Source organism: Lygodium microphyllum, chromosome 21 (assembly GCF_053477565.2).
Source record: "Lygodium microphyllum isolate KBCC chromosome 21, Lygodium_microphyllum_v1.1.10, whole genome shotgun sequence".
NCBI lineage: Eukaryota > Viridiplantae > Streptophyta > Polypodiopsida > Schizaeales > Lygodiaceae > Lygodium > Lygodium microphyllum.
The window spans coordinates 137,980,826-138,269,183 of NC_141155.1; the positions used below are offsets into that span (position 1 = coordinate 137,980,826).

General features: G+C 41.8%; 2 protein-coding genes across 2 annotated transcripts; one reads left to right on the forward strand and one right to left on the reverse strand.

The window, feature by feature from the left end:
* The first annotated feature begins 1,793 nt into the window (after nucleotides 1-1,793).
* On the forward strand, nucleotides 1,794-5,633 carry LOC148018629 (G-type lectin S-receptor-like serine/threonine-protein kinase SD2-5). The gene is made up of 2 exons (XM_087661705.1): nucleotides 1,794-2,972; nucleotides 3,732-5,633. The coding sequence occupies exons 1-2, from the start codon at nucleotides 1,861-1,863 to the stop codon at nucleotides 5,293-5,295; spliced, it is 2,676 nt and encodes an 891-aa protein (XP_087517831.1). The 5' UTR covers nucleotides 1,794-1,860; the 3' UTR covers nucleotides 5,296-5,633.
* A 97,695-nt stretch (nucleotides 5,634-103,328) lies between these two features.
* LOC148018630 (pentatricopeptide repeat-containing protein At2g33680-like) lies at nucleotides 103,329-105,851 on the reverse strand. Its single transcript, XM_087661585.1, has one exon. The coding sequence runs from the start codon at nucleotides 105,849-105,851 to the stop codon at nucleotides 103,329-103,331; it is 2,523 nt and encodes an 840-aa protein (XP_087517711.1).
* Between the last annotated feature and the right edge of the window lie 182,507 nt (nucleotides 105,852-288,358).

Here is a 288,358-nt window from a genome sequence, read left to right on the forward strand (position 1 = left end):
TTTTCTCTTCCCCTTCCCTTTTCTCATTAAAGTAAAACCCCTTTCCCTCTCTCTCACTTATAATATCTCTCTTTATTTTTCCCATCACCTTTTTAATTAAATTCTTCCCCCCTCCCTCCCTCTCTCTCATATGTAGGGCCTAGGTTTTCTACACACACACACACACACACACACACACACACATCTCCTTTAATTAAATCAAACTTCTTTTTAAATCAAAAGTTTTTTCCTCTCTCTCTCTCTCAGCTAGTTTAAATTTTTTAATTTAAAATTTTCTTTAATTAAATATTTTAAAATCTTTTTTTAATTAAAAATTTTTCGAACATAGTTTTTCACACATTGAGAGAGAGAGAGAGAGAGAGAGAGAGAGAGAGAGAGAGAGAGAAGAAGAAGAAGAAGAAGAAGAAGAAGAAGGATAAAAGAAGAAGATGGAGAGAGAAGGGGGAGAAAGAGGAAAGAGAATAGTATTTTTTAATTAAACCTTTTTTTCTCTCCCTCTGCCCTCTCTCTCATGCGTAGGGCTTAGATTCTCTCTCTCTCTCTCTCTCTCTCTCTCTCTCTCTCTCTTTGTTAGATTAAACTTTTTAATGTAAACGTTTTGTTTAATTTGTTGGATTAAACTTTTTAATGTAAACGTTTTGTTTAATTAAAATAAGGAGAGAGAGAGAGAGAGCAAAAAAAAAGAAGAGGTAGAGGGGGAGCAGAGAGAGAATTATAGAGAGTGGAAATATAAAATTTGAGAGAGAGAGAGAGAGAGAGAGAGAGAGAGAGAGAGAGAGAAAAAGAAAAAAGGAAAAGAGAGGAGAGAGGGGGAGAGAGATCAGAGCGAAGAAAATGAGAGAGAGAAAATAAGAAGAAGAAGAGAAAGAATTTGAACATAATGAGAGAATTATAGAGAGAGGAAAGATAAAATTTAAAAGAAAGAAAGAAAATTATAGAGAGAGAAAATATAAAATTTAAGAGAGAGAGAGAGAATAAAAGAAAAAAAGAAAAGAGAGGAGAGAGGGGGGGAGAGACAGAGAGAAGTAAATGAGAGAGAGAAAATAAGAAGAAGAATTATAGAGAAAAAAGGAAAAGAGAAAAGAGAGGGGGGACAGAGACACGGAGAAGTAAATGAGAGAGAAAATAAGAAGAGAGAGAATTTGAACACAGACAGAATTATAGAGAGGAAAGATAAAATGTAAAAGAATGAGAAAAAAAATTTAAGGAAAGAAGACAAAAAAGGAAAAAAGAGGAGAGACAAGGAAAGAAGAGGGGAGAGAGAGATAGAATAATAATAAGAATAAGAAAGAGGAAAAGAGAAAGAGAGATGGAGCAAAAGAGAAAATAGAAATTCTTTTTAAAATTTAAATATTTTTTTAGAGAAAGATGAGAAATGAATTGTTGAGCAAAGTTGCAGTGCGATAGCAAAGCAACTTCACTTGCTGCTTTGAGGCAACGAAACTGCCATGAAATGGCCTAACGTTTCGTGCGCGCAGAATGCTAGTAATCTATTATTCAAGTGTTGAACTAGATCAAACCTATATATTTCTAATATATAAGGTGAATATACTTTAAAAAATATACTTCGTCTAAAAAACGTACTTTAAAGAGAGACTTATGTTATGAACATTATTATATATGTTTGCCCATCTTTTTAGAAGAGCAAAGAAAAGGCATAGTGCCCTTCAAAATCTCAGGCCTGACGCCAACGATAGAAAATGAGGCACGAGCTCAACTGTATATAATGACGTTGACAATGGAAAGCGAGTTGTCCAGTGTCCACCTTTGAAATACATGATTCATGAAGTGTCTATCAGCTTTATCTGAGAGAGAGAGAGAGAGAGAGAGAGAGAGAGAGAGAGCGCCAGAGATCGCGGCATGGCACCTCCGATTCTCAACCTGTCGCAAGGATCGGCACTATCTCAGGCCCTCCTTGCCGTCTGTTTTGTGCAGTCGCTTGCGCTCAGACTCCATACGCCGCCTAATTGGAGCTTTTCGACCAACCTCTCTTCTGCTTCCTCCTCCTCATACATACTAGATGCTTACTCCGTAGCCCCCGTGACATTATTTGTTCCTGTCTTGAGCACCAGCAACTTCACCTCTGGGAAAGGCTTCTCATTGGGCTTCCTCAGCTTGTTTGACACCCCTGGTTCACCTGCGACAAGGATCTTCATGACTGTATGCCTGGGATCAAGCAGGTCCCAACTCCATGGAGAGCAGCCCTTTGCTGTCCCCGTCTGGAATTACAATAGGAATAGGCCAATGAAGCAATTGGAACATGGGTTTGTCTCTTTCAGTGTGAATTCCAACAGAGAATTGCTTCTCAAGGATGGAGATGGCACTGTAGTGTGGAATGTCAGCAATGTGGATGCCATTGACATGCAAGACAACGGCAACTTAGTCATCTTTACACCTAGCAATGAGGTCGCCTGGCAGAGCTTTGATCACCCTGGTGACACCCTCTTGCAAGGCCAAAGCCTCACCTTGGGCAGGAAGCTAGTCAGTAACAACTCTGTTTACTCGGCACTTATGGAGCCCGGTGGTCTCCTCTTTTACATGAACTCTCCTTCTTCTGTGCCTCTCGAGTATGATATTGCCTCTTCAAACAAAACTGTTAGTGATTTTATGGGCAGTCAAAGACCTTTCTTTCTAAGTAAGAGCCTTTCGGTGAACATGACTGCATCATTGGAGACCCCGACTTGCCAAAGGGAAGCAGATAACGATAGCAATAGTGCATCATTACCTTATGCCAAGCTAGAGGATGATCAGCTCAGGGTCCAAGGTAGGTGTTCTGATATGAACTACACCTTTGGACGCGCCGATTTCATAAGATTGGATGATGATGGTAATCTGAGAGACTACACAATTATGGAGGAGTCGCTCATGTCTATCAGAGAAAATCAGAGAGGCTGTATTCCCCCTCTTGTATGTGGAGCTTATGGTCTGTGTAATCAATTCGTGGTGAGCAACTACACACAGCATACTTGCAGGTGAGCATGGAAGCTAATCTCTCTAAACAATCTGTCTTCTATGAGTATTTCAAGAAAGAAAGACATGTTCCAAAACGCCAGGCAATTTCCAGATTACTAGATGGAAAGAAAGTAGTTTAGCATCTACTGAGACCCAATGGGCCTATGGAGCCTAGAGACGATGAATTGCTGTCCATGGTATGTCTCATCACCTGGGTCTGCGCCAGCTGATGTATAGACCGTGGTCTGCAGCCAAGAGGATTGCACAATGATGCAAGATAGAGTGCTTCAGCATGGCTTGCTGTAATCCCTCTTTCCAGGTTTGAGATTTTTCATTCTGGTTTGATTGCATCACAGTTGAGAGATTCTATGACAGGAGGAGTTGCTCATATGTTGCCAGAGCAAAAGGCTCTACATAAGGAGATTGGGGGAAATTGAGGCAAGGCCTTCACTACGGGGTCTTTCTCTAGCAAGGGAAAGAAGGATCTGAAGAGAAGGCAGAAGAAAGAGGAAGGAGAAGAAGGGCGGATCTGGGAATTAATTGAACAAAAGTGCATATGCATGCAATGGGCCATTTCTTCTTATGATAAATTTTTTCTTGTGACAGATTATTGTAGGAAGCAATTAAGTTAAGCCATTTTTTGTGATTTTTAGGCTAAGACACTCTGTATTTTTGCATCCAGCTACTGCATTTGTAGTTTTTTGCAGCAAGAAATTAAGCCAAATTGTACATGTGAGAGCTAGTCCATGTTTCAGACATTTTTCTGGCAAATATTGCAGGTGCCCATCCAGTGCAGACAGTGAGAACCTGACCAGCAATGCATTCAAACTTGTGGATCCAGCCGATCCTTCTCAAGGATGTCAAAGAGCAATTCCACTGCAATGTGGGCAAGACACCTCTTCTCAATACATGGTGGAGATGAGCAGCACAACCATAATCTCTATGCCTTACCTATTTGAGACGACATGGGTAAACAACACCTTCCCTCTTCAAGAATGTCTTAGCAATTGCGCTTCCAGTTGCTCATGCACAGGCTTCTTCTACCACCACAGCACCTCCTTTTGCTTACCCTTTGGAAAGGGAACACACGTGCCAGCTAACTTTAGCTTTCTCAGTGTCCCTTTTCCACAATACTCTGCTTACATCAAGATGCAAATGGCACCTGCTTCTGCCACCAGTTCTCACATCAAACAAATCCTTCCTCCCACAGTTATTTGTGCTTTGCTTATAGCCGTTGTGGGTGCATTTGTGGTAGCGAAGAAGCGCCGGTGTTGGGGGTTTAAGAAGAGCCCAGAACTAGATACAGAAGAAGAAGAACTTCAGAGTATTTTACCGATGTTGCCCACAAGGTTCTCTTATGAAGACCTGAATCGCTTTACCAATGGGTTCTCCAGATTGGTGGGATCAGGAGGCTTTGGCACAGTTTATGAAGGCCTTCTGCCAGATGGAAGAAAGGTGGCAGTGAAGAAGCTTGACCACTTTTCTCAGGGCAAAAAGCAGTTCCTCGCTGAGGTGGCAACCATAGGAGGAATAAGCCACTTCAACGTAGTCCGCTTGTATGGGTTTTGTTTACAAGGCTCCAACAGACTGCTCCTCTATGATTTCATGGAAAATGGATCGTTGGACCGGTGGATTTTCCCAAACAGCGAGAGCCTCGACAGCCTTCTCGACTGGGGAACCCGGCTCCATGTCGCTGTGGGCACTGCCCGCGGGTTAGCATACTTGCATGAGGAGTTGCCACAGCCCATCCTTCATCTCGACATAAAACCCCAAAACATACTTTTGGATGGGGACTTCAATCCCAAATTGGGGGACTTTGGGCTCTCCAAGCTTGTCAAAAGAGATACTGCTGCTTCTTCATCATCTTCTTCTTCTGTCACGGCTACCATTAGGGGCACCCCTGGTTATATCGCCCCCGAGTGGGCCTCCCAGTCTATGGTGAGCAAGAAATGTGATGTATACAGTCTTGGGATGGTCCTCCTGGAGCTGGTTGGAGGGAGGAAAAATGTTGACGCGTCTTTGATGGGCTCAGAGGAATTCTATTTTCCCACTTGGGTAGCCTTGAAGTGGGAAGAAGGCAAGACGATTGAGCTTCTTGATAAGCGCTTGCAGCAAGGAGCGCCCATCAATGAGAAGGAAGTGCAGAGAGTCATCGAAGTGGCCTTGCTGTGCATCCAACAAGACCCGAGCTTCAGACCTTCCATGAGGATAGTCTGTCAACTGTTGGAAGGAAGCGTCGAGGATGCTATTGACATGATAGATAATGTGAAGTTGGAAATAAGCCCCCCCATCAGTGCCTCTGGCAGCTTGCAGCCCAGCTTATACCAGTCTGAAGGACGGTAGTCACTTCAACCTTTTCCAATTGACATCAATACTCACTTCTCATAACTGAGAAAATCTTGAATACATAGGTATCCCAAAATTTGCCATTTCATCCGTGCTTACTGTGTATAATTGTGTTCTGCTGTATATTGGATCTAAGAAAACAATTTCCACTAACCTCTTCAATTAAGGGGTAGTGCTGTCTTTTTCTCTAAATTGTGTTGAACACTAAAATGGTTTGTGCTTCTCATGTAAGCAACACAAACTTCAACCTTTGTATAGGTTTGATAATGTGTGCCCTAGGATACGTTCGTATTTTTGGCTTCCTAATTGAAGGTGTCACCAAGCCTTTTGGAAGGACATGCTCATTTGTTAGAGAGAGAGAGAGAGAGAGACCTCTAGTTTCACGAAAAAAAAGAGACATACCTCTAGTAGTCTATCCCTCTAGGGTAAAGGGGCCAATAAAGTAGCGCCCTCCAAAATGAAAACACACCCCACCCAATTGAGTGACAATTTTATAAGAAAGATGTGGCTTTTTTAATCACTAAGCAATATAATATGAAATTTTTAAAATTACAAATGAGCTTAAACAATTGAGCCTTGTAAAAATTTAGATTTGATAAAACCCTAAAGCAATGCATCCTCGAGTGTCACTCTATTGGCCCCTCATTGCCCCTTTTTTATGAACCTTTCATTTCTAATTAAGGCTACTTGATAAATATATCAAAATATCCCAACATTTTTTCTTTGAGCTCTATATAATTTAAATAGTTTGACTATTAAAAAACATTTATGCAACTCACTTGGAAAAAAAATTTATAATGGAGGATTGTTAGATGACACTCTATTGGCCTCTTTACCCTACATGCTCTTGTGTTGGTAGAGAGTGGGGTCTGCTATCTATGACATGCTTGCAGACACTGGTGATCCTGGTTCAAATTGTTGTGAAGCCCGTCGCTGTAGTAGTTTGTTGTCTCAGCGCCTTCATAACTATGAGAAAAAAGCCTTAGGCATCCCTAATCTATGTGTAATCGATCAATCGATCAGTTGAATGACACAAGCATCTATTTGAAAAACCAATAATATCTTGTCTTGATCTCATAATAAATTGGGCATCCACAAATACAATGCTCCTTGGATAGATACATCCACGTGACATATACAATCTGGCATCATCACGAGGAAGGGATCCATGCTATTTGTCCTCTTTCAAGATTGTGCAGATGAGACTCTAAGCTGACCTATGGTCACTCACCCTCATGGCATGTGACATGCATATTGGATAGATCTATAAACTGTAGTGCCTGGATCAATGTATCCTCTGTGAGGCATATGAAATGACCCCTGCAGCATTGCACGCTGTTGGGTAAGGGTGTCATCAGTGTAATCCAAGTCTCTTGAATATGCATCTATAGCAAGTCATACCTTAGTAGCCTATTTCTCTCAACATAGCAGAGTTGGAAGTTTGGAGAGTCCTCATCATGGTGAAAAGGGGGAAGTCAATCTATATCCGATCCATGCTTTTTGAACCAATCAAGTATGGCTATGTAACAAGACCTTATGCCGACCATGTGGAGCAATCCTCTCCAATGACTAATACCATAGAAGAAAGTTGATCAAGACTTGCAGCACTGAATCATATATGGCATTAAGGCCCCATATTAGCTCATATGGAACCCCCAAGCTCTATAGGTGATGTAGTAGCTGGTCCCATGGTGTTGTATCAAATGCCTTGCAAAGAGTCCATAAAGTTGGCACCTATCCACATTCACATGCTCAATTGAACTCAATATAATGACATGATCAAGGGGGGAGAAGATTTTTTAACACTAGTCTTGTAATTTGCCGCTAAAAAGGTCTTATTTCACTATATTTGAAGTAACTGTGCATATGATACAACAATTGGATGGGATTTTCCCAACATTGTAAGATATTAGAGTAAAAGATTTGAAAGAAGTTTGAAGTGGAAACTCGTTTTCTACAAAAAATGAATTCTCAAAAGTATATGAAAATGGGTCAAAACATCACTTAGCAATGCTATTTGGAGCTCTTAAAAAAGTTGATAGTTTTTATCTAATTTTAAATATTGTAATGGGAATATATACTATATATATCAAAGTATGTTTCATAAAAGTTTTAGTTTGATTAAAAAAAATCTTAGATGGTTTTGATTAGAAATATTAAAAGTTTTTATTTTTTTTTTTGGTGAAAATGGTCTTAAAGATGAGCATAATAATATACATTCTTAGCTTGTTTTGACCCTTTTTATTTTTTTAGCACATATTTAGTGTTGATCACATTCTTTCTAAAACCATTTCTTCTTATTTTTTCTTATTGATGATAAATTTTATTTTTTTGAGTGGAAATTGCCACAAAAGTGACTTTTTTTGCTACAAGACTAGTGACCAATCTATTGAAACTAGTCTTTCTTCTCGAATAGGGGTAAGTAACATGATTTAATAGTAATTACAATAAGCAATAAATTCAAAAATTTGAAAAGAGCACTTTATTAATTAATAGATATAGATGTGACACTTGATCCCAAAAATGGCATGCCTTACAGTAGTTTTTAAACTTATATTTCCTCGAATTTGTAGTATATAGAGATATAGACTAATCTCTCTACAAACTTGAACACTTTGGGTTATCACAAATGACTAAATAGTATCAAGATTCAATTTGCCTCTCATGTTCTCAGTACAATTTGGACACACAAATTGAACCAAGAGCACTTACATGAAGGCCAATCTAATTGTGGATCAACAATTCTTTTCAAATCTACTGTAATTAATTGAATTCTAATAGCTACTTTGATCATAAAGCTTCCAATTTACATGCATGCTTTTTCAAGAAGGATAGGAATTCTAAATTAAACAAAGATAAGGGTTTTAGATGGCCATTGCATTATTATTCACTTCAAATATATTGAGAATGGTCGAGATTTTGTTAGAGGAGAGAGAAAATTTGTTGTAGAGAGAAAATGATCAAATCCAAACATAGCCTTCAAATTGTTGTTACAAAAATGTGAAATTTTGTTGCTTTGCTTAGCATTTGATTAAAAGGCAATCAAATGTACTAATGTGACTTGTACATGTGAGGTACAAGTTAATTATTTCATTAATGTGGGACCCACGAACCCAAGTTGATGCCTAAGGCAAAAGTTGTAATAAGTTATGTCTAATAGGCTAGGTGATACATGGCGTTAAATTTTGGCCTAGATCCATTTATTAGCCATTAATGTTAGTGGATGACATTAGAGACTATGCATTAGTTAATTAATTAATGTTGGTATAAGGGTTAATAACTTCTCATGGATACTTGGAAGACAAATTGGCCTAGTCAATTTAATTATTGATTGGTGAAATTATTTTTTTGGATACTAGAATAATTATTAAATTATTTCTAAAAATTAATAATCTAAAAATTAATTTAATGAGTTGGATACTATTAGAATATGGGGTTACAAGGCTATCACTCGACAAAACTTACCCATGCAAGTGAAAAAAACGTTTTTGGGGGTTGGTGGGAATCTATTCTACTCATTGTGAGAGAGAAGGAGGCTTTTACAAAGCAATGAGATGTTATTGATGTGGTTTACAGCCACTAAGGACCAATCCTACATCAAATGGTAGTAGTTTGGAGCCCTCTAGGTATAGGTGATAATAGCCCAAGGTCCTTCTGGTGCAGACGATGGCATATTGGAGGGGGCATGAGCTTTTTTAGTGGACCTAAGATTTAGGTGGCAATTTCCATGGTTATTTGAGTGGAGCAGTAATAGTTTTTTCAGCCTTTCTTGCAATGAAACTCTCAAAATTTCTCTCTATACAGCATTCTCTCTCATCCAATAGCCATCTCTCAAGTTATCTCAATAAAATCCATCCATTTGAGTCATCAAAGGTGGAGATTTTGACAGTTGCCTCACAATACGTGCTCAAAATTGAGGACCTAGGGCTTGAATTCAAGTAGCTAACATTGAGAACTTCAGGGAGATTCAAGAGGCCAACCAACCACTATCATGTTTGGGGCTAAATTTGTCTTTCAAGGAGCAAGGTGAATGCCAATCCCTAAGCAAACCAAGGGGAAATTTGGTTTGAAGGCTTGTTGGTTAGTTTTGATACCAAGAGGCATTTGGATTAGTAGAGAGGATCATAGCATCTCAATTGTATTCTATCCATTTGCAAGAAAAGTTAAAGAAATACCACAAGGGGCATTAGTTTTGGGGCCAAGAAGCTATCCCCATTGTCCAAGATTAAGTGGTAACATTTGTATTCCATTGTCGAGATACCATCAAATCCCTTGACTTGGTGGGTCTGAGATACCTGATTGAAGGTCAGAACCATTGCTCTAGTGTTAAAATTTTATTTAGCTAAGCAATTACAATAAGGATATATTTAGATAGTGAGATGGGATCAAGTAATGATGATGCATCTCATTCTGAAAATGCACATAATCAAGGAAAAAAGAAATGCATAAATATTAGAACTGGCTTACAAAATGGACAACAAGCTGATAATGCTAGTTTAGACCAAAATGTGAATCCTTCTAGATCTCTTCAAGCTCATGACCAGCGAGAGGAAGTAGAAATTGATGACCAGTTTAAATATTAGTTGAGGATAGGAGCTAAAATGTTTGTGCAATTGGAAAATGATCCTTAGTTTATGCACTTTTTGAACCCTTTGAAGAAGGGTAGCAAAGGTAGGAAGAGGAAATTGTCTTCAAGAGATTCGAGACAGTAAGATGCACCGAAAGGAAGAACCAATGCACCAACATGATATTCCAAATGTGGATAGTGAGCATTAGAAAATGATGCCAATGGAAAAATTGATGCATATGCAAGGCAATCTTGGTAGTGCCAATCTAATGGGTTTTGGACAACAAGACATGTATGCAATTATGGGGCAGCCAAGGTACTTTGGTCATGGTGGCACTAATTTCCATGCTATGGTGGGTCATGGATTGCATTAGCAAACGATGCCAATGGGAAAATTGATGCATATGCAAGGAAATCTTGGTAGTGCCAATTCAATGGGTTTTAGACAACAAGACATGTATGCAATCATGGGGTAGCTAGGGTGCTTTGGTCATGCTGGCACTAGTTTCCATGCTATGGTGGGTCATGGATTGCATTAGCAAACGATGGAAACGGGAAAATTGATGCATATGCAAGGAAATCTTGGTAGTGCCAATCCAATGGGTTTTGGACAACAAGACATGTATGCAATTATGGGGCGGCTAGGATACTTTGGTCACAATGGCACTAGTTTCCATGCTATGATGGGTCATGGATTGCATGGAATTGTATGGCACAACTCCTTATGGTATGGATCAACCAATGCATGGTGTGCAAGGCCCAATGTATCAGGGTATGGCTGGTAATATGCATAACCCCATGTATAGCAATGTTGGCATGATGGGACACAAAGTGACAGAATGACAATGCATATATAGCAACCCACTATGTTTGGGACTCATGATACTAATGCTAATCATGCAAATTTCAATGGTCCAAAGTATGCATACAAGAATGTTTCCTAATGCATTTGGTGCTCCTAGCATATCATGTACACATGAGGCTAGTCAACTGGATGCAATGTTGCATTAGTTAAGTTGAAATTGCAATAATGTGAAAGTATAAAACATGGCAATGCTCAAGAGGGAAAAAGGCCAAGAACCTAGTGGAGGATTTGAGGCAAGTAAAGTTAGAGGTAAAGTTTGCATGTGCTTCTTAGTGAAGCTTCATCATTGTTTCACCTATGAGAGAATGCAATTGGATGGAGGAGGATAACCTTGCACATTATCCTCAGTAATGCACATTACCTTGATGTATTTTAGTTAGAGCCAATTTTGGATCAGGCCCTTTCATGCTTATTTATTGATGCTTAAGGGGGAGATTGCACCTCCACTCCCTTAGTGATAGATATCTCAATTGTATAGTGGATCTTAGGTATATTTGGTTTGTATCCAAGGTATTGTATGCTGACAGTATTTCTGCCATTGGCATTGCTATTTATTATACTGGTTATTGTACTTGGTATGGTTTGCACCTAGGATTTGAAACTATACATTTACAAGGTTATTGACATGTATGACATACATGGAATGTACCTTGGAATGTGATGAAGATAAAGTGAAAGATGAGTTCAATGCATGTAATGTATGGAAGATGTGATGTGATAAAGATGAATTCAAAGCACAATTTCTTGGTTTATGTTGAGAATTTTAGAATATATTAGCATGGGAATCTTGGAGGGTTCATTATATATAAACCCTTACTATCATGTGCATTCAAGGCCTAATAAAAAACCCTTTATCTATAATTTTTTAATAAATAAAAGACACTTTTCTATTCAACCTATGAATACTCCCATTACATGATATCCTTTTGTATATAAAAAGGATATAAAAAAGGATTATAAAAATCTTTTGTTGAACCCACTTGGTAGACTTACAAATTTATGAGTGACCCCTTAAGATGGGAGTATTGTAATGAATGAAGGAGAGAGGAGAAGGAATTGAAGAGAGAGAAAAGGGCAAGAAGAAGAGAAAGGAAGACTAGAGGAGGAGAGAGAAAGATAGAAAAGAGGGGAGAAAGAAGGAGGAAGCCATGGAAGCTCGAGAAGAAGGTGAAGAGTATGTTCTTGATAATAACTGGTTGCCCTAATCTGGGACTCTTACACCTTATATACCCCGGTCACTGTGACTGGGTGTCTAAACCCTAGTTTCTATGTTTCCTGCTCATTACAATCCATCCCCACCTGAAAGGTTTTTGGCCTTAAAAAAAAAAGAAAACAAGAGGGGAGTCATGGGTGCGCTTAGGGAGGGGGGTATACAGTACTACTCTGAGCCACATTACAATGAAAATGGGTGGATAAAGACTAGGAACAACATGCTGTCCATGACAGGCCTATTGAGGTAAAAATTGTCATAACTTTTGATAGGTTGCTGTAGAGGGAGCTCACGCTCGACCGGCAAGACCCACGGACTGCTTATTGTTTCAAGCGTTTTAAGCGAGCTCTAATGGCTATCTCTCACCTAGCCGATGCGCCGTCGATCCTACGAGTGTAGTGAGCTTACCTTGATGCCGATATGAGTTGCCTCCTCTCTCGCACACACCGGTAGCTCCACAATCCTAGATGCTAGCTCAAGCATCCTCAAGCCTCCTCCATCTCCAAGCTCCATCCACCATAGCCTCACGCTCAAGAAAAGAGAAGAGAAGAGAAGAGAAGAAGAGAAGAGGAGATGGTGAAGAGCTTCACCCTCTTGATCCCTCACTCCCACACACCCACTCTCTCACACTCTCACACTTCCTCTCTCAAGAGCATACACAAGCAAGGAGAAGAGAAGTCTTGTTAGCCACACACCAAAGAATGAGCTTCCATTCACTTTTTGAACTTTATATACAAGCCCTAAAATCCCATGGACACCCATCCCTTTTTTTACACGACTGGCCATTGGGCAAGGTCATTTCTCTGTTTTCTCTTCTAGCCTTATGCCTCTAGTCTACACCCATCTAATATTTTACAATTGGCATAGGAGGGAGCCTGGTACTCTTTTACAGGAGTTTTTGGAGGTTTTTGAGGTGCCTTTCATTTAAAATTACGCTTTTGGTCCCATCTTAGCTTTAGAGGCTGCCTGCGTGTCTTTGCTCTTTTTCCATCATTTTTCCACTTTTTCATTCATTTTTCTGCCTTCTTGACTTGGGGTTAACATTATCCCCCTTCGAGAGGCTACCAGTCCCATGGTAGTTTTGGCTGTTGTTGGGGTTTAATAGGCATTTGGCAAAGTAGTCATGTGAGGGTAGGGCCACATGTAAACTCGAGTGCTTGTGGAAGCTTGGTAATGATGTTTGTTGGAGAAGCCAAATGGATAGCAAGTGGATGACGGGGGCCTCCGAAGTCGGTGTTTTGTCGCCTTTGTGATGCTTGAAAGGAAAAGGTGCGGTGCTCTACCTAAGTGGGGTATCTACCTTATTGTGTAGTGCATTGTGCTCATGGGGAGTTGGGTCTAACCACAGGCTAGCCTGGGTGATGTCCCACACTTTAGGACCCCGTTCTGCAAAGGGAGGTACGATGCAAGTAGCTTAGGGTGACAAGTCTAACCATAGGCAAGTGTTACCTCCCTAGGTATGTTCTGCCCTTGATGGGCCCTAAGCGTGAAGTGGGGGAGAAAAAAGGGCTAGGGGGTTAGGAGTGGAGCCAGCTGACCGAGCATGCCTAATTTGGGGACCCCTAGGTGTTGTGATTGTGCTTTATGTGGTGCTAAGCACTTCTGCAAGTGAGTTGTTTTGTCCATTCCGTGTGTAATGTTCTTCTTGCTTTTCCTTTCATGCTTTTCTTTTTCTTTATTTCTTTATTTCTTTTTTTTTAAAAATAATAGTATTACACTAGTAGAATGACAGCCAGTGTCTAATTCTCATCGTCTGAATTAGGTAGAGAAGGGGGTCAGATGGATTTGCTAAAAAATTGGTAGCTTTGCATGTATCCTTTTAGATTCATGCGGACGTGGAGGGAGGTGGTGGAGAGGAAAGGATGATTGCATCTAGTGAGTTGGCTATCGTTCATGTCTTCTAGGAGAGCTAGGCAAAAAGAGGGGAGGAGGCTATCCCTCATCATCAGATGCGCCATGGCACATCTGTCGATGGCATTAGGGTCAAAGAAGAGGGGAGACATGCCACGTTCTTGTGGAGTCGGGTCCTGCTTAAGTAATAATTTAAGTAACCTAAGATAATTAAATGTAGTTACGAAAGCTGGATCGGGGCATGAAGAGAAATTCGCGAGGAAACGCGTCATGGAGTCATCCAAGCTTTTCGAGTTGAAGAGGAGGGCATGTTTGAAGGAGACAACATTAGAATTGTAGATGACAAGAAAATCATAACGCCCATGGAGGGTGGCATCAAAATCCACACCTACCCTACGAGGGTACGCCATGAACGTGGGGTTGTTCCTCTCATAGGTTAGGGTATTGCTAAAAGCCATCCAAGTGAGCATGCTGATGTCTCACACCTGTCTCCTCCATAGGGGTTGACAGCTATATCCCTGTATGGTATGTGGTACTTCAAACACTTTGTTTTGCCAAAACTCAGCTTCTTCATTTCCCCAAAGAGTGGGGGTCTTCTCCCTTTCCTCCAGCCACTTCTGTCCTAGTCGGCTACCAATCGCGATCACCTCCTCCATCACTTTGAGCGGTAAGACCCTTCGCAGGCTATTGGGCATGAGGAAGTTGAAGGTGAATGGGTCTTTTTCTCTTTCCTGCTGCTCCCAAACTACTAGCTCTGCATGGAATCCAGCGGGAATATCATCAGGGCACGGTGGGAGGGGTGCAGACGGTTGGACGACTGGCTTGGCCCTTAGTTGCTTCCTGGTTTCTTCGACTAACTTTCTCTGTCTTTCCCTGAGCGCGGCTTGTCTCTCTGCAGATGGATCAACCTATTGTTGCTTTTGGGAATGCAGCGAGGGGGGTTGTGGGATCACCTCTTCTCCCATATCGAATTCAAGCTCAGCCTCCTCTCCCTGTTGGTCTCCTTGTTGTGCTCCTTCTTCAAAGCCCATTGCATCAATTTCCTGGGGGGTTAGACCGGCCAGTAGTAGGTACTTTCGTTGCTCTTCTAGACTCAGTCTAACCTCTACAGGTTGAGGTGGCATTTGTAGCCTTGTGTGCAGAGCTCTGCATACGATACTGAGTTTTTTCTGTATCACCTCCAATGACTCTCCTTCTTCTGGGCGGGTGGTATCCATTAGTGTGTTAATGAAGCTTTTGCTAGGCACTGAAGGTTGTCTGGGTGTCTTCTGCTTTGCTCTCTACGAGGATCTTTTCTTTCTCTACCAGAGGGAGGCGCCGTGCCAGTGTCTTTACCCTTTTTTTGTTTTGCACTGCCCATTCCTTTGCTCTCTTGTTCATCTCTTCCATGCTCTCTCCCTACTTCTATACCAGGGTTATGAGCTTCTGCTCTTGGTTTTTCAGTTCCCTACTATGTTCTCTTGGTCTTTCTTTTCCAAGTGTAGTCGATCATCATAGACTCGATCTCCTTTTGCTGCTGCTCCATCTCTTGCTTTCTCTCTTCTTCTTTGGCATTCAATTCCTTCATCATTTGCTCGATGTTGATAATTTTTGCCTCCAATTCTCCATGTTGCATTAGGAGGAGCTTATACTCTTTCTACATCTGCACCAATTCCGACTTTTCATCCTCCAGCCGTGCTTATAGCTCTCCTCCATGTCCTCATTGGCCTTCAATTCCTGTTTGAGATCAGAGATCTCTCTTTGCTGCATGGCTATTATGCGGGTCTTTTCAAGCTGGAATGCAGCTATTATGTGGAAAAAGAGCTATCTTCTTTTCCTCCTTAGCCTTCTCCAGTTGGGAGAGCAACTCGGCAATGTACTCGTCGTAATTGGCTGGTGGCGTCACTGTTGTGTGGATTGGAGTGGTCGAGGCCTCCACTTTCTGATGTTTCTGATCCTGTCTCAATTTAGAATCTGTGGCTGGTCTCTTTTGCCCCATGGCCATGGTCTCCATGCTCTTTCCCTGTGCCATTTCTTTAATAATAAAATACTACATCCATGCCACGAAGTTGGAGACATTTGCGCTGGTGGGGATGCTAGGGGTAAGGGTGGTTGGTTCGATGGGAGGCACCATGAGGGTAGGGATAGGATGGATAAGGGCCTTGCCTTTGCCTTCAAGGACAGTGGGCGGTGTGATTTCTGGTACCTGCATGCTGGAACCAGGCCCTTCTTCCCTTAGCGGGCTCAAGGCTCCCAGATCATCGGCCCTTCTCTACTGCTCGATTGACCGGTGTGTAGCTTCGGCCAAGTCCTCCTCCTCCTTCCTTCTCAGTTCCTCTTCTTCCTCAATACTCTTCTTTGCCTTTCTTCTTCAGTTTTCCTGCACTCTTTCTCCAATTTCTCTTTTTTTTCATTTTCTTTTCTTTTCCTTTCCTCGGCCTCCTGTTTCGACATCTTTTTAGCCTTATTGACTTCTTCCTTTGCCTTTTCTTCTTCCTGTTTCTTCTTCTTCTCCCTCTCCTCGGCCTCCTTGAGGGATTATCTTTTTTCCATCTCCAAATCCTCTTTCTCCTTCTTGTGGCCTTCATCCTGCTTCTTTTTCTTTTGTGTCGTCTTCTTCTTGGGTTTCTTGGCCTGCTTTTTGCTCGATTGTTCTTCTTGTTCTTGCCCTTCCTCATCACTCTCGGTCCTGTCATTGGACCTCTCTTGGTCCTAGTGAGGGGGTGACCTGTCAGGCGTTTCTCCTTCTCCTTCTTCTGCACCTTGTGTCTCCTTCACTGCCTCCTAGATGAGCCAGTCAAAATGCTTCCATAGCCAATGAATGAGGCCTTGGATGAGGCCTTTTTTCTTTCTGTGGCCTTTGGAAGCTGAGAACTCCCCACCTGCTAGTGTACTTCCTAAAGCTAGTGCTTTAGCCACCTGGTCAATGGTTTTGCGTACATATCCATTCTAGTTGACTTCATCCAAGGTGTGAGTTGCTATATTCTCCAGCACATGCACGCTGATTTGATGCATTAAGGAGTTGTGGCGCTGGCTGGAGAAGAGCGCGTGCACTAGCTTCACTTGTAGTCTGGCTTCCCCATCAGAAATGTTCTGGATGCTAATGTCAACATTAGTTAGCACATCCTCCCTTTTCATTTTCAGCATGGCATAAACATCCCTCTTATGCTTTTTCTCTATCTTCGGCTCCAATTCGAACGCCTTCTCCACCAAGGTTGGGTTTAAGTGAACCTGCACATGTTTAACATTTTCTCCCCTTTCCATCGTCACGGTGCTGCACTCTTGGTTAGGGTCGTATGTCCTGAGAAACTCCACACACTTCGTGTGGTGCGGCTCTTGCGCAAATTTCTCAAGGTACTTGGTGAGGTTGCATTGCTCGATGACTCTCTTGGCCGCTTCCTCCTTGGCCACCACACCCTCTATGTTATGAATGGTTCGGAACTTGAGCTGGTTGTAGGTGCGGTTTTCAAGGGTGATGCGGTATTGCGTTCTTTCCTCCTCTGTGGGGGCACGGTCTTGCTACGACATCTTTTGTTCCTATCATGATTCCAAATTTCCATTAGTGCTTTCAAAATAATAATTTGTTGGAAAAGAAAGACTCTATATGTTTATTGAATGAAAGCATTAAAATCCAATCCAATGTAGAATCTTCCCTTCAGACTTTAACTTTTTGCCCTTTATTTCAAAGTTCTCGTGCCATTTTTCCTACCTCGCTTGTTGTTTACGTGTTTATGCGTTTTGCTTGATTTTCCTTGGTTTTAATTTGATTCACCTCACCCCCTCCCTTTCCAGCTCGAGAAGAATCCTTCCTAGGATTGAAGGTTAGGAGGTCAAGGGCATTCTGTAATGGGTGTAGGAGTTACCAGCATAGGAACCAAGTGTAGAAATTGGGGTTGTACTCTAACTAAGCTTTGCAGTCTAGATCGAAAGGTCAAATGCCCACGTGTGTGATGTAAGTGAGAACATTTGTTAGAAGGTCACTGGAAGAGACGCGGCTAGCAATATGTAACTCTTCCTCAGTCAACAGGCAATCGAGGTAAGAGTGTCCTTTGATGTGCTCTTCCATGGGTTGGCCACGAAGAGTGGTTAACACTCTATACGAGGTTGGTGTGGCGTAAGTGGGGTTGTACTCCACTGTTTTGATTGCACAGTGCTACTCAGCATTTGTCATGACTTGGCACCCTTCAACTGCCCATTGCAACCTAAGAGTGTACCAATGCCTTAAGAACGGGGATTCAGTATCAGCAAGTTTTGATAATTCTGCAATTTCTTGGTCAGTGACGGAAAAAGTGGTTTACTAATCATATGACGTGATGAGGCGCTGTTTGAGGGCTTGCTCTTTAGAGATCTCGATGTTGAGCAATTCAACAGTGGAGTTAACTGCTTTTGCGAAGGCAAGTTCAAATGTCTCCCAAGAACAAGGCATCGTACGAACTTCGTTTGCAAAGGGTTTGGGCAATAGGCCTAAGTCCAAGCGGTTGTAGCTCATAGCTAGCTCTCTGAAAGTGGCATCTAGTAGTCTAATGCAATCAATCACGTCATCCCCCGTATCTTCGGATAGATCTGAGGTCAGTGTCAAAAATGATTTTCACTCATAGGAGGGTTTAAGACGTGATGGTGGTTGGGGTTTGATAGTACTAGAGCCTTTGACAATGAATAGTTGCGATTGCGGGTGTTCTTGAGATTGCGGTTGGACCTCTTGGATTAGGGCTGGGGAAGTAGTAGCGACATCCGATGGACTACTGCCTTCAAAATGGATCAGGGTAGTCGGATTGGCTCTAGCGGGTGATGACTCATGTGACGATGTCTGTCGTTTGGGCCGATAGGCTTGTTCAACTCTCTTGGGCATGTGCATGGATGAGCTTGATGGATGTGGGTCTCGAAAGCGCTACGGCTTGTGGTTTTGAGATTCTATGGGACTTGGGGTGATCAAGCTTGAGGTCGGCGTACGAGTGTTGCCTTTGGCCGTGTGGGCTTTAGGGATCCATATCCAAGCATTTCCCTCATAGTAGCCTTGCGCGTGCAAGAGGGATTTAGGGACCCATCTTTGCTTGATCATGGGTCAATTTCTATGACTGTGCCTTGGTTTCCTAGGTTTAGAGTTTTGGGTCTTATGAGAATGTGTGTGTCGACTCCTAGGCAGCGGTTGCGACTATTTAGGCTTCCATTGAAACCTAGGCTGTTGGGCCTTAGCTTTTGCTGCTATGGACAGCGGTTCTTGAGAATTGGTGGGTGGTGGTCGAGCATTACCCCCCCTCCTTAGATTTGATTGCTAATACTTCAACCGGTGGCCTTGTGGACTGTGATGAGGTCGCGCAGCCCTTGCTGAAAGCTGTAACAATGCAAACGTTGCCTATGGCGAGGTGGATGTGTTGCAACTCATAATCAACATCGCAATGAGTTTGCTTTTTGAAGGTTCGCCCTAGCAACGACTCTGTGCCTGCGTCTTTGGCGTTTGGCAACACGTAGAAGATCATTGGTACAATCTTAGACTCAAGAAATGGCGGCTCTGCACTTGCCGAGAAGTGCGTATGAGCGGCCCCCATATGGGCTTAATTTGGAATTAGTGGACTGTAATGGTGGTTTGCCAAGTTGGGTCCAATGATTGTGAGTCAAAACATTGAAGTCTGCTCCCTCATCGATCAAGGCATTGAAGGCACATGTTCGCTTGGTAGTGACCGTGATGTGTAGGTATGCGCGCTCTACGGCTTCCTCATCCTCATCATCGATTTCAGTGATTGTGGCTACTCGTACTTTGACAAGAAGTTCCAACATTGGTGGCTCATGCAAAGGATGCGTGGGAGGGTAGTACTTCATGACATGACTGCCATTGAAGAAGCCTATTCCCTCGCCGTCTAGAGTCTCGAGCTCGACGTTGCCTGTTCGGTTGATTGTACGAACTTTGAAAGGTCCAAGACCTCTAAACTTCATTTTTTTATTATGCCCCTTAACTGAGTATAGGAGCACTAAGTCACCCTGTTCGAAGTTGTGTTGCTTGACGTGCTTGTCAAACCAACTCTTGCATCGTGCCCTCTCACATATGAGCGCATGAGTGGCTAGAAGGCGAGTCTCCGAGAGGCATTCGAGTTCAACTAGGTGTTGCGTCCATGCCTCCTTTCCTTCCCATCATTCCTAAAGTGCTATTCTCAAGCTAGGCACGAATAATTCTACAAGGAGAATTGCTTCAGTTCCGTAGGTCAACCTAAAGGGGGTCTGGCCGACAGCCATTTTATAAGCTATGCGATAAGCCCACAAGGCTGCCATCGGCTTGTTATACCAGTCACTGCACGAGGCAGAGACTACCTTGGTCAAGACGTTGACAAGACTCTTGTTTGTGGATTCTGCCTGGTCATTTGCTTAAGGGTAGTATGGAGAGGATTTTCGATGGATAATTAGGAAGGTGGATAAGAGATGTGCTATCAGTTCATTGATGAAGTGTGTGCCCTGGTCATCACTGACTAGTTCGATGGGGCAATCGAATCATGAGATTACCTGCTCCCACAAGAACTTCGAGCATCGTTTTTCATGTTGCTCTCGCCTTTGCCCATTTTGTTAGGTAGTCTGTGGTCACAATGATGTATTTGGCCTGCGAATACTATGCAACGGGGATGATGGGTCCTATGTGTAGATGTCATCATCTAACCTAGGAGGCATGGTCTTTTCAACAGGCTCTCTGGCTGATATTTTGCCTTTCTTTTATCTTTATTTTCAAAATACGCATCAGAGTTCTTTCTAAGCGTTAAGGAAGCTTGTTATTCTAGATTTGTCATGTTTAATGAAGCTTTCTTCCTTCCTTTTGTGATTCACACTCCAAATTGTTCTTGATCATGCTTTCAACTGTAAATTTAAGCATATTGGCATGAGCGTGTTTTGGATTCATAGGGTACAATCGTTGCTTCACCGACATTGCGTCTAGTGTCATGGGTATATTATGAGTCACTACACTCGAATCTACCCCTTTGATCTCTTCCAAGGACCAAGCGAATATGTCTATGTACTCTCACAAGAGAGCGACAAGACTCGTTTCTTCTTCCTCAGTCAAGTCATCGGCAATGAAGGCTGGTCGGGGTGTCTCCCCTTCCTAGGCTAGGTTCACCTCCTTGACCTTGGCTGGTCCCTCGATTGGTTCCTCATTCGCCCTTGCCATTTGGCACCCAACAGGATCACTACCCTATCTCCTTTCTTGAATTTCATAAATCTTTTAGGGAGGTCCCGTGGTTTTCGATGTTCGTTTGTTCGTGTGTCCCTAGATTGTTTCGCCCTTTCCTGTTTCAATCGTCTACACCTCAAGTGGACGGGTAGGTCCCCCTTGGTGCGTCGGGTCCTGGGCGGCCTAGGTATTTTTGGGTCGCTATCTGAACTTACCTCCGACTTAGAGTCAAACTCCCTGTCTTCGCTAGAAGAGGTGGTCTCCCCTAGTGGTCGCAGTTCAGATGGTGATTCTATCCTAAGCACTGGTGTCATTCCCAGTTGGGCTAGGCATGCTTGCTCAAAGTCTATGGCTCCTACGTGTTCTAACCAGGATCGATCACAATCCATGCGCATGACCCCTCGCTCTATCCTGAAAACACTCTTTTTCTGTGGCTTGGAGTCTGCCCGTATTTGTTCTATTTCATGTCCCTCAGTGTTGTATTCTACGGTATCTATCTCACCCTCACTTTTGTCACTAAAGGATTGGCAGTCTTTGTACTCGTCATTAGAGTCCTCTGCATTAGACTGCTCATCGTCTCCTAGGGCTTGGTATATCTCTTGTCATTGATCAGGGACTAGGACCCAATTGTACATGAGGTTTAAGTCATGCACCCTGGTCCATTGCCACTTGGATTCATCTAAGAGATCGTGGAGTGGTTTGAAGTTTGTTGTTGGATTGTCAGGTAGCTTGTCGGTTAAGTATTCTAGAATCTCCTGGAGTTCTCTTTTGTTGTTTGGCACTTGGAAGGTGACGGGCTTAGGTCTCCCACAAAGGGTTCCTGCCATCATGCAAACTGGTACAGAGGGTATTCCGTTAGACGTTCCCATCATCTTGATGGCTTGCTCATATGCCTCATGATCCGAGAATGGCAGGTTGATTGTAGCAAGGATATGCATCCAATCTCGCTCATCCTCTGGGCATGGGATATACTTGGTCAAGGATCCATAAGACTTCTTGACTTGAGCATTACCTTTGAGCATCGCGGAGATGGCATCCAAGTCGATTGGTGAGGTCTTCCAAGTGTCCATCTCTACCCTCACAGCTTCTGTTCTTTTGCCTAGGAAGATCAAGTCATTATCCCAATCTTCGATAACTCTGGCATTGCGCATCCAAGGTCGGCCTAGTAGGATATCGTAGTCCACTCCCTTCATGACTATAAAGTCGACAAAGAATTGGACACCTGCGATTTTCACTAGCCAATTTTTAAGTACCCCGAATGGCTTCACCCTCATGCCATTTGCTAATGTGACATTAAACCGAGCGGTTTCGACAGGTGGGTTTCCCCGTCTGAAGTACTGCATGGCTTAGTACACTAACCCCAGCTCCCGTATCTACGATCCCCTTTCTCGTCGTGTCGCCTAGGGATAGGATCGGTAATACTGCATGCATCTTAGTGACTTCCCAGAAAGCATTAACATGCAAGGATTTTGGCACAGAGTGCAGTGTTAGACTCGGTATTTTTATTTCTGCATCATGGTCGTGCAGATCAGTAGCTTGTTCTTGTGACCCCTCAACCCACTGCTTTAGGTCTTGCCATAGGGTGGGATGGTGCTTAAGCAGGTCTCCCAGGCTTAACGTCACAGGGGTGGTCACTAGCGTGGTAAGGAGGTCGTTGGCTACTCATCTCTCTCCTAAACCGGATTGTCCTGGCCAATGATCGTGATTGATTTGCGGGCCTACAGCATCAAGGCTTGACCTAAGCGGTGCTGCTTGTGGTGCGGTCGCATCTCGTGACTTTGGTCAAGGGGGCAAGATTGGTGTGCTTATGTTGGGGAGATCATCAATCTCATCCTCTAGGATGGGCTCAGCATCCCTTAAGTGCTCTTGGGCCTCTTTCACCCAGTCCTTCACTTTCTGTATGGCCTCTAGTTGGCGCTTCAGATGTGGGTATTCCCCTACCTTGCCACTTCCCTTTTCGGCCGTCTTAGGGGCTAAAGTTTCTACCTCTGCATCCATGACCTTCTTTCCAATAGGCAGAGTTGTAGCACTCTCAGTTTTTAGTGCAATCTTAGCTTTCAACCTCTTCTTTCTCAACATGCGGCTCTTCTTCCCTATTGAGGCTGCATCGAGGTTGCTAGGTCGTGGCAGTCATATGTCGGCCTGCTTCGTTTGGGCACGGGTCATGACCCGCAATGGGATAGGTGTGGCCTCCCCATCGAGGTTCTTGATACCAAATAGCCCCAATGGGACAGATGGTACATTGGCTGAACTTGAAGAAGGTTTCCGCTTTGGGCGATTGACAAAGAGATGGGTGATTCCACACTCAATGCACCTTAGGTCAGCTTTGTCTCTGTTTTGCTGCTCCCTCTCAGGGCAACGTGATGAGACATGACCTGGATAACCGCAAGTCCAACAAATGATTTAATCCTGTGTTTGCCCTCCTAGGCCTCTACCTCATCCTCTCCCTAACGCCATCACCGGTACTAGTTGATAGTCCATAAGGATTGTGTTTCCCTCGTCGTCATGAGAGACGTAAGGGTATACGTAAGTCTCTTGCTCATTTGGCTCTTCCAAGTAGTGGACTAGAGCATCACTCGGTGGATGGGTCACGTAGGGACCACGCAGTCTAGGTATGCCTATAGGGTTTATGTCCATCCTAGGAACAATCGGCTTTATATCGTTAGGCGGAGGAAGGGCCAATGGGGCTCCCCTTTGCTCGAACTGCTCTACAAAGCTGTATGGATCGTGGCGGGGTTGGTACTTGTCGAGCTGCTTTGCGACTATTGGGATTTTAGACTGGCTCTTAGAGCCTTGGGTTGCTCCTAATCCTACTAGCAATGATGTTGCCAATGTTGCGGCACTTTGCTCTGCTGCGGTGTTGTCTAGCAGTCGCTTCATGAGAAGCTCGCTCAACGTCGAGTTTCCTTCTAGGGCTCTCTCGTGATCCGTTCTATTTCTACCGACTTAAATTCAGCATCTGCTGCACCTCATGCAACTCTGTGCTTTGCCTTTGGCTCCTAGCATACTGGTTTCTATTGTATTCGACTATGCTTTGCAATGCCTTGTGGGCTAGCTTTCTCTCTTCTTCTAAGTCTGCAATGATAGCATCTGTTGTATTGTCGCAGTGCTCATACCGAGCGTGTGCATCGTAGCTACTGACCAGCTGTGCTGAATAGCCTTTGGGAGGACGCCTAAGTCAAGTTCCTCGTTAGACGTGCGGTCTGAGCTTTCTTCTGCCATAGTCGAGTTCTCATGCTCCACCAAGCTATCGATCAGGTTGAGTAGGTTTGTTAAATCCACTTTGTTGGTGCCACTTGCTTGGTCCTAATTCACGTGTTGATGGTTTGTCTACGTCTTTGGGTCCTCTCCTATTGGTGGGTTTCTTGAGTGGTTTATCTGAGTGAGTTCCTTAACTTATTAAATAAAATCCTCAATTTATCTCCACTCAGTGTGTGTGTTCTTTCTAGTGCGCTTGTGCTCAATTAGGGTTTCAGTTTTCCTTAAGTGTACTTCAAGTGCGGAAATTCAAGGTGAGTGTGGCAAACAATCTCTAAGCGTCTTACACACTCTCGCTTCGTTTTGGGCCTGATAGGCTTTTTCGATCAATTCTCTGGCTGTCTTAACGGGGTTTAGGATTTTCCTATTACGTTGCCTTGCTCGTTTTCTGGTCCAATTAGGGTTTTATGGCTTAGCAGGTTGCCTCTAGGTCTCTAAGTCTCGTGATAGGCTACTCAAGCTGCTAAGCGACTGTGCCTTACAATTTTATCTATTTCATGTGCCATAATCAAGTTCCGAGTATCAGGAGGACTTGGGACAATTTGTGCTGTTAGAGCTCTAGTTGGATCAGGTCAAATTTCTGAAAATTTGAGATAAATTCACACTTAGCCCAAGTGGTTCAAATTGCAGGGGTCGAGTGGGTGATTCGGACGGGCCGAGGCACATGGGCCAAGGGCCGAATCACATTGGTCCAAGGGTTGAGCTTTTTGCAGGCCGAGGGCCGAGTCTTGTCATTTGGATAGGGTCGCTCGGACGGGCCAAGTTGCTCAATGGGGCCGAGTGCCATCACTCGGACGGATCGAGAAGACTTTGGGCTGAGGGCCGATCAGGGTTTCCGGGACGAGTCAGCCGAATGGCAAGAGCCGAGGGCCGATTCTGGGACTCGGCCCAGAAACAGCCGCTCGGACCGGTCAAACGTGGTGCGATGAATGCAGTGCGACAACGATTTCGATCAAATCTCATGATTTAGACAATCACTCCAAGCACAAACTTCCAGATCCTAACTAGGGTGCCAAGGGAAGTGATTGGTATACCTAAGGTGAGCGGTAGGCTCTCTGATGACGAGATCGAATCAAATCTTTGCGGGGGCTCTCTCTCTCTGTCTGTCTGTCTCTCTCTCTCTCTCCCTCTCTCACTGCAATGGTTGCAAATAAGTTCTCCCTTGGCCTCTTGGCTCTTAAACCCCTTCCCAGGTAAGGTTTTGACTCTCCCAATCACTCACTTGCCGACATTAAGCATCCCAGACAAGCTTTTTGCCATTTTTTGCATGATTTATGCCCTGTTTTGCAATAGTAAACGCTACCCTTTCCCGATTCGATTTCCTAATCCTATCCTATGCTAAATGCAACAAGAATCGAAAGCAACAAATTGAAATGATTTCTCCATGTTTTCCAATCATCAAACTAACTAACTAACCCAAAATACTTACTTGTTTCGAAGATCAAAACACCCAAACTTCCTACCTATCTCAAGCTCCGTTTCGGGGATGAATCCCTTACTTTGATGCTCGATATGAGGCGCGCAAGCGCTCAAGCTTGAATCCATTGGTCCCGGCAAATGGAACCAAAAATGTAGAGGGAGCTCATGCTCAACTACCAAGACCCACGGACCACTTATTGTTTTAAGCGTTTCAAGCGAGCTCTAATGGCTATCTCTCACCTAGCCGACGCGCCGTTGATCCTACGAGTGTACTGAGCTTACCTTGATGTTGATATGAGTTTCCTCCTCTCTCGCACACACCGGTAGCTCCACGATCCTAGATGCCAACTCAAGCATCCTCAAGCCTCCTCCATCTGCAAGCTCCATCCACCATAGCCACGCACACGAGAAAAGAGAAGAGAAGAGAAGAGAAGAAGATAAGAGGAGATGGTGAAGAGCTTCACCCTCTTGATGCCTCACTCCCACATAGCCACTCTCTCAAACTCTCACACTCCCTCTCTCAAGAGCACACACAAGCAAGGAGAAGAGAAGAAGAGAACTCTTGTTAGCCACACACCAAAGAATGAGCTTCCATTCACTTTTTGAACTTTATATACAAGCCCTAAAATCCCATGGGCATCCATCCCTTTTTTACATGACTGGTTGTTGTGGCAAGGTCATTTCTTTATTTCCTTTTCTAGCCTTATGCCTCTAGTCTACACCCATCTAATATTTTACAATTGGCATAGGAGGGAGCCTGGTGCTCTTTTACACGAGTTTTTGGAGGTTTTTGAGGCGCCTTTCATTTAAAATTATGCTTTTGGCCCCACTTAGCTTTAGAGGCCGCCTGCGTGTCTTTGCTCTTTTTCTATCATTTTTTCTCTTTTTCATTCATTTTTCCGCCTTCTTGACTTGGGGTTAACAGTTGCTCCAAATGGGGCATGCTGCATGTCAAAACGAGTTTATTATGAGTACTTTTGGCCCATGTATGATGCACATTCTTGATATTTGGGCAAAGTACAAAACTGTTCTAAAATAGTGTGCAGTGGTTGGGTGCATAACTAGCTAGTCATCAATCCATTGGGCCTCTTGGAGATGAAGAAATTCATTGATAATGGTGGCTAGGTAGCATGAGGCTTCTTCTAGGGTAGGCCTTGCCATTTGATAAGGTACTCCTTCATGGATTGAGTTTTTAACTGCTTATCTTGTTGCTCGATGATTGCCTCAGGGATATATTGAATGATGCCTTCTTTATCTATAGGGGGGAGTTCTTCCACATAGTCCATTGAGGTGCCCATGAAGGGTTTCAGCTAGCTAACACAAAACACATTGTGGATTTTGGTGGTAGGGGGAAGCTCTAATTGGTAGGCCCAAGTCCCCACACATTGTGGATTTTGGTGGTAGGGGGAAGCTCTAATTGGTAGGCCCAAGTCCCCAACTCTCTAAAGATTCGATAGGGGCCATAGAAGTGGTGGGCCATTTTGTTACTACTACCCTCTTTGAGAGTGAAATAGTGGGACTTAGGCACTTTCAAGAGGACCAGTTCCCCTTCATGGAATTCCAAATGCCTTCTTTTCTTATCAGCGTATAGTTTCATGTGACTTTGTTCCTTTTAAAGATTCACTTTGCATTACTAAAGTAGGTCATGCATCATGCGATCCAACTTGGCTTGACTCTGAGGGTTGATCTTATCATTGAATAAGACTGTAGGGAGGGGGACCTTATATTCATATAGTGCCTCAAAAGGGAAAACTACGATGCTAGAGTGGATGGAATTATTATAGGCAAACTCAGCCAAGTGGAGTCATGTATCCCAACTATGTTGTACATCATGGCAAAAGCGTCGCAAATATGTCTCAAGCTATTTGTTTACTCTTTCAGTCTGGCCATCAGTCTAAGGGTGTGATGCAGTGGATGGGGTGATCTTGGTATCTATAGATGTGGAAACTATCTACCAAAATTTTCTCATAAACATAGCATCCCAATCATGTACTATGAGTTGTGTTAAGCCATGCAACGTGAAGACATATTCCATAAATTGAGTGGCCACCTAAGAGGTAGTGTATTAGGTCTTAGTGGGGATAAAGTGGGCAGCTTTAGTGAGGTGATCAACTACCACATATATATTGTTCCATCACAAGGAGGCCAGTGATGAAGTCCATTGTGATATGAGTCCATTTCCCTTCAGGAATAGGGAGGGGCTGCAAGAGGCCAGCGGGCCTGAGTGTATTGCCCTTGTTTTGTTGGCACGGGATACACTTGGTCACAAAGTCCTTGACATCTCTCCATAAGCCTTTCCTATGAAAGCTCTTGGAAATCTTGTCATATATTTTGGAAACACCCAAATGACTAGCAATGGGATAAGAATGCATCTCTTCCATGATCTTCTATGTGAAGGGGGAAGTGTGTGGGATGATGATCTTGCCATGGGACCAAATAAGGCCATGCTTGAGCTGATATTGGGAGTTTTCAGCCATGACCCCATGCTATAATTTTTGAAAGATGTAGTTGAAGTTATCATCTAAGAGATAAGCTTCTTGAAGCTCTTCAATCCAATCACTATGCAACTTTGAAATAGAGGATACTCTACATACCCACATCTGAGAGAGTGCATCAGCCACTATATTATCTTTGCCCCGAGTATGAGAAATGTCAAAGTCATAGTTTTATAATGCCCACATCTGAGAGAGTGAATCAACCACTATATTATCTTTGCCTTGAGTGTGAGAAATAGAGGATACTCTGCATGCCCACATTCGAGAGTGTGAATCAGCCACTATATTATCTTTGCCCCGAGTGTGAGAAATAGAGGATACTTTGCATGCCCACATCCGAGACTGTGAATCAGCCAATATATTATATTTTCCCCGAGTGTGAGAAATATCAAAGTCATAGCTTTGTAATGTTGCCACCCATCGCCTTTTCTTAGGAGTCAAAGTGGACTAAGTCAAGGAGTACGGAGGACTCAGTGGTGAATTTTTACTTGGAAGCGGCTGCCATAAAAATAGTGGTGCCATTTCTTGATAGCATGGAGAATGGCCAACATCTCCTAGTCATACACATTCATCTGCATCTCCTTATCATCAAGCTTGCAGCTCTCAAATGCAGTCACACCATGCTCTTGTGCAGTGCAACAATACTGCACAAGTACCCCTACCATTGGCATCACAATGAATGGTAAACATATTAGAGAAGTGAGGGCAGACAAGGATAGGAGCATAAGTAAGCACGTCCTATAATTGCTTGAAGTTATGATTAGTGGTGGCATCCCAAAAGAATGATTCCTTTTTTAGTCAATCAGTCAAAGGTGTTGCAATGGTAGCATAGTGCTTAATGAAGCGTCTATAGAATGAAGAGAGACCAAGGAAGGCATGTAATGAAGTGGTGGTGGATGGAGTGGGCCAATCCCTAACACATTGCACCTTCTTTGGGTCAGCTTGTATGCCTTTTTTGCTCACAATGTGTCCCAAGTACTCCACAGATGTCTGCATGAAGATACATTTGCTCTCCTTAGCAAAGAGTCAATGCTCTCTCAATATGTCAAATACCCTTCTTCTGACATGTGTCAAGTACTCCTCTAGGGACTTGTTATAAATGAGGATGTCATCAAAGAAAACGAGCCCAAACTTGAATAGAAAGGGTTGAAGAATTTTGTTCATGAGGCTCTACAATGTGGTGGGGGCGTTAGTTAGCCAAAAGGCATCACTAGAAAATGATAAAGCCCACTATCAGTCCTGAAGGCCATTTTTATTTTGTCTCCCTCCCTCATATGAATTTGGTGGTAACCAGAGCTTAAATCAATCTTAGTGAAAAAGCATGCCCCTTTCAACTCATCCAACAAGTCATCAATCCGTGGGATGGAGTAGTGGTTCTTCACTATGATTTTGTTCAAGCCTTTGTAGTCGATGCACATGCGGAAAGAGCCATCTTTCTTCTTGACTAATAGGACACGGGATGCATAAGGAGAAGAACTCAGTTCAATGAAATCCATCTCCACCAGCTTCTTGACTTGCTTTGCAACCTCTTCATGTTCACACTTGGAGAGTTTGTAAGGTGGCTTATTTACTGGCTTGGAATGGGGCTCTAAATCAAGTGGATGGTCCACTTGCCTCTTAGGGGGAAGGGCTGTAGGCATCTTAAAAAAAATCATTGTACTTCTCAAGTAGGGCCTACAAAGCGGAATCCTTAGATGCTTCAGAAGGCTGACTTGAATTGTCCTTATTCAATCACAAGACAAAGATATGTGAGCATTTCTTAAACTCCCATTTGAGTTGCTTTGCTATAATGAGTTGAAAATCAACATGATCTTGAATGTCCCTCTAAGCAGATGAGTTGGCCATTCATCATAAAATCCATGTAGAGCTGAGAGAAGTCCATAGAAATTTTCTCCAATTGTTTCAGCCAATCACAACACAAGACAACATCAGTTGGGTCCATAATGAGGGTAATCAGATCAACCAATGCCACATAATTTTCAGCCAAGCATAAGGAGATGGTAGGGCATACATGTGTGTTGATTTCTTCTTCTACATTTGCTACTTGGACCTTCAAGGGGTGGTGTAATTCTGTAGAGGTGCATTTCAATCTGTCAAGGGGTAATTTATTAACAAAATTGTGGGTGCTACCAATGTCCCCAAGGATCAAGACATGCTTCCCATGGATACTACCTTGAATGCGTAGGATGTTGGGGCTCCGAGAACTTGTCCAAGCATCCAAGGAGATGGAGCAAAAGGAAGTGGTAGATGGGTGGGATGTCAGATCAAGTATCTATGATGGGCAGCCTCCCAGGTCACAAGGAAACTCATCCTCCCAGTCATAGAATTGCTCATGATCCACATCCTGAACATGCTCAACATGGTCAGTGGGTAGGTCATCATCATCATTGTGCTAATCTTCCATGACATACATGCTATGAACCTTGACCTTAGATGTCTTGTAAGGTCACTTGGAGGCATGGTCAGTAGTCTACTTATCCCCATATTTAAAGCATAGGCCTTTTTCCTTCTATTCCTTCATAACATCCGGTGAAATGAAACGTTGGCCACCACTAGAGCCATGGGAAGGTGATGTAGTGGACTGTTTATTTTCAGCATACTTACTCTCAGTATTAAAGCCAAATGCCATCCCAAAAGTGCATGGTTGTCCTTCAGCATAGAAGGTGGGTATTTTGGGGTTGTTATTAGGCATAGAAGTGCCTCAAAAATCACCTCCATATGGGGCTGATCTTGAAGGGGTATAGGACTATCTAGAACCTTATTGAAAATGTTCATTCTTACGGTACTTCCTTGCATATCTCTTGGCCAATTCAATTGCTTCAAATAGCGTGGTAGGATTTTGGGCCATGTCATTCACCGATAGGCTCGGTTCCAACCCATAGATATACTTATGCAATTTAGCATCATTGCTAATGCTCTCCACATACACAGCCAAGTTCATAAACTGATTTGTGCACTCACGTAGAGTGAGATTACGTTGGTCAAGAGTGTACCATCATCTTGCCAACCGCTCTTTTTTCACACGAGACACAAATACTTGGACCACATGCATTTTAAAGTCTTCCCGGGCTGATGATTCTCTCGATTGATATAGTGCCACCATGTATGGGAAAATCCTTCTAAGTGGAGAGAAGTGAATATAATTTTCTAATCATCAGTGCAGGGGTAGATATTGAAGTAGGACTCTAACTTGGATGTCTATTCCTCCAGGTCTGATGGTGAGGGAGATTGTCCATTGTACTTAGTGAGGATAATCTTGTCATGTACATCATGAGGGCCTTGCTGCCCATGAAACCCTAGTTGTCCATACATCCCATGATGTCCATACATACCTTGTTCCCCATACATACCGTGTGGTGCATTTATCCCATGCTTCTCATTATATCCATGTTGCCCATGATTGTCATGCTGGCCATTAGTACCATACTATCCATGATGGGGCTGATTCATATAGGTTGCATGGGGGCTCCTATGGAGAGTGGGGGAGCTTCTACCAAGCGTGGGAGTGGGCCTCAGTGGGGTGTTGGCTACATGGTTGATGGGGGAGCTCAACATGGGCTCGTCATGCACATGAGAGGGTTCACCAACCTTTAGGTAGAAGGGGGTATTCCCTTAGCTCCAAGGATTCCCTATGGACCATGCAATGGATCCTGAGGTGATGGGCATCTAGATTCGTGCTTTGAGTCATTTGCCTTCTCTTCGGATGAAGCTGTAGCTAGTTGAGCAACAAGGGTGGTGAGTTGCTCCAAGGTTTGTTCAGTTCAAGATTTTGAGAGGTCCATTTGCTCAATTGCTTCATCCAACTTGGACATCATTTGGTGGTGGTTGGTGGCCATGTCATTATGGGAGTCCATGTGATGAAGCTTTTCCTAACATAAGGTGTGGTTGAGCAGGTTGTAGGAATCAATATCGATCATTTCCTCTTGCATATCACCATGGTAATCTTGTGCCGAGCTCAATTCATCATTCATGGAGGTCATGGAGTCTCTAATCTCCCTCTGGAGTTCTTCATGGGCCTTACTTTTGCCTTTCTGGCCAGCCATTCGAATGCAATCCATAGGACCTGCTATCAGTAAATGGGGTGTAACTTTTGGTAGGAAACTCTGATTGCTGATATTTTTTATTTAGATCAGAGGGGAAAAATCCCTCTTCAAGATGAGCTATTAATCTTTGTATGATAGAAAATGATCAGAATATTCTACAATGGAATTTCTGTCTATCCTAGAGTGGTCCACACCCTGTCCATAGTGACCCTAGTGCACAAAAATGGGCATAACTTTCAGAGGGGAAAAATCCCTCTTTGAGAAAAGATATAGGCTTTACTCCTAGGTGCAATACAAATTTTTTTGTAATTGGATCTTTATTACTATCTTGATTGACTATGACAAAAAAAACATTGTTTGTCCCTTAATGCAAAATGAGAGTAGCATTTAAGGACCCGTAAAGTGCCAAAAAGGAGTGGGCTAATGCAAATTTTATGTGAGAATTTAAAGCCGATGGAAGCGGAACATGAAGATTCGACAATTTTTAGAGACCAAGGAAGGCAGAATTGCAAACTTCGGGCATTGTTGTGGATGCATATATATATATATATATATTTTAACAACCTAATTGAAGAGAGATAACTTCTCCGCTATTTCGGATGTCAAGTCCAACATGCAGGATTTTTCAGATTTAAATTCGATCATTAGGCGAATAAGCTGTGAGTGGCAGGACATTGCAAAGGTTGAAATTGACCAACAAAAGGGAGACAAAAGTTGGGCATAGCCTTTAGGGGGGGCCAAAGCCCCTAAATTTTTTTCAAGGGGGTGCATTTTTAAAATGGCGACGATTAGGAAATGCGCCCTCTCATGGTGTCGATATTGGGTGGAAGAGGATTGGAGGCCTGTAAGCAAGCCACACAACTGATCAATCTTAGCATCTTCTTGAATTTTACACTCTCCATCGCCGATCTTTGATCGAAAAATGGCTGCCTGGTGGAGGAGATAAAAAAATTAGTATTTCTTTCTCCTCCCTCCTTTCTCCTCTTGCTACTTGTTCACACACATGATTCTAAGAGAGAAGGGGGTCGAGTTGAATGCAAGATGTTGATGGAATAATGGAACCATAGCGAAAGAGATCGTGAATTGGAGTTGAAGAGAGCGTCAACGACCAAGAATGAGCATTAGCAGCCTCCTTGCCATGAAATACGCGTCTCCAAAACTATGATTTTATGTGTAAGTGATAGATCCATTTGTTTTATGATAGATGGTTGATGGAATTGTTTGTAAATGGTTGCCTTTGATTGATAATGCTGAACTTTATCAGAAATCTTGAAGAAAAACAAAAAGTTTAGAGGTTCATATGGATTAGAAATGAATATAAATTCAATTCTCAATGGTTGTGATCAATCCAATCCATAAATCAAATATATTAGAAATTTTATCGAAATAAATGAAGAAAAATAGTTAAAAATGAAAAAAATTAGGTTTTTGCATTAGAAAATCAAAGAAAAATACGCTTTATGTTTGTGGATGTATAGCATGGCTGGATCAGGGATAAGCCTCAGTTCCTCCTTTTCTCTATGTTAAAGTATAGTTTTTACCACTTTTATAAGAAAAACACATGAAAAAACCTCTTTCTACACCTATCAATGATGCATAACCTAAACGGTAGGGGAAAAGAGGGGTTTTGATGTTGATTAGTTGTTTAAAGTTCTAATCTATTTGTTGTACACGCCATATAGGAAATTTATAATTTAAGTTTAAGAGGGTCTAGCAGCACAAGGCTACCCAGTGCTGACCCTTAGCAATGTAGCATTACGTGTAGGCTAAAATCATTGAAAGAAATGTCTTTGCAGTGCACAATGCTGATTTTTAAATCATAGTTTTTTTTAGCACTCTGGCCATTCACAGTTGCATTGTGCATATCACATGGTGTAATTCCTAGATGCATTGCAATTGTTTTCTTATACATATGACCTACGTTGAGTTGTGAGACACCTAAGTTGTAGGTTTAGACGATCACATTCCTTGGGGAATTGTTAAGAGAGGAAATATATTATCTCCTAGAATGAATTAAAACAAGAGTGGATTTTGTGACGTCCGTGTTATTTGTGTTAGCAGTGCATCGAGGGGCTAATCCCCGAGGTATAGGAGAGCCACAGTGGGGCCATGACATTCAACCAAGGGGTGTCTCCTTCTATTTGTGCTTACTAGGTGTTTTTACATCGAGATATGTATAGGTACTTCCTTTGAGGAGTGTGGGGAAGGCTTAACAATTGGACTACAATCCAAAAGAAACGCATAATTTACAATAGAAGTTAGGTTAGTGTGTCCCTTAGATGCTCCTGACTGAGAGGCCGAGGGGATGTGTTATTTGAGTGTAGAGAGGCCAACTACTGCTTAGAGCTAGTGTTAGTGAGCCCATTTTAGGTCCCGACAGGTGGTGCATTTGCCGAGAGCTGCTAATAACTAGTGGTTTCCAAATCTCGGCCAATAGGGACCAATTCATTAGTATATGCCAAAAATCAGTGAGATAGACTCACAAGACCGTCAAGCTGAGCTTCAAAAGCAAGAAAGAGCTAAACAGACAGTGGGCCAAAATAAATAGAAGATATTTTCTATCAAGGAGTGGTCCAATATCCTTACAAGGATGGGGTCTTAGTAACCCTAGCTTGATGCATAGTCCATTAGGGGGAGGAAACTCTGGTACTTCCCCCCTTGCAATTAGTCAGTCCACTTTGAGTGGAGTGATAGTCCCAATTGTTCAAACTCATTTAGTGAATCTGATTGTTACCATGGCAGTGCAACCCATTGAATCCCAGCAGCAAGGATGTTGAACTTGCCAGCCTTAGGGTTTCCTCTACCCATTTTTAATGGGTTAGTAGAGAAAGATGCAAAACTTCACATCAATGAATTCCAAAAGTTAATGTTTAACTGTTGAATTGAAGATGAGGGACACTTGATAATGTTCTTCAACATGACTTTGAAAGGACAAAGCTATAGTGTGGTATCACAACTTAGAGGCTGGAACCATAACTACGATCAACTTATTCTTTGCGGCCTTTCAAAGAGAGTTTGCCCTTGAAAGGGGATGTCAGTATTGGCTACGCATCCTCAATGTTACACATCAAGAACCTCAAAAGAATATCCATGGGTATGCCAAGAAACTAAAGGAGGTATTTCGTAAGTTGCAAACCTATATTTCTATTCTAGCTGCTGCTGCTCAGTTGCAATACTTTTTGAATGGGCTAGACTAACATTCAAGTGCAATTGAGTAGTGTTGCTCTTGCTGACTATTACATAGGCAAAAGAGGTAAAATCATGATTAAAAGTGTCTTATACCTCTAGGGAAAACCAAAATCTGAGTTTAGGGTTTGGAAATACTTTAGAGCTGACGAATGGAGGTCAAGGGATGCCCATGAGTCCTCCTAATGGGAGAGGAAGCATAATTCCAAATGTGCCCATGTTGCTAGCTCCTCCTAGTGTGACCATGCGTATGACTAGTTAGATGGCTCCACCAACTGTTGGAAGCCCAACGATAAATCCTACCATTGTTCCAGGGAATCAATAACCAATCCCTAATCAAGTGGTTAGGCTAATGGAACGACATGTAGATGATCACAGCTATGAGTCAAGTGTCCTTGGCAAAGTTAAGGATATGATGAAGCACTATACTGATATGATTAGCAAAAAATATAGACAAATAGCTGTTGATGTTAATTTCCTTAAGAAGCAACAGAATTTGATAGGGAGTCGATGCCCTAAAGAGGGTGACCCCTCAAGATTCAGCTATAAGTGGTGTGGTGGTCAACATTTCCCTAGGAATTTTCCAAATGTTAAATGTGACATATGTGGGAAGTCTGGCTATTTAGCTAGTACCTATTGGAGTAATATTAGCTCTCTCCAGTAAGGAAGTAAATATCCAAGTCCGGTTAGTCATTGAGTGCAAGGGAATAATCTCCAACAAGTTGAAGGACGGAAACAAATATTGCAAAAGAGGGAAAGCTATGGTAGAGGAGCTACCTAGTGGCAGTGGAGTTAGCCTTATAGAAGTTGTTTGCATCAATGGCACTGAAGCTTCTAATCTACAGCTTATTACAAGAGGTCAAAAGGGTAAAGAGGTCAACAAAAACAAGGCAAAAACTATCGAGGGAAACCCCAAGCAAGATGATAAGGGGATGCAAGTCCTTAAACTCAATATGGAAGGTGGACCTCTCAAGGCTGTAGATGGTAAAGCCGACCCCAAGAAGGATAAGGAATCGCCAAAGACGAAGAAGCACCAAATCTGGTTCAAAGACCAAAGGAGAGAATGATCTAGTGAGAAAAGCGAGCTCTTGCTAGCTATCATGATTTTGATTTAGTAAGTTCTCTTTAAGTTAAGCTAGATGTAAATCTTTTACAGTTAGTTAAGTTGTCTCCAGGAGTGCGCAAGGGATTTAAGAAGATTCTACACAATGGGTATATCATTGAGCCCTTGGAAATAGCGAGAATAGGAGATGATTGGTTTGAGCATGTTGAAAATCATTGTCTGAGGGTAGCAGCATATGTTGATGGAATATTAGTGGACCATGCTATTGTGGACATAGTGTGGACATAGGATCCTCTGTCAACATTATGAGATTGGAATTGATGGAGGGTTTAGGATTAGAAATAAAAAAAGATGCCTCCACCATCCTCCAAATGGATGATGATAGTTTAAGACAATCGAAAGGTTGCATCACTAAAGTCCATGTGACCGTTGCCAATGTAGAATGCATTCTGGACTTTAGGGTCATTAGGTTTGCAAGGTGACCTAGCTATCAAGTATTTCTAGGTGTAGCATTCTCCACCGCGGCCCATAAAACCCCCCCTTAATAAAAATTAGTTCAAATTTTTTAAATATTCCCCTCCCCCCTCGTTGTCGCTCATAGGTGTGGGGGGAGGGGGGGGGGAAGAAGAGGAAGTAGAAGATGATGTGGTTGGGAGAGGGAGATGATGACGTGGCGGGGGAAGGGAGCAGACGACAGCGGGATGGCGGTACTAACAAGAAAGAAGGAGATGATGAAGAGGAAGAACATGATGGAGATGATGACATCCCCCCCAACGCCGACTGCATGGCAGCAGGGCATTCCTGCCCCTAGGTGGAGGTGGGGAGAACCCCAATAATAACCTTCCACCCCTTATAAACTGCCCCCCACCTTAAGCGAACATGTAATTACCATCTCTTTCCCCCCTCCTTTTTTGCTACTGTGAGAGAGAGAGAGAGAGCCCCCTTGCTACCAGAGAGAGAGAGAGAGAGAGAGAGAGAGAGAGAGAGAGAGAGAGAGAGAGAGAGAGAGAGAGAGAGAGAGAGAGAGAGAGAGAGAGAGAGAGAGAGAGAGAGAGAGAGAGAGAGAGAGAGAGAGAGAGAGAGAGAGAGAGAGAGAGAGAGAGAGAGAGAGAGAGAGAGAGAGAGAGAGAGAGAGGGACACACACACACAAAAGAGGAAGAGAAAGAGAGAGGGAGAGAGAGAGAGGAGAAGAAGAAGAAGAAGAAGAAGAAGAAGAAGAAGAAGAAGAAGAAGAAAGAGAGGTGAGAAGAGGGAGAAGAAGAGGCAGAGAGAGAGAGAGAGGGAGGGAGAGAGGGAGAGACACTCTGTGCAGGATATCCTTCTCTTCCCCTTCGTAGAGGGTGTCCACACTCATTCCTTCTTTCCCCATTCCGCAGGAACCCATACTCCATTTCTACAACAATTATCCTTCAACCACAAGCTTAGTTCTCTCCCCGATTGGCCCCATAATTGAGTACAAGGTGCGGAACTCTTGTGCAATTTGCATCTAGGGGAGACGAGGATCGAGAATGACCCCCAAGCGGAAATTGTCATGTGCGGTTGGAAACCCCACAACGAGCAATGAAGCCTCGAGCGAGGACGTCACTGCCAAGCCAACTGCGGTACCTGTTGTAAGTAATGCATTTTCGAATTGACAAATGCTTGCCTTGATTCATGCATGAGATGCGTTAGATCCGTACTAAGCTGCACGGGAAGGGATTATTGAAAATGATAAATTCATCACAAACATTCGAAAGATGGGGTTTGCAAAGTGCATGTATCAAGGGAAGCTAGTTGCACCTAGTTGATATGCGACAAGTCCATACATAGCATAAGTAGCATATAAGATCCTAAATTATTAAGCATCTATAAATCTTCAATTAATCTTTACCTAGGACAATATTTTCAAGGTTTGCAAATGCACGTAGATGGTACATGCATGGGGAAAATTATATGAAACATACATCGATGGCACACAAATTGATCTTGCATTAACGTCTTGCTAAATCACAAACTATTAGTTCATTGGGAACTTGAAGTTATGCGTAGCTAGCACAAACAACAATCATTAGGATTAAAACTACGATGCCTTGAAATCTGTCTGATACCAACTATGTTTATCAATCCTATTCGGAGTTGGGCTAGATGCAAACAAGATCTCCAAGCCTCAAAGGGAAGGGAAGAACTCAAGGGATTAGAAAAACCGTGGGATCAAGTACAAACCAATACTTCTAAACTTGTTGGAAAGAAGGCTGGGTGATCGATCGATGTAAGTGATTAATAGAATTTATGTCTTGTAGAGTGTTTGAAACTGTAACATATATGCCTTGGTCAAAAGAAGGGTGTGTTAAGTAAATTTTACATAGAACCTCTCTTGATCCCAAGGGGGGGACAACAAACACATGATGGAAAGGTTATCGCAACTTCCTGCAATGTTTGACAAAGGATACCATTGTTTTTGTTGATCGATCAAATAACGTCCTAAATGCTTTTGCATTAAACTGATTGTTGGATGTGATTTGGATGATTATTCCAAGTGCTTGTGTTTGATGGTAAATGCACGCAGGGGTCTATGATGACAAGTTGCCATGGGAATAAAGGAATGTTTTCGAAAAGACGATGTTAGGGTTGAATGCCTTGATTGCCCTTGATTCTTAATGGGATTAATTAAGGATATTTTGCATGGGTGGATAATCTCCAAGGTCACACTGCACTTCAACCCTGCACTTCATCCCGATAGGGCACTGCTCGATTCACGGGCCGAAGGTTGAGTGGTGAAAAGGCCAACCACGGAAGTCATGTCTCACTCCTAGGTCTCTTGGGGTCAATCGAGCTTTGAATACCCCTTGCCTAGTCCGGAACGGAGTTGTTGACTGCCATGAGCCAATGTCTAGGTCGTTGGAAGATCCTATTTTAGACAATGGATGGAAATTATGGTACCATGTGATTTGAACCGGGTACTTTTGTTGGACAGAAGGGATACATAATTTCTCCTATATGGGCAGGAGACAAAGATTAACGTGAAGATAAGTTAAGGAATTTGTTTGAACTTGCGCGAACGAACCCTGTTTTCTAAAAAGCTTAATTAATGAAGCTTAATTAATGAATGTGATTTTAAATGTCACATAAATGTGATAGGACCTAATTAAATAACTAAAGAATGCCTACTGAGGGAAGTGGGTGGGCGGAACCCCCAATGGGTCTGTCCTACGGCAGGGTGGTCCCAGAGAACTAGGAGGCTTCTCACAAGGTTTTATTACCATTCGACCTTTAGGTATTATTAGGTTAGAACCTGATTCATGCCATTTTAGGGGACCAGAATGGGACTATGCCCTATGGGTAGAGAGGTTGAGTGGCGCATCTCTCTTGTTTCCCATTCTCTTTAAACCAAGTGCCACATGGATCTACTTCGGCTGGGTATCTTCGCATAAAGTAGGATGCCCAAAATCCGATGCTAGAATGCTATCAGGAGACCTTGGCCACTAGAAACCCTGACTTTAGGTCGATCCTAGTGGGTTCTGCCGCAAACATTCCATTGCAAGGCGGACTCGAGAAACGCTATGTGACAACCTTGGAACATTCCATGGGAGTGCCGTGCAGCGTTGCTTGGATTGATGGACCGCTAAAAATGTGCTTGGACAACTGATAGGTGGGCACATTACAATTGGTATCAGAGTGAAACTTCGTAATGACATGTGATTGATTAATATATGGTTTGTAGACATATCCTAAACAGAATAACCTAAGTGGTAGGACTTGATTGTCAGGCACCTTCTGCACCCACGAATACGGACATGTATGAGAAGAAATTCCTTCTCAAGCAGATTAAGGCACCCAAGTTTGATGGAGAAGAATTAGACATCGCAATCGAGGTGAAGATATGGATTGAGTCAATGGATGATTATTTCTCTACTTCAGGAAACTGCTTTTTCCAATCAAGCAATCATAACCAAAGTTGACCAGGCTCAGATATGGTGGAAGCAATGGTGCAAAGATCAAGGGTGTTCTGAAGTTGTTGTCACTTGGGCCCTACTAAAAGATGTTGTATGCGGACGATACCTTCCGCCAACCTACCAAACTTTGAAGATGAATGAATTCTTGAAGCTCAAGTAGCTGGAATTAACCCTAGGGGTTCACTATATATGTATCCTCTATATAACTTGTGTTCATGGCCTATTTATAAATATCCTAATCTATGAATTTTTCTTGAATAGAATGAGACCCTTTTCTATTCAATCTGTAAGCAACCCCTTTATATGACACCCTTCTGTATGTAAAAATCGTATAAAAATGGTGTTTTAAAAACCCCTTATTTTGAACTCACGTTATATATACATATATTTATGAGTGACCCCCCCGAGAATTAACCCTAGAAGCTTACTATTGAAAGTTTGTGACTGTACTAGAATACGCAACACCTATGGATATTGCGCAGCAAGTATCCAAGTTTTGCCATGGCCTGAACACTCCTCTAAAAACTACAGTCTAGAAGCAATGCATCCAACAGACTTGCAAGATGCATTACTTTGGGCAAAGCCAATCGTCCAAGAACTTTATTTGGGAAATTGTGGCAAAGATGATTCCCGAGATCAGGGCAAGAGATGCCACACATGTGGAGAGATAGGACACATCTGTAGGAGATGTCCCTACCCTCAATGCTTCCACTGCAACAAGCTAGGACATGTCCAAGTAGACTACCATGACCTAAGTCCAGAAGACATTGAGCCTCCATGAAAACGAAGCTACACAAGTACAGTCTATGGATATATAGAGGAATCAGATGAAGACAAAGACTTAGAACCCACTACACCTTTTCAGGATGATTAGCGATCCAAGAAATTGTGTCGACATGTAATACAACTTACATTGGGAATAAATCCTACTCTTGTACCTACGATTAATTGCAATAATATGAGTTGCATTACTTGAATCATTAAGAATAGTGCAGTGAGCACATGGTGGGTCCTTACCTACAAGCCTTAAGCCCCATTAATGCTTGTCTTGCTCCCTAGTTCTTCCAAGATGAGCACATCTCGAGTTCTCTAAGGGGGAGTGGATGTAACATTCCCCATTGCGGCCCATAAAACACCCCCTTAATAATTAACATTAGTTCAAAATTTTTAAATCTTTCCCCCCCTTGTCATCACCGATAGGTGGCTAGGGGGAAAGAAGAGGAAGTAGAAGATGATGTGACCGGGAGGGAGCTAACGACGTGGCGGGGGAAGGGAGGAGACAACAGCGAGATGGCAATAATGACAAGAAAGAAGGAGATGATGGAGAGGCAAGTGATGATGGAGAAGATAATGTTCCCCCCAATGGCGACTACATGGTGGCAGGGCATTCCTAACCACCCAGGTGGAGGTGGGGAGAACCTTAATAATAACCTTCCCCCCATATAAAACCCCCCCTCCTTAAGCGAACATGAAATTACCACCTCTTGCCCCCTTTTTTTGCTGCCATGAGAGAGAGAGAGAGAGAGAGAGAGCCCCCTTGCTGACAAAAAGAGAGATAGGGTGAGAGGGAGAGAGAGAGAGAGAGAGGATGAGAAAGAGAGAGGGAGAGAGAGAGGAGAAGAAGAAGAAGAAAGAGAGGTGAGAAGAAGAAGAAGAAGAAGAAGAAGAAGAAGAGGGAGAGAGAGACAGAGAGACACTCTGTGAAGGATCTCCTTCATTTTCCATCTGTAGAGGGTGTCCACATGTGTTTCTTCTTTCCCCGTTGCCTACGAACCCATCCCATGTTTCCGTAGCGATTATCCTTTAACCACAAGCCTAGTTCTCTCACCAATTGGCCCCACTAACCGAGTACAAGGTGCGGAAGTCTTATGCAATTCGCATCTAGGGGAGATGAGGATCGAGAATGAACCCCAATCGAAAAATGTTACACACGCTTGGAAACCCTACAACAAGCAATAAAGCCTCGGGCGAGGATGTCACTCTGCCAAGCCAATTGCGGTACCTGTTGTAAGTAATGCATTTTCAAATTGATGGATGCTTGCCTTGATTCACACATGAGATGCATTAGACCCATACTAAGCTGCATGGAAAGGGATTATTGAAATGGATAAATTCATCGCAAACATTCTAAAGATGGGGTTTTCAAAGTGCATGTATCAAGGGAAGCTAGTTGCACCTAGTTGCTATGCAACAAGTCCATACATAGCATAAGTAGCATATAAGATCCTAAAGTATTAAGCATCGATAAGTCTTCGATTAATCTTTACCCAGGACAATATTTTCAAGGTTTGCAAATGCACGTAGACGGTACATGCATGGGAAAATTTATATGAAACATTCGTCGATGGCACACAAATTGATCCTACATTAAAGTCTTGCTAAATCACAAACTGTTAGTTCATTGGGAACTTGAAGTTGTGCATAGATAGCACAAACAACAATCATTAGGATTAAAACTACGATGCCTTGAAATCTGTCCAATACCAACTATGTTTATCAATCCTATTTGGGGTTGGGCTAGATGCAAGCAACATCTCCAGGCCTCAAAAGGAAGGGAAGAACTCAAGGGATTATGAAACCCTGGGATCAAGTACAAACCAATACTTCTAAACTTGTTGGGAAGAAGGCTCGATGATCAATCGATGTAAGTCATTAATAGAATTAATGTCTTGCAAAGTGTTTGAAATTGTAACATATGCCTTGATCAAAAGAAGGGTGTGTTAAGTAAATTTTACATAGAACCGCTCCTGATCCCAAGGGAGAGAGAAAATACACGATGGAAAGGTTATCGCGACTATTCCTGCAATGTTTGAAAAAGGATACCATTGTTTTTGTTGATTAATCAAATAATGTCCTAAATGCTTTTGCATTAAACTAATTGTTGGATGTGATTTGGATAATTATACCAAGTGCTTGTGTTTGATGGTAAATGTACGCAGGGGTCTATGATGACAAGTTGCCATGGGAATAAAGGAATGTTTTTGGAAAGATGGTATTAGGACTGAATGCCTTGATTGCGCTTGATTCTTAATAGGATTAATTAAGGAAGGATATTTTGCGCAGCTGGATCATCTCCAAGGTCACACCACACTTCATTCGAGGAGGCATTGCTCAATTCAAGGTCCGAAGGTCGAGTGGTGAAAAGCCCAACCACGGAAGTCTGTTGTCTCACTCCTAGGTCACATGGGGTCCTTTGAGCTCTGGACACCCCTTTCCTAGTCGGGAGAATGGATTTGTTGATTGCTATGAGCCCAATGTCTAGGGCATTGGAAGATCCTATTCTAGATAACGGATGGAAATTATGGTGCCATGTGATTTGGATAAGGTAAATCTGTTGCACAAAAGGGATACATAATTTCTCCTATATGGGTAGGAGACAAGGATTAACGTGAAGATAAGTTAAGGAATTTTTTTGAACTTGTTTGTCAAAGGATTGCTTGCTCTCTATTCGTGTCTGTGCCATAAACTACGCAAAAAAATCCTGTTCACTAAAAGGCTTAATTAATGAAGCTAATTTTAAATGTCACACCTAAATGTGATAGGACCTAATTAGATAACTAAAGAATGCCTACTGAGGAAAGCAGGTGGATGGAACCCCCGATGGGTTTGTTCTACGCTAGGGTGATCCTAGAGAACTGAGAGGCTTTTCACAAGGTTTTATCACCGTTTGATCTTTAGGTATTTTTAGGTTAGAACATGATTCATGCCGTTTTAGGGGACTGGAATGGAACTATGCCCCATGGGTGGAGAGGTTGAGCGGCACATCCCTCTCATTTTCCATTCTCTTTGAACCAAGTACGACATGGATTTGCTTCGGCTTGGATATCTCTCCATAAAGTAGAATGTCCAAAACCCGATGCTAGAATGCTATAATGAGACCTTGGACACTAGGAACCCAGATTTCAAGTCAATCCTAGTGGGTTCAGTTGCAAACGTTCCGTTGTGAGGAGGACTCGAGAAACCCTAGGCGAAAAACCCCAAAACATTCCATGGGAGTGTCGGGTAGCATCGCTTAGATTCGTCTCTCGATGGACCACTGAAAATGTGCTTGGACAGCCGATAGGCGGACACATTACAATTGGTATCATAGCAAAACTTTGTAATGACATGTGATTGATTAATGTATGGTTTGCAGACATATCCTAAATAGAATTACCTAAGTGGTATGACTTGATTGTTAGGCACCTTCTACACCCACGAATACTGACATGCAAGAGAAGAAATTCCTTCTCAAGTAGATTAAGGCACCGGAGTTTGATGTAGAAGGAGTAGACTTCACAGTCGAGGCGGAGATATGGATTGAGTCGATGGATGATTATTTCTCTACTTCACGAACCACTCCAATCAAGAAATGATAGCCAAAATTAAGTTAGTTGGCCCAGGCTCGGATATGGTGGAAGCAATGGTGCAAAGATCAAGGTATTTCTAAAGTTACTGTCACTTGGGCCCAACTGAAAGATGTCGTACGTGGACGATACCTTCCACCAACCTACCAAACTTTGAAGATGAATGAATTCTTCAAGCTCAAGTAGCTGGAATTAAACCTAGAAGCTTACTATTGAAAGTTTGTGACCCTTCTAAAATACGCACCGCCTATGGATATTGTGTAGCAAGTATCCAAGTTTTGCCATGGCCTGAACACTCCTCTTAACCACCATCTAGAAGTAATGCATCCAATAGACTTGCAAGATGCATTGCTTCGGGCAAAGCAAATTGTCCAAGAACTTAATTCGGGAAAATTTTGGCAAAGATGATTCTCGAGATCAGGGAAAAAGATGCCACACATGCGAAGAGATAAGACACATCTGTAGGAGATGTTGCTACAACCGTCAATTCTTCCATTGCAACAAGCTAGGACATGTAAAAGCAGACTCCCCTAGCCTTAGTCCAGAAGACATTGAGCCTCCAGGGAAATGAAGCTACACAAGTGCAGTCTATGGATATATAGAGGAATCAGATGGAGACGAAGACTTAGAACCCACTATACCTTTTCAAGATGATTAGTGATCCAAGAAATTCTGTCGACATGTAATACAACTTACATTGGGAATAAATCCTACTCTTGTACATACAATTAATTGCAATAATATAAGTTGCACTACTTGAATCATTAGCAGTAGCGCATCAGACACATGGTGGGTCCTAACCCACAGGCCTTAAGTCCCACTAATGCTTATCTTCCTCTAGTTCTTTCGAGATGAGGACATCTCGAGTTCTCTAAGGGGGAGAGGATGTAACATTCCCCGCTCTATGGCCTCTAAAATCCCCCCTTAATAATTAACATTACTTTAAAAAAATTTGATATTTCCCCCTCTATCATCATCGACACATGGTAGGGGGAAAAGAAGAGGAAGTAGAAGATGATGTGGCTAAGAGGGAGCTGACGACGTGTCGGGGGAAGGGAGCTGACGACAACAGGATGGCAGTAATGACAAGAAAGAAGGAGACCATGAAGAGGCAGATGACGATGGGCATGATGACATCCCACCAACCCCGACTGCATGGCGGTAGGGCATTCCTACCCACCCAGGTGGAGGTGTGGAGAACCCTAATAATAGCCTTCCCCCCCTTATAACCCCCTTCCTTAAGCGAACAGGGAACTACCACCTCTTGCCCCCCCCTTGTTTGCTACCATGAGAGAGAGAGAGCCCCCTTGCTGCCAAAAAGAGAGAGAGAGAGAGAGGAAGGGGGAGAGAGAGAGAGAGAGAGAGAGAGAGAGAGAGAGAGAGAGAGAGGAAGAGAAAGAGAGAGGGAGAGAGAGAGGAGAAGAAGAAGAAGAAGAAAGAGAGGTGAGAAGAGGAAGAAGAACAAGAAGAAGAAAAAGTAGAAGAGGGAGAGAGAGGGAGGAAGGGAGAGACACTCTATGAAGGATCTCCTTCTTTTCCCCTCTGTAGAGGGTGTCCACATGCGTTCCTTCTTTCCCCATTGCCTGCAAAACCATACCCCATTTTCGTAGTGATTATCTTTCAATCGCAAGCTTAGTTCTTTCCCCAATTGACCCCACTAATCGAGTACAAGGTGCGGAAGTCTTGTGCAATTTGCATCTAGGGGGGACAAGGATCAAGAATGATTCCCAATAGGAAAATTTCACTCGTGGTTGGAAACCCCACAATAAGCAACGAAGACTTGGGCGAGGACGTCACTGCCAAGCCAACTACGGTACCCATTGTAAGTAATGCATTTCCAAATTGACATATGCTTGCCTTGATTCATGCATGAGATGCATTAGACTCGTACTAAGTCGCACGGAAAGGGATTATTGAAAAACATAAATTCATCGCAATCATTGGAAAGATGGGGTTTGCGAAGTGCATGTATCAAGGGAAGCAGGTTGCACCTAGTTGCTATGTGACAAGTCCATACATAGCATAAGTAGCATATAAGATCCTAAAGTATTAAGCATCGATAAGTCTTCAATTAATCTTTACCTAGGATAATATTGTCAAGGTTGCCACATGCACTTTGAGGATACATGGATGGAAAAAATTATAGGAAACATACATCGATGGTACACAAATTGATTTTGCATTAAAGTCTTGCTAAATCACAAACTATTAGTTCATAACACAATATTAGTGAGTTTGAAAATCTCCCAATTCCCATTTTTTGAATACTAAAAAGTGGCACCCAAATAACATGCCCATCAGTTTTTCAAAAACTACATGTGTGACCTATCATTGGAAAGCGCTTGAAAAATGGAATCTATTGAGCTATAGAGCACTCGATTTGGAGCTATAGTGTTCAAGTTATGAAAAATTCAAAGATTTGACTACATGTCCCAAACTTATGGAAAAGTCTCATATTCCCCAATATGGTGTTTCACTAGGATCTTGAAGTTGTGCATAGCTAGTACAAACAACAATCATTAGGATTAAAACAATGATGCCTTGAGATCCATCCAATAGCGACTATGTTTATCAATCCTATTCAGGGTTGTGTGCCAGATGCAAACAACCTCTACAGACCTCTACAGACAAGGCAAGAACTCAAGGGATTAGGAAACCCTGGGATTAAGTACAAACCAATACTTCTAAACTTGTTGGGAAGAAGGCTGGGTTATCGATCAATATAAGTGATTAGTAGAATTTATGTCTTGTACAGTGTTTGAAATTGTAACATATGCCTTGGTCGAAAGAAGTGTGTGTTAAGTAAATTTTACATAGAACCGCTCTTGATCCCAAGGGGAAGAGAAAATACGCAATGGAAAGTTTATTGCGACTATTCTTGCAATGTTTGGAAAAGGATACCATTGTTTTTGTTGATTGATCAAATAACGTCCTAAATTCTTTTGCATTAAACTAATAGTTGGATGTGATTTGGATGATTATTCCAAGTGCTTGTGTTTGATGGTAAATACATGGCACAGGTGTGTGATGACAAGTTGCCATGGGAATAAATGAATGTTTTCAAAAATATGGTATTAGGGCTGAATGCATTGATTGTGCTTCTTTCTTAATGAGATTAATTAAGGAATGATATTTTGCATGGGTGGATCATCTCCAAGGTCACACTGCACTTTAATCCGGGAGGGCATTGCTCGATTCACGATGCCGAAGGTCCAGTGGTGAAAAGGCCAACGACGGAAGTCGTGTCTCACTCTTAGGTCACTTGGGGTCAGTGGAGCTCTGGATACCCCTTTCCTAGTTTGGAATGGAGTTATAGACTACCCTGAGCCCAATGTCTATGGCGTTGGAAGATCCTATTCTAGATAATGGATGGAAATTATGGTGCCATGTGATTTGGATCAGGTCTTTCTATTGGACAGAAGGGACACATAATTTCTCTTGTATGGGCACGAGACAAAGATTAATGTGAAGATAAGTTAAGAAAATTTTTTAAACTTATTTGTCAAAGGATTACTAGCTGTGTATTCAAGTCCATGCCATAAATTACGTGAACAAACCCTATTCCCTAAAAGGCTTAATTAATGAAGCTGATTTTAAATGTTACACATAAATGTGATAAGACCTAATTAGGTAACTAAATAATGACTACTGAAGGAAGCGAGTGGGTGGAATCCCCGACCGGTCTCTCCTATGGCAGGGTGGTACTAGAGAACTAGGAGGCTTCTCACAAGGTTTTATCATCGTTTGACCTTTAGGTATTGTTAGGTTAGAACCCGATTCATGTTATTTTAGGGGACTGAAATGGGACTATACCCTACAGACAGAGAGGTTGAGTGGTGCATCCCTCTCTTTTCCCATTCTCTTTGAACCAAGTGCAACATGGATCTGCTTCGGTTGGGGTATCTCTGCATAAAGTAGGATGTCCAAAACCCGATGCTAGAATGCTATCGGGAGACCTTAAGCACTAGGAACCCAGATTTTGAGGTCAATCCTAGTGGGTTCGGCCGCAAAAATTCCGTTGCAAGGCGGACTTGGGAAACCCTAGGCGACAAACCCCGGAACATTCCATGGGAGTGCCGTGCAATGTCCCTTAGATTGGTCTCTTGATGGAGCTAAAAACTTGCTTGGACAATCGATAGGCGAGCACGTTACAATTGGTATCAGAGTGAAAATTCGTAATGAAATGTGATTGATTAATATATGGTTTGTAGACATATCCTAAAGAGAATTACCTAAGTGGTATGACTTGATTGTCAAGCACCTTCTACACCCACGAATACCGACATGTAAGAGAAGAAATTCTTTCTCAAGCAGATTAAGGCACACAAGTTTGATGGAGAAGGAATAAATGTCATAGCCGAGGCAAAGATATGGATGAGTCAATGGATGATTATTTCTCTGCTTCAGGAACTACTTTTTCCAATCAAGCAATGATAACCAAACTTAAGTTAGTTGGCCATGCTCGGATGGTGCAAAGATCAAGGTATTTCTGAATCCATTGTCACTTGGGCCCAACTGAAAGATGATGTACGCAGATGATACCTTCCGCCAAACTACCAGACTTTGAAGACGAATGAATTCTTCAAGCTCAAGCAGTTAGAATTAACCCTGGAAGCTTACTACTTGAAGTTTGTGACCCTACTAAAATACCACTGCATATGGATATTGCGTAGCAAGTATCCAAGTTTTTCCATGGCCTGAACACTCCTCTAAACTATCGTCTAGAAGCAATGCATCCAGCAGACTTGCAAGATGCATTATTTTAGGCAAAGCCAATCGTCCAAGAACTTAATTCGGGCAAATGTGCAAAGATGATTCCCAAGATCAGGGCAAGAGATGCCACACATGTAGAGAGATAGGACACATTTGTGGGAGATGTCCCTATCCTCAATGCTTCCACTGCAACAAGCTAGGACATGTCCAAGTAGACTGCCCTCTGACCTAAGTCCATAGAAGACATTGAGCCTCTAGGAAAATGAAGCTACATAAGTGCAGTCTATGGATATATAGAGGAATCAAATAAAGATTAAGACTTAGAACCCACTATACCTTTTCAAGATGATTAGAGATCCAAGAAATCCTGCAGACATGTAATACAACTTACATTGGGAATAAATCCTACTCCTGTACCTATGGTTAATTACAATAATATGAGTTGCACTACTTGAATCATTAAGAGTAGCACATCGGACACATGGTGGGTCCTAACAATTCGTAGGCCTTAGCCCCATTAATGCTTGTCTTCCCCTGTTCTTATGAGATGAGGACATCTCGAGTTCTCTAAGGGGGAGACGATGTAACATTCCCCCCTGCGGCCCATAAACCCCCCCCCCCCTTAATAATTAACATTAGTTTAAAAATTTTTAATATTTCCCCCCCTTGTTGTCACCGACAAGTGGCGCAGGGAAATAAGAGGAAGTAGAAGATGATGTGGCCAGGAGGGAGCTTACGACGTGGTGCGGGAAGGGAGGAGACGATGGTGGGATGGCAGTATTGACAAAAAAGAAGTAGACGATGAAGAGGAAAATGACGATAGAGACGATGAGGTCCCCCCCCCCAATGCCGACTACATGACGGCAGGGCATTCCTACCCGCCCAAGTGGAGGTGGGGGCAACCCCAGTAATAACCTTCCTCCCTCCTTAAGCAAATAGGTAATTACCACCTCTTGCCCCCCTTTTTTGCTACCATGAGAGAGAGAGAGAGCCCCCTTGTTGTTTACCACAGCATAGAGGAACGAAAAATGGAGCAGAAGTGCAGAAAAAATGGAAGCCTGGAAATTTGAATGATTTAAACGACGGTGTCGCCTCGAAAAAAAAAAGAGTAAAAGCGCGCCATTAGATATGGAGCTTGCAAGTTTGCAAGAACAAATAAGGAAGCCTGCGCGAGCTCACGTGCAGTGTATACAGTGTGGTGGAAACCACCTTCTGCTGAGTGTCAAGATCCTAGATCTAGGCCGTGTTCGAACTGTGGTAGGTTTGGACATGACGCGTTGCACTGCAGATTGCCCAGGAGGTTTCCATATGCGCAGCAATACAATCCTCCTTACCTAGGAAACAATCCATCTAACTTCCTTGGTAGGGGAGCCTAGCTGGCACTTCCAGCACCAAACAACACAAGACAAGCCATCCCTAGGCTAGAGATGAACCCAACATGCATACCTAGACCACCAGGACCCTACGTAACCCAACCACCGAGTGACGCTCCTATTCACTATGTGGAGGAACCTAGTGAAGAAGAGAGCTACGTAAACCCATACATCTCCTATGACGAGGAAGGCAATCCAGTCTTGATGGATTATCAATCGGTGCCAGTGATGGCGCTGGGTAGAGGAAGGGGCAGAGGCTTTGGAGGACCAAGCCAGGACCCGATCTCATGTTGGACCTGTGGTCATCCAGGCCATATCTCATCACGTTGCCCAGAAAGGGAATAGGAAAACCAGGACAAGGATGACCTTCGATGCGCCGAATGTGGGATCACACACCTGTTTCATGACTGCCCTAGGCGAAAACCATCAGCCAGTCCGGCCAATGTGCCCTCTGTGCCCTTGGGGCTATTTGGGGTGGAGACCTTTGGTGGGGAGGACACACCCATCCCACTGCATGTCATGACACGAGCGCAAACAAGATGAACAAGCATCTCACTACCTGGGCCAAGTAACCTGGACACAGCCTCGTTGGGAAAGAAAAGCTAGAGGAGAAGGAGAAAGAGAACATACGCAAGGATCACTCTTAAGATTGAGGAAGCTACAACCTTAGTGGTGGGAAAGGGGGTCACAGATGTCGAGGCAGAGACCTCAGCCCCCTAGATGGCGGAACTAGGTAGTGCCAAGGTGGGGGAATACCCTCATCCCAGACTGCAACTCGAGGCTATCGCCAAGGTAAAGGAGTGGGTCAAGGATTCCCAAAAACACCTTAAAGATGTAGAACCCATATTAGAGGATCCGATGGAGGACCTTTCTAGTGCAGCCACGACATGTGGCCGAAGAGTGGTGACCAAGGAGGAAGCCAACTACCCAGCAACCTTCTCACCACCTTAGTAACCACCCCAGTGACCATGAGTTTGGGAGACCTGCTTCGACAGCACCCTCCATTGTGGCAAGAATTGAGGCACTGGGTGGAGGGGAAGGGGGAGCATGCTGCCACTGACTTGCGCGAGCAGGACACAATCACGCAAATTTCAAGCCTAATGCTGCACTCAGCTCCAAGGTCACTGCACATCAACGCTTTCTGGGAAGGGACAGAGATGCATGCAGTCCTACCTGTTTTAGCCTTGGGGGATGCAACACAGAAAGGAATTATGGACACCGGTGCCAGGGTCGGTGTCTTGAGCCACGTAGTTCTACAGGCCTAGGGAAACCCACCTGTGGAAGCGACTAGGTTTAATGTTACATTGGCCAATGGAATGAAGGTCAAAACATTTGGGGTCTTAAAAAACTGGCTAATGAAGGTCGCAGGAGTGCAGTTTTCCATAAATTTCATTGTCATGAAGGGGATGGACTACAACATACTGCTAGGCCGGCCATGGATGAGGAATGCACGAGTGGTTGAAGAGTGGGAAAACAACCTCATATTATTGGGGAATAGGAAGGAAGCGGTAAGGGTTGAGATGGACACATGGAAGACTACCCCAGCCAACCTCGATGCTCTCTCGACCATGCTAAAAGGTGATGCCCATGCGCGCAAGCCCTATGGGACACTGACCAAGTACATCCCCTACCCTGAGGATGAGAGGGATTGGATGCATGTCTTGGAAATCGTTAACCTGCCATTCTTAGATGAGGAAGAGTTGTACAAGCAAGCTGCTAAGTCACCAAGCATGCCGGTAGAGGAAGAGTTGTATAAGCAAGCTGCTAAGTCACCAAGCACGCCAGTAGAGGAGCCCACTATGCCACTCTGCATGATGGCAGGAAGCTCACGGGACCCAGGGAGGCCGGTCTTGTTTCACACCCCCACCAACAAGCTCAAGCTTCAGAGAATCATAGAGTACCTAACCACTAAACTAAAAGGCAGCAAGGCGGCTACTCTGAAACCCCTAAGCGATCTCTTGGCTCGGCCTGAATGGGAATGGACCAAAGTTCACGATCTTAACATATTATACAACTGGGCTTTAATCACCGACGAAGGGGAGATCGGAGAGGAAAACCTAGGGGATGACGAGCAGTCGGAGGGGCAAGATTCCAGTGATGAGGAGTACGAGCACTGTTGCTCTGAGACGGACGAGAGCGAAGAAGAGTTTAACATGATAGATTATGACACTGAAGGGAGAGCAATTGAACAGATCGAGGCAGACTCTAGGCCAAAAAGGGAAAGGCCAAGCAAGAATAGAAAAGGAGTCATGTGGATGGAATGCGATAGGACTTGGCTGGAGCAGTTGGGAGCCATGGATTATGAGCAGGTAGGGGTGGCACAATCGCTGGTAGTCCCAATACTGAAGACGGATTCACCTATGGAACTACGATCCCTAGGTGAAACCCCTTCCTCAAGCGAGGGATGTGAGTTTAACTCGGAGTCTGGAGTCAGTACAGAGAGTGATCCCGAAATACCCCAACCCTCTAAGATCAGACGCACCAAAGGGGACTTGCCAGTCCACTTAAGGCGCAAATGGATCAAGGAGGGAGCCAGGAAGCAAACTAGAGACTCAGAAGGAGAGAGGCAAAAGAAACCATAGGGCCTCCCCAAACGCTTCACGACTTTTAAGAAGGGTAATAGAGTGGTGGTTTTGCTAGGAGCAAAGAGACAAGGGTAAGTCAGTGAACCAATTGAGGGACCTGCCAGGGTCAAGGAAGTCAACCTGGCAGGTGAAGGCAAGAAACCTCTACCCGTGTTCATTTCTGGCAACCTAACCAAGGAGAAGGAGGCTAGACTGGTTGCTCTCCTGTGAGAGTATGTCGATGTGTTCGCCTGGTCCTTGGAGGAACTAAGAGGAGTCGATCCTAGGGTTGTGACCCATAATATTCCAATGGTCCCAAAAGCGGTGCCAACGAAGCAACGGCCTTACCCTATGAATCCCAAACACACCCATGTGGTGAAGGAAGAGATAGATAAGCTCATGAAGGCAATATTTATATATGAGATCAAGCACATAGATTGGGTATCGCCCATAGTGATCGTTATGAAAAAGAACGGTAAGATTCGAGTGTGCGTGAATTACAAGAAGGTGAATGCCCCTACGAAGAGGGATAACTACCCCTTGCCATATACCGAGCACATGCTGGAGAGAGTAGTAGGTAAGGAAGCTTATAGCTTTCTGGATGGTTTCTTTGGCTATAATCAAGTGCAAGTGCATCCTGACGACTGGCACAAGACTGCCTTTGCCACGAAGTAGGGTGTCTTTGCCTACATCGTTATGCCCTTTGGGCTAATGAATGCTCCTACAACTTTCCAACGATTAATGTGCACGATCTTCAAGGATATGTTGCGACGCGAGCTGGAGGTGTTCGTAGATGACTTATGCATACACTCCAGTTGGACAAAACACTTAGAGAGGCTGGGAGTTGTCTTCGAACGATGTCGGTTATACAAACTCTTGCTGAATCCCTTGAAGTGCGATGAAGCACGGATGCATCCTAGGGCATGTAGTGTCACGGAATGGCATTGCCACTGACTTCTCAAAAGTCAGGGCCATTGCCGACATCCCACTACCCACCAATTACAAGGGCATCCAGTGTTTCTTAGGCCACACAGGATACTACCGACGCTTTGTACTAAACTACGTGCTGATTGCTAGACCATTGTACAAGCTGCTGATTGTATTCGAGTGGACTGAGGAATGCCAATGCGCGTATGAATAGTTAAAGAAGGCTCTCACCATTGCACCAATCTTGCAAGCCCCAGAGTGGAGTGTAGCATTCCATGTACACATAGGTGCCTCCAAGTTTGCTATCGAAGCTGTTCTATGCTAGCCTGGTGAACATAGTCTTGATTACCTTGTGAGCTTTGCTAGCAGGCAGCTCACCAAAACAGAAATGAACTACTCCACTACAGAAAGGGAAGGGCTATCCATGGTGTTCACCGTAAAGAAATTTAGGCATTATCTGTTGGCCACACCCTTCGTCTTCTTCGTGGACCATCAAGCCTTGCTGTATCTTGTGAACAAGCCATGCGCCACAGGTCGCATAGCAAGGTGGTTACTTCTCCTACTGGAGTTTGATTTCTCAGTGATTGTGTGTAAAGGAAAGCAGCACTACATGGTGGATCACATGTCCCACATACCCACAGGGGAAGCTGTTGGCGAAGGCATCCCTGACGATTTATCGGACGTGCACCTCTTTGGCCTGTCTAGCGAAGGGGACTTGTTTAGAGATGATTTGATGCCTTATTGGGCAGACGATGTTGTCCAAGTGTTAGAAAATGACCTGTCAGAGAGACCTATTGAGAAAGCGAGGCTAAGGAGACTTATCTTAAAAATCCAGCCATACCAACTAATTGCTAGCTAACTCTATAGGTTGGGGCAGGACGGGCTGTTATGTAGATGTGTGTGCAAGCACGAGATGCACAATGTATTGAGAGAGGCGCATGGTGGGATAGCTGGCGGGCACTTTAGTGGGACACGACCGCCCGTAAGATATTACAATCCCAACTCTAGTGGCCCACTCTATTCTGTGACGCCGCTAAGTTTGTCAAACACTGCGACGAGTGCTAGAGGACTAAGGTGCCCATGTGCAAAGATAAGATGGAGTTAACCCTCGTAATAGCTCGACAGCCCTTCAAAAAATGGGGCATTGACTTCATTGGACCTATCAGTCTAGCAGCTCAATACTCCCAGGCACGCTACATCATTGTGGCAATGGACTACCTGACGAAGTGGGCGGAGGCACGAGCCACTAGAAGGAATGACACTAGGGCCACTGCGAAGTTCCTGTGGGAACAGGTCTTTTCATGGTTTGGTTGTCCAATCGAACTAGTAAGTGATCAAGGTGCACACTTCGTTAATGAAGTAATATCCCACCTGCTCTCAACCTTCCTAATCATTCATAGAAGGTCCTCTCCCTAGTACCCTCAAGCAAATGGCCAAGCGGAGTCCACAAATAAAATCCTGGTCAACATGCTTACTAAGGTAGTATCCACATCACGAAGAGACCGGGATAATAACTGATGGCTGCCTTGTGGGCTTATCAAATGGCTTATAAGACGGCTCTCGGGCAAATGCCCTTTAGGCTAACCTACAGGACGGAGGCCATTCTACCTCTAGAAATCTTTGTCCCTAGCTTAAGAATAGCAGTGCAAGAGCACTGGGAGGGAAGAGAGGCTTGGACTAACCGCTTAGAGGAGCTAGAGTGTCTCACAGATACTCAGCGTTTAGCCACCCACACTCTAATCTGTGAAAAGGCATGACAAAAGCTGTGGTATGACAAGTACGTCAACCAGTGCAACTTTGATCAAGGGGACCTTGTACTACTCTACTCAGTGAAAGGGCACAAACAGAAAATGAAATTTCGAGGGCTGGGACCTTTCCGGGTGCGTGCAATTAGTAGAACGGGCAATGTCGAGTTGGAGACGCTCGAAGGGGAAGAAATAGGCTTCTTCAATGGCAGTCGCATGAAAAAGTACTATCCTCCTTCCCATCCGTTGCACAAACCACTGATGCACGAAACCCCCATCACCATCTGCGTGGCCACAATTACCGAACTAACCGATCAAGACGAAGAAGCAGTAGCACCCGCCTACCTTCGAATCACGATCACTACATAATAGACATATTCTTTTGATGCCCTGATCGACGAAGGGGCCGACCGTAATGTCTTGACACACGACCATTGGACCCACATTGGTCAGCCTAAATTACAGCCCACAAACGCGAAACTTAGCCCATTTGGGGGCAACACTTACCCTCTCTTAGGGAAATGCCACGCGGCTGTCTCCGTCGAATCTGGAAGTATCCCAGTTGTCTTTTATGTGTTACCAAACACTAAAGGGGCTGGTGATAAATCACTACTAGGGTGCACTTTCAAAAAGCAAACAAACTGCAATGTGGACTACAACCTAGACCACATTCACCTGACCGTGGGCAATGTGTGCATAGTAACTACTTTCAGCAAGGGCCATATTACGCCTTCTACAACTGCAGAGCCATCGATAGAGACCCCCATGGCCAAGCCTAAGGAGAAGGGCATGGATATCTTACCTCGTACTCCAACCGCCAGAAGCAAACCCGCCCAAGCCATCCACATGGCTAGGGATCCCACGCACATATGGGTGCCAAAATGGTGAGCGCCGCCTCCTGGTAGACCACAGAAGCACGCTCCTACATGCAAAAACTATCAGTCGCAGCCTAAGAGGCAGCCCAGGTGCCATCGACATAGGCGCACCACCACGCCACGATGGATATCGAAAGATCTCCTATGAGCACAAGGATACTATGAGGGCAACCCCTGGATATGGGTGCCTAAGGTTAGACACCCAAAAGGGTCAACTTTGAGCAACCCCACTTCAGCTGGATAGACCGGCACAGGCAAAGCACAAGTCACAAAGAACGTCAAACCATCCAGGTCAAAGGAGGTGCACACCCCCATATCCTCTCGAATGGGTTGCAGCACGCTTTCTATGGCACGGGAGCCCTCCGCAGCGTTTCCAAATGATCCAGAGTGCACAGTCCCATTAATGACACCTACAAGGGAGTCATACTGTCCAACCCAACCACTCCATTTCCACTAGCAGGTCTTAAGCCTTCGTACGAAAGATAATCCTTTCTATCAACGGCCAAGGATCTTGCTGAGACCTCAGGGAATGACGTAGTGACATGCATCAAGGAGTTGGACGACACCTTCACTACATTCGCTAGAAGCTATGAGAGGCTTGACCTAGGACTTCTTGATGAACCCCTTGCTTCCGATGTTCGCTCGTTGCCATGCACTTGGGAAGACTACGATTTCATGACCATAAAATTTCCCAAAGTTGCGGCCGAGCTAATCGCTAATGGAGAAATCTCGAAGGAACAAGCTGTTCTCAGACGACTAGTCACCTCATACCGCAAGCCCGCTCGCTCTACTCCTGAACGTGAACTGGAGGAGCTCGTGTAGCTTGCCAGCTCTGCTTCTCCATTCCTGCAACTGTGGTACACCATACAACTCCAATGGGAGAAAAAAGGCCACCAAATCATGACTAATGCTGAGCAAAGGAGGGCAATCAAAACAATCGAACGCGACCCTACGTATGTGGCACCTCTTTCATTCAGAGTTTTGGCCATTACACGCAACCTACACTTAGATGATCAGGTATTGGCCCATCTGTACATTGACCAGTTCCTCACAAAGGAGGAGTTGCACATTGCTAGTCGCCTCAACTCGGGGGACATCTTTCATGACGTCTTAACCTACATCACTCAAGCTTTCCTACAGCCATGCAAACTTGATCGCCATGCCCAGTTTGAATACAACCCTAACCTGTATACCTGGCTTATGGCCAAGTAGCTCACCCCACATAGCCCATGCGAGCCTTCCCTCCTCCCCGTACCACTTAAAAAAGAGGGGGGAAGAGCCAGTGACAACCAAGGGACTAACCAAGTGATGTAGCAAGAAGTGTAAAGGCTAACAGTGCTCTACTAAATTCAAATAGGAAAGAAAGCAAGGAGGAAGTAGATGTTGGTTGTTAATTATTTCTAAAAAGTTTCATCTGCTTAAATCTGCCTGGTAAACTGGTGCACACATTTTTTCTTGGGATATGTTAGGAATGAATCAAATCGTAACTCTAACATTGACTTGGGTAATGACAAGCACCTACCATGGCAGGACAGGGTAGACTTCCATTTACGGAAGCAGAGATGACGAAATATGGAATCAGCATCGAGACCCGGGGATTCAACCAATTCACTTTCAAGCATACCATGAACCCGGATGAGGCCATCTCGGAGGAGCCAGTTGTAAGAGAGCTGGTGGACAAATGTAGCCTCCAAAAGTACATAGAGAAAGTCGGGCAAGCTGTAGACTACAGCATGTACACAGATTTCTTAAGAAATTTTGATGAAGAACGAAGTTGTAGCACGGTCATGGTAAGGGCATGTAATCAAGAAAGACGGGTACAGGTGCCCCTTAACACACCCACTGTCGAAAGAGCCCTAGGACTCGTGCCCAAAAAAGAAAGACACCCAAAAAGGGATGTGTACACCATGTTGGGAGTCAAAAAAGAAGATATGCACACGGTCGATGGAATTAGTCTAGCTGACATTCCAGACCCGGTGACAAGGATGTAGGCTAAGATGATCCATTCTCTCTTCTCCAGTCACAGATACAACGCACTCATGAATAGAATCAGCGTGCCATTGCTAGAAAGCATTGCGGCAAGAGTCCCAAAGGAGGTGGACTAGAACAGTTTCGTCCAGAAGACTATAAAGAGTTCAGCCGCCCTTCTAGCTCCAGCCGCAACACCAGTCGGTGGGGAATCCCCGACCTCCACCTCACGATCCACGAGGAAAAAACCTGCCATCAAGGCCTCTATGATCACGTACAGAGATATCCTTATAGCAATCATTAACAAGGCTATCAAGGGTGCCGGCATGGAGGGAGAGAAAATTGAGCACCAAGGCTCACCACGTCGAGAGGAGGAAGGCTCGAGCAAAAGGACAGCTAGCAATGAAGGAGAGCCTGAAGTACCACCCACGCAAAAGGCCGGGCCTCAGAAGCAAATGAATGACGGCAAGGGCCAAAACAAGGGGAAGACACTGAGCAAAGGGGAGCGGGCCGAGGTGAAGAGGGCTCAAAAAGAGTCATGTAGGTTGGAAGAACAACTGCAGAAGGAGGAGGAGGAAGAACTCGCAAGAGTTAAAGAGGAGTCAAAAAAGGTGGAAGAGGAATGGCAAAGAAGGGCGGAAGAGGAAGCCCACGAGCTAAGCATGAAGGAACTGGCCGAGTTGGCTGAGGCCACTCACAGGTCAGTTTGAAGAAACTCGCGGAAAATGAGAAATCAACCCCTATGGTCCTCACCATGAGACCGAAGCGAGTGGCAGCACGAGGGCAGCTCCGATGATCGCAGGCAAGGGAAAGTCGCTATTACACCCCTATCTCCCTCCTTCGTGCTGATGCCAACAGACACCCCAAATGCCCCACAACCCACGCCTTCTCTGGACACGGCCCAACTGATGAGCATAATGTAGATGCTTGTTAGTAAGGTGGCAGAGATTGTCCTAGAACCTAGAGCAAAAAGACCTGCCACTGCTGATGATGAATCCAAAAAAGACCCTAAACGGAAAAAACTCGAAGCATCAACCGGCACAGCTCCTATCCCCCTGTCACCGGGTGTAGACTACGACGCCTACATGGCCGAGCTCCTAGCGCAGCTGGAGGCGGCAAAGGAGGAAAAGAAGGTGGCCCTGCTAGAGCTTGAAATGGAAAGGGAAACCTCGGCGGCCCTGAAGCTCAAAGTTTCAAAGCAAGAGGCTAACCGGCGAAGGGAGGTCAAGGCATTACAAGATCAGTTGAAGGCAAAAAAGGAGCCCCAAGACAACAAAAACCGCCTAAGACAGAGGCTGGATTATGAAGAACAGAACTTGGTGGCTGAATAACGGAGCTTAAAGTTGCTAGTGTAGCAATATGCTAACCTAGAGCAGAGAATGGCCAGAATGGAGGGGTATGGACTATTGGCAACTCAAGAAGGTGAGCCGAGCGAGGGGTAGGGGGATGCCATGGCAAAGCTTCAATATGAGATCACAAAATAGGCTAGAGAGAGAGATAGAATTCCTAGCACGGGACCGGCCCACAACCCTCGCAACGGAAGCGCAAGAACAACAACAGGAGGTACAATGGCTGCAAGGTGCATTGGAAGTTGCCAAAGAAGACACAGAGGCCCTCATGGCCATGGCCTTCATGCAATGAAGACTGCACCTTGCAGAGATCCAGAGCTAGGGGCAGCTAGCACAGGAAAGATCAAAACGAACCGATGAGGCAGAACACAAAGTCAGTATTGCAACTCAAGCAAAGGAAATCGTCAAAGAACAGCTAGCTCGGAAGTCCAAGGAGTGGCACCAACTCTAGGCTTTAACAAACGAACAACAACAGGTGGTGACCACACTGGCAAGTGCGATGGAAGAAGAAAGAAGAAAGATGGATAAAAGGGCCAACGCTTGGGAAGCAAACAACTTTGAAAGAATCAGGAAATTAATAGAGCACTTGGAGGTGGCAGAGTGCGAGAGAGTGCTTGCCGAATCCAGAGCTGAAGCAGCTGATGTATGCACCCACGCACAAAGGCAAGCCTTTCTCAGCACCGTGCTACATGTCACCCAAGCACAGGGCGATGATTCAGTGGAAAGGGTGAGAAGGAAACTGGAATTGACTACCCGGGCGCTAAGGTATGGCCTTCAAGAACGGGAGCTCCCCACCAGCACGGGACTCACCAAGGAGCAGCAATTCCACTACCTGCACAGTGCTAGCCTCTCCACTATTGAGCTCAAGGAACTGGGGTTCGAAGAGCAGGAGCCTCCTACACCACCACTGCAAATGATTGCAGTCGTGGCCAAACAAGCTACCAAGGAGGGCCCGGATTCGGACCAAGATGCCAACAAAGAACTACGAAAAGTGCCCAGTCCCCCTCTACCAGACCTCCCACCAGACGAGCTTGAAGATGCCCACATGTCAGAGTGCATCATGGTAGCCACAAGAAGGAGGCAGGAGCTGGCACAGGATGCACAATGCAGAGCCCGATCACTACCCAGACAATTCTTTGACGAGCCAGTACCACTACGAAGGGACCCTAGCCCCATCGATTGGCCGTAGGAATTGGTCATCTCGCGTGAACAGGAGTTCCAAACGAGGCCTTTTGAGTTGTCATTTTCCTACCCACGCTCACTAGACTGGGCGTTGCCGCTCAGTATCCTATCCAAAATCAAGGATCTAGCCAATGACCTGGCAAATAGATGGGTGGAAGAAAGGAGCCTAATTATAACCAATTGGAGACAGGAGCCCGCAGATTACTGGCAAGACAAGGTGAACCGAATTCCCAAATCCGTCCAAGGCTAGAGGCGTAGCGGAAGTGGCGGAGGAGGATTTGGGACGCCAATTTTGACGCCTGGACAGCCTTCTTCAGCTCACTCCCCGAGGAACAAAATGACCCCACCTACATGCCCTACCCCCGCCAGCATGGAGTGGACTATGACCGCACTATTCATGGGGATTTTGATTTTCCTAAAATATATAATGTAAATTCCCGAACTCCCGAGGAATGCTTAGTTTTTAGACTAGAGGATATCCTTCCATCCATCACCCGTTTCCTCGCAGACTTCTCCTCCTGCCCGGATCCTGCCTTCCTAACCACCTGCAATTATCTTAGGTTGATCAAATTCCTATTAGTACAAAAGCCTACCGCTGAGGAAGCTCACCTTCTCCCCCTCTTTTTTGACATCAATCTAGGAATTGATAGCAGAGCTATGACTAGATTAATGATGAGGGCAACCCTCCTTCCCTCCTTTTGCTTAGAACTCTTAGAAAACATGAATGACACCCGCTTCACAAGGTGTAACCATCCCTTTTTGTCATCCACACCTCTGAAGGCCCGAGCTGCTATTAAAGAATACCTCCAAAGCTGTGCCTTTCTATCCCAATGCCTGTGACCACCCCGCGCTTCGGTTGATGGTGATCGGCACTAGCCAAACGCCTTCTATGTATGCCGTCTCCAAAAAAAAAAACACTGTGCTCACCGCACCTAGGGTTCACCCCTAGCCCCTCTCCCCACTTCATGCTTAGGGCACATCAAGGGCAGGACTTCCAGACCTATCACCCTAAGCTCTGTACTGCACCTCCAACCACGCACAAACTGGGTCCTCAAGTGTGATACATTACCAAGGGCTTGCCCAAGGCTAGACTCATCTCCCAGTTCCATTGCACATGCACTTACACCTCACCGGGAGACAGACACACACCCCTTAGGGAGAGCACATCCTTCTCTTGCAGGCTATTTTAACTCAATCGGGGCCTACCATTGGTATAGACCTTGGAACCCCATGTCTTTCCACGGTTACGAAGCCCTGATTGTGACAGTCATCACCAATGCCAAATTCCAACTGGGTAACAAAGGCCGAGCACCTTCATGAAGATCAAAGGCAGACGAAACCTCTCCAAATCATCACGAATCAACACCCCATCATGTCTCTTTCCTAGCAGCACCTTCTTGATCATGGTCATCTACCCACCAATTCCACTTAGCACCACTCCCAGTGTTGCTGCTGCTCCCCACCCTAGTGCCATGGGACTGGCACTCCGCTAGGAGGGGGTAATGTTTACCACAGCACAGAGGAACAGAGAATGGAGCAAAGGTGCAGAAAAAATGGAAGCCTGGAAATTTGAATGATTTAAATGACGGCGTCGCCTCGAAAAAAGAAAAGAGTAAAAGCACGCCATTAGATATGAAAGCGCTCTCGAATCTTTGTAAAAAGAGCATCGGGCTCACTCCTGTGCAAATTGTATGCATTAGTAGGAATGGGATGAGTTGGAACCGTGGGAAATAGGAAAAGAGAGCCTAAGCTAATGACTGGCCATGTGAAAAAAGTGTGGATGACCGCCCAAAAGGTAGGGCATGTATAAAGTTCAAAAGTGAATGAGAAGCTCATTCTTGGGTGTGGCTAAAGCTTCTTCTTCCTCTTCTCTTGGTCCTTACCTTGCTTGTGCTTGAGTGAGGGATTGAGGGAGTGTGAAGGAGTGAGGGAGTGAGTGTGTGAGAGTGAGGGATCGTGGAGAAGAAGCTCCCCATCTTCTCTCTTCATCTTTCCTTTCCTTCTTCTCTTCTCTCGTCTCGTGCGGCTATGGAGGATGGAGCTTGACAAAGAGGGCTTGAGGTTTCTTAAACTTGCCACAAGGATTGTGGAGCTACCGGAGTGTGAGAGAGAGGAGGAAACTCGATTGAGCATTAAGATAAGCTCACTACACCTACAAGGTAGGCATTGCGCGTCGGCTATGTGAGAGGTAGCCATGGCCACTCAGCTTGAAACACTTGATCAATAAGTGGTCCGTAGGTCTCGGGGTAGAGCTTCGTAGCTCCCCTACACTTGTTGCCAAAAAGAGAGAGAGAGGGTAAGAGGGAGAGAGAGAGAGAGATGAAGAGAAAGAGAGAGGGAGAGAGAGAGGAGAAGAAGAAGAAGAAGAAGAAGAAGAAGAAAGAGAGGCGAGAAGAGGGAGAAGAAGAAGAAGAAGAAGAAGGAGAGAGAGAGAGAGAGAGAGAGAGAGGGAGGGAGGGAGGGAGAGAGGGAGAGACACTCTGTGAATGATCTCCTTCTTTTCCCCTCCATAGAGGATGTCCACACACGTTCCTTCTTTCCCATTGCCCATCAACCCATAACCTGTCTCCGCAGTGATTATCCTTCAACCGCAAGCTTAGTTCTCTCCCTAATTGGCCACCCCACTAATCGAGTATGAGGTGTGAAAGTCTAGGGGAGACGAGGATTGAGAATGACCCCCAAGCAAAAAATGTCACGTGCGGTTGTAAACCCCACAACGAGAAATGAAGCCTCAGGCAAGGATGTCACTGCCAAGCTAATTGTAGTTGACGGATGCTTACCTTGATTCATGCATCAGATGCAATCATCGCAAACATTTGAAAGATGGGGTTTGCAAAGTCCATGTATCAAGGGAAGCTAGTTGCATCTAGTTGCTATGCGACAAGTCCATACATAGCATAAGTAGCATATAAGATCCTAAAGTATTAAGCATCGATAAGTCTTCGATTAGGACAATATTTTCAAGGTTTGCAAATGCATGTAGACGGTACATGCATGGGAAAATTTATATGAAACATTCGTCGATGGCACACAAATTGATCCTACATTAAAGTCTTTCTAAATCACAAACTATTAGTTCATTGGGAACTTGAAGTTGTGCGTAGCTAGCACAAACAACAATCATTAGGATTAAAAGTACGATGCCTTGAAATCCATCCAATACCAACTATGTTTATCAATCCTATTCGGGGTTGGGCTAGATGCAAACAACATCTCCAGGCCTCAAAAGGAAGGGAAGAACTCAAGGGATTATGAAACCTTGGGATCAAGTACAAACCAATACTTCTAAACTTGTTGGGAAGAAGGCTTGATGATCAATCGATGTAAGTGATTAATAGAACTAATGTCTTGTAGAGTGTTTGAAACTGTAGCATATGCCTTGATCAAAAGAAGGGTGTGTTAAGTAAATTTTACATAGAACCGTTCCTGATCCCAAGGGGGAGAGCAAATACACGATGGAAAGGCTATCGCGACTATTCTTGCAATGTTTGAAAAAGGATACCATTGTTTTTGTTGATTAATCAAATAATGTCCTAAATGCTTTTGCATTAAACTGATTTTTGGATGTGATTTGGATAATTATACCAAGTGCTTGTGTTTGATGGTAAATGCATGCAGGGGTCTATGATGACAAGTTGCCATGGGAATAAAGGAATGCTTTTGAAAAGATGGTGTTAGGGATGAATCCTTAATTGTGCTTGATTCTTAATAGGATTAATTAAGGAAGGATATTTTGCACAGTTGGATCATCTCCAAGGTCATACCGCACTTCATTCGAGAAGGTCACTACTCGATTCAAGGGTCGAAGGTCGAGTGGTGAAAAGCCCAACCACGAAAGTCGTGTCTCACTCCTAGGTCACTTGGGGTTCTTTGAGCTCTAGACACCCCTTGCCTAGTTCGGAGCGGAGTTGTAGACTGTCGTAAGCCCAACGTCTAGGGCATTGGAAGATCCTATTCTGGATAATGGATGAAAATTATGGTGCCATGTGATTTGGACCAGGTACTTCTATTGGACAGAAGGGATACATATTTTCTCTTATATGGGCAGGAGACAAAGATTAACGTGAATATAAGTTAAGAAATTTGTTTTATCTTGTTTGACAAAGGATTGCTTGCTATGTATTTGTGTCCATGCCATAAATTATGTGAACGAACCCTGTTCCCTAAAAGGCTTTATTAATGAAGTTGATTTTAAATGTCACACATTTTTGAGTGTTGAAATGACCTATTTTTTGGTTGATTTTTGTTGTTTTTGAGAGCTGAATGGTTGATTTTATGAGATGATTGATTGGTTTGGAACTATTTTGAGAGCGTTTTGGATGATATTGATTATGTTTTGGAAGTTCATGATGATTTATTAGTAGAGATGTGAGGTTCTGTGATGTTCTGATAGGTTCTGTATAGCTTCTGTTTTGTTCTGATTGTCTTCTGTAAGTAGGGATGGAGTATTGATTGATGAAGATTGAGATCTTGTGAAAGCTTATTGAATAGTTTTTGAGAGTTTGGAATGGTTTGAGTATGAGTTATGAGGTTTTGATGACCTTCTGTAGGTCTTCTGTAGAGCTTCTGTCTCTGTTCTATACTGTACTGTGAATGTTCTGTATGCTTCTGTATGTGTTCTGTTGGATGAGAGTGTAGCTTGGGAAAGTTTTCTAGCCTTGAAAAGAGGTGAATACAAGTGCAAAAGAGCTAAAATAAGTGAAAGAAGTAGCTGCTGAAGACTCAAGTGAAGACTGGAGTGAAGTGACAGTAGTGAGCTATGAAAAGATATTGTAGTGGCTCTGGTGACTCTTCATATCAGACATACCTCTTGGGAGGGGTATCCACGACCTAAGAAGGATTATTGTGAGAAATTTTGAGAGATTGTAGTGAGGATATGATGTATTATCTATGGAGAGAGAGAGAGAGTCAGAGATAGCAAATTCTACTGAAATAGAGTGATTGTATGTGAGAGATTGAGAGAGAAGACTATGAAGACATTGAAGATGAATACTATGTGATGTATTTCCATTCAAAGATGGTGTATTCCTTTGCTTTCTTTGTTATATTGATGGATTTTGTGAAGATATTGAAGAATATGGTTGATTCTATCAAATCCGTGGGAGATCTACATGATGCTGCATGAAGATTTGTTGTGCCTGGTGTTCTTTTCTTCATTGTGATCATATAAAACATAATAAACAAGCTTGTTGATGATACAAGATAGATTTTCTTGCAAGAGAATTCCCTTTTCCTTGGTGTTCCTCTTGGGGCTCCATGTTTTTGGTGCGCAGCCGGGGAAACTTGCCATCAACAAGCACTAGAAGAGGCTGAAAATGAAGAAAATGGCATTGCCAAGGAGAGAAGAATTCAATGGATGTTTGTAAAGTTCCTTCTTCCACTGAAGAGTTGGAATTTCTCATAATCAAAGCCACTTTCCACAAGAAGTTCATCCCACAATGGAGGAAACACATCACCATCATGATGCATGCTCTATGTGGTGGACAGTTTCCTCTTCCTGTTGAAGCAGCAGACACTTCTTTGACAGACTCTGGAGCTTTGTTGGACTTTGTTGCTGTCGAGGGAGCAATCCTTAAGCCACGTCTTCGTGTAGTATACTTTTGAACCTTTTTCGACAACTGGGAGACAACACCAATAATTGTCGAGGTTTGGTTTAAAGGTATCTAGATCTCTGACCAGATCGTATTCCTTAATAGGATCCACTGGCTTCTCTAACCGGTTAGGGAATGGGGCAACACCCATTTTCATTTTCCTTGTTTCTTCCAACAGGGGAATCATAGGGACTTCTTCTACCACTTGTGGCATTTCCTCCTCTTCTGTCTCCTGGACCTCTGGTCCTGTCTCCGGAACCGTCTCTGTGACTCTCTGTGGCACTGTAGTGCTCTGTACGGCACTGTCAGGCTCTGTTCTGTTCTGTTCTGGCGGTGGTTAGAGATCAGAAGTGGAGTGTTATAGATGCGGAGAAAAGGGACACATTTCACCAAATTGTCCAAATCCCAGAAGGTCAGTGGATTACAAGCCCTTATTCAGTCGATGCAAAGGAGAAGGCCACACCGCAAAAGACTGTCCAAGCCCAACCCCAGTGAAAAATAGTGCTAATGATAGTCCGGCCAAGGCCCAAGAGCCTACCTCCAATTTAGTGGAATTGGAAGTTGCTGCCATCACGTGTGCAAAGAAGAAGGAATCACCTATCCAGAAAGAAAATAATCCTCCTGCCAGAACAGTGAAATTCAATCTTCCACCAGAAGAACAGAATAGAACAGAGCCTGACAGTGCCGTACAGAGCACTACAGTGCCACAGAGAGTCACAGAGACAGTTCTAGAGACAGGACCAGAGATCCAGGAGACAGAAGAGGAGGAAGTGCCACAAGTGGCAAAAGAAGTCCCTATGATTCCCCTGTTGGAAGAAACAAGGAAAATGAAAATGGGTGTTGCCCCATTCCCTAACCGGTTAGAGAAGCCAGTGGATCCTATTAAGGAATACGATCTGGTCAGAGATCTAGATACCTTTAAACCAAACCTCACATTCCGACAATTATTGGTGTTGTCTCCCAGTTGCCGAAAAAGGTTCAAAAGTATACTGACATGAAGACGTGGCTTAAGGATTGCTCCCTCAACAACAACAAAGTCCAACAAAGCTCCAGAGTCTGTCAAAGAAGTGGACGCGGCTAACGCCTTCCTAGATCCGGGTACCCCAGAGACTGGTGTGTGGATAGAAGGCTGCTTTATTGCAAATGCACTGATTGATGGAGGCTCATCAGTGAACATTATGACGGATGTGACAATGAAGGATCTAGGCCTACAAGGTGTGGAACCAACCCAATGGCTCATCAGACTGGTGGATCAGAGCAGAATCAAGCCTTTGGGCATTCTCCCATATGTGAAGACTACAGTGGCTGGAAGAGATTATTGGCTAACCTATTTGGTGGTGAAGCCAAACTCTTATGGTTTTTTGAAGCCAGAGCAAGGACGGATTGGTTCAAAGGAACCTTGACCTTGGGTAGAGGACCCAACAAAGTGGTGCTGAAGCTATATGGTTCTCAAAAAGGACATGGCTCCACCTCCTTGGAATTATCTTCTGACTCCCCTAATGAGGCTACAGATGGCACATCAGCAGACGAAGATGCTGTCAAACAGATCCTTCCCAAGAAAACATTGGCATGTTCCTTAACAGTGGATACTGTAAGCCAACTCCCAAAAGATGCAAAGCCATTGTCAATGGGTGAATACTTCCTACTTGAACCAGGAACGATTTCCGAAATCACTTCTGACAGTGAGATAGAAGCATGGATGTACTGCTCTCCTTGTTACATGGCCATAGCAGAGCCAGAGACAGAGGCAGAAGATGAAACAGAGAACCTATTCTTCTCTTACATAGCTCCTACAGAAACAGAGCCAGAGACAGAGCTAGAGCCAGAGACAAAGACAGAGACAGAAGAGGATGGAGATGATATGGAAGAAGAAGGTTATGAAAGTGAGCCAGAAGAATCTATCCCACCTGCAGAGGATACATTTGAAGAAGAAGTTCTAGAAGCATCAGAAGCAGACGAGCTCATGCTATGGGACAGAATGATGATGGTACCATTTGGTCTGGTAAATGGATCTTCTCATATGTAAAATATTTATAAGAAATGGGTTAAGAAGAACAAGCCGTCTTTCAGCAGTGGCTCATGCCATCCTAACCCATCCTTGCCAAAGAAAGATGATGATGATGCACTGTGCCAACAAGCACCAGTCCCACAAACCCAACAGAAATCAGAGGGTCCCTGTTATGTGACGTTCTTGGATGTGTCATCAGAAGATGAGTCTTCAATCCAAGAGGTAATTAATCGTGAAACCAAACCCGAAATGGCCCTAATCCCATTTCAACATCTCAAGGAGCAATCTAAGACTCCAACCAAAGAAGAAGTTGGTTCTAGTGGGACATCAGAAGAGGACACCACTCCCTTGAAGGAGTCGGATCTGTATCCAGAAGAAGTCCGCGGGACCTTCATCCGTGAAGTAGAAGGTGAAAGGCAATTAACTTGTGTAGATGCAGATGGCACTGAACGCCACTTGAAGGTGGGTAGCAGCCTCCCAGAAGAGGAGTTGTCAACTTTGTATAACTTGTTGAAAGAGAATTTGGACGTGTTTGCGTGATCCTACAAAGACCTAAAGGGGATTGATCCCACAATATGTCAGCATCATATTGATTTGGAGCCTGATGCCAAGCCAGTATGGCAACGACAGAGGTGAATGAATCCGAATTATTCCACATTGGTGAAAGCAGAGCTGCTGAAGCTTCTGGAAGCCGAGTTCATCTATCTAGTGGCAAATAGTGAATGGGTTTCATCCATTGTGGTTGTACCCAAGAAGAATGCCAAGCTTCGAATATGTGTTGACTTCCAAAAGCTCAATTCCAAGACGAAGAAGGATCACTTTCCGATTCCTTTCACAGACCAACTATTGGACACAGTGGCAGGACATGAGCTTTATTCCCTTCTGGATGGATTCAGTGGATACAACCAAGTGCAGATAGCAGAAGAGGACCAGTCCAAAACAACCTTCACCACAGAATGGGGGACCTACGCTTACCGAGTGATGCCATTTGGACTCTGCAATGCCCCTAGTACTTTCCAACGAGTCACAATGGCCGCATTCCAAAATCATCTGCATGACTTTATTGAGGTCTATTTAGATGACTTCTGTGTCTATAGTTTGATCCATGAACATTGGAGACATCTGGAAAAATGCTTTGACCGATGCCGGGAGTATGGGATTTCCCTCAACCCCGACAAATGCATATTTGGGGTCTCTTCTGGAGTTCTGTTGGGCCACATTGTCTCTGCACAAGGGATATCAATAGACCCTGCAAAGATAAAAAAGATTGCAGCTCTAACAGCACCCACCAACCTCAAACAGTTGAGGGGATTCCTAGGCCATGTGGGTTACTACAGAAGGTTCATAGCCCATTTTGCAACAAAGGCAACCTCCTTGCACAAGCTTCTGAGGAAAGATGCAGAGTTTGTTTGGACAGAAGAATGTGACAAAGCCTTCAACACTCTGAAGCAGTGTCTGATTGAGGCACCCATTCTGCAACCTCCTGATTGGACGAAGGAGTTCCATGTACACAGTGATGCCTCCATTGAAGACTTAGGCGCAGTCCTCTGCCAGAAGGGCTCCTCGAAGCTGGATCAACCCATCTATTACGCAAGCCGAAAAGTCACTGATAGGGAACGGAACTATATAGTGACAGAGCTGGAGTGCTTGGCAATGGTGTTTGCCTTAGAAAAGTTTCGCCACTACCTCCTATCTACCCACTTTAAATTTTATGTGGATCATGAGGCTCTGTCCTTCCTGATGAACAAAGCAGATGTGAAAGGAAGAATGATGAGATGGCTCCTTCTATTTCAGGAGTTCGACTTTGAGGTAATTACCAAACTTGGTCATTCCCATGTTCTGGCTGATCATCTGTCGCGTATCCCACAGATTGCAGACGAGGAGTAGGATGATCCAGACCTCCCTGATGCTTCCCTATTCCTGGTAGAAACTGTAACCCCCTGGTATGCAGACATTGCCAATCTGCTGGCAACCCAACAATATCCTCCTGGCATTTCTAGTCGGGAAAGAAAGAAGCTTATGTTAGAATCAGCCCCCTACACCCTGCTAGGTGGCGCATTGTACAAGAAAGGCAAAGATGAAGTGCTCAGAAGATGTGTTGCAGGAGATGAGATTGGGATTGTTCTGAAGGCTTGCCATGACGAGCCATGTGGAGGCCACTTTGCAGGAGAAGCCATAGCCAGGAAGGCTCTACTCGTCACAGGATACTGGTGGCCTACCCTTCATAAGGATGCCTATGATTACTGGAAAAGATGTGATGCCTGTCAGAGAATGGGGAAACCCACGAAGACAAGTGCCATGCCACTGCAACCTATCTTTCCTTTGAAGCCTTTCGAGAAGTGGGGCATTGACTTCGTAGGCCCAATCGATCCTCCTACCAGAAGGAAGCAGAACAGATACATCCTTGTATGTACGGATTATGTCACAAAGTGGTGTGAAGCTAAAGCCCTAAAGCGGGACGATGGTAACAGCGTGGCCCTGTTCATGTACGAGAATATCATCGCCCGTTTTGGCAGTCCCTTAGAGCTGGTAAGTGATAGAGGCACTCATTTCATTAATAAAGTCATGGAAGAGTTAACAGAGTTGTATAAGATTCGTCATCGCAAGTCCACTCCTTATTACCCTAGAGCCAACGGCCAAGTTGAAGTCACCAATCGCATCCTCAGCTCGATCCTGACAAGAACAATTACCGCACATCGTCATGATTGGGATGATCGACTTACAGAGGCCCTCTGGGCGTACAGAACCTCCCATAAAGCAGCAACAGGACAGACACCCTTCTAGTTGGTGTATGGTACAGAAGCAGTTTTCCCTGTTGAACTGGAATTACCCTCTTTGAGAGTGGCTATCAAAGAGCGTTTGGGGGACGATGATTCACTGCAACGCGTCTCTTGCACCTGGAATGTTTGGACGAAACTCGTAGGATGGCTCTACAGTGCATGGAAGCCATGCAAGCTCGATGCAAGGCTTACCATGACAACTTCATCAAGCACAAGGAGTTCAAAGAAGGTGATTTGGTCTTAGCCTATGATTCACGATTTGGCAAGTTTCCTGGTAAGCTTCAACAGCGGTGGATGGGCCCATATAAGGTACTTGTTGTCAACCCTAATGGCTCTGTCCAAGTGCAGACCGTTGATGCCTCTGATTATCCCTTCCTAATCAATGGATATCGCTTGAAGAAGTACTTCCCTCCTTGGGGATCTTGACAATCATGGTCACCTGATCCTTTCCCCCGTTGGCGTGGCACTATCACTCTTATGATGCTACTTCTGATAGCCGTTCTTCAACCACTCCTGATAAGGTGGATGCAATCCTCTGTCCCCTCAGCTCCACCTTCCAGCCTTGATCTCTTATCCTCTATTTTTCACCAGCGACAGTGGCGAGGTGGGTTCTGACAAATGGTATTTCTATCATTCCCTTGCTTAAATCGAAAAAAAGAAAAAAGAAAAAATATACATATCGGTCATGGGAGAAAAGGACTTAGGTCCCTGTCATGCCAACCTATTCTTCGAGAAAAGGTGGAAACACCCTCGGGAGTAGGAGAAAAAGAAAAGAGAGAGAAAAAAAAGAACAAATCTGTTAGGGAGAAAAGGAAGCAATTCCCTGTCATAGCAGGCCTCGTTCCAAGAAAAGGTGGCAAACACCCTTGGGCGGGAAGCTGGCTGTGGAAAAGGTGGCAACACCCAGCAGTCCAGAAAGTGGATTCCTCAATGGATATCCCCAGGATCCAATTCCAAAGCTACCTCCCTTGGTACGCTGTGTCCTGGGCCTCTCCATAGAGTGTCTAACTATCCTCTTGCAGCCGACATGACCTATCTAACACAACGTTCGATTCGATGGCTACCTCCCTGGGTATGCCTCTTCAACAACTGACGACGCAATCTTCATCGACAAACAATTGAGTGATGTGAGCTTTCATCCTAACCGGATGGGGACGTGAGTATGGGTTGCCCTTTGTATCTATCAACAGCGAGTGAGACAGAGGGTGGGCCGAGAGACCAGTTTTTTCCCTTTAAATCAAATGAGAGATGAGAAGTGTGAATGAAGTGTTGCACGTATGGGATGGGCCTCTCAATACACAAAGCACGATCTATTTTTGTGCACTGCACTATAAGGCTCCCTGGCCTTCCTTCTCGCACCATATGTCGGCACAAGGTGGGATGTACAATTGCACCATCAAATGCGCACAAGGCATACAACCTTTGCACATGTGACTGTGAGGATAACATCAATGGGTTTCAGGAAAAGGATGCCCTCCTGTATCTATTAGCAGAGTGTGAGACAGAGGGTGGACTGAGTGTGACTGGAGTTTCTTCAATCAATTACCGAGAGGTGAGATTGAGGGACGTTACGACACTTGGAGTCAGGTATGTTCCCGTTTCCCTATGCACCCATGGGATGGGTCTCTCTCCGTCATCACAGGACACATCACCCTATTCTGTACACTGCACTGTAAGGCTCCCTTGCCTTTCTCCTTGCACTTATGCCAAATGGGTTGGACGCACTAATGCACCATCAACTGTGCACCCTGGCATACTCCTTCTGCACCATTCCCCTTGTCAATTTCTAAACCAGGTACAAGATATGGGTTTCAATCATTATTCCTCGAATGATATTAGTCATGGGGTGAGTGCCAGTTCTTTCATTCCATTTGAGTGACTGTGAGTTGAGTGTAATATCCCTTGCCATCGGCGACTTTCCTGCAATTCCTTCAACCAGCTACCTCCCTGGGTGCTGCCGCGTGGTCCCTGCCATGACGGATATGTGCTGTGAAGATGCCTTGGTACCTCCTGCAGCCAACAACGACGGTGGAAGTGTCATTGACAATCAACCTTGATCCTCAACAACGTGGGCCAAGTTTTCCTAACCCTACAACTTCTGTTTCTCAGTGACGTTCATGTTTTAAGTGTGGGGACATTAGTGGATGGTCTGTTATGTAGTCTTAGGTCCCTGTTGCTCGATTAACCCTGTCCGTTAAGGTTTTAAGTGTGGGGACGCGTCCCTACGCGTCTATATTGCATACCCCTCTGCATATGCCTCAACCTACTAATGCCTCTATTCCATGACTTTTTTTTACCTTTATGGGGTCCCTTCCCACCCAACCGTTCATTTTCCACCCACCCTTGGGGCTGTTCCCTTGTAGTTCTCCTTAAATCCCTGATTTTGCGGTCCTGCCATGTAAACGCACCCTACGTTCACCGAAGTCCAAATCCAACCTTATAACCATGTTCCTCCCTCTAAACTAACCATTTTTTCTTTTTACCTACCCCTGTTCCGGTGCAGGTTTTTGAGTTATTAATTTTTTAAGCATTTTGGGAAAATTCACCAGTTTTCCATGTGAACATGCTTTGCTTGCTTCAGAACCATGATCTGACATCATAGCCCTGACAGCCACTTTCTCTATGACATTTTTCCTTTTTACTCCATGTCATTCCGATGCACGGTTTGTCCAATATTAATTTTGCAGTTTCTCGAGCCTTTTTCGTGCATCTTTTTGACATTTTTCCATGTGAACCTGCCCTGTTTGCATCGGAATTCCAATTTGATCTGACAGGCGTGTCCATCGTGCCTTCCCCCACCTTTTTCCTTTTTTCTCCACCCTCTTTCGACTTTTGGATTTTTTATTATTAATTTTTAAATGTGTTTTCGGGTATTTTTTTGGCGTTTTTTGCATGTGAACCCCTCCTACTTCTGCCGAAACTGTGTTTTGCCATGATGACCCTGTACCCCCCCTTCCTGCGGACATTTTTCCTTTTTATTGCCTGTCATTCCGGCGAGCAGTTCGTCCAATATTAATTTTCGATCCCATTTTCGGGTCTGCTTTTTGGGGTTTTTCCACGTGAACGCATCTTATCTTAGTCGGAACTATGTTTTGATGTGATAGGATTGTTGGGCACGTCTTTCTGACATTTTTTCTTTTTCCTGCACCTCGTTCCGATACACGGATCTTCCGATATTAATTTTTAATTGCGTTTTTTTATCCATTTTTCATGTTTTTTGCACGTGAACGCCCTGTCTTTCCCCCGGAACCCCCTTGCCCATTTTCCCTGTCTTCCCCCTATCGTACTGCCCACTTTTTGTTTTTACGCCATCTTGTTTTGACGATCGGATTGGGCGATATTAATTTTTCTTTATTTTTATGTGTTTTCACGTGACTCGTCCCGCGCGTGAATGCGCCCGTTTTCGATTTTCCGCGTCTTAACGCGCTCCGGTCGCATCTGCGTGCCCCGTCCCGACGTTTCGGCGCTCTTTCAATCCCGTCACAGCAAATTTTTTTACCCCGCCTCGCGCACGCGCGCAGGACGGGGGTACGCCTCCTTCTTGGGCCCCTACCCACCCCATGCCCACCTCCCGCCCATTACCCCTACCCACCCCAACCCTACCCCTACCCACCCCATGCCCACCTCCCGCCCATTACCCCTTCCCACCCCAACCCTACCCCTATCCACCCCATGACCTCCTCCCGCCCATTACCCCACCCCCACCTTTCCCTATCCCCCCCTACCCCGACCCCTCCCCACCCTAACTGTCTCTCTCCCTTCCTCTTCCCTCTTCCTACGTGTACTCCCCCTCCCCTCCTCCTCCATTCCCTCCTCCTCCCCTGCTCCTCCTCTACTCCCCTCCTCTCCTTCCCTTCCTTCCCCTCCCTCTCCTTCCTCCTTGCTACAGGTCGCTCCTCCCCGCCTCTGCAGCGCCTGCTCCTCGCCAGTCCTCCTCCTCCTCGACGTCCTCCCCGCTGGCCGCTTCGCCAGCGCCTGCACGCCATGAAGCCGCCACCTGGCGCCCCACTCCGTTCGTGCACGCTCCTCCCGCCTCTGCAACGCCTGCTGGCCGCTAGGTCGCCATCATTCCTTCCTCCTACGCCGCCAGTGTCCTCTGCAACGACGATGCCGCCCTCCCGCACGCCACCCTGTGACGCCGCCCCGCCTGCAGCCTCGCCGACGCCCGCCTTCCGCCCCGATCTGCCTGGTGACGCCACCGCCTGTCGTTCCTCCTCAACGCCTCCTCCCCGCCTCACGCCGCCACGTCGGAGCCCTCCTGCAGACCGCCCGACAGTGCCCTCTGCCCGCCCCTGCTCTGGCCGCCTGCGCCACCGTGGCGCCCTCCTACCCTACTCCTCGCCGTGTATCCCGCCAGCTGCCCATTGACTGCCACCTCACCGCCATGTGCCCCTGCACACAACACCTAACACACACCCACTACCCATCTAAGCCCCCCTTCCCCCCCTCACACACACACGATCCCACACCCATTCCTCCCCTAAGCCCCCCTTCCCCCCCCATTACCCCCCATCCCACACATAAACACACCCTCCCCCACCTAAACACCCCTTCCCCCCCTGCAACCAACCGCAGTTTCCCTATCTAAGCCCCCAGTCCCACAATTACCCACCCCACTACACCCCCACCTAAACATCCCTTCCCCCCCTTCCCTAACAGCCAACCCAACCCTCTTATCCCATCTAAGCCCCCTTTCCCCCCACCAACACCCACACACCCTACCCCCTTGTAAACCCCCTGTTCCCCCGCAGCAGCTCACCACACCCCCTCCATAAACCCCCGTCCCACCCACATACACCCTCGAGACGCCGACACACGCGCAGGTGTGTACGCCCGAGTGCGTGATTAAGATTGCTTGTGCGTGTTCGTGTGCGGGATCGTGTGCGGAAGATCATTAGCCGGTTGTTGCTGACATGCAGTTGCCCCACCGCCTATTTCTGGGTATTTTCCCAGATTTTTAATTCCAACACCTGAAACCTTTAACAACAAAAAAAAAAACCATTGAAAATTAAACAAAAAACCACATTAAACAACCTTTAAAATTCTGCAAAAATTTTCCAAAAAAATCTAGAGAAATTCCTACTATTTTTGCAACCAATTGCCTATTTTTTGTAACCTATCAATTTCCACAAAAAAAAATTCAAACCATTTTCAACATTCAAAATTCTTTTAAAAATACTCAAAAACATGAATAAAATTCATTAAAAATGCTAAAATTTTCCAAATTAATTTTCGAAACATTCCTAAAAATTCCATCAACATTTTTACTTATTTTTTGACATATTTTCTAAGCTGAAAAACTACTTCATGCAACACCTAAATTCATCAAAACACAAATAAAAAACATACAAAAACAAAAAAATAATACAAAATCATTTTTCATCCACATACCCACTAACCCTCCAGAGAAAAAATCCAGATATTTTTGGATTGAGGAGAGTGCATTCTTTGCATTTACATACACCCATTACCATGTATTTTTCTTTTATTTTTATTTTATTTTTTTCAGCTATCCCAAAACCCAAGGTTAATTCAAAAATAACAAACACAACAAAAAACAAACAAACAAACAAAAAAAGAACCCTAAACACCACCATGACACGCGCGTTTATGCTAAACACACCATTTTTTAAATAAAAATAACCCCGACGTTCACTTAGCACGCACTAAGTGCGCTAAAGAGGCACTTTAATATTTTTAATTAAAATGAACCAGCCATCACAAGAACACACGTTGGCAAAAAAGCGCTCCACATCACCTTAATTTTTTAATAAATGAACTTGCATTTAGAGACCCAGTTTGGATATCGAAGTTCGGGATTCGGATTAAAGCACCGCTTTAACCTAATAATTGGTAATTAATTTTTAAGAAGAAACTATCGCTTTCTTGATAAGGTTTATCACTTAATAAAAATTCACCCATTTCTTAATAGTTTATTAAAATGAACCTTTCATTTAAATTAATTTTCCCCTCACTGCACTTAATTCCCCTTTTTAATGAACTCATTTCATGGGATGGGTATGCGAAGTCTTTGGAGTTCTCTCCATGGTCAAACAACTGATTATCAAAGTTGTGGTCTTGATATGTGTGGGTTGTTGTGATGTTTTGGTTCAATTTCTTTGTTACGGTTAAGGGTATAGTGTGTAGTTTTTTTCTTTATTGCCTGATACAGGGATTTGGGTGTTTGTATGATGCATAGCATGAAGCTTTCGATCGCATACGTCTAGAGGTCATGTCGAATTTTTTTTCTAGGCTGTGGTTTGCTTGGGGATAGTTGGTCGAGTCACATTTCAACGTTTTGGTTGCTATCTTATCCTTGGTTTTTGTTTGTTGCTTTGCAGGCATTCTCCTTGATTGTCTGTGTTCGTGGTGTGTGTGTAACCATCTGAATGGCGCCTTCTCATGCTCCTCCCCCTATCCAGTATGTCCCACTAGTTAGTAGGGATTACTCTTCCCTACTCACTTTTGAGCCTCTCACGAAGGCGGGACTCGCTACTTTTGTGGCTACCTCCTTTCCATTGCTTCCAGAGGATCCATCGTTGTGTGATGAGTTTTTGGCCTCCTACAGCAAGAAGTCGGGACTGGTCCAGGGTATTTCCATGACTTTGACACCTTGAGGCCTAGGGAAGGCTCTGTCTCTTCCCTCCAAAGGTGAACCCTTTGTTACAACCCGCCAGCTTTTCTCTAATGAAGAGATTTTGAAGCTGTTACAAAAGCAGACAAGGGAAATGCTGGATGTTAAGAAGGTGATCAACTCTTCAGGAGTTTCCTTTTCCATGATCATTGATCCTGTGTAGAAGATGGTCTGTTAGTTTCTCCAAGACACGTTTATGCCTGCAAAACCTCCATCCCAGTACTTGTCCAAAGAGCTTTTCACAGCTTCTAGGATGGTGTTGAAAGGAGTAGCTATTAATTGAAGCACTTACCTACTCACTAAAATGGATCAACATTTCATCAAAGTCACCAGGGGCAATGTTACCAATGTCACCTATGGATCGTATTTATCTGCCTTCTTGACCTACTCACGTTTACAAAAGAGTGTGCATCCACCTCCTCCATCAGATCGAGTACCTCCTCCTCCACCTTCAGATGAGTCAGAACCCATTGATATAGAGGATGATGATTCTCCGCCTCCCCTGGTCATACAGCGCAAACGCTTGAAGCGGGTAGTGGATAAAGCTCCTTCAGTTCTTCCTTCAGTGCCCATTCCTGCTACCTCTAGCAGTGATCTCCCTGGTTATCTCACATGTAATAACCTACTCAGAGCACATCGAGAAGGTTCGTTGGACATATCAGTCCCCTCACTGAACAGTCTAGTCTCGAGAGATGCCATTCCTTTCCTATGTAAAGACATTCAGAGTTCCATTGAATTGTCAGTGACAGCCTGTGTTCAACAGCTGTACGCTTTCTTTTATGAAGAACTGATGCAGTCTAAGGATCAGTTGCATAAGGCAACATCCGAGTTAGCCTCTGCTAAGGATACCCTAGCAGATTTGTTTAAGCAGATGGAGCAACAAACCCAACTGGTTGCAACCCAAAGAGATGAGATATCTTCTTTGAAGATCCAGTTAACAGAGGCTCAATCAGAGGTTACTAGCCTTTCAGAGGAGAAGGAGAGGATGTCCAAAGAAGCGCAAGAGTTCCAAACTCTTTTAGATGCCAAACTTTCAGCCTTACAGACTGCTAATAACACAGTGGAATCACAAGCTTCCCAAATCAAGCAGTTGCAAGATCAACTGGCAAAGTCACGGTCTGTTCCTCCAAGCCCTAATGTTCCCTTCATCCCTTCTCTTTCACAGCAGGACTTGGCTGCTCTTCAGAGACAGGCTACCTTGTGTCCTCTCTTCCAAGATAAAGTGGAAAGATTGCAATCCAGAATGGACTTGCTATGATCTACATTTGAGCAGTATCAGGAATATGTTCCTCCAGACCATTCTTTCTTTGTCCACTACCACTTACAGAAGTTGGCCTTCTACATGAAGCTTTCCACGATGGATTTACCTCTTCCAAAGGATGGATGGAGTGGGGCTTGGTCTGCTGAGTTGCTGACAGAGGTGGTAAGGATGGTGTTTGAAGATTCTGTCACGACCGATACCATGTTGATGTCATACATGTATCTACGAGGAGACTTGTTGATTCCAGATGAAATGGATATGGCTTGGTATGTGGGAGATGTGGTTTTACAAGATGTTTTGTATGTCAATCATTTGGAGTTGCACATAGCTGACATGTTTCAGAGTTACTCCTCCAAAGTGGCTAATTGTCCTGATAATTCCTGGCATACCATGATTGATTTTGTGGTCCTGAATCAAAGACAGAACATAGCCCCTACCTATGCCCAGAGCACTAATCAACTGAGGGTGGATCTCTTAGCTTATCTTTCAAAACATAATCCGTTTGATTCTCCCTTTTTTTATGCCTATCATAGAAGATCTCTCTTAGGACCTTCTGTTCCTACCCTCCTGTATTACCAACAAATGGCTCATCGATATGATATATATCTTTCCCTCTGTCAAACTAATTCCACAACTATCTTACCCCTTCTTTTCCAACCTTCCTCTTTTTCTCAAATTCCCATATTTACATATTATTCTTTTATTGAGGATAGAGTATTTTCCCCTTCTCCACCATGTCCTTCTCCATCCATTCATGTATCTTCTACCTTTCCTATTTATCAGTTAACACCCTTTCTTAGTGATTCCCTACAAATTTCAGCCACTCCTTCTTTAAATCATTCTTCCTTTTATGATTTTGCCTACCCCTCTCTTCATCCACTTTTCCTTATTCCACTTCCCTCTCCTAACACTTCTATATCTCACCCACCTCAGTTGGTTAGTGACTATGACGGGTTTGATCATCAGATTTCCAAAAAAAGGGGATGGAGCTCGAATGATTCCCTTACAAGACCTCAGATAAACTAGCCAGTAATTCCAGGGGAATGGACAGCTGCCAGCCAAGCATACCAGAACTATATTCATTTTGCTCAGCAGTATTCACAGTCTACAGATCCTTCAGTGAGATTAACTGCTCACTTTGCTTGGTATCTGGCGTATATGCATAGGCATTCTCATAATGATTCCAAGCCTATTCCAAAGTTGTGCATGAATGTCAATGTGAGCATTGATTCCCAGCCAGCTGGATATATTGTAGTTTCATGCCCTTTGTTTTCCTAGCAGATACCTTGTCCTCTGGGAAAGGATGTGTTGTCTTCAGTTTTTTCAGAATCCTCCCAAAACATTTGTAGATGAATCCTTGTCCATGGATCATTTTCGAAATCACCAATCTTTTAAGAGGGATCATCTTCATTGATACCTTTTCAATGTATGGTGGATGCTTTTTAATGAAAATCTCTCTTTTTGAAGGAGTCATTCAGATGGTTGTGTTGTGTGTAGTGTTTGTGTTGTGAGTTAATTTATGTAATAAGATCGTGGTGATTGCCTATTGGATTGGCTTTCGTGCGAGCTACATTTTGAAGAATTGTAGTGATGGAGTCGTGGTTGGAGAGTTGAAGATACTGATGATGCAGAAGAAGCAGAAGAAACCTCTTATATCCTTTACAACTTTGTTGTGATTTTTAGTTTGATCAGAAGTGTTAATGTATAAAGGGTTTTCCTTTCGTTGTATTTTTATATCAGATACAGGTTATAAGTTGGGGTCGTGGTTGGATGGATTGTTTTTTAAGAGATATTGAAGATCAAAGTTGAACTTTTGAATGAACTTGTATTCCCTTTTTCCTGGGTCGCAAGGACGCTTCCTTATTAAGTGTGGGGATATGTTGTGTTGAAATGACTTATTTTTTGGCTGATTTTTGTTGTTTTTGAGAGCTGAATGGTTGATTTTATGAGATGATTGATTGGTTTGAAAGTGGCTTGAGAGTGTTTTGGATTATATTGATTATGTTTTGAAAGTTCATGATGATTTATTAGTAGATATGTGAGGTTCTGTGATGTTCTGATAGGTTCTGATTGGTTTTGTATAGCTTCTGTTTTGTTCTGTTTTGTTCTGATTGTCTTCTGTAAGGAGGGATGGAGTATTTATTGATAAATATTGAGATCTTGTGAAAGCTTATTGAATAGTTTTTGAGAGTTTGGAATGGTTTGAGTATGAGTTATGAGGTTTTGATGACCTTCTGTAACCTTCTGTAGGTCTTCTGTAGAGCTTCTGTCTCTGTTCTATACTATACTATGACTATTCTGTATGCTTCTCTATGTGTTCTGTTGGATGAGAGTGTAGCTTGGGAAAGTTTTCTAGCCTTGGAAAGAGGTGAATACAAGTAAAAAAGAGCTAAAAGAAGTGAAAGAAGTAGCTGCTGAAGACTCAAGTGAAGACTGGAGTGAAGTGACAGTAGTGAGCTATGAAAAGACAATGTAGTGGCTCTAGTGACTCTTCATATTAGACATACCTCTTGGAAGGGGTATCCACGACCTAAGAAGGATTATTGTGAGTGATTTTGAGAGATTTTAGTGAGGATATGATGTATTACTGATGGAGAGAGAGAGAGAGAGAGAGAGAGAGAGAGAGAGAGAGTCAAAGATAGCAAATTCTACTGAAACAGAGTGATTGTATGTGAGAGATTGAGAGAGAAGACTATGAAGACATTGAAGATGAATACTATGTGATGTATTTCCATTCAAAGATGGTGTATTCCTTTGCTTTCTTTGTTATATTGATGGATTTTGTGAAGATATTGAAGAATATGGTTGATTCTATCAAATCCGTGGGAGATCTACATGATGCTGCATGAAGATTTGTTGTGCCTGGTGTTCTTTTCTTCATTTGATCATATAAAACATAATAAACAAGCTTGTTGATGATACAAGATAGATTTTCTTGCAAGAAAATCCCATTTTCCTTGGTGTCCCTCTTGGGGCTCCAACACATAAGTGTGATAGAATCTAATTAGATAACTAAAGAACGCCTACTAAGGGAAGCGGGTGGGCAAAACCCCTAACCGATCTCTCCTACAGCAGGGTGGTCCCAGAGAACTAGAGGCTTCTCGCAAGGTTTTATCGTCGTTTGAGCGTTGAGTATTATTAAGTTAGAACCCAATTCATGCCATTTTAGGGGACCGGAATGGGACTATGCGCTACGGGCAGAGAGGTTGAGCAGTGCATCCCTCTCATTTTCCATTCTCTTTGAACCAAGTGTGACATGGATCTACTTTGACTTGGGTATCTCTACATAAAGTAGGATGTCCAAAATCCAATGCTAGAATGTTGTCAGGAGACCTTGGCCACTAGGAACCCAGATTTCAAGTCGATCCTAGTGGGTTTGGCCCCGCGAACATTCTGTTGCAAGGCGGCGTAATCAGGAAACCCTACGTGACAAAGACGGGGAAATTCCATGGAAGTGCCGGGTGGCATCGCTTAGATTCGTCTCTCGATAGACCACTAAAAACATGCTTGGACTATTGATAGGTGGGCACGTTACACTAGGCATGCCATGGATGTTACAAGAAAAGTGTCAAGTTGATATACCCGCTGGTGGGTGATTGATCTTTGGTTGAGGTGCTAGATGTGTGGTAGTAGATGCATATCCCGAATCTCAAAGTGAGAGAGTTCCTTTATCTTCATCAGAGTTTGATACACTAGATGCTCCATCTACTAGTGAGATGCCATCAAGTGACGAATCCAATGAGGGGTCCACTACAGAAGATATCTACCAAGTGACTTTGAATGAGCCAATGGAGGCTCAGGAGAGGATAAGGGATGCGGATGTAAGCTTGACCTTGGTACGATGAATGATTCATGGCCAATTAAATTAGGGTCCATGGTCATTTTGGAAGAAAGGAAGGACTATGTGTCCTTGATTCAAGAATTTCGTGATATCTTTCCTTGGAGTTATGATGAGCTGAGAGGAATTCCTCCTCCCAGCCTGGTTGTTCATATGATTCCTTTGAAGCAAGGAAGCCACCCTGTGTAACAGAAAGTAAGGTGTACGCCTTTCAAATTAAGGGATGGGATATTCGAAGAATTGACAAAGCTATGAAAGGTTGGCTTGATATTTCGAGTTCAACACACAAAATGGTGTTCACTAATTGTTATCATGAAGAAGAAGAATAATCAAATTTGGCTTTGTGTAAATTTCAGGGAGCTTAATAAGAAAATGATTAAGGAAAACTACCCATTTGCATTCATTGACCAGATTTTGGATCATTTTGCAGGTAGGAAAATCTATTCGTTTATGGATTGCTTTGTGTTAAAATAGGTGGGATCTAGAGCATGGCTATGGTGGCATGTAAGCATAGACTAAACTCAAGATGACATTGACTGAAGACCACAACTATTACACAAGTGAATTAGGTTCCAAGATGGAAGCTTGGACTCATAAACACAATCTTGTGTAGGACTGATAAGTACAAGACTGACACTAATTGATAAAGAAAAGCATCATCATGTATTCATTCATCTATCAAAAGTGGTAGTCAAGTACAATGCTTTATAGTTATTGGATGGGTACAGTTTTCCCTTTCTGTGCATATAGGATTCATGTAGCCTTCATGTCTTCATCCCAAACTGCCTCATACAAAGAGGCTACATTAGGTGTGATTGCTAATATCTCAACACCCCTCCTCAATCACAACCAGAAAGTACAAAGTGTGTGGAGGCTTTAGTGAAAGTAACACCTACAAAGTGTGGGCACACCATAAACATGGCAAAACACCAGAGGTTGTCGCAAAAAAGACTAAGTGTGGGTACCACAAACATGATGGACATCCAAAGGCTGTAGCAGGGGCCTTACAGAGGCTATAGTACAAGGCTACATGAGGAGTTTTACAAGCTTATGATAAAGACATTTGGGCTAGACATTACAAAGCTAAAAAATTTAGTAAAAAATAGGATCAAGGACCGTGAGACCCTTGCGGCTTTCAGCATTTCTTTTGACATAGATATTCGATTCATTGCAGATATTCTTGTCTAGCTTCCTATACTTGTACTTCACTTTGTTTGCCACTTCAAAGTCTTCATGATTTTTCTGCTTCTTCTTCTTAGTCTTGTTCTTTTGGTCCTCTTGATCTGCTTCTTCATTGACTTTTCTTGCAATAGTTGCATCAGTCTTTATGTCCATGTCCCCCTTAAGCAAAGGCATCATTGTCTTTGAGGCAGCAAAAATGTCTTCAAAATCTTCAAATAAATTCATCGATTGCTCTTCAAAATAAGTAAATCCATCCATCCTTGCAAGCAAAATAAAGAAGTCTTCCATGTAGTTGAATTGAGCAACAAGAGCAATGTTACTCTTCATGAGAAGCATCTTCATAAAAGAATTGATTTTGGTCATTCGCATGATGGAAATTGGCTTCAAATGACTGAGAATAACCAGCAATGAGTTGATCTTTGTATGTGTCAAAAGACAAGCAATGGCAGTGAAGTATCAAAAGATACTAGTTTGAAATTTGATGTTTGTTGCTTGAGTTTGACTTGATGATCTTCAAAAACTCTTCATAGCTTCCCCTCCTTGCTGATTTGATGGTTTAATACTTGCTGAAAACTTCATATTAGAGTGGCCTTGGCTTGGCTTGGCTTAATACTTTCTGAAAACTTCATATTAGAGTGGCCTTGGCTTGGTTTAAAGTGGTAGAAGAGAGAAAATGAAGGAAAAATGAGCTTGAAGGTAAGTGGCTATGGCTGTGCTGTCAAAACAGGGACCAGTGTGACTGGTAAATGAGCTCCCACGAGCTCCACAGGTCAAATCTGCTCAAACCCTTTAAGATGGAGGACCCTCACTAATGGATCTAACTCTATTTAAGAGGGTTTGTACTTATTTTGCTTGAGTTGAGAAATCTAAGCCTTCAAAGTGGTCATTGTCAAAACTGCGCCCAGATTTGGAAAAATGCAAATGCCGGGCATGGTGTACGTCAATCTTCTTGATTTTTGTGCCAAGAAGTTGTGCCTTGACCTAAAAAACAACTCTCAAGAACAAAATCTTGAAAAGATATGGCCTAGTTGATGAGATATGGCTGCTCCAACAAAGGTAGGTAGGTGCTGTCCACAGACACAATTATGGCAACGACTCTAAAAAGAGGCAATGTTGAAGATACAGTTGCCCAATCTCAATGATTGAGGTGCCAAGGAGAGCTGTGGAAGTAGAGAAACACTTTTCCAGAAGGAAGTTCAGATATATTTGGCCTGTGGAGAGAGATATAAAAGCTTCAAGCTAACAAGGTGTTGTTGGCTATGGCTGCCATGGAAGGTTCATTGAAGGTAGGAATGCAAATGAAGTTGGACATAGGGTCCAGTACTCAAACTGAGCTGAGCTAAGATGGAAAGGAGCTGAGAGGAGTGAAAGGAGAGTTTGGCCATGCTCAACTGAGCTCTGATACCATGTTAAAATACGCGGGATCTAGAGCATGGCTATGGCGGCTTGTAAGCATAGACTAAACTCATGATGACATTGACTGAAGACCACAACTGTTACACAAGTGAATTAGGTTCCAAGATGGAAGCTTGGACTCATAAACACAATCTTGTGTAGGACTAACAAGTACAAGACTGACACTAAGTAATAAAGAAAAGCATCATCATGTATTCATTCATCTATCAAAAGTGGTAGTCAAGTACAATGCTTTATAGTTGTTGGATGGGTACAGTTTTCCCTTTCTGTGCATATGGGATTCCTGCAGCGTGCATGCCTTCATCCCAAACTACCTCATACAAAGAGGCTACATTAGGTGTGATTGCTAATATCTCAACATTTTGCTAGATATAACTAGATGGCTATTGCGAAGGAAGACAAATTGAAAATGACATTTATTACTATCTTCGGTATCTTTGTGTATCATGTGATGGCCTTTGGTCTATGCAATGTGCCTGGGTCTTGGCAACAAAAAATTGATAAGACCTTTGCTAATATCTCCCCAGAGGACTTAAAAGTCTTTATTGATGATCTGGGGGCAGCCACCACAAGGGAGCAACAACTTATTATTCTGAGGAAATGTTTTGAGTGTTGTAGATAGTTTTGCATTGCTCTTAACCCTAGACAGTGTGTATTTGGAGTGCCCTATGGGTTGTTACTCGGCCATGTGGTTAGTTCAGTTGGTATTGCGACTGACCTTGAAAAGATAAAGGTTATAGTCTTTATGAGCCCCCTATGTACTCCAAAATAGGTACACATCTTTCTTTCATCAGTGGGATATTATCGAATATTTATCAATGCACTGGCAGAAAGAGCATTGCCATTGACGAACCTCCTATCTTTTAACTATTTGTTTGAGTGGAATGAAGCCTGTCAAGTATCCTTTGAGGATGTGAAGCAAGAATTAGAAAAAGAACCAATCTTAAATGTACCCCAAAGAGGTGAAGTTTTCTAAATATTTTCAGTGGGGCCACAATACATAGTATCAGCCTGCTATTTAGCTCAAATTCAGGAGGAGAAATGGTGTCATCCAATTGCCTTTGCTAGTAGGAAATTGAGGATATCTGGAGTTAATTATATGTACATGGATAAATTGTGCCTTGTACTGGTCTTTGTGACAAAGAAATTTAGGCATTATATTCTCCATGAGAAGGTAGTATTCTTTACAAAGGCAAAAGGACTCAAATTGTTGCTCGAGGGGTCCACCTTTAAGAAATCATATATATAACTTGCGTTCAAAGGATATTAAGAAATACCCTTTCTTTACATGCTATAAGGCCTTTAATTTAGTAAACTTACAATTTTTTTTCAACTTGTAATTTAAAAACCTCTTTTATAAATATAATCCTATAGATTTTACTAAATATAATACCCTTTCTTTTGAACTCACAAGGTATCTTACATGTTCTATAAGGTGGACTCCCTGTGGATTGTTACTGAACAAGTTGTAGCCACATGACCGGTTTAGCAAAGTGGTTAATCACTTTGTAAGAGTTTGATTATGAGATTAGGAGCAAGCCACCAAAGCTGCAGGGTATTGTAGAATGTCTTGTGGATTTTGGGGAGCCTAAGGAAATTCTGGCTGAGGAATGTGATATTGAAGGTCTATTTAAAATCGATACAACTTCCATCCCTTCTTGGTATGCCGCTATAATGCATTATTTATCTACAGGAGGATTTGGGGCTGCTTTATCAAGGTTTAAAAAGAGAAATATTAAGCAACAAGCATTACACTTTTCGATTATAATGGGTTTTTTGTATCGAAGAGGAGTAGATTATATATATCATCGTTGTGTAGTACCCGATAAGGTACCATTTATTCTTGAGGAGTGCCATGGTTCAGCATGTGGGGGACATTTTTCTGGCCGGCTTACCGCCCAAAAATCTCTCCATGCTGGATATTGGTGGCCATCGATTTTCCAATATGCTTTTAGTTATGTTAGGCATCGTGTTGTCTGTCAAAGACACAATGCAAGGGAAAATCATAGGCGACCTCTAAATCCGATTTTGGTTATGTTATCCTTTGAAAAATGGGGTTTTTGATTTTGTGGGACCAATACACCCTTCATCAACTACGCGAAAGCGATATACTATTGTAGCAATGGACTACTTTACAAAGTGGCCTGAAGCTCGAGAAACGGTGGTGAAGGACAATGCTAAGGAGATAGCCAATTTTATTATGAAACAAATTGTTTGTCGTTTTGGTCCACCAAAGGAGATTGTGTCTGATCAAGGGACACACTTCTTAAACAAGGTTATAGTAGCCCTAACTGAAGCTTTGAAGATTAAGCACAACAAGACTAATCCTTAAGCGAACGGTTAAGTTGAGAGTACAAATAAATAATTGGCAGGAATCTTGTCCAAGATAGTACGAAAAGCAAGTGGACTGGGATAAGAAATTATATGTGATACTGTGAGCTTACAACATGACATTCAAGAGAGCCACATGCCACACACTATTTATTAAGCTAGTGTATGGGGAGGAGTGAATTTTGCCATTAGAAATAGAGCTCCCCACTATACATTTTTCCCTCAATCGTTCGTTGGGAGAGGAAGAAGCGTTACAGGAACGGTCTACATCTCTGGCACTTCTTGATGAGATTTGATTGCAAGCTTTATAACATCAAGAAGTAGGGAAGAGGAGAATGAAAGCCCTTCATGATCTTCAGGCTAAGAAGTACAAATTTGAGAAAGGCCAGTTAGTACTATATTATGATGCTCATCGCAAGCTCTTTCCAGGAAAATTAGAACCCAAATGGGATGGACCATACAAGATTGTACATTTAGGAAAGAATGGATCTATAGCCCTTCTAGCAGATTTGCAGGGGGTAGAGTTTAAGCTAAAGTTAACTTTAATAAGCTAAAGCCTTACTATGTGTAAGGGCTGACGTTGGGCTCGGTGCCTGTGCAAGTCCTTCTTTCAGGATTAGCTTTAATGTGCACAATAGGCACCAAGACGAGTGGATGGGACACATCATTCCCTATCTAGAGCATCCGTATCTTGAGCAATGTTACCACTAAGGTCAAGTGATCTAGTGGAGCAAAGGATATTAGGTTATTTAGTGGCAAGACGGATCCTTTACGTGGGAAATTAAGGTCTTCTACTACCATTGTCAACTACTTCTAACTAGCATTCCTATTGAGTTCAATGAGGAAGGAGGGATTGTGCATGTTATACATCCTCTCTTTCAGCTTGATTTTGATTATCATATGTATGAGTGAACTAATTATTATGGCATGGCCTATCAATGAAGCCTGGGTTTATACTTTGTATTTTGACAAAGTTTCTAAAGGACCTGTTAAACACGCAAGCGTTGGTGTGGTCATTAAAGAGCCTCAACGTAGGGTTGTCATGAAAATGGGAGTCTATTTAGAACCCTCTTTTACTAATAATATGGCAGAATACAAGGCCTTGATCATGGGGCTGAATGTAGACCGATGTGGTGGTATCCGCAAATTATTGGTTAAAGGCGACTTGCAATTAGTAATCAATCAGCTAAATGGGACCTATAGTGTGTGGGATCCCATCTTACAGATGTACCATCGTGCAACCTTGGATGTGTTGCATATCTTTGAGATGGCTACAAACCGAGACATTCCCTTCCTCATTGATAGGTGCTGAGAGAAACTTCCTAGCCTTTGCTCCTCCAAAGCAAGGTTTTTAGGCAAGTTACCAGATTTTCTTGATCTTTTCTCATCTTTTTCAATCATCACTTGATGCTTGTGTAGACCAATTTTTGATAGCACTCGCTCCACATTCCTACACGTTGTAACTGCTTCTTTTTTTAGTTGCATCCTATAAGTAAAGAAAATGTATTCATATACAAGTTTCTCCATGATCTTGACAAAAGCATGTAATGAACAAATGTGAATACAATCCAATGTAATTTTGAAGATGGGCTTCCAAGTGGGATCTTCTCTATTGTGCGTTGGTGCAGCACTTGTCACCCTTTGCCAGTTCTTCTTTTCGTCCTTTCCTTCCACCCTTTCTGTCAAGCAATATAGGCATGGATTCTTTGTATTTGCACCATTGGAGATTCCACACATAAATTTTAAAGTTTTCAAGTCTCCTGCAAGATGCCATTCAACCAAGCATTGGCCATATCCTTCAACCGAAGCATCTCACCATGTTCCTAATGATCGATGATGTTTGGAATGCTTGTGTGCGTAAAGAATAGCTGCAACACCTCAAATGTTTCCTTAGGAACTTCAAATGCAGCAAGCCACCACACATGGCACTCAAATTGAACACTAAAGCTCCCTGGGTTGTTCTTGTCAAATTGTAAAGTTCTATTAATCAAAGTTACACTAACTATTTCAAGCTTTACTCCTTTGATGACCTCACTTTCATCCAATTTTATAACAAACTTCAATTTACCATTACACTCCTCAATAGCCATATTGTAGTACATTACCATTGCCAACTGCACCTTATACAAATCTAAATAGTAATTGTTGAGTTCAGTGCACCTCACCTCATATGCATTTTTGGTCCCAACCTTTAGTGTTTCCATACATTGAACATGCATGGGATCTCCTATCAGCTCCAAAACCTTTGCATTAAGTTGCGGTCGAGTCTCTATTAACCTTGAAGGTTGAGGAAGAGGCACGATTCTATTTCTCTTTAGCATACGACCAAACCCAATCTTCACACCTTTGAATATCTTTGAGTAAGTTGTTATGCTAATACCTATCCTGTCACAAATGGATTGTGCATCCACATCTGAGAACTCATTTGACATATCTTTTAATGTGTACTCAATCACATTTTCCTTCACAGCCTTAAACTTAGGATTGCTCAAAGTGTTTTCCAATGTATTGTCCTTCAACAATCTACTAATACATGATCCAACCTCGCCCTCACCTAGGTTCTCATTCTGAGCTACCTTGAATGCTTTGATACATCACTTCCACTAGCTGCTATTCACAATTAACTCATTGATTGGCTTCTTCTTCTTCTTTTTGCACTCTTGTGTTAGCTTGTTGTTGATCTTTCTCAGGTTGTCCAATTGTGCCTTTGCCTCCTCATATGAGATACCAATGTCATGGATAGTGTCCTGCATTGAAATAATTTGATTGTTTTGTTAAATTATAGTGTCATTTAGTTGTACTACTTGTCCTATGAATTGTTGTATATGAATTTGATGTGCAACGATCACATCATGACAATTTTTTATGGTTGCTTGGCAAGTTATAAATACTTTGAATGCCTGATCATTGAGCCGTGTAGTGTAACCGAGCAACCCATTTTCACCCTCGCAAACATACTTCAGTAAATTTTTGATTCCTGAGAAAGTTGGAGGTCTATTGTTTAAGGGGTCAATTGGGTAGATTCCCCCATCAACCCACAAGTCCACATGTTCCAATCCTATTTGCATATAACTTTCCAGAACCTGAGAGTTGACACTAGTATGCTAGATTATTTTGAATAATGGGGCTTATTCAATCTCTACGTTAATATGTAGCTCCTTTCATGTATTCATTTTCACTTATTAATAGAAATGGGGAGCCTACTTGGTTGTCACAAGAGGTAGAGTGGAGATGCACAGAGAGGCACACAAAGCTACTAAAGGAAAGGAGGGTGTAAGTAATTCACTCTGTTAATGAAAGTTGCATAAACATAGAGAAAAGGTCACAATAGAGCCATGAGAGAGTATAGATATAGGGGAAAATAGCTCAAAGAGTAGCGATGTCCAAGACTTTTCATATTTAAGAAATTTCTATTTTACCTCCAAAAACATTTCCCAAAAACATGAAATTTGACTAGTTGGTTTGTTTTTTGACCAAAAGCTAGAATATAAAAAATCCCCAAAATATCTTAAAAGGAACATCTAAATTTTCATTTTCCTTGTTCTCAATTAAAAAATCAATTACCTCATATCTACTAATTATTTTGCATTGAAAATGAAGCACCACACTCTCATAACTAACTCCTCTTTTAATATAAAATTTGGTTGAAAAAGACTTTTTGAATGAGAAGAGAGAAGAAATTTGAGTATATATTTGTAGATAATATAAAAAAGGTAAAACAAGATTGCAAAAGTGGAGAGAGAAGAGGATTATTTTACTATTATTCTCTCCTCTTTTCCTTGTTTTAAAGAGAAGAGAGGGGCCCGGGGCTAAAATGCCCATTTGTGAGTTCAACATTTTTTCCTAACGGAAAGACGAAAAAGAGGGAAGAAAGAAGAAGGAAGCCATGGAAGCTGGAGAAGAAGGAGAAGTGTATGTTCTTGATAATAATTGGTTGCCCTAATTTGGGACTCTTATACCTTATATACCCCGATCAGTGTGACTAGGTGTCTAACCCCTAGTTTCTATGTTTCCCTCTTGTTACAAGTACATGGATATGAAGGATTCTAACCCTAAAATATACTATCTAAAAGTGTTGGTGCATGTGACTAAAGCAAAAAATCACTAGATCAAAGATAAAAGGATCCCACCCATGTGCTCTGTAAGTGAAATAGAATTACTTCTGAGCTATCTAATTAACATGCAAAAGGATTTTAGACCTATAGTTCAACACCCTTAGAGAATGAATTGCATGTAAAGCAAGTTAAGGAGGAACTAGATAAACTTTTGTGTGTCAAGCTCATAGAGGTAACTTGTCTATCACCTGTTGCAATAATTCTAAAGAAAAATAGCAATATAAGATCCTATGTGGATTATTATAAGCATAACACACTTAATCCTTTCCCCTTTCATTCAAAAATTTCTTATTGGATGATATTACAAATAATCAAATATATAGTTTCATTGATAGGTTTCTTGGTTATAATAATGTATTTCAAAGATATATATATAACAAATTTTGTGACAGAGTGGGGCTCTTTTGCCGATATTGTGATAGACTTTGGCTTAGAGAATGGTCCTACGAAGTTTCAAGGAGTTGCATAGTAGACATTTGACCCCTATTTGACTTGTTTTTCTAGACTATTTCTATGTATTGGGTCCCAAGGAAGATCATCTCTGACATCTCAAGCTATGATTTGAGAAATGCCACATGCTTGGAATAACCTTAAATACCTTCACATCTATTTTTGCAACAAAGAATATGGTATTTTTTTGTCATATTATCTCAGAGAAATGCATGTCTATAGTTTGATGAGGTGGTTAGTAAAGTTCATCCACCAAGGATAGTTTCTAAAAATTATGAGGTTCTTGAGAAAAAAAATTAAATGGCATAGCAAGCATATCAGATACTTGGCATATATATGTGTTCCACTTATTACTTTGACAAAGAAACAGTCACATTTTATTTGCAGAAAATTTTAGTAGAAGGCTTGCAAAGTTTTGAAGAAAATGCTAGTGGTTGCATCTATTTTATAGCATCCTCATTGGCACCTTTTATTTTGTATATTTGTGGATTGATATGATGTAGCGGTAGCATAGTATTCATGCAAGATGAGGTGTTGGTTTGGTCAATTTATTATTCCAAAAGAAGCCTCAATTCTATGAAGAAGAACTATTGAATCACAAAGTAGGAAGCTCCAGGCATGGTATTTACATTATAGAAATACAACATTACTCATTTGCTGATAAAGTCATTTTCATATGGATCATTTACTTTAATGTATATGTTAAATAAACTTCAGCTAATAGGATGATTGGCACACTAAGAAAGGAGCATGCTATTGTGGATTTTTTCAATAGGTTGGGTTAGGTGCTTAATATAGACTAATGTTATAACTAGCTCTTGAAGTTTTTACTTTTAAGCAATATGCCTAACTTGTTGAGTTCTAACCTGCTGTGCTAAGGAAGGCAGCTTTATATAGCAAGTATTTTTAAGTGGTATTTGGTCAATTGTACAAAAGAGGTCGTGATGACATTCTAAGAAGGTTTGTACCTAAGGAAGAACAATGGGCTCTTCTGGAGGAAGTGCATGTTGGACTTAAGAATTAAATTTTCAAGAGAGGTTATTGGTTGAAAGACTCTACATGTTGGCTTATGGTGGCCCATATTTTGAAGAATACTTATATCAATTTGTAAAAAATTGCCTTATTTGTGCAAAAGGGGCCCACTGTACAACAAAGAGATTGCATGCAAGTTCATCCGATGCTTCCTCTAGAGCCATTTCAAAAATGGGGCATTGATTTTACGAGATGTATTAAGCCTTCTATAGAGGATATACAAAATTAGTACATTTTGGTTTTCATAGATTATTGTATGAAGTGGGTTGAGTTCAACCTTCAAAGATAACACTAAAGGTAGCATGGAAAATTTATTGTACTCTAACATTATGACTAGGTTTGGATGTCCTACTGAGCTAGTTAGTGGCCAAGGAAAGCATTTCCTTAATTAAGTGATTGTTGAGCTAACTAGGAAATACGTAATCCTTCATAAGAAGTCCATAGCTTACCACCCATAGGGAAATGGTCAAACAAAGAGATCTAATTTTGATGCATATCCTAAAGAAAATTGCAATGATTGGGATCCAAAGAGCATTGTGGGCTTTTTGCACTATGTATAAAGCCATTATGGGCATGGCCAAGTTTAAATTGATTTATGAATTGGAAGCTATAGTGCCCATGGAGTTTGTGTTCCATCTCTCAAAATTGAAGCTAAGTTTACATTGTCACGTGAAGAATCTATTTAGCATAGATTAGATCATCTATTGTAATTAGATGAAGATTGTATAATTTCTACTTACATGTTAAGGGTGGTATATCAAAGAAAAGCGTAGATAAATTGGCACATCAAAAAAATATTTTTGAAGAAGGTGACTATATGGTGGTTTATAACTCCAAGTTGGTTAAACACACTAGGAAACTAAAATAACAGTATGTAGGTCTATATAAGATCGTGCAATATGTAGTGTACCTTTCTATTATATTAGGGCCAAAAACACTTCAAAAAATAAACTTGTAAGAAAATGATTAAGTTGCTAATTAGTTGAGATTTTGGAAGAATGGAACCACCAAATTTGGTTGCTCTAATGTGATTAATGAGAGAATATTTGGTTCATTGAAGGGGTCTTTTAATTTATGACAAGGTCACCTTTTTGGTTATTTTTTTCTTGGAACTTGAGAGATTTTGTATTTTTGAGATATTTGCACCAAAATCATGTTCATTTGCTCCCGCATCTTCTTTTCATGCACCATTCTCTTTCGCCATTCTCTTCTTTTGCGCTTACTTTTTAAATCATTGTGAGATTCATTTGTGGTTGATTTGCTCAAAGGTTTAGTAATACCCCTTCAAGTAACACATGGGCAAGAATATGCAAGTAAAAACTTACCATTCAGCTAGATCCTATTTATACATCTTGGAGAAGTATACATCATGTTGGAGAAGCTCGTGACAGGATGCTTGGCTATTGTATAAGGTTATACTTTGCATCTTACACGTATATGGCTCAAATGCATGAAATGAAAAAAGTATTATTAACTACACAAACAAGTATTTTTGAGCTAACAAATAAGATTGATATTTTAAAAAATTCTAATAGGTCATTACAAGACAAGCTAAGATGCTCCACCATTAAAAATATAACCAACTTGTGTAAGAGAGTAAAGAAAAGGAGACTAAATCTTGCAAAGAAATATGTCTCTAAGATATCATGCATTAATATTCGAGAACGTGTGGGGAGAATCAATCTTTTAAAGGAAACCATGAATAAGAAATATATTTTGAGGATTCTTAAGTCACCTTGTAATGTGGATTTGAGAAGCCCAACTCTCGAAGAATTGTAAACGACTTAAAGGCATGGTAAACCCAAATGAAATTATAGAAACATGTGATATTATGGGTATTAGTCAAAAAGGTTATCGTATTATCTCTAGATTATGATTTGAAAACTTAACTTTGTCAATACACTCGTTTGATAAAGACAATGGCTTAATCGAATATGCATAGTTGAGATGCAACTTGAGAAGAAATTAAACTTAAACAATGAGAAAATCTACAAAAAATTGTTGTTTCAATGCATAAAATTTATATACATTTTTTTTATTTTTTAAATATTTGTGTTGCCATGTGGGTACTCACATTCATCTATTTATTTATTCATAAGAGAAAAAGACCAAAAAAAAAAAACAAAGCCAAAACAAAAAGAAGGAGAAACAAAATCCAACTTGAAACATATAAACACAAATATATGAAAAAATTTAAATTAAATTAAAATCCCAATACATAATTATCCAAGTGAAAAATCCTTCTTTTTTCACTTTCTTTTTATTTTGGTATTAGTATTTAGTTTTTCGTACGGAACTTTGTCAATTATTCTAATATCTACATGCAAAGTACAAATATGAGCATTTCTAAGAGGAAATGAAAGAATGGGATCCCATATATCTTCTATGTTTTTAAATTTACTCAAACCTATAGAGTCTCTAGTTGGGGCTCTTCTTGTTGGCTGTAAATTGCTCTAATCTTTAGACCCAACATTGTCGATGCAATAAACACAAGGATATTTTTCCTTTGTCCCATTGCATATTCCAAGCATACATTTGATAGTTTTTAAGTTGGTGCTCATACACCATTCCACGTTAAAATTACAAATCCCATCAACCACCAACATTTCTCCTACACCATGCTACATAATTGGCCTCATACTTCGTCACCCTTTTGAAGGGTCTTCCTATGAGGGTTTTCTTTCCACAATTTGCACTATTTGGAGGAACATGGAATAGGATAGGCAAGCTTGCCGTTTCAATAGTTACAAGGATTCTACACTTCCCTATAAGTGCTTGTGGGTGTCCCCCATAAGGATTAAGGGTTGCATTAGTCGGTGCGAGCTCTAGTTAGCCTAGTCGAGTCCATGCTTCATAGGTCAAGATATTAAAATCTACTTCTTCATCGATGAGAGCATCAACATTGTGCTCTCTTTTTGTGGTGAGTTTGACCCTAAGATAAATAGGCGATACTATGTCTTCATATTCTGGGTCTTGGCTTATAAGTTCAATCATTCTGATACATGCCTTTGAGTCCTCAACTGCACAATCAGATGTGGATTATCTACTGATGTCTTGGGTCATCTATGCAATGCCGTTCAAGGTGCATCTATCGTCAAGACTGTCATGTCTAGTCATCCTCACAGTTATAGCTTGATGTTGTTGCATTCTGCTTTGACTAGATGCAATTCGAATGCAATATATACATGTTTTTGTGGTGTTGCCTTTTTGCCCTTGTTGGCTAGATTGGCCCATTGAGGTTCTAGGGTTTTTGTTTTGTTCAGGTATGGGCTTTTGGTTGTTGTTTTGCAAGTGAGAATCTATGCTCATGCAAAGCCATTACTACACTAGGATCTAATTTGGAGAACCTCTCACGGCGCACGTTTTCTCTCCAGCCTACTTGGGGGAGGTGCAGAGGAGGTAGAGCCCCCTCTGCAAAGGTCCTGGGGGTTTGGGGGGGGGGGGGGGCACGTGCAATCCCCCCCCCCCCGAGCTTGCATGGCCATTACGCTAAATACCATGTGTGATTTGAAGGACCATTCGTAGACAAGTTTTGAACTACTTGCTCTAGATTTCAGCCCAGTGATAGATCTATGATGTGCTTCCGGCTCTATATGGTCTTTAGGTCGATTCCAGGGGTTAGATGTGTCAAATTTGTATTCTGTTCACCTGTCCGATTTTGATGGCGGTTTTCTGTCCAATTCTTAGAGTCCGATTCTCAGGAGTCCAATTATTAGAATTGGACATTCGACTTTGGTTTGGTCTAGATTTTTGTGAGTCCGATTTTCATGCATCCGAGGTAGTCCGATTTTGAGCGTCCAATTGTCCAATTGTTCGAGCATCCGAATAAAACGAGTCCCATGTGTCCAATTAGACGGGTTTTTAGGGTATCCGAGTCTGAAAATCGAACCATCTGATTCTGGCAATCCGACTGTCCAAGTCCGATTCTGGGAGTCCGATTCTAGGAATCAGACTATCCGAGTCCAATATTCTAGGAATCGGACTCTAGTAATAGTTTCCAATTCCTGTGTGGGCGAGTTTCCATGGATGATGAAAATCAACTCGAATTCTAATGATTTTGGTTATGAGGGGTCACACAAACATCCAAAATGTAAAAATTGATCCTAATGAAGGATTGTATATACCTGGAATAGCAAATAAACTCCAAAATACAAATTGGCAAACAAATCAAACCCTCTTGCCCTGTTATGACAGCAGAAACCCTAATTCTTGTTTTCCTTTTTTTCTTTGTTTTTTCCTACCCTAATGCATCCAAATCACAAAGCGAACACCTACACTACTCCAACCTACTTTTCCAAATCCCAAAAACCAAAAACTTACTTGGTAAGGAGATCGAATACCTCTTCAAACTCTCTCACTTCGTACCTATCTACCTTAAGCACCGGTTTCGGAAAAACCCTACTTCAATGCTCAATTTTGAGCGCTCAAGCAGTCAAGGCTTGAATCCATTCGTCCTGGCAATGGAACCAAAGTGTAGTGGGAGCTCACACCACTCGATCGCCAAGACCCACTGACTGCTTATTGTTTCAAGCCGAATGCAATGGCTATGTCTCACCTAGCCGTACATGCTCGCAACCTACGAGTGTAGTGAGCTTACCTCCATGCCCAATCGAGTTGCCTACTCTCTCGAGCACTCCAGTAGCTCCACAATCCAAGTGCAAGCTTCAAGCGAGCTTGATCCTCAAGCTCCATGCTCCAAGCTCCATTGTTGCCACGAGTAAGAGAAGAGAAGAGAAGAGAAGAGAGGAGAAAAGAAAAAGAGAGGAGAAGATGGAGAGCTTCTCCACCACGGTCCCTCACCCTCACACACTCATTCCCTCACCCTCTCACACTCCCTCTCTCAAACACAAGCTCAGGCAAGCAAGAAGAAGAAGAAGAAGAGGAGAGCTACTTTTGGCCACACAAGAATGAGGTTCTTCATTCATTTTGCCTTTTATACAAAACCTTAACCCTAATCCCCTTTGTGCAGTCATTCCCTTTTTGGTCCGGGCTTGGCCCACCATTCTTCCAACCCTTCTCCTCCTCTTCCCTATTGGCATGGCCTTAACCCATGCATCTAATCATTTACAATTTGCACGGGTGAGAGCCCGATGCTCTTTTACCAAATAAATCATGGTATGCCTTGCACTCTTTTACAAAATAAATCATGGTGCGTCTTGCGCTCTTTTACAAAAGTTTTGACTTATGCTTTTTCTTGTGTGCCTCTCTCCTTGATTTAGGACTTTTTTGCACTTCTTGTGTTTCTAGATTTTTCTTGGCGAGTCTTCGTCTTCCGTTTCACTTTTGCCTTGGCCTTGTCTTCTACTTTAGATTTTCAGAATTTTCCACCTTGTTCTTCTGAGGGTCAACAACCCCAATTTTGGATGCTTTAATATACAATAAAGTGTATCGGATATGGCAATAATGGCTTGTTGGCTTACATGTGCTTGTAGCATAGCCTCTAGCACCATATATTTTAACATTGTGCAAGCTAAATATAATGGTATTGTCAAAAATGGTACTTAGTTCTTATGTGACTTGCCTCTTGGCAAAAATGCCATTAGTACTGTCAAAAATGCCACTCAATACACTTTGTATTGTGTTATCTCAAGCTTCTTCTTCTTCAAGTTGTGTGTGTGCATTTTTTGCAACTCTAAATCCAACAACACTTACCAAATATTTTTATCTTATTATATTTATGGATTTTGAGATGTACCAATTTATGATCACAATGATGGTAACATTATTGTTGCTTCAAGGACCTTATGTCCTAGACTTTAGATCTCTATGAGAGGATATCCCATTACTCCCACTTTTACAAATAATTCTATGTTTTGGTGTACACATTTTGGACTATCAAACTATGGGACTGTGTTGTGTCTTGTTAGGTAGACATGGTATTTAATTTACCACATTTGCAAGCTCTTATAAAACTTATATATGAGGATTGTAGATAAAATGCACTTTGCTACATTGCCTAAGGATGGGGTTTAGTTAGAGAAACTAATAATTCATAGCATGTACATAGTGATGTTTAAGGTCCTATAAGAATACCTTTAACTGATGGATATTTAAAGTTTGTAACATGTATTGTGGCTATAGCAAATTTTGGTAGAAAGCCTATTACTATGCATTTGTACCTTCTTGGATTCTTGGTTTATGCTCTTGTGCTTGAAAAACAATGCTCAAAGTTGAATGATGAGGTTATAAAGTACCTTTTTGTGAGGCAAAAAGAAAAGCCATACACTTTGTAAATTTTCTATGAAGAGTTGGGTTGTTAAAAAGAATGTGGTATTTGCTGAACATGCAATTCTAACCCTTCTTTTGTGGAAAAATGAAGAAAAATGAGTTCACTCAACGTGTATTTGATCACTCCTTTCTTTATTTGGAAAGTATAATAAAAAACATGATAGTATTCACATAGTATCATATCTTCATAGACATTGCCCACAAATCAATCAATTGATCAATTGAATTTGGATCAGGCATTGCATGAAAAGAGAGGATTTATGAGTCAAAACACTTCCAAAATGGGATTTGTCATCTATCAAGAATAGAAAAGTGGTTATTCCTATCCCTGGCAAGACAAGTGCTGGTTGGGACTTATTTGTGTGATTCGTTTGTTTATCCTTGGCTGATGCATGAAGTACTAGCCTTAAAGGGTGCAAGATGGGCTCGACCCATATATCTCCTAATAAATCTCTTGAGTTAAATAATAATAACTTGAGCATTCAATTTACACAACTTGAAGGGTGGCATTGGTTTGTAGAAAATGAAGTAAATTTCAAATTTGATAAAAATATTCAATTTTGATTTATGACACTTGTGGTTGCTCTTGCAAAACCTATTTTAGATTAGTGTCTTCAAGGCCTAAGTAATCTCATTGATGTATTTTTTTCTCAACAAGTCATTAGGTGTCTTTGTTATGTCTCTCATGCTAGGCCGGATGTGCAATTGACAAGGTCACATGTGAGAAAAATTATGGATATCCTAGGTTGTAAGCTTTGGCAAGCACTAAATTGGATTCTTGCTACTTTGACAGGGATGGTAGATTATACTTTGTTGTAGCAACCATGTGGTGCTAATCCAAAACTATATGCTTTTTACAATATTGACAAGACAGGTTGTTATAACACTAGATTGTCCAGTAGCAAGTTTTGTAGTCACATTTTTGCCTCATGTATATATTGGCTAAGACAATGTGTTGCTAACTTTGGTATTAATTAATCATCTCCTACCACTATCTACACCAATAGTTAAAGCGGCTTAGCAATTTCAAAGAATCTAGTCTTCCATGTTTGCATAAAGCATATTGAGGTACATTATCATGTTGTATGGAAGTGAATCTTGATAAGGGAGCTTGGTCAATGTACCTATGCAAGAGAACTCAATAGATGTATTCACAAAGGCCCTCTCTCGTGCAAGGTTTGAAGCTTTCTATAGAGCTTTGTATATATTGTCCTTCCTAGATTGATGTGCTAGATTCCTAGACTTGTTCATATCATCATTCCTAGGGGCTCTATAGCATATACTATGGAAGTGATGTGTGAACCCACTTAAGATAGCTAGGTTATTTTCCCTCCTTAAGGAGGTTTATTCCTATTACTTGTACACACCCTACTCTTCTTATTTTAGGTGTGTACTTATACTTTTATAGCTTCGATAGTACAAGTATGAACTTCATCTGACTTCTCCATTGGTACTTGTACTCTTTCTTTGCCCTCTTGTCATTGTTTGGAATTTTCCATTGCTAACTAAGAAATCAAATCAATGTTTCATAAAAACAAGAAATTGTAGGTGCAATAGAGACTACTTTAAATGCCCAATAAAAGGGATTCATTGAACCAATGTCCACTTAAGCAAACATGATATTCTCTTTGGATAGCCTTGGAGAAATGGTAAAATTGACTTAAATATTTGTTTGTTTGAAAAGACTCCAAGGATATAGAAAATCACACTTGCTACTTAACTAAATGATGAACCAAACACTCAAGGTTTAAAATACCATGGGACCCCAAGGATATCTCTACTTGCATATATACATGTCCGAGATAAACTTCTAAAGTTATTAAGGAGCACTAGCCCTATATTACAAGGGATGAGAAACACATTATGCATTGCCACACTTTTATGGCATTCAATAGGACACTACAAGATATATTAACAAAGTAGTGAGCCATTTCAAGGTAAGGCTTTCATATTTGGTAGTGATGTTTCCGAATTCAGCTAGTCGTCCCTAAAGGTAGCTACAAGGATGCAGCTATTGTCACTACTTTGACACTTATCTCTTTAGAACCATTTACTATTTTTGAAGCCCTTTCAAAATATGCAAGTATTCATCTAATATGCAAACTCAAATGACCAAGACTTCATTGATTGGATCTTGGTATCTCAATAATTGGGTGATTATTCCATTACACATGGTTTTGTAAAATGGCACAATGGATGGTCTTACTACACATATACAAGAATATTCTTTTGGTACACAAGTGTGCATCTTTCTTTTAGTGACTTTACTAAATGGAGATGCTAAGTTGCAAGGAAGCATGCATCACCATTCGTGCTCCTTCATTGGCCATCTTGGTGCTTCTCCAACTTCTAATATGTGGACTCCATCCCCATCTACAACATTGACACTTCATCATCTCCCGCTTGCCTTCCTAGAGACAGTCAATTTCCATGGCCATATCAAGACTGAGAACAGAGGATCCTGCAACAAACACTGCCATTTCCATGATAACACCACAAGCATTTTCACAACACCACCTTCATTAATGGTCTGCCATCTGGGTTCCTTTGCTCAAGGTGCGGGTTAAACCTTTCCATCAATGAGACTACACCCCACAAGAGAGAAGCTCCCATAGCTCTCATTGATTTTATGCATCCATTGTTAGACTTGTAAGAAAGCAACAGAGCATTCCAGATGTAGTGTGTGTATCCAACACGTTGCCCTCCTCATGTATGGCCTTCCAAAAGATACCTTAGGAAAAGGTGTCATGGTTTCTAAGATATCAAAGAAAAATAAGAAAAATCATTGCATGGTTGCATCTGCTACACCAATTGACCCTTGAAGAGCAAGCTTGCATCAGTAACATGATGAATATTGTTGTCTTGAGAGTGGAGATGCAGAAGATCGACATAAAGGTGTCTGCATATGCTGATGCTGAGCTACAGCTGTAGCAAACTGCGGGTGCCATTAGTTGATGCATCCATCAAAATAACAAGAGGGTGCTGCAACTGCAAGTGGTGGATGCAGTGTACATTAACAGATGTAGAATGGCATGGAAGGGTAATAGGCTTGGAGTGTTCTGCATTTAAGTAGCAAACCTAGGGACATTGTGCAGTACTTGTATCACATGAAGTCATGAACATCAGTCATTTGCATAATATTTAAACCGTCAAAATTGTTGCTATTGTAGGATAAGCATGGTGGGTTACTATCTATAAGATCGCAAGGAAACACATCCTCCTGCATACTCAATGTAAGTCTCATCATCTCTAGATTTGGCACCAATCCAGTATCCTTCAAGCGCCCACCTAAGATATCCAGCATGGCCAATATATGCTCACCATGGTTGTCACCCACAGCAAACACGTAGGCTCTTTTGTTCACCTCAATTGATGCACTGGCAGGCTTTTTCTTAGCTTCAAAACACATTCTCATCTCTTCTATTCTGTCAGCATCACTGCACCTACCAGCACCAGCATAAAGGTCTGCCATCAGCAAGTACACAGCAGCATCCTCTGCATTCACCTGCACAATTTGCTGAAAGCATCTTTGACCCAGTTCTATATCACCATAGGTTTTACAGGCACCAAGCAGAGCCCGCAGAATCTCTTCTGATGGGTAGCTCAGCATGCCTTCAACAAATTTTGCTGCCTCATGCACACATCCTGATCTTCCAAGAAGATCAACCATACAAATAATATGATCAAACTTAGGTTCAATTCCATCTGCTTTCATCATCTTAAAACACTCATGCCCTTTGTCGACAAGGCTGGCATGGCTGCATGCAGCAAGAACACATGCATATGTGACGGAGTCAGGCTCTACACCCTGGCTCAGCATGTCATCAAAACATTGCACAGCCACGGTAGCCTGATGGTTCTCACCATATCCCTTAATCAACGCATTCCATGATACAACACCTCGCATAAGTAGATTGTCAAACACTTCACGTCCTTCTACCACTGAACCACACTTACCATACATGTCAATTAATGTATTGGCCACGAATGCATCTCTTTCTAAACCTGCTTTCCTAACCTCAGCATGTACCTCTCGCCCTTTTTCCAAGGCTCCTAAAGTCCCACAAGATTGTAAGCAGTGAACATATGATATAGCATCCATGGACACACTCTCTAGCTGCATCTGATCAAAAAACTTCAACACTTCCTCATCAAGGCCATGTTCAGCATATCCTGACATAAGTGCACTCCAAGAGACTGCATTCTTAATAGGAAGCTTGTCAAACACTCGCCTTGCTGCAGGAAGCAAGTGGCATTTGGCATACACATCCACGAGAGTGTTTCCCAGAAAAGGATCTCTTTCCAATGCTCTGGATATTACCTGAGAATGGATAACTTGGATGTTTTCTACAGCTCCCACCATCCCACAAGCTTTCAAGCCACCACAAAAGGTGACAACTACTGGAGACATACCAACAGATTCCATTTTCTCAAAACAGTTCAATGCTTCAAGGCCAAAACCACGGTCAGCATAGCCTGTAATCAATGTATTCCATGAGACCACATCTCTAGCAATAAGGTTTTCAAAAATATGTTGTGCTTCTGCAAGCCAATCACATTTGACGTACATGTCTACCAGGGCATTTCCAACAAACAGATCCCTCTCCATCCCCTTCATGACTACTGCTGTGCACACCTGCTCACCTCTTTTGATGTCTTCTGTACTGCCACATGCTTTCAAACTACAAACAAATGCATTAGCATCCAAAGAAATCCCCTCCTGGTTCATCAGATCAAAACAATCCATCGCTTTGTGTGCAAGTCCATGGTCTGTATATCCTGCAAGGAGTGCCGTCCAAAGGACCGCATCTCGAACAGGTAGCTCATCAAACAGGTGCTCTGCTTCTTCAAGTAAGCCGCATTTTGCATACATGTCCACCAAAGTAGTGCCAACAAGAAGTCCCTCTTCCAATCCCTGTATTGCTAATTTCATATGCAACTCCTGACCTTTTTGCTTGGCCTTTGTGCTTCCACAAGCTTTGAAGGCACACACATATGTGACACTGTCTGGGGTTACACCCTCTAGCTCCATCCGTTTAAAAGAGCTCAGTGCCCCTTGATCCTCGCCTCGTTCAGCATATCCACCCACAAGCACATTCCACGAGACCACATCTCGAGAAGGAATCTTGTCAAAAGCTTGCTGTGCCTCCAAAAGAAAACCGCATTTGCTGTACATAGCCATAATAGTATTGGCAATGGACTGGTATCCTTCCACACCCTGAGTGACAATTGCAGCATGCAATTCACGGCCACTGTCGGCATCTTTGAGCCTGGCGCAAGCTCTGAGGAGGGCAAGGAATGTGTAAATAGTGGGATGGATGCAGTTGTGTTGCATGTCACGGTACAGCGAGAGGGCGTGTTGCAGGTCCCCGGAGTCGACGTAGCCAGAGATGAGGGAACTCCAAGCATACTCTGTGCGGAGGGGCAAGTGGTCGAACACGTGCTGGGCAGTGGGCAGGCTCCCGCAGTTGACAAGCATGGGGACAAGGCAGTTGCCAAGCACGTGATGGGATCCGAGGTGGAGACGGATGATGTGGGCATGCAGGCGCTTGGCCTGCAGGACATCCCTTGTCTGAGTGCACTTGTTTACCAGGCTCACCAGGTCTTCCACTGTTGCCGGCAGCATCGTCATCATCATCATGCTGGTCGTCAACAGTCAGATCCAGTTTGCTGCTGAAGGGCATCATATATTCTGCCCCAAAGGGGATCTGGGGCGCTGCTCCCATGAATGATTGCAACACGGCTGCTCTCCCCTGCACTCTCTTCTGAAGGTCTTGTGCTCCTGAAACCTCTGCAGGCAGCTCCCTTACAACCAGTCTAAGTTGTATATATTGGTCCATCTTGCTGCATATGGCCTTAGCAATGAGGCTTTGAAAGCCATAGTTTTTATTTTCCTAGAAGACCTTAATGAAGCCTTGCAATTTGGCATCAGCATGGAATACATGCTTTTGTGCATCTTGTTGGCATAAGAATGTACATTTTTTCATGATAACAATAGCATACTATGATTAAATTGGTTTTATGTCTTACTCTAGACAAAAACTACATGATTTTTTAGCATGTTTTTTGGGAAGTTTAGCTGATGTTTCTACATTAAAAAATAAGTGCTACACCCTTTGACTACAATAGTAATGCATGGAGTAACTTATTTTAGAAGTTATAATTATTAATATTATAAATCATGTTAGTCTTATCAAATTGAAGCTACTTTTAGACCTTTCTAGAAAAATAAATGCGCACCTTTTGAATTACATATGAGAATTGAATGTGTATTTTTTAAATGTATGATATTAATCTTGCTAAATTGAATGTGCTTTTTAACCACACCTAAGTAAAGTAGAACTAGGCGCTCCGTGCGCGATATTTGCGGCCCCCAGGAGGGGGGGGGGGGGGGGGACGCGTCGCACCCGCCCCCGCGTTCTCTTTTTTTGTGGGGGAGGTGGGGGGCTGCCATGTGGCACCTGCCCCCCACCTCTCCTTAACTAATAGTATAGATGTCTCTTTTAAACTATACGTCAAACAAACAACACTCAACAGTGTTTGAAGTTACTCAAATTTGGCTGAAAACTTGTCGTAAAGGTGAAGTTGTCATATTAATCAAGAGTACGTAGCAAAACATAAAACCAAAAACCAAAAAGTTGCTTGGTCAAAGTTTGAGATGTGGTGGCTTTCATGTTTCACTAATTTTGTTGGTTGTGAGAATTAACTTATAACTTTGTAAAAGCACAGCAATAACATATAAAAAACACATTAACATGCTATAAGCAATATATAGAAGAGTTGGCACAAGTCTCTTCGTTGTTTCATAATTATAGGGGGAAAGTAATATTCCCTCGTCTTTTGAGAAGTTATGCACTTTTCTTTTTTTTCCTTGGTTATTCATTATGTTAAAAAGATAAAAGAGTAGAGTCTAACCTTGTAAAATATTGTACGCATGAAGATTGTAGTTCTCTTTGTTAAAGTGAAGCCTAGAATGATGAGACAGAACCAAACTAGCATACTATATTAATTCTAAGTAGAATAGTTAATAGTTTTACATCAAAAGTAATTAAAAATAATAAATTATTTAATAACAAATAACTAGGTAATTCAATAACTATATACATGTCTCTCTCATCCACACACACACACACACACTCTCTCTCTCTCTCTCTCTCTCTCTCTCTCTCTCTCTCTCTCTCTCTCTCTCTCTCTCTCTCTCTCTCTCTCTCTCTCTCTCTCTCTCTCTCTCTCTCTCTCTCTCTCTCTCTCTCTCTCTCTCTCTCTCTCTCTCTCTCTCTCGTCTTTTTCTTCTCTAGAAAAACCTTATTTTGAATTAATCAAAATGCCTACCACACATTCTAGTCAGTATTTTTATATGTTAATTGCTTTTCAAAGGCATAGAATAATTTCACTAGGGTTTTTTTAGGCAAAGAAATATGAGTGTAATTTTTTTAAGGCAAACTAATATATAAGCAATCTATCAATCCATAAGCATTCTAAATTCTTTCTTAGGGTCTAATTAAGAAAGTATATCATGAAGTGCCTATACTTAACTTCAATATTTCTAGTCCTTTTCTAGGGTCAAATTGAGTAACTATGTCATGAAATAACTATACTTGCCTTCATGAACTACTTTAAGGGTATTTACACTAGAATTAGTTTACTTTTAGGGTTCCTCTATGTTTTCATTTTACCTTCTAGGAGTTATAAGAAGATCCTCTCCTCAACATCATAGACTTAATTAAGGTCCATCCTTGTTGAGGGTGTATATTGAACTTCATTCTCTATTCAGTATATGACCTTTGCATTCCATCATATATAGAGAGATGAAACTTGTCTTAGTATCATAATCTTGCCTTAGTACTATGATTTTTTGAGTATTTTAGTTACCTCTAATAGTTTGATTCACTTCCAGATCTCATATGTTTTTAGCGTTTATGATTGTTTTTATCAAAGCTTATGCTCTTTGAGCTTGGTATTAGGTTGTTTAGGGTCTTTGAAAACTGGTATCAAAGTTTTTTGGTATCCTTGAACAATCAAAGTGGCACCACAATAACATAGCAATGGATTTGTTCTCTCTCTCTCTCTCTCTCTCTCTCTCTCTCTCTCTCTCTCTCTCTCTCTCTCTCTCTCTCTCTCTCTCTCTCTCTCTCTCTCTCTCTCTCTCTCTCTCTCTCTCTCTCTCTCTCTCTCTCTCTCTCTCTCTCTCTCTCTCTCTCTCTCTCTCTCTCTCTCTCTCTCTCTCTCTCTCTCTCTCTCTCTCTCTCTCATCTTTGCATATCTTTTGGGCATAGATCATAATAGCAACTTCGTATAATTATTAGAGACAAGTCAATCAAAGAAAGCTTTCAACTCTATAGAGCACACGATGTTGTGTACTCCATCGAGAATAGCACAACCAACATGTCTTTCTTCTTCTTATGTTACCGTTTTCTTCTCAATCTTTATTTTTTAATTGTATCTTGCACATAATTAATACCAAAATATCAGCTTTGCAAATTATGCCCCCTCAAACAATTCCCCACTACATTTCGACCTTACCACGACGTGACAACTCCAACTAAAAAGAGCAAGAAGCGTTAGTAAGAGCGTGCATGTGTGTGATTTGAGAGTTGCGTTATATTAGCAAGAAGACACCACTAGTTAGGCAACAATGTAAGCTTAGTATTCTAGTTATAGTCTTACAGTTGAGGAGCAGTTGCTGCATAGTCACCTTGTAATTAGAAGATGGCAACCTATTAATCCTTGAGACCACCAATCTAGAAGTACAATCACATCCATAGGTCTCGTTTTCCACCATCAACTCTTTCTTTCTCTTGTCTCATCCAATCTGGTGACTTGAACAAGTTCAAGCTCTCTCTTGAGATACCTCCTCCTCTCCTTGACACCATGGCTCTAGTGGCATGGTAGGACTCTAGTTCCATAGTCCACGGCACAACATGGAACTTTTGTCCTCTTCTCTACTCTCTTCTCCCCTTGACACATACACCTCACTCTTCACTTGTTATTTCCTTATGTGCATGTGCTTGTTTAGCTTTTGCATCGTTATCTTTTGGCTTTCTACTTTTTGTTTGTTGCTTTTACATGTGCAATAAATTTAAAGACCACTTTTAAAAATAAACCAAAATCAAATTACATGATAAAAAGATAAAAAAGAAACTCCATGTAGTTGCACATGTAACAAGCCATGAGCAATGTGTAGTCCAATTGATAAAATGAATGTGTGAGTCTCATGCGGTCTTGCATCCAAACCTTCGTGGCAGCTCAAGGCTAGGCTACTTGTATGGGGTATAAGGGGCAGTGTATGGTACCTTTACTTATATTGAAAGGCATTGTCAAAAAAATAAGAACTTTACAAGCCACTTTATTGTAATCAAGTGGTGCCTTATGTAAAATGTAATTGCAAGAGTGCCAATAGTAGTCCTAACCAACATGTGGGTGGCCAGTTCACTTGAACTCCTCTAGTTGGAAGGGGATACTCATCATGCAAGTCCATCTCATTAGAATTTTTAGACTTGTAAAACTAAAAGTGGTTGTCACCAAAATGAAAAATGAACTTAATGGTTCAATTAAAATGAACTCTAATCCTTGTACCCCATAGCTCTTGGCACAATGGCCATTGCACTAGCAATGATGGGCTTCACATCAAGCATGTAGTGGACAAGTGTACGAACTATGATATACAAGGCTAGGGCAAAGGAATATGGGAAGTGTGCAAATTTTTAAAGGTTTAGTGATCATTTGAAAGTTTCACCTAGTAAGAAACTCACTATTGTTGCAAAGTAGGGCTATTGCTTGAGTTTCACCCAATGAACAACTCATGATTAATTAGTCATCAATTCATTAGCCATCAATCAAGCTCCTTTTTTTCAATTGGTGAGTAGTTGGTTACTCATGTAGAAAGTTAGTCATGCAAGTTGGGTCTCCTTCTCTCTCATTTGAATACTACAAGTTTGGATATAGCCATTCTTATCTTCTTTGCTGTAGAAATTATAGGTTTCAACCATGGAGCTAACATTATGTATGGAGTCAAGACACAATCTAACCTTCTCCTCTCAGCATGGAGAATCCATTGGGGAGCTCTTTAACTCCATTTATAACATGTGTTGTTGTTACTTTGATCTAAGTATTATTAAAGTAGGTTATACAACACAACATTATGAGATTCTCTCTTCTCCTCTAAGATCTTGAGCCTTGTGCACTTTTTGGATTTTAGTCAAGAAGAAGTGATCTTCTCATAGTTTCATTGAGAGAAATCCCTCTATGTATGACAAGATCAATGTGGAATTGTATGGGGACTATGCAAGACAACTATCAAAGCAAACACTTTATGAATTTGGGCTCACATATTGGCTATCATTTCTAGGATTGGTAGGCTTAAGTTATCGTGTTTGTGCTTGTTTGAACACTTTTATGTTGGTTGGAGACCAATATCAAAGGTGACAAGGTCATTAAGCACCTATGGATTAGTTGTGTCATTTGAAATCATTGAGACTACAACCATTTATAACTAAATTGGAGCATGCTAAAGTGAAATTATAGCTCTTCTGATGTGAAAACGCATGGGGAATTTAGCAATACCTAATGGAATACATATAACTAGGATCAAAGAAATCCCCTTCATTTTTAGGCATGAATTGAATGCTATTTTGTTGTGGTAGCAATGTAGGTCTAAAGTGCAAGTCTAAATTTGCTTAATTTGATAGTGAATTGGTTGTGAAGATACAACAAACCACAAAGATTGCTATAGGAACAAGGCTAAGGCTTCATATAATGGATCAAAATCAATTTGGAACTAAGATTTGCATGTAAGTTTGCAATGTGCAATAATGAGGCACCAAGTTTGCACTTCAATGTCACCTACGCAAGTCAATTGGGCAAAGGATAGCATGTATTCATATGCATTACAACTATTAGAGTATGAATGGATAGATTTGATGAGAGAAATTGAGGACATTACACTAGGGACAAGTTTGTGGGCTAATCCAATAGCAAGGCACATGTGAAGAACTAGCATTCAGAGGATGCGATTGTGACAGTAGGTCACTTGTGATTCATGTATGCTTTGAAGAATGATAAAGAAATAACCTTTGGTGCCCATCGTGTGGCATCTATCATGCTAGAGCATTGTAACTTCCTTATTTAGTGTCTTTTGTTCATTTGCTTATTTATTTCTTGTGTGCAAGTTAGGTATGTCCATCACTACCCATTAGATTGTTTTTGAAGGCCGATTTTATGGTCTTGTCCCACTGCAACATCATCAACTTTCTCAAGTAGGTGCATGTGTGGTTTCTTGGGTTAGGCCCAAGGTATAGCACACATTTTTTGAAGTGTTGTAATAAGTGAATACTAAGGAGTTTTCAAAAAATTTAGTAAGATATTACTAAATGGAAGAGGATGCAAGTGATGAGGAATCATTGTCCTTAGTAGATACTCGTAGAGAAACATGTATTGCATAATATAGAGTATATGGAAGATGGACACTAGCACATAAATAAAACTAATGCTACTAAAAAGTTGTTGCAAGGTTTACCTTGAGGCCTTTTGTTTAGAGGCAACCTTGGTCATGCTTAATCAAGTTTAGTCAAGCACAGATTTTGAGCATTGGGGAGTAACACTTCTGCTCCTTTGGTATAGATAGGCTTACATACCTAGTGGTTTGGGACCTACTATGGTCAAGCTATGAACACATGTAAGCACATGTTTATGATTGTTGTACTTCACATGCTGCTTTACACCATTTGTGTTATGTGATAAATTTTGTTTGCTATACAAAATGCACAGCACAGAGTGCACATTTGTTTATGCTTTTTCATGCTTAAGATGTACCACCAATGTGGTTCTATTGGGATGGCTATGGACATAAGTCTTATGAAGTAACCATGCCCATGGGCATAAGTTTTGTGAAGCAGCCATTATGGGTGATTAAGGCATCTAGTGGAGCATAGTGTTTGTGAAAGTATTATAGTATGGCATGCGGATTCATGCATGTTTGGTTCTTGAAGTACAAGCAAGAGCTATGACTTCATATGATATGACATTTTTGTTATATCAGGTATCTTTGCTTGTGGAAAATGCATCTTTGCACAAAATATGAATTTGGGATGGCCACAGAATGGAGTAATGGCATTATGACATGGACTAGTATTGGGTGACTAGTTACTGCCTGCCAAAGCCTTTATACTCCTAGCTCTTAGAATGGTGACCATTGCACTAATAGTGATGGATTTCACATACAGGCATGCAATGTGCAAGTGTGTGAGCTATATGGCACAATGATAGAGAAAAAGAAGCTTCATAAATGTGCAATTTTCAAAAAAATATATATAGTGTGTACTTTTTCTAAGATTTATTGATCGTTTGAAAGTTTTTTCAAGTAAATAGCACATTGATTATAAAGCAATCTTGGTGCTTGAGTTTGATCCCATTAGTAGCTCACTTATGATTAATTAGCCATTTGATTAATTACCCATTAATCAAGTTTGAGTTTTGATTAATAAGTAGTTAGTCACTCATTTAAAAAGTTGAACATTGCTTTTTAGGGTGTCTTGCTCTCTCATTTGAGGAGCACAAGTTTGAAGATAGCCATTCTTCTCTTCTTTGCTATTGAAATTATAGATTTCAACCATGAAGCATGAGATGATAGCATGTATGGAGTTAGGATAGCACCCAATCTTCTCCTCTTAACATGTTCAACCCATTGGGTAGCTTTGTAACTCCATTTACAACACGTATTATTACTACTAATTTTGATCAAAATATTATTAAAACGTGTGTTATGACACATTAGCCTAGATCCACTCTTTTCCTCTGAGATCTCAAGTCTTATGCACTTTCTAGACAATTTTGTCCTAAGGAAAGTATTTTCTTAGTCTCATTGCCAAAAATCCCTTTGTTTGTGAGACAAACACTATGGGATTTCATGGAGACTATGCAAAACAATGGTCAAAGTAGAGCTCAAATGCTGATTTTCTGTAAGAAGTTGGGAAGAATAAGGATTTAAGGTGTAAATAATAGAGATGCCATGTCACACTGACATAGATATAAAAGGAGGGGACATGTAATTTTTCTTATCTTTTGACACACTAATACATTATTGTCATTCTTCTCATTACCTTCTTGCTCTCAGCTTCAATGGCATCTTTCTCTCTCCTATTTTAGTCTTTCTCTCTCCTCATCACTCTATTTCTCTCACTTTTACACTTCTTCTCTCTCTTTTATAGTATTCTCTCTCCTCTTTTTCTCTCTCCAGTTCACTTCTTGACAAGTGGTATCATAGCATTGGTCTTTGATCCATTTTTCTCTATTTCAGCTCAATTTTTCTCTATAAAAACCAAATTCAAACAAGTACTACAAGTACTTGACATAGATAGTGACTAGCAAAGGTTTGCAGGTCATCTACAATTAGCAGGAGACTATATCTAGAGATCTTCAAGGGTAGCTATGGCAGTGAAAGGCTAAAATAGCATGTCCTCATCAAATTTTCATGCAATTTTTAGGTAAGTTGGTCAAATGGGAGTTAACCGGGCTTAGAAGGAAAATAAAATGTGGTTACTTTTCAAGTGGAGCTTCTCTTTCTCTCTCTTCTAAGCTTTTGGTGTTGAAGGTTCAATGGTGGCTGCCAAGAAATTCTTCAAGCTTTTTCTCTAGTGACCATTTCTTTCAGCTAAACCATGGGGCAAAGATTCTTCATCTCTTGTACATCGGATTGAGCACCAATGTCAAGAAGTTGATGCACAAAATGGCCCAACATTCAGCCTGAAATTCGTGCTAAAAAATGTGCTGATTTTCTTTCTCATTTCTCACACTTCTCATGCTGCAAATCTCTTCTAGATTGGTTGCACATTATATGGCACACCCAATGGGGAACACCTTTAGCAAGTTTGAGCAAGATTGGGGCCCTGAGCTTCATTCCCTTTGTTGAAAACCTTAAAACACAATAGGATGGCCATAGCCACAAACTTGGAAGCTTAAATTTATTCAATCTTTGGGCCTTCCCGACCTTTAAGGCTTCTCTACCATCATTTTGAAGCTGAATGGACTCCAAGATTGAAGACATTGCAATGATTTCAACCTATTGAGGGACTTGAAGCTCATACTGAAGGTCTATTTTGGGGCTTTTCTTCAAGAGGCTTGAATCTTTGTCATTCAAGTATTCAAGTAAGCCCACTGCATTGATTCTTTATGGATTTGATCATTTTGGAGCTTATATGGGCTGATCTTATGGATCTTTCAAGCTTTATGATAGATTCATAGTGGATTACGTAGGATTTTTTCATTATTTGGATTGGAGCTTACATTAATCATCTTCTTTAAGCTTAATCAAGGTATTCTACTTGCTTAATCTCTGAAATCTCTCAATAATCCACTTGTTTAAGCTTTTTCACTTGATGATGAGAGATTATTGGTCAATTAATTCTTTGAATTGATGAATAGATCAGAGATTAGTGCTCCTTGAAGCCTCGACATTCATTCAATCTTATTCGATCATTTACAAAGTTTTGATGCATAACCTTGACTTGATTGACTGATTTCTTTTACCCAAGCTTGAAATATATTAAAAGGGCGAGTATTAGAAATCAATAAGTCACTAAATTGCATTGGTAAGACCCTCTTCCCATCCAATTTTTCAATATTTCCATCATATTACATTCCATGAAAAGGGCTAAATAGATATTTCAGAAATGCATCTCATGCTGATTGATTAGAGTAGTATGCTACTACCATGTTGATATTCCCACCGAGGAAAAAGGTGGATGTCGGGGGAGATTGTGGGACAAAAGAGAGGTGACCCTCCCTCACTATTGAAGATCCCGAAAGGGTGCAACCAATCGACCCGAGGGGGGGGGGGGGGGGGGAGGGGGGAGGGGGGAGGAGAGGGGAACTTTGCCCACCTCTCGTCAGTGATTCGAAGCCCGTGTAGGGAGTCTATCTTGTTGTTTTATCCCTCACATAAATACATAGAGTGGAGAATTGAAGATTGAAGTGCTTTCAAAGACTCAAGTGCCTTCAAGAGCAAAACAGGGTGCAATAGGGACTTTACAAGACATTGCAGGGTATTTACAAGTCTTTACAGGTACTAACTTCATTACTCAAGTATAAATGCATGTACTATAGGGTGCCCAAAGGTCCTATTTAGCCTCTTAAAGTGTTTGGTAGCCATTTGGAACCACCATTTTACCCTTACATGTTGAAACAGGGTACAAGCCTAGAAAATTCAGACTTAGAGATTGAATTATAGAATTTTCTCCTAAACATGTTATGGCGTGCTATAGCTCATCTTAAAGAGGGCATCGTTATTTTTTGATTTGAATAAAAACTTTTGGGAATTGGAGCTTCCTAGCTCAAGTTATAGCCAATTTTCTAACAAGGGGTGTTGCAAGATTGCACTACTATGGCAGGGCATAAATGAAAAAATAAGGCCTAGGATGAGTATGCACATCAAATAAGAGATTATATGCTAGATAATATACCCCAAGAGAGCCCTAAAGAGCCGCAAGTGCATGGAGAAATCAGTGCACTCAATGATACCATGTGTGAACAGGAGAATAGGCATGCCCAACATTATATGGAGCTATTATCAAGAGTGGAGCATATAATATTGTCTACTAGTCAAATGAAGTCTTCCATTGAGAAGTTAGTGGATTCCACTACCCAAAGAAAGGCTTCCATTGATAAGTTAGTATAATGTAATGCTCAAATAATGGCTCAATTCTCCCAATGGATGCAAATGCAAATGGGATCCAAAGAAGCAAATGAGAAAGCTTATTCAAATAGTGAACCCTCAGTTCCACTTCAACCACCTAACCAAAATGGTCAAGGTCATGGAATCATTGGACGAAGGGGTATCCCAAATAGCCAATATGAAGTAGGTGACTTTACAAAGACATGATGACTTTTTGGGAGCTTTAAATGGTGCCAATTCACAAGCTTTAACTTCCTAGATGTCCTTTACCAACATGAAGGTTTCATACTAGTTCTCAGCCACCTATTGGGAGAGTTCAATCTTCTTTTGGGGGTTCAATGCCTAATATTCATGACCAGTCTATTTTTCCATGAAAGAGAGCTGAAAGATAGGATCATGTTCGCAAAGTACAATGGTTAATCATCTTCACCATCTAGTCTAGAGGAATAGATTTCCAAATTGGAATCTTACTTTGATATATTCCCTAGAACTGATGATATGAAGATTCATTTTGCTTCTTTGCATTTGGAGGGATTTGCACATACTTGGTGGAGGTACATTAAGAAGGAGAACATACTTGTAGAGAATTGGGAAGCATTCAATACACTTATGACTGAGATCTTTGTCTCTCCTCTTGAAAAATAGAAATTGGCATAGAGATGGTATGGTTTAGAGAAAAGAGGCCTAAGTGTCAGAGAGTTTACCAACCGATTCCTCAATCTTACTATGTATGCAGAGAGCATTAGTGATGAAGCTAAACTCCACAAGTACATGTATGGTTTAGAGCCATTCTTATCAGCTCATGTCATAGCACAAAACCCTACCACTCTTTTCAAAGCTATTGAGCTTGCAGAGCACTATGGAAGGAAATATAGAAGGGAGTCTTTATTTCAGCCTAGTTATGAACATGCAAGGATTGTTTTCAAATAGGGACAAGTTGGCAATGTTTATGGGAGCAATCATGTGCCATGTGGGGGCTTAAGAGTGCCAACTTATCCACCATTCAATGCTTCAAAAACTCAAAGCAATTTCAGGATAGCAAACAATCCTAGAGTTGATTTCAAACAAGGGGGCAACAAGCCGAAATCTATTTCAATCAATATGAATCCAAAGTCTATTCCTATGGACCTTTACAAAGAAAGAAAGGAAACTGACATATGCTTCAAATGCGAGGAAAAGTATACACTTGATCATGCCACAAAATGTGTATACAAAAATGCAAAAGCCAAGGTTCATAGTATGTTAGTCTTTGAGGATTCTGAAGATGACATTGATGAGGCTAATGCAATTGTACCTACTACTAAAAATGATGATCTTGAGGAAGAAGTTGGGCAAGAGTACTTTTATGATCCGACCGACTCTTTTTCTTTTGATCTAGGTGGGAGTGTTCCTTTTGACCTAGCTGGGACTTATGATGAGCCACTTGCTGCCACTAGTTGTTGCATTTTCATGGATACTAAGACAGGTTCTAAGAGCCCTAGTATACTTCCTATGAAGGGTAACATTCATGGGAAGGCTGTGTTCATTTTGATAGATAGTGATAGTACACACAATTTTTTGAATAAGTCCATTACGGACAAGGTGAGTTGTCTTCCCATTAACTTACAACAATCCATAAGAGTTTAGGTGGCCAATGGTGAAGAAGAAACAAACACCCAAATATGCCCATAGGTTTCTTTATAGCTGGCTGAAAATTATGAAGCAAAAGTAAACTTGATTACCTTGGAAATGGTGCCTATGGATATTGTACTTGGTTGTGATTGGTTAACGACATTAGACAAAATCACTATGGATTTCTCACAGATGTATATGGAGATTATCTTTGATAGACATCTCATTCATTTACAGGGAATTCCTACTAAATTAGAGTTTCAGCTTATCACCATTCAACAACTCAAAAAGGAGTACAAGAGACACTCACAGATATTTGTCTTACACTTGAATAAAGAGATTGAATATCAGTCCCCAAATTTAGCAAGTCACCTAGTCTTGAAAGCTCTTCTTGAGGAGTACATATATTTGTTTAAGGTGCCTACTTTATTACCTCCCAAGAGAGTAATAAATCAACCCATTGATTTGGAGCCCAACTCAAAGCCAATCAATAAGCCACCTTATAGATTGTCCAAGTGTGAGCGGGAAGAAGTAGCCAAGCAAATAAAGGAGCTTCTTGAAATGGGATTCATTGAACCTAGTTCTTCACCCTACACATCTCCGGTCTTGTTAGTTAAAAAGAAAGATGGTTCTTTCAGAATGTGTATTAATTACAAGGATCTTAACAAGATCATAGTGAAGAACAGGTACCCAATACACAGGATATAAGATGAATCTTAGGAAAGCCCAAGACCAAATGAAGATGTACGTAGATGAGAAGAGGTGACCTTTAGAGTTCCAAGAAGGAGAATTGGTTTTGTTGAAGGTGCCTAAGTGTTCTACCTTGAAAGATGGATCCAATAATAAGCTTGCTCATAGATTTTATGCCCCCTGCCAAATCCTGAAGTGCATTGGTGACTTGGCATATATATTGGAGCTACCCTCTTTCACTAAGATTCATAATTTATTCCATGTTAGTCAACTCAATCCTTTTTATGGTGACCCTGTCGATTTAGTTGATGAGCTATCACCTATTGATGAAGGTCTTATTTAGTACATCCCAGAGGCTGTCATAGGTCAGCGTGAGAAGAAGATTCGATCTTGTTCCATCATTGAATATTTGATCAAATGGAGAGGCTTACCACTTGAGGAAGCTTCTTGAAGGGCTGATTCCATATTAGATGAGTTTCCTTTCCTTAAGGACACATTGGTAGGTAAAGCCTATTGACTATGAAGTTAGTTATGGTGCAGTACTTTTGAAGCATTCTTGATCATGTATATAGTTGAGGCCTACTTCCATTCCTTCATTTCAGTCTATATGTCTTTTATCTTTCATTCATTTTCCCATTTGTAAAGTGGAAAACAGAGTAGTACTGTGTTCTATCCATCCTTTTTCCAATCTTTGTAAATTTGTTTTTGAGAGGAAAACCCTTGGGATGGGATGGATTGTAAGAAGTTGGGAAGAATAAGGATTCAAGATGTAAATAATAGAGATGCCATGTCACACTGACATAGGTATAAAAGGAGGGAACATGCAATTTTTCTCATCTTTTGATAAATTAATATTACTGTCCTTCTTCTCATTACCTAGCTCTCAACTTCAATGGCTTCTTTCTCTTTATTGTCTTTCTCTCTCCTCGTCACTCTCTTTTTCTCACTTCTACACTTCTTCTCTCTCTTCTACAGTCTTCTCTCTCCTCTTTCTCTCTCTCTCTCTCTCCATTTCACTTCTTAACATTTTCATTTCTAAGGTTTGGCACGTTGAATGTTCATGTGCTTTTTTTAATAGATTAATGTTGGTTACGGAGAGAAAATCAAATGTGACAAGGTCATTGATCGCCTCTAGATCAATTCTATCACATCAAATTGTTGAAAATACATCCATCCATAGCTAATTTGGAGCATGAAAAAGAGAAAATAACATATTCTATCATAGGAAATGCATGAGAAAATTAGGGAGATGTAACTCAATATATAATGGAATGCATATAGTAGAGATAATAGTAAGTAACCTTTGTTTTTCAACATGAATCGAATGCTAGTTTGCTATGGCAATCTAAATTTACTTAGTTTGATACTGAATCAATTGACTAAAGGTTAGGCCAAAGCACTGGGATTGATGCATGAAAAGGGTTGCAACTTCATATAGCATATTAGATCAATTTGATTGAATATATTACACATTATTTGTAGTGGATATTAATGTGGAGCAAGTTTGCACCTTCAATGTCACTTACACAAGTCACTTGGACCAAGGACAACATGTATTCATATGCATTATTATAATATTCATATCTAAGAATCATTGATACTATAATTTTGGTAGACCATCAAGGGATATATCGACATGACTCCATCCAAAACTCCCACAGAATACCTGAACTTTGTGGCCTAGGGTCACTTGAGTCTACCTTGGGCTGATAGGTGATTAAACTAGTCCTAACTCACCCAAGGCATTTCAGCCACATAGAGCCCCCTAGCTTCTTGGCACCTTCTAGCTAACTACTAGTCCTTATGGAGAGACCTCTCGGATTGAGTGCTAGTCTTAGCATCTAAAGCAAATGAATAGCTCTTTGGTGAAGAGCTCATCAATTAACCTTGGGGGAGGTCTAGCATGCATCTCCAAAAGTTAAACTTGTGTTAATGGAGCATAGCCATAACTTAGAATACACAATCATTCAAACAATCCTCTTTAAAACACCAAGCAAGTGTTGCGATACAACTTATGCCTAGGAATCTATTCTAGGTGCCATTTTCTCTAGTATGAGATCCAACTTGATTAATCTAAGTTGTCATGAACTTGAGATGGGCTTTAGCCTATCTCTTTGAAAGAAAAATCACTTGTGGGGTAATTGTAGCATCTTTAATTGAGCAAAGTTCCCTTCTTTTGGAACTCCAATCGCTCTTAAGTTCAAAATAATAACCCATTGAGGTCTTAGGTTTCTTCTAACCATAACTCTTTCTTAGGTTATAAGGGTTTATTCCAATAACTTATTCAAAAGTTGGGGGGAAATCTTCTTAGTGAGGGATCTTAGAAGAAAATTATCTATGTGTATTTTGAAACTTCATAGTAAGGATAATGATGTACTAATTCAAAGGAACTATGAATCTTAGTTAGCAATGCAATACTCTACTAACCAATCCTTTCCAAGAATATGAATTGCTAAAGCAATGTTAGGGCTATTTAACCTTGTCAAACCTAGGCCTCTCTTTTATGGTCAAATTGATAGCCTATTCCTACTCATTATATAATTTCCTTCTTAAGGAAGGGTCAAGTATTTGACTTAGCATTTCATTGAGCATAAATTTTTTAATGGAAAATTCCTTATAGCTACTATATAATCAATCTATTGTGGCAAGTAAAGTTAACATAATCAACTTAAAATAGTATGTTGTGTGTGGAATGATCCCATCATGGGAGGGAATGCTCCTTTTAGAAATTCCCTCCTAGGTGATGACTTTATCATCCATCTACTCAAGTCTTGTGGTATCCACGACGATCCTCAAAACTCAAGTAGTTATTCTATATTTTTCTCAACTTTCAAATTTATACTTCCACTATTATCATATCAAAATGTACTTTCTGAATGTAAGGCATGCACTTGGGCTTGAGTTGATGCAATGGGAACCTCATTTGTATGTGTGACCTCTTGCACAACTTTTACACTCCTCTACTTTGGGGTCATCATGAGCACATGAATTCTTCTAACTTGTCCCTTGCTTTGCTTCTCCTTGGATCTTTGTAATATTCTCTAAGGCTCACACGTCCTTGAAATAGAGCTTGGTGAGGCAAAAAGGATAAGGTAAAAGGGAGTGTGTAGAGTTTAGCATCAAGGTAAAAATAAGATATTGTATTGTGAAGGAGAATAGTCCTTTGGGAGAGCTTAATAAAATGATAAGAAAGGAATTAATATTCTTTTTCTAGATATTGGCACAAAGGCTTGATGTATCTCAAATGAGGGTTGAGGGTAAAATGGATGGGGAAGTAACAAGAGTAGAATTGAAAGTGACTTCAAATCTATACTAATGTATTATTTTGGTTGTAGAAGGTTCAACCTACAAAGGGCTTCTTGAACCTACTCCCTTTTCTCTGTCTCTCTCTTCTCTTTCCCTAAGCCCTTCCTCTCTCAATCAAATCAAACATTTTTCAATTTATCTCCCCCCTCTCCTCACATGTGTAATCTGTCTCTCTCTCTTCCCCTTTCCCTTTTTAATTAAAGCCCCCTCTCTCTCATGTGTAGTCTTTCTCTCTCTCTTTTTGCCACTGCTAGATGCATTCAATCCCAACTTGATTTCTTCTGTAAGTAGCAATCCAATACGCCCCTCAAAGTCAAGCATAGACCCTCCTCACTGAAATAGAGGTATCCAAAAATTTGAAAATTGGTCCAAGTCCATTTAGTGTCACTGGCACTAAATCATCATCATCAACAAGTGCATTAATGGATGCAAGGTCTTCTGCAATTTGCTTGATTTCTACCACATAGTCACTGATACTGCAATTGCCTCTCCATGCACCATGTAATCTCTGCTTGAGTTGTATCTTACGAGCTTCTATATATGTTCCATACTTTTTTTCTATGATTTCCCATGCCTCCTTCAAGTACTTGCCTTTTTTATATGAGGAATCAATGTTTCTGAAATACATATGGAGATCCAATGTAAAACCTTCATGTTCTTCCCTGTCCAATCCTTGTACGCTTTCTTTTTCTCTTCAGTTGGATGGTCAAGAACTTCTGGACATTCATCATTACCTGTTATGAGGTCCCATAGACCTCTACGCATAAAAAAATTATCCATCCTATAAGACCAAACACTATAGTTGTCTTTGGTCAATTTGTCTCCCATAATCTGAGTGATCTGTGCCATGTCAGACATTATGGCTACTGCAAATTAAAAAAAACTAGCAATACAAACTGTCCACAAATGGTGTTCAGCAGCATGCCCCAATCTGGAACATCAATGGTCCAATTTGAGACCAAAAAGCATTAAAAATGGCCCAAAAATGCATGTAAAAAATAGCTTCTAGCAATATAACTATCACACATGTGTCCAAAAATTGTCATATGCATCTATCCATGATGCCAACATGTCATACATTCAATTCCCAACAAGAAACATCAAATTCGGATCTCAAACGATGTCAGAATGACCCAAAAAGCATAAAAAACAGGGGTCTAAAATTGACCTATTTTTTTGCAATTTTTATGCATTTTTTAATGCCAAACTAGAATTACATATCAAGTTGAAGTTATAAAAATTTTCCCAAAATTTTTTGCACTTTTTTTTTTGCCTCCAAAATGGCACCCAAAAATGGCATGAAATCGGCCTTGTAGGCCTCCAAAACAGCTAGTTCTCTCTACTTGCAATGTGAATCTTCTATCATTGAACCAATTCCCAACATAACCAGTTCATGTCTTCCTTGCAATGTGAAAATAGCTCCACAAAATAGCAAGTTTCTCCAAGTTCCAATGTGAACACAAAACAAGTGTAAGCCTTAGTGTTTAAGGCTTAATAAGCCTTATCCAAGAAAAAAAACAAAATCAGCGTGAGTTGTCGGTGGCCATTCATGGCGTCGATATCTTGCACCACCCCACAGCATGTCCTCATGGCATTTGTCTTCACAAATGCAACCTTTACAAGCCCTCTGGTCATTTTTGGTATTTCTGGTTTGGGCATTGGTGGTGCCTATCCTTGAATGCCTAGTCATCCAATGCTCAGACTGTGATGATGACAAAAGCAGCCTTATAAAAATTTTATGGATGTCTCCAAGTCTCTCGTCTGCGCAATATCTGTCTTCTGTTTGTTGCAACTTCTGTGACATTACTCCTTCAAGGAGCTTTTACTCCTCAACCACGTTTTCCACAATGATGCCTCGAATTTATAGAAAACCACGTTCTCCTGGCTGTACAACAACGACATATTCCTGTTTATGTGCCTTTTGTTCAAGCTCACTTGTTGCCTTCAAGTACTTCATCTGGAGGGTTACTACCCACTCCTCCAGGTATTAAATCGCATATATGATGATCCAAATAAGGTTGAGGGTGATGATAATAATAATCTTGCTGCCAACACGGCTGATCCAGCTCCTCTAGTTTCGGTGATCTTGCAAGAGTACATGAGACTAAGATAGCAGCTTCTGGTGATCAGCCCCATACATTCTAACTTTTCATTCTCTTCTCTATTTGTCATCACACTCACCTAATTCGCCACATCCAATCCATAGACCTATTGCTGCAGGTGATTTAGATAGGGATTTGTACTTGATTTTAATGGCAAACAACAAGCATTCAAGTTGATGTAGACTTCGAATCGGTGTGCTCCTCACTCCAATCTTTCGCTCCCGTGCTTCCACTCTAATACCAACTGAAAGTAGATGATAGATTCAATGGAGATGTGCAACGGAAGGTGATTTAGACATGGATATGGAAACCTGCACTTATCATTAAAGTCTTCTACAAAGCAACCTTTTGCATTGAATCGGACCTGCAACCCTTGCTCTACCATTTCGCCAATAGACACTAGATTATTTTTTATTGATACCACATGTAATACATCTGTCAAACTCTTTGTCTAGCCATCATACACGGACAAGGAAACCTTTCCAATGTGTGAAATTGGGTGGCATGAATCATCACCCGTCTGCACATAACCTGGATTTTGTAAGTCCTTCATCTCTCCAAACCATTCAACATGACTGGTCATATGATTAGATGCACCTGAATTCACATACCATACATCATCATGTGTCCCCTTTCCTATAACTACATTAATCATATGTTGCATAACAAATATACACTCATTTTTGTCTTCATTCTATTGTGAAGACGATGCATAGTTTTCTTGTTGCAATTTACCACTGCGAATATCATCCTTCTTAGCACAACAATTGGCTGCAAGATGACTAGTTTTGCCACAATAATGGCAAACAATAGTAGAATTTCCAGAACCTTTATTCTACCATCCACCTCTTCCTCTAGAGCTCTCCTTGCCTCTAAATTTTCCTCGTCCTCTTGAAACCTGCATTTCACCAAATTGATGATTGAACTTGTTTTGCTGGTTATAGCCAGCATGTCCCATACCACGGCCTCTCGAAGAGGATCTACCATGTCCCCTTCCTGAACTTGAGTAAAATTCTTGGACCTATTCACCATTTCTTTCAAATGAATCACCCTCCATATTGATCTCTTTGATAATCATGAGAGATCAACTCATCAAAATCTGAAAATGGCTTCCGTACATATACTAAAGTGACAAATGATTTCCATGCCTTATCATTGTTAAGGCCACTCAAAGGGGATGAAACCAAATCATCATTATCAGACATTGCATCAATTGCTGCTAAAGCATCTCCAATGCTCCTCACCTTCAACACATACTCATTGACAGATATTTTCCTTTCTTTAAGGCATTCAACTCTTGCTTGAGTTGAATTTTTGTGCCTTTGTATTTACTGAAAACATATTCTCAAAAATTGTCTAAGTTGCATGTGAAGTTTCGACATTCTTGATATGTCCCAACATCGTATTATCAATGACTACAGATAACCGGTACATTACCTTTTTGTCTTTTGCATTCCATTCTTTCCATGCTTTTAATTCATCTACAGTACCTAGCTCTGGCTCCTTTTCTTCACCTGAAATAAACTCATAAAGGCCCTTTCCAATGAGGAAGTTTGTCACACGAAACTTCCATGAAGGGTAGTTGTTCTTGTTGAGCTTCTCAATAATGGGATTTCCATTGTTCTCTGCCATTATCACAAAGAAGGATACAACATAGCAAGCTAGTCTTCTACAATCTTTCACAACACGTGCACATCAATACACCAAGCAACCTTTTTCATTGATTGCTCAATATTACATGTAATTTGCAACCTGTTTGTAGACAAACCTTATGTTTTCTTCCTACAAACACCTCAAAAGTTACAAATTGGAAATCTGTAACATGTGCACCCACTTTCAGTCAAGACAGCAAAAAACGTAGTGTACCCTGAGACTGTTATCCGCAATAGGCTTGTGGCTCTAAAACGGGGCCTAAAACGGCCTCAGACACTTAAACTAACTGCAGGAAAGCCCAAAATGCCTCAACTGCAGAATATACAGTGCTTTACTCACACAAAAAATCTCACAGCAATCTGATATTTTCACTCTACCTTGCTTCTGGTGCCTCCACAGGCACTATCCAAGAGAGAGAGTGGAAGAATGGGAGAGCTTCTTACCCATTGCTTGCTTGCTCAAACTTTACTTCTTCTCCTTCACTTTAGCCTTCAAAAATAGTCTCTCTTAGTGGTGCGGCTCTGATACCATGTCAAGAATTGCATGGTGGGGGACTTGCTTGAGCTGCTGCGCCAAATACACACTATATACACAAGAGAAAGCTCACTCAATAACACAAGAAGAGAGATGGAGCCCAAAACATTTTCTTACTGATTTTATTTTCTTCTTTCACACACTATACAATGTACACAAAGTATAGATAAGATACAACATAAAGGAAAATGACCTTCAAAGTCAAACAGTGCATAATCGACTACACTAATTGACTGGCGTTATATCTTTTCCAGCTATAGATAGGTGTAACAAACTAAATATAATAAGTGATAAGTCAGTGGCCATGTGAGTATCATAATGAGCACCAACGTACTAAGTGTAGATATGCGGACTCATCTAGCTAGGCAGTCCATCATCAATGTCCGCATGTGTTGAGCTTGCCATCTCAACACACTAGAACTTTGCCCCTTGCACCCTGGGCTTGAGATCAAGTAGAGTATTGGCCAGTAATAGCTGCCTGAGAGCAGAATTTTGATGCCAAAAAGTGCTTAAAAATAGCTAAAAATTACAAATATCAAGGGAAAAATATTCAACGTCGAAGGCGGCGGCTCGATCTAGGACGATTTTAAGCGGCAAAGTGCTTTAAAGGCGCCTGAGCGACACTTGTTGATTTTTCATAATTTTTCAGACAGTCGTGCAGGTTGACACAAGTTACCGGCCAATGCGGGATGCCAAGCCAGACGCCCAGGATTTTTCAGAGCTCAATTTGAAGTCTGGACGGAGAAATGGCCACAAAATGGCCAAGATATGAAAAGGTGGACACTTGGGAGGCCAAAATTGGGCATGCCTTTTGAGTTTGGACCCCCCCAAAAATTTTATGCACCTTATGAAGCAAAAAACATGGAGAAAACATGGAGAAAGATGATGCCCGAATTTTGCGCTTCTTGGATGGAGGAGGCATCATGGCTGCTACAAACAACCCCCCCAATTGATCATGGGGCTTGAATCCCCCCTGCCTCTGCTGGTCTTATTGCCGTGCTTCGCTCCTCCATTGGCGGTCTCTATGAAGAATTCTGATTTCACTCTTTCTCTCTCCTCCCTCTCTCTCTTCTAGAGGCAGATTCATGTGGGAAGAAGAATGATACTTGTCCAACCAAGGCCGGATTGCTTCGTGGTTCAAGAGGAATGAAGATTGCTGATTATGGACTATCATGAGCATTAATGGCCACTGGAAATAAGTCCCGAGATATGGCAAATAAAAACCCGCAACCCGCAAAGAATGGTAATCCCATTTTTACAAAGGAAATTGATGTTTTATGCAATTTGCTTCATGAATACTTGTTCCCATGGGATGATTATGCATTACGATATTCCTTGCTATGAGTTTGATCAGTTTATGCTCAGAAAATCAGAAAATCATAAGTGTTATGATTGAAATTAGTAGTGTAAAACCCGTAAAACATGTGAAATATGGGGAAATTGGGTGTTTTTCGTATATAAATGGAAAATATAATAAGACACACCAACTAAATTTGTGTTTTTGCTGCAAATGAACCTAAGGGCCACAGCCCACAACTCATTTTGTATTTTCAATTATTTAATATTGCAAAAATAACAAGAAAAATAGGAAAAATAAGGGAAAAATAGGGAAAAAATAGATTTTGAGTGCCGAAAATTAAGGAAAAATAAGATTCATGTTTGTGGATGTATGTAGGATCTGAAGTATGAGGTTTAGCCTCAATTCAGCCCTACCTTTATGTTTTAGTGAGTTTTTATTGCTTTTCGTACAATAAAAATGTGGAAAATGAACCCTAAACCGATCAATAATGCACAACCTAAATGGGTGAGGGGGTAGAGTGTATAAAAGGTGTTTAAATGCTGAATGAAATGATAAAAAGCTTGTTGGTTTTTATGCATACCATTTAGGTTGTTCGATATTTAAAAATTAAGAACCTAGTAGCACGATGGTTTCTCAGTGCTAGGTTCATGCAACGCTGCATACGAGCAATAGTCAAAATCATTGAAATAAACATTTTCCACATGTGCACAAATGCTGATTTTCTTAATTGTTTGAGCACATGGACATTCACAATTTGCATGAAGCATGAAGTTTAAAAGGTATCAGGCAATACCTCCTGGATGCATGGCAATTGCTTTCTAGAGACATGACCAACGTTGAGTGAGTAAGGTTATCCTAAGCTGCAGGCTAGGTGTTGGGTCTAAGGGAAAGTAAAGTGAGGAAGCATGGTATATCTCCTGGAAATACGCGAATCATAAATGAGAGAAGTTTGTGTTCGTATGTTCTATATATGTTTAGCGATGCATCGAGGGGCCAATCCCCAGGTGTAGGAGAGTCGTAGTGAGGTAGCGACAGTCAGCCGTGGGAGGACCTCCTATGTTTGTACTTCGTGCTATTTGGCAAAGTGTTGGGACTCCCTCTGAGGAGTGTTGATTGGGTTAGAGTTGGACTACGATACGTGATACAAACGCACGATGTTTAGGAAGATGATGTATGTGTCATCCACGCTCCTGGCCGCGGGGCCGTGGGGTTGTTGAGTGCATGATAGAGGTCCGACTAGTGCATGAGCCAGTGTCGGTGTCAAAGAGTTTACTGTTCATGATATAAATCATGGGATTCTTATGAATACAAGAAGAGTTTCACTGGGAGAAAATGAGATATTTGCATACAAAATTCAGGCATTGTTATCCAACATCTACCTTAGTTATACAAGTTCTTTTGTATTTAACATATAATCTGCAGTTATACTATGAACATTTATGAAAAATAAGTCTATGGGAACCTACAACTTGGATATCTGGAAGTAATTGATAGTCTGCTGGATAAATCACATTAATTCAGATACAAAAATATGGTCAGAACCCAAAAATGATGCCAAAAACTATCAAAAGTCCAGTAGGTCCACATGGGACTAGAAGTTACTGACTTAAGTGACCAGCAAGTGACCTAGGCTGGTCAAAAAGTGACCAAGGACTGAGCAGAGAGCAGCCCGCATTTTTCAGTGCAAAATGCGGGCTGCTCTGTCTGAGGAAAACTGGAAGAAAGCTGGAGCTGAGATGCATGAAATGGAGCATGCAAACTGAAGTTTAACAAGCCCAACTACTGAAGATGTAAACTTGGTGAGTGCTCCATTTCTCTACCTCTTTAGTCTGACGAAAATGCATGTTGAAACTATCTATAAAAGAGGGGAAATCTGAGAGAAGCGTATTCAGCCTGCTCTTAGGCACGACTTCTCTCATCTTCTCTACCTTATTCTTGGTCCAATGAAGCCAGACTTGTGCCCAAGTACTTGAATGACTTTGGAGCAAGCAAAGGGTGAGGATATTGAAGACTTATGGACTGTTATGGGCTGTAATAACCAGTCATAAACAGGGCAGCCCACTGTTATGATCCATTTTTATGAGCAAACATGGGTTTTTTATGGTTGTAATGGAGGAAAATAACCTCTTTTCTTCAATTGTTCATAGATGATCAAGAGTGCTTCTTCTTGAGTTTATGCACTCATTTTGAACTTGATTATGGACTGGAATTTTCTGTTTTAAAACAGGGCTGAAGCTAAAATTATTCTTTTTCAATCCATTTCATGCATCTTTGGCCCAAATCTTGGATGCATTTGATTCTAGCAACAATATACTTGACCCAAAGGATTGAAATCCATCTTTGTACATGAAATAAATGCCATTAGAGCTTGCATATGACATTCATAAATGAATTGGAAATCTGAAAATATCCTTTATGAAATGATGTATGTATCCTGAAGCATTTGATGTATTCAAGTTAGTCTTAATCCTTCTGTTCATGTATGCTAAGTACAAACTGAGAAGGCTTGAATTCCCCTTCTGTACCTAAATCATTTCTAAACCCCAAATCTTATTAAAACCCAATCCATTTTTCCTTTCTGAATCTTGAATCCTAAACTCTTCTTATGCACTAAAAGCCCCGATGGTAGACCTTCAACTCTTAACGCGACAACAGTGGTGAGCCCGATGTGAAGGTCCGCTGTGGAAGAAGAAGTCCAATGGGAGAATCATCAAGCTCGGGAGGAGATGCTTTGCAACAGTTGGTTCGTCTAATGCAAGAGAGCCAACAACAACAGCTGCAATTTCAGCAGCAGTTGCAATTGCAACAACAACGGAGACAAGAAGAAGAGTGGATTGATGTTGCTGCCATTAAGGCCTTAGAAGCAATTGGGCATGAGCTCAAGCAATTTAATGGGAAAAATGTGTCCTCTTTTATCCACCTCTACACTGACAAGATGGTCTTCTTTGGAGTTCCTCAACATGCCTGGAGCCATTACTTTGCCCGCCTGGCTGTACATGGTCTCCAGGACCGAATTCATGGTCTTTCCCAAAAAGATGCAGGATGGTCTGTGTTCAAGAAGGCTCTTCGAGAAGAATTTTTCCTTGAAGATTTTGGTCTTATGACAAAGAAAATCTTCACCGAATGGGTCGAAAGGCCCAATAAGGGTCTAACCGCTACAGCTCTTCATCGAGAATTTGAAAGCAAATTTTTCCAATTAGATCCTGATGACCGACAAGGTATGGAAAGTCAAAAGATTGAATTATTTTTAAAGGCTACAGATTCTTCTCTTCAGGAGAAATTGACTGACCGACTTGAAGACCCTGACTCTGAGTCGGGATTGAAGACTGCTTGGAGTGATGCCACTGAAGCAGTTAATATGATTGCTCGAAGAGAGCGATTGCATCTAAGATGGGGATCAACCCCCCCAACAACTGAATCTATGAAGGAGCCTGTTCCAATTTCTCGTCCTCCTGTCTCTATGACCGAGCAATCAAGAAATCCTGCTGTTCCTTCTCCAAAGAAGGATGTCATGGATGAGCTAATTAAAAGCATGCGGGATCTCCATCTTAATTTAATAGAAATTAATTCTAAAGTAGAAAGGCTTGATGTAAAAGTAGAAGAAAGGGGTCGGTCAACTACCCAAAGACCTGCACGAGAAGGCTTCAAAAGACGTTGCATTTGGTGTGATAGCCTTCAGCATGACAAGAGGGAGTGTGGTGCATTTCGTGAAGCTGAAGCACAAAAATTAGTCTTTTGGAAGGATGGTAAAACTCATACAACCGAAACCGGGCTTCCTCTTGAGCCAAACTTCGGTAACGGCGGCATGAAGAAAAGATTGGAGGATTTGGCAACAAGAACAGCCTATGCAGCTATTGAAGCTGCAACTTATGGGTTGCAAATTGAACCAACTAATGAAATTGTTAAAACATGTAAAACTAATGCAAAATCTAAAGTGTGGACGCAGGCCTTGGAACGCATGGAGCAAGGCAAGGCAATTAAGGATGATTTAACCACTGCCAGTTAATGTATTTGAGGGAGAACCGGATGGTCCGCGAGCCTGTGGATTCATTTTCAGCTTTTGCCCGGTTAGCTGAAATTAATAATCAAGAAGCCATGATAGAAGAAAAGAGAAGAAGAGATGAAGATGTTACCGGTCCTTCCTCTTCAGGACCGACTAAACGTATAACAAGAAGTAAACCAGACCAACAGAAGGCTGCTAAAAATCCGTCGCCACCAGAATTTGACATGGGAGATGCCCCTCAAGCAAAGAAAACAGAAGGAAAAAGAAAAAGCAAACATCCCAGTTACAAGTTGCAGTCTGACATAAAGATCGCAACGGATCTTAAACGGATCCTAGAAGAAAGAATTCTTGGAAGTAGAATTGAATTTACATTAGGAGAAAATCTCGGTATTGCAAAACGAGGATTTTATGATGTAATAATTGATGTAATTAAACGAAAAAGGCAATATGTTGGTGAAGAAACTGAAGAATCTGTACATGCTTTTTTGCAAGTACTTCATGTGTATTTGTAGAATGAAGAGAAGCTGAAAACTCAAGGGATTCGATTGGAGGCAATCAAAGAATTGATTGCAGCCATAGAAGCCAAAGATGAAGACATTTATGAAGCAGAAGCTGAAGAAGCCATAATGGTGGAAAATTCTCAATCTAAAGTGCAGCCCATACAGAAGAAAGAGACTCTTCTTCACAATATGCAAGAGGAAAGTGAAACTCACTTTATTCCAAGTAGTCACTATTCCCGTACCCATTGGGCAAGGGCGACTACTGAAACTGTTGTTAAAATCGGTGAGAAAGAAACTCCATGCATTGCCCTTATAGACCATGGTTCGGAAATTAATGTTATGTCAAGAAGTCTCTATGAGAATGATGGATGGCCCATTGATGTGGACCCAGGATGGCGCATGAAGGCAGCCAATAACTCTTCTGGCGATCTTTATGCAACATGTCCTTATGTACAAGTTACTATTGGTAATGTAAAAGATGAATTTCATTTCTTTGTTCAAGATTCCTGCAGTTATCCAATCATTCTTGGACAACCATTTATTTCCGAGTCTCGTTCAGAGACAAAGGCTCTTGATGATGGTTCATCATATGCTCGGATAAGAAGCAAGGATAATGATAAGGCTGTTCAATTCTTAACTGTCTGTGTTAATCATCATTGGAATAGGGACCTATTGAGAGATCATCCTGTACCTCCTAATGCTCGAGAATTTAAGGGTTTTCGGATAGCACTGCTATAAGTGGAGGCTATGGCAGTGCATCATGTTACAAAGAATTGCCTCCATATATGAAGGAGGCAAGGCCAAAAGCTGATTTGCAGGTTTTTTTAAGCCAATGGAGTGGGCTATTATAAACAATTTTCAGAAAGTATTTGAGTTATATGGAGCGAGAACTGAAGCAAATTGATGTTTTACCTAAAGATGAAGAAATTTCAGGACTATTTTATGGGCTGAATTATAATGATACAATGGCTGAAATATATACAGCCATTCATGCAATCAAGCCAAAAATCAGTCCATACAGGTATGTACATTGGATATGTATGACATAATTCAAGAATTTGCAGATTATGAAGCCTTTGGACAGCCAAACAAGGTTGAAGCAAGAGTAGAAACAAAGTATAAAACAGTTGATAAGAAGGTCAAGCCGGTAGCTACTCCTCTACCACCTGAAAGCGAAAGACTGACAGAAAGGGTATCCAAATAACCAAGCCTTCATAATCCTAAAGATATTGGTCACCAGTTTACAGTAGAAAGTCTACAAAAGCTGAAAATTGGTGAAGACTCTTTTCTCTTGCCGGCTGAAAAGCAAATCTTCATGCAGATGTTAAAGAACCATGGTAAAGCTTTTTCATTCTAGGCATATGAAATTGGCTGTGTGGATCCAAGCATTGTGGCACCAATGGTAATCTTTACGGTCCCACATGTGCCTTGGAATCTTAAACCAATTCCAGTTCCAAGAGCTCATTTGCCTAAGTTATTGGAACTTTTAAATGAAAAGATTAAAATGAGAATATTGGAGCCATCTTCAGCTCCATATTCCAACCGATGGTTTACCGTACCTAAGAAGAATGTATCTTTACGATTCATTCAAGATTTGCAACCTGTCAATAAAGTTACTATAAGAAATGTTGGATCAGGACCAATTGTGGATGAGTTCGCCGAAGCATTTGCAGGAAGGGCAATCTATTCCATGGAAGACTTATATTCAGGCTATGATCAATTTCAGCTTGCTTTGGAAAGCCGTGACATTACTACAATGAAGACGCCTCTTGGCCTAGTCCGCATGTGTACTCTACCTCAAGGGGCTACGAATTCAGTAGCTCACATGATGAATGCCATGCATAAAGTATTGAGGGATTATATTCCTCAATTGACTCTTCCTTTTCTTGATGATGTTCCAATTAAAGGATTTGAAGTTCATGAGAAAAATGAAGAACTCAATGAACTTGGATGTCGAAAGTTTATTTTTGATCATATTAATGATTGTGCTCAAATCCTGTCTAAATTAGAAGAAGTCCATCTTACTCTTTTAGGAGCTAAATCTGTTTTTGAAGTTGAAGAAGTTCTTGTGGTCGGACATATGTGTGGTCCATATAGCCGGAAGCCTTCTCCATCTAAAATAAATGCAATCAGCAAAATGCAAGAAGAATGTACAAATGTTTCAGAAGTGAAAAGATTTCTTGGTGCATGTGTCTTCTACCTTATTTGGATACCACATTTTGCTCATGTCGCTGAAAGTCTTTATCAGCTTCTAAGAAAGGGCCAAAGGTTTCTATGGACAAAAGAACACACCTAGGCTATCGGAAACTCAAGAAAATCTAACTTCAGCTCCTACTTTAAAGAGGGCTAACTACTCTAATGGACAACCCATTATACTCACAGTGGACACAAGTCCTATTGGAATAGGATGGGCAGTTGGTCAAGACGACCTTGAAGGCAGCAGATATGTAATCCGCTTTGGAGCAAAGGTTCTTAATGAACGACAAAGAATGTATGCTCAAATTAAAAGAGAGATTTGGGGAGTAGTAACTGCATTAAAATGTGACAGGGAGTACTTCATGGGCGCACATGTTATAGTTGAGACAGATTGCCTTCCACTCTTGGGCATGATAACCAATTGTTCCACTCCTGACATAGCCATGCTAAGATGGATAGCCTATATTAAATCCTTAAATCTTGATTTGAAACATATTGTAGGAAGAGATAATCCAGTTGCTGACATGCTTTCACGTGCCAGATATATGGATGAAAAAGAAATGATGGATGAAGAAGAATCAGAATTTATAAATGATATTGTTAATGCAGGTACAACAAAAATTTCAGCAAAAACAACAGGTTCAGCTGATAAACAACTTTTATATCAGTAAGGATGGATGAATCAACCAAAGGAGGACAATGGTCAGCTAGTAAACATCATATTCCATGTTTTGTTATGGTTTGTTCACACTTTAAAGAAGAATATTATACAGATGATTGGCTAAAAATTGGCCAATTTTTGAGCACTATGACAAAGAAGGAAGAATGGACTCATGAAGAGTTCAAGAGAATTAAGAGAAAAGCCTATGGTTTTTTTTCTTAAAGATGGCTACCTTTGGAGGCATGGAAAAAAGAAAGGAAGGGCGCATGTTCGTGTCTTAGGTGACAAAAAGACACAAAGACAGGTCATGCAAGAATTCCATGAAAGCCTATTGGCTGGTCATAGAGGCATATGGGGTACTTTTGCCAAAATAAAAGAGAAATTTTGGTGGCAAAACATGTATAAAGACATTGACCATTTTGTTGAATCTTGTCATGTTTGTCAAATGTATTCTATGGTAAAGCATAGAGATGGGCTTCAACCTACCTATCCTTTATCCATTCACTATAGATGGGTTATTGATTTAGTAACCATGCCTACAGGAATTCGGAACATGAGATATCTAGTACTTGCTAGAGAAGATCTCACAAATCAAGTGGAAGGAAAGGCCTTGACAACAAAGTCCACTTATGCTGTTTGTAGATTTTTACTTGAAGAAGTATTTTGCAGGTATGGATGTGCTGCTAAAGTAACTGCTAATAGAGGAGAATTGGATGCCGATGAAGCTCGCCATTTCTTTGCTCAATTGGGAATTAAGCTATCTCTTACTTCAGCCTACAATCCTGAAGGCAATGGTAAGAGTGAAAGAGGCCATCAACCAATTCTTAAAGCTTTAGCAAAATCATGCAAAGGAAAGTTGAGGGAATGGCCTAAAATGCTACCATTCGCATTATGGGCTGATAGAACAACCCATAGTGCAGTAACAGGATATATGTCAGGTGAACTCATGTATGGACAGCCACCTATTATGTCTATTGAGGAATCCATTGTTACATGGAGTATCTTGCCTTGGGATGAAGGCATGAACATGGAAGAATTGCTGTCTTTATGCATAAGGCAACTTGAAAGAAGGCCAGAAGATGTTAAAATAGCCATTGAAAGGCTAAAATCAACAAGATTAAAGAATAATAAGAGGTTTGATAAGCACCATCGACTCCGTCCAAGAGCTATTCAAGAGAATGACTGGGTTTTTGTTTATGATAGCAGCTTGGACAATCAACATAGTGCTCATAGGAAGTTAGCCAAGCGATGGTTTGGACCATATGTTGTAAAAGTAGTACATCATAGTGCTACTTACTCTTTGGCTGAAATGGATGGGACCATGATAAAGACTCCAATAGCTGGGAAACTCTTCAAACTCTTCAAACGAAGAGAATCTTCAACTTATGAACTTGATGACTTTGATACAAGCCCTTTACTTGAAGACATGCAGGAAGAAAAAGACTTAGAGAATGAAGATGAAGAAGAAGACCCTCCTTGACTTGTAATCTTATGAAATGGCACATGCCAGAGGATGTGCAGGTTAGGAGGGGGTGAATGTCAAAGAGTTTACTATTCATGATATAAATCATGGGATTCTTATGAACACAAGAAGAGTTTCACTGGGAGTTATATGAGATATTTGCATACAAAATTCAGGCATTGTTATCCAATATCTACCTTAGTTATACAAGTTCTTTTGTATTTAACATATAATCTGCAGTTATACTATGAACATTTATGAAAAATAAGTCTATGGGAACCTACAACTTGGATATCTGGAAGTATTTGATAGTCTGCTAGATAAATCACATTAATTTAGATACAAAAATATGGTCAGAACCCAAAAATGATGCCAAAAACTGTCAAAAGTCCAGTAGATCCACATGGGACCAGAAGTTACTGACTTAAGTGACCAGCAAGTGACCTAGGCTGGTCAAAAAGTGAATAGGGACTAAGCAGAGAGCAGCCCGCGTTTTTCGACGCAAAATGCGGGCTGCTCTGTCTGAGGGAAATTGGAAGAAAGCTGGAGCTGAGATGCATGAAACGGAGCATGCAAACTGAAGTTTAACAGGCCCAACTACTGAAGATGTAAACTTGGTGAGTGCTCCATTTCTCTACCTCTTTATTCTGACAAAAATGCATGCTGAAACTGTCTATAAAAGAGGGGAAATCTGAGAGAAGAGTATTAGCCTGCTCTTAGGCACGACTTCTCTCATCTTCTCTACCTTATTCTTGGTCCAATGAAGCCCGACTTGTGCCCAAGTACTTGAATGACTTTGGAGCAAGCAAAGGGTGAGGATATTGAAGACTTATGGACTGTTATGGGCTGTAATAACCAGTCATAAACAGGGCAGCCCACTGTTATGATCCATTTTTATGAGCAAACATGGGTTTTTTATGGTTGTAATGGAGGAAAATAACCTCTTTTCTTCAATTGTTCATAGATGATCAAGAGTGCTTCTTCTTGAGTTTATGCACTCATTTTGAACTTGATTATGGGCTGGAATTTTCTGTTTTAAAACAGGGCTGAAGCTAAAATTATTCTTTTTCAATCCATTTCATGCATCTTTGGCCCAAATCTTGGATGCATTTGATTCTAGCAACAATATACTTGACCCAAAGGATTGAAATCCATCTTTGTACATGAAATAAATGCCATTAGAGCTTGCATTTGAAATTCATAAATGAATTGGAAATCTGAAAATATCCTTTATGAAATGATGTATGTATCCTGAAGCATTTGATGTATTCAAGTTAGTCTTAATCCTTCTGTTCATGTATGCTAAGTACAAAGTGAGAAGGCTGAATTCCCCTTCTATACCTAAATCATTTCTAAACCCCGAATCTTATTAAAACCCAATCTATTTTTCCTTTCTGAATCTTGAATCCTAAAGTCTTCTTATGCACTAAAAGCCCCGGTGGTAGACCTTCAACTCTTAACGCGACGACACCGGCCCGTTTTAGGTCCCATCAGTGGTGCATCTGTCGGGAGCTGCCAATAAGTGGCGGTCTCTGAATCTTGGTCTCATAAGGGACCTGTTAGTTTTATTCTATTGGTCGATAGCTGCCTTGAAGCGTTGGATATCAAGTTAGTCTGATAAAAACCTTGGTCATTAGTATGACGGTCAATCCAAGAAATCCCCAACACCCAAAGGATACTTTGTCTATCTTGAACAGTCTAGTGGGATCTTTGACACGTCGGGTGATTGACTATTTTACCCTTTGCCCTGAAAGTGATACCATGCTTGAGTTTGGGTCACTATGGGAAAACACCCATGAAGCTACCTCTAAGATTAACATCCCATGGAGATTAGAGAAAAGGGAAAGTGAAAGTAGTGCTAAGATGACACAGTCATCTATGATCATTCATGATGATGATGTCATAGAAAAGACTGTGACAATGATGGTTAATATGCACATAGGAGGACATGATGATTATGATCCAAAGATACATCTGATGCTAGTGCCCGACGCAGTTGGGTACCGTAGTGTGATTGCCAAGATCCATAAATCATTGGATGATGTCCATGTGTGTGGAAAACCCTTGTTAGTAAGGAAGATTTCATTAGGACCTATCCTAAGTTCTAGCAAAGTGGTGGTAGATGAGAATAGGCTTACTAGAACACCACTAGCAGATGATGGGATAGATTCCCTATTGCATAGTGTTAGACTCCCTAAACCACTTTGTGAGTTGGCAGAAAGGGAAGTTCATGGAATTAGTGACTCTTCCACACCAGTAAAGGTGGAAATGGAAGAGATTAAAGACCCTAACACACTGGTATTTGGTCAAGAGGAATACGAAGATTTTGATGACCTAGTCTTGATCCCAAAGGAGAGGACTAAATGCCCAAATCTGTATAGGGATCTCCCAGTGTTTTATGGGTTGCCAAATGAGGATCCGATGGTGCATTTGAGAGAATATGATCTAACTTGCTTGGCAAGTGGGTTTAACGATATACACCGAATGCTCGTAATCCCAAGTACCCTAAAGGGAGAGGCAAGGAAATGGTACTGGAGCCTCCCAAGAGGGTCGATCAAATCATTTGAGGAGACTTGTGATAGATTTCTAGATGAGTATGAAAAGAAGCTCCCTATGATTCAGGTCTTAGGGCAGCTTATGCAGTTTAGACAGGAGTCTTATCCTTCTGTTAAAGAGTATGCTAGAGCCTTTGATAGTACTCTTAGGCTTTGGCCAAGAAGAGCCAGTGCACTACCAGATGATGTGCTATGTGAGCTCTTTCTGAATGGCTTAGAGATTAATACCCAAATCCAAGTGGGACTACGGAATCCTAAGTCGTTAAAGAAAGAAAAAATGCATGCCATTGATTATGAGAGTCATATTCAGAGATGTTGGGAAAACTTTTGGAGTTTTCCCTGCTCAGTACAAGTGCATCCTAGCTTCCAATCATTTCTGCAGGAGACAGCTCACTTGTTGATACCAAGGCAGCCTATGAGGGGAACCTTGGTGGCCAAAATCTCAAAGCAAAAAATGGCCATCCTATGAGTAGTAATGACATGCCTATCAGTGGAAAGATTCCAAGCCATGCAAGTCCCATTAGGGCTTGCAACACTTCCACAAAATGTAGTTGTGATGGAAATATGGATCGCACCAATGGGCCTATAAGTGTTGATAAGAATTCTGTGTGGTTCTAATTTTGTTACTAGTAAGGCTCTTGAGAGACCTTTGGTGTTGGAATCATGCTTCCGGGTGGATGTTGTTCCCTCCAATGAAAGCATGGTTCTTATGGAAGAAAATTTGCAATATGGAGGTAAACAAGTAAAGGCATCTTTTGTAAAGAGGATGAAAAATGCTAAAAGTCCACCTGTGCTTCACAAAGGTCATAAGGATGTGAGGCTCTTTGGCCATAGGGATAAGTTTGCATTGAGTTTGTTAGACCACTGCAGCAAATTGAGGGAGTGAAAGAATATTAAGGGAAATGTGAGATGGGTTTGGAGACCTCAGAGCGGAATTTTGATGCCGATAAGTGCTTAAAAATAGCTAAAAATTATGAATATCAAGGGAAAAATATTCAACGTCGAAGGCGGCGGCTCGATCCAGGATGATTTTAAGCAGCAAAGTGTTTTAAAGGCGCTCGAGCAACACTTGTTGATTTTTCATAATTTTTCAGATAGTCGTGCGGGTTGACACGAGTTACCGGCCAATGCGGGATGCCAAGCCAGACGCCTAGGATTTTTCAGAGCTCAATTCGGAGTCCGGACGGAGAAACGGCCACAAAATGGTCAAGATATGAAAAGGTGGACACTTAGGAGGCCAAAATTGGGCATGCCTTTTGAGTTTGGATCCCCCCCAAAAATTTTATGCACCTTATGAAGCAAAAAACGTGGAGAGAAAATGAGGAGTGAAAAAACGTGGAGGAAGATGACGCCCGAATTTTGCGCTTCTTGGATGGAGGAGGCATCATGGCTGCTACAAACAACCCCCCAATTGATCATGGGGCTTGAATCCCCCCTGCCTACTGGTCTTATCGCCGTGCTTTGCTCCTCCATTGGCGGTTTCTATGAAGAATTCTGATTTCACTCTTTCTCTCTCCTCCCTCTCTCTCTTCTAGAGGCAGATTCATGTGGGAAGAAGAAGGATTGACGGATGCTTGTCCAACCAAGACCGGATTGCTCCGTGGTTCAAGAGGAATGAAGATTGCTGATTGTGGACTATCATGAGCATTAATGGCCACTGGAAATCAGTCCCGAGATATGGCTAATAAAAACCCGCAACCCGCAAAGAACGGTAATCCTATTTTTACAAAGGAAATTGATGTTTTATGCAATTTGCTTCATGAATACTTGTTCCCATGGGATGATTATGCATTACGATATTGCTTGCTATGAGTTTGATCAATTTATGCTCAGAAAATCAGAAAATCATAAGTGTTATGATTGAAATTAGTAGTGTAAAACCCATAAAACACGTGAAATATGGAAAAATTGGGTGTTTTTGGTATATAAATGGAAAATATAATAAGACACACCAACTAAATTTGTGTTTTTGCTGCAAATGAACCTAAGAGCCACATCCCACAACTCATTTTGTATTTTCAGTTATTTAATATTGTAAAAAATATAAAAAATAGGAAAAATAAGGGAAAAATAGGGCGAAAATGGATTTTGAGTGCCGAAATTAAGGAAAAATAAGATTCATATTTGTGGATGTATGGGAGGTCTGAAGTATAAGGTTTAGCCTCAGTTCAGCCCTACCTTTATGTTTTAGTGAGTTTTTATTGCTTTTCGTACAATAAAAATGTGGAAAATGAACCCTAAACTGATCAATAATGCACAACCTAAACGGGTGAGGGGGTAGAGTGTATGAAAGGTGTTTAAATGCTGAATGAAATGATGAAAAGCTTGTTGGTTTTTATGCATACCATTTAGGTTGGTCGATATTTAAAAATTAAGAACCTAGTAGCACAAGGGTTTCTCGGTGCTAGGTTCATGCAACGTTGCATACGAGCAATAGTCAAAATCATTGAAATAAACATTTTCCACATGTGCACAAATGCTATTTTTCTTAATTGTTTGAGCACGTGGACATTCACAATTTGCATGAAGCATGAAGTTTAAAAGGTATCAGGCAATACCTCCTGGATGCATGGGAATTGCTTTCTAGAGACATGACCAACGTTGAGTGAGTAAGGTTGTCCTAAGCTGCAGGCTAGGCGTTGGGTCTAGGGAAAAGTAAAGTGAGGAAGCATGGTATATCTCCTGGAAATACGCGAATCATAAAAGAGAGAAGTTTGTGTTCGTATGTTATATATATGTTTAGCGACGCATCGAGGGGCCAATCCCCAAGGTGTAGGAGAGTCGCAGTGAGGTAGCGGCAGTCAACCGTGGGAGGACCTCCTATGTTTGTACTTCGTGCTATTTGGCAAAGTGTTGGGACTCCCTGTGAGGAGTGTTAATTGGGTTAGAGTTGGACTACGATACGTGATACAAACGCAAGATGTTTAGGAAGATGATGTATGTGTCATCCACGCTCCTGGCCGCAAGGCCGTGGGGTTGTTGAGTGCATGATAGAGGTCCGGCTAGTACATGAGCCAGTGCCGGGCCGTTTTAGGTCACATCACTGCACCTTGTGGCGTGCAATATAGCCTTTGCAAATTGTGACGTAATTTGCACTAGCTGCTCCTGCTCCCTTGAGCTCCCTTGCTACTTCCCTACTGCTCACCTAAGCTTTTGTCCAACACTAGGCACTCTTTCAATACTCTTATTCTCCCCCTTTTGGCACTCTTTCCCTTGGAGAAAACCTTGGAAGATGGGACAACATCTGGATAGTTTGGGCAGCCATGGATTCTTCATCTGGCCAACCATTCTTGACCTCTCTTACTTGGATGGAAGACATGGATCTCAACATGCATGGATTTCTTATGGGGGTAGCCAGCTCCCTTTCAAGCTTTCCATTAGTAAAGATTAAGATCTTCAGGCACAAGCATAGAAGTCTCTACCACTAGTGGAAGCATTAAATCCTTGCATTCTTCATCCATTAGACAGCTCTTATTAACCACTCTTTCTTGATGGAGAACTTAGCATCATGGTGGATCATGCTTCATCTATCTCCCCCAAACATTAAAGAGCTCTCAATCCAATCTTAATCTCTTATATTAATCTACTTGCTAAGCTTAATTCTATTTGTTAGAGAGATTATGATTGCATATGCTCTCTTACTTGAATCTTTTATTATACGCATATTACCCACTTAAGATCACTGACACATTTGCCTTCCAATGCATCATGATTAACTCTCCATCATTTGTTTTTGTTGACATTAACTCTTATATGATCATGTGTGTATTAGATTAATCCCAAGTGGATAGTTAGCCATTGTAAAAAGGGTAAGTCGCAAAGCTAGTGAGTCACTGGATTGCCAAGGTAAGCCCTATCCAAGCTCTTATTTCATCCTTGCGTCTCATTAAAAGGTCCAATGCTTACTTTCTAGTGCATCTCATGATGATTGCTTACTTAAAAAAGTTTTCCATGTATATTTCAATTGAGAAAAAAGACTGATGCCATGCAAGGTGGTAAGCCAAAAGAGAGGCGACCCTCCCTTACCACTTAAGACCTGAACGAGTACACAACCCAGCAGGGGGAACTTTGCCCACCTCTTGATGATCTAGAGCATGATACTTGTATGCAAGTGTAGGTACACTCCATGATCACCCTATTTCTAATGAAATACCCCATTTGGACACACCTTCAGTGATCATGGTACTCATGTATGACACTTGACATGTATACAGTCAAAGGATATGTATGGCACTAAGATCCACTTATGCAATGATGACAGAGCAAATGGATATGTCAATGTACTTGGAATTATACTCAATATGCCCAAGATGTTGCTTATGATAATGCTCATGAACCTCAGTCCATGAGCCATTCAATACAGTAAAATTGGAAATTGGGACCAGGCAGTGTTTTAGTCATAGTCACTCAAGGACAACCACAAAATTCCAATTACAAAAACATTTGTATCACACCTAGGAGTAAACCCTATATCTCCTCTTATAGAGGGCTTTGTCCCCTCTTATTTGAATAAAAAATATCCCCAATTAGAGCTACACTCTAAAAGTTATGGCTATTTTTGTGCACTGAGGTAATTGTGGACAGGGTACAAACCACTTAGGACATGCACAGAAATCCAATCGCAAAATTATCCAATCATTTTCTATCACAAATTTTAATATCTCAATTGAAAAAGGGTTTTCTCCCTTCTATTTGAATAAAAAATCTCACTAATCGGAGTTTCCTACTAGAAGTTACATCCCATTTACTGGTAGTGGATCATGCAGACTACACCTAAATGGGTGGTCAAAAAGGTAAAAGTAAGGCCCATGAGGAGGTCTAGAGGGAGATTAGAGAATCCATGACCTCAATGAATGATGAACCTAGCTCAGCACAAGATTATCATGGTGATATGCATGAGGAGGTGCCGTATATGAATCCCTACAACATGCTCAACCACACCCTATGTTGGCATGAACTTGGAGAGGCATAATGACATGGTTGCCAACCATTACCATATGTTTTCTAAAATTGATGTAGCAATTGAGCAGATGGCCCTCTTGAACTCTCGGACTCAACAACCCTAGAGCAGCTCACCACTCTTGTAGCCCTCTTAACTATCACTTTGGCCTAAGAAAAGGTGAACAAGTCTAAGTGTGTGTCTCGATGTCTCGATGGCCTCCACTAGTAGAGCCACTACATGGTCAATAGGGCATTCTTGGATCCAAGGGTATTTCCCCTTCCACCTATAAAGTTGGTGAACCCTGTCATGCTAATGATAAAAAAATTATCCTTGCATCTCTCCACTTGGAAGGATTTACCCACATATTGTGGTGCTATATTAATCAAGAGAATCATTAGTTTATCAATTAGGAAGACTTTAAAATGCATATGGTCCAAGTATTTGTATCCCCCATGGAAAAATATTGGTCGACAAGATGATGATATACTCTTTCCCAAAGAAATCTCATTATATGGAGTACACAAATAAATTTGTAAACTTGACCGTGTATGTGGAGAGAATTAGTGATGATGTCAAATTGCACAATTACATTTATGGGTTGGAACCAAGCCTATCAACATATGCTATGGCTCAAAAGCCTACTATCCTATTTGATGCAACTGAGTTGGCTTAAAGATATGCAAGAAAGTACTGTAAAAATGAGAGTTTTCAGCAAGGTTATGGATAGCCCCGTACCTCATTGAGATCAGCCCCATATGGAGGTGGTTTTAGAGGCAATCACATGCCTAATAGTAGCCCCAAATTACCCACTTATCCCCCCTTCCATGCTGAAAGAAAACAAGGAACTTTTGGGACAACACTTGGCTCTAGTGGTGAGAGTAAATATGCTAAAATAGACGTACACAACATCACCTTCAAATGCTCAAGTGGTCAAAGATTCATTCCCCCAGATGTTGTGAATGAACAAAAAGAAAAAGGCCTATGCTTTAAATATAGAGATAAGTACATAGCCAACCATGCCTCAAAAAGCCCTACAAGATAACCAAGTTCAAAATTTATAGCATGTATGTAATAGAAGATTGAAACAACAATGATGACGAATTACCTAGTGAAAATAAAGAGTATGATGAGGATGTGGATCAAGAGTAGTTCTATGACCTGGAGGATGGGTTTTCCTTTGACCCAAGCAATTATACATCCCATAGTCTTGATTTGATACCCCACCCGAATACCACCTCCCTTTACTCCATCTCCTTGGATGCTTGGACTATTTCTAGGAGCCCCCCATCACTGTATGCATTCACAATAGTATTAATGGAAAGTATGTGTTTATCCTTATGGCTAGTGGTAGTACTCATAATTTTGTCAATAAATCAGCCATTGTGACCAGTTGAAATGCACCCCTATGGAATTATAATACCCCCTGAAAGTTCAAGTAGCAAATGGCGATGAAGAAATTAGCACATATATATGTTCCAAAGTCCACCTATGCTTGGCTGAGAATTATGTGGCATTGGTTGATCTAATTGCATTAGATATGGGCCCCATTGATGCTGTCTTGGGTTGTGATTGATTGAAACAATTGAGGAAAATTGCTATGGACTTCTCTTAGCTCTACATGGGGTTTATGATGCATGGAAAACTAATCCACTTAGAGGGAGTTCATGATAATGTTGATTTTTAGCTAATTATATCAAAGAAAATAAAAAAGGAGTTTAAGAAATGCTCATAGATCTTTGACTAGCACTTGAACAAGAAAAATTCAGATCAACCCTCCAAAGTATCTAAGGATTTAGCCTTGCAAGCTTTACTTGAGGAGTATTGTAATATTTTTTAGGTGCCTATAACCTTTCCCCCTAAGAGGCAAGTGGACCATCCACTTGATTTAAATTAGCTTATCTAGATATTATCAAGATTTGACTCTTTACCATCATCTCAAGCTTCCATGGCTTCCTCATTCTTTCTCCCCTCTTTCTTGTCTTTTTCTCTCCTCTTCTAGTCTTTCTTCTTCTTCTTTCTCTTTCTCTCTGTTTAGCTCATTCTCCTCTCTCATCATAGCTTCATTAATTACAATTCATTGAAATGCCATCAACCCCGATGAAAAGAAAGTGCAAAGAAAGCAAAGAGAATTAGATAAAGTGGAAAAAGGCAGTCTAATGGAAAAATAGGAGGAAAAGAGTCAAAAGCACAAGAAGCAAACTCAAAAGTCCAAGGCAAGTGCAAAAGGGGAAAGGCGCATTTTAATATAAAAGTGCACCCTAAATCCTTGTAAAAGAGGATTAGGCTCCCTCCTATACAATTTGTAAATGTAGAAGGGCATGGGTGAAGGAACAATGTAAATAGGAAGGGAATAGAAAAAGAGAACCTAGGCTAAAATGGCCAGTCAAGTAAAAAAGGCATGGGTGCCGAAGAGGAGTAGGGCATGTATAAAAGGCAAAAAGTGAATGAAGAAGCTCGTTCTTGTGTGTGGTCAAAACTAGCTCTCTTCTTCTTCTTCTTCTTCTTCTTCTTCTTCTTCTTCTTCTTCTTGCTCTTACTTGTGCTTGTGCTTGAGAGAGGGAGTGTGAGAAAGTGAGAGCATGAGGGTGAGGGACCGTGGTGGAGAAGCTCTCCATCTTCTCCTCTCTTCTTCTTCTCTTCCTTTCTCTCCTTTTGCCTCATATGTGGCAATGGCGCTTGGAGCTTAGAGCTTAAGAATCAAGCTTGCTTGATCTTGCACCTTAAATCATGGAGCTACCAGAGACTTGAGGGAGGAGACAACTCGATTGGACATGAAGGTAAGCTCACTACACTCAGGCATGAGAGTGTGTATGGTTATGTGAGAGGTAGCTATTGCACTTGACTTGTGTGGATATTGAGCAAGAAGCTCCCACATTTTGGTTCCATTACTGGGACCAAGGATTCAAGCTTTGAGTACTTGTGTGCTCCGAATTGAGCATTGAAGTAGGGGTTTTACCCCAAACCGGTGCTTGAGATAGTAGGAAGTGAGTCGAAAGGCATTCAATCTCTTTTGCAAGTAAAATTTTTGATTTTTTAGGTTTAGGAAAATAGAAATACGCTTCATAAAAATAAGAAAAAATATAATGAGTATGAATGTATAGTAGTGGCAAAGCCTGAGGTTTAGCCTCAGTTTCCCCTATCTCTTTGTCAAAGTTCGTGATTTATCGCTTTTCATACATCAAAATATGACAAAATGAATCCCTATATCTATGCAATGGAAGCAATACCTAAAAGTAGGAGGTGAGGTGTTTGAATGATGCGATTTGGGTACTGTTTATTGCTGATCTTGCTGATGCATATTATGATATAGGATTTGTTGTATTTTAATTAAGAGAATAGTAGCATGAGCATTGTCTCAGTGCTATCATTACATCATTGCAACGAGTTAGTAAATGAGCATTGGAAAGCTTGATTGTGCACGACATGTTTCTGATTGAAAATTTTGTTTGAGTACTTTAGGATAATCCAATTTTGCATGTGCATATCAACCATGGTATCAGAATACAAAGAACTGGATGTATAGCACCTGTTTTTCGTTATGATGACCTACACTTGAGTGTGTGAGATGACCTAAGATGTAGGTTAGTCGATCATTTTCTTAGGGAATTGTTTGGTAAGGACACATGATATCTCTTGGAATACGTTCAAAATGAAAGAGTGAAGCTTGTATCGTGTGTACTTTATGTTAGAGCGACGCATCTTGGAGCCAATCCCTGAGATGTAAGAGAGTCGTAGTGGGGCCACAACAATCAGTTGCTAATGGGATGGCTCCTATGTATGTTCTTCGTGGTATTTTTTAAACCTTATTTCGAGATGTCAAATGTTAACCTTAGTTCGAGATAGCAGAAATATGAAGCAAAAAGCGAAAAAAGAATAGAAAAAGAGCAAAGGCGTAGAGGTGGCCCCTAAAAGCTAAGCTGAGGAAAAAGTGCATTTCAAATAGAAGGCGCCTCAAAAAACTCTCGTAAAAGAGTACCAAGATCCCTCCTATGCCATTTGTAAAAGAATAGACGGGTGTAGGCTTAAGGCATGAGGCAAGAAAAGGGAAATAGGAAAAAGGACCTTGCCACAAAGGCCAGTCATGTAAAAAGGGACGAGTTCCCATGGGATTTTAGGGCATGTATATAAAGTTCAAAAAGTGAATGGAAGCTCATTCTTTGGTGTGTGACTAATAAGAGATCTCTCTCCTTGTCTTCTTCTCTTCTCTTGTTTGTGTGTGTGTGTGTGTGATATAAAGAGAGAGGGAGATTGAGAGGGTGAGGGAGTGAGCACGTGGGAGTGAGGGATCAAGAGGGTGAAACTCTTCACCATTTCCCCTTCTCTTCTTCTCTTCTCTTTTCTTTTCTCACTCGCACGCGGCTATGGTGGATGGAGCTTGAAGGAGGAGGCTTGAGAATGCTTGAGCCATCCCGATGCCCATAACTTGATTCTGGTGCAAGGAATAGGCAAATTCACAAGATGCAACTGCTTAGCAGCTTGAGTAGGTTGTCGAGAGAGTCAGCACCTTAACGGCAGCTAGTGGAGACATAGACCCCAAACAAACCTAATTCGAGTAAGATGGTGCAGCAAGAAACCCTAAAACCTACCAAGACAACCAAAAATTGATCGAACAAGCCTATCACGCCTAAGATGAGACGAGAGTGCGCAAGTCACTTAGATACTTGCTGTCCACACTCACCTTGACTTCCAGCACTTGAAGTACACCTAAGAACAGCCAAAAGCCCAACTGAGCACACAAGTGCACGAAAAAGGATGCGCTCACTAAGTGGAGGTAACTTGAGGATTGTGTGCAGTAATTAAAGAAATCATTCAGATAAAAGAACATGAAGGAACCCACAAATAAGAGAAGATCCCAAGACATAGACGGGAAATCAGAGCCCATCCTAGGACTAAGCGAATAGAAATAGAGACATGGATCTACCAGACTTCCTTAACCTTATCGACAGCTCGGTGGAGCACAAGAACACAACCATGTTAGAAGAAAGCTTAGACCACAAGCAGAACATCCTAGAAGCGATCCAACAGTTGGTGAGTAGCTATAATTCTCACGCTCAGTATGAGCATCACGGTAGAACGGCAAATGAGCATCGCGGTAGAACGGTAGAAGCCATCATAGCTGACCTAGAGGAGGAAAGGAAACTAGCCCACAAAGCACTGCAAGGCATAGTGGAATACAATCGAGACCACCAGACTACTAGGAGCCTAAAGCAGAACATAGAGATGAGAGAGATACAACGAGTGCTGAACCTAGTAGACAGGAATCAAATTGACCATGAGAGAGTGCTAGAAGGAGACTTGACGCTAAGTGAGGTTCTCATGAAGTGATTGCTAGACAACATAGCAGCAGAGGAGAGCATTGCAGCATTAGCCACATCACTACTAGCAGGGTTAGGGGTGAACCAAGGCTCCAAGAGCCAGTCTAAGATACCAGTCATCAATAAGCAGCTCGATAAGTACCAGTCCCAAGATGATCCATACTGCTTTGTAGAGTATTTTGAGCAGGTCTACAAGGCCAATGGTCTCACTGACTTGACTCAATGCTCTCAAGCATTCGGACTTTACTTAGGTGAAAAGGGTCGGACTTGGTACACAAGTCTAGATGCTATAGAGCGAGCAAACTTTAATGGACTCAAAAACCTCTTCATTAAGAGATTTTTCGAGCTTGGATACTCAGGCAACCTGTTAGTATAACTTACGAACATCAAGCAGAAGGAAAAAGAGGACATTTGTGACTATGTGACCCACGTAAGGAGTCTCTTCAAGAGAATCTCAATGGACTGAAAGAGCAATGTCGACAGTATTCATCAGTGGAATATAAAATGAGGAGCTTTATAAAGCCTTGGCAGGCAACTTGAGCTTGCAGTGAGACATGCTAGCAAGGATGTTCGAAGAGGCCATTTGAGTAGATGACCAATTGAAGGAGAGGAGCTTTAGGAACTTGAACCAAGAAGAGACCAACTCTAGGAGTTCGGAGAGAGTTTCAACATCCAATGAGTGCTCAGGCATAAGTACCCAAGATAAGGGAATGGCTGCGGACACCAACTAGGAATTGGTTGACATGAAAATGGAAATAGCCAAGATGCAATAAATGCTAAGATGACCAATGCGACCACATGTCCGATGTGTGTAGTGTGGCGGGAGCCACTTGCCAGCCGAGTGTCAAGACCCCAGGTCACGACCTTGTGCTAATTGCAGTAGGTTTGGTCACGATAGTGCGCATTGTAGATTGCCTAAAAGACTTCCGTACTCACAACCATACTGTTGGGGGTAAAGGCACCTTTGCCTAGCCACCCGTATATTACTACACTGACAGTCATTGCCACTACACACTGCAGGTGGAGGCGCTCATCATCGTCACTTTATTTTTTATTCTTTTAGTGATAGTTTGAATAAAGGAAGGCCCGATCACACATTGTGACTGTTGGAGTTCCCATTTCTAGTCTCTCCCTTTCTTGCTGTTGCTCTCCCGCCATAGCTCTCGAGTCCAACCTTCGATCTGTCACTCCCTTTCAACTAATATCAGAGCTTTCTTTCCGACTCTTGAGCTTGGCTCGTGGCATTCTGAGCATCCCATCGACTCCCCACTCGCATTGGGTCTCCTTCTCGGCAGCCATAGCTCATTCTCTTGAGCTCCCGTCACTCCCCAGCTTCCCGAACTTCTTCTCGGCCTATTGAGGCACTGTCAGGGCATTGACATTGAGGTATTGCTTCATTATTTTAGAGTTTTACTTTAGTTCTCAGGTCTCACAGGCTGTAAACAAGTTGTGGGCAGCCATAGCTCACACCTCTTGGAGCTTCCTTCACCTAGATTTTGCTTCCAGCCTATTAAGGCTTGCTAAGGCTTGGTGTAGGCCTTCTTTGGCCCTCATTTGTGCCCCCTTTGGACCCCATTGTTGACACGTGGGACAGCAGACCCCCTTAGCCAGCTCACGTTTTTTTTGCGCCTGTTTCAAAATCTGGTCCAAAAATCACTCTTTTTGTCATATCTCGGGCATTCGGAACCCGATTCAGCCAATGTAAGAGTCTAAGTTGGGGTTTTGGCATGCTCCGGATGCGATGGTGATGTCAAATTTGCCAAATTCTGATGACAGAATCTTTTGCAATAGATTTTAGGTTTGAGACAGCATGTATTTGTATGCCTATGCTTGTTTGGGCATGACTACACAACCGATTTGATGCCTATTGCATCCCGATTGATTGGGGGATTTAAGCTATACATGTAATGCTATGATTTTGGCTTGATTTTGGGGCTGAAAATACACAGTTTATAACATTAAATGCATACTAAATACTCTTGGGCTGAAGCTATCTTTCATGCTTTGACATATGCCTATTGGTTTTGGATGTATGTCTTGGGTTATGCTATGATGTATTGATCATCGAGGGACGACTTTGAGCTTGTCATTGAATCCGGATGCTTTTGGAATCTTGGTCTTATTTCAGCCTGCACTTATTGACATTGGTATATGCTTTGACAGTGATGCCTCTTGGGTTTATGCATACCCGTTGCCTACGGCTTGATGCTCATGTCACGGTTGATTACCCTGTGCATACGTTGAGCTTGAGTGCTCATTGAAGCTCCACCTTAGATGCATTTTGGATTATCTGGAGTAGTCTTGGATGTTACTTGGCTTGTCAGAGTTTGGATTGGGATATATTTGATGTCTTACATGCTTACAGATGCTACATATGGATGCTCTACCGCCTAGATGTTTGAGATGTACTATTGATGTATTGTCTTGGACTTATGTCATTGGCACTGTCTCTTGCCTTGGCTTGAGCTCTTGAGCTCGTACATACGACTTTTGTGCCAATGGGAGCATTCTTGAATGCTTATCAGACATTGAGCAGGCGATACTTTTATGCATTGAGCCGTTACAGACACTTGAGACTTTGGGAGACTTTGGGACTTCTTACCTTTTGGGATGATACATCATATGTCTTGGTTCACTGTATGCTTATGAGCTAAGTCTCAGTTTTGTATCCGTATCTTTGTGAACTGACACCTACTTGTGTCAAGTTTTGGTAGTGGCAGGAATACTTTGCCCCGTTGACTGGGGGGTGTGCCTACTCACTAGCAGATGTTTGTATGACATACTTGGGTGTTGGATTCATGCTTATCGACTGTCATATGCTTATGCTATGCTCGCATGATACCGGCTTTGATCTTGGCAATATCTGATTGCCTTGGGATCCGATTTTGGCAAGCTTTCTTTTATTGAAATCTGAAATTTATTACAGCATGCATATATGTATGGATTGACATGGATTTTTCATGTTGAAACACTCTGAAATGATGTACTTTCACTAGTATTTGGTGGGTAGCAGCTTTGTTCCACTTTCCTTGCCATTTTTCCTCGATTTTGGTGATTTTTTGGTCATTCTCTACAGTAAACAGCAAGCAGTTTTGAACTGTCTATAGTCTTCCAGCCTGCATTGTGGCGAGTTCGTCCATTGATCATGCTATTTTCAACATCACTAAGCTTGATGGTACGAATTACTCTTATTGGAAGAGCCAGATTTGCCATGTGTTGGTGTAGAAATCACAGATCAAACCTTTGAGGCTAAGCAGGCATCCGCCTGCAACTATGCCAGATGAGGAATGGCTTGAGCTTGATGAGTTATGCAAGTCCACTATTGTATTGTCTCTCACAGAACAGGTTCAGTGTCTTTGAGGAAGAACAGAGTGCATGGCAGTTGTGGAAAAAGATCAAAAATCTCTATGACAAGAAAAGTCCAGCGAGTCAGATGTATTGGCTGAATCGGCTTATGGATTTGCTCATGAAGGAGAATGTGACTATGTCTGCTCACTTGAGCCAGTTCCATGCTATACTTGTTAGATATGATCAATGCCCCACCCTCATTAGGTGCCACCAATGATCCATGGTGCTCAAAGTTGTAAGGCTCCCATTATGAGGAGAAGCCAAATGTGAGCCCGGACATTGGTTGAGTCTTGACTTGTATATCAGATGAGGTCTATGTGACCGGATGGCAAAAAGGTGACCGTTGTGGGTCTAATATTTGGGTTAGACGGAGTGGTTAAGTTGGTAGCAACTCGAGGTGCATTGCATCGAGTTGCGGGGTAAGGGAGTTGAAAGGGGCCCCAATTTGGGGGTCTGGGGGCCGCGGAAGTGGCCCTCGGCCAGATGGTAAAGGGAATATTCCCTGGTCGACTAGCGGAGGCTCATATGGTAGGTCGATCAGGCCGACCTAACGGCCTTCGCGGGCTATAAAAGCTAAACCCCTTCATAGCCATCTATCATTTATCTTTCACCCAGTCAGAGTTGTTGTTCCAGCTAGCCTTAAGCTCTTCACCTATCTTCTGTCTAGATTGCCATCTAAGCTTTACACAGTGGAAGTGCATGGGTGGATAGAGCCATCTTTGTATCAGTTGTTTGGAGCTAAAGAATTTACTGATTCTCCTCTTATCTGTTGTGTACTCTCTATCTCTTTCTCAGATTCTGTTCACTGTGCCGTGTAATTTTTTACATGGTATCAGAGCCTAGGGGGCTCTAGAGATCGCAGAGTGTGCAAGAGGCAAAGGCTTCAACAGCAAAGAGAAACTATGTCAACTTCTGGAAGCGGTTTTGGCGCATCAGGAAGCAGTGCAAGAGGTGGTGCTGTTGTAGTGACTATTCAAACACTGAGGATTCGTCCACCAACCTTCAGCGAAGGCAAGTTAGATGGTACAAACTACACCTTGTGTAAGTTCAAAATTACAACTATCCTTGATTCTTATGAGCTTCTGGAGACTGTGCTGGGGACTGGCGTATAACCACAGCCTACCCCCGACCCATCAAATTCTAGTGTAATGATTCCTCCGAATGTAGATCTTCTACGAGCTTGGAAATGAAGGAATGGAGATGCATTGTGTGCCTTAGTTATAAGCTGTTCTGACTTTGATTCAGCATACAACCAAAGCGTCAAAGGCTTGGAATATACTAAGGAGTCAATATGACACACGAAACCAAACAAGGATTCAAAACTTGGAGAATCAACTAGCAGAAGCGGAGAAGTTTGTCGAAGGAGAGACGGTTGAAGCATTCATCACTTGGATTAAGAATTTGTGTGACCAGATGGCTGGTGCTGGGATACAAAAGACTAGCGAAGAGCTAGCTCGGAGGTGTCTTCGGATTTGTCCACAAAAGTTTGATGGACTAGTAACTGCCCTTAATACTCAGGTGAGACCTTAAGCTTTGACTTTTGAGGAGTTTTGTGCATTATTGATGGAGGAGGAGTTGAGGCTGAAAGCCCGACAAGGAAGCAACAATGGAGATGTTGCATTCTCTGCCAATGCAAAAGGAAAAGGTGGTTCCTCCACCAAAAATGATGGTGACAAAAAGAAGAAGGGCGACAGGAAGAAGTTTCAAGGAGAGTGCTTCTACTGCAAGAAGAAAGGACATGCAATTGGCAGATTGTCGTGTCAAGAAGGCAGATGAAAAGAATGGTACCCTTAAAAGTAAAGGGAAAGAGACAGCCAATACGGCTGAAGCAGAGTTGGAATTATTCATGGCGACCATTGAGGAAGTGTGCTCCTCGGTGCAAGAAGAATCTACCACTGACTCATGGGTGTTGGATAGTGAGGCCTCCCGTCACATGACCAACAAGAAAGGTCTATACAGTTCTATGCAGCCCATACAAGAATCCATCACTCTGACGGTTGGAAATGATGCTAAATGCCCTGCTACAGGCACATGTACTATTTCTTTTGTTGCTGCAAATGGTGAAGTCAAAAAGCTTTCAAATGTGTTGTATGTTCCCGAAATCAGGAGAAATCTGTTATCAGTTGCTGCCATAACTGATCTTGGTCATGAAGTGAGGTTCAAGAAGATAGGTGCAGAAATTCTTGATAGTGCTGGCACAATTGTTGGCAAAGGAGAAATAAGGAACAACCTGTATGAGCTAAATGCTCTTACAGCCATCGTTGGAGTGGGCACAAGTAAGCTTTGGCATGAAAGGTTTGGACACATCGGACTTGCAGTGTTGAAGGAGATGCAAAAGCAAGGTATGGTTGCTCACCTACCTACAATAACTGAATTGAAGGAACCATGTGAAGCTTGTATGATGGGCAAGCAACAGAGAAAGGCATTTCCACAAGAAAGCAAGAATAGAGCATAGGCTCCTCTAGTGTTGGTGCATGCTGACTTGTGTGGTAAGATGCTTACACAGGCCTTGGGGGGATCTTCTTATTTTATGTTGGTTGTTGATAACTACAGTAGGAAGATGTGGGTGTACTTCCTTTGTGATAAGGCTCAAGCTTTTGATAAGTTTAAAGAATGGCTAAAACTTGTTGAGAATGAAACAAGGAAAAGTGTGAAGAAATTTAGAATAGATAGTGGTGGTGAGTTCAACTCAAAGGAGTTTAAAGACTTTTGCAAGAGCAAAGGGATCAAGCATCAATTGACAATGTCTCACACACCTCAGCAGAACGGTGTTATGGAACGTAGGAATCGCACCATTGTGGAGATGGCAAGATGTATGCTAAAGGGCAAGTGATTGCCTAACCATTTTTGGGCTGAAGCTGTTAATACTGTAGTCTACATTCTAGATCGGAGCTACACAAAGGCTCTCAAGGGAAAAACACCTCATGAGGCTTACACTAGTAAGAAACCATCTGTCTCACATTTTAGAATTTTTGGATGTGAATGTTATGCACATGTTCTAGATGAGAAGAGAAACAAGTTAAAACCAAAAAGCAAAAAATGTATCTTCTTGGGTTATAGTGATGAGTAGAAGGCTTACAAATTATATGACAAAGAGGCAAAGAATATCATCGCGAGCCGTGGTGTGGTGTTCAAGGAGGAGCCGAATACAGTGGAGGAGGAGAAGGCAAGTTCTTCCACTTTATCATCAAGCGAAGAAGTAGTCCACTATGAACCTGTCCCGAGAGCTGTCCCTATCCTTAAGGAGGAGGAAGCATCATCTTCAGATGATGAGGAAAAAGTTCACCAACCTGGCATCACCCCACCGGAAAAGCCATTGCCGTGCTGGGTGAAGCAGCTCTATGACCACAATAATCCTATGCCTGCATCTGTTGAGGAGAAGGCAGAAGGACCAAGGAGGTCTCAGAGAATAGAGGAGCAAAGGAGGGCTTCTGCTCACATAGTCAATATGGCCTTGATGGTTGAGATTATGAGAGAAGTAAAGGAGCCAACTCACTTGGAAGAAGCACTTGCAGATCCATCATGGAAGGCTGCTATGCAAGCGAAGTATGATAGCATAATGAAGAATGACACTTGGGAGCTAGTGGATAGACCAGCAAAGCAGAAGGTTATTGGCACCAAGTGGATCTGGAAGGTAAAGTATAAGGCTGATGGTACCTTAGAAAAGTACAAAGCTAGACTGGTTGCCCAAGTATTTTCACAAGTTGAAGGGTTTGATTTTTAAGAGTCATTTTTCCCAACTGCCAGAATGACCACTATTCGCAGGGTACTTGTAGTGGCTGCCCACAAGAAGTGGCCAATGTACCAAATGGATGTTAAGTCAACGTTCTTAAATGGTGACCTCAAGGAGGAGGTATACATGGCTCAGCCACCAGGGTTTGAGGCCCCCCATTCTGAGAACAAAGTGTGTAAGCTGAAGAAGGCATTATATGGGCTGAAACAAGCCCCCAAAGCATGGTACCAGCGAATAGATAAGTTCTTTTTAAATCTAGATTTCAAAAGATGTGCCTCAGATGCTAACTTGTATGTTTACAGGGATGGTAAAAAGTTTGTAGTGATTGTCCTATATGTGGACGACCTTCTTATTACATGTGACTATGAAGATATGATCAACCAAACTTGAAAGGCTTTGAGTTCTGAGTTTGAAATGACAGACTTGGGCTTTTTGCACTATTGTTTAGGGATTGAAGTCTGGTAAGAGCCATGAAAGTTCTTCATCTCTCAGAAGAAGTATGCATGGGATATCTTGAAGGCATTTGGCATGACCGAGTGCAAGGAGATAACTACACCTATGGAGGTGAATGCAAAGTTATCCATTGAGGATACATCAGCACTAGCAAACATTGGGAGGTATAGGAGGTTGGTCGGCAGTCTGGTCGACAGTCTGATCTACTTGTGTAACACTAGACCAAATATCAATTTTGCTGTTGGTGTTTTGAGCAGGTTCTCAAACAAACCTCATGAGAGTCATTGGAAGGCTGGGATGTGGGTGCTCAAATACTTGAAGAAAACTCTTGACTATGGTATCACATACAGTTTCGAAACTTCTCTTGTGGGAAACTATGACTCAGATTGGGTAGGAGACAGTGATTCCAGGAAGTCAGTTTCTGGTTATTGTTTCTCTTTGGGTTCAGAAATTTTCTCTTGGATTAGTAAGAAGCAACCAACAGTGGCATTGTCTTCTACCGAAGCAGAGTACAAGGTAGCTTGTTTTGCTGCATGTGAAGCAGTATGGTTGAGAAGGATTCTATGGCATATGGGAGTGTAGGATGAAGAATCAACTGTGCTGAGATGTGACAATCAGAGTTGCATTGCCATTGCAAAAAATCCATTGTTTCATGCACGCACCAAACATATAGAGATCCAGTATCACTATGTGCGTGATTTGATGGAGGATGGGATAGTGGAACTGGTCTACTGTCTATAGAGGAGAATGAAGCATATATCTTCACCAAAGCACTTACGAAGGATCTGCTTCAAGTTCATCTTCAAAGACTTGGGATTGGGCCGAGGAGATAGTTCACCTATGGGTGGACATTAAGGGGGGGTGTTAGATATGATCAATGCCCCACCCTCATTAGGTGCCACCAATGATCCATGGTGCTCAAAGTTGTAAGGCCCCCATTATGAGGAGAAGCCAAATGTGAGCTCGGGTTGAGTCTTGACTTGTATATCAGATGAGGTCTATGTGACCGGATGGCAAAAAGGTGACCGTTGTGGGTCTAATATTTGGGTTAGATGGAGTGGTTAAGTTGGTAGCAACTCGAGGTGCATTGCATCGAGTTGCGGGGTAAGGGAGTTGAAAGGGGCCCCAATTTGGGGGTCTGGGGGCCGCGGAAGTGGCCCTCGGCCAGATGGTAAAGGGAATATTCCCTGGTCGACTAGCGGAGGCTCATATGGTAGGTCGATCAGGCCGACCTAACGGCCTTCGCAGGCTATAAAAGCTAAACCCCTTCATAGCCATCTATCATTTATCTTTCACCCAGTCAGAGTTGTTGTTCCAGCTAGCCTTAAGCTCTTCACCTATCTTCTGTCTAGATTGCCATCTAAGCTTTACACAGTGGAAGTGCATGGGTGGATAGAGCCATCTTTGTATCAGTTGTTTGGAGCTAAAGAATTTACTGATTCTCCTCTTATCTGTTGTGTACTCTCTATCTCTTTCTCAGATTCTGTTCGCTGCACCGTGTAATTTTTTACAATACTCAAGAACTTGACTTCTCAAGACATCACTTTTGCAGAGGATGTCACTCCTCTTTTCTTGCGTGGTACTCTTAATGAGTCATGGGATGTATTCCGCACTGCATTATGTGTGTTGAGTGTTGAAATGACTTGTTTTTTGGCTGATTTTTGTTGTTTTTGAGAGCTGAATGGTTGATTTTATGAGATGATTGATTGGTTTGGAAGTGGTTTGAGAGTGTTTTAGATGATATTGATTGTGTTTTGGAAGTTCATGATGTTTATCAGTGGTTCTGTGATGTTTTGATAGGTTCTGTATACCTTCTGTATAGCTTCTGTTTTGTTTTGTTTTGTTCTGATTGTCTTCTGTAAGGAGGGATGGAGTATTGATTGATGAAGATTGAGATCTTGTGAAAGCTTATTGAATAGTTTTTGAGAGTTTGGAATGGTTTGAGTATGAGTTATGAGGTTTTGATGACCTTCTGTAACCTTCTGTAGGTCTTCTGTAGAGCTTCTGTCTCTGTTTTGTTTTGTACTGTAGCTGTTTTGGTACTATACTGTGACTGTTCTGTATGCTTCTATATGTGTTCTGTTAGATGAGAGTGTAGCTTGGGAAAGTTTTCTAGCCTTGCAAAGAGGTGAATACAAGTGCAAAGGAGCTGAAAGAAGTGAAAGAAGTAGCTGATGAAGACTCAAGTGAAGACTGGAGTGAAGTGGCAGTAGTGAGCTAAGAAAAGACACTGTAGTGGCTCTGGTGACTCTTCATATCAGACATACCTCTTGGGAGGGGTATCCATGACCTAAGAAGGATTATTGAGAGTGATTGTAAGAGATTGTAGTAAGGAGATGATGTATTATTGATAGAGAGAGAGAGAGAGTCAGAGATAGCTAATTCTACTGAACAGAGTGATTGTATGTGAGAGATTGAGAGAGAAGACTATGAAGATATTGAAGATGAATACTATGTGATGTATTTCCATTCAAAGATGGTGTATTCCTTTGCTTTCTTTGTTATATTGATGGATTTTGTGAAGATATTGAAGAATATGGTTGATTCTATCAAATCCGTGGGAGATCTACATGATGCTGCATGAAGATTTGTTGTGCCTGGTGTTCTTTTCTTCATTGTGATCATATGAAACCTAATAAACAAGCTTGTTGATGTTACAAGATAGATTTTCTTACAAGAGAATTCCCTTTTCCTTGGTGTTCCTCTTGGGGCTCCATGTTTTTGGTGCGCAGCTGGGGAAACTTGCCATCAACAAGCACAAGAAGAGGCTGAAAATGAAGGAAATGGCATTGCCAAGAAGAGAAGAATTCAATGGATGTTTGTAAAGTTCCTTCTTCCACTGAAGAGTTGGAATTTCTCATAATCAGAGCCACTTTCCACAAGAAGTTCATCCCACAATGGCGGAAACACATCACCATCATGATGCATGCTCTATGTAGTGGACAATTTCCTCTTCCTGTTGAAGCAACAAAAACTTGCATCTTAGTGGCAAATTGTTTGGAAACAAACTGAAGAGCATAAACAGAGAGAATGACCATCCATGGAAGATTTGGCATTCATTGAGAAGTTTCCAGACATCATCAAGTGGGAGATTGTGAAGAAGCTTCAGGAGTCTTAGTCTGTGGAGGTTCATAGAGACAAGAAGGAAAAGAGTTGGAATTTGTTCGTGGATGCTCAACAGCAAGATACGTGGGATGCTTGGTGTTCTGACAATCTTCTGTTTGTTCAATTAGCAACCCACTGGAAGTTGGTAGACAAAGTGTTCTTTACAACATACACTGTTGAAACCATCAGAAGCTGGCATTACTATGATGATGGCACCACCACAATGCTTAGACGTATGCATTTTGACACCTTCAGAACAGAATACCTTCCTCTATGCAGTGGCATGAAAGCAAAATTCAGAGACGTTGAAAAGGAAGAAGTAGAAGAAATGTTGGCAAGAGAGTCCTTCAGAGACTGAAGCCTTTTGTTAACCCTCTGTAGAGCACTAACAACATAGTGGAGCCAACCCCCTGATGAATGACGCAATAAAGAGGCAAGCGTTAGAATGAGTCCAGAGGTACGTGAGAAGAGAGAAAGCAAAAATCAGAGCTGAGAATGAACTCGCAGCAGAAGCCGCCTTTGACACCCTTGCAGAACTCTTTACAGAAGTCCCAATGGCACATCAAGCCCTTCCTCCTCTTGCTGGAGGTCCACTTCCAAGCCAGATCCGTCCTGGAAATATTGATGATAGGCCAGCGAACGTAGTTCCATTTGCCAGTTTTTAAAGGAGAGTACAATGAAGACCCCGATCTTCATGTAGCAGAGTTTATGGTAGCATGTGTGGCTAACAATGCCAGAACCCCTGAGCATTGGTTAGCAATATTCCCCGCCACTTTCAAGGGCGCGGCGTTTCAGTGGTATGAGAGACAAGCAGCAGGAACTTTTGGCACATGGGATGGCCTTCCTCACTAAATTCAGGCGTGAAGGTTTTGAAGAGCGGATGCGAGAGGAATTTATAAATTTAAGTCAGTCCTCTGGAGAAAGAGTAGAGGCTTATGTCTCACGAATGGAATCCATCCTGAAGAGATGGACTAACCATAATCTAGATGATGGCATTCAGAAGGGAGTGTTTCTCAGAGGATTACAACCAGAAGTCCGTAAGTTTGTGGAGCTGCAAAGACCAACCACACTGCAAGCCGCAACAGAAGGTGCACGACTGTACGATGAAGTGGAAGCTAGATTGGCGATGAATCCAGGAAGAGGAGTCCTACCTCCTCTAATGCCAGGAATGATGTACCCACCAAATGCAGTCCCAGGGACAGTTCCCTACCCTTACCCACAGATGCCCCCAGTATCACAGTACAGTGCACCAAATCCACAGTGGCCACAATCAATGCCTCACATGATGGTTCAACCACAACAACAATGGTCCCAACCAATTTCCTCAATGCCAAATTAGCAGCAACAGTGGAACCCTGCTAACTAGAGCCAACAGCCAACAGTTCAAACAGGAGCTCTGAATCAGAATCAGAACAGAGATCCCTCTGCACCAGCCCAACTTGTTTATGTAGTGATTACAGAGACTCCTCAAAACCCTACTATCAGTACCTCAAGAGGAGAAAGCTTGAAGGATTATTTATCCAACTCAGTTGCAAATATCAAAAAGGAGTTGATGGATATGATTACAGAGCAGCTACAGACGCTGAAAGTGAATACCGCTAGCATATCCAACGTTGCAGGAGTAGGAAGAGATGTGATGCGGTCAAATACTTGGTGTGGTAAGTGTCATCAAGCAGGTCATTTAGCCACTGAATGTACACGAAATCCAACCATCCTTGGAGCCTTCTGTTCCTACTGTTTGCGAAAGAACCATACAGAGGATATTTGCTCTCTGAAGGAGATGCATGATAGGAGAAGGAAGGAAGAAGACGCAAGATTCAACTTGCTAGAATCCAAAATGACAACACAGGATATTGGACCCAAGCCTAGAGAGTTTGGTCCTAATTTTGGACCCAGAAGATTTCCTTCTCAAAGTGACAGAGGAAGACAGTCTGGCAGTGGTCAGAGATCAAAAGTGGAGTGTTACAGATGTGGAGAAAAGGGACACATTTCACCAAATTGTCCAAATCCTAGAAGGTTAGTGGATTACAAGCCCTTATGCAGTCGATGCAAAGGAGAAGGCCACACTGCAAAAGACTGTCCAAGCCCAGCCCCAATGAAAAACAGTGCTACTGATAATTTGGCCAAGGCCCAAGAGCCGACCTCCAATTTAGTGGAATTGGAAGTTGCTGCCATCACGCGTGCAAAGAAGAAGGAACCACCTATCCAGAAAGAAAATAATCCTCCACCAGAAGAACAGAACAGAACCGAGCCTGACAGTGCCGTACAGAGCACTACAGTGCCACAGAGAGTCACAGAGACAGTTCCAGAGACAGGACCAGAGGTCCAGGAGACAGAAGAGGAGGAGGTGCCACAAGTGGCAGAAGAAGTTTCCATGATGCCCCTGTTGGAAGAAACAAGAAAAATGAAAATGGGTGTTTCCCCATTCCCTAACCGGTTAGAGAAGCCAGTGGATCCTATTAAGGAATACGATCTGGTCAGAGATCTAGATACCTTTAAACCAAACCTCACATTCTGACAATTATTGATGTTGTCTCCTAGTTGCCGAAAACGGTTCAAAAGTATACTGACAAGAAGACGTGACTTAAGGATTGCTCCCTCAACAGCAACAAAGTCCAACAAAGCTCCAGAACCTATAAAAGAAGTGGACGTGGCTAACGCCTTCCTAGATCCGGGTACCCCAGAGACTGGCGTGTGGATAGAAGGCTGCTTCATTGCAAATGCACTGATTGATGGTGGCTCATCAGTAAACATTATGACGGATGTGACAATGAAGGATCTAGGTCTACAAGGTATACAACCCACCCAATGGCTCATCAGACTGGCGAATCAGAGCAGAATTAAGCCTTTGGGCATTCTCCCATATGTGAAGACTACAGTGGCTAGAAAAGATTATTGGCTAACCTATTTGGTGGTGAAGCCAAACTCTTATGGTACATCCTACCCTCTATTACTGGGCAGACCATGGCTTTTTGAAGCCAGAGCAAGGACGGATTGGTTCAAAGGAACCTTGACCTTGGGTAGAGGACCCAATAAAGTGGTGCTGAAGATATATGGTGCTCAAAAAGGACATGGATCCTCCTCCTTGGAATTATCTTCTGACTCCCCTAATGAGGCTACAGATGGAAAATCAGCAGATGAAGATGCTGTCAAACAGATCCTTCCCAAGAAAACAGTGGCACGTTCCTTAACAGTGGATACTGTAAGCCAACTCCCAAGAGATGCAAAGCCATAATCAATGGGTGAATACTTCCTGCCTGAACCAGGAACGATTTTCGAAATCACTTCTGATAGTGAGATAGAAGCATGGATGTACTGCTCTCCTTGTTACATGGCCATAACAGAGCCAGACATAGAGGCAGAAGATGAAACAGAGAACCTGTTCTTCTCTTACAGAGCTCCTACAGAGACAGAGACAGAGACAGAGACAGAGACAGAGACAAAAGCAGAGACAGAGACAAAACAGAAGAGGATGGAGATGATATTGAAGAAAAGGGTTATGAAAGCGATACGAAAGAGTCTATCCCACACGAAGAGGTTATATATGAAGAAGAAGTTCCAGAAGCATTAGAAACAGACGAGCGCATGCTGTGGGACAGAATGGCGATGGTACCCTTTGGTCTGGTAAATGGATCTTCTCATATGCAAAATCTTTATAAGAAATGGGTTAAGAAGACCAAGCCGTCTTTCAGCAGTGGCTCTTGCCGTCCTCAAACACCTTTGCCAAGAAAAGATGATGATGATGCACCATGCCAACAAGCACCAGTCTCACAAACCCAACAGGCATCAGAGAGTCCCTGTTATGTGACGTTCCTGGATGTGTCATCAGAAGAGGAGTTTTCAAGCCAAGAGGTAACTGATTGTGAAACCAAACCCGAAACGGCTCTAATCCCATTTCAACATCTCCAGAGGCAACCTAAGTCTCCACCAAAAGAAGAAGTTGGTTCTAGTGGGACATTAGAAGATGATATCACTCCCTTGAAGGAGTCGGATCTGTATCCAGAAGCAGTCCGTGGGACCTTCATCCGTGAAGTAGAAGGTAAAAGGCAGTTGACCTTTGTGGATGCAGATGGCACTGAACGCCACTTGAAGGTGGGTAGCAGTCTCCCAGAAGAGGAGTTGTCAACCTTGTACAACTTGTTGAAAGAAAATTTGGACGTGTTTGCGTGGTCCTACAAAGACCTAAAGGGGATTGATCCCACAATATGTCATCATCATATTGACTTGGAGCCCGATGCCAAGCCAGTATGGCAACGACAGAGGCGAATGAACCCGAATTATTCCACATTGGTAAAAGCAGAGCTACTGAAGCTTCTGGAAGTCGAGTTCATCTATCCAGTGGCAAATAGTGAATGGGTTTCACCCATCGTGGTTGTACCCAAGAAGAATGGAAAATTGCGAATCTGTGTGGATTTCCGTAAGTTGAATTTCAAGACGAAGAAGGATCACTTCCCGATTCCTTTCACATACCAACTGTTGGACACAGTGGCAGGACATGAGCTTTATTCCCTTCTGGATGGATTCAGTGGATACAACCAAGTGCAGATAGCAGAAGAGGACCAGCCCAAAACAACCTTCACTACATAATGGGGGACCTACGCTTACCGAGTGATGCCGTTTTGGCTCTGTAATGCCCCTGCTACTTTTCAGCGAGTCATGATGGCCGCATTCCAAAATCATCTACACGATTTTATTGAGGTATATTTGGATGACTTCTGTGTCTATAGTTTGATCCGTGAACACTGGGGACATTTGGAATAATGCTTTGACCGATGCCGGGAGTATGGGATTTCTCTCAACCCCGAAAAATGCATTTTTGGGGTCTCTTCTGGAGTTCTGTTGGGCCACATTGTCTCTGCATAAGGGATATCAATAGTCCCTGCAAAAATCGAGAAGATTGCAGCTTTGACAGCACCCACCAACCTCAAACAGTTGAGGGGATTCCTAGGCCATGTGGGTTAATACAGAAGGTTCATAGCCCATTTTGCAACAAAGGCAACCTCCTTGCACAAGCTTCTGAGGAAAGATGCAGAGTTTGTTTGGACGGAAGAATATGACAAAGCCTTCAACACTCTGAAGCAGTGCCTGATTGAGGCACCCATTCTGCAACCTCCTGATTGAACGAAGGAGTTTCATGTACATACTGATGCATCTATTGAAGGCTTAGGTGCAGTCCTATGCCAAAAAGGTTCCTCGAAGTTGGATCAACCCATCTATTATGCAAGCCAAAAAGTTACTGATCAGGAACGAAACTATACAGTGACAGAGCTTGAGTGCTTGGCAATGGTGTTTGCCCTAGAAAAGTTCCGCCATTACCTCCTATCCACCCACTTTAAGTTTTATGTGGATCATGAGTCCCTGTCCTTCCTAATGAACAAAGCAGATGTGAAAGGACGAATGATGAGATGGCTCCTTCTATTCCAAGAGTTCGACTTTGAGGTAATTACCAAACCTGGTCATTCCCATGTTTTGGCTGATCATCTGTCGCGTATCCCACAAACTGCAGATGAGGAGCAAGATGATCCAGACCTCTGTGATGCTTCCCTCTTCCTGGTAGAAACTGTAACTCCCTGGTATGCAGACATTGCCAATCTGCTGGCAACCCAACAGTACCCTCATGGCATTTCTAGTCAGGAAAGGAAGAAGCTTATGTTGGAATCAGTCCCCTACACCCTGCTAGGCGGTGCACTGTACAAGAAAGGCAAAGATGAAGTGCTCAAAAGATGTGTTGTAGGAGATGAGATTGGGATTGTTTTGAAGGCTTGCCATGACGAGCCATGTGGAGGCCACTTTGCAGGAGAAGCTACAGCCAGGAAGGCTCTGCTAAGCAAGATACTGGTGGCCTACCATTCACAAGGATTCCTATGATTACTGTAAAAGATGTGATGCTTGTCAGCGAATGGGAAAACCCACCAAGACAAGTGCCATGCCACTGCAACCTATCCTTCCTTTGAAGCCTTTCGAGAAGTGGGGCATCGACTTCGTAGGCCCAATCGATCCTCCTACCAGAAGGAAGCAAAACCGATACATCCTCGTATGTACGGATTATGTCACAAAGTGGTGTGAAGCTAAAGCCCTCAAGCGGGACGATGGTAACAGCGTGGCCCTGTTCATGTACAAGAATATCATTACCCGTTTTGGTAGTCCCTTAGAGCTGGTAAGTGACAGAGGCACTCATTTCATTAATAAAGTCATGGAAGAGTTGACAGAGTTGTATAAGATCCACCATCGCAAGCCCACTCCTTATTACCTAGAGCCAACGGCCAAGTCGAAGTCACCAATCGCATCCTCTACTCAATTCTGACAAGAACAATTGCCGCAGATCATCGTGATTGGGACGATCGACTTATAGAGGCCCTCTAGGCGTACAAAACCTCCCATAAAGCAGCAACGGGACAGACACCCTTCCAGCTGGTGTATGGTACAGAAGCTGTTTTCCCTGTTGAACTGGAATTACCCTCTTTGAGAGTGGCTATCAAAGAGCATTTGGGGGACGATGATTCACTACAACGCTGTCTCCTACATCTGGAATGTTTGGACGAAACTCGCAGGATGGCTCTACAGTGCATGGAAGCCACGCAAGCTCGACGCAAGGCTTACCATGACAGCTTCATCAAGCACAAGGAGTTCAAAGAAGGTGATTTGGTCCTAGCCTATGATTCACGATTTGGCAAGTTTCCTGGCAAGCTTCAACAGCAGTGGATGGGCCCATATAAGGTACTTGCCGTCAACCCTAATGGCTCTGTCCAAGTGTAGACTGTTGATGCCTCTGATGATCCCTTTCTGATCAATGGATATCGCCTGAAGAAGTACTTTCCTCCTTGGGGATCTTGACAATCATGGTCACCTGATCCTTTCCCTCGTTGGCGTGGCACTGTACTTCTTATGATGCTACTTCTGATAGCCGTTCTTCCGCCACTCTTGATGAGGTGGGCACAACCCTCTGTCCCCTCAACCCCACCTTCCAGCCTTGATCTCTTATCCTCTATTTTCCACCAGCGACAGTGGCGAGGTTGGTTCTGATACATGGTCTTTCTACCATTCCCTTGCTTAATTCGAAAAAAAAAAAACAAAAAGAGAAAAATAATACATATCGGTCATGGGAGAAAAGGACTTAGGCCCCTGTCATGCCGACCTATTCTTCGAGAAAAGGTGGAAACACCCTTAGGAGTAGGAGAACAAGAAAAACAACAAGAGAAAAAAAAACAAACAAATCTGTTATGAGAGAAAAGGAAGCAATTCCCTGTCATTGCAGGCCTCGTTCCAAGAAAAGGTGGTAAACACCATTGGGCGAGAAGCTGGCTGTGGAAAAGGTGGCAACACCCAGCAGTCCAGAAAGTGGAATCATCACTTGAAATTTCCAGGATCCAATTCCGAAGCTGCCTCCCTTGGTACGCTGTGTCCCAGGTCTCTCTACAGAGCGTCTAACTGTCCTCTAGCAGACGACATGTTCCTATCCAACACAACGTTCGATTTGATGGCTACCTCCCTGGGTACGCCTCTTCAACAACTGATGACGCGATCTATCAACAGAGTGTGAAACGGAGGGTGGGCTGAGTGTGACTGGAGTTTCTTCAATCAATTATCGAGAGGTGAGATTGAGGGATGTTACGACACTTGGAGTTAGGTATGTTCCCGTTTTCCTATGCACCCACGGGATGGGTCTTTGCCATCAACACAAGATACGCCACCCTGTTCTGTACACTGCATTGTAAGGCTCCCTTGCCTTCCTCCTTGCACTTATGCCAGATGGGTTGGATGCACTAATGCACCATCAACTGTGCACCCTAGCATACTCCCTCTGCACCATCCCCTTGTCGATTCCTAAACGTGGGTATGAGATATGGGTTTCAATCCCTATTCCTCGAGTGATATTAGTCATGGGGCGAGTGACAGTTCTTTCATTTCATTTGAGTGCCTGTGAGTTGAGTGTCATATCCCTCATCATCGACGAATTTCCTGCGATCCCTTCAATCAGCTACCTCCCTGAGTGCTGCTGTGTGGTCCTTGCCATGACGGACGAGTGCCGAGAAGATGCCTTGATACCTCCAGCAGCCGACAACGACACAGGAAGTGCCATTGACAATCAACCGTGATCCTCAACAAAATGGGCCAAGTTTTTCTAACCCTACACGTTCTGTTTCTCAGTGACGATCATGTCTTAAGTGTGAGGACGTTAGTGGATGGTCTATGGTGTGGTCCTAGGTCCCTGTTGCTTGGTTCACCTTACCCGTTAAGGTTTTAAGTGTGGGGACACGTCCCTGGGTGTCTACATTGCATATCCCTCTGCATATGCCTCCACCTGCTAATGCCTTTATGCCATGACTTGCTTTTACCCTGATGGGGTCCCTTCCCACCCACCCGTTCCTTTTTCACCCACCCTTGGGACTGTTCCCTTGCAGTTTTCCTTAATTCTCTACTTTTGAGGTCCTACCATGTGCACGCACCCTACATTCACCAAAGTCCAAATCCAACCTTATAGCCCTATTCCTCCCTCTGAACTGACCATTTGTCCTTTTTACCTACCCCTGTTCCGGTGCACGGTTTTCGAGTTATTAATTTTTGAAGTATTTTGCGTAAATTAGCCGGTTTTCCATATGAACACACTTTTCTTGCTTCGGAACCGTGATCTGACATCATATCCCTGACAAGCACTTTTCCCTTAACATTTTTCCTTTTTACTCTATGTCATTTCGATGCACGGTTTGTCCAATAGCAATTTTCCGGTTTTTTAAGACTTTTTCGTGCGTCTTTTTGACATTTTTCCATGTGAACCTGCCTTGTTTGCATCAGAATTCCAATTTGATTTGCTAACCATGTCTCCTGTGCCTTCCCCCACCTTTTTCCTTTTTCCTCCACCCTCTTTCGCCCTCTGGATTTTTTATTATTAATTTTTAAATGTGTTTTCGGGCGTATTTTTGGTGTTTTTTGCATGTGAACCCCTCCTACTTCCACCGGAACTGCGGTTTAACATGACAACCTTGTGCCACCCCTTCCTACGGACATTTTTCCTTCTTCTTGCATGTCCTTCTGGTGAACGGTTGGTCCAATATTAATTTCCGATCCCATTTTCAAGTTTATTTTTTGAGTTTTTCCCATGTGAACGCGTCTTATCTCAGTCAGAACTATGTTTTGATATGATAGGATTGTCGGGCACGTCTTTCTGCACGTTTTTTCTTTTTCCTCCACCTCATTCTGATGCACGGATCTTTCGATATTAATTTTTAATTACATTTTTTGATCCATTTTTTGTGTTTTTTGCACGTAACCGCCCTTTACCCCCCCGGAACTCCCGTTGCACATTTTCCCTATCTTCCCCCCGCCGTCTTGCCCACTTTTTGTTTTTAAGTCGTTTTGTTTTGACGTCCGGATTGGGAGATATTAATTTTTCTTTATTTTTATGTATTTTTGCGCGCCCGTCCCGCGTGTGAAAGCGCCCGTTTTCGATTTTACGCATCTTAACGCGCCCCGGTCGTATCCGCGTGCCTCGTCCCCACATCCGGGCGCCTTTTCACTCCCGTCACGGCAAATTTTTTTACCCGTACGCCTCCTTTTTGGGCATCCTGCCCACTAACCCCTACCCCACCCCCTTGGCCACCCCTGCCCATGTGCCCCCCCGCCCATTCTCCCCCATGGGCCCCTGCCCATCTTCCCACCCTTCCCTACCCCGACCCCTTCCCTCCTCTAACTACCTCTCCCTCTCCCTCTCCCTTCCCTGCGTCGTCCTCCCCTCCCCTCCATCTTCTCATTTTCCTACTTGTTCCCTCCTCTCCCTCCATCTCCACCTCCTCTCCTTCCCCTTCTGCTTCTACCCTCCCGTCCTCCTCCCTCTCCACCCTCTTCTCCTTCCTCTCCTCTTCCCCTCCTTCCCCTCCACCTTCTCCCTTCCTCTCTCTTGCCGCCTCTGCAGCGCCTCGGACCTGCCTCTGCTGCAGCAGCCTGCGCCATTTCCTCGCCGTTTGCGCCCGCGCCGCCCTTGCTCTTCGTGAGGACGCCGTCGCAGTGCCTTCGCCAGCCCCGCAGCCGCTCCGCAGTGCAGCCTTCGCCCGACGTCGCCCCCTGCAGCGCCTCTACTTTGTATGACTCCCCGCCCGCGCCAGCCCCGCAGCCCCTGTCCTCTGCACCGCCTTCGCTCGGCGTCGCCCCCTGTGACACCTCGTCCCGCCTCGTCCTCTCGATGTCCGCCGCCGGCCACCTGACGCAGATGCGTCTACCCGCCCTTCCGGCCGCCTGCGCGCCACGACACCCCATCGCCCTCGCCTCGTTGACCTCCTCCCGCCCTGTCCGCCCTGCCACGTGCCCCCAGTTCAAACCCATTCCCCCCCACCCCAACCAAGCCCCCCATCACACACTCCCCCCCCCCCCCCCCAGCCCCACACAAACCCCAATTCACCCCCAGCTAACACACCCACCCCCCCACCCCCACACAAACCCCCATTCCCCCTAGCTAACACACTCCCCCCCCACCCCCACACAAACCCCCATTCCCCCCCAGCTAACACACCCACCCCCCCACCCCCACACAAACCCCCATTCACCCCCAGCTACACACCCACCTCCCCACCCCCAACCTAGCCCCTGTTCACACCCCCAGCACACACACACACTTACCCCCCCTTCTAAACCCTCATTCCCCCCATTACCCTCGTGTTCCCCCCCACTAACATGCACCCCCTATAAGTCCCCTGTCCCACGCTGCAGCCTCGCTGCTCGGCTGCACCACCGCGATTCCCTCCATCAACCCCCGTCCCACCCGTCGACACCCTCGTGGCATCGACCCACGCGTCGGTCTGTACGAGCGCGTGGGAGCTTGCGGTTGATCGTGTGATTGATGGTGCGCGGGTGCGGGACTTTGTTTGTTGGTTACTGACATGCAGCCTATTTTTGGGTATTTTCCCAGATTTTTAATTCAAACACCCGAAACCTTTAAAACACTAACCAAAAAAAAAAAAAAAAAAAAAAAAAAAAAAAACTTTAAAATTCTGAAAAAAATTCAGAAAAATCTAGAAAAATTCCTATTATTTCTGCAACCCATAGCCATATTTTTCCAAACCTGTAAATTTCAGAAAAAAACATTTCTGCCCATTTTACAATTATAAAATCTTTTAAAAATACCCAATCAATTTGAAAAAATTCATTAAAAATGCTTAAACATTCCAAATTAATTTTCGAAAAATTCCTAACCCTTCCATTAACATTTTTCCTTATTTTTGGCATATTTTTCTAAGCTGTCATAATAGTTCATTTCACACCTAAATTCCTTGAAAATAAATAATAATAATAATAATAATAATTTTTCATCCAAACACAAACAAACAAACAAATAATAATATAAAAAATGAAAAAATTATGAACCCTCAACACCACCATGGCACGCGCATTCACGCTAAACACACCATTTTTTTAAATAAAAATAAACCCGCCGTTCACTTCGCACGCGCTAAGTGCGCTAAAGAGACACTTTAATATTTTTAATTAAAATGAACCAGCTGTCACAAAAGCACGCGCTGGCAAAAAAACGCTCCACATCACCTTAATTTGTAATAAATGAACTTGCATTTAGAGACCCAGTCTGGATATCGAAGTCCGGTATTCGAATTAACGCACCGCTTTCACCTAATAATTGGTAATTAAATTTATAAGAAGGAACCGCCGTTTTCTTGCTAAGGTTTATCACTTAATAAAATTCACCCATTCTTAATAATTTATTAAAATGAACATTTCATTAAATTACTTCCTCCTCACTGCACTTAATTCCCCTTTTTAATAAACCCGTTTCGTGGGATGGGTATGCGCAGTCTTTGGAGTTATTTCCATGGTCAAACACTGGTTTATCAACGATGTGGTCTTGATGTGTGTAGGTCGTGGTGATGTTTTGGTTTAGTGTCTTTGTTACGGTTAAGGGTATGGTGTGTAGTTTTTTCTTTATTGCCTGATACAGGGATTTGGGTGTTTGTATGATGCATAGCATGAAGCTTTCGGTCGCATATGTCTAAAGGTCATGTCGAATTTTTTCTAGGCTGTGGTTTGCTTGGGGTTAGTTGGTCGAGTCATGTTTTATTGTTTTGGTTGTTCTCTTATCCTTCGTTCTAATGAAGAGATTTTAAAGCTGTTACAAAAGCAGACAAGGGAAATGCTGGATGTTAAGAAGGTGATAAACTCTTCAGGAGTTTCCTTTTCCATGATCACACTGATCCTGTGTGGAAGATGGTCTGTCAGTTTCTCCAGGATAGGTTTATGCCTGCCAAAACGCCATCCCAGTACTTTTCCAAAGAGCTTTTCACAGCTTCAAGGATGGTCTTGAAAGAAGTCGCTATTGATTGGAGCACTTACCTCCTCACTAAAATGGATCAACATTTCATCAAAGTCACCAGAGGTAAGGTTACCAATGTCACCTATGGATCGTACTTGTCTGCCTTCTTGACCTACTCAGGTTTACCAAAGAGTGTGCCTCCATCTTCTCCATCAGATCCAGTACCTCCTCCTCCATCTTCAGATGAGTTAGAACCCATTGACATAGAGGATGATGATTCTCCGCCTCCCCTGGTCATACAGCGCAAACGCTTGAAGCGGGTAGCGGATAAAGCTCCTTCAGTTCTTCCTTCAGTGCCCATTCCTGCTACCTCTGGCAGTGATCTCCTTGGGTATCTCACTTGTAATAACCTGTTCAGAGCACATCGAGAAGGTTCGTTGGACATATCAGTTCCCTCACTGAATAGTCTAGTCTCGGGAGATGCAATTCCTTTCCTTTGTAAAGACATTCAGAGTTCCATTGAATTGTCAGTGACAGCCTGTGTTCAACAGCTGTACGCTTCCTTTTATGAAGAACTCATGCAGTCTAAGGACCAGTTGCATAAGGAAACATCCGAGTTAGCCTCTGCTAAGGATACCCTAGCAGATTTGTTTAAGCAGATGGAGCAACAAACCCAACTGGTTGCAACCCAACGAGATGAGATATCTTCTTTGAAGATTCAATTAACAGAGGCTCAATCAGAGGTTTCTAGCCTTTCAGAGGAGAAGGAGAGGATGTCCAGAGAAGCGCAGGAGTTCCAAACTCTTTTAGATGCCAAACTTTCAGCCTTACAGACTGCTAATGACACAGTGGAATCACAAGCTTCCCAAATCAAGCAGTTGCAAGATCAACTGGCAAAGTCACGGTCTGTTCCTCCAAGCCCTAATGTTCCCTTGATCCCTTCTCTCTCACAGCAGGACTTGGCTGCTCTTCAGAGACAGGCTACCTTGTGTCCTCTATTCCAAGATAAAGTGGAAAGATTGCAATCCAGAATGGATTTGTTATGGTCTACATTTGAGCAGTTTCAGGAATATGTTCCACCAGACCATCCTTTCTTTGTCCATTACCACTTACAGAAGTTGGCCTTCTACATGAAGCTTTCCACGATGGATTTACCTCTTCCAGAGGATGGATGGAGTGGGGCTTGGTCTGCTGAGTTGCTGACAGAGGTGGTAAGGATGGTGTTTGAAGATTCTGTCATGACAGATACCATGTTGATGTCATACATGTATCTACGAGGAGACTTGTTGATTTCAGATGAGGTGGATATGGCATGGTATGTGGGAGACGTGGTTCTACAAGCTGTTTTGTATGTCAACTATTTGGAGTTGCGCATAGCTGACATGTTCCAGAGTTACTCCTCCAAAGTGGCTAATTGTCCTGATAATTCCTGGCATACCATGATTGATTCTGTGGTCCTGAATCAAAGACAGAACACATCCCTTACTTATGCCCAGAGTACTAATCAACTGAGGGTGGATCTCTTAGCTTATCTTTCAAAACATAATCCGTTTGATTCTACCTTCTTTGATGCCTATCATAGAAGATCTCTCTTAGGACCTTCTGTTCCTACCCTCTTGTATTACCAACAAATGGCTCACTGATATCATATATATTTTTCCCTTTGTCAGTCTAATTCCACAACCATTTTACCCCTTCTTTTCCAACCTTCATCTTTTCCTCAAATTCCCATTTTTACATACTGCTCCTTTATTGAGGATAGAGTATTTTCCCCTTCTCCACCATGTCCTTCTCCATCCATTCATGTACCTTCCACCTTTCCTATTTATCAGTTAACACCCTTCTTAAGTGATTCGATACAAATTTCTACCACTCCTTCTTTAAATCATTCTTCCTTTTATGATTTTGCCTACCCCTTACTTCGTCCAATTTTCCTTATTCCACTTCCCTCTCCTAACACTTCTATATCTCAACCACCTCAGTTGGTTAGTGACTATGACGGGTTTGATCATCAGATTTCTAGAAGAAGGGGATGTAGCTCGAATGATTCCCTTACAGGACCTCAGATAAATTGGCCAGTAATTCCAGGAGAATGGACAGCTACCAGTCAAGCTTACCAGAACTATATTCATTTTGCTCAGCAGTATTCACAGTCTGTAGATCCCTCAGTGAGATTAATTGCTCACTTTGCTTGGTACTTGGCGTATATGCATAGGCACTCTCATAATGATTCCAAGCCTATTCCAAAGTTGTGCATGAATGTCAATGTCAGCATTGATTCCCAACAGTTGGATATATTGTATTTTCATGCCCTTTGTTTGCCTAGCAGATACCTGGTCCTGTTGGAAAGGATGTGCTGCCTTCAGTTTTTTCAAAATCCTCCCAAAACATTTGTAGATGAATCCTTGTCTATGGATCATTTTCGAAATCATCAATCTTTCAAGAGGGATCATCTTCATTGATACCTTTTTCAATGTATGGTGGATGCTTTTTAATGAAAATCTCTCTTTTTGGAGGAGTCATTCAGATGGTTGTGTTGTGTGTAGTGTTTGTGTTGTGAGTTACTTTATGTAAAAAGAACATATTGGATTGGATTTCGTGCGAGCTACATTTTGAAGAATTGTGGTGATGGGGTCGTGGTTGGAGAGTTGAAGATGATGCTGATGAAGACGAAGCAGAAAACTCTTATATCCTTTACAAGTTTGTTGTGATTTCTAGTTTGATAAGCAGTGTTAATGTATAAAGGGTTTTCATTTCGTTGTATTTTTATCTCAAATACAAGTTATAAGTTGGGGTCCTGGTTGGCTGGATTGTTTTTGAAGTGATATTGAAGATCAAAGTTGAGCTTTTACAAGAACTTGTATTCCCTTTTTCCTGGGTCGCAAGGACGCTTCCTTATTAAGTGTGGGGATATGTTGAGTGTTGAAATGACTTGTTTTTTGGCTGATTTTTGTTGTTTTTGAGAGCTGAATGGTTGATTTTATGAGATGATTGATTGGTTTGGAAGTGGTTTGAGAGTGTTTTGGATGATATTGATTGTGTTTTGGAAGTTCATGATGTTTATCAGTGGTTCTGTGATGTTTTGATAGGTTCTGATTGGTTCTGTATACCTTTTGTATAGCTTCTATTTTGTTCTGTTTTGTTCTGATTGTCTTCTGTAAGGAGGGATGGAGTATTGATTGATGAAGATTGAGATCTTGTGAAAGCTTATTGAATAGTTTTTGAGAGTTTGGAATGGTTTGAGTATGAGTTATGAGGTTTTGATGACCTTCTGTAACCTTCTGTAGGTCTTCTGTAGAGCATCTGTCTCTGTTTTGTTCTGTACTGTAGCTGTTCTGGTACTGTACTGTGATTGTTTTGTATGCTTCTGTATGTGTTCTGTTGGATGAGAGTGTAGCTTGGGAAAGTTTTCTAGCCTTGGAAAGAGGTGAATAGAAGTGCAAAGGAGCTAAAAGAAGTGAAAGAAGTAGCTGATGAAGACTCAAGTGAAGACTGGAGTGAAGTGATAGTAGTGAGCTAAGAAAAGACACTGTAGTGGCTCTGGTGACTCTTCATATCAGACATACCTCTTGGGAGGGGTATCCATGACCTAAGAAGGATTATTGAGAGTGATTGTAAGAGATTGTAGTAAGGAGATGATGTATTATTGATAGAGAGAGAGAGAGAGTCAGAGATAGCTAATTCTACTGAACAGAGTGATTGTATGTGAGAGACTGAGAGAGAAGACTATGAAGATATTGAAGATGAATACTATGTGATGTATTTCCATTCAAAGATGGTGTATTCCTTTGCTTTCTTTGTTATATTGATGGATTTTGTGAAGATATTGAAGAATATGGTTGATTCTATCAAATCCGTGGGAGATCTACATGATGCTGCATGAAGATTTGTTGTGCCTGGTGTTCTTTTCTTCATTGTGATCATATGAAACCTAATAAACAAGCTTGTTGATGTTACAAGATAGATTTTCTTACAAGAGAATTCCCTTTTCCTTGGTGTTCCTCTTGGGGCTCCAATGTGCCTCTACTGCTACCTTGAAATTATCTGATGTTGAGAGTGCTCTTCTGCAAGAAGAGGTTAACCGTAAGAATTTGGATGCCTCTCGTGTGTCGCATGCTATGACAGTTAGAGACAGGAATGATGGATATGGAAAGCATGGTAGTGGCAGTGGTCATGGATGGGATTCTCAAAAATCTTGGTCCAAGTCTCGTGGAAAGTCATGTAGCAAATCCCGTGGCAGGAATGCAGATGTTACTTATCACCATTGTGGGAAAAAGGGCCATATTAGGCCACAATGCCATGAATTATGCAATGAAAGGCACAAAGATAAGGGGAAAGACAAAGTGCAGGATAAGTCTTCTGATCGCAGCATAGTGCCTGTAAAGTCCAGTGTTAAAATTAAAGAGATCAATGTTATGCAACTTGAGGATGTTGATGATGATGATTATATCCTTGCAGCTTCTTCTAGTGCTTCGCAAATTACAGAGATACAGTCTATGTATGCACAGTGTTGGCTCTTGGACTCAGGTGCATCCTTTCATGTGACACCTTACCGAGAGTAGTTTCATTCATACCGTACTGTTTCGGGTACTATGCGCTTGGGTGATGACAGCTCTCTCGATATTGTGGGCATTGGTGATGTTAGGCTGTAGTTTCCTTCTGGCAGCAGTTTTGTTATGCAGGATGTACGTCATGTACCTGCTTTGACACACAGTCTCATGTCACCTGGACAGCTTGATGATGCAGGTTATCATGTATCTTTTGGAGACTCTGCATGGAAGATCACTCGTGGTAGACTTGTGATTGGGAGAGGTGCCAAGGTTGGCAGTCTCTACCCCTTGATTGTATTAGCTTCTTCCCTTGATCATGTTTTGTCTGTGGGTTCTATCCCACATGTATCTCTTTGGCATGCCCATTTGGGCCAATATGTCTTTGAAGGAAATGAAAATGCTTTCTGGTTTGAAGTACTTACCGCCCCTTGATTATGCATGTTTTGATTCATGTGAGCATTGTCTTTATAGCTGGCAGACTAGGTCTATGCATAAGAAGTCTGGTAGGCCACGCATGAGTGAGCCCTTGGCATTGGTACATTCGGATGTCTGTGGGCCCATGCCTTGTCAGTTTATGGGTAGTGCAAAGTATTTTGTTACATTCATAGATGATTTTTCACAGAAATTTTGGGCTTATCCCATTAAGCTGAAATCCGATATCTTGGCTGTATTTCAGAGATGGCTTGCATTGGTTGAGAACCAATCTTGGCATAGGCTAAAATGCCTAAGGATAAATAATGGGGGTGAGTATGTCTCATGTGCTTTTGAGCAGTTATGTGATGAGAGGGGTATTAAGTGTCAGTTGACCACCCCCTACACCCCCCCTAGAATGGTTTGGCTGAACAGATGAATAGAACCATCCAAGAGCATGTAAGTAGTATACTTAGCCATGCAGGCCTACCACAGAGCTTTTGGGCTGAGGCAGTTAATACAACTGTGCATGTCATAAATAGATCACCTTCTAGTGGTTTGGATTTCTAGGTTGCAGAGGAGGTATGGACTGGAAAACCCCCCTCTTATGCGCATCTCCGTGTCTTTGGATGTGAGGCATTTTGCCATGTGTCCAAGGACAAGAGAAGTCAGCTGGATCCCAAGAGTGTCAAATGCATTTTCCTTGGTTATGGGGATGCAGGTGAGATGGGTTACCGTCTCTGGGATCCGCAGGCAGAGAAAGTCGTCCGCAGTCATGATGTAGTCTTCCATGAAGACAAGATGCATAGGCAGCCTGAGAGAGTTGTTGAGATTCGCAGGGTCATATTTCAGGAGGAGCCGAGAGCTTCCACACAGCCAGTTGGACAGCCTACAGCTGCAGTAGATGCTCATGGTCAGGGCATTGGACACAGGCACTTGGGCAGGCAGCAGAGATGGTCTACTAGAGACAGATGTCCACCAGATCGATTTAAGCCCTCGATGCATTATGTCTTGGTTACAGATGTAGGAGAGCCTTTCACTTATAATGAGGCTATGTGCAGGGGTGACAGTCACTCCTGGGAGAGGGCTATGCAGTCTGAGATAGACTTCCTTCATAAGAATGACACTTGGGATTTGGTTTCCTTGCCTACGGGCAAGAAGGCTTTGCCATGCAAGTGGGTGTACAAGCTAAAAAGTACCCCTGGACACCCCAAACCGGCATACAAGGCTAGATTGGTAGCAAAGGGTTTTAAGCAGGAGCATGGTGTGGAATTTGATGAGGTCTTTTCTCCTATGGTTAAGATGACCACCGTACGCTTAGTCTTGGCTTTGGTTGCTCAGCTTGACTTGGATTTATACCAGATGGATGTCAAGACGGCTTTCTTATATGGGGACTTGCATGACAAGATTTATATGGAACAGCCTAAGGGCTTTGCAGAACCTAGCAGGGAGCACCTAGTGTGCAAATTGAAGAAAAGTATTTATGGCTTGAAATAGGCACCTAGGGAGTGGTATCATAAGTTTGATGCCTTTATGTAGTCACAGGGCTACAGTCGAAGTGCTATGGATTCGTGTCTTTACACGAAGAAAGCTCGTGATGGTTCTTTATTGATTTTGGTACTCTATGTGGATGATATGTTGATAGCAGGGAAAGCTCATGATGAGCTAGATGCTCTTAAGGCTCAGCTCAAGAAGAGCTTTGAGATGAAAGATCTGGGACAGGCCACTCACATACTTGGTATGTGCATTACACATGACAGGCATCAGGGACTCCTCTACTTGTCACAGAGGGAGTACATTCATAAAGTCCTTGAGCACTTCCACATGCAAGACATAAAGCCTATTGGTTGTCCATTGCCTTCTTATGTGAAGGTATCACAGGCTGATTGTCCACAGACAGAAGAGCAGAAGGTCGAGATGGCCAAGATTCCCTATGCATCTGCAGTGGGAAGTATTATGTATGCCATGATAGCCACTCGTCCAGATATTGCCTTTGCAGTTGGTGTTGTGGCATGCTATATGGCTACACCTGGCAAGAAGCATTGGGATGCTGTGAAGGGTATCATGAGGTACCTGAAGGGCACAGCAGATATGTGCATATGTTATGGTAGCCAAGATAAAGGAGTCATGGGGTACACTGACTCTGATTATGCAGGACATCCAGATAATAGGAAGTCCACTTCCGGCTATGTATTCACCTATGCTGGAGGTGCTGTTTCTTGGATGTCTAGGGTGCAGAAATGCACGACCCTTTCTACTACAGAGGCCGAGTATGTTGCAGCCACTGAGGCTTGCAAGGAGGCCATTTGGTTGGGTCATTTAATTGCTGACCTTGGTATTGATGCTATCCCTACACTCCATTCGGATTCTATGAGTGCTATTTAGTTAGACAAGAATTTGGTCTTCCACGGGAAGACGAAACACATTGAGGTGAGGTATCACTTCATACATGGGGTCCTTGAGGACAAGTCTGGTGATCTTGTCAAGATCTCGACTGACCAGAATCCTGCAGATCTGCTCATGAAAAGTCTCTCTACAGAGTGCTTTGCCTTCCTCACGAGGTTGATGGGTATGGGATGAGATGACGTCTTTCCTCATCCTATTGTATATGTGTACATGTTGTACTGTCTTTTTTCTTTTTCTTTTCACTCCTCATTGGGGCATATTCGCCTTTAAGTGGGAGGTTGTTGGGGGTAAAGGTGCCTCTGCCTAGCCGCCCGTGTATTACTACACTAAAAATCACCGCCACTGCACACTGCAGGTGGCGGGCGCCCGTCACCGTCACTTTATTCTTTATTCTTTTAGTTACAATTTGAATAAAGGAAGGCCCGGTCACACATTGTGACTGTTGGAGTTTCCATTTCTAGTCTCTCCCTTTCTTGCTCTTGCTCTCCCACCATAGCTCTCGAGTCCAACCTTTGATCCATCGCTCCCTTTCACGTACGGTCAACCTTACCTAGCGAATAGGCCGCAACAATTGTTCAGAAGGGGAGTGCCATTGGTCCTTCCCTTGCCAAATGATGTTAAGCCACCTATTCCTAGAATAGATATAAATCCTACTGGAATACCCAAACCACCTGGCCCCTATGTGACACATCTGTTGAGGGATGCTCCAATCCACTATATAGAAGAGCCAAATGAGGAAGAGCCTTACATATACCCTAACGTCTTGCACGATGATGAGGGCAACATAGTCCTTATGGACTATCAACCAGTACTGGTGATGGAGTTAGGTAGGGGATGAGGTAGAGGCCTAGGAGAACAGACCCAAGATCCAATCATGTGTTGGACTTGCCGTCACCTGGGACACATCTCATCACGTTGTCCTAAAAGGGAACAACAAAATAGAGACAAGGCTGACCTAAGGTGTCTTGAGTGTGGAATCAGTCATCTCTTTGTTGACTATCCAAAGCGAAAGCCATCCTCAAATTCGGCTAACGTGCCATCCATCCCATTGGGGTCATCGAGAAGGTGAAGGAGTAAAGGAGGCTTAGGAACACCTAAAAGATGCGGAGGCCATCTTAGAGGACAATGTTGAGGATCTCTCCAGCATCAGCACGCCACTCTCACCCCCTCCATCAAAACCGAGAGATGCGACTGTGCCACAAGAAGTACTGCTTAGGAAAAGCCTTAACTCTATGGGCCACTAACCTAGTGAGGGCCACTGGCCAGGACAATTCGGAATAGGAGAAAGACAAGCAGCCAACAACCTCCTTACCACTCTAGTGACCACCCCGGTGATGTTAAGCCTGAGATATCTGCTTAGGCAGCATCCGATCCTATGGCAGGACTTGAAGCACAGGGTTGAAGGGTCGCAAGAGAAAGCTACTGCAAGCCTACAAGAACATGATGCAAAGACGCAAATACCAACTTTGACATTGCACTCCATGCCTAAATCCCTGCATGGTAATGCTTTTTGGAAAGGCACCGAGATGCATGCAATCTTACCGGTCTTAGCCCTAGGCAACACAACAAGGAAAGGGATTGTAGACACAGGAGTGGGAGTTAGTGTACTGAGCCATGTAGTGCTCCAGACTTGGGGCAACCCACCTGTCAAGACTGCTAGGTTCAATGTCACATTAGCTAACAGAATGAAAGTGAAGCCATGGTAGGAAACCTTTGCAAAAGACCCAACCTTGTCACTCTCCAAGTGCCAACCATAGGAGGGAGCTCCAGGGGGTTAGAGTTTTTGAGCAGCATGCTAGCAGGAAATCCAGCAGCAAATTTCAAGCCACTCCAAGATCTCTTAAATGAACCAACGTGGCAATGGACTAGGGTGCATGACCTAAATTTTATGTATAATTAGGCCCTAGTCCCCGATCATACACAGGAGACATACCAAGACCTAGGAGACGACAAGCAGTTAGAGAAAGATGCTTCTGATGACGAATACAAGGATTGTTGTTTCTTCAGTTGACAAGAGTGAGGATGAGATAGATACTATAGAATACAAACACTGAAGGACGAGTGATAGAACATATACGGGCAGACTCCAGGCCACAAAGAAAGAACACTTTTAGGATAGAGAAAAGGGTCACGTGCGTGGATTGTGAACGCACTTGGTTGGGATGTATAAGAGCCATAGATCTTGAGCAAGCATGCCTAACCCAACTAGGTAACATGCCAGTGCTTAGAATAGAGTCACCCTTTGAGTTGCGACCACCGGGGGAGACTACCTCGTCCAGCAAAGATGGGAAGTTTGATTCCGAGTCAGAAGTGAGTTCAGAGAGTGACCTAGAAATACAGAGGCATCCCAAGACTAGACGTACCAAGGGGGACCTACCCGTCCACTTGAGGCACAAACACTTGAAAGAAGAAAGGGCAGAACAGTCTAAGGACGTAAGAGTGGATGAACAACAAAAAACACATGACCTCCCTAAGAGATCTACAAAGTTTAAGGGGGGTGATAGGGTAGTGATCCTACTGGGTGCCAAATGTCAAGGGCAAACAAGTGAACCCATCGAGGGACCTGCCAAGGTCAAGGAGGTGAACCTAGCTCGGGAAGGGAAGACACCCCGACCTGTCTTTATTGCCGATGACTTGACTGAGGAAGAGGAGACAAGTTTTGTTGTCCTCTTATGAGAGTATATAGACGTGTTCTCTTGGTCCTTAGAAGAATTCAAGGGGATAGATCCAAGTGTAGTGACTCATAATATACCCATGACGCTAGATGCAACACCGGCCAAGCAGGGATCGTACTCTATGAATCCAAAAGATGCACATGTAGTCAAGGAAGAGATCGACAAACTAATGAGAGTGGGATTCATCTATGAAATTGAGCACACAGACTGGGTATCACCCATAATCATTGTAATGAAGAAAAACGTAAAGATTAGGGTGTGCATCAATTACAAGAAGGGAATGCTGCCACTAAAAGGGACAACTACCCATTACTGTACACCGAGCACATGCTTGAGAGAGTGGTGGGCAAAGAGGCCTATGGTTTTCTAGATAGCTTCTTTGGATACAATCACATGCGGGTGCATCCTGACGATAGGCATAAGACTACATTCGCCATTGAGTGAGGTGTCTTTGCCTACATAGTCATGCCCTTCTGGTTGACTAGCGCTCTAGCCACCTTTCAATGCCTTATGTACACTATATTTAAAGACATGCTCATGAAAGAGTTAGAAGTCTTTGTAGATGACTTGTGTGTTCACTTGACTTGGAGAGAACACTTAAACCAGTCTTTGAATGGTGTCGCCTATATCGCCTCTCCTTGAATCCCTTAAAGTGCCAGTTTTGGGTAAAGCACGGATGCATCCTAGGGCATGTGGTGTCAAAAAATGGCATTGCCACACAGACTTTTCGAAAGTCAGGGTCATTGTTGATCTTTCACCCCTAACCAATTATAAGGGAGTGCAATGCTTCTTAGGCCATACGGGGTATTATCAATGGTTTGTGTTGAATTTTGCATTGATTGCTAGACCTTTGTATAAACTATTGATTATATTTGAATGGACTGACGAATGCCAACATGCATATGAGGAACTAAAAAAAGCTATGACCACAACATCAATTCAACGAGCCCCAGATTGGACCGTTACCTTCCACGTGCATATTGATGCTTCGAAATTTGCTGTGGGGACATTGTTGTGCCAAACTAGCAAACACAATCTCGACTACCCATCACCAGTGAGCTTTGCTAGTAGACAACTCACTAAGACCAAGATGAACTAATCGATGATAGAAAGAGAAGGTCTGGCCATGGTATTTGCCGTGAAGAAATTTTGGCATTATTTGTTGATAGATGATTTTTGATGCTGGAAAGTGCTTAAAAATAGCCAAAAATTATGAATTTTAGGGGAAAAATAGACTTCGTTGAAGACGGCGGTGGCAATCAGTACAATTTTAAGCGACAATGCCCAAAAAAGGCTTAGAAGGCCCACTTGACGACAGTTGATGAATTTTCATAATTATTTGGTGTATCAGATGAGACCCTGGGAGATGCCCGCAGTGAAGGACTTCAAGATGGAAGCCCAAGATTTTTCAAACTTCGAAATGTACACCAGATGTGGGAGATAGGATGCTCGAGAGGCCAAGTTCAAAGACGAAGTGTGAATGGGACTTGCCAAGAGCCAAAAGGCATGACCTTTGGGGGCTCCCAAAAAAAAAACAAATTTGAGAGGGGGGGACTGTTTTTTTCGGTGTGCAGCAGGGAAGAAGGCGCCATCATTTTTGTGGAAGAAATGAGATATGGGGGCTTAAAGCAACCCCCCAACTGATCTTGGGCCTGTTCTACTCTTGATCTTCACCCTCCATCGCTCCAGTTCGCTCCTCAAATGGCTGCTCAATTGTGGAGATCATATTTCAATCTTTCTCTCTCCTCCCTCTCTCTCCTGCAAGGGGCAGTTCTTGCGTGTGAAGAAGAATGAAGCCCGATTGATGAATGCTCATCTGGCATGGTACCGGATTGCTTCCAAATCGAAGGTGGGTTGAAGATGGTAGTGAGGAGATGGGGAAAGGGAACATCTTACAGACTATAAACGCGAAGTGATTAGTGTTTAGGATAGTGTATCCCTCGAGAGACGATCCTGGTCTGCGAGGTCGTGAGGTGGGGTTGTCTATTGAGGGCATGAGGTCTAGCTAGTGCCTTAGCAAGTGCCAGCCCATTTTAGGTCCCATCAATGATGCATTTGCCGGAAGTCGCCAACAAGTGGTGGTTCTCAAATCTAGGGTTTCTAGGGACCAACTAGTTGGTTTATATCCATTGACAAGGATCGTCAAGTCAAAATACAAAAAAGTAGAACGTGCTGAGAGGGCTAGACAGTGGTTGGAGATCGTAAGTCATTATTCTCCTCAAAGGAGTAGCCCATTGCACATAAGAGCCAGTGGTTCTAGTAACTTGAATGTTACAAGTAGCTCTTTGAGTGCAAGTGGAAGTCCTAGTACTTCCCTACTTCTAGTTAATCAACCCACAACAAGTGGGGTTGTAGTTTTACCTACACAAACTCTTGTTGTCAATTCGATTGTAGCCATGGCGGCACAACCTATTGCAATTCTAGGAGGGACATTGGATTTGCCGGCATTAGGAGCATTGTTGCCCATTTTCCATGGGTTAGCAGAAGAAGATGAAGAACTCCACATTAAGGAGTTTCAAACACTCAAATTCAAGACGAAGGACACTTAATGATGTTCTTTAACATGACATTAAAAGGAAGAGCGGCAGTATGCTACCACGGTCTCAAAGCTGGAACCATAACTAGCATTGCCCAATTCTTTACGGCTTTCCATAGAGAGTTTGCCCCTGAGAAGGGTGGACAATATTGGTTGCGTGTCTTGAATGTAACACGCCAAGAACCAAATGAGAATGTCCAGGCCTATGCCAAGAAATTAAAGCAAGTTCTTCGTAAACTAAATACTTATATCCCCATTCCAGCGGTTGCCTAGTTACAATATTTCCTACATGGATTGGATTTTAATATCCAGGTGCAGCTGAGTAGTGTTGCTTTGGCCGACATTGACACTGCTATTACCTAAGCAAAAGGAGTAGAGTCGCGCTTGCAAGCGGCTTATGCAACAATGATAAATTGGAATGGTAATAACTTGGCCTTGACCAATGGGAGTCAAGGGGATTCCATGTCGAACGTGAATGGGAGAGGAGGGATCATGCCGAATTTGCCTATGTTACCAGTTTCTCCTAGCATGACTATGTCCATGACTAGTCAGGTAGCCTCACTAAATAGTGGGGGCCAAACAACCCTAGTAGGTCAAATGCCAATCCCTAATCAAGTGGTTAGGCCCATGGGACGACAAACTGATGATCGTAGCTACGAGTCGAGTGCCTCTAATGTCCTTGGTGAAGTTAAGGACATGATGAAGCACTACACCGATATGATCTTTAAACAATATCGACAAATAGCTGTGGATGTCAATTTCCTTAAGAAGCAACAAAATTTGATAGGGAGTCGACGCCTTGAAGAGTGTGGCCCCTCAAGATTCAGTTGTAAGTGGTGTGGTGGCTAACATTTCCCTAGGAATTGCTTGAATGCCAAATGTGATATTTGCGGAAAGTCTAGCCACTTAGCTGCTACCTATTGGAGTAAGATCAGTTCTCTTCAACAAGGAAGTAAACAACCTGGTCCAGTTAATCATCATGCACAAGGGAATAATCTCCAGCAAGATGAGGGACCAAGATAAATACTGCAACGAGGAAAGGTTGTTGTAGAGGAGTTGCCTCATGGCAGTGGAGTCAACCTTATTGAGGCTGTATGTGTCAATGATGCAGAAACTTCTAATCTACGAGCCATAACAAGAGGGCAAAAGATTAAAGAGGGTGATAAAGGAACTATAAAAACTGTCGAGGGAAACCCTAAGCATGAGGCTAAGGAAAAGCAAGTCTTGAATCCGGATATGGAAGGTGGACCTCTAAGGCGTGTTGACAATAAAGTAGATCCTGAGAAGGATAGAGAGGTGCCAAGAAAGAAGACAAAAGTAAAAAAAGAGGCACTAAAGCTGGCGGTCCAACGACCAAAGGAAAGAATGGTTTGGCGTGAGAAGAGAACTTTGGCTAACTACCATGACTTTGACCTAGCAAGTTCTCTTTGCGAAGTCAAACCAGATGTGAATTTACTGCAATTGATTAAAATTTCTCCAGGAGTATGCAAGGAATTCAAGAAAATCCTGCGTATTGGGTATATAGTAGAACCTTTGGGCATAGCTAGAGTGGGCAAAGATTGGTTCGATCATGTTGAAAAGCATTGCCCTAGGGTTCTAGTGTATGTGGAGGGAATATTAGTGGAGCACGCTATCATGGACACTGGATCCTCCGTCAATATCATAAGTTTAGACTTGATGGAGTGGCTAGGTCTTGAAATTCAAAAAGACAGCTTCGCACTTCTTAGGATGACGGATGATAGTCTAAGACAACCGGAAGGTTGCATCACTAAAGTCCACATTATTGTTGCAAGAGTGGAATGCTATCTGGACTTTAGGGTGACAAGGTTTGCAGGACGTGCTAGCTATCAAGTTTTGCTAGGAAGGCCCTAGATTTTAGGAATAGACTGTCAAGTCGATATACTCGCTGGTCGAGTGATTCTAGGTCAAGGTGCCCATCGTGTAATAGTGGATGCTTACCACCCCAAGTCTCCTCAGAGTGAGAGAGCTCCTTTATTTTCCATTGAATTAGAAACAATAGATAATCCATCTAATAGTGAAATGTCGTCGAGCGATGGATCTAAGGAAGGGTCCACTATAGAGGATATTTATCAGATAACCTTGAATGAGCTGATAGAGCCGCATGATTGAATAAGAGATGGGGATGTCATTGAGTTGGACCTTGGTACGCCTAATGATGCGCGGCCAATAAAATTTGGTTCTATGCTCAATTTGGAAGAGAGAGAGGACTACGTGTCCCTGATTCAGGAGTTCTGCGACATCTTTGCTTGGAGCTATGATGGACTTAGGGGTATTCCTCCCAGTCTAGATGTGCATACTATTCCTGTAAAGGAAGATACCCACTCTATACGTCATAAAGTAAGGCGTATGCCTCTTGAATTAAGGGAAGGGTTGTTCGAGGAACTACAAAAGTTGCGGAAAGCGGGTTTGATCTTCCCTGTTCAGCATACTAAATGGTGCTCACCAGTTGTGATCGTGAAGAAGAAGAACAATCAGATCCGGCTTTACGTAGATTTTAGAGAGTTGAATAAGCAAACTGTTAAAGATTACTACCCGTTGCCATTTATTGACCAAATTTCAGATCAACTAGCAGGTAGGAAAATCTATTCGTTTATGGACTACTTTGCAGGGTATAACCAAATGGTGATTGCTGAGCAAGGCAAGCTAAAAATGATGTTTATTACTGTCTTTGGTATCTTTGCGTACCATGTGATGGCATTTGGGTTATGTAATGCACTAGGTTCGTGGCAGAGAACAGTCGACAAGACCTTTGGTGGCATTTCCCTTGAGGAATTGAAAGTATTCATTGATGATTTGGGGGCAGCCACCATAAGGGATAGACAATTAATTATCTTATGGAAGTGTTTTGAGAGTTGCAGACAATTCTGCATAGCTCTCAACCCACGGAAGTGCGTCTTTGGAGTCTCTTATGGGCTCTTGTTAGGCCATGTGGTCAGTTCCATAGGGATTGTGACTGATCCTGAAAAGATCAAGGTTATAGTCACCATGAGTCCACCGTGTACTCCAAAGGAAGTGCATAATTTTCTATCATCGGTAGGGTATTATCGGAGGTTTATCAATGCCTTGGAAAAAAGAATGTTGCCAATGATGAACCTACTGTCCTTTAATTGTCATTTTTCATGGAGTGATGCTTGCAAAGTATCTTTTGACGATGTAAAGCAGGAGCTTGCCAAAGCACTTGTTTTAAAAGCACCAAAAAGGGGTGAAATGTTCTATATATTTTCAGCGGCAACTATGTATAGTATCAGACTGCTGTTTGGACTAAATTTGGGAGGAAAAGTGGTACCATCCGATAGCTTTTGCTAGTCAAAATTTGGGCATATCAGAAATTAACTACACCTATATGGAGAAGTTGTGCCTTGCGATGGTATTTGCGACCAAGAAGTTTAGGCACTACATTCTTTATGGGAGGGTGGTTTTTTATACGAAGGCGGAAGGGCTTCGATTGCTATTGAATAAGTTATAGCTGCTTGATCATTTAGCAAAGTGGTTAATCACTTTGTAGGAGTTTGATTATGAGATTAAGAGCAAGCTGCCAAAGCTTCAGGGCATTGTCGAGTGTCTTGTGGATTTCAGAGAGCCAAAAGAGGTCCTGGCTAAAGGAAGTGACATAGAAACATTGTTTAAGATTGATACTGCGCCTATTCCCTCTTGGTATGTTGCTATAACGCATTATCTTTCTACAGGAGAGACTGGAGCTACTTTATCAAAACCCGAGAAGAGGAAGATTAAACAACAGGCATTGAAATTTTCCTTGATTGTAGGGACATTATATCGGCAAGGTGTTGATGATATCTATCACCGATGTGTGATGCCTGATGAGGTTCCCTTCATTTTGGAAGAGTGCCATGACTCCGCTTGTGGAGGGCACTTTGCTAGGCAGTTGACAACACATAAGGCTTTACGAGTTGGTTATTGGTGGCCGTCCATCTTCTAGGATTCATTTAACTATGTTAAAAGATGTGATACATGTCAAAGACATGATAGCAGAGAGAATAGGAAGCATCCACTTACGCCTATTATGGCTATCCTTCCATTTGATAAGCGGGGCATCAATTTTGTGGGATCTATTACCCCATCATCTACTATTCAGAAAATATACATTATAGTAGCAATTGATTACTTTACAAAGTGGTTAGAAGCACGGGCGATGAGACAGGACAATGCAAAAGAGATTACTAGTTTCCTACTTGAGCAGATCATTTGTCATTTTGGTCCCCCAAAGGAAATAGTATCGGACTGTGGAACTCACTTTTTGAATAAGATCATTAGAAGCCTTACTGAAGCATGGAGTATTAAGCATAATAAGACGACCCCTTATAATCCGCAAGCCAATGGATAGGTTGAAAGTACCAATAAGCATCTTGTGGATATTCTATCCAAGATAGTCTCTGAAAAGAAATGGGACTAGGATACAAAATTATATGTGGCGGTTTGGGTGTATAATACGATGTTTAAACGAGCCAGTGGCCACACCCCATTCAAATTAGTTTATGGGGAGGAGTGTGTCTTGCCCTTAGAAATTGAGTTGCCGACCATAAGATTAGTGATAAATCATTCTTTGGGTTATGAAGATGCCTTATTTGAGTGGTTTACGACTATAGCCCACTTGGACGAGCTCAAATTGCACAGTTTGTTGCACCAGGAGGTAGCTAAACGTCGGATGAAGCGGTTGCATGATCTAAAGGCAAAAAAACATATCTTTAAAAAAGGACAATTAGTTTTGTATTACGATGCACGTAGGGAGCTATTTCCAGGAAAGCTGGAACCTAGATGGGATAGCCCTTACAAGATAGTTCGGATAGGTAAAAATAAGTCTACGGTTTTATTAGCTGATCTACAAGGAGTCAAATTTAAGAATAAGGTTAATCTTAATAAGATTAAACCTTATTATTTCTAAATATGCTAATGCGCTAAATGCATTGCAGGTCCATGCTAGGGCTGATTTGAGACCTGCAAGAGAGCTTAAACTGGTTGATGGGGCGGTTAATCCCTTATTTGGAGCATCCATATCTAGAGCAAAGATATCATCAGGGGAGACTTATTTGGTGGAGCAAGGGATACAAAGTGGTTGAGCAAGAAGATGGTATCTTTGTGTGGGAGATTAAAGTTTTCTGCCATCACTATTTACAAATCTTGACAAGCATCCCTGTTGAGTTTATTAAAGAAGGTGGGATGGATCCGTCAGTTCATCCTCTAAATATGTTGAATTTTGATTATCATAATTATGAGTAGGGGAGTTCCTGATGGTTGACCGTGTAAACCCATTGTGGACGTACATGTTATACTTTGATGGAGCGTCCAGGGGGCCTAATCAAAAAGGGAGTGTTGGAGTAGTTATCCGAGATCCCTGACATAGAGTTACAATGAAATTAGCTGCTTATCTCCGGGTGGGATTCACTAACAACATGGGGGAGTATAAAGCCCTGATTATGGGATTGAATATTGCTAAGAAAGGTCGCATTAGGTGGTTGTTAGTAAAAGGGGATTCCTAGCTGCTCTTAAATCAACTTAATGGGACATATACAGTCCGGAATCCTATCCTTCATATGTATCATTGAAATGCTATAACCCTACTTGATGAATTTGAGAGCATATCTCTTCAGCTCATTCCATGTCCTTGGAATGAGTGTACAGATTCATTAGCCAATTTTTCTTATGACGAGGACCTCTTTTTCAACAGTGGTCCTAGTCTGGATGTTGTTATTGATAATGAGACGGGACTTGGTCACTTGTGGGGAATGTTATTGGACCATGCATTATATGGCAAACGATGGTTGATATGGGTGATGAGAAGAGTAGCCGAGACCCATCTACCACTCTTATCTTGGACCCATAGGTTGATTCGACGACATGTTGTGCATACATCTCTTGTTGTATATGTAGGAGGAATGGGTCATAACTTGATGCATTTAGTTTAGGGCTGAGCGCCCTGTCTTTTCCCTTGGAGTGGAGCCTGTGTTTGTATATCTGTCTTCTTCCAAGGAGGGATCTATATGAGCAGGTTTGCTTGATTTCTTTAGGCCAAGAGGGCCAGTTTTTTTCAGGTTTTAATGAGCTATTTCTTTAGGCCAAGAGGGCTAGCTAGTTTGTAGTGAACCGTGCTATTTCTTTAGGCCAAGAGGGCCATTTGTCTGTTTGGTGCAGGTATAGTTAATGGTTTTTTGTTGTAGTGATTGTATTATACAGGTTGACGAATTTGCTGGAGGGAGCCTTTGCTGCAAAGGAGCTTCTTGTGGCCATTCCAGGTGGTTTCGTCCCTTTCTGAGTCTTTTCCCTTAAGCAATTAACGATATATGTACGTGTAAGGGTTACTTTCTTTTGTTTTTTGGGGACCGACAATCGAGGCATGAAGTCCCAGGTTTAGGCTCTGTATGTCTGGGGAAGGCCTGCGTAGTCATTGCCTCCTGCAAATGCATTGTCACGCATTGTAAGACCTGTTTTAGATGGGAATTCTAGTGACCCTATTCTGCTGACCTGCTAGGTGACCATTCTAGGAGTTCCTATTAGTTGTGAGACAGTTAGAGAAGCTACTCAAATAATGATGGAAAGAGACAAATCCCTAAATATCGAAAAGACAATATTTGAATATTAGAGGTGTGTAAAAAGGGGTTCTAACCCCTATAAAAAATAGAAATGGAAAGAAAGAAAAATCCTTGAGCTGTTGTTTATCGCTTGTGAAGGCTTAGTAGGTTCCTGGGACGAGTTAGACCCGGGGCCGATGCCTTGTCTTGTTAGGGATGGCTTCTAGCAGAAAAACAAAGAATAAAAGAAGGTTGGAGTGAAAATAAAAGTGAGCGTTAGAAAAGGATTAAGTGTCGCCTTGTGCGGGCTTGGTAGGTTCTTGGGTACCGAGACATGCCCTAAGGCTGATGCCTTGATCTCCTTGGGTCACTACACTCAGCTCCCTCCTTTTTACACGCCCGAGTATGGAACATAAGAAGCTAAAGACCCAATGTGCTAATGAAAATATTTGCTGATCAGGCTATAGGAGTCCTCACCTAGTAGGAGCTCCTAGTTGAGTTGTCCTTAGTTAGGTAGGTAGTTCAGACCACCATTGAGGCTGACCTCTTTGATAGATCTTTTTAGCTTGGTTGTGTTGGAGCACTTGGCTAGTGACTAGCTTTCAACTTTCTGTCAGATCATGCTAGATCCACTTGTCTTGGATTTCATGCCTTGGTTTTGATCAGGGGGTAGGGCAAGAGCTGTGTTGTGTTTTGTTGTGTATCTATTTTGTATCAGCTTGATGCTCTTTGTGGGTGTGTTTATGTGCAGATTTGTTCGTGGGATTCGACAGGCTGAGTCGCCCTATCCCGTGGTCTCCAATGACAGATGATTTTTGATGTTGAGAAGTGCTTAAAAATAGCCAAAAATTATGAATTTCAGGGAAAAAATAGACTTCATCGAAGGCGGCGGTGGCAATCAGTACGATTTTAAGCGGCAATGCCCAGAAAAGGCTTAAAAGACCCACTTGACAATAGTTGATGAATTTTCATCATTATTTGGTGTGTCAGATGAGACCCTGGGAGATGCCCGATAGTGGAGGACTTCAAGATGGATGCCCAAGATTTTTTAGACTTCGAAACGGACATCGGACGCGGGAGATAGGATGCTTGGGAGGCCAAGTTCAAAGACTAAGTGTAAATGGGACTTGCCAAGAGCCAAAAGGCATGACCTTTGGGGGCTCCCTTAAAAAAAAAAGAATTTGAGGGGGAGAACCATTTTTTCTGGTGTGAAGCAGGGAAGGCGCCATCATTTTTGGGGAAGAAATGAGATATGGGGACTGAAAGCAACCCCCCAATTGATATTGGGCCTATTCTACTCTTGATATTCGCCCTCCATCACTCCAGTCCGCTCCTCAAATGGCTGCCCAGTTGTGGAGATCAGATTTCAATTTTTATCTCTCCTCCCTCTCTCTCCTGCAAGGGCAGTTCTTGCATGTGAAGAAGAATGAAGCCTAGTTGATGAATGCTCATCCGGCATGGTACCGGATTGCTTCCAAATCGAAGGTGGGTTGAAGATGGTAGTGAGGAGATGGGGAAGGGGAACATTCGTTGGATTATAGACTATAAACACGAAGTGATTAGTTTTTAGGATAGTGCATCCCTCTAGAGATGCTCCTGGTCCGCGAGACCGTGAGGTGGGGTTGTCTGTTGAGGGCATGAGGTCCGGCTAGTGCCTTAGCCAGTGCCGGCCCATTTTAGGTCCCATCATTTGTTAGTCACTCCTTTCACCTTCTTTGCGGATCATCAAGCCTTGCTATATTTAGTAAACAAACCTTGTGCTATAGGCCGCATAGCTCGATGGCTCTTGCTTTTAGAATTTGACTTCTCCGTGGTTGTACGAAAAGGGAAACATCACTACATGGCTGACCACATGTCACGCATCCCCACGAGAGAGGCCATTGGACAAGGCATTGTAGATGATTTCCCAGACACGCACTTGTTTAGCTTGTCTACTAGTGAGAGAGATTTATTTCGAGCCGACTTGACACCATATTGGGCACACGACATAGTCCAAGTGCTTGAGCATGGACTACCTGAATGACCAATAGAGAAAGCCCAACTTAAATGGCTCATCCTCAAGATCCAACCCTATCAGTGATAGTAGGTCACCTCTATAGGCTAGGGCAAGACGGATTGTTGCACAGATGCATATGCGATTACGAGATGCACAAAGTGCTCTCAGAAGAATACAACGGAATTGCTGGAGGACACTTTAGCGGAGAAATAATAGCCCGTAAGGTGCTACAGTCTCAGTGTGGTGGCCCACACTTTTCCCGATGTGGCATGGTTCGTTAAGCAGTGTGACGAGTGTTAACAGACAAAGGTCTCGATTCGCAAGGATCAAATGGAGCTTACCCTGATAATTGCACAACCCTTTGAGAAGTGGGGAATTAACTTTGTAGGACCTATTAGTCCTGTGGCACAGTACTCTCAAGCCAAGTATATCATTTTAGCCACTGACTATGTAACGAAATGGGCAGAAGCAAGGGCTAAGAGAAAGAATGATGCAAGAATGATTGCAAAGTTCCTATGGGAGTAGGTGATCTCACGATTCGGCTACCCCATTGAACTAGTTAGCGACTAGGGCACACACTTTATTAATGAGAAAAACTATGACCACAGCATCGATTCTACGAGCCCCAGATTGGACCATTACCTTCCACGTGCATATTGATACTTTAAAATTTGCTGTGGGGGCATTGTTGTGCCAACCTAGCGAACAAAATCTTGACTACCTAGTGAGCTTTGCTAGCAGAAAACTCACTGAGACCGAGATGAACTACTAAATGATAGAAAGAGAAGGTCTTGCCATGGTATTTGTCGTGAAGAAATTTTGGCATTATTTGTTAGCCACTCCTTTCACCTTCTTTGTGGATCATCAAGCCTTGCTATATTTAGTAAACAAACCTTGTGCTACAGGCCACATAGCTCGATGGCTCCTTCTGCTTTTATAATTCGACTTCTTCATGGTTATATGAAAAGGGAAATAGCACTACATGGCCGACCACATGTCATGCATCCCCACAGGAGAGGCCACTGGACAAGGCATCGTAGATGATTTGCTAGTCACGCACTTGTTAAGCCTATCTACTAGTGAGAGAGATTTATTTTGTGAGCCGACTTGATGCTATATTGGGCAGACGACATAGTCCAAGTGCTTGAGCATGGACTAACTAAACGACCAATAGAGAAAGCTCAACTTAGATGGCTTATCCTCAAGATCCAACCCTATCAGTTGATAGCAGGTCACCTATATAGGCTAGGGCAAGACGGATTGTTGCGCAGATGCATATGCGAGTACGAGATGTACAAAGTGCTCTTAGAAGAATACAACGCAATTGTTGGAGGACACTTTAGTAGAGAAACAACAACCCGCGAGGTGCTATAGTCTCAACTGTGGTGGCCCACACTTTTCGCGATGTGACAAGATTCGTTAAGCACTGTGATGAGTGTCAATGGAAAAAGGTCTTGATTTGCAAGGATCAAATGGAGCTAACCTCGATAATTGCACGACAACCCTTTGAGAAGTGGGGAATTGACTTTGTAGGACTTATTAGTCTTATGGTGCAATACTCTCAAGCCAAGTATATCATTTTAGCCATCACTAAACTATCTAATGAAATGGGCAGAAGTAAGGGCCACGAGAAAGAATGATGCGAGAATGACTGCCAAGTTCCTATGGGAGTAGGTGATCTCACGGCTGCCCCATCAAACTAGTTAGCGACCACGGCACACACTTCATTAATAAAGTGATCACGCATTTTCTATCCACCTTTCTAATTATCCATTGAAAATCCTTGCCATACTACTCTTAGGAAAATGATCAGGCAAAATCCACATAAATGTCTTGACCAAGGTAGTCTCTGCTTCACACAGTGACTGGGATAACAAGTTGATGGTAGCCTTGTGGGCTTACTGCACAGCCCACAAAACGGTAGTAGGCTAGACACCTTTTAGGTTGACCTATGGAATTGAAGCAATTCTACCTATAGAGTTCTTCTTTCCTAGCCTAGGGATCGCACTTCATGAATGATGGAAAGGGAAGAAAGCATGGACGAAATGTCTAGTTGAACTCGAACACCTCTTGGAAACTCGCCTTCTAGCTACCCATGCACTCATATGCAAGAAAGCATGACACAAAAGCTGGTTTGACAAGCATGTCAAGCAGTGTGACTTTGAACAAGACGACTTAGTGCTCATGTACTCCGTTAAGGGGCATAAACAGAAAATGAAGTGAGAATTTGGAAGGTGAGGGCTTAGGATTATTCAAAGGTAGTCTCATCAAGAAGTATTATCCTCCCACTCATCCTTTGCATGAATCACCAATGTTAGAATTTCCGATGGGTAGCCACAATCACAGAGATTGATGATGAAGATGAGGAAACCATAGAACCTGCCTACTTGTGCATCACGGTCACCGCCAAGCAAACATGCACTGTCAATGCCTTGATCGATGAGGGAGCACACTTCAATGTCTTAACCCACGATCATTGGACCCATTTTGGCAAACCACAACTACATCCCACTACTGCCAAAATAAGCCCATATAGGGGTCGATCATACGCATTCCTAGGGAAATGCAGGGCCGCAGTTTCTATCGGGTCTAAGAGCATACCAATGACATTTTATGTATTGCCGAATAGTGAAAATGAAGGCACCTAATCGCTACTGGATCAAACCTTTAAAAATAAAGCTCACTGCAATGTCGATTATGAGTCGCAACGTATCCACTTAGCCATTGGCAATGTCCACATAGTGGCAGCTTTCAGCAAGGGCTGCGTGACTCCCACCAGACCTGCAACACCACTGGTAGACTCGCATTCAGCCAAGTCCAAGGAGGAGGGTTGTGATTTGTTACACCCTCCCAAGCCTCTATGCCAGCAACAACAACCTGTTGAAGCCAAGGTTGATTCCCATCAATCCCAGTTAAGGTGGGTACCTAAACGTCAGAGCCCGCCACCAAAAATTGGCCACACCTTCTCAAGGCTAACAACGCAACCTCAAAACCTAGGAGGCCAAAACAAAGCTACAGACAACGATGCGTGGTCAAGCCGCGATGGGTTCCTAAGACCCTATTATAGGCACAAGGTTATTATGAGGGTAGTGCCTGGATATGGATCCCTAAGTATAAAACAACTAAGAGCACTAATCAAATGCCACCCTCACACGTAACCATACCCAACCATACAACGTGTTAAGGCCTAACGTTGTAGAAGCCTCGAAACACCAAGCCCATTGACTCACAACTGATTATACCCATGAAGATTGATCAAGTCTACTAGCCCAAGTTTCAGCCTGCTACTACCAAACCAGTACCATGCAACTCAACCAAGACTTAGGATCCCGCATTTGCAAGTAGTAGTGCCCCATTCATAGTCCACTTATCCTAGCCTGTTGGGCAAGGGACCCAGCCATAATCTCAAGAACAACCAAGCTTGAAACTATTTGTTGCCAAACTCTCTAGTTCTGTCAAAACCTCAACCACTTGCAGGCCTTAGATCTAGCCGAAGACACAGGAATGATGTCATTGCTTGCCTCAGACACTTAAATGTCACATTCATTTTGCTGGCTCTGAGCTATGTCGGCTTGGACTTGGACCTATTGCAAGAGCCCTTTGTGATAGAAGTTCGTGCTTGGCTCATGTGAAAGTAAACACTCGACCCGTACACTAAATGCCCTGGGCTTGCTAGCCTTTAATCCTAGGAAGGATTCTCCCCAAATCCGAAAGGGGAGAGGATAAGGTGAGTGAGTCAAATCGGAACCAATCAAAATCATAAGGTGAGTGAGATAAGGTGAGTGAGTCAAATTGGAACTAATCAAAATCAAGCAAACCCATAAACACATAAGAAAATACACACCACTATGAAAACCTGAGTCGACATTTAAATGTAGGAAGGAAAGAAACACGTTAATTTATAATTGAGGAAAAATGTCACAAAAATGTTGAAATAAAGGGTGAAAATTCAGAAAGGAAAGTTTATGTTGGAGCTTAAATGTTTTCATTTAACAAACACGAAGCCTTTCTTTTCAGCAAATAACTCTTTCGAAAGCACTAATGGTATCAAGAATCGCGTGATGGGGGGAACTTGCTTGAGCTACTGCGCCAAACACACATTGTATACACAAGAGGAAGCTCACTCAAGAACACAAGAAGAGAGATGGAGGCCAAAACATTTCTTTTTGATTTTTTCTTCTTCTTCCACACACTGTACAATGTACACAAAGTATAAATAAGATACAACATAAAGGAAAATGGCCTTCTAAGTCAAACAGTGCATAACCGACTACACTAATTGACTAGCATTATATCTTTTCCAGCTGTAGGTAGGTGTAACAAACTAAATATAATAAGTAATAAGTCAATGGACATGTGAGTATCATAATGACCACCAATGTGCTAAGTGTAGACGTGTGGACCCATCTAGCCAGACGGTCCATCATCAATGTCTGCATGTGTTGAGCTTGTCATCTCAACACTCCCCCTCAAGCTCAACTCTATATCTGCAACTCCAAGTAAGCTTCAAAACTTTTGAAGCTTCTCTGCACCCAATGCCTTTGTGAAAATGTCAGCCATTTGATCCTATGTCCTGACATATACCAAGCCAATCTCTCTTGCAAGTACCTTCTCTCTCACAAAGTGGTAGTGCACCTCAATGTGTTTTATCCTAGCATGGAACATTGGATTCCTAGCTAATTGTATGTTGCTCATGTTGTCACAATGAATGACAACTGGACCATCTCCCTACACATCCAAATCACCTAATAACTTTTTCAGCCATACCACCTCACATGCTGCCATAGCAGCACCTCTATACTCAGCCTCCATACTCGATAAAGCAATTGTAGGTTGCTTTTTGCTGCTCCATGTAACTGCTGTACTACCAAGGGAAAACATGAATCCACTAGTAGATCTTCTGTCTGACATGCTACCAGCCCAATCTGCATCTGTGTATCCAAAGACCTGTACGTCCTTACTTGTCTCATAAAAAAGTCCATAATGTAAAGTGGACTTCACATATCTCAATATACATCTAACTGCAACCAAATGAGGCTTTCTAGGTATTTGCATAAACTTACTGACAAGGCCAACAACATAGCTCAAGTCTAGCCTTGTCATAGTCATGTAAATCAAACTCCCTACCATCCTCCTAAACATAGTAGGGTCTTCTATCTCATCCCCAACGTTAGCACTCAACTTCACATTTTGCTCCAATGGTACTGAAAGAGGCTTAATGCTATCATACCATACTTGGATAACATATCCAAGCCATACTGCCTTTGGGATAACCATATACCATCATCACATTTGATCACCTCAATACCAAGAAAGTATATAAGCTCACCCAAATCTTTCATCTCAAACTTCTTCTTCAAGAAGTCCTTAACTTCAGCAAGCCCATTGTCACTATCACTTGTAATAATCAGGTCATCCACATAGATGACTATTATGAACGACCTGCATCTCCCTTTCTCACATAAAGTGAGTGATCAACATCAAAAATACAAAATCCAATATTGACAAGATACTCTCCAATCTTGTTAGAACATGCTCTAGGTGCTTGCTTCAGCCCATAGAGCACCTTCTTTAACTTGCACACATATGTGAGATGCTCTAAATCCTCATAACCTACTGGCTGCTCCATATACACTTCTTCTTGCAATTCACCATGCAAGAAGGCATTCTTAACATCCATTTGCTGCAAAATCCAACCTTTGGCTACTGCCAAGGCAATCACACATCTAACAGTTGCTATCCTAGCAACTGGACTGAATGTCTCTTCATAATCTATGCCATATGTTTGAGCATAACCTTTTGCAACTAGCCTAGCCTTATACCTGCTAACAGAACCATCTGCATTATGCTTGACTTTTGCAACTAGCCTAGCCTTATACCTAGTAACAGAACCATCTGCATAACCTTTTGCAACTAGCCTAGCCTTATACATGCTAACAGAACCATCTACATTATGCTTGACTTTGCAAACCCACTTATAGCCAATAGCTTTCTTACGTTTAGGTAAGGGTACCAAATCCCAAGTCTTATTGGCTTCTAATGCATCCATCTCCTCATCCATTGGTTGCTGCATCCCAATGAGCATGACCAACAACATCCTCAAAACAAGTGGGTTCAACATCCTCAACTAGTTTCACCATATAACCATAATGGTGAGCTGCATAACCTTCAAAGCTAAATCTTTTAATAGGGTATCTGATCCTGGTAGATCTGCGTACCACCGGATCACTCAATGGAGCCTTTACATTACTATGAGCTCTCTGTACATCTGGTGTCCTAATTGAAGGAATACCAAGCTCATCATCCAAACTCTCTGAACTAGTAGAATCTCCATCGAATTCCAAATGACTGGTACATGCATCATTACCATCTAGTACTTTTTTCTTTCCTTTGTCCTTCCTTACAACACTTATAGATCCACCTAAAGATGTGGGGCTACTCCTTAGTCTCCCAGACCAAGGGCTCGCTATAGGTATAGTACCAGATGATGTTTCTGGTCCACTAAGACTCCATGGTTCTTCTTTTTCTTTCTGCACATAGCTGTCCTGATCATTATCATCATCTAATACATCACCATTAGTGCATACCAGCTACCCATCATCTCATCAAAGATAACATCCCTGCTCACTCTGAACTCACCTGTGATAGGGTTATAACAGTGATACCCTTTTTGCTCTAAAGAGTATCCAATAAGAATACATTTTTTTGCCTTTGGATCAAGCTTCTTCCATAGCTCATCTAGCACATGAACATATGCAACACATCCAAATACCTTCAAGTGTGATACATCAAGTTTCTTGCTAGTAAAGCATTCTTTAGGAGTCATCCCATGAACTAAAGTTGTAGGGGTTTTGTTCATAATATAGACAGCAGTATGGAAAACCTCAAACCAAAAATATTTAGGCATATTTTTTCAGCCATTAATGCCCATGCGAATTTTGCAATATGCCTATTTTTTCTTTCTACAACCCCTTTTGGTGTGGGGTATACCTGCAAGTAAATTGCTTCTTTATCCCATGAGTCCTCAGGAAGCCACTAAACTCATTAGAGAGGTACTCTCCCCCTCCATCTGATCTCAAGCACTTCGCTTTTAAGCATGTTTCTATTTCAACAACTGCCTAAAAGGATTTGAGGTCCTCAAACACATCACTCTTTTCCTTCATGAAGTATACCCAGAGCTTTCTTGAACAGTCATCAATAAATGTGACAAAGTATTTGCTGCCACCAAGAGATCCATTCTGTGTAGGCCCCCAAACATCTGTATGCACTACATCCAATATTTTTCTACTCACTTCTCTGTCATGCGAGAAGGGTTGCCTTGCTTGCTTACCAAATTGGCATGCTTCACAAACTTTATGCAATTCTGCAACTCTAAAAGAAGGCAACCTTGTAACCAATCCTCTGGACTGCATTAATTTTAGCCTTTGCACATTTTCATGTCCAATACGTTTATGTCATATTTCAATATCTACAACTACTCTTTTTTCTTTCACATACATAGTAGCATCCATTGCAGGAATTCCAGCATCTAAAATGAACATGCAGCCAACTCTACTTCCTTTTGCGACCAACCTGTACTTATCATTAAAGTCTTCTACAAAATAACCTTTTGCATTGAATCAGACCTGCAACCCCTACTCTACCATTTGGCCAATAGACACTAGATTCTTTGTGATTGATGGCACATGTAATACATCTGTCAGACTCTTTGTCTCTAGCCATCATGTAAGGACAAGGAAACCTTTCCAATGTGCAAAATTGGGTGGCATGAATCATCACCTATCTACATATAACCTGGATTTTGTAAGTTCTACATCTCTCCAAACCATTCAATATGACTAGATTTTGTAAGTCCTGCATCTCTCCAAACCATTCAATATGACTGGTCATATGATTAGATGCACTTGAATTGACATACCATACATCATCATGTGTCCCCTTTCCTGTAACTGCATTCATCATATCCTGGATAACAAATAGACGCTCATTTTTGTCTTCATTCTGTCATGAAGACGATGTATAGTTTTGTTGTTGCAATTTACCACTGCAAATATCATCCTTCTTAGCATAACAGTTGGTTGCAATATGACCTATTTTGTCACAATAATGGCAAACAATAGCAGAACTTCCAGAACCTCTATTCTACCATCCACCTCTTCCTCTAGAGCTCCCCCTACCTCTAAAGTTTCCTCGGCCTCTTGAAACCTGCATTTCACCAAATTGATGATTGAACCTGTTTTGCTGGTTATCGCCAGCATGTCCCATACCATGGCCTCTCGAAGAGGATCTACCATGTCCCCTTTCTAAACTTGAGTAAAATGCTTGGACCTGTTCACCATTTCTTTCAGACGAATCACCATGCATATTAATCTCTTCGGTAATCAAGAGAGAGATTAGCTCATCAAAATGTGGAAATGGCTTCCGTACATATACTAAAGTGACAAATGATTTCCATGCCTTCTCATTGTTAAGGCCACTCAAAGTGGATGAAACCAAATCATCATCATCAAGCATTGCATCAATTGCTGCTTAAGCATCTGCAATGCTCCTCACCTTCAACACATACTCATTGATAGTCATTTTCCCTTTCTTCAAGGCATTCAACTCTTGCTTGAGTTGAATCTTTTGTGCCTTTGTATTTGATGAAAACATGTTCTCAAAAATTTCCAAGATGCATGTGAAGTTTTTGCATTCTTGATTTGTCCCAACATTGTATTATCAATGACTGCAGATAACCAATACATCACCTTTTTGTCTTTCGCATTCCATTCTTTCCATAATTCATTTGCAGTCGGAGGGATACCCAGCTCTAGCTCCTTGTCTTCACCTGAAACAAACTCATAAAAGCCCTTTCCAATGAGGAAGTTCATCACATGAAACTTCAATGGAGGGTAGTTTTTCTTGTCGAGCTTCTCAATAATGGGATTTCCACTATTCTCTGCCATGATCATAAACATGGATACAACATGGTAAGGTAGTCTTCTGCAATCTTTCACAACACGTGCACAGCAACACATCAAGCAACCTTTTTCACTGATTGCTCAATAGTACATGTAATCTGCAACTTGTTTGTAGATAAAGCTTATGTTTTCTTCTTGCAAACACCTCAAAAATTACAGATTCAAAATCTGTAACCTGTGTACCCACTTTTGGTCAATACAACGGAAATCACAATGTACGCTGAAACTGCTATCCGCAACCTTGCAACTCTAAAATGGGGTCTGAAACGGCCTTGGATGAGGGATTTTTTCCAAAATATACAATTCTTTGCTCGCACACAAATCTCACAAGCAATATGATATTTTCACTCTATCCTGCTTCCGGTGCCTCCACAGGCACCATCCAAGAGAGAGAGTGGAAGAATGGGAGAGCTTCTTACTCGTTGCTTGCTTGCTTGAACCTTGCTTCTTCTCCTTCACTTCAGCCTTCAAAATCAGCCTCTCTTAGTGGTGCGCCTCTGATACCATGTCAAGAATTGCATGGTGGGAGACTTGCTTGAGTTGCTGCACCAAACACATAGTGTATACACAAGAGGAAGCTCACTCACTCAAGAACACAAGAAGAGAGATGGAGGCCAAAATGTTTTCTTGCTGATTTTTTCTTCTTCTTCCACACACTATACAATATACACAAAATATAAATAAGATACAACATAAAGGAAAGTGGCCTTCTAAGTCAAATAGTGCATAACCGACTACACTAATTGACTAACGCTATATCTTTGCTAGTTGTAGGTAGATGTAACACACTAAATATAATAAGTGATAAGTCAATGGCCATGTGAGTATCATAATGACCACCGACGTGCTGAGTGTAGACGTGCAGACCCATCTAGCTAGGTGATTCATCATCAATGTCCGCACATGTTGAGCTTGTCATCTCAACAAAGACTATAGACCAAGCAGCCAAAGCACTAGTTCTGGGCAGTAGATAGGCAGGTGGAGAATCTCCAGCCTCTAAAAATACAGAGAGGAAGAAACCTTCCTCGAAAGCCTCCTTTATCGAGTATGGAAGTGTGCCGACGGCCATCATCTAGGAGGTTGTTAAAGAAGCCCAACAAGGAAATGAAGGAGCGGATGAGACTCCAGATAGGTCGCCGACCCACCAAGGGAAAGAGCCATCGAGGGACATGATGGAAACTGAAACAAAGAAGGAGGATCAATCTAGAAGGAAAAAAACAAAGAAGCCCACTAAAAAGACAGCTCAAAAGAAGAAACAAAATGAGGGCAGGAAGAAGGAAAAAGAAGATCTAGAGAGATCCAAAAGGGAATCCCTAAGAGAGGTTGCAGAGAGGAAGAAGATGGAGAAGGAAGAAGCTGAAAAGATGGCAGCAGAATCAAGGAAAATAGAGGAAGAGAGAGAAAGAAGAGCTATGGAAAAGGAGGCAGAGTTGAGGAGAAAGGAGGAGGAAGACATGGCAGAAGCAACTCGCCCGATCCATAGAACAACAAAGCTGACTCAATGGCCTAGGGGCTTTAAGTCAACAAACTATGATGACTATGTTATTGAATTGCTCTCTCAGTTAGAGAAGGCAAGGGAGGAAATAAAGATAGCAGTGGCCAAGTTGGAAGCAGAAAAGGAGTCAGTGGCAGCCTTCTAGCTTGAAAAGACGAGGCAAATGGCGATGCAACAAAAGGAAATCCTTGATCTGAATAGGGAACTAAAGGCCAAAGATGAAAAGGAGCAAAGCTAGCAACAATAGCTCATAGATGAAAATCAAGAGCTAGTGAAAATGCAAAGAGAATATAAAATTCTAATCATGCAACATGAGGATTTGGCAGCAAAAATAAGTTGGATCAAACAAGGCATGAAAGAGTTTGCTGCAAGGGAAGAAGGAAGGAAGTAAGAAGAGGAACAACACCACAGAGAAATGGAAACCATGACCAAAAAGCTGAGTCTTGAAAGAGAGGTGCAGGAGAGAATGAGCAAGGAATTGGAAGACTAGGAGTAGAGACTCATGGCCTTGGTACAAAGACAAGGAGAAGATATGGAGGAAATGAAAAAGAGAGCCAAAGAGTGGGTAGGCCAAAATGAACAAAGAGTGAAGACCTTGGCGCGTCACCTAGTTCTTGTGGGAAAAGAGAAAGTCATTGCAGAAATCAGAGCAGATGTAGCCCAAGTGGGTTTCAATACTCAACAACGAGTCTTCCTGAATACCTTGATGGTTGCCACTCACACGGAGGAAGGGGAGTCCCTGGAGGTGGTAAAGAAGAAGCTGAGCATACCATGCAGAGCCCTACGAGCAGGGCCAAAAATGCCTCCCCAACCCATTGTAGTTGGGCTGAGCCTTGATGAGCAACGTAGGTACCTGTTGTTGGCCAGCCTAAACCCCCAGGATATTGATGCTCTAGGGTTTTTAGAGGAGGTACAACAAGAAGATTGCCCAGGAAGTGAAGCTAAACTGCAGTTTGACATGGGCAGGTTCAAAGAAGAATTGATCCCACAACCCCCTTCACCCCATTCTGAAGAACAGTGGGGCAGCCAATAGACACATCCGTGGAAAGAAAAAACACCCTAAGGGAGAAGAGAAGGAAAATGGTGGAAGAAGCCAGACAAAGATTAAGGGCTAATCCTATGGCACAGCCATATGTACCCCTTCTACCATGCCCAAATGACCTGCCAAACCAATTTCCATGTGGAGCTCGTAGTCTGAGAGAGACAAGAAAAAGAGAAAAAACCTTTCAACTTCAGATTTCTCATCCCCAATGCCCTGCGTAGAGTCCTTTCCCCTAAAATAGTGGACGAGGTGATCGGCGTCGGAAGTCAGCTAAGCCAACAATGGCTGGAAGAAAGAGAGAAGAATCCCACCCTCTGGGGCACCAAGAATATGGAGTACTGGCAAAATATAGTTTTTGAAGTGCCTCAGTCTGTGCCTAGATATGAGTGCCAGCCACTATGGTGAAGACGCATCTGCGAGACGACAATGTGTTCTCATGGATGACTTTTTGTAATACCCTCCCTTTTGAGAGAAACAATCCTACCTTCATGGCGTATCCTCGTAGGATAGGAGTAGACTCTGATGCAAATACCCTTGGCTGGTACAACTTCCCCGTCATATATAACCCTCGTACTACCACCTTAGCCCAAGCCCTCACTTTCACCTCTGACAACCTATGTCGAGATTGTGGGAGAGAAGGAAGGAGTCTCACTTGTAGCTTTCTTGCTTGCACAATGGGGGAATACACACAGAGGTGGAGGCTGAAAATAGTTTTCCTCTTCTTAGTTGTGTAAGCCAAAAAGAACTCAAGTACAAAGAAATAGAAGAACCCTATATATGGGTCTCAAAACAAACTCAACTAACTAAGGTGGCATACTAACCGAGCCACGAACTAGAGTAGATAAGGATAGTTGTCATCTAGCTATTATTCATGGGCGGTGTACCAACCGCATCTGCAACTGACAAGTTGGTGACATAAATGCACAACGGTCACCTTGGCATATCATGAGTGGAGCTCGATATCTCAACACTCCCCCTTGAGCTCAATCCCAATTCCTGCACACCAAGCATGTCTCTGAACTTGCGCAGCTTCTCTGTGCCCAATGCCTTCGTGAATATGTCAGCTACCTGATCCTCTGTGCTGACATAAACTAGATTAATAAGACCTAGTAAAACCCTCTCCCGCACATAGTGATAATGCACCTCAATGTGCTTTGTTCTAGCATGATAGACTGGGTTATTTGCCAAGTGTATACGACTCATGTTGTCACAGTAAATGACAACTGGCCCATCTGTAGATTGTTGCATATCATAAAGTAGCTTATGCAACCAAGCTACCTCACATGCAGCCATTGCTGCACCCCTGTACTCAGCCTCTGTGCTCCACAAGGCAACTGTAGGTTGTTTCTTGCTGCTCCAAGTGATTGCAGCACTCCCAAAAGAGAACACATATCCACTGGTAGATCGTCTATCAGAAATGCTACCAGCCCAATCAGCATCAGTGTATCCATGCAACTGTATCTGAACCCCAGTCACATAAAATAGTCCATACTGTAATGTGGACTTCACATACCTGAGTATGCGTCTGGCCGCATCCAAATGCGGTTTCCTTGGAGCCTGCATAAACTGACTTACCAATCCAACAGCATAGCTCAAATCTGGCCTGGTAATAGTCATATAAATCAAGCTTCCTACTATGCGTCTGTACATAGTAGGGTCTTCCAGAAGCTCACCTACATCTGCGCTTAGCTTCACATTCTGCTCCAAAGGAACTGAAATAGGCTTATAGCCTGTCATCCCATATTTGGATAGCATGTCCAATCCATACTGCCTTTGCAAGAGCTGTATCCCACTTGGTGATCTAATCACCTCAATGCCCAAGAAATAACGCAGCTCTCCCAAATCCTTCATCTCAAACTTTTGCTTCAATAGCATTTTCACATGAAGGATATCTTCATCACTGTCACCTGTCATAATCAAATCATCAACATAAATGACAAGTAGCATAATACCTTTCTCTGTTTTTCTCACATAAAGTGAGAAATCTTCCTTGGAAATCTGAAAGCCAATAGTGACAAGATACTGTCCTATCTTGTCAGACCATGCTCTAGGTGCTTGCTTCAAGCCATACAATGCTTTCTTCAACCTACAAACAAACTCAGGATAAACAACATGCACATAACCTGGTGGCTGCTCCATATAGACCTCTTCTTGCAAATCACCATGCAAGAAGGCATTCTTTACATCCATCTGATGCAAAGACCATCCCTTTGATGCAGCCATAGCAATGACTGCTCTTACGATTGCCATCCTTGCAACCGGACTGAATGTTTCTTCATAGTCAATGCCATATGTTTGTGCATACCCCTTGACTACTAATCTTGCCTTGTATCTGTTCACAGAACCATCTGCATTGTGCTTCACCTTATAAACCCACTTATAGCCAATTGCATTCTTACCTTTAGGCAAAGGTACCAATTCCCATGTAGCATTTGCTTCCAAGGCATCCATTTCTTCATCCATGGCTTTCTCCCATTTTTATTTTCCCATGGCTTGCTCAAAAGAAGTGGGTTCTGGTTTGTGTATCACTTTGACCATATATGCATAGTGAATGGCTGTAAATCCATCATATTTCAGCCTATCCACAGGATACCTAACTCTGGTAGAACTGCGCAAAGTAGGTTCACTTCCTGGTGCTCTCAAAATATCCCTGGTCTTCCTTACTCCAGGTGTAACAATAGAAGGAATTCCCAATTCATCATCAATGCTCTGTTCTGAGCCACTGGATTCACCATCCACATAAGAGTGACCTGCATTCACATCAAACATGGGCTGATCTACCTTCCCTTTTACTTTTCGTGATACCTGCATACCACTATCTGCATTGCTTTGAGAAGATTCTCCTGATCTCAATCTGCCTGTTCATGGCAAAGAATGTGAATCACTGCTAGAGGACGCTCCAGGTCCACTAATATTTTGTGACTGCTGCTGTGAATTCTGTGCAGCATTACCATTTTGTGCATCTACATCATCAATCACATTTACTGGTTTATACCAGCTACTCATCTAATAAAAAAAAACATCTCTGCTCACTGTAAACTTATGAGTAGAAGGGTTATAGCATCTATACCCTTTTTGCTGCAGAGAGTAACCAATAAAGATGCACTTCTCAGCTTTTGGATCCAACTTGGATCTCAACTCATCTGGCACATGTACATAGGCAATGCAACCAAAAATTTTCAAATGAGAAATATCTAGTTTCCTACTAGTATACCTCTCCTCTGGAGTCATCCCATGTATTGCTGCAGTGGGAGTCCTGTTCATTATGTAGACTGCTGTAGCAACTGCCTCAGCCCAATAAAAATCTGGCAGGTCTTTTTCATTGAGCATGGCACGAGATACCTCTCCAATATGCCTATTTTTTCTTTCTGCAATTCCATTTTGCTGTGGGGTATGACTGCATGAATATTGCTGCTTTATGCCATGCTCCTGCAAGAACCTTGCAAACTCATTTGAAAGGTACTCTCCCCCTCCATTTGACCTTAGGCATTTTATTTGCAGGCTTGTTTCTTTTTCAACCACAGCTTTAAGAGTTTTGAAATGCCCAAAAACTTCACTTTTATTTTTCATAAAATACACCCAAACTTTTTTGCTATAGTCATCAATAAAAGTGACAAAATAATGACAGCCTCCAAGAGATGTAGCTTTAGTAGTCCACACATCAGAGTGGATTAATTCCAATGGCTTCTTACTCTCTTGACATGTCTAGGAAATGGTTTCCTTGCCTGTTTTCCAAATTGGCAGGCTTCACATACCTTATGCATTTCTGCAACCTTGAATTTAGGCAATCCTACAACAATATTTTGGGCCTGCATTGATTTAAGTCGCTGTACATTAACATGACCAATGCGTTTATGCCAGATATCAATATCTGCAACTACACCAGTCCCATGTGCAAACATTGCTGCACTCAATTCAGACATGTCTGCATCCAATGTAAACATTCTGCCCTTCTTATTTCCTTTTGCTATCAAGCGACCTTTATTTTTCATATCCTCAACAAAGCATCCATGAGGATTAAATCTGACATGCAAGCCCTGTTCAACCATTTGACCAACAGAAACTAGATTCTTGGTGATATTCGGGACATGAAATACATCGGATAGGTATTTCTTTTTCCCATCTTGCATAGACAAAGGAATTTTTCCAATCTGCACAATAGGATGTGCAGTATCATCACCAGTCTCCACAAATCCTGGTTTTTCCATTTTCCTTGCATCTTCCATCCATTCTGCATGACCTGTCATGTGGTTTGATGCACCTGAGTCAACATACCATACATCGTTGCTTTCTTCTGCACTTGTCACATAATTGTTCATGTGTTGCACCATAAACAAATGCTCATTTCTGTCATCACCCTGTCTACTAGAAGATGCATAATTCCCTTGTTGCAATTTACCATTCATGATGTCATTCTGCTTTTTATAGCAGTCCTTAGCCATATGACCCATTTTACCATAGTAGTAGCATTCAACATTGCTGTTTGCATTTTGGCCTCTTTGCCATCCACCACGACCTCTTTGGCTCCCCCTGCCTCTAGAGTTGCCACGTCCTCCTCCATAGGACTGGTTTTCTTGAGTTTGCTGCATATTTTGATTTCTACCACGGCCTCCAGATCGGCCTCCTCTACCTCTGCCTCTACCTCTTCCAGCATTTGAGTAGAAGACAACTTCTTTTGAAGTTCCTCCTGAAGAAGATGCACCACCATTTCTCTGCTCCTCAGAAATTAGAAGAGCAATCAACTCCTCAAAATCAGAAAATCTTTCACGGACGGAAATGGATGTTCGGAACTGTGCATAATCCTTTCCTAGACCATTCAAGGTCACAGAAACTAAATCATCATCTTCCACTGGCGACCCAATGGAAGCAAGTGCATCTGCAATCTTCTTCACCTTCATGTGGTAGTCATTAATGCTCATATTTTCTCTTTGCACATTATGCAACTCTTGCTTGAGCTGCATTTTCCTGGCTTGCGTATTCGTGCTATACATTTTTGACAAAGTATCCCATGCCTCCTTTGGCGTACTTGCATCTTGAATATGCACAATCATAGAGTTTGAAATGCTAATAGACAACCAGTACATAACTTTCCTGGCTCTCTCATGCCATGCTTTAAATGCCTGTATTTGCTGTTGATTGGGAACATCAGGAAGAACTGGTTCTTCATTTCCTGCAACAAATTCCCAATATCCTTTTCCCATAAGGAAATTCGTCATTCTAAACTTCCATGCTTGGAAGTTGTTCTTGTCAAGCTTTTCAGTGACAATTTGTGAAAGAGAATCAGATGCCATTATAGAACATTGCAAAAAATTATGTCACTGCAAAAAACACAGCTTAACCCTCACAAGGGCAAATTTGCAAAACTGGCGAAAGTGGTATTTGACCACATAGTCACTTCCTAGTGACGATTTTGCATCAATAGGCAACAAGGATGATTCTGTAACTCCCAATGTCTCTGCGCACAGGCATACGATGCAATTTCTACAGTAACTTTTCATCAACCTGTAGAACAATGGCTGCACAGCATAAAACTGGGCCTTTTCCTGAGTGCGTGCAGAAAACTTCCGCCTCCAAAACAGGCCCCGAAATGGCCTCAAATAAAAAAAACAAGGTCACCGAAGGCTAAAGCCCTTTCCCGCAGCATATACTGCCCTCTTGCTTCACCGCGAAGGGCGTCTCAACCTGAGACAATGCACTCTTGCAATTTCTGGCTGTGCTACTTGCAGAGATCTGCTCCCAAAAGAGAAAATGAAAGCAACACTGCTCCTCTTACCAGAACACCGCGAGCTTGGCTTGCTTTCTTGAGCTCCTTACCACGAACAAGGCTTTGATACTATGTCGAGATTGTGGGAGAGAAGGAAGGAGTCTCACTTGTAGCTTTCTTGCTTGCACAATGGGGGAATACATACAGAGGTGGAGGTTGAAAATAGTTTTCCTCTTCTTAGTTGTGTAAGCCAAAAAGAACTCAAGTACAAAGAAATAGAAGAACCCTATATATGGGTCTTAAACCAAACTCAACTAACTAAGGTGGCATACTAACTGAGCCATGAACTAGAGTAGATAAGGATAGTTGTCATCTAGCCATTATTCATGGGCGGTGTACCAACCGCATCTGCAACTGACAAGTCGGTGACATAAATGCACAACGGTCACCCTGGCATATCACGAGTGGAGCTCGATATCTCAACAACCTAGATGCCACCATGACCCGGTTTATTGCTGAATTCTCCTCCTCTGTCCTGATTCGGCCTTTATTACCACATGCAACTATCTTAGCTATTAAAATTCTTACTTAGCCAAGACCCCACCCCAGCAGAACGTGGTCTCTCCCCACTCTTTTTTGACCCTAACGCCATTGATAGTTGCGCGATGACCCAACTAATGATGCAAGATAGCCTTCTACCTTCCTTCTGCCTTGCTATTCTTGAGGATATGAGTGACAGCTAATTCACTCATTGTAACCACCCATTTCTCTCCACCATCTCTCTCTAGGTCCAGTTGAACCTTAAGGGTTTCATGTAGAACTGTAAATTTTTGAGTCACTCCATTAAATCCCCCTCACCATCACCTTCTGTTGACGAGAACTAGTAATTAGCTATTGTCCAAATACTGTACGTTAGCAAGGTTAAAATAAAAAAGAAAGAAAAAGAAAAGAAAAGCAAACACTAATAATGAAAGGAGCTCGTGACATGTCCAAATGCAATTCGTGGCACATAGCTCACAGTCACTGCACCTAGGGGTCCTTAAGTTAGGCACGTCTGGTGGCCTCGGTCGGCTGGTTCCATTCCTAACCCCTAACCCTTTTTGCCTCCCCACTTCATGCTCAAGGCACCCCAAGAATAGGACATACCTAAGGAGATAACACTCACCTATGATTAGACCTTCCAACCTAAGCTACACACATCGCACCTCCCTTTGCATGAACAAGGTCCTCAAGTGTGGGACATTACCCAGGCTTTCCCTAGGGTTAGATCCAACTCCTTGTTCCGCCAACACGAGCAAAGAGCACCGCATGATGAGGTAGACGCTCCCCTTAGGTCAAGTAATTTCTCCTTCCAAGTACAACAGGATGCTGCAACCACCAACTTTGGAGGCCCCCATCATCCACTCGACACACCTTGGGTTCTCCATCCAACTCATTACCAAAGTTTCCCAATCAAACGAGTCCACATGTGGCCCTATCTCCCCTCCACCAGCCACTAGCCCAAACCCCACCCTTCAACAACAAAAACCTCGAAGCGCCATAGGACTAGAACCTATCTTGGAGGGGAGTAATGTTAACCTCAGTTCGAGATGGCAAATGTTAACCTCAGTTCAAGATGGCAGAAATATAAAGCAAAAAGCAAAAAAAGAACAGAAAAAGAGCAAAGGCACAGATGTGGCCCCTAAAACCTAACTTGAGGCAAAAGTGTAATTTTAAATAGAAGGCATCTCAAAAGACTCTAAAAACTCTTGTAAAAGAGCTCCAGGCTCCCCCTTATGCCATTTGTAAAAGAATAGATGGGTATAGGCTTAAGGCATGAGGCAAGAAAAGGGAAATAGGAAAAAGGACATTGCCACAAAGGCCAATCATGTAAAAAGGGATTCTTTGGTTTGTGGGTAACAAGAGACCTCTGTCCTTGTCTTCTCTTGTCTATGTGTGTGTGTGTGATATAGAGAGAGAGGGAGATTGAGAGGGTGAGGGAGTGAGCATGTGGGAGTGAGGATCAAGAGGGTGAAGCTCTTCACCATTCCCCCTTCTCTTCTTCTCTTCTCTTCTCTTTTCTCACTCACGTGCGACTATGGTGAATGGAGCTTGAAGGAGGAGGCTCAAGGATGCTTGAGCTAGAATCTAGGATTGTGGAGCTACCGATGTGTGAGAAGGAGGAGGCAACTCATTTTGGCATCGAGGTAAGCTCACTGCATTTATGGGTTTGGAGGCGCATTAGCTAGGTGAGAGGTAGCCATTAGAGCTCGCTTGGAACGCTCGAAACAATAAGCAATCCTTGGGTCTTGGCGGTTGAGCGAGAGCTCCCACATATTTTATTACTGATATGTATGGGATACTCCATTTGTTGGAGTTTGGGGAAAGGGCTGTTGGACTATATGTTAGCTACAAACGCATAATTAAGTCTATCTAGTGTACATCGGTGTCTTATAGACTCTCTTGGCCTGTGAGGCCATGTGGTGGGGTTGTGTATTGTGTGCATGAGGTCATAGCTAGTACCAGCCCATTTTAGGTCTCGTCATAGTGCAATCTCCATAAATATGTAGAGAAGGTTTGACCACGACAGGTACATAGAGTTCCTAAGAACTTTCGACACAAGAAAAAACACTGGCACAGAGACCATCAAGAAGGATGACTTGCCCAAAACGATAGAGGTTATGCTTAGCCCTAAAATAATAGAGAAGGATTTAGGTTTGGCCAACACATAGGGAAAGAGACCAAAGAGGGATGTGTATGGCATGCTGAAGATGTTGAAGAAAAAGGTGCACACCAATGATGGGATCGGTCTAGCAGATACCCCTGACCCTGCCATCCAGTTGCAAGCAAAGATGGTGCATGCCCTGTTCTCTAATCACCGATACAATACCCTCATGGATCAAATCCTAGTGCGAATGCTTGAAAGTATTGCAGTAGGGGCCCTAGATGAAGTAAATCTAAATGCCTGCATCTACAAAACGATTGAATCATTAGCCAAGGCATTGTCATCAACTCAAAGACCTGCAAGAGATAAGTCATCAGCCACCACAGACCAAAAAATGCATTTGAAAGCATCCATGATAGGGTTCGGAGGGGTTCTGATGGCCATTATCCCCAAGAAGCGGTGGGAGAGATGGGAATGAAAGAAGTAGGGGAGACTCCGTAGAGATCTGCTATCCAAGAACAACGCCTCTCCTCAGTCCCAAAAAGTCCATCAATGTCTCCAAAAGCGAGAAATGTGGGAGACAAAGAAGAGAGCGATAGAAAAAGAAGGAAGAGTGAGGTGCAAGAAAGAAGGGAGCTCAACTCCAAGCACAATAGTTAACAGGAGGGGTCAAGTGAAAGGACCGTTTTAGTGAGAAAGGCCGAGAGGGTTTTGTCCAATTGAGCCAAGGAAAGTAGAAGAAAATCATGCTTAAAATCCCAAGAAAGAAGAAGGAAACCACAATAGGATAGGACAAAGCCCAAGAAACCAAATCTAGAAAATATCCAAAGAAAGCTAGGGTGGAAGCCTCGACTATGTCCATACCCTCAGCCATACCAAGATTGACATAGTATGACGAGTATGTCCAAGAACTACTAGGCCAGTTGGAAAGAGTAAAAGGAGAGAGGAAGGCAACAATGTTGGAGTTGGAAATTGAAAGAGAAATATTCTCGGCCTCAAAAAAATATGGCAAATAGCCATCCATCAAAGGTAGATAAGCAACTTGAGGAAGGAGTTGGAAGCCAAACAAGTGCTAGAAGAACATGCCATTAATGAATTTGGGAATTTCCCATAAGTTTAGGATTCATGGTCAAAACTTTCTCTTTGCTATAACTCTCACATCATGGCTCTGAATTTGGTGTTCAATAGCTTAATAGATTCCATTTTTCATAATGTTTCTGATTATGTATTAGATGATAGCATTGGGTGACTTAAAGGAACATTTGTTTCAGTCCCAATGTTCTAAATAATAAAAAATGGGACTTAAAAGGTCCCCAAATTTACCAAAATTGTGTTGAAGGAAAAGTAGAGGCAAGAGAGCCTCGTGGTGAGGAAAGAGGAGAATAGGAGATGCTTGAGGAGGACTTTTAAGTCCTCTTGTTGTAGAGTAGAATGAGCAGATGTAAGAGTACCTCAACCTATTGAAGAGATCAGAGATGAGCTCATTGAAGAGCTAGACAGGGTTAGGACCCAAGCCTACACAGAGTGTAGAAAGGGAGAAACGACAAAAGGAAGAGCTACTCAAGAAATTGGATGAGTCTAAGGCACAAAGAGACGAAGTGTCAATAAAAAAATGGACAGAAATGAAAAACCCAACTTTAACTGGCCCTCTTAGATGTTGAGATGACAAGCTCAACACATGCGGAAATTGATGATGGACTGCCTAGTTAGATCGGTCCACACGTCTACACTTAGCATGTTGGTGGTCATTATAACTCTCACATGGCCACTGACTCATTACTTATTATATTCAGGTTGTTATACCTATTTACAGTAGCTGACATAGTTATAGCGCCAGTCGACTAGTGTAGTCGATTATGCATTGTTTGACTTAGTAGGCCACTTTCCTTTATGTTGTATCTTATCTATACTTTGTGTACATTGAAAAGAGTGTGGAAGAAGAAGAAAACATCAAGAAAGCGTTTTGGCCTCCATCTCTCTTCTTGTCTCTTGAGTGAGCTTCTCCTTGTGCATTCTATGTGTGTTCGACGCAACATCTTGAGCAAGTCCCCCCACCACACGATTCTTGACATGGTATCAGAGCCGCGCCACTGAGAGAGGCTGATTTCAAAGGCTGAAGTGAAGGAGAAGAAGCAAGGTTCGAGCAAGCAAGCCACGGGTAAGAAGCTCTCCCATCCTTCCACTCTTTCTCTTGGATAGTGCCTGTGGAGGCACCGGAAGTAGGGCAGAGCAAAAATCTCAGATTGTAGTGAGATTTGGTGCGCGCGAAGAGCGCTGTGTATTCTGCAAAGAAGCCATTTTGGACAATCCCGCAATTATTTTGGGAATCTGAGGCCGTTTCAGGCCCCGTTTTAGAGCCGCAAGGTTGCGAACAGTAGTTTTAGGGTACACTGTGATTTCGGCTATTTTGACCAAAAGTGGGTGCACAGGTTACAGATTGAGAATCTATAATTCTTGAGGTGTTTGCAGGAAGCAAACATAAGGTTTATCTGCAAACAGGTTGCAGATTGCATGTATTGTTGAGCAGACATTGAAAAAGGCTGTTTGGTGTATTGCTGTCCACTATATGTCAAGGGTTGCAAAAGTTTTGCTTGCTGTTTGGTATTAGTTTTGTGATAATGGTAGAGAACAGTGGAAGCCCCATCATTGAGAAGCTCAACAAGAACAACTACCCTTCATTGAAGTTCCGTGTCACGAACTTCCTTATTGGATAAGGCCTCTATGAGTTTGTCTCAGGTGAAGAAAAGGAGCCGGAGGTGAGTGATCCTCCAACTACAGAAGAGACAAAGGCACGGAAGGAATGGAATGCAAAAGACAAGAAGGTCATGTATTGGCTGTTTGCAGTAATTGACAATAATATGCTGGGACATATTAGAAATGTAGAGAATTCATATGCAGCTTGGACCATACTTGAAAGTATGTTTTCCGTAAATACAAAGGCACAAAAGATTCAACTCAATGAATACATTGAAAAAAGGGAAGATGTCTATCAATGAGTATGCACTGAAGGTAAGGAGCATTGCAGATGCCTTGGCAGTGATTGATGCAATGCCCGATGATGATGATTTGGTGTCGTCTACCTTGGGTGGACTTAACAATGAAAAGGCTTGGAAGTTTTTTGTAACTTCCGTATATGTCAGATAGCCATTTCCTGATTTCGATGAGTTGGTCTCCCGTATGATCACTGAAGAGATCAACATGCAGAGTGAGACATTTGAAAGAAGTGGTGAATAGGTCTAAGCTTTCTACTCCAGTTCAAGAAGGGGACGTGGCACGTTCTCTTCAAGAGGCCATGGTATAGGACATGGTAGTGACAACCAGCAAAACAGATTGAATCAGCAATTTGGCGATATGCAGGTTTCAGGAGGTCATGGTAACTTTAGAGGTAGGGGGAGCTTTAGAGGAAGAGATGGATGGCAGAACAGAGGTTCTAACAACTCTGGTATTGTGTGTCACTATTGTGGCAAAACAAGTCATATTGCAGCCCAATGTTATGCTAAGAAAGATGATATTCATAGTGGTAAGTTGCAGTAAGGAAACTAAGCATCATCTTCACGATAGAATGAAGACAAAAATGAACGTGTGTTTGTTATGCAGCATATGCTGAATGCTGTTACAAGAAAGGGAACACATGATGATGTTTGGTATATTGATTCAGGTGCATCCAATCATATGACCAGCCATGTAGAATCGTTTGGAGAGATGCAAGATTTGCAAAATGCAGGTTATGTGTAGATGGGTGATAATTCATGCCACCCAATTTCACACATTGGAAAAGTTCCCTTGTCCTTGCATGATGGTAAGACAAAGAGTCTTTCAGATATATTACATGTGCTATCTATTACAAAGAACTTGGTGTCAGTCGGTCAAATGATAGAGCAAGGGCTGCAAGTCAGATTTAATGCAAAGGGATGCTTTGTAGAAGACTTTAATGACAAGTGTAGGTTGGTAGCAAAGGGAAGTAGAGTTGGACGTATGTTTACTCTGGATGCTAGAATTCCTACTATGAATGCTGCTATGTATGCTAAAGGAAAAGGTGTTGCTGCAGTTATTGAAATTTGGCACAAACGCATTGGACATGCAAATGTACAAAGGCTGAAATTAATGCAGTCCAAAGGGTTGGTTACAGGTTTGCCTACATTTGGAGTTGCAGAATTTCATAAGGTATGCGAAGCATATCAATTTGGTAAGCAGGCAAGACAACCCTTTTCACATGATAGAGATGTAAGCAGAAATATCCTTGATGTTGTGCATACAGACATTTGGGGGCCTATACAAAATGTATCTCTTGGAGGCAGTTCATACTTTATCACATTCATTGATGATTGTTCTAGAAAGTTGTGGGCATATTTTATGAAGGAAAAGAGTGAAGCGTTTGAGCACTTTAGAACTTTCAAGGCTGCAGTTGAAAGAGAAACATGCTTGAAAGTAAAGTGCTTGAGGTCAGATGGAGGGGGAGAGTACCTCTCGAATGAGTTCAGTGATTTTTTGAGGTCTCATGGGATAAAGAGACAGTTCACATGTAGATATACCCCACAGCAAAATGGGGTTGCATAATGGAAAAACAGGCATATTGCAGAAGTTGTACGCGCCTTGATGGTTGAAAAGAATATGCCTAAGCATTTTTGGTCTGAGGCTGTTCATACAGCTGTTTATATTATGAATAGAACTCCCATAGCTGCAGTTCATGGGATGACTCCTGAAGAATGCTTTACTGGCAAGAAGCCTGATGTATCACACTTGAAGGTATTTGGCTGTGTTGCATACCTTCATGTTCCAGATGAGCTACGGAAGAAGCTTGATCCAAAGGCAGAAAAATGTGTTTTTATTGGATACTCTTTAGAGCAGAAAGGGTATTGCTGTTATATCCCTGTCACATGTAAGTTCAGAGTGAGCAGGGATGTCATCTTTGATGAAATGAGCAATTGGTATGCATCTAATGGTGATGCATTGGATGATGATGATGATCATGACACTCATGTGTAGGCTGAAAAGCAAGAATCACGGACTCTTAGTGGACCAGAGACATCATCTGGTAGTCCTTGATCTGGGAGACTAAGGAGTACCTCTACATCTTCAGGTGCATCTAGTAGCACTACAGATAAAGACAAAGGAAAGAATAAAGTGTCAGATGGCATTGATGCAGTTCTTGATAGAGACTCCAGTGGCTCAGAGAGCTTGGATGATGAGCTTGGTATTTCTTCTGTCAGGACACCAGGTGTACAGAGAGCTCATAGTAATGTAAAGGCTCCATTGAGTGATCCGGTGGTACGCACATCTAGCAGGGTCAGAAACCCTATTTAAAAAATTGGTTTTAAAGGTTATGTAGCTCACCATTATGCTTATATGGTGAAACTAGTTGAGGATGTTGAGCCCACATGTTTTGAGGAGGCTATTAGTCATGCTCATTGGGATGGAGCAATGGATGAGGAGATGGCTGCATTAGAGGCCAATAAAACTTGGGATCTAGTATCATTGCCAAAGGGCAAGAAAGCTATTGGATATAAGTGGGTTTATAAGATTAAGCACAATGCAGATGGTTCTATTAGTAGGTACAAAGCTAGGCTGGTTGCAAAAGGCTATGCCCAGACATATGGCATAGATTATGAAGAAATCTTCAGTCTAGTTACTAGGATGGCAACTGTCAGATGTGTGATTGCTTTGGCAGCAACCAAAGGTTGGAGGTTACAGCAAATGGGTGTGAAGAATGCCTTCTTGCATGGTGATTTGCAGGAAGAAGTGTATATGGATCAACTAGCAGGTTATGAAGATTTAGAGCATCCCACGTATGTGTGCAGGTTAAAGAAGGCGCTCTATGGGTTCAAGCAAGCACCTAGAGCATGGTCTGACAAGATCAGAGAGTATCTTGTCAATATTGGCTTTTATGTTTCTGATGTTGATCACTCACTTTATGTGAGAAAGGGAGATGTAGGTTTGGTCATCATAGTCATCTATGTGGATTACTTGATTATTACAGGTGATAGTGATAGTGGGATTGCTGAAGTCAAGGATTTTTTGAAGAAGAAGTTTGAGATGAAGGATTTAGGGGAGCTAAGGTACTTCCTTGGCATTGAGGTGATCAAATGTGATGATGGTATATGGCTGTCCCAAAGAGAGTATGGCTTGGATATGTTGTCCAAGTATGGTATGACAGCATGCAAACCACTTTCAGTCCCGTTGGAGCAGAATGTAAAGTTGAGTGCTAATGTTGGGGATGAGATAGAAGACCCTACTATGTTCAAGAGGATAGTGGGGAGTTTGATCTACATGACCATTACAAGGCCAGACTTGAGCTACGTTGTTGGTCTTGTGAGTCAGTTTATGCAAGTACCTAGAAAGCCACATTTGGATGCAGTCAGACGCATATTGAGATATGTGAAGTCCACATTACATTATGGACTTTTCTATGAGGCAGGTACAGATGTACAGGTATTTGGATACACAAATGCAGATTGGGCTGGTAGTATGTCTGATAGAAGATCTACCAGCGGATACATGTTCTCTCTTGATAGTGCAGCAGTTGCTTGGAGCAGCAAAAAGCAATTTACAGTTGCTTTGTCAAGTACAGAGGCTGAGTATAGAGGTATTGCTGTTGCAGCATGTGAGGTAGTATGGCTATAAAAGTTAATGGCTGATTTGGATGTGCAGGTGGAAGGTCCACTTGTCATTTATTGTGACAACATGAGTAGTATACAGTTGGCTAGGAACCCTGTGTTCCATGCCAGGACAAAACATATTGAGGTACACTACCACTTTGTGAGAGAGAAGGTATTAGCAGGTGAGATTGACTTGGTGTATGTTAGTACACAGGATCAGATAGTTGACATCTTCATGAAGGCATTGGGTATAGAGAAGCTTCAAAAGTTTCAAAGCTTACTTGGAGTTGCAGAGATGCATTTGAGCTTGAGGGGGAGTGTTGAGATGACAAGCTCAATACATGTGGACATTGATGATAGACAACCTAGCTAGATGGGTCCACACATTTACACTTAGCACGTCGGTGGTCATTATGACTCTCACATGGCCACTGACTCATTGCTTATTATATTTAGGTTGTTACACCTATTTACAACTGGCATAGTTATAGCGCCAGTCGACTAGTGTAGTCGGTTATGCATTGTTTGATTTAGTAGGCCACTTTCCTTTATGTTGTATCTTATCTATACTTTGTGTACATTGAAAAGAGTGTGGAAGAAGAAGAAGAAAACATCAAGAAAAAGTTTTGGCCTCCATCTCTCTTCTTGTCTCTTGAGTGAGCTTCTCCTTGTGCATTCTGTGTGTGTTTGGTGCAGCATCTTGAGCAAATCCCCCCACCATGCGATTCTTGACATTAGAGTGAGAACGGCTAGCAGAGTAGCTGAGCTGCCTCAAATAATAAAAAGAGGAAATGCTCAAAATTTTGAAAGAGTAATAATAGATGGTCATGATGCTGTCTCAAGGCCAAAATTAGAGCATAGAGAGGAAGAGAAAAAAGGCCAAGGCTTGGGAGGAAAATACCACTAATAGACTTAGAGACCTTACTAAATTCCTTGCCTTGGTAGAAAGTGACCAAATCATGGCGTTGGCGGGGAAAAAGCAGTGGAGGTGAGTCTCGAGGTTCAACATCAGGCCTTCCTAAAAATAGGATCATGCATGTGACCCTAGTCGAGGGTGAGGATATGATAGAAGGGTTGTGGAGGAAGCTAGAACTTACAAGGCAAGCCCTAAGATATGGCCTCTATGAAAGAGTATCAAAAGAGGGCACCAACCTAAGCACAAAGCAACAATGACAATACTTGAGGTAGGCTAGGCTCTCAATGAGGGAACTGGAAGAATTAGGGTTTGGCATGCCAACTAGCTCAACCACCCATTGCAGCCCCAATGGAACATCCAAGCAAAGAAGGGCTAGACTTTGAACAAGGCCAAGACGAAGAGGAACATCCGCAAGTGCCAAGCCTAGCACATCAAATGCAAGCATAGATGTAAGAACAGGGTGAGGAGTCCACCCTTGAGAGAGTTGTGGAAATGAAGAAAAGATATAGAGAGCACGTGGAGCTGGCACAAAGGAGACTCCAAGCAAGGCCACAACAAGTTCCTGAGGCCCAAATTCCATAAAGAGAGGAATGCTACCCTGTAAACTAGGCCTATGAACTGGCTATGTGGGAGCAACTCTTTGAGTTCTCCTTCCATTACCCTCATTCCTTAGATAGAGTTCTATCTCTAAGGGTGGTGGAGCAAGTGATTAGGCTTGCATAAAGGTTGGGGAACATGTGGATAGAGAAACAAACAAGATACCCCACAAGGTGGTAGAGAGAGCCCACAAATTATTGGCAAGACAAGGCTTGGGAGATTCCAAACACCATCAGTGGTGGGTATAAGCCGAACCAAAATGGCAACAATGCATCTGGGACTCTGTTAGGTACAATTTTTCAAGGATCTACAATGTGAATGTAGAAAGTCCAGTGGAGTGTCTAAACTTCACCAAGCGGGACATCTACCCATCCATCACACTTCCTCGACTAGCTCTCATCATGCCCCAACCCCACCTTTATTAGTACATGTAATTATCTTAAATTACTTAGGATTTTTCTCAAGCAAAATCCCACAGCAAAAGAGGCTGACTTCCACTAATCTTTTTTTATCTAAATGTAGGAATTGATAGCTGCACAATGGCTCATCTAATGATGAAGACCACACTCCTACCTTCTTTTTGCATGGAGATCCTAGAAGATATAAATGATAGCTGCTTCACCAAGTGTACCCACCCTTTCTATCAATGATGCCTCTGAATGTACGTATTAACATAAATGGATACTTGTAGAGTAGACCCTTTCTTACCAAGTCCCTTAGATCCCCTAATAGTGTAGCTCTTGAATAGCATAGGAATGATATCTAGTGTGCTCCCTCCCCGTGTATTAAGTGTAAAAAAAAAGGAGACAAGAAAAGGAAAGGGGAAAATAAAAGAAAGAAGGAAATGAAAAGACAGAGACGAAGTACAAGAAACAGGGGGAAATAGGATTCTCATATGCCATCAGAGTGCCATAGACACAACACCTAGGGACAATTATATTCCTAGCCTCTTCTCCCACTTCACATCCTTGGAGCACAACAAGGACATGACACACCTAGGGAGCTCCCACTCACATATGATTAGGACATGTCTCCCTAAATCATACCCACCCTACCTCCCCTTGTACACGAGCTAGGTCCTCAAGTGTGGGACAATACCATGGACTTGCCTACGGTCTTGCATGCGGTCTCGCTCAACCCAATTCCTAGTTCCATTGACACAGACACCATGCAGTGCACAATGAGATAAACACACCCCCAAGTAGTGTACTTCATTTTTCTTTTCAGGTACACTCGAAAACCTGCAATCAACCACCAACATCGGAGGCCCCCATCACCCACCCAATCTATCCTCGTCCTTTGCAACCTCTCATCCATTTTGTTATGCTTCTTCTCCATAGCCAATCTCCCCAAACCCCATCATCAACCCACATGGCAAACCTTCCACCACTAGAGCCCTCCCCAATAAGTGCCATGGGATAGACACTCGGCTAAGAGGGGGAAACTGTTAACCCGGATGCAAGGAAAATAATGAAAATTGAAAGGATGTAGGACAGAGCAAAAAAAGGAAGCCTAACAAAAAAACGGAGGAAAAGAGCCAAAAGTGCAAGAAGAAAACTCAAAGGTCCAAGGCAAGTGCAAAAGGGAAAAGGTGCATTTTAAATATAAAAGTGTACCCTAAATCCTTGTAAAAGAGTGCTAGGATCCCTCCTGTAAATCTAGATGTGCATGGGTGAAGGAACAATATAAATAGGAAGGGAATAGGGAAAGGGGACCTAGGCTAAAATGACTAGTCATGTAAAAAAGGAATGGGTGCCTAATAGGAGTAGGGCATGTATAAAAAGAGAAAAAGGTAATGAAGAAGCTCATTCTTGTGTGTGGCCAAATCTAGCTCTTTTGTTCTTCTTCTTCTTGCTCTTTCTTGTTATTGTCCTTGAGAGAGGGAGTATGAGGGAGTGAGGGAGTGAGAGCATGAGGGTGAGGGACCGTGGTGGAGAAGCTCTCCATCTTCTCCTATCTTATTTTCTACTAAGTTTACTACCAAATTAGTAATATATTTACCCTTATCTTGACTTTGCATGAGGATGTACCTTCACATGAACTATCTTTCTCATAATGGCCTTCACGCAACCACATTTGGCACACAAATGAACATAATCATTCATCTTCTACTCATTTGGGCAAAACCTAGCTGTATGTCTAGGTTGTTCACGCCTTCAGAGAAAACTGCACTTGTTCCATATTATTATTCCTTCTATAATTAGGGTTTCTATATAATGAGGGTCTCCTCTCATTTCCAAAATATCCTTCGTGTCCTTGAATCCTTAGCATTGGAAGTTCATCCTAGGTGGGCATACCTCTCCGCATAAATGGCATGGTAGGGGGTCCTATAAAGTAAGTCACGTTTTGACTATCCTTATAGTTATAATTTTTTTGCATCTGGGATGCCTATTATTGTAAGTGGTTTTTCTTAACCTGACACTGATCCTCCACATGATTATTTCTTAAGAAATGCCTACAAAACAAATTCCTTGGTTGGTCAGGGACCGCTCTAATTGTTGTGGGAAATTTTGTTGATAAATGGCCGAAAGCATGGCATTTCCCACACCAAATATTAGTGGTGCGCAGATCGGTCGTAGATAGCTCACGTGGTGAATTCCCAAAGGTCCCCAAGAACAAAGTACTCTACTTTTTAGCACAAAAACCAATGTAAAAGCAAGAACGACATGAGACAAGAGACAAATTGGGTTCAATCTCCCCCATGCCTTGTGTGAGCGCTTCACAAAGCATGTATTTAATGTATATTTCCAATCTTTATGCTCAAAAATAGCCCAATTACAAAAATATGACAAGCTTTTAGCTTTTGAGTTTGCTTTCTACCAAAAATAAGAAAATAAAGCTAATGGACGGTGCCCATAGAGTCTGGCACGCCCAATCTCAATGTCCAAATAGAAATAACATATCCAGGCGCATAAGCGCATACAAAATAATAATAAATAATCGATGTCTCTATAGACATAACAAAATATAGGCGTGGCGCCTATCAAAATATAGTCCAAAGATCGAAAACCCGCTAGACTCCAATGCTTTCCTCCGCACTGCTGCTATCTCTACACATCAACTGAAGCATTCACAATCGTTAGTAAAATAACACAATTAAACCGACAAAAGTGAATACCTAGCAGTCTTCAGCTACATAAATAAATCAACTGGTTAGAAATAAATCCTAACCTTAATTTATTACGAGTGCGCACTCTAAACTCATAAACGTTTATTAATTTAATATGCATTTTGCGGAATCACCCGCTATGGAATCACCCATGTACACACTAAATTAATGAAACGCCCGAAAAGGACAGGCGTCCCCATCAACTTCTCGCACAAAGAATCCTCTTTGCGTATGAGCCCCGGTCATCTAAGTTTATGGAATCCACCGTAAAACCTCATGGAATCCACCGTGGAATATGCCTCCTGGCATCATACCCCCAGGGTGGGATAGCAATTGACCTCAATTGCTATTAGCTCAATGTGGAGCTAACAGAGTGGGGAAATCATTTAGGTCTCTAGCGTGCATCCATTGTGCTTCCTCTACAGGATGGTTCTTAAATTTTACTAGATATCTAGAATACCTTCGGCCAGTTCTAGTGGTCATGTAGTCAGTGTCTATAATGGCTTCTGGTTCAAGTATTTCAGTCTCTTCTTCTAGTAAAGGTGGGTTTTCATAGACAGGGTGGATAGGTAATTGTCCTCTAAATGGTCTCAATAAACTAATATGAAATGTATTATGAATTTTCCAATGGGATGGCAGTTCTAACTTGAATGCATTGTCATTAATCTTATGAATGATTCTAAATGGTCCGTAGAATCTAGGAGCTAATTTAACAACTGGATGTCTATCTACACTTTGCAGTCTACGCTTTTCTATTCTAAGCCAAACATAATCATCAACTTTGAAATTCATGGCTTGTCTTTTCTTGTTGGCTTGTTTGGTATATGATTGTTGGGCTTTAGCAATCATATCCTTTACTTCATCAAAAATAGTGTTATGCATAATAGCAATATCATCGGCACTCTGTATTCTATTAGACAAAGAGGCAACATGTGTAGATAATCTATATCCATAAATAACTTCAAAAGGTGCTTTCTTTGTAGATGTGTGCGGTGTATTGTTGTATGCAAACTGTAATAAATGTAAGTGAGTATCCCATGTCTGAGGTTTAGAGATAGTGTATGCACGTAAAAGATCTAGAATAGTGCTATTTGTGGCTTCTGTTTGTCCATTTGTTTCTGGATGAAATGCAGATGAGAAATCAATCTTTGTGCCTAGATTTGCAAACAGTGTAATCCAAAAATTATTACAAAATCTAGAATCTCTATCTGAAATAATCACTTTCGGCAATCCATGGTTAGTAAAAACAGTTTTCAAAAATAACGGTGCTGCTTGTGATGCTGTTAAAGTTTTCTTACATGCAATGAAATATGCTTGCTTACTAAATCTATCTACAATTGTCCAAATCATGTCATGGTTAGATTTAGTATTTGGTAAGCCAGTAATGAAATCCATAGATATATGTTCCCAAGGTTTAGATGGAATGGATAAAGGCATTAATAACCCATACTGTTTACCATGATGTCTTTTTATTCTTTGACAAATCAAACATTCAGAAACAAAATTAGATACATCTGCATCCATATGCGGCCAATAAAAATCTTCAGTTAACATGCGTAATGTAGAGATGATACCTCTATGACCTTGATATGGGGGACAATGAATTTCATTCAAAACAAAAGATCGGAATGGAATAGTAACACACAGTCTCTTTTCAAAGAACATGAATCCATCATTATATGACAATGAATCAACAGGAATGAAATTATTTTGAACTAATTTTTGCCAATCAGAATGAAAAGTAATATCCTGGTGATATGTGTCTTTCATAGCAATCAAAGAATCAAAAGATATGATAGAAATGTTATGAATTGCAGGTCTTCTACTTAATGCATCGGCAACTACATTTTCTTTTCCAGGTTGGTATTGAATGATAGGATGGAAACTTTGAATGAATGAAGCCCATTTGATATGGCGGTCAGAAATTTGGGGTTGGCTAAGTAGATGTCTAATGATTTGCTGGTCGGTCTTTATCATGAATTCTGAACCCATTAAATAATGCTTCCATTGTTTTAATGCTTGTACAGCTGCTAAGAGTTCCTTGTCATAAGTGGAATATTTGAGCTCAGAGGGTTTCAGCTTAGAACTAGAATATGCTATTGGATGGTTGTCTTGCATTAGCACGGCTCCTATTCCTGATCCGCTAGCATCGGTCACAACTAGAAAGAATGGTCTGTTAAAGTCAGGCAATTGTAGAACAGGGGCATTGGTCAATGCACGTTTGAGTAAATCAAAGGATTTCTGTTGGTTTTCAGTCCATTGATAAACAATGCCTTTCTTAAGAAGTTTGGTCAATGGTAAAGCAAGTAATGAGAAATTACGTACAAACTTTCTATAGAAACTAGCAAGACCAAGGAATGAGCGTAATTCATGTACATTTTTAGGAACAGGCCAATGCAATATTGCATCAATTTTCTTAGGATCAACTTTTATTCCTTCTTTTGATACAATATGACCTAGATATTCTATTTCTGTCTTAAAGAATTCACTCTTGTCAGGATTTGCAAACAATTGATTTTCTTTCAGTAATTGAAAAACTAATGATAAATGCTCATAATGCTCTTTTTCACTTTGACTGAACACTAAAATATCATCAAAGAAAACAATCACACAGTATTGATATTTTAGAAAAATACGGTTCATCATTCTACTGAAAGTAGCAGGTGCATTAGTTAATCCGAATGGCATAACTAAGAATTCGTAATGGCCAAACTGTGTCCTGAATGCAGTTTTAAATATGTCGGATCTATCTAACCTCACCTGATGATATCCAGATTTAAGGTCAATTTTACTAAATATAGAAGATCCTTGCAGTTTGTCCATAAGGTCATCAACTCTAGGTATAGGATACCTATTCTTTACAGTGATCTTGTTTAATGCTCGGTAGTCAATACACATCCGATAAGTATTATTCTTTTTCTTGACTAAGAGCACAGGTGCACCGAATGGGGAACTGCTAGGTCGAATTAAACCTCTATTTAGTAATTCTTCTACTTGACTCTGGATTTCTTTTTGTTCTATTTGATTGTGCCTATATGGGGCTTTGCAAGGTGGTTGTGTGCCAGGTATTAGGTCAATCTTATGGTCTTCTGGACGTGATGGAGGTAGACCTGGTGGTAGGTCTTCTGCAAAACAGTCCTTAAAATATGCAATAAATTCCTTATGCCTAGGGTGCATATGAGTTTCTTTTGCGTGCAATTCATTCACCCAAATGAGATATGATTTAGTATTCTTGCGTAGTGCACGTTTTGCTTGAGTATGCGAAAGCAGTGGAAACATATGAGATGCATGCATACCAAATAATGTAATAGATTTTCCTTGAAAATTAATATTCATTGTGTGTGTGGAATAATCTATATTGGGATTATGTTGGTGTCTCCATGGCATTCCTAGAATAATGTCGCTAGACTGTAATGGGACAACTAAGAAATTTCTTCTTTCAATATATGAACCAATTTGAATTTCTAAATCTTGAACTTCTTGTGTGCCATTGTACCTAGTGCCTAAAAATGCAGCTTTTATGCGATAGTGCGTAGGTACAGTATGCAATTTCAATTCCTTTACCAATTTTGCTGAAATAAAGTCATGGGTACTACCATCATCATGTAATATAATTCTTTCTTTTCCATGCACCATACATTTCATAGTCAACAATGAATGTAAAGTAGGCATACCTGGTAAAGTGTCGGAAGTAGTAATAGGATCATCTTCTTCTTCAGTGAAATCCGGCATATCCTCATGCTCGTCTTCGTCCATAGCTCCAAGGTAGTTGATATGTGCTGATGGCTTCTTTGAATGACAATTTGCTGCGAGATGGCCTGGCTGGTGACACTTGTAGCATACGATGGGCTTGGCTTTGGTCACATTATTTGCAATGGCTGGGAGTCTGGGTATATTTGGATTTGCTTGTGGAATAGGTTTAGAATTTGGATTGGCAGTGGATGGTAATGCAGGTGGTTTAGGCCAATTCTTGCGGAAAGATGGTGATGAAAAACGACCTGGATTAAACCTTCTGAAAATTGAATTGAATTGTTTAGATCCATAATTACCGTTTGCTTGGAATGGCTGTGGTCGTCGATCTCTTCCGCGTAACTTATCTTCAGTGTCGTGAGCTAAGGAGATGGCGTCTTCAAGGGTAGCAGGCTTGAACATATTCACCTCAGCGTAGTAATGTCCAAGAAGTCCAGACATATACTTCCGCTTATGTGTCGTCTCTGGTACGTCTTCAAGCATGCGTAACTGTAGGAGTGCATTCCAAAAACGCTCGGTATACTGTGGAATAGGCTCACGGTCGCGCTGTTGAAGTAAATCCCATTGTTTGATAGCCTTCTCATGAAATTGCGGTGGTAGAAAATTTTGCATGAACTTCTTCTTGAAATCTTCCCATGTAGCAGGACATTCTATACTCTTGCGGACTACAGTCCACCAAAGTGATGCTCTATCTATCAGATGATTAGTAACACACTTGATTTTATCTTTCTCAGGATAAGTTTCCTCATGGAAATAGTCATCAAACTGGCTAATGAATGATAAAACAGTCTTTCCTTCTCTTATGCCATTGAAAGTGCGAAACTTGAAACTTCGTTTACTTATCTTGGATTCCTTGCGAATGGTTTGTGCTTCAAGAGTGGCGTCGATGGTACGGCGAATCAAATCTTCAGCTTGTGGTTCTTCTTTATCAGTGGACGCTCCTTGTAGCTTTGTCAATTGCGCTTGCAAGGCTTGCCTAGCTCTTCGCTCTTCGTCCAATTGTAGCATGATAAGATCCAGCTTTTGTTCCATGGTAGGCTCGGGTAGGTCGTCTTCAGCCATAGGATCATCTATATGTGGGGTAGTCATCCTGTAAAACTCAACAAACCTTTCTCACTCAAAATTAGTTAGCGGGATGAGCGTAGCTCAAATTTGGGGTTACAAGGCTATGTATTTTTTGGGTATTTTCTTCTTCAATTTTCAAAAATTCTGAAATATTTCTGTCTCCGTTTGCTGAAAGTACTTCAACGAACTTGTAGATAGGTAGAACAGCTTGCTGCGAACAACTTTCCAGTTCAGAGTTTTTGCAAACGAACAAGTCTTCTATGAGTTTTAAGCACTAATCAGTTCTGATTTAGTCTGACTTGCAGAGTTGCAGACTTAGCAGACTTGCAGGGTTGTGAACTTGCTGAACTTAGCCGACTTGCAGAACTTGCAGTACTTGATTAGTGTCGACTTGCGAAACTTGACTTCTGATGCGCAGGACCCGGAGTTTACAGACTTGTTTGCCTTCACTGACTTGCAGAGTTTGAAGTAACTTAAGCTTAATTAGTTAAGCTTAAGCTTAATAAGCTTAAGTAAGGAAGATACAGTCCGCCGTTTTTTTCGTGAAGGGGGGGGGGGCGTTTTGACAGCGCGGAAATTTCGGAGCCTTCTCTTGTTTGACGATTTGAAGATTTGAAGCTTATAAAGCTTCTTAAGCTTTGTCTTAAGCCTTTTTTTTAATGAAAGAATGAGAAAATTAGGCAAGCTTATCTGTAACTTCACGACTTCATGAAGGAGGTGTTTGAGTGGTCCTCCGCCAACAGAGATTGGTCCTTCGCGATCTGACAGTGGAAATAGGGGTTCTTGATCGCCAGAAGTCTGCCTGTATCGACGGTTCGCGACGAGATTGACTGTAGAGGCCGTTTGTTCCTGGAGCTCCGCCTTCGCCCGAGATTGGTAGCGATTGGAAGCCCTTGATCTCTGCTCCGCTCTGATACCACTGGTGCACAGATCGGTCGCAGATAGCTCACGTGGTGAATTCCCAAAGGTCCCCAAGAACAAAGTACTCTACTTTTTAGCACAAAAACCAATGTAAAAGCAAGAACGACATGAGACAAGAGACAAATTGGGTTTAATCTCCCCCATGCCTTGTGTGAGCGCTTCACAAAGCATGTATTTAATATATATTTCCAATCTTTATGCTCAAAAATAGCCCAATTACAAAAATATGACAAGCTTTTAGCTTTTGAGTTTGCTTTCTACCAAAATAAGAAAATAAAGCTAATGGACGGTGCCCATAGAGTCTGGCACGCCCAATCTCAATGTCCAAATAGAAATAACATATCCAGGCGCATAAGCGCATACAAAATAATAATAAATAATCGATGTCTCTATAGACATAACAAAATATAGGCATGGCGCCTATCAAAATATAGTCCAAAGATCGAAAACCCGCTAGACTCCAATGCTTTCCTCCGCACTGCTGCTATCTCTACACATCAACTGAAGCATTCACAATCGTTAGTAAAATAACACAATTAAACCGACAAAAGTGAATACCTAGCAGTCTTCAGCTACATAAATAAATCAACTGGTTAGAAATAAATCCTAACCTTAATTTATTACGAGTGCGCACTCTAAACTCATAAACGTTTATTAATTTAATATGCATTTTGCGGAATCACCCGCTATGGAATCACCCATGTACACACTAAATTAATGAAACGCCCGAAAAGGACAGGCGTCCCCATCAACTTCTCGCACAAAGAATCCTCTTTGCGTATGAGCCCCGGTCATCTAAGTTTACGGAATCCACCGTAAAACCTCACGGAATCCACCGTGGAATATGCCTCCTGGCATCAATTAGACCTTGGTAGGTTAGAATTCCTTTGACTAGAGAGATATATAGAGAAAGAGAGATAAAAATAAAGAGAGGAAGGAAGAGAGAAATAGGGAGATGGAGGCAGAGATAAAAATAGAGAGAGAGGGGGAGAGATAAGGAAGGGGGAGAGATATAGAGAGGGAGGAGAGAGAAATATAAAGGGAGGAGAGAGGAAAATAGAGAGGGAGGGGAAAATAGAGGAGGGAGATATATATATATATATATATATATATATATATATCTCTCTCTATATATATATATATATATATATATATATATATATATATATATATATATATATATATATATATAGAGGAAAGAGAAAAAGTAGAGGGAAGGAGGGAGAGAGAAACATGTAGATGGAGGGAGGGAGAGATATATAGAGAATCAAAATAGAGAAGGGGGAGAGAGGAAAACAGAGAGGGAGAGAGTAGAGGAGAAGAAAAGAGGGAGAGAGGGAGAGAAAAATAGAGAAAAAAAGAGGGGGGAGAAAGAAAAATAGAGAGAGGCGGGGGGAATGAAGGGAGGAAGAGAGGGAGAGAAACAAATAGTGAGGGAGGGAGAGATAAGGATGGGAGAGAGAAATGGAAAGGGAGGGGATAAAAAATAAGAGAGGAAGAGGGAAATAGATGAGGGAGGGAGAGAGAGAGACAAAAAGAGAAAGAGAAAAGTACAGGGAAGGAGGGAGAGAGAAATAGGGAGATGGAGGGAGGGAGAGAAATATAAAGAATCGAAGATAGAGAAGAGATGAGAGAGAAAAATAGAAAGGGAGAGAGAAAATGTGGAAAATAAAAGGGAGAGGGGGAGAGAGAAAATATAGAAACAGAGAGAGAGAGAGAGGAAAAAGAGAGAAAAATAAAGAGAGGGAGGGGGAAGGGAGGGAAGGAGGGAGGGAGAGAAACAAATTGTAAGGGAGAGAAAGAGAGAGAGGGTGGGGAGAAGATGTGTGTGTGTGTGTGTGGAGGGAGGGAGAGAGAAATAAACCGAGAGCAATGAATTGAGAGAGAGAAGTGTATTGTCAACCATAACATAGATGAAATGGACAACAATAATTGGCACAACATTCAAGATCAAGAGGTGTATCTCAATCAGTGTGTACCATGTCCTTACACTTGGTGCAAGTTGGCAATTCGATGAAAATGTCACTTATCTATAGACTACATGTGACACTTCGGTGAGTTTCAATCGGAAATCATTGACCAAGAAATCTTGGACTTTGAGTTAACAATAAGAAAACTGTGTACCAATCATGCTTTACATTCAAAATGTAGTTGAATTACACTTCAATAATATTAAGTGTGCCCAAGAAATATCTATAGAGAGGTGCTGCTCCATCCTAAGGAATGCAACTATTGTGTCTCATAAGAAGAGTCCATGGGCATGCCATGGATGGAGTGCTTGAGCCAATAAAACCATTGGCAGGAATGCCACTAATTATGACCTCAACACTATAAGACATTGGGGACCTTCATACATTCCTCCAATCTTGGAGCTTGAGATGGAGGCAATGATCGATGCATTACAGCCCATGGATGCTAGGCCATCAGATCAATTGAGGGAGGATGCATCTATATCATTATACAATGGTGGGTGCTAGGTATCTCGTTTAAAGATGCTACTTGTGCTCTCAAGTATATATAATGCAAATTATGGATGGAGTGATGTGAGTATGACTGAGTTGTTTAGGTACATATACTATGCTCCTTTGTCTTTGACTCCATTATGTGGGATTTATTTTCTTCAAAGATGTTTGGGTTTTTTTTTTCACGTTGCTAAAATATCACATAATGCCACTTGGAAAGATGATGCTCAAGTCTTGTGATGATGCACAACTAGTGTTACGGAAACTTGGCATGGACTAGAATAGCTTAGATACTTTCCACTTATACTGCGTATCTGTCACATGTTTCACATGTCATGCATGGCCATCTTGATAATGTGGCATGCACAAAATGGGTCCACAGATGGAATCCAACGAATACCAGTAGACTCATGAGCATGGAGTCACATTGACTCAACCTTCTAGGCTTTTCATGAGAGCCAAGGAATATTTAGCGTGGTCTTGCTATGGATGGCGCGAATCCATTCGGTCTTTGCTCAATTTCTTATAATGTGTAGCTAGTAGTCCTTGTAAACTATAACATCCTGCCATGGGGTCGCTATTTGCATTGAAATTTTGTTGCAACAATGCGAATAACCATGCACATTGCAACAATAATTGCGACCCAAATAGCAATGGTTTGTGATACAAATAGTGACAATGCAAAGAGAAAAAAAAGCGTTGAAAACTTGAGGCATGACATTTTTGCAAACTAGTTATGAAAGCAAACAAAAGTGAGAGTGAGAGAGCTCAAGGCTTATAGAGAAAAGAAGGGATATAGAGGAAGAGAGGAGGGAGAGAAAGAAAAAGGGAGATAGAGGGGGCTTCATGAAAATAAGAGAGAAGAAAGGAGAGAAAGAGAGAGAATGAGGAAAACCAAGAGAGAGAGAGAGGGGGGAGAGAAAGAGGGAGGGAGGGAGGGAGAAGGAAAAAAGAGAGGGAGGGAGGGAGGGAGGGAGGGAGGGAGGGAGAGAGAGAGAAATAGAGAGATGGAGGGAGGGATAGAAACAGTGAGAGAGAGAGAGAGAGAGAGAGAGAGAGAGAGAGAGAGAGAGAGAGAGAGAGAGAGAGAGAGAGAGAGAGAGAGAGAGAGAGAGAGAGAGAGAGAGAGAGAGAGGAAGAGAAATAGAGAGGAAGGAGAGATAAAAATAGAGGAAGAGAGAGAGAGATATATAGAGATAGAGAGAGAGAGAGAGAGAGAGAGAGAGAGAGAGAGAGAGAGAGAGAGGGAGATGAGAGTGAAAAGAAGAGAGAGGGAGGGAGAGAAAAATAGAGAGAGAGGGAGAGAGAAAAATAGAGAGAGGGAGAGAGAAATAGAGAAACAAATAAATAATGAGAGGCGGGAGAGAGAAAAGTAGAGAGAGGGGAGGAGAGTGAGATGGAGAGAAGAGATAGATGGAGAGAGAGATATAGAGAGAAAGGAGAGAAAAAAATAGAGAGAGAAAGGGAGAGAGAAATAGGGAGATGAAGAGAGAGACAAAGAGAGGAGAGAGAATATATAGAGAGGGGAGATAAAAGTAGAGAAAGGGAGGGAGACATAAGGACTTGAGAGAGAAATAAAGAGAGGAGAGAGAAAAGTAAAGGAAAGGAGGGAGAGAGAAATAGAGAGTTGGAGGGAGGGAGATAAATAGAGAGAGGGAGGGAGAGAGAGTGTAAAAGATAGAAGGGGAAGAGAGAAAAATAGAGAGGGAGAGAAAAAAAGGAGAAGAAAAGAGGGAGGGAGGGAGCAAGGGAGAGAGGGAGGGAGAGAGAGAAACAAACAATGTGAGAGAAAAATGGAGTGAGGAGAGAAAGTGAGAGAGGGAGGAGGAAGAAATAGAGAGGGAGGGAGAGAGAAATAGATAGAGAGTGGAGAGAAAAGTAGAGGGAGGGAGAGATAAGGATAAGAGAGAGAAATGGAAATATAGGAGAGAGAAAAATAGAGAGGGAGAAGGAAATAGAGAAGGAAGGGAGAGAGAAATAGAGATAAGCGAGAGAAAAGTAGAGGGGAGGGAGAGAGAAAAATAGAGAGAGGGAGGGAGAGAGATATAGAGAATCAAAGAGAGAGAGGGGAGAGACAAACCATCTTTCAAAAGGTTGTCACACACTTTCCACTTATATTGTACATTTGCCACATATTTCACATATCAAGCATCGCAATCTTGACAACGTGGCATGCACAAAGTGGATCCATAGATGGAATCTAGTGGGGATACCAACATACTCAGGAGTGTGGAGTCACATTGACTCTACCTTTCTAGGCTTTGCATGAAAGTCAAGGAATCTTCTGCCCAATCTTGCTATGGATGGTGTGAATTCATTTGGTTTCCACTCAACTTCTTATAGTGTGTGGCCAATAGTCCTCATAAACTACAACATCCTACTATGGCTTTCTATGAAGAGAAGACACACAATTCTTAGTTTGCTCCTTCTTAGGCACTATAAAGTCAAGAACATGGATATTTATCTTTGTCCACTAGTTGATGAGCTCAAGGTTTTATGGAAGGAGAGAATTTCTGTGGAAGACATGTGCAAGCATATTGGCATGCAGTCTGTTAATATACGAGTCATTCTTATGTGGATCATGCATGATTTTTTGGGGATTCAAGGAGTACTTAGGTAAACAAGATTTCGATCTCATTGCTAATATCTAACATTGTTGGAGCATTTGGGGTCAAAATTCTACCATAGGGGTAAGAGATAGTAGGGTGAAGGGAGATTCATAGAGAGAAATTGATGAAAGAGAAGGGGTTCGAAGAAATAGAAGATGTATCTCATCCAATAAGAACATAATTGTCATCATAAACTATAAAAAATCCTTCATTTTCTTCATAAAAATGGTCATACCGTGTTTTTACGTAATCTGAGACGCCTTGAATGACTGAATAACCAGCAAACGGAGCCTCCATTGCTCTCAATCCAATGTTGTACTTCAATCTTCAGCATCTCCATCAATCTCCATCACCACTTCCTTCATTCTCCCTTCCCAATTCCTCCTTCAAGATGATGGTACACATGAACAACCCATAGAGAAGAGAGAGAGGGAGGAGAGAGAAATATTAGAATCTATTCTCTTCATACAGACAGCCATTCCTCGTGCGAAGATAGGCGATATCATCAGCCAAGAGGGAGAAATTGCCGGGTATCATCCGTTACATAGTTTCTTTGCAGCGTAAAAAATCGATGGGGGGGATGATAGCGCAAAAATCGGCGCCCTGCTGCCGACATGTCCACGTTCTCTCTCCACGATTTGTTGCATGAAATTTGAGGGGGGGGTTTAAAATCTCCAAAGGGCACCCCCCCTTTTGTCCTCTCAAATGTCCACCTTTTCAAATCTTGGCCATTTTGTGGCCCCTTCCTCGTTCGGACTCCATTTCGAGCTCTGAAAAATCCTGTGTATCCTGCTTGACATCCCACACTGACTAGCAGCTCCTGACATCCCATATGGTAGTCAAAAAAATTATCAAAAATCCACAAGTTTTGCTCGAGCGCCTTTTAAAAGCCGTCTTTCACTTGGTGCTTAAAATCATCCTAGCTGCAGCCGCCGCCTCTGATGTTAAATATTTTTCTCCTAATTTTTGGATTTTTTGGCAAATTTAGGCACATCCCGAGCTCAAAACTCCGCTCTCACTTATGCTGAGATGGCAAGCTCAACACGTGCAGACATTGATGATGGACCTCCTGGCTAGATGAGTCCGTATGTCTACACTTAACACATTGGTGGCCATTATGATACTCACATGGCCACTAACTTATCACTTATTATATTTATTTTGTTACACCTACCTATACACCTGGCAAAGATATAGCGCCAATCGATTAGTGTAGTCGGTTATGCACTGTTTGACTTAGAAGGCCACTTTCCTTTATGTTGTATCTTATCTATACTTTGTATACATTGTATAGTGTGTGGAAGAAGAATAAGAAACTAGCAAGAAAACGTTTTGGCCTCCATCTCTCTTCTTGTGTTCTTGAGTGAGCTTCCTCTTGTGTATACAGTGTGTGTTTGGCGCAGCAGCTTAAGCACATTCCCCCATCACACAATTGTTGACATGGTATCAGAGCCATGCCACTGAGAAAGGCTGATTTCGAACGCTGAAGTGAAGGAGAAGAAGCAACGTTCGAGCAAGCAAGCAATAGGTAATACGCTCTCCCATTCTTCCACTCTCTCTCTTGGATAGTGCATGTGGAGGCACCAGAAGCAGGGTCAAGCAAAAATCTCAGATTGCTGTGAGATTTGGTGTGCGAGTAGATCATTGTATATTATGTAAATAAGCCCTTCAATTCTTTCTCGCAGTTATTTTGGGTGTCTAAGGCCGTTTCAGGCCCCGTTTTAGAGCCGCAAGGTTGCAGACAACAATTTCAGGGTACACTATGATTTCGATTGTATTGATCGAAAGTAGGTGCGCAGGTTACAGATTGCGAATCTCTAATTTTTGAGGTGTTTGTAGGAAGGAAACATAAGTTTTATCTGCAAACAGATTGCATATTACATGTACTATTGAGCAATCAATGAAAAAGGTTGCTTGGTGTATTGCTGTGTGTGTGTTGTGAAAGATTGAAGAAGACTACCTTGTTGTGCTATATCCTTGTTTATGATAATGGCAGAGAATAGCAAAAATCCCATTATTGAGAAGCTCGACAAGAAAAACTACCCTTCATGGAAGTTCGGTGTGACAAACTTTCTCATTGAAAAGGGCCTTTATGAGTTTGCCTTCGGTGAAGAAAAGGAGCAAGAGTTGGATATCCCTTCGACTGCAGATCAGTTAAAAGCATGGAAAGAGTGGAATGCAAAAGTTAAAAAGGTGATATACTAGCTATTTGCAGTCATTGATAATACTATGCTGGGATATATAAGGAATGCAGAAACTTCACATGCAGCTTGGACAATTTTTAAGAGCATGTTTTCAAAAATACAAAGGCACAAAAGATTCAACTCAAGCAAGAGTTGAATGCCTTGAAGAAAGGGGAAATGTCTGTCAATGAGTATGTGTTGAAGGTGAGGAGCATTGCAGATGCTTTAGCAACGATTGATGCAATGCCGAATGATGATGATTTGGTTTGATCCACTCTGAGTGGCCTTAACAATGAGAAGGCATGGAAATAATTTGTTACTTCAATATATGTACGGAAGCCATTTCCATATTTTGATGTGGTGATCTCTCTCATGATTACTAAAGAGATCAATATGCAAGGTGATTTGTCTGAAAGAAATGGTGAACAGGTCCAAGCATTGTACTCAAGTTCAGGAAGGGGACGTGGTAGATCCTCTTCGAGAGGCCGTGGTATGGGACATGCTGGCGATAACCAACAAAACAAGTTCAATCAACATTTTGGTGAAATGCAGGTTTCTGGAGGCAAAGGAAACTTTAGAGATAGGGGGAGCTCTAGAGGAAGAGGTGGATGGCATAATAGAGGTTTTGGAAATTCTGCTATTGTTTGCCATTATTGTGGCAAAATATGCCATATTGCAGCCCATTGCTATGCAAAGAAGGATGATATTCACAGTGGCAAATTGCAACAAGGAAACTATGCATCGTCTTCATGACAGAATGAAGATAAAAATGAGCGTCTGTTTGTTATGCAACATATGATGAATGCATTTACAGGAAAGGGGACACATGATGATGTGTGGTATGTCAATTCAGGTGCATCTAATCATATGACCAGTCATGTTGAATAGTTTGGAGAGATATAGGACTTACAAAACCCAGGTTATGTGCAAACGGGTGATGATTCATGCCACCCAATTTCACACATTAGAAAGGTTCCCTTGTCCTTGTATGATGGCCAGACAAAGATTCTGACAGATGTATTACATGTGCCATCAATTACAAAGAATCTAGTATCTATTGGCCAAATGGTAGAGTAGAGGTTGCATGTTTGATTCAATGCAAAAGGTTATTTTGTAGAAGACTTTAATGATAAGTGTAGGTTGGTCACAAAAGGAAGTAGAGTTGGCCGAATGTTTACCTTAGATGTTGGAATTCCTGTAATGGATGCTGCTATGTATGCTAAAGGAAAAGGAATAGTTGCAGATATTGAAATATAGCATAAACGTATTGGAGATGCAAATGTGCAAAGGATGAAATTAATCCAGTCCAGCGGATTGGTTATAGGGTTGCCTTATTTTAGAGTTGCAGAATTGCATAAAGTCTGTGAAGCATGCCAGTTTGGTAAGCAGGCGAGACTACCCTTCTCACATGATAGAGAAGTGAGTAGAAATATACTTGATGTAGTACATACAGATGTTTGGGGGCCTACACAGAATGTATCTCTTGGTGGTAGCAAATACTTTGTCACATTTATTGATGACTGTTCAAGGAAGCTATGGGTATACTTCATGAAGGAAAAGAGTGATGTGTTTGAGCACTTCAAATCTTTTAAGACAGATGTCTACTGAAATAGAAATAGGCTTAAAAGTGAAGTGCTTGAGATTAGATGGAGGGGGAGAGTACCTCTCTAATGAGTTCAGTGGATTCTTGAGGACTCATGGGATAAAGAGGCAATTTACTTGTAGGTATATCCCACAGCAAAATGGTGTTGCATAAAGAAAAAACAGGCATATTGCAGAAGTTGCATGGTCATTAATGGGTGGTTGAAAAGAATATGCCCAAATATTTTTGGTTTGAGGCTATCCATACTGTTGTCTACATTATGAACAGAAATCCCAAAGCTGTAGTTCATGGGATGACTCCTGAAGAGTGCTTTACTAGCAAGAAGCTCGATATATCATACTTGAAGGTATTTGGATGTATTGCATATGTTCATGTGCCAGATGAGCTATGGAAAAAGCTTGATCCAAAGGTTGAAAAATGTATTTTTATTGGGTAATCTTTAGAGCAGAAAGAGTATCGCTATTATAAACCTGTCACAAGTGAGTCTAGAGTGAGTAGGGATGTTATCTTTGATGAGATGGGCAGCTCGTATGCACCTACTGGTGATGTATTAAATGATGATAATGATCAAGACAGCTTTGTGTAAAAAGAAAAACAAGAATCACAGAGTCTTAGTGGACCAGAAACATAATTTGGTACTATACCTATAGTGAGCCTTTGGTCTGGGAGACTAAGGAATAGTCCCACATCTTTAGGTGGATCTATAAGTGTTACAGGGAAGGACAAAGGGAAGAAGAAAGTGTTGGATGGTAATGATGCATCTACCAGTCATTTGGGATTTGATGGAGATTCTAGTGGTTTGGAGAGTTTGGATGATGAGCTTGGCATTCCTTCAGTCAGGACACCATGTGTACAAAGAGCTCATAGTAATGTAAAGGCTCCATTGAGTGATCCGATGGTATGCAGATCTAGCAAGGTCAAATACCCTATTAAAAGATTTGGCAGGACCAACACTGTCAACAATTTCGTTCCTACCCAAGGTAATGGCCGCAATCTCTGTTGCTTCCATTGCAACGAGTTCGGTCACTTTAAAAGGTAGTGTCCCAAGCTTAACGGAGGACAACGTCAAAGACCATTCTAAGAAACCGTCCGTGGCCAAGGAGCCGCCGTCATGGCCAAAGGGAGAACCTCTAGTGTTGCCAAAAAGGAGCTGTGTGATGAAGAAGACCCATCCATGGAAGCAGATATTGAGAGGGCAACGATCCATGCCGCTCTCCACAAGAAAGGCTCAAATTGCCAAATCTCGATGATTTAGACTCCATCGGATTATCAAGGTAAAAGCTTCAAAACCTTGATTGATTGTGGCAGTACACATTCCTTCATTTCACCAGCCTGTGCAAAAAGATGAGGAATAGCCACAAAAGATGCACCTACCTTACTTGTGGAATCAGCAAATGGTCGTGAGATCACTTGTACCAGGCAAACTGCTAAGGTGAAATTCCTACTGGGAGGAGAGTCGACTTTGGTCAGATTTAGGGTTATGAACCTAGATATCCACGAGTGTTTGCTCGGAATGGATTGGCTTAAACCTAATGATGCCCACATTCACTGTGGAAAGGACCAAGTTTCCTTTCAAAATTCTGAAGGGGAACTGGTCATAACTCAAGGAGAGGCTGGGAAGCCAAAAATTCAATTGGCCAAAGCATCTCGGATAATAAAAGGAGTTAGAAAGGGGCTACCTATCTATTGATTAAGCTAAATAAGCTACACCAAAATCAGGAGTTTGACGAAGAACCTTCATGGCTAAAGGAATACGCAGTCATATTTCCTGAAGAGCTGACGGAACTTCCTCCTCAAAGGGAAGTTGATCACGAAATCAAGCTAGCACTAGGAGCTGCACCAATCGCAAAGAGACCATATAGAATGTCCATCCCGAAAGCGATTGAGCTGAAGCAAGAAACTCTTAGACCAAGGCTACATCCGTCTTAGTAGTTCACCATGGGGAGCTCCAGTACTATTCCAAAAGAAGAAGGATGGAATGTTTTGATTATGCATTGACTACAGAGGGTTAAATCAATCAACCATTAAGAACAAATACCCCATTCCAAGAATAGATGAACTTATTGACCGTCTTCAAGGTGCGAAGATCTTCTCCAAGATTGATCTCAAGTCTGGATACTATCAGATGAGGATCAAGGAAGAAGATATCCCAAAGACGGCATTCAACACAAGATATGGACACTTTGAGTTCCTGGTTATGTCATTCGGGCTGACAAATGCACCTGCTACCTTCAACAGGTTAATGTAGGATATCTTTAGGCCATATCTTGATGACTTTGTACTCGTTTTCTTCGACGATACCTTAGTCTACTCCAAATAGGAAGAAGATCATGAACCCCAGCTTCGCATCGTCCTTGAAACAATGAGGGCACACAAGCTTTATGCCAAAAAGAAGAAGTGTGCGTTTTTCAAACGACAGATTGAATATTGGGATTCATTGTATCATCGGAAGGAATTTTAGTAGATCCAGCAAAGGTCAGAGTTGTTCTGGAGTGGCTAACACCAACAAATATCAAAGAAATATGCAGTTTTATTGGATTGATAGGATGGTAGTAGTACGACAAACACCTCAAGGTGCTAGGTGGGGTTTGGTTACGTTAAAAATTCTGCCTAGTATCGCACTTGGGATGCCAAGTCAAGACTTTCAATCCCAAAGGTCCTACCCACATTCACGGAATGTTAGGATTAGCTGAACACCCATGCAAGAACAATCTAGGGTCCTCACCCTAATGATCAGATGACCAAATGCTAGACTTCTGCAAGGAAGTTAGGAACCCTAGGGCCAAACGTTGTCAGCCTAGTAGGGTTAGGGTTGGGCTGGGTTAAGAAGACTCCCAAACCCTACATCTTGACCAAAGTATTCTTGACCCAAGAATATCGTCTGACAGGTGAAATAATCCCGCAAGTTAGGTGCGACACTTGTCTCATGCAACAAGTTGCAACATTGCATGATTTTGTGTTTAAATCACAAAGTAGAATTGCCACTCCTTAGAACAAGGTTGGCGAGTTCTAAGTGCGAGTCTAACTTGCAAGAGGATGAGTGGTCATCCTGCTACATCACCCTTCCTTGGGGATGATTTGCCAAGTTAGGGAAGTTATGTATTGCCCATCAAGAAAACCAATCAAGATAGGATAACGAGGTTGTCCAGAATTTATTGACCTTAAAGGAACCTAAGGTATTTGTTAATTTGGGTTAATAGGGTATAAACCCTAACCCAAAGATAAAAGGGTAAACAAGCAACGAAACGCTTGGGATCTCACCAAGTCGCAATTGATCCCGGATCAAATGTTGGATGCATTCGGAGAGAAGGAATTATACCTTAACAATTGGCCAAACAAACGATTGATTGTGTTTGTACAATTAGGAGCACTGTTTGTACTTCTTTGCTCAATGAACTAAAGCTGGAAAAATAATTAATGCTTCAGGTTGAAGGCTTGGAGGGAGAGGCAGCGTTAGTTACCCTTGACTGTCTGCCTGACCCTATCCAAGGGGGTTGTTAGCCGCGCTGGGTACGTGGATTGAACCCACCACGAGAGGTCCCTTCGTGGGTGCTACTTGGAGCAGGAGGACGCTTGGGTGCCGGGGGGGGCTCTGGCCGTAAATCCCTTGCCTCCGGGTCCTGCACAAGAGGCCGACGTGACTCAAGATTGGATCTTGAGGCCCGCATACTAGTCTACGGGCGGAAACTTGGAATAGCGATCCCTGAGGATTGTTGGAATTGCCTTCAAGCGGATTATGGAATTGCCTTTGGGCGGATTATGGAATAGCCTTTGGTCTGGATTATATGATGTATTCCAAAGATTGATAAATAAGATCAATTATTGAAAAGGAACTTGTTTGACATTTTTTTCTATGTCAATGCTTAAGTTACGTGAAGGAACTGGTGATTAATTGGCTAAATAAGCAAGCTGTTTTTACTTGTCAAACTAAAAGTGATAGGTAATTAGATAACTAAAACAACCCTGAGGAAAGTGCGGTGGATGCGACCATGGGTCCATCCTACAGAAGGGTGGTCCCGGTTGGCCGAGAACTTTTCTCAATGGAATTGACAGTAAGGTGACGATGACCTAGAATCTAGAGAACTAGAGTCCCGATTTATGCTGTTTTAGGGGAACAGAATGGGACTATGCCTTACGGGTAGAGAGGTCAAGCTTTGCATCTCTCTTGTTTCCCATTCTCCTTGAACCAAGCGCAGTATAAATCCGCTTTGACCCTGATGTTTCTGCGTAAAGTAGTTCATCTGGGGTTCGACGCTAGTTACCTCCAAGGAACTTGACCATTAGGAAAACCCTGATCCAGGTCGATCCTAAGTGGAAATAGCCGAAATGCTTTCGCTTCATGGCAGAATCGGGAAGATCTAGATCGCAAACCCCGTGACATTTCGTGGGAGTGCCGGGCGGTGCTTTGTGGACTCTCTTCCCGATGGGCTGCTAAAATGTGTCCTACGAGTGAATAGATGACACGTTACAGAGAAGAGGAGTAGAAGACAGAGAGGGAGGGAGAGAAAAATAGAGAAATAAAGAGAGAGAGGTGGGGAGAGAAAAATAGAGAGAGGGTGGGAGGGAGGGAAAGAAACAAATAGCAAGGGAAAGAAAACAGAGAGGAGAGAAAATGAGAGAGGGAAGAGAGAGAACTAGAAAGGGAGGGAGAAAGAAATAGATAGAGAGGGGAGAGAAAAGTAGAGGGAGGGAGAGAGAAATAGAAATGAAGGAGAGAGAAAAGTAGAGGGAAGGAGGGAGAGAGATTTAGGGGAGAGAGAGAGAGAGAGAGAGAGAGAGAGAGAGGGAGGGGAGGGAGAGAAAAATAGAGAAACAAAGAGAGAGAGGCAGGAGAGAGAAAAATAAAGAGAGGAAGGGGGATATATATAATGTCTACAGAGAGGTGCCATTTTATCCTAAGGAATGAACTTATTGCGACTTGTAAGAAGAGTTCATGGGCGTGCAACGGATAGAGTGCCTGAGCCGATAAACCCATTGGAGGGTATGCCACTAACTACGCCCTTGACATGAGAAGACATTGGGGACCGTTTGGACCTTCCTCTAAGCTTGGAGCCTGAGATGGAGATAATGATCGACGCATTACCATCCACCATGGATACCAAGTTATCTGATCCATTGAGAGAGGAGGTGTCCATACCATTATATGATGGATACTAGGCATCTCGCTTACAGATGCTACTTGCTCTCCTAAGTATATAGGCAAAGTATGGATGGAGCAATGTGACTTTTACTGAGTTGTTTAGGTATATTCTATGCTCCTTTGTCTTTGACTCCATTATAAGAACGATTTTTACTTTCTTCAAAGGTGTTTGGGTTTTTTGCTAAAATATCACATGCTGCCACCTGGAAACATGATGCCCGAGTCTCGTGATGATGCACAACTACTGTTACGGAAGCTTGGTATGGACTACAACAACATTCATGCATGTGTTAACAATTGTATGCTATTTCAAGGAGCCTACGAGACCATGGACATACTCGAAGTGTGGTGCTTATAGGTATTGACATGACTTGCAAGGACAAACCATTCCTCAAAATGTTCTCAAATACTTTCCACTTATACTATGCATCTATCATATGTTTCACATGTCAAGCATGGCGAGCTTAAAATGTGGCATGCGCAAAATGGATCCACATATGGAATCTAGTGGATACCAACAAATTCACAAGTATGGAGTCACATTGACTCCACCTTTTCACGAGAGTCAAGGAATCTTCAGCTCGGTCTTGCTATGGATGGCGTAAATCCACTTAGTCTTTGCTCAACTTCTTATAGTGTGTGGCCAATAGTCCTTGTAAACTATAGCATCACGCCATCGCTTTCACACACAGTCACTAATATTCACGAATTATTGTTTCACCCTAAACTTCATTTTACTAACAAAGTATCCTTAAATAAACTCCATTAACTATGAGATTTTGTTAACACATTTTGACCAAAAAGTAAACTAGAGTTGCTTTTTATACTTTCAACAAAGTCTCTCTCTATCTTTACTTATTAATTTTCTTTTAGTTTTGTTTCAAATTTTATTTCATAATAATTACTCTGAAGCATAAAAGTAAACATCCCCTTAACCATATATTTTCATAACCAATACATATTGCATGCAAAGTATCAACAATTAATGTTATCATTGTTTCTTAATATTCACTAATCACTTCCTAAAAATACCTAAAAATTGTCATTTTTAACATGAACAATTATGTATCTTTATACTCAAAGCTCCACAATGGTTGAAAATTCATAAGTAGGTCCCTCTAACCATGATTTAACTTTTTTAAAATATTTTTTTCTTAATCTTTCATTAATCTTCTTAGATATCTTTAATTATGATAAAAATATCAATTTAATCACTGTAAAATGCTCATATATCTCATTATATTTATCATTTGAAGGTGACATTTCATTTTTAATAGATGTAAGATAATGGGATATGACTTGGCCACTACATGAACTGGTAATTAGTATCATTAGTATTTAGTAAAATATAAAAACCATTCTCTTGAGGAGTCCTAATGGATTCAAAATTCATATTTATCTCCTACTTATGATTTATTCATTGTTGATTACCATTCACAATCACATTAAAAATTTTGAAGGTCACATATTTGCCACACTAAGACAGTGACCTATGACACTTGAATAGCGTAGAATTATTTTATTTTGGATGCAAGCTCCTTAACATGATGGTTATATGTGCACAAGTACTAGTGACTATTTGTGAACTAATTTATAAAAACTTGAAAATATCATTTTGATGTATATCTTGATTATATTAGAATTGATATTCTAGATCTTACATTTAGGAAGGATATCCACTTGAAGAAAATAATTGGGAAAGATGAGCCATGCAAGGAAGAGAAATGTGTGGCTTAGTTTTGGGATGTCTATTGTATTTTGAGCACTAAGAGAATAAAATTAAATAAATACATGCAAAATGTGCTCACCCATGCATGGGGGTATGATTGTATCCAATTGGTCTCTTGCACACTCTTTTTTCTCAACTCTATTCTTTGGCAAATGGTTATTTATGAATTTTCTTCAATTGAGTTTACGGCTATGGTGATTTATTGCAATAAAAGTAAAGATTTCCTTCACTAGTAGCTCTTGTCACCCTGATTTACCTTTCTTAAGAAAGGATGATAATGATGCACCTTGCCAACAAGCACCAATGCCATAAAATAAAAGAAATTCAAATGGTCCTTTGTATGTGACGTTCCTAGATGCTTTCTCAAAAGATGAATTCCTAAGCCAAGAAGTGATTATTCCTAAAAACAAAAGTGAAACAACCCTTATTCCATTTCATCATCCAATAGTATTAGAGGTGCCATAGTCAAATGTAGAAGAAGCTAGTTTCAACAGAGCATTAGAAGAGGATGCAACTCCCTTCAAGGAGCTTGACATATGCCTAGAACCTGTCCATGGATCATTGGTCCTCTGTGACCTACTGAAAGAAAACCTGGATGTGTTTTCTTGGTCATACAAGGACTTGAAAGGGATTGACCCCACTCTATGCCAATATCACATTGATCTGGAGCCTAATGCTAACTTGTAGGGCAATGTTAGAGGTGCATAAATCCTAATTGGCCTCGGTCAAGACAAAGTTAATGAAACTCTTGGAGCTTGAGTTTATCTATCCAGTGGCTAACAGTAAATGGGTTTCTCCCATTCTAATTGTACCCAAGAAGAATGGGAATCTTCACATTTGTGTGGACTTCCGCAAATTGAAATCCAAAACAAAGAAAGACCATTTTATTATCCCTTTTACAAATCAATTGTTGGATATAGTCATGGGACACAAACTCTATTCTGTCTTTGTAACATCCCCCGTGTGCCCGTGTGCCTTCCCCATGCGAACCACCTCCCCTTTTAAATTTTTAATTTTTTTTTGAAAAATTTTAAATCCCTCTCTCTCTCCCCGTCGACAGCATGTTAGGGAGAGAGAGAGAGGGAGTGAAGTGAGAGAAGGGGGGCAAAGATGGTGGGGAGGGCCGTCTCCTCCCCCCATAAGCCATCTCCCCCCCCCCCCAACCTTAAAAGGCAGCCGTGCCCCCCCTCCCTGGCTCTTGATAGGCAAGAAGAAACCCCCCCTCGTGCTTCGCCACCCCTCCTCCGTTTGCAGCAGCAACGTGCCCCCTCCAATTTCGTCCGCAGGAAGAAACCCCCCACCCCCTCCCCCCCTTGGTCAATCTGCGCAGTGCGCCCCCTTGGTCGTGATTAGAGAAGGGGAAGGAGAAGAAAAAGGAGAAGAAGAAGGGAGAGAGAGAGGGAGAAGGAGAAGAACAAGGAGGAAGAAGAAGGAGAAGAAGAGGGAGAGAGGAGAAGAAGAGAAGAAGAAGAAGAAGGGAGAGAGAGAGGGAAAAGGAGAAGAAGGAAGAAGAAGAAGGAGAAGAAGAGGGAGAAAGGAGAAGAAGAGAAGACGAAGAAGAAGGAGAGAGAGAGGAGAAGGAGAGAAGAGGAGGAAGAAGATGAAGAAGAAGAAGGAGGAGAAGAGGAGAAGAGGAAGAAGAAGAGGGAGAGAGAGAGGAGAAGGAGAGAAGAGGGGGGAAAAGAGGAAGAAGGAGAAGGAGAAGAAGAGGAGAAGAGGAAGAAGAAGAGGGAGAGAGAGAAGGAGAATGAGAAGAAGAAGGAGGAGAAGATGTGTTTGTGCCCTAAATTACATAAAGGAACCTATGATTAATGCATTAATTAAGGGAGCTGCTTTTATGTGTCAAACATAATGTGGTAGGTAATTAGATAACTAAAACAACCCTTGAGGGAAGCGTGGTGGATGTGACCATCGGGTCCATTCTACGGTAGGGTGGTCTCGCTTAGCCGTGAGCTTTCCTTAATGGAATTTATTTGATGCAAACACTAGATAGACAAGGACCTTAGAACTTGTAAGTTAAAAACTTGATTCATACCATTTTAGGGGACCGGAATGGGACTATGCCCTACGGGTAGAGAGGTCGAGAGCAATGCATCCCTCTCGTTTCCCATTCTCTTTGAACCAGGTGCGGTATGAGTCTCCTTTGGTCCAGTTGTATCTGTGTAAAGTGGAGCAGTTACAAACCGACGCTAGAAGGCTGTTAAGAAGACCCGACTACAAGGAACCCGGTCTTCAGGTCGATCCTAGTGGGAATGGCCAGATAAGTTCTGTTGCGAGGCAAACTCGAGAGACCCTAGTTGGCAAACCCCGTGTCATTTCGTGGGAGTGCCGAGTGTTGTCTTCTAGATATATCTCTCGATGGACTGCTAAGACATGTCCCACGATTTGAGGAGCAGGCACATTACACTCTTAGATGGCTTTAGTGGATACAATCAAGTGCAGATCATAAAAAAATTAGTCAAATACAACATTTACTATAGAATGGTGGTCTATGTGGTTCATGAGGCTCTATCCTTGCTTAAGAAAAAAGCTGATGTGAAAGGACAAATGATGAGGTGGCTATTCTTATTCCAAGATTTTGAGTTTAATGTAGTGACAAAGCCTGGTTACACCCATGTGCTAGCTGGTCTATGTGGTTCATGAGGCTCTATCCTTGCTTAAGAACAAAGCTGATGTGAAAGGACAAATGATGAGGTGGCTACTCTTATTCCAAGATTTTGACTTTAAAGTAGTGACAAATCCTAGTTACACCCATGTGCTGGCCAATCATTTATCATCGATTGCTCAAGGGAATGAGGAGCAAGGTAATTGGGAAATCCCTAATGCTTCTCTATTTCTAGTGGAGACAGTAATCCCATGGTATGCAAGCATTTCCAACCTTTACACAATAATACCCTATTGGCATCTCTGTCAAGATTGTGGGAGAGAAGGAAGGAGTCTCGCTTGAAGCTTTCTTGCTTGCACAATGGGGGAAGACACACAAGGGTGGAGGCTGAAAACAGTTTTCCTCTTCTTAGTTGTGTAAGCCAAAAGAACTCAAGTACAAAGAAATAGAAGAACCCTAGATATGGGTCTCAACCAAACTCAACTAACTAAGGTGGCATACTAACCGAGCCACGAACTAGAGTAGATAAGGATAGCTATCATGTAGCTATTATTCAGGGGCGGTGTACCAACCGCGTCTGCAACTGACAAGTCGGTGACATAAATATACAACGGTCACCCTGGCGTATCACGAGTGGAGCTCGATATCTCAACACTCCCCCTCGAGCTCAATCCCAATTCCTGCACACCAAGCAGGTCTCTGAACTTGCGCAGCTTCTCTGCGCCCAATGCCTTCGTGAATATGTCAGCTACCTGATCCTCTGTGCTAACATAAACTAGATCAATAAGACCTAGTAAAACCCTCTCTCGCACATAGTGATAATGCACCTCAATGTGCTTTGTTCTAGCATGATAGACTGGGTTATTTGCCAAGTGTATACTACTCATGTTGTCACAATAAATGACAACTGGCCCATCTGTAGACTGATGCATATCATAAAGTAGCTTATGCAACCAAGCTACCTCACATGCAGCCATTGCTGCACCCCTGTATTCAGCCTCTGTGCTCGACAAGGCAACTGTAGGCTGTTTCTTGCTGCTCCAAGTGACTGCAGCACTCCCAAAAGAGAATACATATCCACTGGTAGATCGTCTATCAGAAATACTACCAGCCCAATCAGCATCAGTGTATCCATGCAACTGTATCTGAACCCCAGTCTCATAAAATAGTCCATACTGCAATGTGGACTTCACATACCTGAGTATGCGTCTAGCCGCATCCAAATGCGGTTTCCTTGGAGCCTGCATAAACTGACTTACCAACCCAACAGCATAGCTCAAATCTGGCCTGGTAATAGTCATATAAATCAAGCTTCCTACTATGCGTCTGTACATAGTAGGGTCTTCCAGAAGCTCACCTGCATCTGTACTCAGCTTCACATTCTGCTCCAAAGGAACTGAAATAGGCTTACAGCCTGTCATCCCATATTTGGACAGCATGTCCAGTCCATACTGCCTCTGCAAGAGTTGTATCCCACTTGGTGATCTAATCACCTCAATGCCCAAGAAATAACGCAGCTCTCCCAAATCCTTCATCTCAAACTTCTGCTTCAATAGCATTTTCACATGAAGAATATCTTCATCACTGTCACCTGTCATAATCAAATCATCAACATAAATGACAAGCAGCATAATACCTTTCTCTGTTTTTCTCACATAAAGTGAGAAATCTGCCTTGGAAATCTGAAAGCCAATAGTGACAAGATACTGTCCTATCTTGTCAGACCATGCTCTAGGTGCTTGCTTCAAACCATACAAAGCTTTCTTCAACCTGCAAACAAACTCAGGATGAACAGCATGCACATAACCTGGTGGCTGCTCCATATAGACCTCTTCTTGCAAATCACCATGCAAGAAGGCATTCTTTACATCCATCTGATGTAAAGACCATCCCTTTGATGCAGCCATAGCAATGACTACTCTTACGGTTGCCATCCTTGCAACCGGACTGAATGTTTCTTCATAGTCAATTCCATATGTTTGTGCATACCCCTTGACTACTAATCTTGCCTTGTATCTGTTCACAGAACCATCTGCATTGTGTTTCACCTTATAAACCCACTTACAGCCAATTGCATTCTTACCTTTAGGTAAAGGTACCAATTCCCACGTAGCATTTGCTTCCAAGGCATCCATTTCTTCATCCATGGCTTTCTCCCATTTTTCTTTTCCCATGGCTTCCTCAAAAGAAGTGGGTTCTGGTTCCTGTATTACTTTAACCATATATGCATAGTGAATGGCTGTAAATCCATCATATTTCAGCCTATCCACAGGATACCTAGCTCTCGTAGACCTACGCAAAGTAGGTTCACTCCCAGGTGCTCTCAAAACATCCCTGGTCTTCCTTACTCCAGGTGTAACAATAGAAGGAATACCCAACTCATCATCAATGCTCTGTTCTGAGCCACTGGATTCACCATCCACATAAGAGTGACCTGCATTCACATCAAACATGGGCTGATCAACCTTCTCTTTTCCTTTTCGTGATACCTGCATACCACTATCTGCATTACTTTGAGAAGATTCTCCTGATCTCAATCTGCCTGTCCATGGCGAAGAATGTGAACCACTACTAGAGGATGCTCCAGGTCCACTAATATTTTGTGACTGCTGCTGTGAATTTTGTGCAGCATTACCATTTTGTGCATCTACATCATCAATCACATTTACTGGTTTATACCAGCTACTCATCTCATCAAAAACAACATCTCTGCTCACTGTAAACTTACGAGTAGAAGGGTTATAGCATCTATACCCTTTTTGCTGCAGAGAGTAACCAATAAAGATGCACTTCTCAGCTTTTGGATCCAGCTTGGATCTCAGCTCATCTGGCACATGTACATAGGCAATGCAACCAAAAATTTTCAAATGAGAAATATCTGGTTTCCTACCAGTATACCTCTCCTCTGGAGTCATTCCATGTATTGCTGCAGTGGGTGTCATGTTCATTATGTAGACTGCTGTAGCAACTGCTTCAGCCCAATAAAAATCTGGCAAGTCTTTTTCATTTAGCATGGCACGAGATACCTCTCCAATATGCCTGTTTTTTCTTTCTGCAATTCCATTTTGTTGTGGGGTATGACTGCATGAATATTGCTGCTTTATGCCATGCTCCTGCAGGAACCTTGCAAACTCATTTGAGAGGTACTCTCCCCCTCCATCTGACCTTAGGCATTTTATCTGCAGGCCTGTTTCTTTTTCAACCATCGCTTTAAGAGTTTTGAAATGCCCAAAAACTTCACTTTTCTTTTTCATAAAATACACCCAAACTTTTCTGCTATAGTCATCAATAAAACTGACAAAATAATGACAGCCTCCAAGAGATGCAGCTTTAGTTGTCCACACATCAGAGTGGATTAATTCCAATGGCTTCTCACTCTCTTGAACATGTCTAGGAAATGGTTTCCTTGCCTGTTTTCCAAACTGACAGGCTTCACATACCTTATGCATTTCTGCAACCTTGAATTTCGGCAAACCTGCAACAATATTTTGGGCCTGCATTGATTTAAGTCGTTGTACATTAACATGACCAATGCGTTTATGCCAGATATCAATATCTGCAACTACACCGGTCCCATGTGCAAACATTGCTGCACTCAATTCAGACATGTCTGCATCCAATGTAAACATTCTGCCCTTCTTCTTTCCTTTTGCTATCAAGCGACCTTTATTTTTCATATCCTCAACAAAGCATCCATGAGGATTAAATCTGACCTGCAAGCCCTGCTCAACCATTTGACCAACAGAAACCAGATTCTTGGTGATATTCGGAACATGAAATACATCGGAGAGGTATTTCTTTTTCCCATCCTGCATAGACAAAGGTATTTTTCCAATCTGCACAATAGGATGTGCAGTATCATCACCAGTCTCCACAAATCCTGGTTTTTCCATTTTCCTTGCATCCTCCATCCATTCTGCATGACCTGTCATGTGGTTTGACGCACCTGAGTCAACATACCATACATCGTTGCTTTCTTCTGCACTTGTCACAGAATTGTTCATGTGCTGCACCATAAACAGATGCTCATTTCTGTCATCACCCTGTCTACTAGAAGATGCATAATTTCCTTGTTGCAGTTTTCCATTCATGATGTCATTCTGCTTTTTGTAGCAGTCTTTAGCCATATGACCCATTTTACCACAATAGTAGCATTCAACATTACTGTTTGCATTTTGGCCTCTTTGCCATCCACCACGACCTCTTTGGCTCCCCCTGCCTCTAGAGTTACCACGTCCTCCTCCATAGGACTGATTTTCTTGAGTTTGCTGCATATTCTGATTTCTACCACGGCCTCCAAATCGGCCTCCTCTACCTCTGCCTCTACCTCTTCCAGCATTTGAGTAGAAGACAGCTTCTTTTGAAGTTCCTCCTGAAGAAGATGCACCACCATTTCTCTGCTCCTCAGAAATTAGAAGAGCAATCAACTCCTCAAAGTCAGGAAATCTTTCACGAACGGAAATGGATGTTCGAAACTGTGCATAATCCTTTCCTAGACCATTCAAGGTCACGGAAACTAAATCATCATCTTCCACTGGTGACCCAATGGAAGCAAGTGCATCTGCAATCTTCTTTACCTTCATGTGGTAGTCGTTGATGCTCATATTTTCTCTTTGCACATTGTGCAACTCTTGCTTGAGCTGCATTTTCCTGGCTTGCGTGTTTGTGCTATACATCTTTGACAGAGTATCCCATGCCTCCTTTGGCGTACTTGCATCCTGAATATGCACAATCATGGAGTCTGAAATGCTGATAGACAACCAGTACATAACTTTCCTGGCTCTCTCATGCCATGCTTTGAATGCCTGCATTTGCTGTTGATTGGGAACATCAGGAAGAACTGGTTCTTCTTCATTTCCTGCAACAAATTCCCAATATCCTTTTCCCATAAGGAAATTCGTCATTCTAAACTTCCATGCCTGGAAGTTATTCTTGTCAAGCTTTTCAGTTACAATCTGTGAAAGAGAATCAGACGCCATTACAGAAGACTGCAAAAAATTCTGTCACTGCAAAAACCACAGCTTCACCCTCACAAGGGCAAATCTGCAAAACTGGCGAAAGTGGTATTTGACCACACAGTCACTTCCTAGTGACGATTTTGCATAAACAGGAACCAAGGATGATTCTGAAACTCCCAATGTCTCTGCGCACAAGCATACGATGCAATTTCTACAGTAACTTTTCACCGACCTGTAGAACAGTGGCTGAACAGCATAAAACTGAGCCTTTTCCTGAGTGCGTGCAGAAAACTTCCGTCTGCAAAACAGGCCCCGAAATGGCCTTAAATAAAAAAAACAAGGTCGCCAAGAGCTAAAGCTCTCTCCCGCAGCATATACTGCCCTCTTGCTTCACCGCGAAGGGCGTCTCAACCTGAGACAATGCACTCCTGCACTTTCCGGCTGTGCTACCTGCAGAGATCTGCTCCCAAAACAGAAAATGAAAGCAACACTGCTCCTCTTACCAGACCACCGCGAGCTTGGCTTGCTTTCTTGAGCTCCTTACCACGAACAAGGCTCTGATACCATGTCAAGATTGTGGGAGAGAAGGAAGGAGTCTCGCTTGAAGCTTTCTTGCTTGCACAATGGGGGAAGACACACAAGGGTGGAGGCTGAAAACAGTTTTCCTCTTCTTAGTTGTGTAAGCCAAAAGAACTCAAGTACAAAGAAATAGAAGAACCCTAGATATGGGTCTCAACCAAACTCAACTAACTAAGGTGGCATACTAACCGAGCCACGAACTAGAGTAGATAAGGATAGCTATCATGTAGCTATTATTCAGGGGCGGTGTACCAACCGCGTCTGCAACTGACAAGTCGGTGACATAAATACACAACGGTCACCCTGGCGTATCACGAGTGGAGCTCGATATCTCAACAATCTCTAGCTGAGCAAAGAAGAAAATTATATTGGAATTCACCCCTACACCATGCTAGGCGATGCATTGCATAAGAAAGGCAAGGATAAAGTGTTGTGAAGATGTATCACAAGAGATGAGATTGAGGTCATCCTAAAAGCTTGCCATGATGAGCCCTGTGGTGGATACTTCACAGGGAGAAGCAATAACCAAAAAGGATCTACTTGCAGGATACTAGTGGTGGATCTTACATAAGGATGCCTACACTATTATAAGTGTTGTGATGCCTATCAACAATGAATGGAAAAGCCCACTATAATTGCCTAAGTCACGACACATTTTAGTAGTCCATCGAGAGTCTGATCTAAAAGATACTACTTGGCACTCCCAGGGAATGTCACATGGTTTGTCGGTTAGCAAATCTTGAGTCTACTCCGCAATGAAACGTATCGGCCAACCCTATTAGGATTGACCTGAGTCTTTTTAGGTTTCTAATAGTCAAGCCATTCTACAGCCTTCTAGCGTGGTCTTCAAATGACTGATGTACTTTGCGCAGAGCATCTAAACCGAGGAGGACTCATATCGCACTTGGTTCAAAGAGAGTGGAAAACAAGAGGGATGCATTGTTTGACCTCTCTAGCCATAGGGTAAAGTCCCATTTTGGTCTTTTAAAATAATTGTGCTAGGGTTTTACCCTACATTATCTAAGGTCAATACATCATCACGGTTTGAATGATGAGAAGCCTCCCAGTTTTCTGGGACCACCTTGCCATAGGATGGGCCCATCAGGGGTTCTGTCCACCCACTTTCGTTGATAGCTTTAGCTTCCTACTTACCTAAGGGCACATTAGTGGTAACACATACAGGTAGCTTCCTAAATTAACCCGTTAGTCACATGTTTCTTTATGTAATTTTATGCATAGACATGAAAACAGATCAACCAAATTTCTTGAAAGTAAAATTTATATTAAAATTTCAATTGAGATGCAAATCTTGCCCATGGGATCATTCCCACAATCTGTAAGGATGTGTATTATTTTCCTCCAAGTTTCTGCTCTTGCACTAGTAACAAGGCCTCGAGATTCCTTCCCAAGTCACGTAGATCATTTGAGTAGGATTCGGGGGTAGGGGATTTATAGCTAGAGCCCCCCCTGGCACTCCAGCATCCTCCTACAAATAGACGTTTCTACGGAGAGACCTCTCATGACGGATTTGTTCCACATTTCCGATGTGGTTATTAAAAAAAACCCCCTTAGATAGGGTTGGCGGCTAGTTGAGGATGCTCAACACGCCTTTCCTAGGTGTCTCAACATGAATCCAATTTGAAAGATTTTCTTCTTATCAATTCCTTTGTTAGATGACTCATTTCCCGAACAGGTGTTCCTAAGTACAAACACAAGCAGAAGCTCACAATATGTACTAGACAATTCTTTATTCTCTTTGCTGAAGGAAATTCTGATTTGATATAATAGCATCTAGTTTTGGCTTTATCCCTATTATCGTCTGAGATTTCCAAAGATAACCTAATTTAATTTCCTCATTCTTTTGAATGAAGGAGTATCCTTGCAATGTTGATTACACTTTTGGACATTGGCTTCCATAAAATGAAACTCTATGTATCCATTTGAACTAAGGTTTGTTGCATAATTCATATAGTTACTTAAGGACTTTGAAATCCTTTCAGCTTCAAGCAAGATGGGCTTTGGGAAGAATCCTTCAACTCTTTAGGGTTTGAAATTCTTTCAACTTCTTAGGAACCCTACGTATTCTATCACAAGTTCAATCTATGTTTTGTGAGATGTAATAGGATTTCCTATTAGTTCAACCAAGCAAATGAATGCAGATGCATAAAATCTATCCGACTTAATTGCAGTTTAATGCGAATTCTTGAAACTTTTCATATATATATATATTAGCATGAAATTTCCATGCAATTTATGTGCAATTTTAATTGATCACCTAAGATGAATGCAATGAATTTTTTTTTCGTTGTACAGTCATTATCTCGAAACATGCTCAATGTAACATATTCACCTTTATTACGTGATGAGTAACGTTTTAGTAATCACCGAGAGTTTACCTTCTAGCCGTCTCCATTTGTACTCTTACCAAAATGATCAGATTTTTTAAAGCTCTTGTAAGGTGCCTGCCCCTCAAATGGAGGGACATGTCTTAGCAGCCCATCAGGAAGAGGGTCTAGAAAGCTCCGCTTGGCACTCGCAAGGAATGTCACAGGGTTTGCGATCTAGATCTTCCCGAGTCTGCCTCGCAATAGAAGTATCTGACCGTTCCCATTAGGATCGACCTGAAGTCTGGGTTCCTTGTAATCGGATCTTCCTAACAGCCTTCTTGCGTTGGTTTGCAAACCGCTCCACTTTGCGCAGATACAACTGGACCAAAACAGACTCATACCAAACTTGGTTCAAAGAGAATGGAAAATGAGAGGGATGCATTGCTCGACCTCTTTGCCTATAGAGCATAATCCCATTCCAGCCCCTTAAAATGGTATGAATCAGGTTTTTAACTTACAAGTTTTAAGGTCCTTGTCTATCTAACATTCGCATCAAATAAATTCCATTGAGGAAAGCTCTCGGCTAATCAAGACCACCCTTCTGTAGGATAGACCCATTGGTCACATCCACCACCATGCTTCCCTTAGGGGTTGTTTTGGTTATCTAATTACCTACCACATTATGTTTGACACATAAAAGCAGCTTCCTTAATTAACCCATTAATCACAGGTTCCTTTACGTAATTTAGGGCACTAACACGAAGACAAGATAAAACAAGATCAAACACTTCCTTAACTTATCTTCAGATTAATGTTTGTCTCCTGCCCATACAAGAGAATTAAGTGTCCCTTTCTGCCTCCGTAGAAATAATCCTCCCGTATCCTGGAATACATCAAGTATCATGCTCGAAGGCTGTCCCAGCAATCTACATGATTGTTGCTCCAAGGTCGTTTGTACGACCAACTGCTAAGGTGTGGTTCCTTTTTCCCGAATGCTCCCAACATTTAATCCTAGATCATTTGAGGCTTGGCGAGATCCCAATAATCTCAAATAAGATCATGCAAGTAAATGTTCTTGGTAGGTTAACTTATTTTGACTTGCTCTTTCCCTTGGGTTTTACCTTATGGTATCTTAACCCTAACTCAAAGCATTAACTGGTCAACCAAGGCAACGAACAAGCCTTATTCACAACCCAACCAAGGGTCTTTTATTCTTCGAGTTCTTTATATCATCTCCCTCTAACCAAGGTCAGTTAACACACTTGGCAACGCAATACTTTTCATCTACTCCTTCAGGGTATAGTCTAGATGCATGCGTCCCTTCCATCTCTCTTAGTGCGGTACTATGCAGAATTTTCCAATCAGACTCATCTTACTCCCACTTGGTATTCTTAATGCATTAATACAATCCATGATCTTTAACTCTTTTCACATTTAGTCAATGAGTAATTAACCCTAATGTGCAGGTACTTGTGTGGCCTAAGTTTCCCTACATCAGTGCAAATACATCTTGTGAATAGAAACTATCATTTCATGTGTTTAGCTTAATCATGGATGCAAATCGTGATTTTTATTGGTTAATTTAAGCATTGATCTACGTGAAGGTCTATCATTTTATGTAAAAATTTATGGAAATTGTATCATTTCATGTGCGTCAATCCATGCAGAATCCATTCTATTTGTCCACTTGACTTCCATGCAATCATCCCATATTTGCAATATTTTGTGCAACAATATTTCATGTACTAGGCTAGTCAATATTTCATGCAACTCATGCACCTGACTTTTCATAATCATGCACTTTATGGAAGAAAACCATGAAAAATAAGCAATAAGAATAGCGGGAGGGTTAGAGGACACCATTTTCGAGGGGATTTCTTGATGACCGCGAATGAGTCTTCGTGTTTGGCCTTCTGATTTCTCTTCGAGTTCTCTTCTTTCTCACCTTCTTCCTCTTCTTCTCCTCTCTCTCCCTCTTCTTATCCTTCTTCTTCTCCTCTCTCTCTCCCTCTTCCTCTTCTTCTTCTTCTTCTTCTTCTCCTTCTCTCTCCCCCTCTTCCTCTCCTTCTTCTTCTCCTCTCTCTCTCTCTCTTCCTCTCCTTATTCTTCTCCTCTCTCTCCCTCTTCTTCTTCTTCTCTTCTTTTTCTTCTTCTCTCTCTCCCTCTTCCTCTCCTTCTTCTTCTCCTCTCTCTCCTCTTCCTCTTCTACTTCTTTTTCTCTTCTTATCCTTCTCTCTCCTCTTCCTCTTCTACTTCTTTTTCTCTTCTTCTCCTTCCCTCTCTCCCTCTCCTTCTTTTCTTCTCTTTCTCTCCTCTTCCTCTTCTTCTTCTTCCTTTTCTTATTCTTCTCTCTCTCTCCCTCTTCCTCTTCTCCTTCTCTCTCTCCCTCCTTTTCCTCTTCTTCTTCTTCTTCTTCTCTCTCTCCCTCTCCCTCTTCTCCTTCTCTCTCTCCCTCCTCTTCTTCTTCTCCTCCTCTCTCTCTCTTCTTCTCTTCCTCACAAATCACAAGGGGGGGGGGGGGGGGGGGGGGGGGGGCTGCTGCCGCCACGAAGTTGGGGGGCGTACTGCTGTCAAAGGGGGGCTGGGCAGATTGACGGGGGGGGTTTTCTTCCCCTGCGGATGAGTTGAAGGGGGGTGCCTGTAGTCGAGGGAGGGGGGGAAAGGCTCTCCTTTATAGGGGGGAGGAGGGTGGCATGGCATCCACCCTCCCACCTGGTGGGCTGCATGCCCCCCTATACTATCACTTCACTCCCTCTCTCTCTCTCCTCGACATCCTGTTGACAAGGAGAGAGAGGGGGATAAAAAAATTTAAACTAAGGTTAATAATTTTAAAAAAAATTAAGTGGGGGGAGTTCCTACGGGGGGAAGGCATGGGGGGCACGGGGATGTTACAGCTCTATAACCCTAGGTCTACCTTGTAGGGAAAGTATCCTACCATTATCCATGGAGGACCTTGACCTGAAGGTTCCTAATTGACCTATCAGTCATCTATCAACAACTAGCTCACATCCAAAGGTGTCCTTCAAGAGGCTTCTTGTCCAGAAGGAGCAACTGCCATTACGCTTGGTTTATGGAGTACAACCCTTTTTCCCAGTAGTAGACTAAGGATTTACGAAATCCCTTCATAGTGCTCTAGCACATCTAGCGTACCTTTTCCCTAAGATAATTTACAGTTTGGGTTTTGAGACCAAACCCTAGGTAAGTCAGTGAATTGACCCTTCCTAGAGTTTCTTTCTAGCGTTTGTTTTTGGGGAAACCTCTCGACTAATCGAGACCACCTTGCCATAGGACTAGAGTCGTCAAGAATCCATCCACTTGCTTCCCTATATGGAAGTTCTTAGTTATCTAATTACCTACCACATTACATGAAACATATAAAAACATCTTTATCAATTAAAAAGATTCCTTTTATGCATAGTTGTTCTTTTGCATAATTTACTCACAGACATACAATCAGAATAAAAAAATTTCATTGATTATGTTCCATAACGTGTGTTCTCCCACCATTACAGGAGGAAAATTACAATTTCAGGTGCTACCTCATCTGGCACATCTGCACGTCACCAAGATCAAATCCACCTATAGCTAGTGTTCTTAGGTATCCCAAGTAGAACTTGGGCCATACACGGGACGAAGTAGTTCTTAGGTATGTAATGGATTTACTAGCCAAAGCCCCCTAACACCTTAACCACCCCCTACTTAATACGATCCATGCTGGGAGACCTCTTGCCATTGGAGTCAGTCCATGCTTCCACGGTGATAAAAACATCCCCTCTTGGTATGGGGATTCAACACCTTTCATTGGGGGAGGTATAGGGATAGTCAATTTATATTTGTTCCAATACTTAATTCAATGAAGATCTAATCTAGAAAATCACAAACGAGATTGATGTCTCCAAGCAATTATGACTTCAAACACTCATGCAGCTTTCAAGTGATCATTAATCTCGTAGCAATCAACCTTTGAAATTCACACAGTGAGCTCTTCCCCTAGGGTATCTAGATTTTGGGGTCTCTAACATCTCACTTTAAAGTTTATAATGACATTCTTATAACCAAGTTTCTTGGCCTTAAGTCCGTCTCTCCAACTTAGAGTTCTTTCAATTCTTAAAATCTTCTATTAAAGCTTCTATTTAAACTATATCCTTGACTAATTTCTTTGGGATTCGTTCTTAATAAATCCATCTTGAAAATTCCTCATGATTTCTCTTGAGTTCTAGAATTTGGTAGTTTCCCTAATAGTTTCTAGCCTATAAGATGTTCTAATAATTTATCAAGTGAATACTCTAAGATCAAAGTATTTCTTAAGAGACTTATGTTATTTCTATTGAATTTTGATAGAAATTTTTAGGAGAAAAACCTGTGGTATCGAAATTGGTAAAGGGTTATTATCCATGCCCGTGACTCCGTTAATGACTCCCGTTCTCGTAAATCCAATTGTTACTTCCATGTTAGTAGGTTCATTTGTGATTTCTGCTTTTGAATTCTTTTTCTTCGAGGCCATGATGGAAATATGATTCGTAGAAGAAGAAGAACACGATAACAATACTAGTTGGCAAGGGTGTATGAATTTTGATGATAATGATGGTTGTTGTGGGATTCAATGATATAGGCCTCACGAATGTTTCTTCTTGCCTCGTGGAGAGCAATACTTTTCTCTCGCTGGTAGACGGAATAGGGACGAGAGTAGAGGTATGACTTCTAACCAGAAAGATAGAATAGGATAAAGTTCTTTAGTGTCTTCTCTTCTCGGTTTAGAGTAGAAGAGGATGAGAGACCTTCTACGTATCCCCTTCCTTGGGTTGAATGGAAGGATGTCTCATCATATTGTGGAATAGAGTCTCCTTCTCGATCAATGTCTTGTCCTTGTCAAGATTGCTCTTGTTCCCCTTCTTGGTCATTCCTAAGCCCTCAATTTATAGTTTTGCAAGGAGGGGGTAAAAGAGAGGATGCTTTCTTTTTAGAATTTTTCAATGACATCATCGATGAAAAAGAGAGAATGCTTTCTTTTAGCACATCTAATGACATCATTGATGACATCAGAGAGGGAGCTCCATTTTTATAGCACGAAGATAAAAAATTTACGAATCTATGGGCAAGCATCGCATAGACCTTGGCATATTTGGCAACGGGCTATGAAGCCTTCATTGGCGCCATTGGTTGCATGCAAGAAGCTCCCACTAGCTTGTAGGAAAATCTTCCTGAGAGGTCACCCATCTCGACAGTGTCGTCACCCAAGTGCACTTTACTACCAAGTGACTATCCACTAGGCTAGTTCTTTTTGTTATTCTATACTACAAACATAGTTTTAATAAGCTAGTCTTGGGAGGGTCTCCCAAGTCATTCTTTTATGAACTGGCATTACCTCATTAATAATAATAATTATCTTCATAATGAGAGTCAGTTTCATAATTAGAGCTAGTAAATTAATTTTCTTTGAAATGTATATGCACATTTAAAAAAACTAAGTATTGGGGACATTACACTCAATTAAGTTGCAATAATTAATGTAAATGTTCTTTTCTTCCGATTTCTTTTCCCTAATACAATATGCACCTGATTCATAGGAGATACGTTTCTCATAGTGTGGTCCCTTGGTTTGTGGTCCCGTTGGTTGTGGTGGGAGTTTCAACATGTGGAGAGATCTTTTGCTTGGGGGACCATTGTTTGCAAGTGGATTTGAGAGATAAAGGAGGAATGGATTTGAGATGGGAGAGTGGATTTGATATGGGAGAGCGTAAGAGAAGATGGATTAGTCAAAGACCAAGATAGGGAGAATTGAGCTAACTCTCTCCCTTGCAGCCTCTTGGGGTACCTCTCTCTCTCTCTCTCTCTAGCTCCTTCTTGCAATCTCTTGGAGGGATATCCTTCTACCTCCCTCTCTCTACCTCTCTCTTGTAGCCTCTTGATGTCTCCTTGTGTTTTTCTAGCTTCTCCCCATGCCTCATATTTATAGCTAAATAAGAGAAGAAGGGTTGTGGCTGAGAAGAAGAGCTCTTATGGAGGGGATCTTGGAAAAATCAGCAATTTGATGCTGAAATCACAATTCTCATAGTTTCCTTGGCTCCGAAAGGGGGATAAAACCCCAAGATACTTGATTAGAAATCTTCCAGATCACTCCTTCCAAGATATTGTGATCGCGATGCGTGTGATTTCACCAATCCTTCTTTTTTTGTATTAAATCTCCAAAACAAGCTGAAAAGACCACTTGATTTTTTTACATGACATCCTGTTCTAGAAATCTCCATAGTTTTTAAGGATATTTACAATAAGTAATATCTAAAATATCTAAAATATACTAGTTTTGTCCAAAATCTAATATTTTTGGACTATCCATACTATACACATTAACACTAATGATTAATATGGCTCATAACTCTAATTCACGTTGTAGCTTTCGTGAAGGGTGGCTACAATCCTTGTCAATCTGGGAGAAATGTTGGATTACGACTTGTTTTTTTTAAATATTTTTAATTGAATAATTTTTTAAGTTATTAATGTATGTTAAATTTTTTTACTTTAGTTAGTAACCTTACTAACTTATTAATTGACTAACTAACTTTCAAACTAACCAACTAATTTTTAATTGTGTGGAAGTATTACATCCTCCTCCCCTTAGAGAAATCGAGATGTCCTTATCTCGAGAGAAACCGTGGGTATTGTTGATGAAGAGCATTCTCATCTATCCATGTAGCATCTTCTTTAGGATAATCCTTCCATTGGACAAGGTATTCTCTAAGGGTTGTACTCCTCAATTGTCTCTCCCTTGTATCTAGGATTTTATTTGGCTGTAGCTCAAGGACTCCTTGGCTAGGCATTACAATTTGTTGATCACTCAGTACATGGCTAGGATTAGGCACATATTTTTTTAGTAGGCTAACATGAAATACATTGTGAACTTTTATATTTTCAAGGATTTGAAGTTTGTAAGCATTAGGTCCTAGGCTTTTGAGGTTCTTGTAAGGCTCGCAATACCTTGGGCTAAGCTTTTTAAATTCTCCCAAGGATAAGGAACGCTTCTTGGTCATACACAAATGAAAACCATATTGTCCTCCTTGAAGAGCTGCTCTTGCCTATTAAAATCCGCATAAGCCTTCTACCCATCCTTGGCAGCTTTGATGTCTTGCCTAATGGCCTTTACCTGTTCATTCATTTCTTCTAGCATCTTCTTGGAAGCCTCTACCCTTAAAGTAGGGTCCAAGAAATTTAATGGAGAATGGAAATCATGCCCATACAATGCTTGGAAAGGTGTCATTTGAATGCTTTGCTGGAAGGAAGCATTGTAGGCAAACTCCACCAAGGGTAGATATTGGATCCACTTCTTGGGCTCATGACAAAAATATGCTCTAAGCATATCTTCAATCACTTGATTGACCCTTTTTTTTTTGCCATCAGTTTGAGGATGATAAGTTGTACTAAAACAAAGCTGAGTCCCAATAGCTTCAAATATCCCTCTTCAGAAATGAGATGTGAAAAGAGAGTCTTGATCTCACTGATGATCCTTTTGGGTAGACCATGGAATTTGAATATCTCCTTAATGAACAATCTGAAAATATTTGAAGCCTTATAATTTGTCTTTATCAGGATGAGATGTGAAACCTGGGTGAGCATATCTACTACAACCATAATTGAGTTGTACCCACATGGAACTAGAGGTAACCCAACAAAGTCCATGCTGATAAATTACCACTTTATCTGAGGGATGTCAAGGGGTTGTAACTTTCTAGGCATCTTGACATACTCTGCCTTGATGTGTTGGCAAGACAAACATTCCATGACATATTTGAGTACATCTCCCTTAATTCTTTCCCAATGATAGCTCTTTCTGACCATGTTGAGGATGTTGGCATATCGTGGATGACCAAAGAAAGGGGAATCATGTGCTTCCTAGAGTATCTGTTGTTTAAGTCTTTGGCTCAAAGGAATACATAGTCTTGTCTTAAAGTAGACTAGGTCTTCATAGACAAATTACTCTTGGTATTTAACTTTGAGTTTGGGACTTTGGTCCTTTTCTAGGATCTCCTTTATCATTTTCTGATATTGTGGGTCATGTTTGGAGTCCTCCTTAGCCAATTCAAGGATAGGGTTGCCTGGCATTGACACCATGGTGGCTACTGATCTGGCCATTGAAGGTTCCTCCATAATGAGAGAGTTGAGGAACACTTTACAACTTAAGGCATTAGCGACCACATTTTCCTTGCTAGGTCTATATCCGATTTCAAATTCATACTCTTGTAGCACCTCGATCTAGTGGCGTTGCATCATGTTGAGGTAAACCTAGAAGAAGATCCATTTGAGGCTCTTGTGGTTCGTGACCAAGGAGAATTTGTTCCCGAGCAAGTAGTGCCTCTAGAGTTTGAGGGCACGAATGATAGCCAATAGTTCCAAGTCATGAGTAGCATAATTTTTCTCATGTATTTTTAACTTCCTTGAGGAATATGCTACAAGAGGACCTTCTTGCATTAGTACACAACCTAGTGCAAGTGAGCTGGCATCTGTAAAAACTTTGAACTCCTTGCTCAAGTCTAGGAGCTTCAGAATTGGTGCTATCACTAAGCTATGTTTGAGTTGGTTGAAGCTTACTTGTTTAGTGGGCTGTCCACACTATGACAACCTTCTTCTTTAGTAGATATGTGAGGGGTGCCACAACTAAGGCGTAATCTTTGATGAAGATTCTATACCATCCTGTTAGAGCAAGAAAGCTACGCACTTCCTTAATAATGGTTGGTGGGGGCCATTCTTGTACATATTCAATATTTGCGTGATCCACAGAGATTCCCTTTTCTAATACAATGAAGCCTAAATACTCAATCTGTTGTTTGAGGAAGGCACATGTTTTTGGCATAAAGCTTATGCATCCTCATGATTTCAAGGACAATGCAAAGTTGAGGCTCATGGTCTTCTTCTTCCTTGGAGTAGACCAGGGTGTCATCAAAGAAAATAAGTACAAACTTGTCAAGGTATGGTCTAAAGATATCTTGCATTAGCCTATTGAATGTAGTAGCAGCGTTGGTTAATCCAAAGGACATTACTGTGAACTCAAAATGACCATATATGGTGTTGAAAGCTATCTTTGGAATATCCTCATTCTTGATGCAGATTTGGTAATATCCCAACCTTAAGTCAAATTTTGAGAAGATTTTTTCCCCTTTTAGGCAATTAAGTAACTCATCTATCCTTGGGATAGAATATTTATTCTTGACAGTTACTTGATTCAGCCCTCTATATTTGATGCATAGCCTGAGCGTTCCATCCTTCCTCTTTTGAAACAACACAGGAGCTCCCCATGGCAAACTACTAGGATAAATGAACCCCTAATCTAAAATTTGTTTGAGGTGCTCCTTTAATTTGATAGCTTCAGGAATAGACATTTTGTAAGGTCTTTTTGCAACTGGAGCGACGCCTAGTATGAGTTTGATCCCATGGTCAATCTCCCTTGGGGACAGTAGCTCCGTTAAGTCTTCGAGGAACACATATACATACTCCTTCATCCATGAAGGTTCTTCTTCAGACTCCTTGCTTTGCTCTAGCTTATTGAGCTTGATCAAGTAGATGGATAAACCCTTCTGCATTCCCTTAACTATGTGTGATGCCTTTGCTAATTGGATTTTTGGTTTACTAGCCTCCCCTTGAGTTGTGACTAGTTTCCCTTCAGAACTTTTGAAGGAAATTTGGCCCCTTTCATAGTGAATGTGGGCATCATTGGGTATTCACCAATCCATGCCAAGTAAGCATTCATGAGCCCCTAAGTTCATTACTTTGAATTTTACAAATGTTGGCTTTCCACCAAGTAAGAATCTCACTTTGGCAATTTGTCTACAACTATTGTGGTTATTCCTAGCTTTCTTGCACAAGCAAGAGGAATAAAAGAATGCATACTTCCACAGTCAATCAAGGTTTTGAAATTATTACCTTGGTAGTGTGAAGGGGTTTGGATCATCGAGAATTGGCGATTTGGTCCCTTTTTATGGAGTGGCATGGACTGTTGCCTTTTTAATCTCTGCTTCCATAGTTAGTTCTTTCTCTTCATTTAATTCCTTGATGGTGATATTGGAAGTCCTTGTCCTCTCCATTGTTGCTTGACCCTAACCACACATAGCTCTGGTTTGCCCACAGAATCGTCCTTGGCGATGGTTCTCGCCAAGTTCAGGATGCTCTCTTTTGAAGTTCCTGGGTTACTTGCAGTAGAAGCATTGCAAGTTTTGGTCATTTCTCTATGTAGGAACAAAGTCAATGTTGACTGCATTCACCTTTGGTTTCTTCCACTGTCCTTGACCTTGTCCTTATACTCTTTTCAATTGGGCTTTTGTCGTTCCCTAGTTCTGGTTTTTGTAAGACCAATATCTATTATTCTTGGATTTGGGCTGAACTTCTTGGGCAATGGGACCTGCTCTTATCAACGCGTCTTGTAAATCTATAGGATGTATAGATTCCAATTGAGTATTCATTGGTGGATCTAACCCATCGCAAAATTTGGGAACTTGTTGGGATATGCTCATAGTCGGGGCGTACTTTAGCAAGAAGACAAATTTTGAGCACTATGCCTCCAGAGATAGACCAAATTGCTTTATCTTAAAGAACTCGTTCATCTTCTGAGTCATGTATGCCAGTGGCATATATCTCCCTTGCACTGCCTCTTTGAGTTTGTCCCAAGTTACTGTTCTTTTAGGTACTACTTGGTCCTTGCACCACTGCTTCCACCATAGCCTAGCTTCACTAGTCAGCTTGAGCTTGGCAATCATAGCCTAGTTTGCAGGTGCTGTTCATGCTGCATTAAAGTAATCCTCTATAGATTCAATCCATACTTCAACATCAGCTTCAATAGTTTTCCCTTTCCCATCAAGTTCTGATGATTTGATTTATTGGTTTTCTCTGATACCAATTGTAACATGCATAGTTCGCGACATGTTTTAGTAGTCTGATCTAAGAGACGCCACTTGCTAGTACTCCCACGAAATGTCACAGGGTTTGTCAGTTAGCGACTCCTGAGTCTACTCTGCAACGAAACGTATCGACCAACCCTATTAGGATCGACTTGAGTCTTCTTGGGTTTCTAATGTGGTCAAGTCATTCTATAGTCTTTTAGAGACGACCTACTTTGCGTAGAGCATCTAAACTCAGGCGGACTCATATCGCACTTGGTTCAAAGACAATGGGAAATGAGAGGGATGCATCACTCGACCTCTATACCTGTAGTGTAAAGTCCCATTCTGGTCCCCTAAAACGATATGAGATAGGGTTATACCCTACATTCTCTAAGGTCAATACATCATCGCAATTTGAATGATGAGAAGCCTCTCAGTTTTTTGGGACCACCCTGCCATAGGATGGACCCGTCAAGGGTTTCACCCACTCACTTCCCTTGATAGCTTTAGTTTCCTGCTTACCTAAGGGCACATTAGTGGTAACACATACAAGAAACTTTCTCAATTAACTTGTTAGTCACATGTTCCTTTACCTAATTTGATGCATTGATATGAAAACATATAAGGCAAATTCTTTGAAAGTAAACTTTATTTTAAAAGTTTAAATGAGATAAAAATCCCATCCATGGGATGATTTCGGCAATCCACAAGGATGTGTCTTATTTTCCTCCAAGTTTCCACCCTTGCACTAGTAATAGGGTCTCGAGATTCCTTCCCGAGTCACACGTTGTCGGAGGGGTTTTTGTTGAAAGGTCAAATCCACCGGGGATTAGAGATAGAAGGAAGTAGAGATAGGAGATGGAAGAGAAGAAAGAGAATAGACAAGAGGTAAACACGACAAAGACAAAGCACAATAAACTGAATCAATATGTATTGAAAGAACCTGGAATCTTTGCACTACTCAAAAGCAATCTCCAGGCATTAGATCTCCTGGAGCTTCTTCATAGAACAAAACCTTCATCAAGATTATAACTCCTTCTCTGCTACTTGGAAACCAAATCTGATAACTTTGATCGCTCCAAAAGGGGAGTAAAACCTCAGGATACCTGATCACGGATCTCCCTGATCACTCCTTCTTTCTCTTTTAGTTCAAAATGCAGTTTTCAGCCTATTTACAACTATCGCGACGCGCACAATTTCGTCAATCTGTCTTTTTTATGAAAATCCCATAATTGGCTGAAAAAGAAACTAGCTTTTTGCATGCCATCCTAATTTAGAAGATTTTCTAACGTTTTCAAAATTTTTACAATAAATAATATAAAAAATAGGCTAAAATTATCCAAAAATCTAGTATTTTGGATAATCCATTCAACTCATACTAGTACTAATGACTCCGATCACATTCACTCTCTTGATCAATAAGAAAGTCGGATGATTATGCATTCCATGTTTTTTCACATTGTGTCCGCATAGCATCACGACATCCACCCCTCTCTAAACCTTCACATCCTTCGATATGTGCCAAAATCTTAGTTGTCACCGGATTCTGAGTCCTCCTCAAAATTCTGAGTCCTCCTCAACCTCTGTAACCATATCCTTTGCTTCTTCATCTTCCATATCTTCATGGCTATCCCCTGTATCATGGTCACCATTTTCTTCCAATTCTGGCAACTCATAGGTAGTAGATTCCTGTCTATTGAATAATTTGATTCTTTTCCCTGCTACTGGAAGTTTTATGGTTGACTCATCCAGTTCATTTGATGAGACACTTGACTTTACTGGTATTGAAGTCACGCTTCTTAGTGAACTTATGATATTCCTCGAGGCTTGGAGCTACTTACAGACCATGAACACACTTCATAGCATATGCTTCAGTGATAAGAATTACTATTAATGATTACATATTTAAAAAAGTGGAAAAATAAGAAGCTTGAAGCTTCTTGGCTATGGCTGCTAGAAACCCACAGTTAGGGTTTTGGTCACAGAAGCCAACAGAGGAGGAATTTCTTCAAACTCTCTTTGAGGGAGATAGCCCATTGGGAGGGATAACAAACCCCATGATAGCTCCCAAGATTGCGCCATCCTCAGCAAGCACCGAGCCCTAGAACATCACGTTGTAAAAACTGTGCCAATTTTTTGCATTTGCTCCAATGTTGCCCTCCACGTTGCCTAATCTCGGCCTTTGATATGCCATGCTGGATTGCCCTAAGTTGAGGAGAATATCTCCAGAAGAAATTAGGATGTGATATGATCTCCTTTGCTCTCCCCAAGCCCTCCAATAGAGGTGGCTCAAAAGTTGTGGCTATGGTGGTTAAGAGGCAAGAGGTAGAAATTGAAAGCTCATGTGCACTTAATGATGTAAGGAGGATGAGGGAAGTTGAAGGATCATAGATGGCTTTGATACCATGTGGAAAAGTAGAGTTGGAAGGATGAGAGAGTGTGCACAAGAGGGAGAGAGAGAGATCAAGTACAAGAAGAAGATCTTGCTTAGTAAGTTGTTCAAAAGTACAATTAGTACACTCTCCTCTACTGTGAGAGTGACCTTTAGGCAATTTATATAGCCTTTGGAGAAGCTAGGGTTAGGGTTTCCCCTTGCTCCCCTATCCTCTTGTTCATTTACACCTAGCAACCCTTATCCTCTCTAGTATAAGGAGAGTTCACATGCTTACTTCTCAACACTTACACTGCATGGAAGCTATGTAGGCCCTTCAAAAGACTTATCATGACAACTTCATCAAGCATAAAGAATTCAAGGAAGGTGATCTCAACTGGCATACAATTTGTCCTTTATCCACTTTCTTGGCAAGCTCCAACAATATTGGATGGGCCCTTATAACATACTCAATGTCAACCCTAATGGTTCTGTCCAGGTACAAGCTGTCAAGGTCTTTGATGATCATTTCTTGATCAACAACTATTGCCTAAAGAAATACTTCCCTCCTTGGGGATCCTAACAATCACAATGGCTAGTCTCTCTCACCCTTGGTGGGCATCACTTACTGCTACTTCCCATATTGTTGTTGCTACTTATCCTTCTTATTTTGATGCAGTGGCATTGTTCTACTATTCTTGCATCTCTAGCTCTTGTCATTGTTCTATTATTTTTTCCTTCAATCCCTATAGATGTGGTGAATATGGGTCTGATACATAGTGTTGCTACTATTTTTTTTAGAAGGGGGAAGGAAACAAAAAAAAATCTACTTATGGGAGAAACAATTTTGGTTCCTACCATACTGATCTACTCTTCAAGAAAAGGTGGAAACACCCTCAAGAGCAAGGAGAGAAAAAAAAAGATAACAAAAAATAAAATAAAATCCCTATTATAACAGGATCCATCCTAAGAAAAGGTGGCAACACCCTTGGGTGGGAAGCTAGTTGCAAAAAAGGTGGTGCCACCTCACAGTCTACATTAGTTGAATCATCAAATGATATTTCCAAAATGTAGTTCCTAAGCCACATCCCTTTTTGGTGTATTGTGCCTTGTGAGTGGACCAAATGTCTGAATCCTATTGTAGCTCAATACAAGTTCTTGACCTATTGCTTACCTCCTAGGTACACCCCTTCATCGACAAAAATAAGTTGACATCATCAACAAATTGATCTTTATCAACAACCATTGAGTGATGAGAGCTTTCATCCTAATAAGATGAGGATGTGAGTGTGGGCTACCCTCTATAGCTATCAAATGCATGTGAGATAGAGGGTGGGGTGAGTGACACGTCTTTCCCCTTTTAATCAACGAGAGCTATGATATGTGAGTGGAGTGTTGCATGTACAAGTTGGGCCTCTCAATGCACAATGTATTAGAATTCAGAGAGAAAGAGATGGACAAAGGCACATGCAAGAAGGGTAGCAATCATGGTCCCTTCTCAGTTCATTCCATCAACACACTGTGTAAAAGTCAACTGTGTACCACACACATACACAAAGCAAGTAATCTAGTACTAACCATGGTTAAGTCAGTATGACTTAACCTTATTCAACTAAGGTAGGACTATGAGCTTGAATCTAAACACTCCCTCTCAAGCTCAAGTGGGGTACTTCACTCCAAGTAGCTCTTTGAAATGCACAAACTTATCTTTACCCAATGACTTGGTAAAGATATCTACAACTTGGTATTCTCTCCTCACATGGACCAAATCAATGTTACTTGCAATCACTTTTTCTCTAATAAAGTGATAGTATACCTCAATGTGCTTAGTCCTAGCATGATAGACAGGATTACTGGGTAGGAGCACACTACTCATGTTGTCACAATAGAGTGTGACATGCCTGACTTCTGCATGCCCAAATCATCAAGAAGCTTCATGATCCATGCTACCTCACATGCAGCTAATGAGCACCTCTATACTCTGCCTTAGTACTAGAGAGTGCAATTATAGGTTTCTTCTTATAGCTCGAGTTGACCATACTACTACCAAGGGAAAATGCATACCCACTAGTAGATCTTTTGTCATAGGCACTTCTTGCCCAATCAGCATCTGTATATCTTGTAAGCTTCAAAGGCTTACCATGCTCATAGAATAGACCATAATCTGATGTAGCCTTCACATATCTCAAGATTCTCCTCACTGCATCCAAATGCGGCTTCATAGGCTTTTGCATGAATTGGCTAATCAGTCCAATTGAATAGCTAAGATCCGGTCTAGTAATGGTAAGGTAAATCAGGCTACCCACCACTTGTCTATACATAGTGACATTCTCAATCTCATGTCCAACATCTATAAGTAACTTAACATTTTGCTCCAATGGAGTGCTCAAAGACGTGCAATCCAACATACCATACTTGGTTAACATGTCATGTGCATATTGCTTCTGCAACAACCAAGTACCATGATGTATAGAGACAACCTCAATCCCAAGGAATACTTCAGCTCTCCCAAATCTTTGACGTGAAATTCAACATATAACATTTCCTTGATATCTCCAATTCTTATGACATCATCACCTATAATGATCAAGTCGTCCACATAGATGAATAATATCACATAACCAGCCCTTGTCTTCTTTATGAATAGGCTATGATCAGCCTTGCCCATAGTAAAACCAAGTTTCTGTAAGCATGCACTTATCTTAGCATTTCAAGCTCTAGGTACATAGCCCTCGAGCTAATCCATGTATACTTCTACAACCAAATCACCATTGAGAAAAGCATTCTTCACATCCATCTGATACATACTATATCATCTAGATTTTGCTAAAGCAATCACTATCCTCATGGTTGCCATTTTAGCACCATGGCTGAATGTCTCCTCATAGTCAAGTCCATATTGTTGTGCATGCCCTTTTGCTGCAAGTCTTGCCTTGTATCTTTCCAATGTGCCATCTAATTTGCACTTCACTTTGTATACCCATTTGCAACCAATAGCCATTTTTCCTTCAGGCAAATCAACCAAATCCCAAGTGTCATTTTTAGCTAATGCTAAATATTCCTCATCCATTGCCTTGCACCAATGATCATCCATAATAGCTTTGGAAAACTTTGTGGGTACCTTGAAGCTAGTGAAATTTTTCCATATATGCATAGCGCCTCACTGTATAACCACTGTATGTAAGCCTATCCATAAGCTTCCTGACTCTTTCTTATCTCCTCAACTGAGGTGCAGTATGAGACTCTCCTCTCTCATGAGCTGGTACGTATCTATGTCTCACACCAAGAGTCAGAATTGATGGAATACCAAATTCACTATCCAAGCTGTAAGTGCTAGGTGAATCATAACCACAAGTGAGTGGCCCTGCAACATCATCAAGTTTGCCTTTGCCTTTATCCACATTTCTCCCCCTCACTGACATACCCGTGTGAGTGGACAAAGATACTGAAGTCTTCAATCTACCTATCCAAGGGCTAACTGATGTAGTAGTATCTTAAGGCCCAAAACTTGTGCACTTTCATTTGTACATGCATGTACATAAGTAAGTTGGAAATCATCATCATCATTCAGCAAGGTGATCTTCTTCTCATGCCATGATTTCAGCTCATCAAATACTACATCTCTTGAGACCAATGTCTCATGAGTAGAAGGATTGTAGCATTTGTCCGATTTCCTATCTTGTGCATACCCAATAAAGATGGCCTTTTCTGCCTTTTGATCAAGCTTCTTTCTCTTTTCATCTGGAACATGTACATATGCCAAGCATCCAAAGACCTTAAGATGGCCAACGTCCTGCTTTATCCCATAAAGCCTCTCATGAGAGGAGTCACCTCATGTATACCTGCTATTGGTGTACGATTCATGACATAGACTGTAGTCATTAGAGCCTTTGCTGTCCAATATGCATTTGGTAGGCTCTTCTCATTCAACATGGCTCTAGCTGATTCCATGATCACCCTGTTTTTTCATTCTGCCACACCATTTTGTTGTGGTGTGTACCTGCATGTCAATTGCCTTTTGATCCCATGGGTTGCCAAGAAGTTATCAAAATCTTTAGAGACATATTCTCCACCACTATCAGATCTCAAGCATGAGATATAGCAAGCCAATTATTTCTCCACATGTCTCTTGAAGTCCTGAAAAGCATCCATGGCATCACTCTTGTGCTTCAACACATACAACCATGTGCACCTACTATAGTCATCTATAAATGACACATAGTAACACAATCCCTCGAGAGATGCATTCTGTGAGGGTCCCCATGCATCAGAATGTACAAGCTGTAATGGTCTAATAGTAGTGCTTACATACCTCATAAATGGAAGCCTTGATTGCTTCCCAAATTTACAAGACTGGCATACATGTCCCAATTCAACATGGTTGAACTTAGGGAGTCCAAGTAAAACTTGCTTATGTTGCTTACTCTTCATCTTTTGAACATTTACATGACCAATACTTTTATGCCATATCTCAATGTCCCTTATTGCAACATTGTCATGTGAGTACATAACAGCATTCAATACTGGAATTTTTGTATCCAATGTAAACATCCTATCATTTCTTTTGCCTTTAGAAAAGAGTTTTCAGCCTTGACCATACTCTTCAATGTAGCATCTATCTCTATTGAATCTAACTTGTAGATTCTGTTCAGCCATTTGTCCCACAGAAAGAAAGTTTTTGGTTATGGAGGGTACATGTAACACATCATAGAGACTCTTTTTCCTATCACCATGCATCATCAAGGGAACAATTACCTATATGTATAATGTCATGCTACGTATCATCCCCTGTGCAAACATATCCATGAGCACCTTCTACCAATGTGTCAAACCACTCTCCACGAGAAGTCATGTGGTTAGATGCCCCTAAGTCTATATACCATACATCATTGGCCTTGCCTTGTGTAGGCAACCCTTTCGTCACATGTTGCATAGCAAACAACCTATCATCCTCCTGGATACCACTAGAAGAAGCATAATTACCATGTTGCTTCCCTCTTTCTCTCTGATCATTCTGCTTCTTGTAGCAATCCTTAGCTACATGCCCATATTTGCCATAGTAATGACAATCCTTATTTGTATTTGATTGCTATCCATGACTCATTTGAGGCTAGTGCCAAGTGCCTCTTCCTCTAGCTGAATAACCTCCTCTTCCACGATCATTTGAGGCACCTCTATTTGCTTCTGGCTGCCTATTTTGCCATCCAATAGCTTGTTGTCCATGAGCTGCATATGCATTTCCAGCACCTCTTCCTCTAAAATTTGATCTTCCTCTTCCACCTCTACCCCTTTGATTTGAGTAGAAGACGCTATCCTTGTTGTTTTTAGACCCACTGAAACTTGTATTGAGTCCAAGTTTCACTTGTTCATGCAATAGAAGTGCCACAAGTTCATCAAAGTGAGGTTGCTCCTAATGCACTGAAATGGAAGTATCAAACTGCTTATACTCCTATCCAAGTCCATGGAGGGTAGTAGCCACCAAATCATCATCCTCAACTTCAGCTCCAATTGAGCCTAGTTGTTTTGCAATGGATCTGATCTCACTAACATAGTCTTCAATAGACCTTCCATTCCTGGATATGTGGTGGCTGAAGTTTTGCTTAAGTTGTGTCTTTCTCGCATGAGTGACATGCCCATAATTCTTCATCAATAAGTCCCAAGCAGCTTTTGGGAAAGTACAGTTTGCAATTTGCATAGCCTTTGTGTCTGACACACATAATGATAGCCAATGCAAGACCTTGCTGGCCTTTTCCAACGATGTTCTGTGTGCCTTTCGTTGATCATGTGTTGGAGGTCTATCCTCCGGTAGCTCGGGCTCATCTTCAAGACCTATGACTAGTCCTAATAGCCTCTTCCAATTAAGAAATTAGACATCTTGAATTTCCATAGAACAAAATTGTTGTAGTCAAGCTTCTTGCCACAACTATATGAGTGATAGTGTCCTTCTCTCCTGTGTTTGCCATTTCAAAGTCTTCAGCTTTGCAAAACTGATAGATTTTAGTTCACACCAATATCATACACTTCCAAACATGTGGCAAAGCACCAATTCTTGTCTAGCTCTTTAGGCTACAATGCCGCATATGCTTGCCAAAGACTGTTTACAATCAGCCCCACTGCAAAAACTGTAGTAAATTAGTTCAAACCTGAGCATTTAATGCTCACAACATTCCACCTTTACAAAACCAGTCAATTTTCCAAAATGCCAACATGCAATGTACTTCAATACCCTATAATGTAACCAGTTTTTATTGTAAAACTTCAAGCAATGACCACTATTGCATTCTTAGCCAATACATGTGCTCCTATCCCCATTCAATTGCAGTTACAATGCATCAACAACCTTGCATTCCAATATGATAAACCATCAAACGCGAGACTTTTGCAACTAAAGTAGCTCTGTAATGTATAGAGAAGTTAGAGTTTATCTGAGCTCAAAGTCCAAGCTTAATGCAGGTTTGTGGTGATTCTTTTGAAGCTGCTCACTCCTAAGCAGTCACTGCATTTTACCACAGTACATCATAAATGGTCCTCTGAGTAAATATTGAAATTGGCTCTGCAATTGACCTGCTCAGCTGCTTAGCTGAAGTGCTGTAGTCTGCAACCACGCTGAATCATTGATAGGGAATATTGCATTGGACTAGCTCGTTAGTTTATGACAACAACATATCTGACTCTGCCATGAGGGCCACAACCATCTGCTTAAGCTTTTCACGGACGATGTATTTAGTCTGTTTCAAATAATATAACTTGAATGAAATAGTAAATGATGTCTCTGCTACACGGTCTAGAGGTTTTCATGTGCTGGGGGCTTCTTTGCAAGCTTGGATTTGAAGCAACCCATGTAAAACAGAACATCATGATCCAGAAATGTCCACCGTATACTTCTTAGCTCACAGAGCCTGATCGCCAGATTCTTGTGAGAAAAGGAGGAGGTCCTGACATGATGGTCGTCATGATGCTTGTTCTCGAGGCTGATGTTGTTGATGATATTGTGGCTATGACCCAAGAGTTGGATCGCCATCATCCTTTCTGTGTGGACACAGGTTTGCATCAATACCAGGATATCCATACAACATTTTGAGGACAGAAAGAGGGGACTTGTGGGTTGCAATTCATGCCCGGCCAAATTCATCATGAAGCTACCTTTAGCGGGCCTCAACTCGGAGGAAGGTGGCATCAATGATGTTGAGATTAGTTGCGCTGAGTCCTAGGCTTCCGCCCTAATGACTGGGCTCTCTTACCTAAAAATGACGAGTCTGCTGCTTCCTTTCATGATCAAATAAAGCCTTCATTAGCTGACATAGATCACCAGAGCTGCAAAACCAATGGTTCTATCAACTTTCGTCCTGAGAAAATATTTGTTGGCCAATGAAGGAGACATGGATTGCATGATGTAGCTGGGAGCTCCGTGTGCCTTTTAGGCCATAGAGGCCAAGCCCCTCTTCAACCAATAGCTCGTCTCTTTTGCTCTGAGAATGGCCCTCCTTGCACATCCAATCCCCCTTCCACAATAGTGTTGAAACCTCAGGGAGGTGAAGTGGTGGCAGTAGGTGAGGGACCAAAGCTCTAATACCATATTAGAATTCAGAGAGAAAGAGATGGACGAAGGCATAGATAGGAAGGGTAGCAGTCATGTTCCCTTCTTAGTTCATTCCATCAACACACTGTGTAAAAGTCAACTGTGTACCACACACATACACAAAGCCACTAACGATGATTAAGTCAGTATGACTTAACCTTATTCAACTAAGGTCGGGCTATGAGCTTGAATCTCAACACAATCCACAATCTATTTTGTGCACGACATTATAAGACTCCCTAGCCTTCTATTCTTACACATGGTAAGCAGGTATAGAACAAGATGCATGGTTGCACCCTCAATTGAGTACAAGGCGTACAAAATTCACACAAGTGGTTGTAAGAATAAATCAATGGATGTCAAGAAACTGATTGCATTCATGTATCTATCAACAAAGCTTGATAGAGAAGGGGAGCTGAGCATGATTTCCTTCTATTATAACTGTTAAGAGGTGAGAATTGAGGGACATTACAATCCAAAGCAACATATACATTCCTATATTCCTATGCATGCACAAAATGGGTGTGTGCCACCATCACACGATACATAATTGTTGTTCCATGCACTATAATATGATGCTCCCTAGAGCCTTTAATCATGCACCTATACCAGTTGGGTTGGGATACACTAATGCAACATTAACTATGCATGCTGGCATACTTCCTCTTAACACCTAAGTTTTGTCAACTTTTAAACCAAGTATGTGATAAGAGTTCTTCATTCCTCCTCAAGTGACATGAGTATTCAGAGTGACTACCTATTCTATCATTTCATCTTGAGGGATCTATGAGTTTGAGAATTGAATTCTTTGCAAACAACATGGTGGTCTTTAACAACAAACCTATCTCCCTAGGTGTTGTGGGATGGCCTTTGCCTTGTTGAGGGCATGCTACAATGTGTCATGGCAACTCTTGTAATCAACTTCGACATCTCGCTTATTGATGACCAACTACTAAATGTGCCAAGTGTTTCTAACCCTAATCTTTATATTTTGTATATGTGTGTGTCATGTCATAAGTGTGGGGATGCATGACTAGGCTATTTATCAGTGTCTAGGCCTCTACTAGTCATCTTAACCAATCTACATCAAGTCTTAAGTGTGCAGATGCATCCTTGCGCATTAGTCTCACCTAAAACCTTCTAAAAAATCTCTATACCTCTTCGATAATTGTTATTTCTTTTGTGCACCCTAGTGGGGCCCTTTTCCACCTATCCATCATGTTATATCTTGTCCTTGAGGTTCCTATTTGCATCTTTCATATATTTTTCTATTTTTTTTTCATTCCATGTGAATATACCCTTGCATCACTTGAATTGGTTTCTCATATTAGAACCATGTTTGCCTAATACAAGTTACGGATCATGTGATATTAATTTTGGGAAAATTTTACATCTTTTTATCTTATTTCCATCCATGCAAGTACCCCCTTTTTACATCCGAACTGGCATTTGACCTTACAGCCTTGTCTATTCCTTTGAAACAAAGTTTATTTCTTTTTACAAACCTTTATTTCAATTTCCAAATTACTCGTTATTAATTTTTGAACATTCTTCTATGTTTTATTTTGTGTTTTCATTCCTTTTCCATGTGAACATATCTATTTGACATCATAACTATATTTTATTGACTAATCCTATTCAATTCTCCACCCCAAATATTTTTCCTTTTCATTGCATTCTCTTCCCACTAATGAATTATATTGTTTTAAATTTTGACTTCTTTCTGAGTGTTTTTTGGGTGTATTTTTCATCTCTTTTCCATGTGAACGTGCATTTTCAATACGAAAAGTGGAATTTGAGATATCCTCCTATTCGCCCTATCGACTTGCTTGACTTTTTTTTTTTCACTATCATCAGACTCATAGATTTTTTGAAATTATTTTTTGAATATTTTTGCAAGTTTTTGTCCCGATGTGTTCCATGTGAACACCTGTATTTCTCATTTTTTGCACATTGCCACATGTTCCATCTCTTCCAATGTCCTGCCTCATCTAACATGTGCACCCAATATAATTTTCATTTTCACCATTGCAAAAATTTTAATCCCTACCCCATTCTGATTGCATGCATGTGTGGAGGGAGGGAAATCCACATTTTTCATTGCTTATTTCATTATTATTATTTAGGAAAAATAAAAAAATTAAACTTATCACAATAAAAATATTTTATCCTCTCATATATTTTTTTAAATACATCGTGAAATATTTAAAATAATTAAAAAAACAAAAAACTATAACACACATAAAGCAAAAAATAACAACATTGTGACCACATACACTATTGTTGTTATTATTTTTTAAAAGGAAAGAAAAGCCACAAAAAAACCACTCCATGCGACACCCTCTCTTTTGCACTTATATTTATTTATCATTATCTTTTTAAAAAGACCCAAATTGAATAACTAAAAAGTGAAAAAATAACCCACACACATACACCTAATTTTCTTTTTTCTAGCAAGTCATTCTGTGTGATCACACCCTTATATCATTGAATTCTAATGTTAGAACCATGTTCATCCCTTGAGGATGATGCAGGTAAAGCCGATTCAAATGGATGGTGGTTAAAGCTACAGATAATTGGAGGATGGATCTCTAGACATGAGAAAACTCTTATATCCTTTGCAAATTTGTTTAATTTATTTGATTAATTGATAGTATGGTTTATGGAGTCTCTCATTCTCGTTCTATCTATGGTTTTAGATTCATATTATTTATAAAGATTATATGAGGTCATGGTTGCGTCCAAGAAGCTTATTGAGTTGGACTGAAGATAAGATGACTATCTATTTGAGTTTTTTATTCTATTTTTCCAAGGTGGCAAGAACGCTCCCTAGTTTAAGTGTGAGGATATGTTGATAGTGGAAAAGATTGTATTTTTGGCTATTTTCTGGTATTGAATGGTTGTTTAGTGCTTGATTAGTTGAGCTTGTTTGGTTTTGGAAGTGTTTTGGAGAGTTTTGGTTATGGTTGAATAAGTTTGATTAGTTTATGATGGTTTTTTATTAAGTTGTGATGTGTTGATAGGTTTTATTGATGATCTGCTTAGTTTTGATGTGTTTTGATTGTGTTTGTTTAGGTTTGTTTTTGGTTCTATTGAAAGGTTGGGATTGTAAAAGATTGAGCTTGAGTATAATTGAATATGTATTGAATGGTTTTTGATATATTGGAATGGTTTTGGTTTGATTTATGTGGTTTTGATATATTTTGTTGATCTTGTGTGGTGTTCAGTTGAGCTTCTCTATATCTCCTGTTAGCCTTTTATGCTTTTGTATATGTTCTCTTGTATGGAATTGTAGCTTGGGAAATTTTTCTAACCTTTGAAAGAGAATAATACAATATCTTTGTATCTAATTTGATTCAAGAAGTAGTAGTTGAAGATTGAAGTTTAAGAAGTCTTGGAGTGATAGTGTTAGTGATGAGCTATGAAAAGACACTATACTAGCTCTGTTGACTCTTCGGATCAGCCATACCCTTTGGAGGGTGTCTCCACAACCAGAAGAGGATTTTGGACATTCATTCTATTGTATTATCATGTATGAGTGATTCAAACTTTGTGTGAGAGAGATATTGAGTGAAAGATAGGCTAATATATTATATATGAGAGAAATTATGAGAGCAAAAGACATGGTTACATTCATGAAAGCTCTAATATGAAGTTTATGTGATTGATTCCATTCATATGATGATGTGTATGATTTGTTCTTCTCTTTTGTTCATTGCTAGACATTGTGATATTCTATTGAAGATAAATCCATGGGAGATTATGTCTATGATGCTACATGGAGACATTGTTGTTGTTTATTTTATTTCCTTTGTTTGGTTCTATGAAGAGATGAAAAAGATGCTTGTTGATGTCACAAGATAGATTTTCTTACATTTATTTTTGCGCATTTTTGGTGTTCTCTAGAGAGCTCCATATTTTCTTGTGAGCAGCCAGGGAACACTACCATCAACAAAAGCACCCAAAAGAGGCTGTGAATGGAAGAAATGGCACTATTGAAGAGAAAGACAAGCAATTGAAAATTGTAAAATTCCAAGGGCTCCAAAAGAATTGAAAGAACTCATAGTCAAAGCCACTTTCTTCAAAAGATTCATTCCCCAATGGCAGAAGCACAATCCTATCTTGATGTGGGCCTTATGTGATGAATTGTTCCCTCTACCTATAGAAGGAACATAGACTTGCATCTTGGTGTCAAATTGCTTAGGAGAAGACTAAAGAATTAGAAGAATAGAGCATCATAAAAGATGGTATATTTGGCCTTAAAATAGAAAAAAAATATTCAAGAGTCTTGGTTAGTGGAAGTCCACCACTACAAGAAGGAGAAAAGATGGAATCTGTTCATAAACACTCAATAATAGGATATGTGGAACGCTTGGTACACCTTCTGTATGTTCAATTAGTAACCCATTGAAAGTTGGTAGATTGTGTCTTCTTCACCAAATATACTATACAAGTCCTCCAAAGTTGGTACTATAAGAATAAGGGCACCATGGCTATCCTCAAATGGATGAACTTTGAGACCTTCAGAATTGAATTTCTTCCCCTCTATAATGGCATGAAGACTAAATTCAAACACTGTGAAAAATAAGAAGTGGAAGAAATGCTAGCCAGAGAGTCTTCTAGAGACTAGAGCAAGTAGAAGATCCTATGTTCCCCTTTGTGGAATACTATATTTTCCACCACTTTCAAGGGTGTGGCATTTTGATGGTATGAAAGGTAGGCAATAGAAACTTTTGGTACATGGGACAAACTGAAGATGGATTTCCTTTAGCAAATTTAGACGTGAAGGCTTTGAAAAGTGGATGCAAGAGGAATTCATGAATTTGAGATGATCCTGTAGAGAACAAGTTGAGGCGTATGTCTCAAGAATGGAATCGATATTCTGTTCATATTGTTTAAGAAAGAATCGTAAAAAGGACATTTTCTCTTTGAAGGAGATGCATGAAAGATGATGAAGCACCCTAACAAGCACTAGTGTCATAAAAGAAAAGCAATTCAAATGGTCCTTTTATGTGATGTTCTTAGATGCTTTCTCAAAAGATGAATCCTCGAGTCAAGAAGTGATTAACCCTAAAACCAAAACTAAAATAGCCCTTATTCCATTACATCATCCAATAGTAGTAGAGGCATCATAGTTGAATGTAGAAGAAGTTGGTTCCAATGGAGCATCAAAAGAGGAGGCAACTCTCTTGAAGGAGTTTGTACCTAGAACTTGTCCATGAGACCTTCAATAGAAAAGTGGAAGGTGAAAAGTACTTGAGCTTTATTAATGCAAATGATACTCAAGGTCATCTTAAAGTGGATAGTAGTCTTCATGATGAGGAGTTATTGTCCTTTGTGACCTAGTGAAAGATAACCTAGATGTGCTTTCTTGGTCATACAAGGACCTGAAATGGATTGACCCCACTATATCCCAACATCACATCAATATGGAGCCTGATGCTAAGCCTGTATGGCAACTTTAGAGGCACATGAATCCTAACTATTTGGCCTTGGTCAAGAGAGAGTTGTTGAAACTCTGGAAAGCCGAGTTCATCTATCTAGTGGCCAACAATGAATGGGTTTTGACCATTTATCATTGTACCTAAGAAGTGTGGGAAGCATCGCATTTGTGTGGACTTCCACAAATTGAACTCCAAGACAAAGAAAGACCATTTTTCTATCCCTTTCGCAAATCAAAGGCTAGATACAATCACAGAACATGAACTCTATTTCCTCTTGGATGGATTTAATGGATATAATCAAGTACAAATTACAAAAGAAGATCAATAAAAGATAAGTTTTACAATAGAATGGGGCATCTATGCCTACAAATTTATGTTGTTTGGACTTTGCAATGCCCTAGCCACCTTCCAGTGAGTCATGATGGCTGCACTCCAAAACCATTTGCATAATTTCATTGAGGTATACCTAGATAATTTTTGTGACTTTATCTTACTTTGCAAACATTGGGGATACCTGCAACAATGCTTTGATCATTGTTAGGAGTATAGGATCTCCCTTAACCTTGATAAATGCATTTTTGGATTTTCTTTAGGCATTCTCTTGGGCGATATCATCTCCACACAAGGGATAGCCAATCCCACAAAGATAAAAAATATAGCAGCTTTAATTGCATCAACCAATCTCAAATAATTACAAGGTTTTCTTGGCCATCTAGGTCATTACAAGGGGTTCATTGCACACTTTTCCAACAAAGGCAACCCCCTTCCACAAGAACTTGAGGAAATATGTATAGTCCATTTGATAGTCCATTTGGACAGATGATTGTGAAGAAGCTTTCAACACTCTGACTGTGTAATTGAAGTGCCCATCTTGCAACCTTCTAATTGTATGAAAGAATTCCGTGTGCATACTAATGCCTCATTCAAAAGGGCTAGGTGCAGTCCTTTATCAAAAGGGTTCCTCAAAACTCAATTAATCTATTTACTATGTAGGCTTATAGAAAAACAAACTATATAGGGATAGAGTTGGAGTGTCTGGCAATGGTATTTGTGATGAGAAGTTTTCAAATTACCTTTTGTCAATGCATTTAAAGTTTTATGTGGATCATGATTCTCTGTCCTTCTTGATAAACAAAACTGATGTGATAAGATGAATGATGAGATGATACTCCTATTCCAAGAGTTTGACTTTCAAATAGTGACAAAGCTAGGTCTCTCTCATGTGTTGGCCGATAATCTATCATAGATCTCTCAAGGGGAAGAGAAGGAGTAAGATGATCTCAACCTCCTTGATGCTTCTATGTTTCTAGTGGAGACTATAGCCCCATGGTATGCAAACATTGCCAATCTCTTGGCTACACAACATTACCCTCTTGGCATCTCTAGCTAAGAAAAAAAGAAGCTTCTATTGGAACCCCCTCCCCCCCCAACATTACTAGTGACGTGCATTGCATAAGAAAGACAAGGATGAAGTGCTACAAAGATGTATCATAGGAGATGAGATTGAGGTCATCATGAAAGCTTGCCATGATGAGCCTTGCAATGGACAGTTTGCAAAAGAAGCAATAGCCATGAAGGATCTACTTGCAAGTTATTGGTGAATGATCTTACATAAGGATGCCTATGATTGTTGTAAGCATTGTGACACCTATCAATGAATGGGAAAGCCTACCAAAACTAGTGCCATGCCATTTTAGTCAATTCTTCCCCTGAATCCAATCAAGAAATGGGGTATCGACTTTGTTGGACACTCCCACTAGAAGGAAGAAAAACTGCTACATCTTAGCATGTAATGACTATGTGATGAAGTGGTGTGAAGATAAAGCCCTTGAGCGAGGTGATGAAAAAAACATGGTCCTATTCTTGTACGAGAATATTATCACTTGCTTTGGTAGTCCCCTAGATTTGGTAAGTGATTGTGGTACCCACTTCTTGAACAAGGTTATGGAAGAGTTGACAAAGATCTATAAGATCAAGCATCGCAAGTGATTTGATAAGTGATTGTGGTACCTACTTCTTGAACAAGGTCATGGAAGAGTTGACAAAGATCTATAAGATTAGGTATTGCAAGTCCAAATCTTATCACCCCATAGTCAATTGCGGCATCATATACTCAAGGACAATTGTTGCACATCATCATGATTAGGATGATCAACCTATAGAGGCCCTCTAGGCATGAAAAACTTCCCACAATGCCAAAACAATATGGCACAAAAGCTCCCTTTCTTGTTGAGCTCAAATTACTCTCTCTACAACTCTCTATTAAGGAGTGCTTATTGAGAGATTATGAGTCCCTACATTGCCACCTCTTGCACTTGGAATGCTTGGAAAAGATTCAATGAATGGCCTTATAATGCATGGAAGCTATGCAGGCCCATCACAAGGCTTACCAAGATAGCTTCATCAAGCATAAATAATTCAACGAAGGTGACCTTATCTTTTCATACGATTTGCACTTTGGAAAGTTTCTTGGGAAGCTCCAACAATGATGGATGGGCCTTTACAAGGTACTCACTATCAACCCTAACAGATCCATCCAAGTATAAGTTGACGATGCTTTTGATAATCGTTTCCTGATCAATGGCTATCACTTGAAGAAGTTATTGGGATCCTAACGATCATAGTGGCTAGTCGCTTGCCCTCTTGGGCATTACTTACCGTTGTTTTCCCTGCTATTACTACTAGTTGTCCTTATTCTAATGCGATGGCACAGTTTTCTTATTCCCTCATCTCCATCTCCTACCATTGTTCTGTTATTTTCTCCTTCAGTCTTGTAGATGTAGAAACTATGGCTCTAATACATAATGAAGATGTTTTTTTTTTTGGGGGGAAAGGGGAAAAAAAGAATCTAGTTATGGGAAAAAAGGACTTTGATCCTTGCCATACCAACCTACTCTTCAAGAAAAGGTGGAAACACCCTCAGGAGAAGGAGAGAAAAAAAAAGATAACAAAAAAGAAAAGGAAAAAAACACAAGGTGTTATGGGAAAAAAGGGAAAGACATTTACATGTCATAACAAGTCCCATCCTAAGAAAAGGTGACAACACCTTGGGTGGAAAGCTAGCTATGGGAAAGATAGTGCCACCTTACTGTCAAGACCATTAGAATCATCCAATATGTAGTTCCAAAGCTACCTCCCTTGGTGCACTATGTCTTGTGACTCGGTAGAACATCTGCCTCCTATAGCAGACACAATTTCATATGTCGAACACAAGTTTCTGAATTATGAGCTACCTCTTTCCTCTTCATCAGCAAAAATTTCTTGACATTAATCTTCATCGACAACTATTGAGTGACATGAGATTTTGTCCCAAAACAAGATGGGGATATAAAGGCTACCTTTTGTATCTGTCAAACATGTGTGAGATAGAGGATGGGGTGAGTGAGCAGTCCTTTCCCTTTCAATCAACGAGAGGTGAGATGTGTGAATGGAGTGTTGCATGCATGGTTTGGGCCTTTCAATGCACAATGCATGATGTATTATATGCACTGCACTATAAAGCTCCCCGACCTTTTGTTCTTGCACCCTATGCCAACATAGGGTGTGGATGCATAATTACACCCTCAATTGTGCACAAGTGGCCATAAGGAATAAATCAATGGATGTCAAGAAATGGTTTGCCCTCCTATATATATCAATAGAGCATGAGAGATGTTGTAATGCATTGATCTAGAGCATGGCTATGGCAGATGAAACACAAAGACAATGTTCATGATGACATAGATTGAGGAGACCAACTGTTACTCAAGTGAATTAGGTTCTAAGATGGAAGCTTGGAATCATAAACACAATCTTGAGTATGACATTAATTATGATTAAAAGGACAAAGTACAGTTGTATTCTATCATTGAATGATAAGAAGGTACATCAATATTGATGATGAGTTCAAGGCTACTTTCTTGTTGTTATGTACTCTACTTGAAAGCTAGGATACTTTCAAGATAGCAACGAGAAACTCAAATGCTATGTTGATTATTCCAATGTAGAGAGTGCTTTGCTAATGGAAGAGATGAATTGACAAAACAATGCATCCAACAAGTCTTCCAGTGCTTTGCATACTAGAGGCGGGTCTCAGTAGAAGGGGAAATTTGAAAGAAAAGGGTGCAATAAATCTTACGGGAAAGATGTAGAGTGCCATCATTGTGGCAATAAGGGTCACTTCAAGTGTGATTACTACAAATGGAAGAAAGATAAAGGGAAGGGTAAGAATACTGATGATAGCAAGGATGAGAATAAGGACAATCAGCCAACAAAGAAGAGTAGTGTCAAGATAGAAGAAATGAACATAGTCAACCATGAGAGCGGTAGTGGTAATGATGTACTCTTTGTCTCTTCTTGCTTTAGTGCACATGCCTTGGTAGTAAATACAGATGCTGACATGCATACTTGGATCTTGGATTCATGTGCCTCATTTCCTGTTACTCCTCACCGTGAGTGGTTCTCTGATTACACTAGGGGTAGACATGGTGTTGTCGACTTGGGGAACAACTATGCATGTGATATTGTAGGCATTGATAATGTGTAGCTACTATTTCAACATGGTTCAGTCTTTACTCTTTAGAATGTAAGTCATGTACCCTAGCTCAAGAAGAGCTTGATTAGCATAGGGTAGCTAAATGATGATGGTTATCATACCACATTTGTTGATGGAAATGGAAGATCTGTAAGGGATCTATCGTCATTGCTAGCAGTTCAAAGAGTGATACTTTGTATCCATTACATGTATTGAGTGTGCATGACAATGTCTCTCTCTCTCTCAACCTACATTGCTACATCCATAGGAGCTCCATACTCCATGGTTCGTGCACTTCAAGACTAACATGGGTTGTTAGCCTAGTGGAATGTGAAGCAAAAAGACTATATGAAATGGCCATGATGAAGTTGTCCAATGACCTAAGAGCAACACTATATACAATGAGAGTTAGCATAGAGTGCAATTGGAAGATTACAAATTTGTCATGGCTAAGTAATAAGAATTGTTTAAGAAAGCCACACTTTTGGCCTACACCTCGCAAAGGAAACACCTTGAAGAGCTTAAGGCCCATGATCTTTGGCAACTTGGAAGGCATGGAGAAAAGCAAAGAGATGAACCTAATGGCAGAGTAGATAAAAAAATACTTGACCAACTCAATGGCATGGAGCAAATCAAAAAGATCAATCTAATGGTAGAGTAGACAAAAAAAGACGATGTTGAGTGTTGAAATGACCTATTTTTTGACCGATTTTTGTTGTTTTTGAGAGCTGAATGGTTGATTTTATGAGATGATTGATTGGTTTGGAAGTGGTTTGAGAGTGTTTTGGATAGGTTGGAATGGTTTTATTAAGCTCATGATGTTTATTAGTAGAGATGTGAAGTTCTATTGATGTTCTGATATGAAGTGGAAAATGGAGGAAATGCTCATTTGAATGAAGGAAATGGCATTGCCAAGAAGAGGAGAATTCAATGGATGTTTGTAAAGTTCCTTCTTCCACTGAAGAGTTAGAATTTCTCATAATCAAAGCCACTTTCCACAAGAAGTTCATCCCACAATGGCGGAAACATATTACCATCATGATGCATGCTCTATGTGGTGGACTGTTTCCTCTTCCTGTTGAAGCAGAAGAAACTTGCATCTTGGTGGCAAACTGTTTGGGAACAAACTGAAGAGTAGAAATAGAGAGAATGACCATCCATGGAAGATTTGGCATTCATTGAGAAGTTTTGAGACATCATCAAGTGGGAAATAGTCAAGAAGTCTTGGTCTGTGGAGGTTCACAAAAATAAGAAGGAAAAGAGTTGGAATTTGTTGATGGATGCTCAACAGCAAGATACATGGGATGCTTGGTGCACTGACAATCTTTTATTTGTCCAATTGGCAACCCACTGGAAGTTGGTAGATAGAGTGTTCTTTACAACATACACTGTTGAAACCATCAGAAGCTGGCATTACTATGATGATGGCACCACCACAATGCTTAAACGTATGCATTTTGACACCTTCAGAATTGAATACCTTCCTCTGTGCAGTGGCATGAAAGCAGAATTTAGAGACGTTGAAAAGGAAGAAGTAGAAGAAATGTTGGCAAGAGAGTCCTCCAGAGACTGAAGCCTTCTGTTATCCCTCTGTGGAGCACTAACAACATAGTGGAGCCAACCCCCTGATGAATGACGCAATAAAGAGGCAAGCGTTAGAATGAGTCCAGAGGTACGTGAGAAGAGAGAAGGCAAGAATCAAATCCGAGAACGAGCTCGCAGGAGAAGCCGCCTTTGACGCCCTTGAGAAACTCTTTACAGAAGTCCCAATGGCACATCAAGCCCTTCCTCCTCCTGCTGGAGGTCCACTTCCAAGCCAGATTCGTCCTAGAAATATTGATGACAGGCCAGTGAATGTA

Bases quoted from the DNA above. Each gene is read 5' to 3' on its own strand.
- LOC148018629 (XM_087661705.1), top strand. From the start codon at position 1,861: ATGGCACCTCCGATTCTCAACCTGTCGCAAGGATCGGCACTATCTCAG. The intron at 2,973-3,731 runs GTGAGCATGGAA...CAAATATTGCAG, and splicing joins TACACACAGCATACTTGCAG to GTGCCCATCCAGTGCAGACA.
- LOC148018630 (XM_087661585.1), bottom strand. From the start codon at position 105,851: ATGCTGCCGGCAACAGTGGAAGACCTGGTGAGCCTGGTAAACAAGTGC.